Raw genomic sequence first — 226,454 nt, forward strand, 5'->3', positions numbered from 1 at the left:
TCTCCTATCACATTACAAGCAAAGTGAAATAACCCACACCTGGAGAAAAGCACATATTTTCTTTGATACATAAAAGGAAGAAGGCAATGTTTTTATTCAAATAGTCATTTTTTTTGTCTCTTTTTTTTCATCACACAATGAGATTTATAATACCTGGTGTGCCGCCCAGGTAACATGAGGAGGTATGCACCAGTGTGTTTGTTGGAGGCACCTTTCACACGCGGTGCATTCCAGTGGTCGTGGCAGGCCAACAACAAGTCAATCAATCACATTCTGTACAGCAGTAATTTAGTCTGTGTCACACTATCTCTTTTGTTAGCCACAGGACAGCAGTGGGAGTCAGAGAGGGAAGACAACAGAATGCTTTTCAAACAGCTGAGGACAAATAAAATGCTATATTAATTCCCTCCCAAAATTGTATTATGCAACATTTTATGGGGTTTGTATGAAGTGAACTATAATCATGCACAATTTAAGCTGGTGACACACTTTATGTGTCGTAAAACTACAAACAGGAATTTGATACACCTTTTATATGATTACATTATGACACTTAATTGACCCCTGAAACAGTCTGTGGCTCAAACAAGTTTGAGCCACAGACTGAAAGATTTGGGCTGGTAACTATTTAACGTACTCAGCAACACATCAGCAGGGTGTAAACATGGCAACGTGAAAGTCAGTCTGTCAATTAAAAGTCTTTAGAGGTGTGGACTCGAGTCGAATGACATGGACTCGAGTCAAAATTACAAATTTGAGACCTTAAGATTCAACTGGACAAAATCAAAGAAGACTTGCAAATCAACTTGGGTTTTAACACTAATGACTCATTAGTTTACTTGGACTTGAGCCTTTTGACCTGTGAATATTTGATACCTTCCCCCAAGCCCAAAGATTAAAAAGTATATAATTTTAAATTTGTGTCACAAATCTGTTTATTTTCCTATATATTTTACATACATATTTTTATTTAATTTAGACATAAAACATGCAACAGCGTGCAGTATCACTTTAAAGCAGGGATAGATTAGAAAATCTCTTACAAATTTGGGAAGACAAAAGTTACGGACATTTTTCAAATATAAAATTTGTTATATATAAAAAAAGCCAGGACAGAAACATACACAAATGTATTCTGTTGTGGTACTGGCTAATAGTGCTATATGCTATGGAAGCGCAGCAGCATTACTTTTTTTTCTGATTAAGTTCAGTATTATGAGTTTTAACAAACTTGTTTTTAGCAAATGAAAACTAATTTATAAAGCATTCATGATTTTTGTAAATTTAATATATTATTACACAGTTAAAATGAAAATATTTAGTTACGACTTATTCAGGACTCCAAAATCAAAGAGGTGGGACTCGACTTGAAACATGTCAGTTGATTTAAGGGACCTGACCACAGATTTGAATGCAATGATTTGATACTTTGCGACCTGCAATCATTCTCACTTTTGCCAATCTGTAATTTTGCTTTAAGACTGACTTGTAGATTTAAAAAAAAAAAAAAATACTACTGTACTGACTGTTTTATTCATAATTTGGGGAGTGTAAATGAGGTATATTTTAGTCGTTCGAGTTGCCTTTTGTTTACATCCAGATCACAGATTGTACCTTTAAAATGCATCTCCTTTAAGCATTAGTCAACCCTGTGAAGCAATTTCTCACAAGTCCTGATATCATTGAAAAGAAATAATATATATATGTATAAGATCCCCCAATAAGTGCTTATCAAATTACCCAAAATATTACATTTCATAATACAACACAACCCATGTGTCCTTTGGTAATTAATTGCTATCTGAAGGCATTTATATGTTTGAATTGCTAGAAATTGGCCTGAATATACAAATAAAATAACCAAAACACTATGATTCATAGTTCTGGTGGTAAATGGCCTCGAGGTGATGGCTGTCCAGTTGCCAAATCAAACACCCCTGCAGGTATGTGAAACCCTGAAGAATGCGGTTCAATCTGTCCTCTATCAGCGGTTATGCTAGAGAGGAAGTATGGCCAGTGTCTGAGAGCGGAGCGCAAAATAATGAGCCGCCCATTCCAAAAAATGTTTAATACAAACATACAACACCGGCATCAAATGCCAAAATTTCCCACAAAAAGAGCTTATGAATCCCTCGTCCACTGGGATAGCATAAAGTATGGGAAATTTGTAGTCCTCCAAACCTGCTCAGTGCAATTACCCGGTATGTGTGGATTCTTTTTAATATGTCATGAAGAAAACTGGCACCGAGCGCAAGACCTCTTCCTCGCCTTTTACTCAGTCGTGATGGTTTATGGGGCGCACTTTTTTGAATAAAACAGGCATCTTCTAAACTTTGCCAAAGTTGGAGATGGACTTTATAACATATGGAAGGAGATACGTTACCTTTTTAAATTATCACCACACCAGAACGCTTCTGGCTCATAATAGAAAATTGGCTTTGGAGGAAATAATGTGTGTGAAGGTTAAAAATGTCATAAGGAATACTGGTGAGGAGTTATTGGGTATAATATGATTCCACTGATGTACCAACGTCTTTACTCTCACTCACTGACACCATTTTCTGCCAGGGTTGTCTTACATATCGGTGGTTTTTATATAAAAATACAATAACTGGTATGTTCAGGCCAAAAGTATTTGCTTTTAAAAACATTATACATATAAAAGAAATAGTGCTTTTAAAGAATTTATGTGCTCTTTGTCACTTTCAGGTACTATCATGGCATTTTCTACTAGAGGGTTTTATTTCATGATGATGTAATAATTTTCTTTTTAGAGGGAAAAGTCTTATTGGATTTGTGAAGCATCCACCCTGCTGTTTTATAATGAAGACAAAGTGGCCATAAAAACAGGCCACAGCCCATATGGTGGACTGACTCAATCACACATATACCTTCACCATGACTGTATTGAAAATATCTCTATCCCGAAGCGGGAAACACACACTGAATGAAAATGTGTTTGCCTCATAGCAATAGGTCAGCAATAGGTGTGGTTGAGTCCGCAGACGGATAGTGATCATGTGGATTAAACTGCATTTAGCCACACTTGTCTCATGGGATTTTCCTTGGCTACATGTGAGCAGACACTGAGCCAAAGCCCAGCTCAGTATTTTGACAGCAGAGCCAGAAAAAACAAAAGTGTTTTGCTTTTCCGTCGAAAAAAAAAGAAAAGAAAAAGCGAGGGAGAAAAGAAATGAAGATGTAGTGGAGAGAAACGGTAGTCCCTCAGCCACTGCCTTACTCAATCCATATGCGAGGCTTAGAGGCAGGAAATACCCACAATTCAGTGTAATCAGGGTAGAGGCCGCCTACCCCATTGGAACGGACCTAGTGGAACTGATTGGGCACCATTAGGGCAAGCAAGAGCTAAATATGCAGCACACTCGAAATGTTACATTTTCATACAGATGCAATCAAAGTAATAGAAGGGAACAAGTTCTATCTCCCATGAAAATTTAAGTAGAAATGGATTTGTGAAGGTTTTTATGTATGATTTTTCAGGTTCACCTCTAATCTAACAGCCTCAGCCTGCTGACAGATACATTAGCTTTAGTTTAGAATGACGCCCCCAAGTAACGAATGTTTGATCACTGCACGAATGCGTTATGTAAAAACCTCCCAGACCCTCATTGCTGCGTATTCTCACTTTGAATCACAAAGGAACATTTTGTATTTTCCTCGGTTGCATCGCTAATTCACAAACTGACTCTTTTCTGCAACATTCGACCACAACTAAGACTTCAGCAGAGCAAAATGACCACGTGCTTCCCCAAGAAGGCAGCAGTTGTTTGACAGGCTGGTGGGTTTGTTTCGTGATGAGGGAGAACTGCTGGCATGTAAAACCATAATAACACTTCCCCCAAACTAGCGTGCTAGCTGTAGCTCTGTGTCAGAACCAGGAGAGGGGTTTCCCAGTTGTACAAACAGAGGCGGGCTGGCTTGTTGTCCGTGCAGCTTGACGTTTATGGGATTTGAGGAGTCTGCATGTTTACTGATAGTTGGTTTTGGTTTGTCCCTTTTGAGAAATAATTGGGGAGGCTAGGGAACAAGGGGAGCGACAGCTGATGTGGTTTGGTCAAAGGGAACCAACATCTGCCTTGGATTTTATGTGTGGCCCAATAAAGACCGATGGCACTGGTGCAATATCTGCCTCTCTCTCTGTCTCGATCTATTGTTAGACTTGTCTGTCTCTCACACACGATTCAAAAAGCATCATCTCCACCGCACAGTTCCTCGACTTTCGCTGTAAATGTAATTTGCGAGCCGCCAACAGCGCGCGCAATAACAAACACATGAACACTGGCCTTTACATTTTGAGTAGGAGAGAAGGCTGCAGTAGTTAAATCCTTGATTTGTACCTCTCAAAAACTCTCACAAGTCCCCTGCGCCCCTCCACCCCCGCTCTCCACCTCCCACACAATTCCCAGGTCAACAGAGCTCTCAATATGAGGCGCGTCTGGTCTACTGTGACAGCATATGGTTATCCACTCAAGGTGTCCGGAGACACTCGTTCTTAATACATTTCCAGTAAACAATAGAGTGAGGGGCTTAGTCAATCAAAGTGGGTACTACAAGAATTCTGCCTCAGGAAAATAAAAAAAAAACATCTTTGAGTATTATTTTTCTACCATAATCTCGCATTTAAAAATCCCTCCATAATGTTAAACTAATATACTAAGCTGGATCTTTTTTTCTCCCTCTCTCTCTCTCTCTCTGCAATCAAAATATCCCCTTTTTTAGCAGTTAAACGTCTGGCAAAAAGGAGCGTTACTGTATGCGAGCGAAGAGTAAACACACCAAATTAGACACTGATTACATCATATTTTGAATTGCGGGGCTAGAACGGCATCACATGAAGTTTTATGGGCACTGTCAGTTACCTTTTAAAAAACACACTCACCATGGAGATGATGTTTACTTTAAGAAAACAAGTGTACGTTTTGCCTGTTAGAGGCACAATTCCTTAAGTGCTCGGCAGCTCCGTGCAGATGTTTGTAGTGTAAACATTTAGTGAATATTAGGATGATGTAAACCAAGAAGGTCTGCAGTCTATTACCACCTCTGCTACTTTGCCTCTTTATTTGTAATGTTCAAGATTAAAAATAAGGCAAAATTTTATTTCATCAGACAGTCTCCTCTCCAGCAGATCTGACCTACACCCCTTTTTCCTGGAGTGTGTGTGTGTTACACAGTTGCATGGCGACAGTGTGGCAGGCATGATGGAGACGTGTGCTGGGACTGATAGCATCTCTGAGAGGCAGCTCCCCTGGGTTAATGGGGGAGTTATCCTATTAGAGCCCCTCCTCTCCTCCGCTCCTCCTCTATCTGCTGGAGGGCACCCATCATTGCCTGGTGTGTATACAAAAGGAAAAGGCTAATGGCCTCCGACGCACACTGTACAACCACAGCCAGATTTGTGGAAATGTCAGTGCAGCTGAGTGGCCCACAGGAGAAAATCCTTGTTATATCTTAACTACCCTTCCTGAGTTGCAGTGGTGGAATGTAACTAAGTACGTTAACTTAATTACAGTACTTAAAGCTGGAGCACGAAACCTTTGTCTCCCCCCTCTGGCAGTGAGAGGAATTACACCAACACTGCCTACGAGTCTTTGAAACATGTATGCAGGTGAGCTGCTGCACCCCAAGGGGCGCTACCCTCACGTCTTTCTGTGCAAATATTTTGACTTTAATCCTTCTGAATGCTAAGTTTCAGTTTCATCTGGAACATCCACTCCAGAAAATTCTTTTGGACACTTTTTAGGTTTGTCGGCAATAGTTTCTGCAATAGGCTACTCCTAGCTGGCGATGCAGCAGTATACCAGTTTTAAGGTAAACTGTGGAATGAAAATTTACATTGTACATTTGCTTGTCTGTGGTTGTAAAAAAAGTAATGCAACTGGAAGGACCATGATTGCACGTACACGTTCCCGTTACTCCTTCACTGCCTGTCAGCCTTTTTGTACGCAATTCCATTAAAAAATGCTTTCAGCTTTTATCTATAATAATACATTTGTACAAGCTATACCTGTAACATGCAGTATTTAAAATAGTTAGAATATGCTCCACCTAAACCAGGTTCAATAGTAAAGTACTACTTACATATACATTTATCAGCAATAATTAGCTGATATAATAAACAGTAGTACACCAGTCAAATGAGCAATTTTCTGCATTTTAAGTACTTTTGATACTTTAAGTACATTTTGCTGTTAAAATGTGCACACTTTTACTTGTAATGGCGCATTTTAAAATTACTGTATTGCTACTTTTACTTAAGTAAAGTATCTGAATACTTTCTCCACAGCTGCTTGTTTTTAAGCTGCTTGCTGTATACTTTTTTTCTTTCAGGAGGAAAGGACCGGGCTAATGTTAAATTTTCAGCCTGAATCATTACAGTCCCTCTCTTTGCTTTCTGTATCAGTCTCCTGTGTCTCTCTCTTACATGTTGCCTTTGCCTCTCCACCACTTCTACCTCACTGCTGATTCCCAGGATCGATAATTCTCGGCGGGTGCCCTTACATTTCCCTCTTGACATGTTGGGCCATTAATCACCCCTCTGCTTCTCCGGCAGGAAGGATGCCTCAGCTAGAAAACATCTCAAGCAAGCGCAGGTCAGGTGGAAAGGTGAGGACAGCTTAACGGACTGTCCCCAATAACATGCCCTCTTCTATTGCTTCAGAAAGATTTTTTTTTTTCCTTTGGCCCCGAGTCAATGGATGAGTGGGGGAATAAATTAGGAAGCCACATTAAGCTGTCACCCAACAACATAGACTAGCTTTCCACATGTGATGGCGCTTTTTCAGAGACCACACTGAGCAACTGGTCCAACTAAAGCCATATTCATAAATAAAAAAGCTAAAAAAGATGAAAAAAAAAACAATGGAAGCACAGGATTTTCCAACTGTTTTTTTTAGAATATGTAGGGTTTCAGACTTTCAGACAAAATTGACATCATCAGCTTTAGAAAATGTATTAATTGAATGTGATTTTTTTGTCATATATCTCTTCTCACATCAACCACAGCCACTGGAGAGACTGCACCACAGGAAACAACAAAACCACCAGTGGTTGGCCTACAGCATATTCCAAGAGATGCACATTCAACAAATGGCATCTTGTTGTTAAAAACTGCTGTTGTGTAAATCACTCTGTCTCCACGTTTTCTTCCTTCAAAGATCTGACCATCGTATAAAACATTCTTATTGCACACATGTCGGATGGTGCATCTGGGCTCCTCTCCCTCTGCCAGAGCCGCTGGTTGTTTCCCCACGGCTCCTGAAGGCAGCACAAAGACATTGACCTAGGCCTCAGTAATGGCCCCTCAGTGGCCATCCTGCCTTGTGATGTCCATCCTCAGCACACTTGAGTACTGAGGCGCTTGACATTTTTATGCCGTAACTCGTGCAACTCCACCATATTGGCAAGGGTGCACTTGTGAGATGTTACAATAACGGACGTGAGGAGAGAACCATAAAAAGCTGGAAGGATTAAACAATCTTATAGATCACAGTCAACCGGGGGCTCCATAAGGCTTGGTCCAACAGTGATCACAAATTGTGCTTCAGGTTTTCTGGAACATCAAAGGTGGTGTGGGGAGGGTGAGTCAGCCTCAGCAGGGGAGGCTGATATATGGTGTGAGGAGGAAGACGGTATGAGGCTCATTGAGGGGCTCATGGGGAAACCTCTTGGACAAACTCTCACTGCACCGTGTTTGCCCTTGTGACCTGTTTTACTGACAGCATTTGGTCCGCAGAAGTATTATTACTTTTTCTTAACAGAAGATGTACAGAAGCCATTAACAGTATAAGGTCAGGCGGTGGGAATGGCCTTGGTTTATACTGAAAGCACAAGCACGGGCAGATTGTGAGACAATGGACCCCTTGGCACAGACATGCAAAAGGAAGAGGAAGACACACAGACTTTGTATTTATTTACGCTTTTTTGTTGTTTTTCTGTGTCTCTGTATCTCAGTGGGTGGAGTCCCTGGGCCTGTCCCTGATAGGTCCATTCAGTACTCCATCCATGAGCACGAGGGGTAGAAAAGATTACACAAGGGACCACGTTCATCTTCCAGCCTGCCACTGTTTTAACCACATATTTAAAAAGTTATCGTGTTCAGTGGGGCATGCACCTCTTCATGGGTCTCAAATCATCTTCTCTGCTCTTGTTTCTTTAGTAGATGAATATTGGCACATCTCAGCCAAAAATACACAAATAGTTCAGAGTGTAACATTTTATGGGGTTTTTTTTCCCCCCAATAATTTATGATTTGGAGTCAAAGGTATTTCCAGAAGAAGCCAATGTTTTCCCTAATAGACTATAATTGTCCTGATTTACACCAGAGGCTGCAAAAACATTTAATTTCACCTCCTTCCTTCAGCATTAAACCTTGTCCTTTAGTGAAGCACAGGCAGACCATTGTATCTCTGCATAACGATAAAGAATACACAGATAAGTGGAGACTGGTACCAGACAATGGCTTTTCTATTGCAAGTGTGGGTAATCGTCTTGTGGAGGGAGGCACTGTGTTTTGGCAAATTGCACCAGATTCATCAGGCTATAGGCATTCCCTTTCCTGCTCTCTCCTCAGGTTTCCTACACCCCATCACAGCGCGGGGGCCTTATAGTGCTGCCCGCTCTCAATAGGCAGGGCCGACGCTAAGATTTCAGATGCTGGCCAACCTCACTGAGGGAACAGGTGTCCCCTCTGTCTGCCTGTGGTCGAGGTCCCGCAGTGGAAGCATGGGAAAGGGCAGCCACCGCAGAGGTTCTACCCCAGCGGACAGGTAACAGTGCGCCTTTCAACTCTGCCTGAATTCAGCTAAATTGGTATCCTTTTAGGAACCACGGGAAGCAGTTGGAGCTCGAAAATAAAGAGCGGAAATTCGCCCAGTGATTCCCAGTTGGCTTCAGGAGTATGGTGGTCTCACAATGGGAAAGGAGAGAAACTATTTTGATGTGTAAATGAGATAAGAAAAAAAAAAGGCTTGGGCCAGGACTACTTTACTTTGTTGCATGCTTTAGAATAAATGTGTCATCATATACTCAGAAAATTCAATTTGTGAATTTGAATTTGACGAACTCAGTTACAGAGAAAATGTCAGTGAACACATGCATGGTCATTTCAACAGTGAGTGTCATTTCCCTAAGGACAAACTGATTTTTAAATCTGACATGAGACAAGAGGGATTTGGGGGCCTGGTGGTGAGCAGGTCATTTCGAAGGGAGATCAAAAGAGCAGCAGCAGTGTCAGCCCTGAAGCTACCAGCTCACAGTGACCTGTGATCAATGGTGCAGGTGTGGAGGAGAACACCAGGGCAGGTAAATATCTCAGAGGCTAACACCTTTAACTGCTCATTAGAAACTAATTTGTATCACATTTAAAGGTTGGAATTATTTTAAACTCTCCAAACTCTGGTCTAGAAAACACTTTTAATGGAAAAGTAATTAAAGATAATGAACTTTTTTTAGAACTGAAAGAGTTCTTAATGTTAATTCTCACTGACAACACACCCTCATTTATAGTTACAGCTCAGCACAAACAGCTAAATCATAAACCACCATAGCCTCAGTCAAGCTCCGAGGTTATAGAACAAAGACATTTGCAAATGTCATTTGTGACCTGCACGCTCCAATTCTGCACAGTGATAATATATCGATGGGAACGCCATTAAAAACAGTTTCCAGCTCCTCCTGGATTCATTTGCGCTGACCCAGAATGCAGTATTTTCTTAACACAAGCAGCAGGCCGCTTTGATGTTATCTCCCTATGCAAACAGTGGAGGGCCGGCTGCCCCTGCCCCGCCTGTGGCCGCGGAGGACGGCGTCGATTAATCACAGTGAAGCCTGCGAGAGCACGCTCATAAATCGCCTCGGCGCTCCTTAAACAGGAGAGTCCCAGGGCGCAGCGCCGTCATTTATCAACACTCTCCCCTCCGGATGAGGAGTAAATAAAACTCTGAATATGGAGCGGTGTCCAGGGATGTTGAGCATATCCACTGGTGTAATGGCAAATAAAGAAGTGCCTCAACTGTGATTTCCAAGCAGTCATCAATTTATTTTGTTTATTTATTGAATATTTTCTTAAAAGTCTTCCTTAAAAATAGCTCACACAGTTTGGTACCATAATATTTGGGCAACTTTTATGTTGACTGGGCTGTGTATAGATTCACATAATTGATGGTATTATAAAGCTATGAATTCTATAAATAAAATTAAATTTCTTTTTAAATTCCTACAAGAGTTAAATAAAAGAAATGACCTTTCTGTGGCCTATTTGAAAGGATTTTTTCCCCAACTTCTTAAATAGCTCATGCGACATTCTTATATGTCACATTTTGACCGATAGGAACTCGAAAATACTGCGGAAAAATGTACAGAGATGAAATGATTATTTGATTTATCGTTAAGCCAACTGGCAAAAAAAACCCCAAAAAACAGTAATAATTATGATAAGTAATTCAACATTAAAGTTATTTGGTCCAGCAAGAATACCAACTGTTTAGAACAGGGTCGTCTATAGTGGGGCCTGTAGGCTGAGGTTAGCCCGCCATAAGGTTTGATTTAGCCCACCAGATGTTTCTAGTAAAAAAATAATAATACATTTTAAAATATATAATATAAATTGCTGTTGCTGTTCTGTTTTTGTGAGGTTAAAAAGCTCTTTAAACATGTAAGATCCATAATAATATTCTATTTTTCCATTTTTTCTGGTGGGCAGAGTGACACTCAATATTGCCCTAAATATTATGTACACAACATCTAATCAAACCCATCAAGAGCATCTTTTTATCAGATGAGATGAGAATTTCAGATTTTGCGGTAGAAAGACGAAAAGGTGCCATAGCTGCATGTTGGAGATTAAGAAAAATGCAGTTGTTTGGGGCTAGAAACTGCCCCTAGTGTGATCCTTTGTGTCTCTAATTTCTGGGTCAGATTATATTTTTTTTACGGATCTTGTTATTTTGCAAAGAAAACAAAAATATATACGGTATAATATATACTTATACACACAGAAAAATGACTGATATCATATGAAACCCTCAAAATGTCTATACAATCTATCTATCTAATCATGCATGGCACGTAACGGCGTGACCGTATGAAGGAATGACACTTGAAAGATGTGATGTAATGCTGTACATTCATTAAACTCTTAGTCAAGGCTCCTGTCAGCTCCTCTCTCTACCCGCTGTTCTACATCTTTAACTCCTACCATCTTACAAACACCACTCCACAAACACTCAGACATGTAGACCAGTAAAAAACATTTTCCCAGGATTCCTCTTTGGGACCTAGAGGGCTAGGGGTGTAAACATTGCTCCTTGTGTCCGGCAACACTGGAGTCCTGTGAGAGTCTGGGAGAAGCAGCGGCAGAAAGCACTATCTCCATCATCGGCGCTCACCAGGCCTGTCCTCACACTGGCAACCCCACAAAGCCTGCCCGGAGACAGATGACAGCGTCACAAAGACAACACAGGTGGCTGGCTGCAGACCACCTGGAGCAGAAAAGCTGGGCCACAGTAAGATCTCTGGGAGACACAGCGGAGAGCAGAGTTTGGGAATGGGGGGAAGAGAGTGAGGAAATGATGAAGGGGGTGAGGGGGGGTAGACACAGTGAGGAGTTGGAAAAAGAAACATGCAATAAAAGAGTTAAGCAGCTGAGACAAAGTTGCAAACCATCTTAGTAAATCTTGGCAAACAACCATAGAGTTAACAACTCCAAAGCTTTAAAAGGTCCAGTTTGTAGGATTTAGGAAGATGTATGGGCAGAAATTGAATATAATCACATATAAACAATCAGCATGTTTTCTTTGGTGCATAACTGCCAAAAAATAAATCTAAAATATCTTAGAATAAGCCGTTAATATCTACATAAATTTAGATAGCAGGTGCCGTCCATGGGCAAAATACTGTATGCCATTTTGCACTGCCATGTTGTTCTACAGTAGCCAAGAATAAATCAGTGCTCTGGCCATAAGAGCGCGACGCCAAAAGGTCCCCTCCACACACGCATGACATGACACTGGACATCATCGGGTGAGAAGGTGGGCAGACAGATTGCGTCATGGTGTCATTAAATGCCAGCGTCCAATCAACACAAACACGGGCAGCATCACTTGAGAATGCAGACAGACGGAGCCGGACATGTGCATGTGAAACATGGCACGACAGCATCAGGTTGAAACACTGCCGGTAATGATGTAATACAAGGTGCACGAGGGCGCCTAGAGGGTATGAGGGGAGGTGGATGGGTCAAACAAACCAAGACTTTCATGAGGGAGTCTGGTGTTCGCTTCTTTTTTGAATGTGATGGGGTTTTTCTACACCTAACTGTGCCTCCTTCCCTAAACCTAACCATCCGTGACTTTGTGGCCTAAACCTAACCATCAGTGCCAGCATGTGCACATCCCGGAGTTGGGAATAACCACTTGCAGCAGCATCCCACCATGTGCATTTGTTGACATCATGGTAGCAGCATCTCGGGGCGTAAATAGCAGATGCAAAAGGATACATAGATTGCAATTAGTAGACGTGGAAGTCCAAAAACAAAGTGGCAAGCTGGGATGAGAGCATGGTTTCACAGTATCCCAGACTGTACAAACTTCTTTTGTTAGCCACCGTTGACACCTGTCCCTCCGTGATAAGCCCAATAGCATTGGAAAACCACTGATTTTTAAACTGAAACTGCTTTAGTTTTGGTTTTTTTTTTTACCGCTTTGATTTATCAGGTTTGTTTGTTTTAGAGAGGAGGGAACCTCTGGGGCTAATTAGGCTCCCGTTAAAAACCTCCTTTATGTCTGCATCTTAAGTTATCAGAGATGTAAGATAACCATTATAGCAGGTGCTGGGCTAGCAGCCTGTCAACGACAAGCCTAACAGCATCAAAGAAACACTGATTTGTAATGTGAAACTGCTTTATTTAATGTTTTTAATGGTTTTAACCACCTGGTCCTTTTATTTTGGAGAGGAGGAGAGCTCTGCCTATTACTCAGCGCCTGGTAAAAACCTCCTGAACAAAGATCACTGAAGACTGGGAGCTCTTGCTTGGTACATGAGAGAGCTGCAATCTGCAAACCTCTCAGCTAGATGCCTTAAATGCTACACACTGCTCCTTTAGGGAAATAGTGAGATAGTTTGATAAAACCACTTATTTGCTTGCTTGATAAAAGTTAGATGAGAAAATCAATATCACCATTATGGGAGGTATCAAGTGCATTTCCCAAAATATGAGCTATGACTTTAAAAAACTAAATATTAACAGGTTTGACACCTTTCCTTGCATTTTGCTTAAAAAAAAAAAATCACACAATATTGTGCATAAAAAGTTGCATCCCAACATTTTGAATTATACTGGTATAATCGAGATATATTCTAATACAACCGTTTCTGTAGAGTTTTAGTCAAACATTCTTGAAAGTAAAGTCAGCATGAATAATGTAAATTACTTTTTTAACCTAGAATGACATCTTCCTCCATACTATTATTTATAGTGATGGATAAGCTCATCAAAGCTAACCCTATATCTATCATCAGCATCGGTGAAGGGCTCGTCTCACATGTCACAATAAGGCGGCTTACTTCAAATTTGACCTCTCTCCTGTTCCTTTTAACAATACCATTTAATAACGATATGGTCCGTCACGCTCCACATTGCGATTACATGCCCTCCTTTTAAGAGGTTTTCTGCTGACCAAGATGAATCTGTCTCCAGGACTCGCAGTCGTGCCCACCTTTGAACTGAGGGAGATGCTTTAGTGCCGTGACCTCGATCCATTCCCCTTATAGAGCTCAGTGAACATTTATCCAGACAGCACAATCCCCTGGATCAAATTCTTTCAGAATTTCTGGAGCCAATAGGTTTTTTTAAGGAAAGATGGACTTCCAGTGAGGAAGAGTGGACTTTGATAGCCTTTTAGACCTTTGTCTGTGCTGGACTTGAGCAGTAGTTAGACTTTACAGTTATGGAAGAAGAGGTTATAAAAATAAGTCAGACGGAGCATCGGACTGATTAGAAACGCAGAAGAAGCCTGTACTCCCGGTACTAGGCCTGGTTAAATTTTTTGACCTCTGTACTTTTACATAGTAATAGCAAATATGACCTTACCTGCTGCTGGTGGAGCAGTGTTGGATCGTCATCAGGGCAGTCTGATAAGCCTCCATTCTGTCCTTGTGTTAAGGGCCACACACAGGAGGTTTCCTTGAAATAAAAGGCTCTGTTATTCCTCCATAATCTATTTTAGCTTTGGAAAATATTCATTCCCCTTCCACTCTGCATCTCCATCTCTTTCTGACTTTGTTGTCATCAGTATGTTTCTTTTCTCTTTTTCCTATCAGCATCACTTTACTGTAAAAAATGATAGCCCCATCAAGTTGTGTTAACTTATTTCTTCTCTTTCACTCCCACTTGTCATGATAACATCTGGGTATTGAACACAGGTTTATATTTATATACAGGTTTTTGATTTCTTCCAAAAACATGGGAAAAGGGCAACAGATATCAGTAAAAAAAAAAAAAAAAAATTAGAATTACCTTAAAAATAAGCAAAAAAAAAGTAAGAAAAAAACAAACAAGAAAATGTAACAAAAAAGTGCTAAAAATTAAATTATCATATGAACAAAAATTAATATATTCTTTTCAGTAGCATCATTTTAAATATAAAATTAAAATTTCAGTAATAAGTTACTCACTGACTCCCCCCTCCATGTTTTCTAAAAAATCTAAATCAAACCAATGTGAACTGGTTTCAAAGATTTAAATGCTTGTGAAAGGCATCTGACAATAGGACAAGAAAAGGGATGTTGATTTAGGTTTCAAAGGGTCAAACAACTTGTGTAAGTTACCTTTTTGAGTTCAAATAAAGCTTATATTGAAGCTGAATTTACTCACGTTTTTAAGGCAGCAGTTTAACTGACTTGAATTTTATAAGTGTTCTCCCTCTTCATTTTTCAACTTTTTTAGCCCAACATTTCAAACTTTTTATGCCCCAATCTCACCTTATCAGTTGCTCTTCGCTGTGTGCGCTGCAGCTCTCCTGCATATCAGCACATCTGGCCTGCTTGGTGGGAGCCCTTCACCTCCAGAGCACGGCCCAACTGTCTGCAAGCCTCCTCAACAGCTGTCATGAAAACCAAACAGACACTCTTAATTGGTGTTCCAGACTCAAGGAAACTGGACTAAAATATTTGCATAATTTCACAGAGGACGGAGGAAATTGTTAAAACATGTGAGCCGAGGCCCCGGGAGCTGGGTAACCCTACCCGCCAAGCCGAGTGGCTCTTGGGTGCCACCCAGCGCCAACGGTGCCAGGAGGGAACGGAGGGGGGAGGGCGACGGGGTGAGGAGAGAGCAGTGGAGGAGAGAGAGGCAAGGAGAGAAAAGGTCATACTGGCTGATCCTATTAGAGCGTCTCACCTTCTCTTACTGCTCCGAGCCAGAGAAGACCCGACACGGGCAGAGTCGAGCCCGCAGTATCGTATGAACACAACACTGGGTGGTTCTTGTTAGGCCAAACAACGTTTGTTTTTTTCCTGCTATTTCCTCTGTTGCTTTTGCATACACACTGTCCACATGGGTGTTAGTATGTTTCAGGTTCATACAGAAAGCCGGATTTTTGGCAACAAACCTAAAAAACAAAAAACCACATGCATAAGAAAATTTTAAAAATTATATTAATTTTTAAGGATGTTTCTAGATGCTTTTTTTGTCTAAAATACTGGATGCTTTGATCCTTTAAAGGTCTCTAGGAGTTATCTACACTGAACTGTATGCAACATCCAGAACATAATATAGCAGCAAAGCACTAAGATGTAGCATCCTGAGCAGAAAATAAAGTCAAGCTCCCTCCATGTGTGTTGTAATCCAAGCTTCTCTCTTCTTTGTTGTGGTAGACGGTCCAGCCGTGCATGCATGCTGGTGCATGTGAGTCCCTTTCTGTGTATCCTACTTGTGGAGACAATCCCACCCCATAGATATGCTCTAAATGTCGCAAAAAGTTCCTTTAGATAGACAAGATACATACCAAACTGTCCAATAGTGCACCAAAATTTCCTTACATCTCAGAGTTGGTGTTTTAAATATAAAAAATAAATCACAAAGTTGAAAAAAGAGGAATGAGAGGTAGAGCTGATTATTATGTGACTCAATTGGGTGGTTTTAAATGTTTTTGCTTGTATGTAGACAAGTATGCAGATATACTATATATCTGTGTATGTGATTTGTATGCATATGTGCATGTAGAAGTTGCATATGTTAGTATGTTTCCTTATCTATAATTCTTTATGATTTGCTAGAGTAGTAGAGAATTGTAGGATATTTTAATTGTAAAATACCATCCTAAAAACATCCTATAAAACAACACTAGGCATAACACAGAAATTAAAGGGTCCCTCTTTATTGTTGAACACAACTAAATTGCAAGGAAAGATAAATGTCTCTGAATGCAACAGCTGATTACCATTTCCGTTTCTTTAAACTCCTCTGGTAAAGAGTTGGTCAGGTTCAATGGTGGCTCACCATCATCAAGGAGAGTTCAAAGTCCAAAATCTAACTGTGTTTCCAGTATATCTCAAAACCTAGCCTGTGTAAAAACAGAGCTATTACTCCTTGGAGTCATAAAATCCAAATCTTGTGATTAAATAAATGAATTATTTGTAACTACTCAGCATCTCTTGTGTGGAATATTTCATCCCCATTTAACATCAAACATGAATTACGTTTAAACTTTTAACCATGAATTATGATTATTAAACATCCCAACAATGAAAATGAGTTTCCTTTAAACTCATAGACTGAATAACATCACCAACATCATGTATCTAGCATACATCACATTTTACTTTCAAGGTAGTTTTAAGTGCACGATATTGAATTCTGCATTAAAGTAAACAACTGAGTTACAGCTTGTATTTTATTATTCCAATCAGGTTATTAATGCAGAAGCGTGCAGCTTTAAATTGAGCTTTAACACTTAATATCGCAGCAGTGAAGATAACGTTAAGTTCAGTGAGGAAAACAGAGGCTTTATGCAGCTAACACTGGCTAAGTAGTTAGCCGCCATGCTAGCTCGACTCGGCTAAACTCACCAAGACGCTGCCAAATTCGATAAACTCCTTTCTCACGGGCCCCCGGTTTCCTTCTTCCACTTCACAAATGTCGTTTCTGGTTTTGCTCAGTATTTCTAGCAAAGTTACTCACTACCAGACGTTACTTTCACCTAGTTTTTGACTCACGTAGCACCCGTCGATTTATGTAGTAGCTTTCTGTGCAACCGAACTTGTACATGGATGGGTGGGATATATTTTTCCCTGTCCAATAGCAAAACTGCATTTCCTCATTTAACCAATGACAATCAAACCTGAGGAAAATTTACTCTAAATGACATATTTAACAGTAAATAATACTGGGAATAAAATAAAATGCAGGAGTCCAGTTCTCTACAGGGTTACAAATGCTTTGTCAGTGGCTGATACTGATGCATCAAGGCACCCTTTTGCATTTGTAAGAGATGCAGGAGGCCACTTCATTATTAGATGCTTGGAGCAACTGATGTTGTATAATCAGCAAGACAGTCTGCATAAGTTGGGAGGCCCTGCTGAAAAAAAAACAGCTAAAAAACAGCTTATGCTGGTGGCTGGTTTTAGTTGGTTTTAGCTGGTTGAAGATGGTCTTAGATGGTCCTGACCCAGGTCTTGCTGGTCTTTGATGGTTTAACTGGGTGGATCACCAACTGGACATGCTGGTGTGACCAGCTCATCAAGCTCTACACATTTATCTTTACACTTATCCCATGACAGTGCCTGTCAATCCCCCCTTATAACTCTGTTGTTGTTCCATACTCAAGGACATTGATTTGGTTTTAATTTCACAGGAACTTAAATCAATAAACCAGCTAGAGTGACCATCATGGCTAAACCATCAAGAAATTATGCCAAAACATACCTTACGGTGGTCAAACAAGCTGGTCAACCAGTTTAACCATCATAAACTGGTCAAACTGGGTCATTGATCTGTACTGCTGTTTGTGTCGCGTGTGAATCCAAAGTCGACAATGACTTATTTTAGCCACATAATTGTCACGTTGGCGTAAACCTAAAGATGAACTAAACCTATACAAGTTTAAACTCAATTTGAAAAAAAAACTGTATGTAACAAGTTGACATTTACCATGAAAGCGGAAGTTTTTTTGGAAGACACTATGTTTGCATCGAGCTAAAATTGACACACAGCCCCTGGACATCCAAAACTGAGGCTGCAGGGGAGCATAACAGTTTGACCACAGTCGGGCCAATAACAAAGCGTTGGTATTTGACAAGTTTGAAGTCAGAAGGTGTTGTATAAAAAGTGACAGTGGAGACATGTATTGTAAGTTAGAAAATTAAATAATATACTATACCATTATTAAAGTACAGTTATCCCCAGACTTTGTTGTCCTTTCAACACACTGTATTGATGTGTATTAGTTCATCTAAGTATTATTTTATGTGCAGAAGGGCTTTGTCTCCTGTCCTCCTCCATACTAGTTCCCACATCGTGAACCAGAGTGGTGGGCGTTCACAGCCACAGCTGAGGCAGGGTAATTAAACTAGTCTGGGCCATGTGGAAAATACATAGAGCTTTAAATGCCCTCACTGGAGATAACATGAGCACCATGCAGATAGATCACATGGGAGCCCCCCGTTTACTGGGGATGCCAGCTGCACTGAGACACTGCAGCAAGCTTTGTCACCTTGTAAACCAACGAGGAGAGACAGGGAAGTGTGGGGAAGTCAGTGAGTGGTACTACAGTATGTCTTTTTGTTGCACACCAGAGGCAGAGGGAGCAGGAGAGGGGAACATGGGGTCTGAAATTGCACGGTGCTTAATAAAAACGCGGAGGAGGCTAGTGTGAGACGCATGAAGTAGCTCAAACAAGCATCAGGTGTCTCTGGGATTTCAAAGGAAATTTCATGCTGTAAAACTGTATTTTATGGTTCTCAGCTAAGAGAGATGGTGAAATACAAGCCTCTGATTGTTGACATTAGATATTATTTAGTTTTCTTTTTTGCAATATAGATGCAAATGAGCCATCACCATACATGCACCTCAGCATAAAGAAGAGGGCAAATTACGAATTCACCAGAGCGACAAGTAATTATTAAAAAAAACAACTTTGTATTATACTGAGGAGTGATTAGAGTTAATCAAGTGGAGATAAAGCCAGTAAACAGATCATGAAACATCCGCTTCTTATGAATACAACATAATTATTAAATGATTATGGTGATTACACACCCACAAGGGTTTGTGGCTTGTCTTCATTATCACGCAGATTAATCAATGCCACAGCCTCAGGCAGCAGACTGATGAAAGAGTCACAGTGGAAGGAATATGCATATGAGGTCAAAAACAAAAACAAAAAATAATATATATATGCTCTGGTGAATTCGTAATTTGCCCTCTTCTTGATGCTGAGGAGTGATTAGAGTTAATCAAGTGGCTGGATCGATATCAGTTTTCTTCTGCTGCCTTTAGATGGCAAGTCATTTGACCCTTTGAAACCTGAGCAAATTGGTTTGATTTATTTCAAAAACGTGACAAAAGGCAACAACCAACTAGACAAGAAGCATCCCACAAATTGAAAGAAATAAGTAAAATATGGCAAGAAAATTAACTAGAAATTTGCTTTACTGTTGTTAGGAAATTATCTTAAACACATACGAATAAATGTCCCAAAATCCAGGTTTCTAATTATTATTATTTTATATTTAAAATAATGTTACAAATAGATATATATAGAATAAGTTTTTAAAAAATCAGCATTTTTTGAAAGAATTTGTGTTTTTTGGGGTTTTTTAAATAATCTTTCAAGCCATGTCATGTTAAGGTGCTCATTGCCAATCAAATCAGTTTGCTCAGGTTTTAAAGGGTTAAACAAGTGGTGACTTTTTTAATTTGTGACCGCACAACAGCCCATGACTGGTCATTTCCACATTATCTGAGTAGTTTTTATGTATTTAATTCAGCACTTAAAGTATAGTCTGCCAAAAACCTGCTTGGATCAATTCAAGTGAAGCAAGTAAAGCAGTTTTTGGCATCTGGCAAAATATGACCATTTATCCAGTGTGATGAAATGTTCAGAAATACTGCAGGTTACTGGGCACACACACAGCTCACATCTTTAATGCTCCAAGAATGCAATTTACTTTATTTTATTACATCTGATATGTCTCACCATGCCAGATTATGAGGATCAGTAAAGTTAAAATAAACTGAGTTGACTGGCAAATACCTTCAGGGGAAACCAGGAAAAGTGTGTAAGATTTAGGGGGATTTAGTGGAATCTAGTGGTGAGGTTTGGGAATTGCAACCAGCTGAATCTTCTCATGGTTAGAATTCCCTTAGTGCTGATTTTTCAGACGGTTTTAACCAGGAGCAAAATTATCGACAGAGGTCTCTTCCTCTCCAAAACAAAGGAACCCACGTTAATAAAATCCAAGTTCTTTTTCTTTCTTTTTTTTTCTAGCACAGGCTGGTAACTACGGTGGCTGACACAAAAACATGAATAACCATATCTGGAGTTAGTGATGGTTTGTTCGCTCTGGGCTTCTGTAGAAACATTGTAGTGCAACATGAAAATCTCTATAAACAAGGGCCCACTCTCTATGTCTATGCCAACTGCTCATTGTACAGTAACGCAAACACTTTTGGTATTTTCTGATGATTATACACTTAAGAAAACATATTTATTATATATTTGTCAACATATTTCCCTAAAGTTTACACACAGGACCTAATGTTCTCGAATTGCATCCAGTTTTCTGAATTTTAGATTAAATCCGAGCAAATTTCATTCTTAATGTCTAATAATGTTCCTCCACTGCATCACAATGTATAAACGACTGCAGAGCAGTTACTCTGATATTACTTGTATCTCCATTATGTGAAGCAAATGAATCAGTGTCAGAGGCGCAGACAGTGGGAGAAAGATGATGGATGAAAAATGTCTGCATGGTAACCATGTGACGCAAATAAAAAAAAAGAGGAACGCATTGAGAGAGAATGAGCGTGTCTGTGATGTAGTGATGGAGGAGGAAAGAATGTGTGTGTCTTACTGATGCAAGAGACAGTGGGAGAAACACAGTGCGTGTGTCTTTTCAAGTGTGTGTGCGAGTGTGTCTCTCTATGATGACAGAACAAACGACCTCCTCTGTCATGCATGGCCTTGAGAAACCTCAATGGATTTAGGGCTCCATCAGCCTAGAGGGGTGGGTGGGGGCTCTCTGGCTGTCCTTGGAGCTGCCTGTTTGTCTCTTTCCACACCGCCGACTAGCCAAACAGCAGGGTCCTCCGCCTCTCCCACGGGTCAGGTCCCTCTCAACCCCCGGCAAGCTTTGATCTGATGGACAGAAGAAGGGGGTTTGAGAGGGCTTTGGGAACTCTAAGCTCTGTGTATGTGTGTGTGTGATGGGGTAGCAGACAGAAAGGCAGGGGGATGGTTCGGGTCAGGTGGGGTTAAAGCCCGGTGTCCATCTTGACTGTCCTGTTACAGAAGAACACCTATCACACACTCGAACAAGAAGATAAACACTTACGTGCACATATATCAAGACAAATAGAGTTTAAAGTGGCTAAAGTTGAGTTTAAAGCTGCTGCAGACAATATTTTTACAATTTCAAAGGATCAAATGACAATGTGTTGTGTAAAATTTGTCACTCAAAGCGAAGAACCCACGGAGAATTATCACCTGACCTTCCATATTTTCACCCTAATTGGCCTCCCATACCCGGCTGCAGTTTCCATTAGCTTATATAGCATCTTTGAGATCATTGTTTTGGTTTTATGGCCCTCAGCCTCACTCTTTTAAACCACTCTGACAGTGTTGTTTTCAGGCAGCATGGAGGATGTTTTTTCGTTTAAAAAAAAAAAGAGTCTAACCTGATTGCTCACCTGTGTGAGTGTTTGCATGTCCGTGTGATCACTGTGTATGCAGGCAGATCTCCACATGTGCCACTCACCCCACGCCTTTTCCCCACGGGCAGCCTCTCTGACCACTGCACAGCCATCAGCCCTCCACTCACTTCTACCCAGGACAGCCCTCTTTTGAAGGCTGAGTAATTAACGTGCCATCTGATACACCATCCGGCCACAGAGGCTCTCCAGGGGGACACACACACACACGCACTCACACTGATATCCCACACACACAAACCTGCATGCACTCTTGCACGCTTACACGCACAGGTGATCCATCAAACAGCGTTAACTGGCCGAGTGTCGCTGTCAGCTGTGTCTCGTTGTATGATGGTGACCCTGAGGTTAGCCCAACGAGACCATCATGTGCCGTAATGGCAATCCCCTCTTCAGCAATTTGGAATTGGATGCACCATAAAACTAATCCTGAAGATATGATGTCTGATTGAAGGTCTCTAACTATCGCCCTAAAGGGATAGCTTGGTACGGGGGAAATCTCCTGGCTAAAAATCATATAAACCGGTGGATGGATACTTTGTTTTATGCCTGTTTCTGTAGTTTGAAGATGTGTTGTACTTCTCCCAAATGTTCTGGATGTGTTTGCGATCAAATTGCCACTGTGTTAGCCCTTTGAAATCTGCACTGACATCGTTTGTCTCGTGCTGCTCTCAGATGCCTTTCACAAGTATTTAAACATTTGAAATCCTGAGCAAATTCGTTTGATTTCTTACAAAAACATGACAAAAAAGGCAATTAGCAACTTGGTAAGAAATGTTCCACAAATTACAAGATTTAGTACATTGAGAAAGATATTTTAAAAAAGAAACAAAGCTAGGGAAAAATGTCTTGGGGAAAAAAGAAACTTCAACTGTATTTATAATTACAATAATAGCTTATTTTAAATAATGTTACAGAAAATTATAATACTTTTTATTTTTACACTGCTCTTTTTCTTTTTGGTAATATTCTTGTACTTTTTGAAAAAAAATAATGTTTTTGTTAATTTTGCTCTTTGCCTTCTTTGCATTTGCAAATTTGTGAATTACCAAACAAAACACACTCTGTAAATATATGTAAAAAATACATATAAGTATTAAAAAATATCAAAATGTTTGTTTCAAGATGAACAGAAAAAAAACAGTATCTCTCCCCCAAAACTAGTCCTTAAAAGCTCATGTATCAATCTGTTTAAAAAACAATGAGACATCAAATTACATGGAATTAATCAGAAAAACAAAAAACTGATTTGAAATGTGAAATCATTGGATGTTTGTTTTCTGTCCAAATTTAAATTCTGGTGTTAAATTAATAATGCAGCTGTGTAAATTAGACAATAGGGTCCTTCTATGTTACAAAATATCACCTTAACTCAGCACAAAAGTTCAACAACATTAAAATAAGTAATGGGAGTGACTATGTCGTCATCCAAGACGTTTGATATAGGATAACAGGAAATACTGCCATGGCGAGGAAGTCTTTAAGCAGCTAATTACAAACAAATATCAATATCATACAAAAATGCATCTCTCTCTTTTTTTTAATTTTACAGAAAATGACACTGATTTTATTTTCTTTTTGTTGTTGCACCTGTGCAGACTAAGAGTTCTTCAGAGGCGATAAACAGGAAAAAAGACCACATCTCAATAAATTTCTCTCATCCACTGAGATTTTTTAGGACATCACGTTCTACACGATGACCGTGAAATCACTTTGATTTCTGGTGTGGTCATGGAAAGTTCAAGCCTCTTAGAAAAAAAGGTTGGATTGGGGATTTAGTTGCTTGGACATGGCCATCAGAGATCCTTGACAGAACATTTTCTCCTCGAGGTTAAAGGTGATACAAGGATGTCAAAATAAGAGTGATGCTTGGAAAAGAAATCCTTCTTGGCATTTCTTCGGACTTGTAAAAACATTTGGTGCATGGATGATAGAAATTATGACCTTTGGTCAACGTTGACTACATTTAATTTTAATTGATTAGCCCTTTTAAACGTGGATCAGCATCAATTTTCTTGTGTTGGATCTGAACGCCTTTCACAAGTATTTAAATCATTGAACCCTAAACAAATTGATTGTCCTGAAAATTACACGAAATTACTAGATTTAGATTTTTTTAAGCTATGGGAAAATGTCCATTTAACTACATTCATAATTATGTATTCAAAATTGTGTTACAGAATTGATTATATCTTTAAGCACTTTTTGGGTCATTGGCTTTTATTTTTACTTTTCTTTTTGCTAATTTTCAGTTAATTTTCTCAAAACTAATTTTGTGGTATTTTGGGGTTAATTTCTTCTTAAGTTGCTCATTGCCTTTTTTCCTCTTTGAAAAACATCAAGCCAATTTGTCGGGTTTTAAAGGCTTAATATGGAACTACCAAAATAAAACTACTTTTTATCACAGTAACAAAAAAAAAACTCCACTGCTGCTCTGGGTGTTGACCGAGAAAGCGCGTTTTTTTGTCTGAAATATCACTTTTGATGTGGCCAACACTGCCATGGGCGATGTGAAAAGAAAGAGAAAAAGACAAGAGAGGAGAAAAAAAAGAGGGTAAAAAAAAAGTTCTAATCCATAGTTGCAGGTGTGTTACACTTTTGTTGCCCCAGCAGAGGTTCACAACAGAGTTGATGACAAAAGGACTGGCCCCATGCAGCCTATTGTGGCCCGGAGAACAATATGGAGGCTGTGAATGGCTAATCCCTCTGGACCGCTGACAGGTTGGGCCTTTAAGCAACCTGGGGACTCATTTCTCCACTGGGCTGGGCCGCTGTCTGACAGCGATGGGAAAACCCAGGCTACTTACAGCCACTGAGCCTTCGCCCAGAGCAGAGACTGGGAGCCATTGTGAAGGGAAAATATTATCTCCATTGTCAGGTTGTGGCCGTCTTTGTAATGTCAGAAGATGAAGTTGGGGAGAATATGCCACCGGAGGGGGACTGGAGCAGCGACAGAACTAGATCAGACTGTGTGAACAGTATTCAGCTAGGTTAAGAGGTTTTTGGTCTAAAATCTTGTCTCAAAACAAATTCTGTTGACCTCATTGTCCCAAAGGAATTGTCAGTTTTTACATGTTTTGATATATCAAGTTTCCAGCTAACAATAATGATAGAATTTGTCATTTATTAGTTATTATTGTTCAAATAAAATTGCTGAAAATAAAGATGGGCATAAAAAAAACAACTTGGCTTGAATTTTCCCCAACAGTTTGATAGTTTTTAAAAATGTCTGTAAACATCTCAATTTCATGATTTTTACCTTAATTTGTAGGTACAGCGTTACTTTGTTTGCATGCCTGCAGGAGCAAATCTTAGAGCAGTGGTCACGAGTTCATTCTGAATGGACCACAAGTGACTCCAGAATATGTAAAGATCACTTTATTTTGAATTTCTGGCACAGGTCTTTTATTTTGAAGTGCTCTAAAGCTACTCTTTTACCTCCTCGTTCTTGATATTATTTGGCCTATAAACATGCTGCGCTGTAATATGCATTTTTTTGATTGCAGTGCTATTTATTTACTCAGTTTTAAGTATTTGCACTTTATTCTTGCAGTATGTTTTAATTCATTGTGTTCTGAGCTTATTTATTGTTTAAATTTCATGAAATCAAACTGAATATGTGACAATTTCTCTTGTGTTTGGACCTTGAACTAATGACCTAAGACAAAAGTTGGACCCCGTGGCTAAACCAGTTGGGTGCTGTCTTCATGCACACCTTACACATCCAGACACTCAGGCACACTGAGAGAATATGCTGCATGTATATGAAAAACAAGCCCACTGAAAGATCCTGGTGGTGTTAATCTCTTTGTGAAAGAGACAAAAAGGCGAAGACAAGATAATAGGCCAGGGGGGGCACCGCCCAGTCCTTGTAAACAGGGCTGGGATAGCTCCACATGCCCAGAGAACAAACACAAATATCTGTTTCTTCTGGGCTGCCATTAGCAGCAGCTCTGGACGCCTCCCAAGCAGCTCATGACTCTCTCAGCCAACAAACAGCAGCGCAGAGCCGATATTCACCTCCCGTCCTGTCGCCCAGTTATGGAGACAATGGAGGACGAGGGCGAGAGAGGGCCGCAGGGCTTGTGTGGTTGTTGTTTTCGTCAACTTTCTCCTCCTTGCGCCCTCCTTACCCCTCCTCACCAATTTATGCATCCATCCCCCCGTCTTCTTCTCCTCTTTTTTTCCTCCCGTTTGGCTCGACCTTCCCTTTCAGTGTCCAGCTCATCCTGCCACAAAGAGCCTCCATTCTCTCCTGAGAGGAGGCTGCCAGTCCCGCACTGTAACCCAATCACCTATCTAACAGAAGAGTGTGTCATCTCCACAGAGTAACAGGAAGTCAGATCTCCGTCTCTCTGCCTCGCTATCAGTCACACTCACTCACCAGAGGGCATATGCATACATGCATGTATGAACAGCAAATTTCCAATATCCTGGACAAAACAGCATGACATTTGATTTGGAGTTTTTTTCTTTATACTTGACATTGATATGATTGTGTTCTTTAAAGATAAGGCTGGAGATATTCTATATTTTCATTGCCAACAAAAAAAAAAAAAAATCCAGTAGAAAGACCAAAAATAACATGAATTGTATGTGTAGCTAAAGCCTGATCTAGCTTATTCCTTTATACCAAAGACCTCCATTTTTGTTCCCTACGTTGTTGCTTATTTGTCATAATTTTGACACATAATTTTGGAGTTCTGCAACCAGAAATATTTACTAGCACAATATATATGTGATTGAAAATTGTCTTCCATGCACTATTTACTCAAGTCTTTGTGACATTTTCTTAACTATCACAGTGTCCAGCTGTCTAATAACCAATAATAATAACCATTCATAGGGTTATGGTTAGATTAGAAGACAGGGTTAGGGGCGGGATTAAATGATGAATAAAAAGATATAAAATAAATGTGTAAAAAGAAAAAAAAAAGAAGAAGCAAAATAAAATATAAAATACACATCAAACCGAAACCAAGGCAAAAACCTAAGGTTCAAAATCCACACAAATAAATAAATGGCCAATAATTAAAGTTTCTTTAAAAAGTGCAGTGTTACACATGTAAAGTTTGCTAAACATTTACGGCGCCCTGCTGTTTTGACAAATGGTCTAGCGATAGGGTTAGTGAAGTATAAGAGTAAATAAGCAAATAAGTAAATATAAGATTTAAATATTCAGTTGTTAAGAATGGCCTTATGAGTTTACTTGGGCGATTTTCAATCAGGTCTGTGTCACCGCAGAATGGGCAGTGTGTGCAGATAAACAGAGTTAAAGTGTTCCCCACCTACAGTGTATGCTGTGAGCAAAAATCCACCGCCTAACACAATGTGTGTCATTTTGTGTTATCTGGTAGATTGTGGCTGGCAGACAGGTGCTTTCTCCACACCATAGTGACGTAAAACTGGTTGAAAATCAGCTAAGTATCCCTGCAGGTGTCAAAGACAAGCTTGGGAAGTTGGAAAGTATTTAATGACTATAGCTCTGTTTCTACTGGTCCTTTCATGGGATTTGTTGACTGTAAAAAAAACATTGTCAGCCATATTCTTAAAATAAAAGAATTAATTATAATGTGTCAATGAGAATATCAGTTTAATGAATTGAAAAAAGTATTGCTTGTTCAGTCACAGCAAAAAGTTCAAATAATTGTGCTTCACCCATCATAACATTCACAGAACTTAACTGGTGCTTGAAAAAAATGAGATGTATAAATTCTTACACAGATGCACTCACACAGGATTGTGTCAGCATCATTTAGTGATCTTCGGCAAGACAAACACTTCCTCTGACCACATACCTCAGTCCAAGTCCAGCTTTGGATCTCTTGCAAGAATCCTTAAACTTGTGGTTCTTCAGTTCATGGGCACATTCCTGGAGATGTTTTTTTTTCAGGCAACACTAAGGAAGAGTGGATACTGGTTATCAAAAAAAATTCATGTTGCAAAACAATCCCACTGTAATAATTATAATTATGGCAATTTGCAATAGCCCAACTGTTACCTTCAATGTCTGTTTTGGGACAATAGTTCAAGCTCAAGGGTCAAAATGTTCATACCCGGAAAGAATGTATTTTCTAATGGAAGCCTTGACACAGCAGAGGAAGTAATCTCCCCACGAGGAAGTGTATACATTAGGCAAACGTGATTGAAATAGTTTAGGATTTACATATCCCTTTTCTCATTAGTGGTATTGAGTGACTGGATATTGAATAACAAACATGCTGAAAGCGAGTTTGGAAAGCTCAAAGCGTCCAGGCTGGATTCCTGCAGACTGTAAGGCCTAAACTTAGTGCTTTTGGGGCAGCTACAAAGGCAGCCTCACTGAACCCCCCGATGTTGGCTTTGGACCTATAGTTCCTTCCTGTTCATGGAAATTCTTGTGCAAACGAAAAATGTTGTAGTCGTACCAAGAAAAGAAAAAAAAAGTTGGATTGTGCTGACGCTTGATGGCTGACGATGCAATTTTATATCAAAGCAATGTGTTCCGCCTGAATGAAATTAATATCTTAAAGTGTTTTTTTAAGAGAAAATGTTGACTAAATAAGGCAATATTTCTGTGAAAAGCACACAAGGCACAGGAGGATAAATGTACTGTTGTACTGTCATTTAAATGCAGGTGTATTTGTTACAGCTGATGTTTATTGACTGTTGATAGGGTGGGGGGGCAAGAAAAAAACTTTTACACTGAGGCCTCCAAAATCACAGTACACTGTACAATACAATGAGAGCAGCAAGTGTCTGACCATGTTGCCCAGTGTGGAGATCTGCTGACCTCTGCTGGACTGAAACATATTACACTGTGTGTTTGAGGCCACAAATTGCAACCCTGTGTCGTCCAGCAGACAAATGCTACCTCATTTAAACTTTGTAACTTCATTTACCGTGCTTCAGGTGTCAAAGAGGCAAGCCGCATTACACTAGTTCTTGAAAACTTTAAAATAAAGTGAGTTTTCTTGCATTTCCTCTTTACTTATATGTAATTTTCTGTTTTTACAAACTATTTTTTTGCAAACCCTAAGTCCTGCTGTAAGCCTAATATTTTTTTGATCTATAGAAATCTGCTGGTGTTTTTCACTGCAGACAGAGTCAGTCAGAGTGAACACACTGAGGAAAGCACAAGTGTTACTGATCACTTTAATGATGGCTGTAATCAGTGTTATCATTTACACCTGTGCTTTTCCTGCTGTGACACCAGACTGTCTCCTGTTGTCTCTGCCTTTTGAACCTCATCCTATTACTCATACTGTCATCTATTTCAACCAGAAGACTTATATTTCTGCAAAAATAATAATAAAAAGAATCTGATATCGTATTTATTCTGATTGCTGTACTTATGTCAAGAAAAGGCTTAAAATGAAATCTTAAATAATTGCATTTTTAATGGAAACAGTTTAAAAGCGCAAACTTCATTTTAGGAAAGTTACTTTTTAGTTTATAGGCTTAACTCTTTACTAGGTGTCATAAGCAGTGATGCTGATTTCCAGATAAGAACAGGAGGGTTAACCCATAATAAAGGAAAATATTATTTCATTTTTTTCATTAAAGGAATACTTCTCTCCAAAATGACCATCTGCATATCAGTTACTCACTTCGTGTTATGTTTATTCCTGATGAGAGTTTGTTTGTTTACCATGCTTGCTGTGATCGAAAAAGTGGAGGAAATTTTTGATGAACTGAAGTCATTGGGGACCGCGTTTACTATATCAAAACATCAGTTTACAAATTCTCACACATCTCACGTAATATGATCCAAGTCTTGTTTGTCCAATCATATGCTCAGTACTTCCCAAACACTTGCATTTGAAGAGAGAATAGGTACGGTTCACTTTTAAATAGTGAGGTTTTAGCAAAAAAGTCTGAATTTGGGAAGTATTGAGCAAATGACCAGATAGACAAGTCTTGGATTATGCTGCCTGAGCTGTGTGAGAGTTTGTAAACGGCTGATTTGATATAGCTTTTGCCGTTGTTAAGTGCAAAACCCCTCAGTTCATCACATTTTTGTTTTGCTGTTCACACTTTTCACCACTAGATGCCACTCACATATAACTGTATCACTCCCCTCTGCATGAGAGACTTGCTGCAGTAACATTTTTATCTTAGCAGCAGTGTCTCTGTTGCTTCAGTCAGTGTTCTGATAGATTTGCACACATTTTCTGATGTCATTTTATTTGTGAAATCCAAAAGCTTCACCTCTGCAGAACTGAGATCAGCCCACTCTCCCAAACATCACCATTCTGTTGACGTTTTGATTAATGGAACCTCATTTTCAGTGCACTCAAGATGCACATCAGGCATTTACAAGTCGCTTTTCCTCGGTGCCACCTCTTGGTACGAGAACGGAGGCAGACTGAGTGTGAGAAGGCAGCTCATTAGCTGTCCGGGTCCAGCAGAGTGGCTGCTTTCTCCCAGGAGAGCAGTTCAGAGTTCTGGGAAACTCACCAACACGCCAACAGCTGCGACTCTACATAAACCTGATGAAAAGTCTTCCTCCTTCTCCTCTCTTTGTGTCTTTCTTCATCTCCAGCACTTTGTCAGTGTGTCCCAGCAGACTGCTCCTCTGGGCCTGGATCTCTATCCATCTGTATGCACATCGTTTGGGGGGTTTAAGCGAATAAAAGGACTCGTAGATCAAGAGATCACTGTCATGCATTATTCTGTCTGCTAAGTGTGGATGTTTATGAGTGTGTGTGCTGAAGGGGGTGTGAGTGAACTTCTGCTTCTCCCTGAACTTATGACCAATGCTGTGAAGTTTTCTGTTTTGACTGAAATATGAACAACTGCATCCCGTCTGATGACATGGCTCCAGATCTCTGGAGACGTGCTGGCAGAGATGGACCAGAATGAATTGAAAAACTACAGTAACTTAAAGAGCGTGTTGATGTCACTGTATGACTATTTGGGAGATCTGCACATTTAACGATCATGACGGTGTGTATAATGGTCAAAGTGCTGTCCACTGAACAAGCTTTATAACAAATACAGTTGCATCTGCATTCTGAGACTTCATTTCTCATCCGTATAAAGTGATACAATATGTCTTTTAGTCAAGAATATGTTAAATATTTTGTGATTTTCTTTTATGTTGGTCGATTACGACAGAATAAAACCATACCTAAATATCATCTGAGAGTTTGGTTACATGCACAAACATCAAGCATGTTTTAATCTATCTCTTCTTATCTTTCAAGTCACATGACAACTTATACCCTGTTTCAATAGACGGAATAAAAGCTAAATAAAAGGAAATCAATGCGATTTTTTCATTTGATTTAACACAAGGAAGAGGACAACTATTATTAGTAAAACATTTTATCTGAAACGCAAAAACAATTAAGGACAAAAACACAAATGCAATAAATACTTTAAATCTTCAATACAGAAGAATCCTGCAGCACATTTTAACTTGATGATTGCAAAAGTCATAGTAGAAAACAGACAGCATCGAGTACATTTACATGAACATGAATAACCCATTTATGATTAGGTTTTTGGAATTTCTCATTTATAGGTTTCAGCAGGTGAACACCATATTCCATCTATGAGAAACCCAAATATACTAACTGGATTTAATATAGTAGTTTCTGAGAGAAACTAGGATGTAAATAACATGAACATGTATATGAATAACCCGATTTCTCCGTGCTCATGTAGACACCACATCCTGAATATGATCATTACTTGGATAAGCCTCATTATTATTATTATTCATGTCCATGTTATTGCATTCATTCTAAGTTGTAGATAATTTTGTGAAATGCACTCTAAGACTCTTCAATCTATACAGGTAAGAGCAAACAGGCTGCTTGAGGCAGAGCTCCACACTTGTATGAATGTTTGGTGATCAGCCCGAATATTTGTAACACTGTCTAATAGTCAAACAAATGAAAAAAACAACACAAAAAACAAGTAGTGAAGTTTGTGGAAGCTAAATCCAGTTGAAAAACCAATATAAATGAGCTTACACACAGTGTAAACATACCATAATACTAACATGCACACAGAAAATATATATCAAACTCTTTATTGTTCTGACATGCTCTGAAATACACTATCCAGGTGTATTAAATTTAATTTTAAATTCATTATTTAGGACTTCAGGGAAAGATTGGGCCACAATTATGCACAGGTGGAGGAAGTATTAAGATCCTTTACTTAAGTATATGTACTATAACCACACTGTAAAATACTGTTACAAGTAAAATTTCTGCACTGAAAAATGTTACTTCAGCAAAAGTAAGTATAGTTGAAAACATTTACTTAAAATATTAAAAGCAAAAGTATCCAATGCAGAAAAATCAAGTTTCTCAAAAATAGTTGCCAGTTACTTTTCTGTTAATTGTCTAATTGACTGTTTTACGTGTACTTGTATTAACTGTTTGGTAGTTTTATCGAAAACAAAAGATCATACTTTATGAACTCCTTTTGTGTTTTTCCATGCCTGAATCTTAATTTGTAAAGTAACTTAAGCTGTTAGATAAATGTAATGAAGTAAAATTACACTTTTCCCTCTGAAATGTAATGGAGTAGTAGTATAAAGTTGCACGAAAGGAGCAGACTCAAGTACAAGTACCTCAAAATAAGTACTTGAGTAAATGTACTTAGTTACATCCCACCACTGCAATCATGCAGACAGTTTTGCAAAGACGGACACTGGACAGGTGGGTTTAATATTCTCTGCAGGCTCCACAAGAACCAAAGCTGGTGTTTTAGAGAAGGGAGGTCTTATGCTGTTGCTCCACACAGTCTTACAGTGATGTCTTGGCTGTCCTCAGATCGGCCTGTCATCATGAAGGGCCAGGTCTGTTAAAGCAAACAAACATCAACAAACATATAAACAAACAGCAGGGTGAGCAGCACAAACTCATGAAGTCAAAATAAAATTCATACTCTAGACTATTCAAGTTGTTTTCCATTTGTTGATAAAATTTGTTGAAAGCACACACTGACATACTTTAAAACTCAAGTCTTAATAACTGATATCTCCATACCAAGTTGACTGGGTGCGCAAAGCTGTTCTCAAATCGGTCATCCTGCAGAAGTTGTCTCAGGTGAGAGATGTAGCTGGAGGCGAGTCGCAGCGTGTCCAATTTGGACAGCTTGGTGTCCGCCGGTACCCAGGGCAGGCTGGTTTTAAGTCTGGAGAAGGCTTTGCTCAGCACTCTCATCCGCGCCCTCTCCCTGGCGTTGGCCGCGTTTCTCTGCGTCTGCCGCGCTTCCTTCTGGTGCGCCTTGGAGAGTTTGCGCTCGTGCTTGATCCTCCCCTCCACGCCGTCATCCTCCAGCTCCTCATCCGAGTACCGGCTGGGATTATAGCAGGTAATCTTCCGCGCGCTCCTCTCCAAAGACGTGGCACTCCTGCTGTGACATGTCTCATAGTCCTCGGCATCACTTGCAGCAGAGCCAGTGGACATGGCTGCTCCACCTGTGCCCTGGAGGCGGAGTGGCACTTTGGGGACAGCAGTGACTCAAAATGTAGATACTCAGCTTGATGAAATTTTAGTTAACGACACTAAATTGGAAGTCAGCAGACTATGGCCACTTTTAAATTCCCATTTGGTAACTCTGCAACTCTCTTTGCCCTGAAATGTCCCCACTTGCTAATGCCACAACTGCTTGAGGATACGTCTGAAAATTGCAGCTCTCTCTAAAACTGAAACATGCCTTCTTGCTCAGCTACCCCTCTAATTTAAGTGTCCTGGACTTGGCATCTGTGCAGACTGAACATCTCTCCTCCCCTTTCTCTGTAAGCCACCATGACCTCAGTTAGACCACAACTGTCTCCTTGTGTTTACTGTTAAAGACTTAAGTTGCTCATCTGCAGCCTGATAATAATATTTAAAACTCTAACTGAATAGTTTATTATTTATAAAACTAAAGGGAGGTGACATGAAATTGCAAAATGACTCTAATTAATTCTGAGGATTAATTTTCACCCAAACAGAGATAATCCTTCAGTTATGTTGTATTACAGAAAGGCAAAACCTCCTGGATAAGAATGCACACTTTCAGAAACGCACATATATATAGTAAACATTTCCCAACTCTGTGGCTTCCACAGATGTGTCTCGGTAATAGAAATGTCTTGAGGACCTTATCAAAAGTGCCTAATCCTTTGCTGGTTTCACAGAGGGATTGGGTTTCTGCAGATGGAGCAGCCTTTCACACGCAGCCTGCGTGCACCAGCCCCAGCTGTTATTGGTTCCCATGACATCTGGAGCGTTGGCATGACAAGGGTGTGGCAGAGGCAAGAAGGCACCATCTTCATTCCCATACTATCCCAAACATTTTTTTTCTAAATTTCTTTGCACCTCAGGCATTTTTGCACTTGTTTTGTGTTCTTTTACTTTTCTGAGGTCATCAGAGATCAGACAGGAAAGCACATTTTAGTGTGACTTTGGATCGAGAGCTTAACGAAGGCTAAGATTGTTTCTGGCCTCTTGAATCCGTATGTTTTTTTTGCAAATATACTATTTCTGAGAAAGAGGCATTTTTTGCCATATTCAACCCTTTAGAAAAGATATCTGTAGCTTGTTTGATCTGCAAACATCACAAAGTAAAACACAGTGTGCACATTATATATTATAATCAAACATGCAAGTCAAGTCTTGGAGAGAAGAAGCTTGTGTGTGGATTTTTCTAAATGTATTAGGAAGTTAGTGTCCGTAGAGTAATTACAGAAACACCTTTTACCTTTTCAAGATATTCCCAAACAAATCCCAGGTCCCTGTTAGCTATTACTCTACATAACGTGGAGAAATAATGTGTGAAATTCAGATTTTTTTTTATGTCAATAGCAAGACTCTGCCAAGAATTACCTAACTGCAGCTGATATGCATGCTTGATTTTGGTAGCTTGCCATGCCAGGATTACTAGAGAGAAAAACTACTGTACTCTGCACTGGGCTGAGTGCTGCACTGTGCTCTGGCAGTTCCCAGGATGGTGTGTAAATTATTCCAAAAAAGCTGGCTCAAATCCAACTTTATTAAACTGCTTATATCTTTAAAAGCTAAAGAAAACACACACCATGCCCCGTTGCAGGTATCTCGGGCTGAAAAAGAATTTTACTGGCCCCATACTGACTTTTCTGGTTGGGATATCATTGATGATGCTGTTTCCCTCTGCTCACCACTGGGTTTTTTCCACAGGGGAACATTTTGTCTTTGCTTTTGAGAGAAAAACAACAGTCTTTTGGAGTATCATTGTAAATGAAAGTGGCAGATAACTCGGTCAAAGATGAAATCAAGTTTTGTAAATACAACTATATCATTAAAAAATGACTATTTAGTGATTGTTAGTAATGATATTAACTGTTATGTTGCTCAATAATATGATATTCACCCTGTAAACAAACCCTAAGAGTGTCTGTATATTCGTTCAGACTATGTGACTAGACGTTGAGAAATCTGGCTCTCAATAAGGCCCAACATTGCAAATTTACAACATTTCTAAAATGTCCATTTTTTAAAAGCCCTTTCTGCATTAGAGGCCTCCTACAACATCTGAAAGGCATCTTCTTTTTCTAAAAATATTTCGGCTTAACTTGTTGCATTGCTTCTTTACCATGATGCTCCGATTCAATTTTTCAGTGTCAAAATGCAAGTCACTGCGATTTTAAAGTGGTTTTCCACCGCTCAAATTTCCCTCTTTCACAGACCAAAAATGCTCCCTAATCCAAGGACACAATCACACTCTTCCCACAATCCCGCTCTTTCATGCACAAGAAGACCTGACATCAGCTGGACCTTGGAGGGATGCTTAACTTTATCCTTGGATGTGTCATGAGATTGAGATATTAAGTTGCTGGTGAGACAGTTGGAGAGCTTCAGGCAGGCTGCCATCTCATCGCCCGTCACTGCGTCCGTCAGCGAGGTGAAGCGCCTGACTGACACACTCAAAGGTGCAAGCTAAGGGATTCTGCTGTTGGATTTACTCCTCATTTTATAAGCTGTCATCATTTTCCTTACATAAAGTTATTGGCTGTGTGACACATATCTCAACCTGCTGCTTCATTCGCTGTCAACGAGACGAAGGTTGAGATAAAACAAGTGTGCTCATTAGTCATTCAGTAGATGACGTTTCTTCAGTAAAAGCAGAAAATATTGTCCAAAACATCAGTGTAATTGATGGTTACATGGTTATTGTATTTGCTTTTGGGAATAATTAAATTCAGGGTCGGCGGTAATAAATATCACTTAAAACTCGACTTGAAGGGAGTGCGAGCATTCGTCTATCAGCAGAGACTTTCAGAGGTCATGACCTCTATTGGGGCCCTTTGCTGGAAAAGCAGAGGGACAGGTGCGGGCTCATGATGTCAGAGGCCTCTCTCTGCTTCTCTCCTGTGATTCCCATGATCGCCACTGAGGCTTTAAGCTGCTGTGTGACAGCGGTGAGGGCGGCAGCGCACAAATCAAAGGCAATAATGCATCAAGTTTTTCTATGATTGTGTCATGCATGTAACCATGCCCCGCACAGACATTTTCAAGCAATACTACAAAGAGTCCAGAAATCAGTTAATATGATTTATAATAACCTTTATATAATCTTCACAGGTTACGAATAATGCATGTATAAATGATATATGTGCGAAAAATCAAAGGAAAAGCTTTGTTTTGTGTTTACTCGCTTTTCAGACGATGCTTCAATTCTTCAAATTCATTCAGTAATTATTTAAAATCTAATTGAGGAATATAATCTCTCAATTTAGTAGAGAAAGTTTGTCCATCTGACATAGAATCACTGAACATGCAGAGCAAATTAATTATCTTGTTGCAAAAAACCCTAAGTTACAGAACTATTATCATTTTTAAGCATTTTTCCAAGTCATTTCCTTTTTTTTTTATTTTTTTTTTTAAACTAATTTCAGGTCAGTTCCTTATTCTTTTAGTAGATCACAATGTTTTGAGGAATTTATTTTTTCATTGCTCATTGCCTTCTCCCCATCTTTTTGATTTTTTTTTAAGGCAAGCTTATTTGCTCAGGTTTCAATGAATTAAAAAAAAACTAATTCCCTCCACTTTTAAGATCTTTTACTTTAAAGAGAAGTAAGGCATCATATTTGAGAGATATAAGAGCTCATATTTCACACAGACACGTTACAGTATTTCATAGATAGCTGCACATAATAGTATAGTATAGCATAGTATAGTATAGTATAGTATAGTATAGCAACACTGCATGCACACCACAAAATAGCTTTTTTTTTTGACAGTGCGTGCGTCGCAAGCATTCAATCTACAATGATAAATTTAACAATAGCACACAACTAAAACCATGGGTTTGAATCACTTTGCACCAATATAAAATATCGAACCACACAATAGTTAAGGCAAATCAGGAAAAAGCACTTAAAGTCACTGTGTGCAATGTGTTTATAGCAGATATGAGTACTAAATATTAATATAATGAACTACATTGTTCAGTAGTAACGCAATTATGCCATTTATGCCGAAACTTTTATACTGACGTGCTAATTCACGGTGTACATGTGTGAAGTTGTTGCTGTGTTGAGACCTTATCTCCTGCTCTTCAGTTTCTTTTGGACTCGATGGCCTTCATCAGAGGAACCCACCGTGACACGCTGTGCCCTCTGGGTTTAGCCTTAATCAGGCTCGGCCACATTTGGCCCCTGTCGTGCACGGGGCCGTCATACTCGTCCGCCTCTGAGGTGATCTCCATCTTCTGGATGATGAGCTTCAGGAGGTTGTGCTGCTTCTCCATCATGCTCGACACCTCTTTCATCCTGCAGAGGAAAACATCAGCGCCTGTGGCTCAGTGATAGTCTTCATTTCAACTTGAGTAGATTTATAATTAGGCTTCCTGGAGGCGACACTGCTGAGCGGTTCAGTGTGCATATTATAAAAAAGGAATACAGTGAGTCATATCTCTCTGTCTCTCCGTGACCTGGTCACAGTTTTTTTGCAACCACTAGGGGCCGCTCATGCATCAAAAAAAGTACTATGAAATTGCTTGATATACCACAGTTGTTGCATTCCATGCGGTATTTCATTGTATTTTACATCCATCATCTCAGCAGTAAGCATCGTTTTATGACGATTAGAGGGGGCATTAAACTGACTGTCGTGTGATTATCATGTGTGATGAGTGCTTTACCGGCGCTTCTGCTTTTTGAGCTCATTCTCCAACACAGTGCAGGCCTGTGATTTGACCTGCAGACGATTCCACACATCATTTGTCTCCTCCTCTCCTGTGAGTAACTGCCTTATGAAGTTCTGTCAACGAAAGTGGAAAGGCTTGAGAAAGGGATCTGACAGAAATGAAAGACATATCAAGATGTTATATCCCTTTTTAGCAATTAGTGAGAATACCCTGGAGCAGTTGCGATTGGGGTAGATGACGAGGGAGGGTTTGTCGACTCGTTTCATAAACCAATAAGGCAGCTTATCTTCCAGAGCAGTGTGGAGCTCAATCTGGGGTCAGAAATTCACATTGTTTTGGTCAGAAGTGCAACTTTAAAGAGGAACCTCTTACTAACAAGCCCCATCAACTGTGCTTGTGGTTATTTATCTATCAAGTATATCCATGGCAGACCAGGCAACGAGAATGTCTTCTATGTTTTGACAATGTAACAGCATATTTTTTGAGAAAAAGCTCTAGTGAGAGACAAGTCATTTCCATACATACCTGCATGCCTATTCTCTTTAAGGCAGCATTTCTTTGTACTTCGGCAATGTCTCCAACTGCTAAACCGATCTACAACATAACCAAAAACAGATAAAAAGCATGCAATTTAAAAGTAGCACTTAGCAGCTCTCATGTGAGTAGAAGATGTCAGTGGAAATGGACACACCAGGCTGAGCAGAGACGAAAAGGGGGGAGGGGGCTGGTATTCCCACAAGTAACCTGTAATTGAATAAATGTTCTTCTGCTGGCCTGATATTGTGGAGGACCACATTTATTTGGCATTTATTTGGGGATCCTTGATTTGCACTGAGAGGAGCCAAATTATTATGGCATGGATTCAAATGAAGCAGATTTGTCAGCTAAACATTCATTCTGTGAACTCTACTCCAGCATCGTGTAACAAAGATAGGTTTCAAGATTAGTAATGCTGAGAATTCCCACATACTGTCCTTTTGGTCGTCATCAGGTTTATTCAATCTGATGAGGGTCTGACGACTGAAACGCTTACTCAGCAATAAAGTGTCTTTGCTAGCAATAGGACGGTGGGTGGGAATTGTTTCTTTTTCTCAGGGGGCAGGATTGAAAATAACTCAACATTTGTTGTGTTATGGTTTTTAGAATAATGAAGACAGTTAGAGAACAATTAGATGCTAAACAGGATGTAGGCTCTACAGGATGGATTTTTCTCCTTTTTAACTATCATGTTTTTTCAAAATGATTTCCAGATCTTTAGTCATTCTTTCACCTCAGATGGCTTGTAAAATAGTCCTCGTACAGTGGTTTGGATGACATCCTACAAATTAGCACCCTACAGATAATGTTATAAGTTAAGTTAGGTACTTAATGTTAAGTTACAGAAGCTGGCTTTAGGAAAAAAGACATGGTGACAATAGACATTAAAATGACTAAAAGCTTTTTTTTTTGCAGGAACTTTGCTATGCTATGCTTTGTGACACATCCACCACCCCAACCTGCCTCTGGGACAGTTCACAAAATATGTGGGTTATGCACGAATAACTGGCTCAAGATTACAGTGGACGTGTATGACTTTTGGTGCATTACTTTTCGTAGAAAAACATACAAACAGTGCGTGAGAACAGCCTTAAATAGTCCATATACCTCCCCTAAATGGGAGAAACCTTGCCTGAGGGTGCATGCTTTCAGACATGTCTGGGTTACGGCTGAGCTGTGAATGTTTACAACATCTGGCTCCGCCCCTGTCAGAGCATACTTACCATCAGGTTCACCAGCAGTATTGGCATGAGCAGAACAAACTGCACAAAAATAATGTAAGTCAGGAGATCAAAAGGAAGCTCATTCTTCAGAAAAGCATCCAGGAAGTTATTCTGGTAGTTCAGTTCCCCGACCATCATCACAAAGGTTTGTACCACTGAGAGTGGCACGGTGTCAAACTCTTTCTGAGGATAAAAAAGAATACCAGCTTTATCTATCATAGACTGAAGCACCTTTTCAAAGGAAATGTAGAACTATACATAATATTATAATATTATATATAATAATATTACAACCAGCATTGGCTTGATATTGGTGTTGAAATACCTGGAAATGTTCATTTTTCTTTAACAGTACGGTAAAATGCAGCAATGAATAAATGAAGCATATGTTATACATAAGCAGAGCATGACTCAGTGGGGCCAAATAGTTTTGGAAAAATACACTTATTCACTTTCTTGCCAAGAGTTAGACAACAACACTGATACCACTCACAGGTCTGTTCCACAAACTTCTCCCAGCAGCCAGTAAGTTTGGCACAATGCATTCATGCTCCAAAGATATACCGATAATGACAAAAACATCTACTGAGCCCACTCAATGGGTCTTAAACTTTAACCCCCACTTAAGTCTTATTATTGCTTTCTTGTCTTACCTGGTTGAGCATCAGTGCGTGGAAGGCCAAACTAAAGGCCAACATCAGATACACAAACAGCATCACAATACGAAACAGTGTCCTCATGATCTCCCAAAACATTACAACGTAGATGCCAACACCCTCAAACCTGGAGAGACAGAAGATTATACCTCTTATTGGCCTATATGCCATAAAAAAAGACATTATGTTTAAATGGCACCATTAAGTCAGAGTGAACAGTACCTCTGAAGATAAAGGAGAAATCCAATCCAGGAGGATAAAACTGCCAATGCCCCTGCTTGCCAGTGTAAAGAACCTTCGACATTGAGCATGGTGGGTATGATGAACAGGAGAGAGAAAATCGCTGAAAACCAGTCACTCTGGTTGGAATAATCCTTGAAGTAATTCCAGTGCTTTAAGAGACAAGAAAAAAAAATAATCATAAAAACAAAATAAATAGAAAGACCGACAACTTTTCAGACATTTAAAGAAATACTTCCTCACATACAACTAGGCTGTCCTTGCAGTGAAAAGACACAAATGCTTTTGAAATTGGTGTTACATGACCAGACAAAAAGAAAGAGAAAAATGACTGGTGTTGGCTTTTGCACAAAGGGTAGCAAACCTACAACTGCCAGAATGCATCTGACCAATAAATGCTTCTGCATGTTTCTGAAAACATTTGAGGCAAGAAATATACAACTCCGTAACAGAATCTTGGTTTCTATTAGATCAGTGTTGCTTAGTTTTACAGTTTGATCTCCATTTTTCAGCCTATGTTTTCACTATACAGGAAGCAGAATGACCCAAAAGGGTTGTCTTTTTGTGAAGCACTGAGCATATGACTGGATTAAAGAGACTTGGATTATACTTCAAGAATTTGTTTACCTGACGCATGTGAGAAAAATAAAAATTCTTTTCACAATTTCAGCACAACACAAAGTGAGTAAGTGATATACAAATGATCATTTGAGAGGTAAAGTATTCCCTTAATTTAGTGCAGATAGCTTTAACTGCCTGATGTACTCTCAGCCAAATGTTCTTTGTCTTGCACTTTAACAATCATGCAAAAAAAAAATAAAAATGCTTTTAGCTGTATATTTCTCAACATGCGATGTGTTGTGGAAGTGTGTCTTGTAGTTATGATCCAAATGACTAAGTAAAGTGTAGAGGTGACATTATGACTGTAGTCATTCAGTGATCGTGCTCATCCATCACAGCTGATCACTGTGGTTTCCTAACTGAGAAGATTTATAAGCACATGCCTCATGTGAGGTAATGACATTTGAGTCACAGTACCTGTTGTGATATCTGCACCACTTCCTTCACTATGGAGTAGGCGTTCATGACCAAGACCATCACCATACAGAACGTCACGAACAGACTTTGCTGTGAAATGAAGGATATTGGGATTTTCTACATTTTTGTAGATGACAAATGTCAATACATATGATGCATGCTAAAACACAGCTTCTTTAATATTGATCATCACTGTCACCAGTACCTTCATGAAAGATGTGGACACCATGGTGATGGTGTGTTCTCCTGTTTCAGTGGTGTTCATGCTGGGCCTCAGAGTCACTATCAGGTGAGTGAGAGGCAGCAGACCTAACAGGTACAAGAACATGTTGAGCACATGAGCTGTGCTCCCATACGCAAACCTGTGGATAAAACAAAGACGGTTTTACTGGAAGAATGACATTTCAAGTAAATAATGCATTACAGTCAGTGCATTCAGTGGAACAAATCATCTTTCCTGCAATCCTATCAGTAGTCACAACATGTCAGAGTGAGAGAAGCCACTCTTGAGGACGCACCACTTCATTGCGAGGTACTTTTTGCAGACAGGGTGGTTGAGGAGTTCAATGCGGTTATACTGCACCATTGCCTGCAGAAAGACACAGAATAATGGCACATTTTCTACAAGCGGTAAAGAACAGCCTGACAGCTAAAGCCTAAAAGATTTAAAGGTACACTATGTACATCTTATTAATCTCCCACAGGCATAATGTAGGATGACAGCAGCAACTAGAAAGTCTGTTGGTAAATGAGATTGTTTGTGGTTCTGCAGTACAGTGCCACTGTGTTATTAAAAGAAAATGTCTGTAAACATTTTATGCAGATTAAAGCCATTTGTGAGATAAGAATAGTCAATATCACAATATGAATTTACATGCGGATAACCACTATGGAGCTTTAAGTAAGTTTATTCCTCATGCTGTGTTCACATTAAGAGCCAAACAGTAACAGGTCAAAGGTCATTTTAAATGGAAGCTACAAACTGACGCCTGATACTTGTCGCTGCAGATGGATGTGATGTACTACAAATCAAAGCTGAGCTGGCTTCAACTTTTTTCAGTGCGCTAATAATGCAGTGAAACGTCAACCAATCAAATGTTTTTTTTTAATCTAGTGGTAGTACTGTTTTATTCATCTTAGTTAACTGACACCGTGGTAGCTTTCTGTGCATTATAATGCACACAGTACGCAATGCGGCAGCAAAATGTGATGTTAAAATGGGGCTCAGACATTTATCAAAAGCATAGATTTTTTTCGACCAAATGCAAACTTTAGATGGCATTCAGTCGAAGTACATTGTAACATTAGGAGCACTTGAACATTTCATTCATTACAGGCCCATGTACACACCTGCCCTGCATCAGCCTCATTAGTCCCTCCCTGCTCCAGAGTTTTCCCAGCCAATCAGCTTCCTGTTTTCCTGCCTAATCGCCTCGTTCCCCTCACCTGAGCTTCTCCTCCCTTTTCTCCAACTGCACCTCATTCCCTCGTCAGACTAGTTTACATGCAACTCCTGGTTTTTAGTTCAGCCTTTGGATGATCTTTGATTTTTGTTGTGTGATCTCCAGTTTGCTTTTTCCCTGCACCAACTTTGAATAAAGAGAGATCTATTAGTGCTCATATTGCCTGCAGTCTCCTGCGTTTTGCACCACCTGCTCAACACCACATGACAATAGGTCTTACAGATCATTCATTAATATGAATAACCACAAGGTGGCTACTCTGCAGTGAGCTATTATTATTTGTTACTTAAACTGTGCAGCAATGGCAGTGACAGCAAACATATCTGTCTAAGCACTATTCAGTTCTATATTTACTCTGAAACATCCATTTTTGGATTTTGCATCAATAGCTAGCCTAACTATGGCGACTCAAGACTAGCCACCAGTATTGAGGTTCAGAAAAATTTAGTGGAAAAGGCAGACTAGGCCATAGACATGTGATGCACATTGTATGTAAAAAAAAAAAGTAAAACTGTTACTTGGTCGTCTTAATTTTTTTTGTCAAAGTCACAGGGAGCCACTGGAGAAGGGCTAAAGAGCCATAGGCGGCTCCAGACCAGTAAGTTGCCTGTCTTATATCTTTGAAGAAGACCATCCCCTGTCATACATGACCATCAGTAAACGATCACTTGATGTTGTGGCCCTTTCTCTTTTGATGCAGTCGTTGAGTGTCATCATAAGCAATCTGTAGAGCCCAGTCTTTTCTGAATCTTTTAGGATTGTGAAAGTCGTGTAGTGTAGCCCCAGGTTGAGCTGTCCCCTAATTTATCCACTTTTGACAGTCAAAGCAATGCCTGATGGGAGGTGTTGACCACTAGGGACCACATTTGGCAGCTCGTCCATAAACATGTATAGTAGTGTTTACAAGAAGACTGCAGCAGCCTGACCTCACAAATCAATCCCACCTGGTACCTTATTAGGGGTCAAGGAGGAAGACTGACCCACAGTCTGCACCGAGCAGCGGGCCTGCTGCTCTCAGGCCTCTCTCCTTGGAGGGCCATGACAGCTGGATAGGTTCTTTTATACCTTTTCACAGCAACCAGAGGAACAGAAATCTGAGGAAACCTGACAGAGCCACAAACCTTGGCTGTGTAGTTGCCACTGTCACTGAAGATAAGTGGACAGAGAAAAAATATCACCACTGTCCCTTATGGATAAAAAGGCTAAACCTGATCATATGAGCCTGTACCTGCAAAATGTGAAGACCTGGATACATGAAGGTGAGTTTAGAGCCTACAGAGCCTCATCAGAGGCCGATACGTGACTGCAATTAAACTTTAGAACAAATCAGTCATGGCAGAATACATCATTTGCATCCTGCTGCACCACAATTATATTTTAGAAAAAAACAAAACAAAAGTTGCTTACGTTTAGTGCAGCTAGTGGTGGAACCCGCAGGGTCTTCTCAGTTTCCTTCATCTGTGTAAGAGGGGCTTGGAGCCACTTGAAATTGTATTCAATCTACAACACAAAGAATTTGAATTGTTTTTTTTTGCGTGGGATCTGCTTTATACAATATTGTTTTTATTGTGCAAATTGTAAGTGAGTTACATGATAGTCAGGACTGTTGTGATCATCATCAGACTCTGTCACACAGCAGTCCAACAGGTGCTATTAAAGAAAGAGGAAACACACTGTGACAGACAATCTAAGGGCCTTACATATTATTTAAAAGATGTTCAACTTTTTTCTTTGCCAGTAGCAAACCTTGTAGGTCTCAGGAAGAAACTCAATCATGTCTAGTATAGGACATCGCTGGCCAGAGCCGGGCGTGAACAGGCTCAAAGCCTCAACAGATCTGTAAGAAGAGAACACTGATTCATCTTAAAATCATCATAAAATGTAAGAATTTGGGATTTTATTGCTACCCAATGGTAGTTCTCAAACAGAAATCCACACCATGACTTCCAGAATTTAAGTGATGAATGTAGAACACAAAAGCACCTGCGGCATAAAAGTTGCTTATCAATTTGACAATTTTGGTGTGTGTGGCAGAGTATTGGAAATATTAGCCATAGAGATGTCTGCCTTCTCCTGGCACTGGGCTTGTGGTGCTCAAAGCGCCAGAAAAATACATTTGAAAAACTCTACAGCAATGTTTTTCAGAAATCTTGACCTAGTTACACAAGATAATCCACAGATCTTGCTGTGAGCAGTTTCATGTATTATTTTCTATTTTCTTCCTACCAAATTACACCTGACAACTGTACCACAGTGCAGAAGGAAGGGGACATCCATTGCTAGCTCACCAAGCACCACTAAGCTAGCAATGTTAACGTGTTACCAAACAGAGCTTCTTATCCATGAGTAGATGTACATTTTCTTCTGCGCGGTGATACTGTTGGCTGGTGTACTTTGTTACAAGTAAAATAGTTCCTGCTCAAAACAAGGTCAGGGGGTTATATTCAATAACTGGGACAAGATTTCTGGAAAGACACATTGCTGCTGAGTTATCAAATGTGTTTTTTGGCGCTTTGAGCACCACAAGCCGAGTGCCAACTATTTCCATTAAATTCAGAGGCAGCTATCTTGATGTTGATATTTCCAACACTCTAACTCACACTAGAACAATCTAGATTATTAGATAGCACTACAGGTAAGAGGAAAAACATGATTTTTTGATTTGGGTGTGAACTATCCCTTTAAGCTCAGCCTTTTATTTTTACTTCACTTTTATATCTCTCCAGGCCAGACACTTGTATTAAAAACGTACCTGTCACTGTCAATTACAGCATTGACCACATCTTTTCTCCCATTCTGCAGAGCTTCGTGGAGGAACGACGTGTCATTCTTGTTTAATGTGAGCTCTGCTCTCCGAGACAGCATGAGCTTGACTGCGGCCACGTGTCCCTCTCTTGCTGCGATGTGCAGTGCAGTGTTCTGGTATATCAGTGCAGAACAGCAGACAGTACACAGCATTTATAATAGAGGAGTAATGTCTGATTTACACTGTGCTACTTGTAGTTATTAGTGTGCCAATGTTCAGAAAACAACTGAATATATACTGGATTCTATTTAGGCAACTTTTCACGAACTGCAAAAATAATCCTCAGAAGTGTTTTGAGAAAAAGATGGAAAATAAATTATGAATTTGGCTTTGTTATTCGTACCCCATCTTCATCTGTTTTATCCAGTAACTTGAGATTGGCCGACAGGAGAATGTCCATAGTTTGTGTGTATCCTGCAGATGCAGCATGGTGCAGACAAGTCCAGCCCTTGTAATCACTGAAACAAGAAGCAAAGTAGAGTAAGGGTTTCTGGCACAACTTCACCTACTGCTAAGGTGCATGGAGAAGATAAAAAAGTCTGAAGAGGTCAAAGCTCCAGCAACAAAGTTATCAACAACAGTTTTGTTCTCGATACTACAACGGAAAACTTGAAGTTTTGACAAGCTCTAGCAAAAAGTTCAGTCAGGAAGACTATTCTTTTGCAGGCTGTTCTCACAAACTGTTTGTATGTTTTCCTATGAAAAGCAATGCACCCAAATTCATACATATCCCACATATTTGAAAAGGCTGCAATCAAATGACCCATGCACTGGTAGGAGTAAACAAGGATGCAGTCCTGAGTTGTAAGGAGGCAGGTTGGGGTGGTGGATGGTCCACAAAAATCTCACTTTCCTCTGGGACTTTCCCTCTGGAGATGCATGTTTGGAAAAGTGTAAACTCTGAGTTAACTTATTCTATTTTATTTGAACTCATTTTAAGGTACATCCTCATCATAAATTCAGCTAAACAGACACTTGTGGTGGCTGATGACTGAGACTGATGGCTGATGAGGCTGGTGAATCTGCAAAGACTAGGTGGTGATGGGGAGGTGTAGGGTGTGCACAACTGCAGCATGAAAGAACTACAAGCAGAAAGAGAACCATATTCAAAACAAGATGCAGAAGATAATAGGGTAACCAAGAAGGTGCGTCACTGTGCTATTGGTTAACTGTGATCAGTTGACAGAACAGCTTATGACTCAGATGACGGCCCCCAACAATGACAGCAAGAAATTATGATAGAGCTTGCATGTGTGCGGTGAATGGCAGATGGTATGAGAAATAAATTACAGACAAAAGTATAGTCTTCCTGACTGAACTTTCAGTAGAGCTTCATTTAAAAAATTGTGCGTGTCATAGGCACGTGTTTACCTGTGAAAGAGAGCTCCTTTGCGCAGCAGCAGTTGAACCACCTTGGTGTGGCCCTCTTTTGAAGCCAAATGCAGTGGTGTCAGGCCTCGCTCATCGCCTTCATTTAGCAGACGAGAGTCCGTTATGGTCTCCAGTAATCTCTGACATGTATTGAAACGTCCATACCTAAAAGAAATCAGGGATGAGGAGAGGCAATAGGTTGTGGTGGAACTTTTTTTCCCCACTGATCTGTTGATCTCTAAAATGGAAATCCTTTTTGTACAACAGCTCTGCAGAAGCAGAGGTCTGGGGGCAATTTCAGCACAGTTCATGTTGGCGATTGAGTGTCTTGCTCAAAGACACTCAAGATTGCTATTACAGGGCTTTAACCTGTAGGTAAAATATAGTTAAAAAGTGTTGGGATGTGTTACTGACTAATGGTGCTGTGAACTGTGAGAGGACATAAACAGAAGTGACACTTTGGCTTGCTGATCTTTCTTTGTCTCTGAACCTTTTAAGAGGGTCAGCAGCACTTTGTGTCGCTGCAGTGGGGCCGCTGGGGAAAAGGAATGAGGTGTCTAAAAGAGTTAGAGTATGATATCATAGCATGGCCTTCATTTGCCCTCTAATTCCAATGAAATAGATGTACATGATAGCAAAATCAATAACAATAATGTTGGATGTCTGCTCATTTCACTCTATTAGCGACATTTCTTCACACATGCATTGCTAATTGAATTCTATTCTTGTGACAATTCCTTTGGGTCACTATATAATAGGTACGTCACAGTAATTAATCATCAAAAGGCTTTTGAGCACGGAAATCAATTGTCGGATTAAAACATCTGAGCAATGAGGAGATGGTTTTCATGTAAATGTGAAGCACTTTGTGTTGCATTTAATTGTGTATGAAATGTGCTACATATAAATAAAGCTGACTTTACTTGAGTAAATGGAGGCATATTGTTCATTTTTCATCTGACCACCGTTATTCAATTACAGAGATAAATGTCTTGGCTTTAGGAAGATCGTAAGTCAAAGTCCTCTGAGGAGCCATTTTTGATTAATGTTATATACTCTTGTGGTATCACTGATCAATACACACCACTTGTTACAGAGGTACTACTGGGATTTAATAACAAGTAAGATGTGTCGCTACCTTTGCTTCCAAATAAAGCTATTTCCCCCAACAATAAATTATAAAATTCTGTTGTGGAGAAAGTAATTGCTCAAGAGTGTGCAGCCTTTCTCTCTGCAAATTGAATGTTGTAGCTTAAAAATAACATGCAATATAAAAGGAACTCTACATCTTACATCGCTCAGTGTCAACAGCAGTGACATTCTTGGCACTTCTTTGATCAAATTTGCAAACTTGGAGCAACTCTGAGGAAAAATCAGGTCAAATCAGCACTGTTTAGTTAGATGGTATGGAAAGTCATGCCCTCAGGGACCAATCGAACTCACTGAGCAGCAAAGTGCAGGGCAGACTTCTTGTCCTTGGACTTGCATTCGAGGCCGACCTGCCCCGAGAGGCCCAGCATGTTCTTCACTGAGTCATGGATACCCAGTCGGCAAGCGTAGTGGAGTGGAGTGCATCCCTCGTTGTCCTCACAGCTCAGCAGCGCCTTCACACTGCTGAGCTAAAGTTAGACACATTATAAACACATTTATGTATTATACATTGCGATGCTTTATAATATGTGTAAAAAACAAAACACAAATGCGAAAGACTTAAAGGTCCCATATTGTCAAAAGTTAGATTTCTATGTCTTTTTTTTATAATAAAGCAGGTGTAGGTGCTATATGAATATTGTAAAAGTATCAAAATCCTCAATCCACAGAGAAATGCATACAGTATGTATCTAGAAACTGTACCTTTAAATGAGTTGTCAGGACTTTTTTGAAGTTGTGATGTCACAACTATATTATACAAAGATAGGAAGTGCTGCTACAGTGCCATTGCAGTCATCTCCCTGTTGCAGTGATAGTGTAAAGATGCTGAAAATGCATATGTAGAAGAAAAACTAACCAATGAGAACAGACTTTGCTTTTTCGGAAAACTGTCTTAAAGAAACAGGTGCTAAAACGGTGCGTTTCATAAAGAGGGTGAATACAGGTGTATTCAGAGAATATTAGGAAAAATAATATGTTTTTTTAACATTAAAGCATGTAAACATGTTCCTGTAGAAACCTCAAATACAAGTATGAACTTGAAATTGAGCATAATTTGGGACCTTTAAGTATGTTGCAGCACCATAAGGGCACATCTATACCTTCTACCATGGCTACAGATACATACACACCCACACACACACATACTACTGTTATATAAATAATAATTTATCGTAGTAATATTTGAACACATATAGAGAAATCCCGTTCATACTTTGTCTGTAAACAACTATCAGGGCTTCCTCTGTGACTAATTTTAAAGGCATCATTGTAGCTTTAGGTACAGCTTACAATGTTTTAAAAGGATCATCTGGCTTAGTGAGAGTATAATGAACTTCATCAGCCGGCCTTGAATGCATGCTCACGGCAAATTGATCAAGGACATTACAGTAATTAAATTCCAATCTTAATGACATCTTTGTCTAAGCAGCATACAGTGCATTTGATAAGTTACAAGCTGGCTGCAATGATTCAGGGTACCTGCAGGACCTCCTCCGGCAGGTTTTTAAGGCCCTTGGGCTGGAGAATGGACAGGTGAAGAAAGTTACAACCGCATCTGTCTTTAACATTGACATTTGCCCCTGAAAAATATAAACATATGCATGTGTGAAACCTTCATTATCCAGCATTTTACAAAAATATGAGCACTGATCGAGGTGAAGTACACAAGCTCACCCTTTGACAGTAGCAGAGCCACAGTTTTCCATGCTCCACAGCTCGTAGCAAGCAGCAAAGGAGAGTTTCCTTTACAATCAATGCTGTTCAGGTCTGCACCCTGAGGGAAGAATGTACTAAAACCTTAAAATTACCTCATTAATTACCACATTAATTTTAACACACATTGCTGCAAATATTCCAAACAAATGAGACCATGGGAAAATTAGCAGCGTATCAAAGTCTACGTTGCATTTCACGGGTTTTTTCAAGCAGAGTGGAGTTTGCATGGAGACAGCTCTGTGCACTGGTTTACTGAACAAACCAAGAGGACAGTACTATTTCACAGAACAAATAAAGCTCAATAAGTTTCTCATAATGTCATATCAGATATGTAACTTGAGATGTGTAGTGTGGCACAGCCCAGTCACCAGAGGAAAATGTTCACACTGTATGTTTCTGCAAACCACAAATGTGTTACATTTGCACATTTCTTACAGATGATATCAACTTTTCTGAAGTGATATATTAGTTGTCATTGGGAGGTGGAGGGGAAGGTGGACAACATGTCACCTAGGGGAGATGCTTGCTGCTTGAGACAAAACCAAACAAACAAACAAAAAACAGGTGTGTTTTGGCAACCTTCACTGCGTTCTACATCACAGCGTCTCTCAGTGGCTCTTAATGGCTTGGACTCTGTGTTTTTTACCAACACATTGCAGCATTGCCCAGCTACATTTGAGCCGTGGAACCTGGGTGTTTTCACAAACCTGTCCTAGCTTTTCCAGCAGCATTTGTCTTACCAAACCTGGGTGTTAAAGCAGGATTTGGGAGAGTATAGCAACTCGAGCTGAGGTAATAAGGTATAGCGTCCATTTGACAAACGCATCAGTTTGTCCTCATTCTCCTTTGTTATTATTTTAAAAGTGAAATACTTACATAAGTACTTATTATTTTCAGAATACAGTCTCTCTCTCTCGTTTTAGCTTAGCAATAACTTTTTCCTCTGGTGATTGCATTTAGGCTTCAAAAATCCTGAAAGTGGCATTTATTTGTGAAGAAAATCCCTTTTTTGATGAGGGAACCAGGGCGACATTGGCTTCCAGTTTGGCCTACAGAACAACATTACTGGGGCACTCTATAGCAACAGTTTCTAAGTGGCTGGTTGGGCTTAACATGCTGTCAATTACCTGCTCATTTCAGGTTTAGTGACATGGATTATTCAAATTTTTGAACTCATAGGCAGAGATGGAAACAGAGGAAGGGAACAAGAAGCAACACTGTGATTTTAAAAGTAATCAAATATGAATGAAAGAACTACTTCAATTGTTATCTTTATCATGGCAAGATCTCAAACTAAATAGGTGCCCTTTAATGCTAGGTTATGTCAATTTCTGTAGACTATTTCATGATTTCAAAGACAAACACGCTCAGCTTGTACGAGTTTATTTCCTGTTGCTGTGTTTACTTACAGAATGAGTGGTCATAAGATAAACTTGGACCTTTGCTTTTTCCTGGCAACACAGTTTTGTTAAAACACTCTATGAAGTGCCACAGATGGTGGCAGATGGTCTACAAGCAATAGGTAGCACCTTTAACATTTGCTAAGTCAAGAGGTGTGTTTGAAGTTGGAAATGCCGTATAAAGGCAGAGTAACCTGACCGAACCTAAGGAGCACTGAAGACAGCTCTTATAACAGAGGGAAAACTTGTTGATTTTCCCTTTAATTTGCACAACTGATGTATTTAATACAGAAAAAAAATCACTTTTGCTGTCTTTCATGCAATTTCTGCACTTAAGGCAGAAGATTAATAACACAGTCCCTGATACTGGTGTTGGGAATGTCCCTTGTGTGACAGCTGTTGGGTGTGTTTGTGTGTGTGTGTGTGTGTGTGCGTGCGCATGTGTGTTCATTATTTACCAAAGAAATGAGGTACTCTGCCAGCTCTGTGTGGTCGAATATTGTAGCCCTGGAAAAGCAAACACAGTTGTTGTAAACCAGTCACACAACACACACGACTTGTGAGTCAACACTGTCAGATGTTAAATAAGGACGATCTAACTCTCAATCTGCCTTGTCAGAGTGTGATATAACAACCAGATTTTCCTCGGTGGTTACATCTTTTATCTCCTGGATTGTAATGTCTCCCTTCAATGACGCACTTCAAAAACTAATTCCTGGTATTCTGGCGACTTTCTACATGTACTCACGAGGATCTATCCCCTTTGCCCCTGTCCATGTCTTACTCTGCTGCTGCCTCTGCCAACACAAATAGCTTTTAGAGAAAATCGATGTGGCAAGCGTCTTTATTATGTATTCATATCATTATTATTGTCCCTAATTAAAGCTAATTAGTCCGCAAGCCATACCCAAGGGTTTCATATCTGTGTTGCTCTTGTTTGTCACAGAGTTATTGTGTTGATATTATGCACATAGATTGATCAGTACACAGCCTGAGCAAACAGCTGAGGTAGTTACCACAGATATTACACATCTACATAAATGCAGCGGTGTACATTTTATAGGGCCTGAATTAAAAATAGTCCAATTAAAACAATGTCTACTAATAAAATATTTAATTAAACAAAGTATTTCTGAGCACAGCACAGACAGCAGCTAATTAGCTTAGTTTAGCATAAAGACTGGAAACAGGGGCAAACAGCAAGCCTGGCTCTGTCCAAAAGTAACAAAATTTGCCTTCCAGCATCTCTAAAGTTTACCAATTAACACGTTCTAACTCATTTTAATCTGTACAGAAAAGTTTGAACAAGAGACTGTTAATTAGCATTTTCATCGGGAGATTATGTGACAAAGTAATTCACTGGAGTGTATAATTGCGCCTGGCAACTTCACAGTAATAACATGTCTCGACAGTCAATGTGATTCGCCAAGAAACAGCCCCACACATAACAACCTATGGCAGAGTCCTGCAGGTGTCCTGCTTTCCAAACCCATACGAAGCCTTTCTTTTAAGGCTTAAAGCTATGCATAATTCAGGAAAAATCTTCTTAAATGCTGTCTGTAGGTGTCACTGTACTGAACAGACATGGGTCATATTCAACCAACCCACCCTCCTCCACTGCTCCACCCTCTTGTCCAAATACGGTCACTTATGGCTCCAAAAAAATAAGATGGTGAAACTGGAGGCTTCAAAATGGGAGTCTTCTAACCGATGAGTGGTGTTACGTTAGCTATGTCTATTAACCCGCAAGGCTCAGCACCGGAACCAACTTTCTACTTGGAATTATTTCGGACTCAAAACCAACCCCAACCCGACCCATTAATAAAGTCCCTCAACCTGACTTGTGATTATTTACACCATTTTGCTGTTACAGTGTTTTGCATGATGTACTTTCCTAATTATGTGCAAAACACTAGTTGGTGATGTGATGCAAAGTGACACAAAAGTAACTGATTTTGCGGGAATCATCACCATTAGCTGCATCCTCTGCTCCATAATGAGGTTTCCTCTGCAATTTTGTCACTCTGTCAGTTGTTGGATGGATGGTTGTCGGATAAGGCAGAAGCATCCACATAGCCAGCTCGGGCACGTATGATTATTTTTGTTTATACCCGCTCCCCACCCACATTTAGTCTATTTTTACCTGTGCCCATGAATTTACATAGATATACTGTATGTCTTATTACCTGTTAAACAACTTTTTTGAGGGTTACCTGGCAGGTACCTGACACACTACAGGACTCTGACCTCTGGTAATGATCTAACTCAACAAGAATCAAAAGAAGCCTACTTTCTCTGCATGTCCAACTTTTTTTTTGCCAGAAATGGTAAGTTAGAGGCTCGGCTATAAATACCAAAATCAATGTATAACATCAAATTAAATATGCAAGTGGATGAAAAGGCTAAGCCCACCTATGCAGAGGGGTCTGATTCGCTCCATCAGTTAGGTTGATGATGTCTTCCACTTGGTCAAAGGAGGACAGCATCAGTTTGACTACCTCAGTAGCCCCCTGGGTGCAGGCCAAATGAAGCGGTGTGGATCTGTCATTCTGGACGGCAGCAAACATGGTTTCATTATGAGTGATGAACTCTGAATCAACGTAATGAATATTCACAAGCTCTGCAAACACAAATAATGTCTGCTCAATACAGAGACACTTTGACATACTGAGCTAGACAGAGCAGAACATAAAAACACACACAGGAATTAGTATGCATGCATGCATGCACACATACATATTGCACTCTCCCCCTGTGTAACATTAGCAAAGTATCTTCCAGACTTACTGGCTGAACACTGGGGGCTGTAACACAAGCCTATAATGAGATAACCAGGACTGGCAGGAGGAGGCCAGTGATCGCTCCACTCAGCTCCACAGTGTAAGTGGAGGTAATTTGTATCAATTTAGCCAAGCCAAGTTATTACTGTGCTCCCTATTCCTGCTGCAGCTCTGGCCACTACCCTGGAGCTAAACATAACGATCACTCCCAGATGGGTGTGATAAGACTGACTCGTTCTAACAGTAAAGGGACTCTTTGCTTGGGAAATGCTTTACAGGTGTAGGCAAATGAGATCTAGATTAAGGACACAATGCAAATCTGACAAAGCATGCAATGGACAGCTGGAAAGCAATTATGGTTGAGTGGTGGAAAAAACAGAATTGACAACTGAGTGAATGTCTGCCCTTCTTGACAGCCAATTTGAAGATTTATGGAAAGCAAAGATTTATGCAAAGTAGAGATTTACATGTTTTGTTTGTGATGTCAGTACCTGCTGCTGGTCAACTCTGGCCCCGGTAGCAATGCAGAGACGGATTGCCTCGATATTCCCGCCACGTACAGCCAGATGGAGGGGACTGCTCCTGGACTTGTCTACATAGTTGATGTGGGATTCAAGTGTGTGGCCCAACTTCTCTCCTGCCAGCAGAGAATTAAATCCACGGTTTCAATTGTGAATGATGCACTGAATGCATATAAGACTCATAAAGAAGGAAGTCAAAGTCTGTAATAAAGCAAAAATAGATTTGTTTTGAGTTTGTCTCATCAAATATGTGCTATTACCTCCCAGCCGAATTTGTATGATTAAAAACATTGCAAAGTGTATAAAGTTGAATTTAAAAAAATGTGAAATAGTGAGCAGTAATCTCTGCTCTGAAATGCTGGACATGTTAGCTGAAGGAGCTCAGCAAAGGACGAGTTGCTGTGAAGCGACAGACTCTCATAAGCAGGTAGTAGCAGTCTGCAGGCTGTTCTCATGCGCTGTTCATACGTTTTAAAGTAATGCGCTAAAGTTTATGCATATCTCTGTAAAGATGAGCCAGCTATTCCACCATTGCGCTGATTAGGAAGGAAGGCACATTCTTAAAGGTGGTTTAAGAAGAAAATACATTTTAGTTCACGCAGTTCATTCGCGCAAAGTGAGATTAAAGTCGAAATGACGAAAATAAAGTTGAAATTTCAAGAATAAAGTCGAAATTTTAAGAAAAAAGTCGACATTTTGGCAATAAAGTCTTAGTATAATTTCGAGATGTAAGTCGAAATTCCAAGGATAAAGTCTAAAGGAGAGGAGCCGCGCCGACCTCTGTGTGCTTGCCCGGCAAGGGCTGCTTGTGGCCTGGGTGATGGCGGCGGGGAGGTACCCTCCTCCTATCGCCCAAGGGAAACCCTGCCCGCCCTGTGTATCCCGCCAGCCGGGCCAGGTCACACCGGGCCGGGCCTCCAAGACCCCCGCCTCGATCTCACCACGCCCTGGTGGTCTCACCTCCAACCACTGTGGTGGGCTGGTGGTGGTGAGGAGGAGGGGAAAAAACGTTGTAAATTCATCCCGGGGAGCTTCGGAAGTAGCACCCCGGCCACGAGCAGCCCTCGCCGGGCGAGTACACAGAGGTCGGTGCGGCTCTCCGGAGCTTCCCCTAGGGGATAGGAGGGGGGTACCTCCCCGCCGCCATCACCCCGGCCACGAGCAGCCCTCGTCGGGCAAGTACACAGAGGTCGGCGCGGCTCTCCTTTCGCATTTTATTCGCGAAATTTCGACTTACATCTCGAAATTATATTAAGACTTTACTCTCGAAATTTCGACTTTTTTTTCCTCAAAATTTCGACTTTATTCTTGAAACTTCAACTTTATTTTCGTCATTTCGACTTATATCTTGCTTTGCGCGAATGAACTGCGTGAACTAAAATGTATTTTCTTCTTAAACCACGTTTAAGAATGTCAGCGACAATTAATCTACCTTGTACCTACTTGTTTTTCTTTACCTTGTGCACCTGGAGCGCTTGAAAGTCAGAGGTCGGAAATTTCAACTGCGAAGTTCTAACGGCCGATTTTGAATCATGGACGTATCGGCTTTAAATGGTACGCAGCAAATTAACTTTGATGTCGTTTGTCAACTGCAAAGATATTACAATACCAAGAGAACGACTTTCTCCTTTTGATATCAGTCATTGATGATCAGAAGTGTGAGTCGGTGATGAAGGGAATGCTCTTGTCGGCAATATGCAATCTTTGGTAGACGCGTTGGTTTGTGGGTACTCTTGGGGTGGTTTGTTTTGGCGCTATTTGTCATTTCTGGACTGTCAGGAAATCCGTCACGAAAGGTAGATGCGAGATAATACAGGTGAGGCGATTTAACTAGCTAAATTTACCTTTGAACTGTTTGTAGTTCGGTGTTATTTATCCCCAGTCAGACATAATTTGAGCTAATAACAAAATTTTACGAGAATTATTATAATTTCTGTGCTTCGGTTGTGTTTAAATATGCTCCCTTAAAAAGTGCAGCATCAAGTTTCACTTGAACGAATTAACGCTTAGCTGGCTAGCTTAGTCAAATATCAACTGACCCTATTTTTACTTTCTTCACTGACAGACGAAAAAGAAGAGCGGGAAAACTACAGCAAACACAGCTAAGCTTTTGGAAGAGAACTGTAGCAGGACGGGCATAGAGACAGACATAGAGACAGACATGGTGGAGATGAGAGAGGTAATGTCTGCTCTTGACTCAATAAGCACTACATTTCTGTTACCTGGTTAAAGATATAATATATATATATCAGTGAGCAGTAATTTATAATGCCAGTGATTTAGGCTGAAAGACTAAAAGGTGTGTTGCTGACTGCTGTTTATGCTTGTGTTTATATGATTGCTGTGTGATTTAACAGGGTTGTTTATTAATGTTTTTATTAGACTGAGTGAGCTAAGAGAGCTAGAATGTAGCAAAAATGTTGCAAATATGCTGCTCACACCCAGGGGGAAAATGCTATCCGCTCTAAAGTTAGTAGTAGTGTAGTTTTTATATACTAGAAGAAGACTTATGTTGGATGGGAGCAATGCGTCATTAGGCCACTTTTTTCCAAATATCCTGGACACACAAAAAATGGTCCAACTCCACAATCAAAACTACACAGTTTACAGTCTTTAACTTTATTTAAACAAGTATTTTCTAACGTGTGGTGTGTTTAGAGAGAAATCACTTGTTATGCTACACCCTCACTTCAATGCTTGTTGGTATAAGCTTGTTTGTTATTATTGCTGACAAGCTTTCAAGGGAATTTCAATTGCAGAGCCTCCATTTAATGTCTTCCTTCTTTGACTTTAATATTAGGGTTCTTTGTTTTTTTTAAGTGGGAGGAAGTTATGAGTAATTGTGTCCATTCATGGTGGGCTGTCCGTGTAAATTTACCAAAGAGCACAAGAATGCGAATACCCATTAATTCCCTTGCTGAGCAATTACAGAAATGTCATAAATATTTTGTGCTCTGACTAAACCTTTATCCAACAACAGAAAATTTGCCAAGCAGACCTCCCACTGCGGATAAACACACTGTCAGCATGTGGGCATCTGGCCTGTGTACAAAGAAGCACATTCTGCTAAATGTCTCTAGGGGCTGAGGTGAACTTGCCTCTTATCTATCAGTTTAATGTGCTGTTTGGCCTTGTAAAAACTTTTTTCATTATTGTCAGCACTTTTTATTTTTGATGATAGATCAATCTTTTTGTCATACCGCCTTCAGGATCACTTCCATGGCTTTCTTTGCACCTGCGAAGGCAGCTGCATGCATGGGGAAATGGCCGAGCTTGTTCTGTTGGCAAAGCCGCGCTCCATGCTTTAGCTTTGACAGATAGGAGAATGGATGGAGAGAAAGACAAACAAGAGACAATTCTTCGTCAGAAGACAAGCTGTAGAGAGCTGGCAGTCAGTATAAAGAACAGCTACACAATCTGTTCTGTGCAGATGGACAGTTATCCTTTACTGGGTGGTGCAGGAAGAACAGTGCAGCAGAATGAAACATGGGTCTGAATGCATCCCTCTTGTACATACCAATGTGCTGAGAGCCTCACAGTTATTGATGGAGCAGGCAAGTATCACAGGGGTGTTCCCAAGGTCTCCCTGTAGATTGCAGTCTGTAGCACTGTAGGACAGCAGCAGCTGCAAGGGGCACAGATAAAAACTTAACAGTGATCTCCATTCGCTCTTGTCCTCAACTCTCTTACAAATGCCACGTCCTTTATCCTCCACCATACTGCAACTATGTCAGTTTGTGGAAAGCAGCCAGATGCTATGGGGACGATGGAAGAAGGTTTTTCCAAGTAGACAGTTGAGTCAGGTTTTGTCAGACATGTGAAAAATTGTCAGCTGACTTCAGAGTGCAGTGGCTTCTAAGTGACTATAAAATGCTATAAATATGTGGTAATATGATCGTCTAATAGCCTTTTTAAACCTATCATCCTTTTCATTAAGGAGGAAGTTGAGATGGTTTGACAGATTGGCATAGTGAGTTTATCAGAGAAAGAAGCTTGGTTTTAAAGTTATTCAGTCTGCTCCATTAGGGACTATATGTAAATTATTGTTCTGGGAAGAAGTGGTGAATCTTATCTTAGATAATGAAAAAGCAAGGCCCCGTTGAGTGTTGTCAATGAGGTTTTTGGACTCTCCCATTGAGGAAGAAATTGCAATACTCTCCCCCAACCCTCAAAAAATCTATGGCAAACATAAAATGACAAAAAACAGCCACTCTCTATTTTTGGATGAAGAACTGTTAAATAAAATATTATTACAGCCAACAAATGAGTGAAGCAAGAACAGGCAACAGCTCTCAGCAGAAGGACTTGTTCATCAAAATATTCTGACCCCTCTCCATATCCTTTGCATAATGGCAAAAACGAAGATGAAACAAGATTAATTTTTTTATTTTTTTAAAATGTAATATAATATAATTAATCTATATTATAATCTCTAATATAATTCCTAGTGTTTTAGTATAAAAAAATTAACCAATATAAAATATGAAATAAAATAGAAATATGAGTTGAGAACTAAATAAATGATTTTTAAAGTTTGACTACCATCCCTTCAGCAAAAACTAAAAATGACACCCCCCCGCCCCTATAATTTTCATACAGTGCCTTAAAATAATGAGTTCTGAATTAAATGTTCTATTGCAAAAGATAAATTAATAGTAGCTGTATGCATTAGATTAACAGTACAGTGCTAAAATGCAATATTCAGTGTCAAGAAAAATCATGCAATGTCATAAATATCTATACGCAACCTTGTTATCAATGAGAAAACACAAAGCCAGAGGAGCAGACGTGCTTCATATAAATTGTTATGTCAGCTGGGCACCTTCGGCTTCCTCACCTCCACCAGGTTGTTGTGTCCGTGGCTGACAGCCAGGTGCAGTGGGGCCAGGAGGCCCTTGTTGAGGATGTTGGGATCGGCCCCCAGGTCCAGAAGAGCCCTGCAGCTCTCTGCCTTGTTCCTCTCCACTGCCCAGTGTAGGGGCACGTTGCCCTGCTCATCACAGCTGTTCAGATCTGGGAGAGCACATGCAAACACACACACAAATGCAATTATATAAGGATGCATGTAGATACTCCCATCAGACACAGCACCCTGTAATGTAACTAAACATATTGCTTTTTGCAGCAACTTAAAGAATTATGGTAACTTAGAGTTCACATATTTTACTTGTGCTGGAGAGCAAGTTATGATAGATGACAGAGGCATGCCTACCCTGTGAGTCTATGACAGAGGTGATGAATTGGATGAGGGTGACGTGGTCCCCTGCAGCGGCGTGATGAAGGGGACTAGCTCCACATTCATCTTTCTCACTCAGGACCTCTGGGCTCTTCCTCACCAGGTTCTCCAGCACAGCCAGGTCGCCCTTCTCTGCCAACTACACAGTAATGTAGAATGTAATAGAGTAGAAGAAGAGTGAGTAGAAGAGAGGAGCCTGTTACCCATGTCGACTTCCCCATTAGTGTGTCTCTGATTTCACCACAGAGTACATGAAAGTGAAAATAATACTCAATAATGCTCACAGGCATTAACAGCGATCAGTATCTTGTTCCTGACACAAAAATTCAAGTATGACATAATGTCTATTTGTTAAATGCTCTCGTGACTTTAAATACTGCGAGTCACATAACATTATTACACAACACTTGAGTTAGCATCAGGTCTCTGTTCAGCTCTTCACAATGGCTTTCTTTAAGGTTACAGGGGTGGGATTACTGATGGGGTCTTACATAAACACTCTAGAAGAGAGAAATCACATCTTAAAACCAGGGGCGGATTATGAGAAGATGGGCCCTTAGGCACAGATATGCAAAAGCCCCCCCAACCACCTCGCCTACACGGGAGAAAAACTCTGTAGTCATTTATGTCTCTTTGTAGTAGTTTCATGTTGGTTTGTAGTAATTTTATATCTCTTTCTGGTAGTTTTGTGTGTCTGTGAAGTTGTTTTGTGTCTCTGTGTAGTCATTTTGTGTGGCTTTCTGGTCATTTTGTGTTGCTTTATAGTAATTTTGTATCTTTTTGTCATAGTTTTGTGTGTCTTTGTTGTTGCTGTGTGTCTGAGTAGTCATTTGTGTCTCTTTGGGGTTGTTTTGTGTCTCTTTGTAGTCCTTTTTTTCTCTTTGTAGTCATTTTGTGTCTTGTTTTGTCTTTTTGAAAGTTTGTGTCTCTTCATCGTCTTTTTGTCTCTAGTTGTGTGTCTTTGTAGTTGTTTTGTACATCTTTGAGGTAATTTAGTATCTTTTTTGCTCATTTTTTCTGTCTTTGTGGTTGTTTTGCATCTCTTTGAAGTTGTTTAGTTTCTCTTTGTAGTCATTATGTGTCTCTTTGCAGTTTCTTTACATTTCTTTGTGGTCGTTTTAAATCTCTTCCTGGTGAGGACATGGTAATTAGACATTTTGCAGGTGGTCATTTATTATTTGAGAAATCAAGAAACTGATATTCTCTGTTTCCTGCATTGCAACTGTCATAAAATAAAGATACATTTAAAAATTCATGTTTGGTGACAGCCTCACCTCGAATACATTTAGTCTTGCCAGGGCTGGATCGTCATCCTCTATCACGTATGTGTAACAACTGGTCTGTCGGGCCACCTCTCTGCTGAAGTTCATCCCTCAACTGTCACTCAGTGGAGACATGAAGGGTGATGACAGTGACACGTGCCTAGACAGAACAACATAAACACACACACACACACACACACACACACACACACAGGGATGCACACATGGATGCACATATTTATATGCAGGCAACAGCAAAATACTGAAACAGAAGACAAATCTACTTCAGTTTCAGTAATTGAGTATATAAAGCCTGCTTTACAAGCTAGAAGAACACACAGTGTTATAGGACTGAGAGGGCAGATAACGCCTTAAGCCATAGGCTCCTCTCGACATGAGGGGATATGGGCACAGATGACTTTGTCTTTACCCGGAAGGGCATTCAGATCCGCCGAGTGTTTAGAGGTTGAAGCCGTTCTGTTGAAGAAAGCAATTATGTTCCTCACAGCTGGGGGCTAGCTTGTTTGAGTCAGTCCCAGGTGTCCTTGAGTGAGATCCTGGGCGGGGGAGATTGAGAGAGACCTTGTAATTGTATTGTACGAGGCCCTCAGTCACATCAAAAGGCCAAACAACAAATGACATTTTTTGGTTGGCAAATTACGATGGAGAATTCTCATTGGAAATGCCTTTGACCTCATGTAGCAGCGGTCCTTTGGTGTGCACTGTGACTGATCGGAGTTGTTTCTCAGGTCAAAACGGCAGCTAAGTTTTACCCTGTGTGGATGTAAATAATTTTTGTGGAAATAATATTTTGTTGCCATTGTGCATTTGATCGACAGTACAACAAACATTTAAACAATGTTGCACGATTCACTTCACCTGGATGGAGGTTCTAACTGGTACTCTACTGGCTCCCTTTAGACAAGCAGGATGACTCAATCAATAATTAACTCTAACCTCGCTGAGCTGTCGTCACCGTGGCGATTAATTTAATTAACTTCTTCTCAGGCAGCTCTGCAGATTAGTAATAGATTCATCAGACCAGTAAATAAAGAAAAAGAACCATAAAGTGTAGCTGTTACTCTAACGTGCTTCAGCTCAACCCAGTTATAAGCTCCATGGGTCCTCATATAGACTACAGATGTTCTCTCATGTTTGTAAGAAGATACCACAAAACATTTCCAGTTGATAAAATGTTTCCATTATGATCCATCAATATTTCAGTGCTGCTTGTAAGTCTTGACCACAACGTAAAGTGAATGGCGACTCAATATATTCCTCTACTGCATCTGTCTTCTGCACTTCACCTCCTCTGTCCTCCAGATAAAACTTCACTTTCTACAATAAAACCCACACAATGCAGCCTCATTCTCCTCTAATCTGATAATGACCCGCTGTATGTCACCCTCCCCATCGTTTCCCAGCAGCAGCGGTTAATAATTGTCATTGTTTTTTTGTAATCGAACCTGCCGCTCATCTGCAGAAGTGTACAGGAAGTGCACTAATGGGCACTGGTAAATACATTTCAGCAGCTTGAAAAACAAGTCGTGGATAGAATAGCTTTTAACAGTGACATCCCTGCATGTAAGGAGTTGACTTTCAAAGTTTATGCTAACATTGATTATATTTTACAGTATTGTTGGTACAAATGGAATAAACGTCTGCTCATGAAATAAACAAAAATGACTTAATTACTTTAGAAAACCTGCAATGACCAGGCAGAGTTTGATAATACTTGGATTTTAATTAAAAATTGAATTTTGCAGAAAAAGAACCATAATCAAGATAAAGTGTCACACTGGACTATAACAATTGTGGAACAAAAAAAGAAACAAAGTAATTATTAAACTTGAAGTAATACTCAATGAATAAATGATTAACTCATTCAGTACATAAAGAATAAATTTAATGTGGAAGTCCGTTGCTGCACTCTATTTGGACAATTGTTGGATGTAACCCATACTCTGCATAATGTGATACCAATCCAGCTACATTAAATATATTTAGTTACATTTAGTTAAATTTTTGAGCGAAACAAGCAGCTATAAACTTTACGGATTTTACACAATGCAAATGTTTAACTTTTAAAACATCCCCAATATTGTAATTTACATTTGGAATGCTTGATAAATAGTTCAGTCATTAAAGAAGAAGTTGAGTACATAGTGTACTTACTGTATTTGTATGATGAGCTGAGCTGGATGTTCTCTTCACCACTGCAATAGGGCTTTAAATAGTGTGGTGAGCGAGCATTTACCCAGTCTGTCTCCTAATGCAGGCAAGACGTTCCCCCTTGTGACCAAATGACTCTCCTGATGTTTTCATAGAGAAAACGGCAAGCTCGTGCTGTAATATGAGAGCTGGCAGCAAAACATTAGGCAGCAAACCAGATACTGCTCTCTCCCTCACAGTAGGTTTTAGTAAATGTGTCTGGATGCTTGATACTGTATTTAGAAGGAAAAAAAAATGTTAAATGTGATTTTTAATCTTACACGATAATGATGAGAATAGTTTTTTTTTCTTGACATTTTCTTTACGCTAGAGGAACCAGAGCATGCATTCATGTCCAAAACAGCCTTTACCATCAATTCAGATTTGCAGGGTTGACCTTACTGTTTGTGTTTGAAAGGCTCCCTGACATTTACAGCAAAAAGAGAGAAACTTAACCACCCAGCTGCAAATACTGCCACTATACCATTTATCAAACTCTTTAGAAGAAAACATTTTTTTTTACTGCCTGTGTTCTGCTGCTTTTTTTTTTTTTTTAAAGCAAGTGACATGATAGACTAAAGACGACCTCCAAGACCTCCTTGTTGATGGTGGGGATTAAGGAATATTCCTCAGGGAATCTTTATCAAGCAGGATTATCAGATAAGGTATATCATTAACTAAGGATTATACTAGTATTCCTACCGGCATTATCAAAGGAATAAGTATCATGTGAGATTGTTTACTGGACTACACAAAATGTATATTATAGCTGCCATGCTAGCAGTACTACATTTTAAATATAGTTTTGAAAACGTAAACTAAAACTGAAGCATACAAGAATAGAAATTTAAATATATAAGCCACTGAAAACTAGTTGTTCTGACCACAACTTTGGTCCAGACTGATATATTAAAAAAAAAAAAAAAACAAACAAACTTGAATGCAGTGATACTCAAACTTTGGCCTGCAGGTCAAATCTGTCCCCCGATACGGTGCTGGGTGGCCACCCAACCTTTTTCTAATTCACAATGAAAATAAACTGATTCACACTGGCATTGTTTTTGTACTGTAAACAGAAATACGGTGCCAAAGTGCCTAAAAAGCATCAAAATAGAGCTTAAGAAATGGGAGATACTCTGATTGGCTGAATTAATGTTATGCCCAGATCACATTTATGATTAGTTGCGGGACAAAGTACAACCCCTTTGCCCCTTGCGCATTACTTTGTCCCTCTGAATCAAAACATTAAAAATAAATTGCAAATTTGATGCAGGTCTGATTTATAGTAGCCCTTTCATTATTAAAAAGACAATAAATACGCAAACAAGCAAAGCACAAACACCAAAGCAAATGACCCATCACAATAAATGTCACCAGGTATACTTAATTCGGATCCAGAGTCCAAACCCACCCTATGTTTAATGGCTCAAAACTAATATTTGCCCGGTTATTGTTCTTACAGGTTATCTTTGAGTTGTGTTATTGTCTGAGCAATATTTGCCCAAAAGTCACACATGCAGAGTGGGGCCAGTGTCACGAAGCGGGTATTATCTCTAGCTGAGCTTGATGAATTGGCCGGATCATATTGTATAAGATGAATAAACATGAGTAGAACAAGAACAATATGGCTGTGTTTGTTTTGGAAATGTGCGGTGAGTGATATAGAAATGCAGAGAGGCAGAGAAGACGAAGTGATTAACCCGTGTGATTTGACTAAATTTGTTTCAGGGATTGACTTCATGAGTGTGCCTGAGTGTGTAATGGCTATGTAATGATGATATGTTTTGCATATTCCAGCGTTCAGACGGACGATATGTGTATTTAAAAATAAAGTGGCGCCTATGTCAGGGTGCTCCACTGCACCTGTCGAGTGATGCTTCAGCTGCTGACGAGTCAGATACTGAACTCCAGCGGTGAAAGGGTTACTGAGACTAAATTATGCAGTCATGCTATAATGCAGAGGGCATACTGCACACTGCATAAAATATGTTTTTTCTTACATGCTTCCCTACATGGTAAGCCATGAATTTGATACTGCTATTAACCCTTTAACACCTGGATCAGCATCAGTTCTCTTGTGCTGCATTTGGACATCTTAAACCTCTGAAAACTGAGAAAATCCCTGCAATCCTACAGATCTTTAAAAAAAAAGAAAAAAAAAGAGAGCAACTTGGCAAGAAAAGTCCAACAAACTGTCAAAAAATAAGTAAAAAAGGGACGTATGTCCAGAAAACTATATTTATAATTCTCCTTTTATATTTAAAATTATGTTACTGAAAAAATAATTTCAATTTTTTTTCAGCATGTTTTACTTATGTCTTGCAATTTTTTGGTCATTTCTTTTTAAATCAAGAAATCAGGTTGATTTGCTGAGGTTCATAATGCACATAAGTCATGTTTGTATAGATTTATGAACTGTGTTTTTTAGTGTCACCAGAGTACCCTCACAGGGTGGCATATTTGTGTTGCGCATTACCCATGAGAGTTATTTAAAGCTGCTTGCATTAGAAAATCCTCTCATTGGTTTACAAAGTGTGAAAAGGACAGGTTAACTTGTCGCTGTACGCAAAAGTGGCTGAGAACAGCAATATGCAGAGTGCTTTACCCGCAGAGCTGTCAATCACAAGTTCACAACAGCCTAAGTGGTGTAAGAGTGTGTGTGTGTGTGTGTGTGTGTATGTGTGTGTATATATATGTGAGTGGGTGTGTGGTCCTGGTAACATGTGGCACTGCGTTGGTGTTCCATCACTTATAAATGAGGTTACCTCTTAAGAGAGGAAGTGTCCTTGGGGACTGTGCAGCAGGCCTGGCTGCTCAGACTGCTTTTTGACACTCTATTTGTCCCCTACTAAAAAGGTAGTCAGCATGTTTGACTTTTCACATGTACCTCACTGAATTATATTCTAACAAAACATCACTTCCCCATCCATTAACATGAGCCGACTAAACTTTTTTGATGCTTATGCGTGTTTCCTTGATCTTCCTGCCTGACATTGACTAGCCTGTCAAACAGTGTAAATCACTCTGAACCAATGATGCAAATTTCAGCATAAATATGTTTGCACAGTGAATCTCTTTAGTCATACTGAGGATTAAATTCTTTTTAAGCATATAATTAAGAGCTCAAAGGCATGCTTTTCAGGCTTTACTGAGATATGGAGTTCTGCCAAGGAGGCGCATTTCCTCTTTTGAAAAGAAAAAATTTGAATGCTTGTATTTCTCCGTGTATTTCCTCAGGGCAATTAAAACATTATGAAATATTGGTGTTAATAACAATTGCACAGAGGTGAAATTGTTAGTCTTGAGACTACTCCACAGGACAGTGAATGAATATTGCATGTCTTTAACTTTAATGTGATGCATTGGCTGTCAAAGGAAGACAGGCACAGCAGAGTTAGTACCTCGCATTTTTTATTCACATGTATGGAGGCCTATTTGTGACAAGGTAGATAAAAAGAAGTAATACATAAATATCCACCTTATATTTTGTGGAAAATATTAAATCTTGTATGGGAGAGTTGGGTCCGTTAGCATGAAACAACGACAATAATTTAATTGTTGAATAGATACAGGTGTCCAACTCAAACATAGAAGTCACAATGGTGTAAAAATGTACAAAAGATGTACAAAAATTCTGCCTCCCCTCCTCACCTTGTTTTGGGCTAAAAATATTTCATTTATATTAAAGAAAACTGATGTGGTCTAAATTTAAAAACCTTATATTTACAATATCACCTGTTCATTGTTTTGAGAAAAAAAAGACATTTGTAAAAAATTTTCATAAAGTACTAAAATATAGAATTTGGCTATATTCTAAGTCTCCATTCTCACCACTCAGCTCAATGTAGACCAATGTAACTTGTAGATTTATATTGGTTTGTGGGTTTGTTTCATTTTACAAAAAAGGGGTCATTTACAACAACTTGAGAGTTTAAAATGTTAAATAGTTGAACTCTGCACATTAGAATTATGCACAGGGGTTGATATGTATTGGCCTTTATGAAGTTTATGCAGTAAACATTCTCTCAATGACTTTATAGTGACTCTTATTCATTTAGGAAAAGTCTTGTCTTGACTCACTTTAAGGTCTTGTGCTTAGCTACCAACAATTTAACTGTTAGCTGGCCCATTACGAAAAAAATGTCAGTATATCAAAAGAGAGATTTGGACTAGTCCCCTCTGTTGCCGCTCTGAGTTATGATTTGGAACGGTATTTCTGAATCTAACTCTTTGAAATATTTCCCTTGTGTGCCAAAATTTCTGACAGCATAACACGATAATGTCCAAACTATTTGTGCGTGACAGGCTGAGAGGTCCGAGCTGCACTCGACATGAGAACTAACAGATAGATGGATGATGTCCACTCCTCCAGGAGAATAAAAAGTGTAGCGTCTCTTTTTATCACTCTGCCTCTCTCTCCCTTCTCATATCCTCTGTTTTCTGTCTACAAAGCCCCAGCTGGTCTGAGCTAAGCTGAGGTGAGCTCAACTGCATTGTCTTGAGACTGCCATGAGCATTATGACTGCTGGAACCCCCCTGAGGTCTTAAATCCTTGATCCTGGTGCCTGTGATTATCTGTGTGGATTCACACAGGTCAAATTGGAAAAACAATCATGAGCTACGCAGGCTGCTGCTGCTGCTTGTCAGGTCAGAGACAGTATCATTCCTGTTTGGTCCCTGCAACACCATCTGCTCAGTTTGTAAGGCCATGCCCCCACACACTTGTTCACAGAGCACTGGATCTGTCAGCATTCCAGTTTTTTCTGCTCACATTATTTCAATCGTGGACAATTTGTTATCATGACATTGCCAGACCAAATCAGAAATGCAAATTAGGAACATCTGACTTCAAAAGCTGTGGACCAAAATGCCTCAGGACGCAATTGGATCCACCTTCAACCAATCAGGGTAACAAAACATGTGACGTAGCTCTGAACGACAGATAAATGTAAAGAGGCTACAGTTTGCAGAGATGAGCTTTGATTTTGCAGCATCAATATGTCTGTGAACAAGTGTTGCCGTTTTTGCCAACAAACTTCGAAATAGTGCCTCAAAAGAAAGAAACACCAGCTGCAGCCATTTTTGTTGTTTTTTCCCCCAAAAATGTCTCAATGACGCTTTTTTTTTTACTAAGCTAGGTTTGCTCGTCGTAGTGCCTGTGCTGATTGAACAAAGCACATTTACCGTGCAACAGTAAACAACAACACAAACCATCAGGACATATTTCTGTTTAGGAGCTCAATGGCTGAAGAAAGACAATTTTACCTGATATAACAAGTTTGATTCGATCTGACTCCCTCTTGACTTTAGTCGATTGTTTACTTTCTTCACTTTTCACGTTTCTTTTCTTGTGCGTTGAGCTGAACTGCTAATCAGAGTAATTTCATATACTGATGGGCTCCATTGTTGCCAATGCCAATTCAACATGCAAAAGCTGTGGTAAAAAGAGTTGACTACACAGACAATTATTATTTACAATAATTTAATTTTTACACAAATCAGCAATAATTTCAGACCAAAAGAGAATGTTGTGTGTTGCACTTCCCATAACTTTCTATTTCATGCCCTGACGTACGTGCAGGACCATTTCCCTGGAGCCGACCTTAAATCCTCTTAATAGTATTCTTCCATCTGTCAATGCTGTGCGCTGTGCCGATCATTAACATTTAATTTACACTTCAGCGACCAACCTGAGGGCTCCTCTCACCCATATCGGCTTAGTGTCAGCAACAAAAGTAAGCTCCAATTCTGCGATAACAAGCATTACAAGCAAACTATTTTGAAACTCCACTGTTAAAACGCCATCGGACTTCATCACTACTGTTAAATTCATGAGAGTGTTTGTGTGAAAAGTCTCTTATTATTTCTTGGTTTCTATCCATCTATCAATTCTCTGCTGCTCATCTGGGAAACTAGCCACTAGCTAGTCTCAAACTGAATCAATAAGGCATTAGTTAAAGCAATATCTGGAGGTATCATTGGTAGCATGGTGTAGTCAATCAAATGCAATTATCTATGCAGAAGTCACTGACTGCACCGTCACACACTGTAACATAAGAGCTAAAAGTAGCAGTTTTATGGCCTTTACATTTCGGGGGCGTTTATTTCCTGCAATTAATTTGCACATCAATATATTTTTGCTTTTGTCATATTACGCAGGGAAAAAAATTTGGAATTGTTTATTCAGAGCAATTTTTCCAAGCTTTCGCACAATGAATGAGGTAAGATAATCCTTTATTAGTCCCACAGTGGGGAAATTTGCAGTGTTACAGCAGCTATGAGGTACAGAATAAACAGCAAAAGAACAATATAATAGTAAAAAAATAATTGCAAATATAAAAATTATTGAAGAATAAAAAACAAGGCAAATAAAGGCATCATACACTCACATTGCACCTACATAAGGACTATAAAACATATCTGAACCAAGGAAACAAACTTTATTACTCCATTTAACCTCGACCTGGCCTGTATCCATTCTTCGTAAATCACAACCAGCACCCACTTATTTGGCACAGGAACATCTGTAATATTTCAACAATTGTTGCTGAGGATCTGGAAACATATTGCGAAGATAAAAGGTTTAACACTTATCTATACATCCCCACTGTGTATGAAAGAGAGCTTTCATCTTTTTGCAGCTCCTTAAAGCACAAGGAACTTTCATTTTGGGTTGATTTTGGCAGCCCTTGTGGACAAAAGCGGTAGTACTTCAAAAAAGGAGGACTGCATTTCCCATGAGCACAACCGCCTCATAAAGATTTGGATCTGGCTAGTGTGTGCATTTGTTTTTGAAGCAAGTGAAAGAAACATCCAACTTATTTTTATTACTATTTCTCTCTTTTACTTCAGCTGTTATTGCTGTTAGTGATAAGGTCATGCGATGAATATCTATAAGACTGCTCTCACAACATTGCACAGAAATTGCCCTGACAACTGTCTAAACCCCCAAAAGCAAAGCAGTTTTGAAGTTTGATGACAGGCAGGTGCTTTGGAGAACACACTGACAAAGTGCAAAAGCTGATTTAAGAGCCATTAGTTCCTGAAAGTTTTGGCAAAGTTCACATAATGAGGCCTACATACGCTCTTATTCTTAGCACCTTCACATACACTGGTTGTGGATCAGTAAGCTGATCATGAGTCATAGTCAGTTCGGCTCTCTTGGGCGAGACTAAGCTTGTTAACCGCTGACACCAGGGGGGTTATGCCTGGGTAAGATCAGCCACAAGCAGAGCTGACCACCAGGGCAATGTGTCACTCTGCGGATGAAAGCGGTTTACCTCTAATTGCATTGCGCAAGTACTCATCATTTGTTTCTGTTCACAGCTGGGGGAGATAATCTATAAGTGATACGTTAATTTCTGATAATGAGTGAAATGCTGGAAGAAACGAAACAAGATTAGTTTGGAAGATCGAGCAGGTAAAAAAAAGTACAGAGGAGAAAGAGATGAGAGTCCAGCTCTCACAGCTACAGGATGCCCTGTTTTCTTGCCCTTATTTAGTGATTGAGGCTGTATGTGCTAGTGGACTGACAGGCATTGTGGGTAATGAACTGCCTCCACTCTGCAGTAACCATTATTTTGAAGGTCAATGGATGGGTCAAGACAGCCAGCTCTATGGACCAGTACCTTCCAAACTGTGGTAATGAGTGGTTTGCTTCACCGTCTCACTTCACTGAACTGTTCTCAGCAGTTCTGCAGTCACACTTGGCTCCTCATACAGCAGGATAAAACCAGTCCACAGACCGTTCAGACTGACTCTAACCAACAAGATTTACTCAGATATTTTCTGACTTTTCTTGATTAATTAGAGTCAACTTTTGTTTCTTTCAGCTAGTGGTACATTTAGGTACTTGTACTTTACTTGAGTATTTCCTGTTCATGTCACTTTATAGTTTTACTACACTACACTGAGAAATGGTAAAATATTCCACTTTTTACTCCATGCTATTTATCAGAACACTTAAGCTTCTTTACAGATTAAGATTTATGTATAAAAAATATGAGTTTATAATTAATGATGTTTTGAGAATTAAATTACCAAACAGTTTATACAAGGACAACTGCAATGATTAGTCAAATCAACCATTCCATTCATTTTATATCATTTTGAGTTATGTGGGTGCTTTTTTTCTCCTTTTCTTTAATAGTTTTGGACTTCTATTGTATTTATTTATCATAAATTATAATATATATTTATTATAATTTTGAGTGCTTTGGTTGGTTAATCATGTTTTATATAATTATTCTTTTTTTCTATTGATTTTAAAACATTTTGATTTTGGGGTGTTTTTTGTTCATGTTTTTTTCTGATTTTTCTGCAGTGGGTACATTGAATATTTTAAGTACTTTTTCCTGAATATAATTTACTTATACTTTAAAATTTTCAATGTTGAACTTCTAATTGAAAGAGTATTTTCACAGTGTGGTATTGATACTTTAAGTAAAGAATTTGAATACATCTTCCATTATGGGGGAGAGGTAGTATCACCTACACAGTAAGGTGTCCATCAGTGTTAAAATGAGCTGCAACATTTAGCTAATGAGCATGACACCACCTTGTGGAGACAACACAGATTTCTGAGTTGAACACACATGCTAAGGGACTTTGAGATAAACTCTTGCAGTGATTTAGACATCATTCTCAAACATCACGCTGTGCTTAGAGAAGCAGGCTGTTCAGTTATAGTGTGGAGAGGAAATGCTTATCTGACAAATGTACGAATATGCGTGTGGAGTGCAGTATCATCCTAAAAACTGTGGCACCTCTTATTAATCTTTTTTACCTTGTGGCCACACTCTATCCCACTTCTTTTCCCAGAATTGCTGCATCAAGGACATTAGTTTTGAAATGTGTTCCACTTCGCTGTTTAAGAGGCAACACCAAATCAAACGAAGCTACCTACACTCTCTCCCCCCAAAAAAAAAAAATCCAATCAGGGCTGATGAATTTGAAACTGCTGGCAAATCTTTATGAGCACAGGCACTTACTCGGGTGATGAGGGCCACTGGAAAATGAGAAATGGGTGAGGCAGAAGAGGTGGAGGGAGAGATAGCGATGTAGAGACAGCTCAACGGCGGCGGGGGGGTGAGGATACACTGGTGGATTTATGGCTTCTTGTTTAGAGCATACTGCTGAAACAGACTCATAAATGTTTTTGATGGTCCCGCTAATAAATAACTCCCAGCATGTCTGCTCAGCACACAATAAATAATCCTAAAAAGTGTAATCATTCTCTATCCTTTCCGATTTATTTGGGGGATATTTATCGGAGCTCACGTATAGTACTGTAAAGTACATACAGTACAGTCGAGGCAGCTTACACTATCTTTCCATCTTACCCCATGTGTCACCTTCAAATCTGTAAGATTTAGGGGAGTTGTATATTAAAGTAAAAATGTTGTGCCAGCAAGATTGGGAGAAAGCGGAGCTGTTTTCTTATTCAGTGGCAAATCTTCCAAAAGGGCGACATAGGTAGAGAGCATTTGAATATTAGTGAATAAAAACACAAAAGAGGCCCAGTTCAAGAATTAGGGAATAAAGAAGCACATATTGTATTTTTTATTGTTTGTTTTGTATTATTGTTGTTGATAAGCTAATTTTTTTTTATTGTGTTCTCATTGAATCTTGTTCACATGAAACACAATAATTGCAACTTAACATTTTAAATGCAGCATTTTTGTTTTTGCTTCCATTTTTGACAGTTAAGGTTAAGATTTTTTCATGCTCTTATATATATTTCTGCTCAAATTTTGACTTCAGATTTGTTAAAAAAAAAAAAAAATGCTAGCTCCAGCACTGTTGTTACTGCATCTGAAATGCCAACGGCTGTCTCCTGTGTGCAGTAATTTTAGCATATCAGAGCTGTGTTCACCCTGAACCTCTTCCTCTCAGGTAGCAAACAGCTTCCCACATGCACAGGTCAAGAGACTTACAGTAAAGGTGCCCTTTGTATCACTCATTACAGTCTGCATGTTTGTTTTCATGCACCAGTGCATCTCCTCTCCATACATGAGGCCTGAATGTGCAGTATGTGCTGCCAGTGCATGCTCTCATAAGACTCATTTCTGTGTAGGAAGACATTTGCAGGAATGCATGTGTTGGTGGGGCACCTGCGATTGACCAGTGTGTGGGACTGCATCAGTGTGTGTGAGTGTGAGCTCATATGTGTTGGCGGAGGTTTCCCTGGAGAAGCCGAGCAACAGCGCTGACCTTGCAGTAAAAAAAAAAGACAATAATTTATTCATTGGCATTGCACAAATTTCTCTCTATCTTTTATTAGGTGTTCAGCTGTTATCTCAGCTGTTTGAAAGCGCCTCTTCCTGAACGCTGCAGATTATTGATTCCTCCAAACACTGTCTTTAGTTTAGGACACCAGGATTGAGATAACAATTTATGATCTAATCAGTGTGCATTCAGTATCTTCTCCTTCGTAGTTTGGATTCACGTGTACTTCCTCAGATTCTAAAGATCCACACTTACCAACTGCACTGCATTGTGTATTTTTAAACTCTGAAGCTTAACCTCGCTGTAAAAATGTCTCTTATCGGACAGGGTCCAGCTGGCAATGTCAAACAGATGGCTTTATACCCTCTAGGGTTTCCATTCAGAATAAATTAGTTCAATAAAATACCAAAAGGGCACTTAAAGAGCAGACAATTAAACACCTTGCATAGAACGCGGTTGAGCTGTATTTCAAATGACTGAAAGCTTATACTGATGAATGCAGTCATTAAAAAAGACAGCGCTCAATACCGTTCCAACAATGGACAGTAAACACACAGCCAACCTTGAAGCAGAATGATGAGATGAGTTCAGAAACCACGAAAGAGTTTGTTGCTCAACACAGAACGAAAAGTGTTTGTTTACTTTTGTTTAAATGAATCATACTATGACGTGTTGAAAGGTCCCAATTTGTGTGTAATGCATGATTGAGGTATGTGTCAATAGTAGTCCTGACAACATACTCACTGTGCTGTATAAACACAAATCTGCACAGTAATGGGACCCATCTATCGTCACAGTGTGACTGATGATGGCTTTTAAATTGCGTTGTCAAATCAAACAGCTGCAGTTCTTTAAGCTTAATTCACAGATACTGTGATCGGTGGAGAAAAACAATACATTTTCTGGATGAATTATCAAACAGATCACCCGCTCCTCTCAAGTGACTTTTGGCCACGCATGTTCTTTGGCTCAGTGTAGCGGCTGTGGAAGTGTTCATTTCAGGAACCACGTCAAAGCGGCCATCCGGCAACACTTGTTGGTGGCACGGCTTTCTCACTCTGCTGCCAGTGACCAGGGATAACAATGAAACATTCATTGAATCCTACTCAACATAATTAAACTGTATTAACTTAATTACCTCTGCCTCTGTCATGGTAATCAAATGAATAGAGTTCATCTGTGTGCTAACCTTTCCCTCAAGTGTGAGTTACACAGCACCCGTGGGATAACATTACCACCGCTGCCAAGGGCCTGTCTGTTGTTTCTTTTGAGGGTTTCATTCCTTTTTCTGTCTATCTGCCAGGAGCCACTGAACACAGATCGGTGCCCTCCAAACACCGGAAAAGGTATTCTTAGAACAATGACCCCAACTCCCTCATGAAAGTAAGCCCGTGCCTGATCCTTTCACAGGAAGGTTAATGTGGGTACGACGATCCAAGAACCGCCATCTGTCCTCGGGGGTTCTCCTTTATGGTGACAGCAATAACTCATTTTGATACTTCTCATCACGACGCCGCTTTTGGACAAGGGCTTGGACCCCGTGTGCTGGGCAGAGGGCACGTTGAGCCGCGCATGGTTGCCAGGCATGATGGATGAGGGAAAGGAAGTCTCAGTTCCTGAAAGGGTCTTTTCGGTCGGCCTCATCAGTGGGGATTTGGAAGTGTCCGATTTTTAAAGTACAGTAAAAATCAATCAGGGTGCTGTTTCCCGAAATCATCTCGGGGCTAAGATCATGTAAGCCCATACACCTACAATGAGAATCCTGTTGATGGTACCTAGAAGGACCTTGGCATGTGAAAAATCATGGCTTGCCTTAATAATAATAATAATAATAATAAGGATGATGATGATGATGATGATGATGATGATGATGATGATGATAATAATAAACTTTATTTATGGCAATTTTTATACAAGGGATAGGATTAAAGTGCTTCACAATAAAACTGCAACACAGAAGACAAAAAGATTAGATATCAAAAGACATTCAGTGATTGACAAATTATAAAGGTGAAGGTAAAAAGTACAGAGACCAGTAAGAATAGTAAAAATTAGAGAATTTATATACAATAATATTAATTACAAGCCAGACTAAATAAATAGCTTTTCAGCAATTGTTTAAGAATGATCATTGAGCCCACTTCTCTTATAGCTTTTGGAAGGTATTCATAATTTTAGAACATAGTTAACGAATGCTGCGCTGCCTGTTTTGTTGTGAGTATAATGGTGTGTATTTAAAGACCCAGCAGCGGAAGATCTGAGAGCCCATAAAGGATTATAGAAGGCCAAATAGTCAGCAATGTTGGCTAGTCCCTAACCATTAAGAGGTTTAAAAACAAGTAAAAGAACCTTAAATTCTATTCTAAATACGCTAAGAACCAGTGGAGTGTGATTAAAATGGGGGTATTATGCTCCGTCTTCCTTGTTTTGGTTAAAAGCCAAGTGGCACAACTCTGGGTTAGCTGAAGTTTCTCAGTTTACTGTTTTAGAAGGCCAGTAAAAAGCATTGCAGTAATTGATGAAAAATAAAAGCATGGATATGTTTTTCTGTATTTATAGGATAGGAATGACCATACCTGTGCAATGTTTCTGAAGTGGGAAAAACCCGGTTTTGGTCACCTTTAAGTTTGAATTAAAACTTAAATATGAATCCAGAATAGCACCAAAGCATGTAACTTCAGATTTAATCTCAGGAGTCAGATGCACAAGCTTGCACGACACTAAATCTCTTTTAGCTTTGGGGCCAACTAAGAGTGTCTTAGTTTTATTTATTTCTTTCATTTGATTGAGGTTTGCTCAAACAGCATCCGGCCTTTCTTTCCAGGAAGTCAAAGAAACAAGACCATAAGAAAGACAACACTTTATTGGCCTGTCTCAGATTTACACAGGCAGAGAAAACGTTATTGACTTCTACTGATGGCTAAGTGTATTGAAGTACCCGGCCATAAAGAACTGTGTGTAAAACTCATGACATGCATCACACAAGCAGACCGACAGAGAGAGCATCCACATGTGTACTGGCATTATGAGCCTGAAGGCACGCGTATTGGCAGTATGTCTTTGCAGACATAAGCCCTCAGGTCGTCAGGTTTATTTTTAAATGACTATTCAGACATGTCAACAGCAGGAAAGATGACTTCACTGAATCAGTATTTTGAACTGTAGTGAGGTTGGATGGGTGTTAGGGAAGTGATCTGGATGGGAAAAACAATTAACACCTTGAATTTCCTTTTTAACTCTACTGTAAGCCGGCACTGATCTCCAACTGGTGTGGGGCTGCACATTCAGGCGCAACAAGCCTGTGATCATCCTGGACTGTAAAGGTGTATGAATGTGTAAAACGCTCCCTCTTCTTTGAACTCGTCCCTTAGGCCATTACTCGGAATAGAAATGTTAGTTAACCCTTTAACACCTTGATGATGTTTTTTTGTACTGCATTCAGACACCTTTCATGAGCATTTTAACATCTACAACATGAGAAAATTGGTTTGATTTCTTTTGGAAATGTGGAAATAAAGCAATGAGTTACTTGGCAAAAATGCAAATTCTAAAAACAAAGAAGAAAGCAAAAGATGATGAGAAAATGGCCTGATAATTAGCTTATCCAGAAAACTATAATTCTTACATATAATTATATTTTCAAAATTGTATTTTGATGATATTTATATCTCTTTTTGGGTGTTTTTTCTTATTTTTAGGTCATTTTCTCTTAACTTTTTACAATTTTTTATTACATTTTGGGCCATTTCTTGTAAAGCTGCACATTTCCTTCTTCCAGTGGTTTTGAAAGAAAGCCAGTCAATATTCTCAGGTTTCACAGGGTTAAGAATACGTAGCTACTTAATAAGTGCACAACCTTTTCTTCTAAAGAGAAAAACAATTCTGTCTGTGTGTCAGGCTAAGCTACTCACTACTGCTACTGTCCTCCTACTCCTAATTGGGGGGAAATATATGCACCATGTTCCGGGAGATTAAATCTGAAAGCATCTTTGTCTGTTTGTATGTTCGTGTGAGTAGTGAGTTAGGAAAAGAAAGAGGGGGCAGAGAAAAAAAACACATGGGGACAGGCACAATTTGTCTGTTTCACAGAAGAAAGCCGAGGGATTCCCTGGCTGTTTGGAGTAAAGGGTACAAAGTGTACAAGAAACGGCTCTTGAATAGATAAAAAATGGTGCTCATATGTCAATTTGGGACAATGCCAAGTGATGCTTCTCTTTTTAAGGTAAAAGTTTACTTCTCTGCATTCAGCATTAACCTATTAGGGGGCCTTAGGGCCCCTATCCACCCCCTGTTCCCTTCACTTTGTATGTAATATGTTAAGTCCTACTATAAATACTGGAAGACTGCTTGGTCCCAAATTTGCAGTGGGATCATTTGATTGATGATGCTTTTTTAGAATTATAAAACATAGAGCACATACATTTCATAATGACGGTCTTCAGTTTCGATTCTCTTCAAGATCAGGGAATAAAAACACCTCAAAAAAATACTTAACTTTATGTATGTGAAGCTGGTGCATTTAAACTCTGCTCAGTGGAATGCATGCGCACACTACCTTCTGCACAAGAGTATTTTGAAAAGTACATTTTCGCAAAAATAGATTTCTTTGGGAAGTATATGACTGAATAAATCAATAAAAAGCTAAATTATCCTGCCCAAATGATGTTTAACGAATGTACTGAAATTGTTTTGGTAGCCTGTTCTCATCTCATCTTGTCAAAAAGGCCAACCATGATGTTTTTTTCTAAACCTAATCATATACTTTTGCGGTCCAAACCTGAAGGAAAAAAAAAGAAAAAAATAAGTGTTTAACCTGTTGTAAGTTTATTTTAAAAAGACACAATGCATGTAAAATGCATAAAATGACACATCATCCCTAAATGTTCAAAACTGACGTAGCAGGGTACCTATCGCGTCACATTTGGGTCTTCTGACAAAGCAACGGTATTTAAAGAATTATGACGGGAATGTGTTTGTTTTGCTGTTGTTAAACCCCCCTCTTTATTCCAATTCCAGATTCAATCAAGAATTTTCTCAGTTTTTGGATTCTTCATTCGCCCTGGAGAAAGAAAAGAAAAAGACAGTTTTCCCCAAGAATTCAACACGACACAGGGTGAGTAGTTTATATCCAAATGATAAATTTGTGGGTGAAGTATTCCTATAAGGCTCTTATCACATCAGTTAAATTCTTGCTTTAGTGGTGCACATTCCCAAATAAATTGTCAGTTCAACTGTCACAAACACATTGGCTTGCTGTACATGTCACACTTGGGGATCCAGGTTTAGCTCGCACTCCCAAACGTTCCATTATACAGGTACGGGTCAATCACTGTGGGATGCATTCAGGGGATCACCTACCGTCAAGGACAGGAATCAAGATCAGCACCAGTGACCTCTTTAATAGACTGGTTTAAATTAGAAGACGCTTCCAGAGAACGTGTACCAGAGTCCATCAAGAGCCTTGACATCTCCAGCAGTTAGCATTATCTTTAAAGTCCAATATGTGTAACCTTGAAGGACACGAGTGAGATGAAATGATGTCACATCACCACTGGACGCTGATCGTGATTGAAGATATCAATTGTGTACATTGGATTGGTGTATGTCGAGAGACTTGACGAATTGGTTAATGCAAATATCCAGGGTTATCACTCTCTCTCACACACACACACACACACACACACACACACACACAGACACACAAAGAGAGTCCAGTTAGCTGAGGGGATTGGATGTCAGTGCAATGCCATCTCCCATACTTAAAGCCCTGAAACATCTCGCTGTTGCCCAATCTCCTCAGTGTGACAGCTGCCCTGCGTCAGCGGGTAAACAGCAGCCAACAAAGAAACAAGATAGGGCGACATCACCTGCTCAAGTTTGACCTCGACACAGACAATGTATGTCCGCACGCTAATAGATAGACCTATTTGTAATCATTTGTCACATATTGGTCTGTTCACAGCAAGACACAGAAAACAAACACATACATAAATCATACAAGATTTTATTGTTAGGGCCCTTGAGTCTATTACCTTTGCTTGTCATTAAATCTAATCCCAATATGGAAACCCAAGAAATTAAGTTTTGTTTTCAGCCAACAAATCATTTAACATTCCCCCTAAAGGCTATGTAATTGAGCTTGCAACCCATTAGCAGCTAAGTATAGTGTTAATATAACAGGGGCCATAACACCTTAGTGCAATATGTGGCTAGTATCTTAACAAATAGCCCCATCATTGCCTGTTCATGTTGGAAAATACCTCATTATTGCTAACATTGTGGCATGAAGCTCATTAGTGTTTAGGACTTTGGATTTTCTTCATTAAGTTCATGCAGTTCTGCCAGTTTTCAAAATGTGGGATAACTCGGGAAAAGATACAAACAGAGTCAGCATTGCACGGCAGTTTAAATCGACCTCGCTCTTCTTTCTTCATTTTTATTTTTGAGCAGAGAAAAGAGTTTCCTCATCATAATATTCCTCCCAGGAGCGTGTACGTTTTGGTTCCCTGTCCAAATGATTAATCTTTCACATTATTTTGCAGAGGGACTCATAACACCATAACACTACCTGTGGACCCAATTACACAAGTGACAACAGTATCAATGCAACTCTCTGACTTATGGCAGCATAAACGAGGCAACCTTTGTGCAACATCAGCACAAGTGATTTACAGGAATGATCTGCATAAATTAGCAGTCCAGAGTGGATGCAGACGTATTTTGGTGATATTAACGTCTTCTGTTAAAAATTTAAAGCCATGTTACAAACTTCTGAGAGAAAAAAAAAACTGCTCCATAGTCTGAGGGTTGAAAGTTCAAATCTCTCCTATGTGTTTTCTGAGTTTTCTTTCTCTCATCCCTCAAAGGTGTCTTTTTTTGTGAGAAGCCTGTCTTGAATGAGCTGAACAAATCAGTCTATTTGATGAAGACACTCAAAATGTCCCAGAGGAGTAAACTGTGACACATATGTGGTTCTTCTTTCAGGACGAAGAGTAGAAGCATTTTTATTAACGTTTCCAGTTTGTGAAATGAGTCATATCTCAGCTGAAATGTATCAGAGCTGCAGCAATTTGAACCTGTTAGCAGCTGCTGATGGATCTCTTTGGAAGCAATTGATGACTTTACACTTATTCAAAAGTCTTTTGGACAAAAAAGCAAAATAATTTTATGTATTTATCCATAAACACAACTTTGGGGTGAAGACCTGAATTAATTGAAAAATTAAAGTCTCACAGCAGCTTGGTAGCTGAATGGCTAATCCATGTGCCACAGAACTGCAATGTCCCTGGTTCAATTTCAGCTGGGAACCTTTGTGAATTGTTTTTCTTTAAAGAAGAAAAACCCTTAAACTATGCAGATAATTCATTAAAAACCCTTAACAGGAAAACCAATTAACCCCCCTTTATTTGTTCATTTCTTAAAATTATGTTTTAAGAAGTTTGTACAGAACGAAGTGTTACCAAAATATCAGTATGAGCTCCATCAGCAGCTGCAGACAGGTTCAAACTCCTGCAGCTCTGATACATTTCTGCTGAGATATGAGTCACTTTACAAGTTAGGAGAGGTGATAAATGCTTTTACTCTTCGACCCAGAAGAAGAACCAAGCACGTGTCATTCTGACGATGTTTTTATCCAGTTCGGATGGGTTCCCTCCCTTGAGACATTTTGATGAAATTAGGCTCTGACCAGCTCTGAGTATCTTTTTAACACAGACCATCTTTTGGGTTCATTCATTACCCTCTGAGGGATGACAGTACGAGCACACAAAAATTACAGATGGTTTGTCTGCATGTTTTAATGGATAACGGAGGGAAAAGACAAACTACGACAGAGGGACATGAACTCACAAGTTCAAGATTATTGGACAAGGTCTCTACCAGCTAAGCTGAGAGGACTTGTTGAATGGTAGAGAGTCTTATAAATAAGATCTTTGACAGTTTGGCAGTGTGAACAGGTTTCAGTCTGAATTTGTCATTGTGATCATCTTTCCATGTCAACATGTTTCAGTGTGTAAACTTTGTTTCTCTGCAGACTGATGAAGGTGGCGTTTCTGCAGCTTCAGGCTGATCGTCTTTCTTTCTCTGATTCCTGGTTTCACTCTGCGCCGAAGATGGTCTAGAGGTTAAGGACATCAACTGAACGCGACTTTCCAGGTTTGAATCTCGGTTGAGGTATGCCACACAGGAGTGAGTGTGATGAATGAGTGAGAGCTCTACAAAATAACAACGGAAAATTTCAAGCCTTGCGATCACGAAAACCGTCCGTTGCGATTTCTCGTCAATTTCAACTTGCGAATTTCCATCATCATCATCCGAGGAGGAAACAGAGAGCATGTAAGTACAACTGAGCCCACGGGGTTAAGCTAGCTAGATAAACTAGCTAGCTTGATGGGCAAAATGATTTTTTTAATTTCTGTTATTTTTTAAAATTTACTTATGTGTAGGGTACAAAGGCCACTGGAAATGATGTCATATGTCAACAAAAAACACCAGTGTCTGGGGGCACACACACCACCAGAAATGCAATGACTGGTGGACAGTCGTGCCTCCAAATGTGTCACACTGGACACATTTGGAGGCACTAACACAGCTGCGACTGTGCGATGTGTTACTAAAAACCACCTGCGTTTGTGGACAGAAATGCCACTGGAAACGCTGCACTGTGTCACTAAAATCACCCATGTTTTAAGGTACAAATGCCGCTGGAGATGATGTGATTTGTCGCCAAAAAACATCTACAATTGGGGAACCAGTGGTGCTGAAAATAAGTGAGTGGTCACAAAAAACACCTATGTTTGGCACAAACGCAATAGGAAAGCCAACGACAGATTGCTATAAAACATTAACGTTTGGTACGCCTATAGAAATGCGGCGATGTGTCGTCCAAAACACCCCCGCTTGATTTGTTGCCAAAAATCACCAACATTTGGGGGCACAAACACTGCTGAAAACACCAGTGTGTCGCTAATGAACAACAGGTATTGTTTTTTGGTCTCAAACTGTTATCTGCAGTGGTCTGCAGCTTAGCAGCCATCTCATGTAAATGTCACGCCATCCACCATCCCCTCCACCTACCGATGACAGTCAGCTCATATACATGTCACCACATGATAAGAAACACCGTCGTTTTATTGCTGATAACAATCTAAACACACCGGTCAGTGCTGGAGCAGAAGCTTTCTAACCTATATCTACAGTATAACACTACTAACACTTGTATAATAGAGTGATAACTTTCCAACCAGGTGGCTGTGTAACAGAACATAAAATTGGCACTTGGTCAGAAGCAGACTGAACATACGAAATGGTCCAACCCAGGCCCAGCTCATATGCCAGCTACACCACAAGTCACTTCATTGCTATTCATCCTGTGGCCTCTCTTCCCTGTCTTTCATTTCAATGTACAACACACAGTGATCACTGGAACATGCTGAAGGTGCCACACCTGCCCTGATTACATAAATGCTTACCCTCACAGGACAGCTCTTGACTGTAGTAGCAGTTCAGATTGCCAACCTGGGTGTTTTTTGCAGCAATTAGACCGAGTGCATTATATTCACATTATCATGCTGCCACAAGCACTTTGGGTTAAGGTGCAGCACTGAGCGTCTTGTCTACCCTGCAAGGCAGCATCATTCACACTGATGAATGCTGATGAGTATGGCGCAAACTCCTGAAATTTTGAGTTTATTCTGAAGCTGTGCTGTAAGCGATGTGGCAGTGTGGATTTGGTAAACAGGGATGCTGAGTTGTAGCGTCAAAGCAGAGTAAAGTGTTTCTACTGTCTGCCTGTGGCGGTCCGCGTGCTTCACTGTGCTGGACAACATAACTGTCAGTCAGAGCAATTGACCAGCTGAGATCCCAATAAAAATATAGAAACAAAACAACACCCATTCAATTAGTGATCCATGGCCCTGGATGTATTATGCAAACACAACCAGCTGGACGGAGTAGTAATCAATCATGTTTGTTTGTCGCCAGCAGCACCAGATAGAGCGCTGTGGCCAGAGTGCTATGGACTACATATGCACAAGAAAACATTTTTTTTTATTATTTTTTAAGATTGTTTTTAAGGCATTGTTGCCTTGCTTTGATTGATGGCAGTAGGGAGCAACAATAAACACAGTGAGATAGAGAAGGGAAATGACATACTGCAAAGGTCCAGGATTTAGTAGATGCCTGGTTATATTGTGCACACTTAGACCAATAAGCCTCACGGGCACCCGGCATTCTATAGTCGCATTTTGCACAAACAAATACCAAAGCATGTTCATTGTGTTGTGTGTATTTTTAACACATTAAGTGTTGTTGGCAGCACCAGAGGCGAACAGGTGTGTTTTGTGACATGAATGAAGAGATGACATAGATTAATGACTCGGGTCTGTGGCAGACCATTATATTGAAGGCCACTGCTGCCCACTGTGGGTGGGTGGATGTGTGGACCTTGACATGGCCAGCAGCTAAAAATAGCCAAAGAGAATAAACAGGCTGCTGCTATGGCGTGTTTCCTCCCTCTTATTGACAAAAACACAAAAGCAGGTACAGCTGTAGCCACACACACAAACACACATACTGTACATGCTGTATTGTACCATGGCGTACTTACAGAGTCTTCAAGCCCACAGTTGGTGGCCTTAGTCATGGGCCTTCCCCAGCTCTGAATTTCACAGAATAATAAATGACATCTTTGAAAATTATGTTATATCCAAGCCTTTAAAATAGTGTGCGCTGGCAGCAGGCAGTGGAGGAACAGAGTGGGAGAGAAAGCATGCATTTTTAACCTGGACCACTCACGTCTTTTTTTCTTTTTATACACAAGTATTCAAATCTATAACAGCTTTCTATTAATAGAAAGGTGTCCCACATTGATTGAATGCTTATTATTGTAATTTAAATGAATGTGACTTTTGCTCTCCAGCTCCTGCAGAGGCTCACAGTAAATCACAGCCACATCTCTCTTTCTTCCTCACTCTTTCTCCTCTGCCACACACAGACCTATTTTACATGAAAGGCATCATGGCTTGTTAGCTTAAACGTCCAGTGTGTAGGATTTAGGGGGATATATTGGCAGAAATGGAATATAATATAATAAGTATGTTTTCTTTGGTGAATCACTTGAGGCTGTTTTTATTACAATGAGTTGTTTATATCTACAAAGGAACCAGGTTTCATGGTTTGGGGTTTTGTCTTTTGTCTTGTGGACTTTGTTCTTAGGTTCTGTTAGGTTTTTCTTGTTGTATTTGTGCTGTTTCCTGATTTATTTTGTGTCATTTCTGGTTTTATTTGTCATTATGTGTTTTCCCACCTTAGTGTTTGTCTGCCACGCCCTCATTAGATCTGCTCGTCTCTCACTAGTCCTACAGTCCTCACCTGTTCTCACTTTCCCTTGTGGTTTTCATGTGTCCTTAGTTCCTACTGCCTTTGTCTGTTTCCTGCCTGTTGTCTGTCACACCTGTCTCATATCAGTGTCATTTGTCTGTCCCTTATCTGCGTCCTCCCTGCACACCTGTTCGGTTAGTCTTGTTTGCTCCACTGTAGTGTTCCCTGCCACACCCTTGTTGTTAGCCAATCCCTGTTTTTCCCTCCTTTACCCGTGTCCATGTTCTCCAGCTGTGTCTTGTTCTTGTGATTAGTTCCCAGTATGTACACCTGTGTGTTAGCCTTTGCTCTTTGTCAGTTCTTCTGTGATCATCAGTGTTTCCTGATGTGTTCCTCTCCCTGAGTTTTACCGTGTGTTTCTCATGTATTCCTGGTTGGTTTTAGATTAGTTTTGATTCCTATTTCTGTTATAATTACTATAGCTAAAAAAACTCCACAAACAGAAGGGCAACAGTTCTTAAAGCTCACAATTGATTTGAACCTCTGTCTGCCTTTTGTTCTGCATTTTGGTCCTCACCCTGAACTTACATGTAACACAGAGTCCGCGTCTAGAGATTGGCATGTTTCTACAGTAGCCCAGAGCAGACAAAGTGAACACTGGCTCCAAATAGGGCCATTTGTGTTTTTGCATCAATCACTGTAGCTAGCAGCCCCTTCACAACGAGCAGTTATTGGAGAAAAAGGCGAGGACTCATTAGCGTATGGTCGATGAGCCGCCCATTTCAACATACCAAACAGTGTTGGAGATACACTACTTTGTGAAATGAAACTGCTCGATTCAGTGTTTTGACCATTTTAAATCCCCAGGCCTTTTTGGTTTTGGAGCAGAAGAGGCCCTTGCAGAAAATTTTGCTCCTGGTAAAAATCTCATCTGGATCTTGAGTTGGAGAAAAAAGGTGAGCATACATTAGCCAGTGCTAGGCTAAGCTAACCAAACAGCACTGGAGAAAAATTGAATTGTGCAATGAAACTGATTAATGCAGTGTTTTTACTGGTTTAAATTTCCTCATCTCTTTGTTTTAGAGAATTGTCTGCGGATAATTCAGCACCTGATAAAAAATAAGTCCCGAAGTCTGGATCTTAAGTTAAGGTGAGCTCACATTAGCAGGTGCTGGGCTAGCGGCCTGTCTCAGATGAGCCAAACAGCATCACAGAAACACGAATTTGCGATGTAAAACTGTTTTATGTAGTGTTTTTACTGGTTTTAAAAACCTAGTCCATTTGTTTTAGAGAGGAAGAGACCTCTGTGGATAATTCAGCTGCCGGTAAAAACCTCTTTAACAATAAACACTGAAGGATTTCTAACCAGCTGAAGTTTCAGCTGGTTGCAAACTGTAGTCCTCACCCCGAGATGCCACTAAATTTCCCTAAGTCTTACACACTGGACCTTTAAATCTGATGTGCTTAAACACAAACATATATAAGAGTACCATTTTCATGCAGTACATCACCTTTAAAAGCACAAATCAGTTGCATATTTTTTTATTTGTAAGAAAATACGCTCACACTGTATTTAATATCTCTCTAATGAAGGCGTTATGAACAGATGATTGTGTGTCTCTCTTATGTGCTGACAGCATCAGAAGCAGGAGCTGTGGGGTGCGAGTGTGTCCGCGGTGTTGTTTGGATGATGGAGTGGACACATTTTATGACAAATTGGAAAGGGAAAATAGAGCAGGCAGTGACGGCTCAGGGATTAGGCAACTGGTGTAGCCAGTCAACCCTTTTTGGACTGGGATTGATGGGAACACGCTCACAAAAAGAGAGAGAATCTGAATGTAGCTGTTGGGTTGCTCCTCACCTTTAAGTTCGTCTTTCACACACCGAATGGTAGAAAAAAACTCCTGCACAGCACTCAGTCTCCATCGTTGCGTCACATTTGCGCTTTCAGGGTGTGTAATATATTCTGATAAATACAGACAGCAAAGGTTAATTGACCAAAATAGTTGATTCAATCACTGTCAGCCTCGCCAGCGCCCAAATCTATCTGGCTCCATGGCCCAAAGTGTTCCTTCAGCATGATGCTACAATTTGGGTTGCTATGGCAACAACCCACACATGCCCACATAGTACACAGGAATTAAAAAAACTGCAGAATCTCATCTCTATGAACACCCTCTGGCAAAAAATAGTCTTCTGTAACCTGCAGAGCATCAGCATATTTCTATATGCAAAGATAGTAATTACAGATATCAAGCTGCTAACTAGAGTTATTCTGCCCACATGGTGGGACCTGGGTTGACCTCAACTCCCCGGAGTACCTGTGCATGCAAGGTGATGTTAGTATAGAGCTATACTGCAAGTATGATATTACTCCACACAGCATATTTGCCATGGTGCACAATCCTGCTCTGCTGATTATTTTGTACTAACATCACTGCTGCCTCACACTTCATGACTCATCGACCAACTGACTGGCTGTCAGTTTGATAATAATCAATGACAGGGGACACAGTCAATTGCCCTTAATCATTTTTCTGAACCCTAAGTAATTAACAAATGTGTCATCAGCAGTTTTGTTGTCACTGTGAGAATAATTTACGTCTGTCAATTAGGGGTCAGAGAGATGCTTCACTGCTCCTGAGTCCCGTCAAATAAATGTCAGCGTTGTGGGAAATAAAACTGCAAACTTTGTCTGGTAAACAATGGGCCTCATGCAGCAACATTCTCATAAATCTATCTTATATTTTCTCTTAATTTTCCTATAACAGAAAATAGTCAACTACAAATGTTCTTTACCATCCAAATCTGTTCTTACCCAGATGTGCTTAATGCTGCATCCCACTAGATCATAAGTCACCAATTAGCACAGCTAACACCCCCTTAACACTAGACAAGGGCAAGTTTTGTGCGATGGGCAAAGATTCTGGCATGTGGCCAAGGCTGGACAGATGCCACCAAAAAAGGGCTTTAAGAAGAAGAAAAACTAATGCAGGAGCAAAAAGGATGTAGGCCTGCTGATAAATAATATCCAACAAAGTAAATGTGATTTACAGGAAATGTATTGAAGTATTAAAAGTAAAAGTATGCATGCAAAACATACAAATAATAAAAATAATTAAAGGAAGATCAACAAGTCCTCATTTAAGAAAATATATGACAAGCTGGTAAAACGGCTAACACAGTCATAAATAATAATTGCCAATTATGGTGGAGTAAAAAGTACAATATTTCCCCTTGAAGTATAGTGAAGTGGAAAGTGTCATGAGATTAAAATACTCAAGTTACATAAAGGTTCTTCAGATTTGCACTTAAGTACAGTACTTAAGTAAATATATTTAGTTAAATTCCACCACTGGTCAGCAGAGGGATCTGCAGTAACTGAAATTACAGTAATTGGGATCAATGCACCAAGTATAGCTGTGAAATATGATAATCCAATCATTATAATTACTCTAAAACATGATCTAAATTTGATTAAATGATATTCATGCATTTTTTAAAAATGTTCCTAAAATGTAAAACGTATTATCCTTGTGCTGGGCAACAATTTGTTGAAAACAAGATGTTTTTCTTCTCTCAACCACTCGTAATATTTACTCCTACCAAAGAGTAGAGCAAAACTCAGAAAACATTGGTGAATCCTATAATCAGTGGATACTAACAAAATAACAAATTGTGGATACGAGCAAAAATAAGATACATTTTGTTCATATATCATTTCTTGCATGAGGCTCATTGTGTTGCTGTTGCATAAAAAACACGTTTTTTACTTCTTGCATGCATATTTTTACACATTTCCTATAACCCTTTTGCTATATTCAAATCAAATTTGCATAGCAGAGATGGAGGCAGCCCATATGTGCTACAAGGTGCTGGCGTCACATCCAAATAATTCATAAGGTCCATATGTGATTGCTGGAAATATAATGTGGCATTCTGCATATCTGCAGATGTGACATCTGTCCAGTGCCAAAGTCTTTGACCTTCAAACAACAGCGCCCACACAGTTAAGAGACAGTATACGTGCACACAGAGGCTCCACTTAGTCAATGCGGCATTATTGATCACTTGTCACTGGAAGGAAGGAACATGGCAAGGAAATCAATTACATGTATGCAGTGTATAATCAAATTTCTGGAGAAAACCGCTTGGCTAAGGGGAAATGTTCAACTGACACATAAGCTCTACATAGCCATATTGAACTCTATTCATGTGGACTCAGAGTGTGGGATGGAGAGAGAGGAGAGAGCACTCCAGCAGTGCAGGTAACGATCTGAGGTATAATAGGGGATACATAATTTAATATCTCTATTTATTCATTTAAGACCGGGGAGTGGGGAGATCATTATCTATTGATAGCTAATAGATAAGATGGGTTTGATTACTTGGAGGCAATAAGGTGCATCTGCCAGAGTTTATCGCTAGCTTACTGCTCTCTGAAATGGTCAAAAATAATTTTTTTTTTTAAAAAGACTCAGGCCTTCCCCTTGGATCAGGCTACTTGATGTGCTGCAGCATATCTAAAATGTTTGGTTATTGTCACCTCTGAGGTTTTAGCTGTTTTACTTTTAATGTTTGGCCACACTGCTAGTGTGTGAGAATGAGTGGGTGGAGGAAGTAATTTGTTTTGCTCTTCAAAGAAGCAAAATTGCAGTAAATATCATTTCTATCATTTTTTCAAAGATTTTTCACAAAATAAAAGCCCAGGTTTTTATTATGTTTTACAGTCAGAGGAAAAATAACATTTCATGGTCATTTCACTAAAAGTCGCCAGGGGAAAAGTGTGTGCCTGATATCATCTGCCAGGAACACTTCAAAAGCATGGGTGGATTATGGGATTATGGGCTCCTGGGCAAAGATATGCAAAGGGCCCCACCACCTACATAGGAGCAAGAACTTTGGGGTGGTTTTGCATTTCTTTGTAGTCATTATGCATCTTTTTGAGGTTATTTGTCTCATTGTGGCTGTTTTATGTTGTGTTTTTGTGTTCCCTTGTGGTTGTTTTGTGATTTTTTTGGGGTCTCTGATGTAAATCGTTTTTTGGTCATTTTGTGTTCCCTTGTAGTTTTTTGTGATTTTTTTGGGGTCTCTGATGTAAATTTGTGTTTTATTGGGGTAACTTGTGTCTGAGGTAATTTTATTTCTATTTTTGGTCATTTTGTGTCTCCTTGTGGGCCTTTTTGTGATTTTTGGGTCTCTTTGAAGTCTTTTAGTTGTTTTGTGTCTCGTGTTAATTTTGTGTCGCTTTGTAGTTGTGTTTAGTGTTCTTTTAGTTGTTTTGTGTCTCGTGTTAATTTTGTGTCTCTTTGTAGTTGTGTTTAGTGTTCTTTGGGTTTTTTTTTTAATGCATTTTTGTGTTTTATGAAGGTAATTTTGTGCCTCTAAATGTAATTTTATGTTTTCTTTTTGGTAATTTGTGTCTCTCTATGGTTGGTTTGTGTCTTTTGGTAATTGGTTGGGTTTCTTTGATATAATTTTGTGTTTTACTGAGTAACAATGTGTCTCTTTGCAGTAGGCTAATTTAATGTATTTTTTGGTGGTTTTGACCTCTGTAATTGTTTGGCTATCTTAGAGATAATTTTGTATTGTATAAAGGTAATCTCATATTCTTTTTGGTGGTTTTGGGTCTCTTCCTGGTTGTTTTACCCATTTAAGTAGTTATGTTGTGTCTCTTTGTGGTTCCTTTGCATCTCCCGGGTTTGCCTAACTAGGATAGCTTGTTACAGTATGTATTTATTTGAGTAACTTATTATTATTTTTTATTTCTATTGATTGTTTATGTATGGGTAAGAGTGTGTTGGTACTGCAGCCCAATGTTACGATATCTCAGAATCAACTCCCTTTGCATCCACACTTCCCATCCTCTCACTGCCACAGCTTCAAGTCACACACCTCGAAATAAAACGAGCTGGTTTCCTATAGATGGAATATCATCTAGGTTCATATAGTCTTGGTTTCCACCTCTAGGATGTGGCGCAGCCCGCGTGCACCCCTCCGCTCCTCCTTATGTAGTATACAGCGGGACACTCCGCAGTTGGCTTATCCCGTTCCTTCCCGTTGCCTTTTACGCGCACGACGTCTGCAGCACACAGTGATTCACAGAGCCAGTCTCTGCGAGCTTTTGGATGAAGGCAGGACTCTTTCCACATTGTTCCGATGGCGAATCAGCGCTGGTTCTGTGCCGGTAATCGTTTGTAGAGGAAGACATTCACGTTTTTTTTCTGCCTCTCTTCTTCGACTCATTTTACACAAAATGTGGGACGCGCGTTTTGTGCGCGGAGTCCGCGGAGTGCTCTCTTCAGTCGTGGCCGCTTGACTAAAGGGGGATCCCGGCTCCCTTTTCATCCTCTGCTCCCTTAGGAACAAGAGGAGTTTGCATGCAAAAGGTGGTTTATCCCGGCAAGGTGAGAGAGACTATTTTTCTCTGACATTTTGTTTTATTTTGACACTTTAAGTCTTGTGTTGCGAGTGCATTTTGTTTGGACTGATTTACATAAAAGGTGTTGTACTATATGAAAAACCCTCCTGAGCACAAAATACGTTGTAGCGTAACAAGTCTGCAATGCTTTCTGATTTTATAGGACTGCAGAACAAGTCAAGACATATAGATTACTAATGTGACGCCGCCTTATTTCCCTGCCAATACACATTTACTCATTGTATCTTATTTGCATTTAAATTTGGCTGTTTTGTGGCCAGTATTTGGTACAAAATATCAGGCAGTGTCAAATGTAACTAAAACTGTTGCATTCAAGAACATCCGCTCATCTCAATTCTGTGTAAAATGCTCTGTTCCTGTTTTTTTTAAAAAAATGATAATCTGCCTCAATAAATGATTAAAGACTAATATTAACAACTTTTTAAAATATCATTTTGAGGACTCATTCAAGTGCAAAGGGCTTTTTAATCATTCTGTTGAAATTAAAAATTCCACACAGTGCCTTTTTGTGTGTCCAAGGGGTGATATTTCTCATACAATATGATTATAATGACCTAAAGTGGCAAGAAAAAGATTTTTGAAAATGACAAGTTAAATACGGCCCCAGAAATTGCTGTCACGCACACCTCCTCCATTCAAATAGTAAGAGCACATGAGTGAATCTCAAGATTTGTTTCAGTTCATTTGCTTCCTGACCTACCACTGAGTCCCATTTCTGACCGAAGAGGCTGCATAGTGCTCCAGCAGGAGTTCATTGCCTCACTACAGCCACAACAGTGCTGGAGAGGAGTGCAAAGCAAAGCAGCCATATTGACTGTTAAAACAAAATCATTGATTCTGCCTAACACCTTCTTTGAAATGTGATAAAAGGGATCAATAGCACAGTGCAGCTGTTACTATTTTTGACTGGCAATTCAAAGTAACAGGTGACTGTCTTCGAGCTTGAAAGGAGCTGATTTACTTATTTATTTTGGTCTTATGATGTACTCAATGCAGCATAAGAACAAAGTTAGTTTTGTGATACATCCAATTTTTGCTGCTGGTGTTAGTTAACTTATTTGTCATCAGTCACTGAGTCATCTCACAAACTGTTTCTTTTGTTTTCTCAGCCATGGAGGGACTTGCCTAAAGAGGATCCAACATAATCAAAACATTTTAGACATTTTTCCCCCCTTTTTTTGCGTCATCGTAACATCTTCCCCAAAAAGTCATCCTTCCCACCATGGCTGAAAAGCTTGGACCAGCAGGGCTCAAGCCCACCAACATCCGAACCGCTCCCTCCCTGCCCCCTGAGCCCATCGACATCATCCGCACCAAAGCCCGCTCCCGTAGAGTCCGCCTTAATGTCGGGGGTCTGAACCACGAGGTCCTGTGGCGGACTCTGGACCGGCTACCCAGGACCCGGCTCGGCAAGCTTCGAGACTGCAACACCCACGAGTCCCTGATGGAAGTGTGCGATGACTACAGCCTGAACGAAAATGAGTACTTCTTCGATCGCCACCCGGGGGCCTTTACCTCCATTCTGAACTTTTACCGCACAGGCAAATTACACATGATGGAGGAGATGTGTGCCCTTTCATTCGGCCAGGAGTTAGACTACTGGGGGATTGACGAGATCTACCTGGAGTCCTGCTGCCAGGCGCGCTACCACCAGAAAAAAGAGCAGATGAATGAGGAGCTGCGGAGGGAAGCAGAGACAATGAGGGAGAGGGAGGGAGAGGGAGAGTTTGATAACACCTGCTGCCCAGACAAGAGGAAGAAGCTGTGGGATCTCCTGGAGAAGCCCAGCTCCTCGGTGGCTGCCAAGGTAGGGAACCGTAACTGGATGTGTGATCACACCTCCTCCATCTCACATATCCCGATCGCATTCAAAGCCGAACACTCTGCCTTAATCATAACACATTACAAGCACACTTATTAAAGGCCCTACTCCCACCTGTAAAAAAATAACCATGAGTTCATCAATTTGAATCTTAAACAGGCATGCACTGTACTCTCATCAGGTGTTTTCTTGTGCCATCTGTCCGCTTCCCATCTTCGTAAGTAGCAACAGTTGTTAGGGATGGATTAAATAAAGAGAAATCTGCAGTTAACAATGTGTGTGGATGTTAAGGCAGAACAGAAGATGAGGAGTGGAGGTGTGACATGCGCACAAACATCACAGGAAAGCAAGATTTATAGTTCTAGATGAATTAGTAGTGGAATCACTGCAGGAGCTTGATTTAGACTCCGTTTGCTTTGACAAAATAATTGGTGGGTGCGTCAGCTGCTGGTGTTGCTTTCTTTGCAGGGATAAAGTGTGTCAGTGTAGACTAGATCTGTCAGGGACTTGTGACACAGTTGGGTCTCTGACGCATCACTCTTTCTCACTGATTGGATGAGTCAGAGAAGAGAGGATGATGTCAAAAATTTGTTGAAGGTGCATCGCTACACTGTAAAATCTGACAAGGTGTTTTTATGTGAAAAAAATCTAGGAAACTGAGTGTCTTGAAAATTGTAAGTAGATATTGTTTAATCTTAATTTATGTCCACTTTTTAGCTAATTGTTAAGTTAACTTGAAATTTAGTTATATAGTTACATCATTTTGTAAAGTTGCAACTCAAAAGTTACATGTTTAATTCAATCAGTCCTCTTAAGTTTAAGCAACTTCAGTACACCAATGGTGGTATATATCTGTGTTCTGCCGTGTGTATACTAGTCAGTCCTACTTGTATTGTTACATGTTAAGAAAAACAAAATATGCAAATCTCCCAACTTCAGTATTGGCAAAATCCTCTTTGTCATGATGAAGTTAAGTCAGACCAACTTGGTTTACTGAAGTTACCACTTAGAAAGAACAAGGTAATTTCACTTGTCATTTTTGAGCTGCAACAACTTCACAACAATTAAATACATCTGAATTTGAAGTGAATTTAACAAGCAGATATAAATTGAACATGGATTAAGATTTTTACTTATATTTACTTTCCTTTTCAAGGCAACCGGTCCATGATTATTTTAAGTAAGATCAACTTGTCAGATTTTACAGTCTAAATGCTATTGACCTTACACTAGATTTACTTCGAGCACATTTTGAGGATTCGATGTGGTAGTCATCAGTGCTTCTCCTTTCCCACGTACCACATGTTTAGAAACTGTTGCATCGGTCACGTGCAGTTTTCATTCGTGCATGATAAATCTCACAGAAATTAAATGACTCTGTAGCAGTGTCCCTGGTAACATGATGACATCTCTTTCAACTCCTCCTCCTTGTCCCATCCCTGCTGTGACTCGGCCCTCAATTAGGTAGGTCAACCTTGACGAAATCCAATCACTGGTAATTTACCTTTGGTCTCCAGTATCCTGATCTCATCATCGTGGCTGTGCAGGGCAGGACTGGCCTGGGATTATATTCCATGTCAAAGGATCATAAACACAAGGTCCTGCATAGGGTTGTCACGATGCTAGAGTTACTAACTCAATACCGAGACCCAGACAAATACTACAAAGACAAAAAATTAAGAGGCATAAAAAATATTTCTAATAATAAGAACAATATTAACAGTAACATCAATGGCAACAATATTTGTAAGTTGCCTCAAGTAGTGCAAACTCCTCCCCCAGTAAACTTACTGTAAGATATCAATTACAACAATATTTTTAGGTTGTCTGAGATACTGCAAAAAAACCCCCAACAGACACAATGATACACGAATAAGGAATGTGTATTCTGCTACAACCTTGTTTATTTTCTGTGCACTTGGCACCATATTTTCATTGCTGATCAAATAGAGTGGTGGGGTAGGCTGAATGTGTTTATGTCTAGTTGCAGGTCAACTTTTCTTAGTTTCAATCTGGTACTTCAAGAGAAACAAATTGCTTTTCAGACCCAAATAATTGTGTCTGAACACTGCCAATTAACATCACTGATGGGCAGGACTGATAATGCTGGCTGCCTAGATTGCACATTACTTTTAGTTATTTTATTATTAGCCGTTAGCCGCTATCTTAGTGATAGCATAACAGATGACTAATGTCGCTGTTGGCTATTAAAACGGTTATTGTGTGCTACTGGCCAGGTTAACAGAAAAATGTCATCCCTGGGGTACTCTATGAGGAGGCGAAGAAGGCACTTTGGGTATTGCTACTGTTGTAAATGAGTTTGGTATCCAATACAATTTTTTTGTATCAATTTTAAGAATCGATATTTTTGGAAGTTCATGCAGCTCCTGATGTGCTGTGCTGTGTGGTGCATTGTTGATGCCTTCCTCCTTAAGGCAGCAAATGTTTCCCTTTTGGCTTTGACAACCTGGACATTTTGCTAGATTTAATTTCAGACTGCCTGCTAAATTTACAGTGCATCTTTAAATGGCAAAAATATGGTAATAACACTAAGGTGCAGATGCTCTAATAGGGCTGCTGTTTACTCTTGGTTCCTGTGTTATTGCTGCATGCTTGTTTTCCCTGAATCAACTAGTGATTTGTGATTGACAAGGATCCCGCCTCAGCATAATAATTGTATTCAGCCTCCGTGGGGAAACTGTATATCACAAGAATCAATTATAAGGAGGCTGCCAATATCTAATTTAAGGCAAACTCAGGTGACACCAGTTGGGTAATTTGATGCGCTGTTTGATATTTAAAGTGATTTACCTCCTCACTATAACCACTCGTTCTCCAGACACATCCCTGTATTGCTGACCTGTTCACCAGTGTGTGGGGGAAGCCTGCAAAACCTTAAAGGGAAATCCCACCCTAATTCAAATTGACATTTTGCTGAGTGCTCTACGAGGAGGACTTGAACGTGACTTTAATGGCTCAGCTTCGCGATTGCACAAAGGTTATCCACAGCTGAAAGAACATTTGGAAATAGACTGCCGGGGCCTGCTCGACTGTCAGATGGCAGCTCCCCGAGGTCAGGGAAGCCTTTTATGGGGCACGCACTGTGCAGTGAGAACCCTTGAAAGCCCTTGACCAAGCAAATGCCATTACTAGGCTTGTACACAGCCGTGTGCTTTTATACAAAGCAACCTGAGCCCTTTGTCAAATACAGTCACACAGAGTCTTCTGGCATATTCTCTCTGCCTCTTTCTCCCTCTCTGTTCCGCTGCTTTAATCAGATATTAGAGCCCATTGTGCCGCTCTGTGGCACCTATGGCCCTCTCTGCCCTTAAATAAAGGTTAAGCATGAGAGGGCTGACCTTTTCAGCAGGGTCAATCAAGCTGGGATTACATTCATCAGCAGTAACAGCAGTGCATGCTTCAGGAGTAAGGGCAAGCCGTTGCAGATTGGAAAAGATTGAAACTAACCAGACATTGCGTCAGGAGAAACTGGAGGAAGAAGCAGGGAGGTGAGAGTTGAGAGAGAAAAGCTACAAGTGAAGGAGGAGAGGTGGCGGAAGAGATAGTGATAGAGGAAAGCCCAGAGAGAGCGAGAGAGAGTGATGTAATAGATGCAGTCATGTAAGTTATGCCTCAGAATGCTGTGTTGAATCTTTGCAAACCTTTCCCAATGAATAATGAATGAAATGTTCAAAACAAAAAGGACACTGGCTAATGCAATGGCTTCACTGTGTTACTGTGTGACTTTTGGTTGAGTGACCCCAACATGTGAGGGGGGGGGGGACTTAGTTTGTGTCCAGTTCTATCTGCTGCTTGGCTTGTCACAGGTGTCCAGGGGGAAAAGTGAGAAGCTCATGTCACAACAAGCAAGCCCCTGTGCTGTATGTGTACAGCTGCGGGAGCTTGCACCTGAAACACCCTTAGTTGAATTTCCATCATGTTGTGTTTTGTAAACTTTATTGAAAAGAGAATAACAAAAATAGTCTTTCTTAACAGGACAGTTCTACCCAAAATCAAAAATACATTTTTGTCTCTTACCTGTAGTGCTGTTTAATAATGAAGATGGTTTTGGTGCTACTTGCAATGTTGGAGAAATCCATCGTAGAGATGTCTGCCTTCTCTCCAGTATAATGGAAATAGATGACGCTCATCTTTTGGTGCTCAAAATACAGATTTTCATAACTCAACTGCAGTGTCTCTTTTCAGAAATCATGACCTAGTTACTCAAGATAATCTGAAGACCTCGTTGTTTCTTTTTACTGAACTACAACTACCAACCATATAACTAGACAGAAGGAAGTGTGCATCTACTCATAGACGAGAGGCTCTTAATTGTGACAGATGTAAACTAGGGATACATGATATTGTTTTTTTTGCCGATATCTGATATGCTGATGTAAAAACAACCCATTTTGCCAGTAACCTATACTGATATTGATATATTCACTTTTTTCCCCCACCTAATTTTAATAATCATCTAGTGTCTTCTGATACATACTCATCATGATGGCCTATCAGCAGTTGGAGACATAGAATTCAATGCTTTTCAGTGTATGTAATATTCATTTAATATTCATTTATTGTTTTCATTTATAAAATGATGATGTTTTGTAGATGTTCACTTTGTCAATTAAAAAAAAATGTTTGTGATATCGGCAGTAATCAGCAAGTTAGCCAATCCCGATATTTCATTTTAAAGCCAATATATTCTGATAACAGTGATGTGCTGATATTATCATGCATCCCTAATGTAAACATTAATGCTGTCCTCTTTGGCTAAGCTGTAATGTTAGCTAGCTCAGTGGTGCTAGGTGAGCTAGCATTGGATGCGTGCTTCTTTGTGAGAGGTGATACAGTTGGCGGGGGTAGTTCGGTAGAAAGAAAATATTACTCAGTTAAACTGCCTACAACTAGGTCATCAATACTGGAAAGAGGTGTTGCTGTTCAGTTTTTTAAATTTATTTTTTTGGCCCTTTGAGCACCATAAGCCAAGTGCCATCTAGTTCCATTTTATTGTCGAGAAGGCAGACATTTCCAATGCCAATATCTCTTACACTAAAAGTATACATTTTTTATTTTTGGGTGAACTGTCCCTTTAAGTGCTACACATCTGTTCTGTTTCTCCACAGCTTATAGCCACTGGTAAAATACTGCCATGTGCTCCTAAATTATATAAGATTAGAGTGGCACTCATGTTTTTGAAAAAAAAAAAAAAAGAAAAACATCAGCTGGATGTTGCTGTTGCTTCCTTACTGCAGGCTATAATTTCTATTAATCCAGTAGAACGTGTCATCCTTGATATTGAGCCAGAAGGATTTGTGCAGCCTTGACCCTCTTTTGTTTACAATGAGTCACGGGTCTAGTTGTACAGCAAATACACTTAGCACAAGCTCATAAAAGGCAGCCATATCCAAATTGCTGGAGTGCTGTAAGGAGTGTGAATTACAGTGACTTTTGCTTTTATATTTCCATGCGTAGAAATGTATTACCATCACCAGCCATCACTCCTGCAAATGTCTTGGTGCATATACTGTAACTTGTATGTAAATGTAACCTGCCTCTTTCTTTTCTCAGCGTGACAGGAAATTAGATGCATTTTTCTTTGTATTCACACAAGCACAACAATATGCAGTCTGTGAGTAATAAATATCAGGAACTGACCAACCGTTTGCCACACAATTAGTGATTTAGTGCGAGCTTCAACATTAACATATGAGTCAGTCTGTGTTCCTGGCATCATAAATTACTGCTATTAGGGGTTACATGGATGCCTACAGTGCTCTGATTTAATATATGTGAAGCGTAGTTTGCAAGAGCAGCATCTTTTTGTTTTGATTTGTGTTCACGCAAAGCTTCTAGATAAGAAAACATCCGTCCTATTTAGGTTTTCTTCATTTTAGAGTCTGGGCAGCCGGGGAAAATAATGGCCGGGGATTCAAAGCATTTTAAAGAGATCAATGTTTCTACTTGCCAGACATTTCAAGTTGCCTTTTCTACCCCCCCCCACCCACCTTCCTACATCAGCCATGTCCAGCCTTGTGCTTGCTCTTAATGTGGATGTGCACCATTACTCTCCCCTTTATCTAATAATCTAGTCTAGCTAGTGGGAATGCTGAGCAATGGGCCTGCATGGGTGCAGACTTTGTGCTGTTTGGTCCTCCCACGCTTGGAAGCAGCCGAAGTCAGTCCACCGCAGACGCTGCTGATGATGATGACACAATGTGGGGAAGCTGTAGCATGATAAGTTACTGTAACTGACACCTTAAAATGGCAGTCTTTCTCATATTAATTTGTCTTTATACAGTGTAGCCACAAATGCACAATTTTGTTTTGTTGATTAATTTATAGAATCAGTAGAAGTGCAGATATTAAGCCTTTTTTCTTTCAGATACCTTTGACAAGTATTTAAACCTTTGAACCCTGGGCACATTGGTTTGATTTCTTTCAAAAACATCGGTAATAAAGAAACAAGCAACTTAGATAAAAAAAATTTCCCACAAAGTGAAAAAAAAAGGTAGATTTAGAAAATTATTTTTAAAAAACTAGAAAAAATGTCTTGGAAAGAACTATTTACAAATATCATAATACCATATTTAAAATTATATTACAGAATTATTATAAATTTTAAGCACTTCTTTCCGGTTATGAAGTTGTTTTTTTTTAAAAACTATTTCTCTTTTTTCTTTATTTTTAAAAATTTAAATGTGGGATAATTTTTGTGTACTTTTTTTTTTTTTTACTGATTTTGTGGTCATTTTTGAGTGAATACTTTTTCCTTTTTTTTTTATTCGTGTCATGTTTTTGAAAAAAAAAAAAAAAAGAAGCTGATTTGCTCAGGTTTTAAAGGGTTAATGCTTTAAGTGTGACGGGAGCAAATTCATGGAGCACACAGTTGCCTGTTGTTTCACATCACTGCAGACAGCCTCTAACTCTCCATCCGTCTGTTTCCTCCCAGGCTTTTATAGCACTGAGGCAAGCATTTGGCCTTTGTGTGTGTGTTTGTTTGTGTGTGTGTTTGTGTGTGTGTGTGTTTGTATATTGATGTAGTTGCTGATAGTAGGAGAGTCAAATATGAAGGGGAGGTGGGGATAAGGAAAGTGAACGAGAGGCTGCTTGTCAGCTTTAAGTCAAATGTTCTGTATCGGTGCCCTCAGGTCAAATTGAGGCAGCCGGTCCACTTTTTTCATAATCATGCTTTCATCTGCATGGATTGCGGTCAATTTTCAGAGGGTTACGTCAATAGGCATTGGCATGTTATGGAAGAAATGTTCTCAGCTTGTTGCTTTTTGCTTGTTTTGAAAAGAGTCGTCCCGCTGGATATCGATATTGAAATCAGATTCGCTGTTTGTAGGTCAGAACCTGTCTCAGCGTTTAACTCAATATGATGCCTCTGTGCAAGATGCAGAGCAGCTGATCATGACTCAATACTTATTATTGAACTACATAATCTCATTTTCCAAGTTATAAAGATGCATCACTTGAGAGGAGTTTACCATTTAGGCAAAGCACACCTTCTCCTCTCCTGTAGCCTCCTGGTTACATAAGCTGTCCACCAAGCCTCTAATCAGTACAGCCTAGCATTTAGGCACCAGCACCTAAATCCTCTTTACCCCACAATCATAATCAGATAAGACAGAACCTCCTAGATTATAGGTGGCATGAGTTCTTATAGCCTGCATGGACAGAGGGAGCAGCATTTATCATTTGCATGTTCCTGGACATTCTTTAACCCTTTAAAACCTGGAATGACATCATATTTGTTGAGCTGCGTTCAAACACATTTCACAGAAATTGGTTTGATTTCTTTCAAAAAACAAGGACGAGAGCAAAAATCTTTAGAAAATTATCAAATAACTAGAGAAAAATGTAAACAAACACATTTAATTATTAAAAGTATATATTAAGGATAAAGAATTTTCATTTTATAGATATGTGTATAATTATTATTATTTGTTATTTAATTATAGAATAAAAAAAAAACACTTTTAAAGTTTTTTTTTCTCCATTTTTACTTCTTGTAGCTTTTTCTAATTTCCTGCTAATTTTTGGGCCATTTCTTGTTTAGTTGCTTGGTTTTAAAGGGTGCATGAAAATTATACTAATAATTAGTAAACCAGAAATGGTTAATATACAATATTGTGTTTGATAGAATAGAGAAAGCCTACAAAGTTCACACCAGTGTCTGTTTCATACCATATGCACTTACAATGTTTCATTTGTTTAAAGCATGTGTAATCATGCCATCTATTGTTTTCATGAAAAGTGGCTGATTTGTTGTATACACAGTGAATACTCACTAGTTTGTTCTACTATTTACTCACTGTAAACACGACTTTCCTCATATGGACAACAAACTGCAGGAGTGCTGTAAGCAGTTGTTAGAGAACTTTCCACTCTCCGCAGTTTAGTTGGTGCTGTTTGAATTCAAAGTTATGTTACTAAGCAGCAAATATCAACTTTCATAACAGTGTTACACATTAATTGTGATATCTGTTGACTGTGAAACACTACAATCACTTTAAATCTACAAAGTTATGTGTTGTAATTTTACACTCATACTGTTGGTGTTTTTAATTTCTTAAAAAAGTTCTTCTGTCGATGGAGCACTGTATGTAGGGTTTCCCATATATTCATTTATTTTTGGCAGCCTGCCACAATGAAAACATCTGCTGCCACAGATTGGTTTTTGAGTTTGCCGATTATTAGGAGCTCTATTTAAATGTATATACAGTTTGGTGATTGCACCACAATGTCTGAGCGTAGTGCGTCCTCTGGGCACATACAGTGCAGCAGAACCCTAGAAGCAGTGAAAGCGAAACTTAACAGTTTAATATGCTGTGTCTACTCCATCGATCTGATCAGCTTTGACAGGATAACACATCAGTTATTCATCCTACGACTCACACTGCTGCTGAGAGAATCAAGAATTCAAGATAAGTTATGCCTGTGGTGCGTTCATGGTCCTGCAAAAATGTCCAAACATGCAGAGGGGACACAGAATGATAAAAAAAGGACAACATAGGATAACATAGGATAACAAACAAACAAAAAAAACAACAACAGGAACTCTTAATTGTGATATCTGTTGACTATGAAACAGTTAATTCGCTTTATAATCTATAAAGTTGTGTCTTGTAGCTTAGTTTTACCCTCACAACGTGGGTGCATTTGAATTCTGAGAGAGTTGATGGACCACTATATATACATAAATAAAAATGTATTTTGCAAATGGTACACAAGGGGAGCATTAAACAGCAGTTTGTCATAAAAGCAAGTTTTAAATTTAAATGCTCTGAAAATGCTTGTGTCAGATTATGTCTCACTGTAAAGAGGCAGACTGGATTCATTTGGCTTTTACAGCAGAGGTTTCCCAAGGTCATGTTTAAAATGAAGCAGAGGTTAGGACTCTGCAGCCCTTTATTGATTGAACTAAAGCATTGTATCTGTGAGTTTCACCCGCAGGGTTGAAAGGGAGCATTTGAAGTGAGGCAAAGGAAGTTGTTGGAGACGAAGTGAGATAAAGCCATCAATGTTGCTGACCCTTAAAATTGATCTGTTTAAACCATGCTGCTGTACGTTTTTTAATAATTCGACAAATGGTTGTGTATTAAAGTGTGCAATAATTGCAAAACACACATCCATCCTCTTGTCTGTTTTTGCGTTGCTTTGCATAAATAACACACTGCTGCTTTACTCCATTTTCTTGATTACCAGTGGGAACTTGCATGCAGAGGAATTACTGTCTCAATGAAGCTTAGCGGCAAGGGTATCCCAACAGAGCCCACTGGCCTGTCTGAAGGCTTAATGCACTTCACCATGCATGTAGTGATTCATGAATGAATACATCATTAGGTGAAACTCATGACTAATATACAGTATGTTATTGGCACACTTTAAGGAATAGAGAAGGGGGAGAACAACAGGCAAAACTGCATTCAGTGTAACTTGAGGGGAGCAAGAAAAGCTCACTACTATACAGTACAACTCTAGTATAAACAACATGGCCAATACAAGCCAAGGCTAATGAGTGGCCAGATGGTGGGAGAAGCCTGATGGCTGGAACCTCATTAGTAATTCTACTGTCATCCCCAGAATACACCCTCACATTTCCTAAGTGGACAAATCTGTTATGACTAAGGCTGCAGCTAAGGATTATTTTCTTAATCAGTTAATCTGTCAGTTATTTTTCAAGTAATCATGTAGTGTATAACATTTCCCAGAGTCCAAGGTGAGATCTTCAAATTGCTTGTTTGGTCCAGTCAAAACCCAAAAATATATAAGTATGAGATGGCCAAAAAAGTGTTTTTGCTGAACAAAATGATGTCACAGTGAAGTTGACCTTTTACCTTTCGGATATAGAATCCTAATTTTGGAATAATTAGCATTTGAATTCCTGAGTAATGGCAAAAAACATGTCTTGCGTGGTCACAGTGACCTTGACCTTTGACCACCAAAATCTACAGTTTATTGTTGAGTCAGGTGGACATTTGTGCAAAACTGGAAAAAAAGGTGTTCTTTAGATATATTTAAAATAATGCGACAGATTCAAGATCACAGTGACTTTGGCCTTTCACCATCATATTCTAGTAAGTTTATCCTTGACTCAAAGTTGGCATTTGTGCCAGATTTGAAGAAATTCCCTTAAGGTGTTCGTGATTTGCAAGAATGAGAGCGATGCAAGGTGACACTGACCAACTTTGACCACCAAATTGTAATCAATTAATGGTCAAATTTGAAGAAATTCCCTCAAGGTGTTTTTGAGATATCTCATTTACAAGAATGATATCTATGGATAGACGGACAACTTGCAAATATAACCTCTGTGGGGGTAAATAAATTAATAACAATCAACCAAAGAAATGGCAAAGTAAAAATAAATAGATAAAGAAATTACCTGACGAATTCTAATAATAAGAATAAGAGTAATTCTATAAAAATCATTTCAGATATTTAGTTATGATAACTCTAAGAATAGTTCTGGAAAAGTTCCCCTAGTCTTTCATTTAATTTCTAAATTTACTTATTTCTTGCAATTTGTGGGACATCACTTGCCAAGTCGCTCATTGCCTTTTTCCCATGTTTTTGAAAGAAATATTTTATTTGCTCAGGCATCAAAGGTTTAAATGCCAGTGAAAGGAATCTTTATGTAGCCCAGGAAAAGTGATGTCGATCCAGGTTTCAAAGGGTTTAGTCATTTTTATAATTTTTTATACACTTTATATGAGTTGCACACATCATGCCTGTTCAGCCTGCAGAACATCCAGGAAATGTAAACTGGCAAAAAGCCCCAGGTTTGAGCACCATCAAAGCGAGACATAAATCCCAGTGAAGGCTAGGAGTGGCTGTGGCCCAGCAGCGAGCAGCGCTGCCTGGCACTGCCAGCTTGAGTGACACTCCGGGTAAGAGGCTAATGTGTTCCTTCCTCCTCCTGCCTTCCTCATCTCCTCCCCGTCCTCCTGCTCATTACCTCCACTGCCGACTCGTGAGGTTTGCTCGCCCTGTCTTTTGCTGTTTCCTTTGTTCCAGAAGGCATCAGAAATAGGGGGAGAGAAGACGTTGGTTAGAAGAGAGTCATCATTCTAAATGCTACGAACACCGGGTCTCTATTACGTGCTTCAGTGAACCCCCTTCGCACACAAACATATACTATCACTGCCGGTCTTCCATACCTCTGCACATACATACAGTGGCACACACATTATGCCCTCTGAAAGTACAGCACACAAATGGGCTTGCCCATATACACACACACACACACACACACACACACACACACCTCTTTATCTGAAAGCCTTCAAATACTGCTGAGCCAGCTTTCTGAGTGCCACAACATAGTGAGTGCCACGCTGTTGTCTCGCTCATTCTCCCCATGCCGTCTCTCTTTCAATATCCTTCACCTCCTCTTCTCGCAGTGTTTACCACCCCAGCTGCTTTCATAGCCTCCCTTTACATTCACTTTTTTATCACCATCACCCCACAATCCTCCTTTTCCTCTTATAACTCCGACCTCCCAGGCCCTTTCATCTCTCTGCTCTGTTTTCCCTTTCCGCTTCGCATTTCTTACTTTATTTACTCATGGGCTGGGAGCTGAATTGTGACCCTGCACACCGTTCCATCATGGAAGCAGTGATATGAGACTCCATTGGTATTCATTGTGGGTTTTTTACATTTGGCTCTTTATCAATCATGCTTGTGATTCAGTACCTCTGGTCAGAGAAGTACTTCCTCAAGGGTCTCTCCACTTCCTGCGGCCCTGAGGTGCTCTGCTGCTTCTTGATAGGAAAACTGAGCAGCTTTACATGCGATACAAACAATACAGACACCTTGAAAAATGACTGGTGGAGGAGCAAAACCAAGTGATGCTTACAGAGAGTAACCGCTAACAAAAGGGATATCCTCTGGAGTCCTGGCAGTCTCCCCTGACCAAGAAAAACCCTCCAAGGAGCTCTTGAGAGGGAAAAAAAAACAAAAAATGAATGTGTAATCAACTTCATATTACTTGTTTCCTCGTAAATGCTGTGTTTGCGTAGTTTCCATGGTGACCATGGTGTGCCATGGTGACTTATCGACACCCAAGGAGCAATTCATCTCTATACAGGCTGTGTGAGAGGCAGAGCAGCTGGTACCTCAGCCCCCACAACCAAACCCTAATGCAAATGTGAGGGAAACACTTGTGCTGTACACTATCAGTGCAGTTCAGGTCTCACCGACTTCAGCTTGTATGCTTCGTCAGTCACTAGGACAGTTTTCTTTTTTCTGGTGAAGTGTCTTTGGTCATTTCCTATTTGTGTCATTTGCTTTAATAGCTCTTAATGGCACTGAAATTACCAGCTTTTGTGTGGCGGAGATGAGTTCACACTCAGCTCAGTAGTGGCTGTGATATTATGAGCATAAAATGCCTTTAATTTTTATTCATTTTAATCGCACCAACATGGGAAATCTGTGTTCAGAGTTCAAGAAGGGTTTGTCTTTATGTCTTTCTAGCAGCCTAGCTCTCAAGGCCAAAGAGAGGGTCTCCAGAGCATCAGCAGCAGAACAGGGACTTGGTTTTGTCGGATAGAAGACATTAATTAAAAAGCTTTGCTCTAAGAAGTAGCCTCAGAGGACATGTAAGAGAAAAGAGATGGATCACGCAAATCAGTGGGAGGTTGAAAAGGGTTAAAGCCACTTGTTAGGCTCATGGATACTGGGTGACGAAGCTATTGTGATTGAACAAATGCATTTCTTAACATTCCCCCTCACCACCTCCTCTTCTTTAGCTTTTTCTGTCTTTTTCCTATTTTAGCTCTCCTGCTGGACCGCCTCCATTTTCATACGCCATCGTCCCCTCTCTCGCGCTTTGCTTTTCTCTTGTGTCATCATGTTGTTGGCGTCACTGTGGGCTGTGCTGCCAGCTGTTTGCTGTCTTCCTGCACAGCGGGAAGTGACAGAAGGAATTATTATATCTCCTGCACTTTGTTGTGTGTGTGGGCCTCCTGTGTCTTCTGCTGAGCCACAGGAGTTCCTCAGTGCTGACCACAGTAACTCTGCCTCCCTTCAAATACCTTAATGCACCTCAAATTTCAGTTCTCCTATATCTGACATCCATAATGCAAAAGGTTTGTTTTAAATACAATATTCTCATATTCAGCCATGAAAGTTTAAATAGAATATAAAACAGTTTCTGCCCGTAGTAGGATCTACAGTATTTCCACTTATTTTGACTTTCTTTACTTCAGTTTTTTGAGATATGTGCCAGTGCCTTTTGATTAATCCACCACTTTGGCCCAGATGGAAGTAAAGGTGGTTGATTAGCATATATGAATATGATTGATTACTATTAACCCGCTCCCCAGCTCGAAGCTTTAAATATGTGCAGGAGCTTCGAAGCCCCTGAAATGGTATTTGGGACAGCCCTACTTACATGTTAAACTAAAATGATGGACAACATTATGCCTGCTTAACATCAGTATATTAGCATTTTATGCATGTTGTGTGGATCTTGGCATTTAAATGTTAGACAAGCACAAAGCCACTATCATGACACATAGTGTCTTTCTTCCTAACATCACTAGTATTAAAACACAAATATTTATTTCAAGAATTATTTTGACTAAAATAGCTACAAAATACACATTGGTTACACCAAAACTTTTCAAATAATTTAACAATTGGAACTAAATCACAAAATTTAGTACCGTTCCCCAAAGCAGCAGCATCCCCCAAACAGCTATGGTGTTGAATATTAGATCAAAATAAATAGTGTTGTATGTTCTTTTCGTCCTGTTTTCCCTGTGCCATTCAGTATTCACCCGAGCCATTCATAAAATCAGCAAATCAGTCAAACACATCATTTAATGTGCCCTCGACTGGATCTGTCCATCTGTGAGTCTAGTCTGCGAGGTGACAAGAGACATTGATAGAGTCATTTAGTTCCCTGGTGTGATTGTAATCAGCTTACTGCCATTGGAGGGAGAGACCCGGCAGGCCCGAGGTCACACAGGGACGACTACAAGCACTGTGCATGTGACCCATGTCAATGTCAGCAAGGCAAGCAGTTGGCCAAAGGATCAGCATCTAACACACCTGAAAGGTCACACTGCCTTCTGCTTGTTTCTGGTGTGTGCAGATGTGGTCTTCTGTCTCAAACGTGTGTGTGTGTGTGTGTGTGTGTGTGTGTGTGTGTGTGTGTGTCTTCAAAGTTAAAAAAAAAAAGAAAAAATGGCCACTATGGACCTTTGCTGAAGTGTTGTCGAACAAATCACAGCACACATTGTGTTTTTATGATGCTGCCGGCTAAAGGAGGATCTGTCCTTCATTACTGCAGGATCAGGGAAGATTTTGGTCTGTTGGGTGTTGACATTTGGTTGAAGCCTTGCCAATCGATAGGATGACTCTCAGGTATTGACCGCTGCGTTGAAAGGCCCAACTGTCTCCTTGTATTTCAGAGTACAAGGCTGTGTAGCATGTACAATACAGGTGTCAGCCAAACAACACCACTGTCCAAGCACACTTTTACACTGATGCTTGTAAAATGCTTTTTGTGTGTCTGATATTTGCTGTTTCACTCCCTCAGCTGCAGCGGATATTGTTTATTTATGTCTGAATTCCTTATATTTATTTTTCTGAACTTGGTGCTACTTTTACAGCAGCTCAGCGCTTTTCTTTATGTGATTCACCTTCAGTGACTCACTGCTAAGTTGATTCTCTTTATACTCTTCTTTGATTATCCACATCTCTGGTGAGAAATAGGCTTGTTTACCTCTTCTTCTCTGCCCTTCATCTTACCCTAGTGTCCTCTAATCATTCACCCTTGATACCCAATCACTTGTTTCCTCTTATGTTTCCTCTCCTCTGCCTTTCCAGTTGTACTTTCATACAAAACTAATAAATATTTATGAGACTTCTACACCTGTATGTGTTTAGTTTACGATGTATGCAGGTATATGAATCAACCACCAGAAGTCATTTCTCTTGCACTCGGACTTACCGGTGCTGGCCGCTGCTTCTGGCTCTGACCCAACTAAAGATTTTTTTAGAGTATACTTGTTTTGCAATAAATCCCCCTTAAGTAGCATGACAGTATCTAAAGGCCACCTAATCTTAAGCATCCCTAGTTTTTGCCTCCTGTTCAAAGATATTGAATAAGGTGCCTGAAAGTGAATAACAATACTAATGTTGATGGATGACTGTTGATACAAGGCAAAGTAGCACCAGCCCTTGTCACGTTTCCAGTGTTGCTATTCTCGCCTTTTTGAGTGGTCGCTTTTACCCACCGTAAAGTAAGTTGTCTCGCTCCTGGATCACACTAATGCCGCTTTAAAACTGCATTAATGTCGCCATAAAAGTCATCTTATGCCACAGATAGATATCATAAAGCTTAGCATTAAAAATGCTTAACACTTAGAGGCAGATGTAAAGGAAAGCGTACTTCTAAAAATAAGGTGGCCGGTCCCAGCAAATCACAACACAGAGAGGAAACAGCAGTGTGCAATCATGTAGAGAATATAACCTGAAAATCTAGATTTTATCTTCACTGGTTGTATCAGGGAAAAGAGATTAGGAGGTCTCATTTAAACATATAGCTGCATTGTGAATGGGTAAAGGCTAATGCGGATTATAATGCGAAGCATTAAATCGGGTAAGGCAGTGAATCATCCACCCTTGGATGAATGATTCATCTCCTCTGTTATTACTTCAATATGTATTTATTCCCTTTCTTCACATGTCACAGCTGATGAAACCCTGCCCTTTAATTTGAGCTAAAATGTGGAATTTTATAAAGTGACGCACTTCCAGGGTGACCTTTTGGTGGTGTGTGCCTGTGTATGTATGGGTATTTATGTCTCAGAAGGCATATTAATTGAATTTTAAAGTAGGCTCAAGCACACAAGAGCACACACACGGATACCGACCGACTGAGGAATATTCAAACAAGACAGATGAAAGACCAAAAAGATAACATTGCGTCAGTTTCATCTCCATTCCTTAGATAGCAATTTTGCTCACTTGAAAGATCGCTTTCTCTTTCAGGCAGCTGAAGAAGTGCACACATGTATTCATCAAAAGATTAATATTTATCTGCATTCCCCTCGGCATACCAATTTATTTAACATTAAAACTTTTATTTATTTTCTTGTTTTTGTCTCATTCCTACACTTGAGATTGCTCTTATATCTGTGAGTTTACCACCAGATTTAAAGGTTTATACAGCGGATGGATCTCCTCAGAGTTACAGGAATGTGCCTGGAGAAGCAGCACACACTTTGGCAGCGGAGAGTTGCGACAGAGGAATGCTGTTTATGTTTAATAGTTTAAAAGTTTGATAAATATTAATTCAATAATGTTTACCGTTTCGTCGTGTTTAAGAGGGGCGCCGATTTAATCACGACCGTGTGATTTGTCCTGCCGAACACAAGAAAATTCCAAAAATTACTCTTTTCCTAATTCAAAGCCCAAGTCTGTCGTCTTGCGAGGATTAACTCTAGTGTTGAGAGGTATAAATCCAGCCTCCTGTCTGTCTGACAGGGCAGACACACCCCCGACCTGATGTGCTGCTACCCTAATCCCCTTTGACGACACTACAGAGTCTGAGGACAGAAATTAACAGCCCTGTAACATGGTGTCAGCTGCGACGTCCCGTCTGCTCGTCATCGCAACAATCACGCGCTCATGACGATGGCGAATCAATTAGCATTGCTGGCATACATCAGATTAAGGCTGAACAGGGCCAAAGGCGGGCTCATTAAAACGGTTGTCTGTTTAGCTTGTCTAATAGAAGGCCAAGCTGAGGCTTAATGGGGGAAGGTTGACTTGTTGAGGGACACTGTGGATTGCCTGGGGTTCACTGCCTAATCTGGAGCGATTGGCTTCTCTGTTTAAAGGCAAAAATCAGAACGTAAGGAACAGGTGAAGGTGGACATATTTTAAGAAAAAAATTGCTGCTTAAACTAAACTAATTTAAACTATTTTTTATAACAGTGGGTCAGTTGACTATATTAAATGTTAAAGGTGGTGCTTGTTGTGACAAACCTTCAACCTTTGCAGTTTCCCGCAACTCTAAAGGCGCCTTTCCACCAAAAACGTTTGGTATAGTAACTTAGGAACCAAAAGTAACTGCTGAACATAGTGGGGTATTTAGTAAACAAACAAACATACAAACAAACATAAAGACATATTTGAAGATGTGTGGATACATGCATGTTCATTTGTATTTGAGTATGTATGTGGGTGTTTACATACATGTGTGCCATCATTTCTGCCTGTTTTCAGGTGGTTAGCCTACATGCTTGAAGAAACAGACGGTGCAGAAGGGGCTTCCTATTGGTCCCCACAGGGCCAATGTCCTGAAAGATGCATTGTACACAGCCTGCAGATTGCATTAGTGCACACTGCATAGATGTCAGTATAGTGTCTGTGTGTGTGTTTGTGTGTGTGTGCATGACTGTATAGGACTGCAAATGCAGCACACTGTAGCCAGCCATGTAGAACATTGCATGGACAGCATCATGCAAAGCACGTTGCAGTTCAAGTGCTCTGCAGCAGGCATGGAGCTCCATTTACAAGAATACATTAAATACCATCTCAATTGCAAATGTCAAACAAATTTCCCTTTAGTTCTTTGTCCTTTCGATTAAACATGAGCTCTCGTTGAGCCAACGTTTTGCTGAGACAGTTTTTTTTTCCCGATGAACTTGAATAGTATGATAATGAAATCTCCAATCTCATCAGCCGTAGATATCTGCTCTGTGCTCTGACAAAGTACTCATTCGTATCTGGTGGCACCAGCGAAGCGCTATTAGAAAGGAGGAGTTAGTAAGGGAGATGCACTTTGATATGAAATATTGATAGCCAGGACATTTACTTGAATTGCAACAAAGTGCTTGCAGACAGAAACGTGGAGTTTCGGCAAAAGAAAAGAAAAAAAAGAGCAAGGACAGGGAAATACCACAGGCAGAGAGAGAGAGAGAGAGGTGAGCTACAGTGTATCAGAGTAACAGACTGCAGCAGTTAGAGGGATAAAAGCCTATTATGAAGAAGAGCAGTAGACACAGCTTCACTGTAAGGTGCTTTGGTTAAGGTTGTGACTCTGTGACCATAACAGGGAGGTGGCTCCTATCCACAAGAATTTACAAATAGCTTCAGGGCTCCTCTCCTCTCCTCTACTGCTTGCAACGGCAGCCAGACTCCCTCACAGACTGTTTGTTGCTAGGCCACATACAAGACTGAACATGGAAGGGAAAAATACACTACCAAGGTACAATCAATAGTTCCTAAAAAAATTTCTAACTCTATTTATTTGATGTCCGGTTTCGATCCAAGAGCTCCATCAATATTGCTGTCAAATGAAATAATGTTGTATTTGGCGATGTTAGCTGCCCCCCCTCCCTCTGTTGGCCGCTGCAGATTGAGGTAAATGTTTAATGACCATGTGTGTTCAACCCACGCCTTGATGTGTACCACTCTTTGCAAAGCCACTCTTGTTTTGTATAGGAGCACGAGAGAAAGACGGTGCATTTCCCCAACCATGAATGAAGATAGGTGGCAATAAGCCCCCTTATATCTAGCTGCTAGTGAACCTAGTTCCGGTTGACCTATCACATCACATACCAAACACAAGCAGCAAATGAGTCGCATGTTGAGTGGTGAAAACTTTTTGGCGCTGTACATTTCATATGTACTCTACGCCTACTTTTGCCTTCTTTTATTTTCTTCTCTTTGTTTTTTGTTTTATCGTGCTTTCCTCTGCAAATTTGTGCTTTTTTTTTCAAAGCCTGGCCCAGTGATTAGCATCTGCAGAACACCTATGCCAAAAAAAAGAACTTCTGCATGACTTAAAGCAATCTTAGTCGACCTAGGATTTCTGACTGATGATTTGAATCTCTGACTTTTATACCTGAACAGTCCATGGCCTTGTGGCGTTTCTTATATGGAAGTTTACGTTGTGCCTCATATCTCTGTTTATGTTTATATGAGACATAATTGCATTTAGCTGACTAAGCTGACTAAGCTGACAGTGTGACAAGGTGTACGGTACAGTAGTACAAACAGAGCCAAGTCAAGGTGTCAGGTTCAGTTTGGGACTGGGACGCTGAGCTGTCTACACATTAGACAGTGTGTAATCAAAATTTGGTAGTAATGATCCACTGTACTTGCACCCAGTCCAGAACTTTACTGAGCCATAAAATGCTGCAACATCAGTTCTTTAAATCCCCTTTTAATTCCTCTCATTAATTTTTTCGTCTCTCTCCATCCTGCTGCTTTATCTGTTTTTCTCTTCGTTTTCTTCCCTTGATGCCAAACCCTTTTTCCTGGCCTCTATTTGCTTCCACCCACATGGCCACCCACGATCCTCAGCTCCTCTATATCCAGCAGAGAAAACTACCCTGCATTTTACCTCTCCCCTGTGGAGGACACTGTATGTAACCTCTGTCAGCCCAAAGAGTATGTTACATTTGTGCTTAGAGCCGGTGAATATTTCATGCAATTGAAATGCTGCCTGGACTTGTTGTTTTTTAAAAGTTGACCCTGTTTGTGTGCGTGCATCCTCTACCCCCGAGTGAACTCTGAATGACAGAACCCAAAGGCCTGTACAACGAGAGTGCAAGTCATCGCACCACCTAATCTGACGCCACCGCGCAAGATAATTTAGGCAAATTAGCAAGTGAGCTGTGCGTGCAGCGGTACTAATCTGGCATAAACATAGAGTGGGCTATTTAAAGTTCAGTTTCCACTGCGACAAGTCAAATTTAGCGCAGCTACAGAAGTGTATGGATATCAATTTATCTTCCTGATAACTTAATCCCTTCTTTGTGTAGTCATGCAAGAGGCAGAGATGGAGGGGATGGAGTTGGAGGTTGGATGGGTGTGAGTGTGTATTAATAAGCCTGTGGAACTGGCTGGAGCAGAGGGGAAGGAAAATATCACATACTTCTGGTGATATGGGGAGGTGATGGAGAGAGAACGACCGTGGAGGGTTTTGACGATGATGAATGGCAAACTGTGTTTATGCTCCTGGTTAAAACAGAGTGTTTTTTTCTTTCTTTCAAAAATGTTCAGAGAGAATGTGAAACTTGTCTGGGGTTAAAGTTGAAGCAGCTTCAAAGGAGGCAGAGGGAGTGCTCGCCTCAGATAGTGGGGCGTTTAAACACAACGCACTCCCACACAACTGCTTCCAAGAAACTGAACAACCCAGTGAAAGTGATGTTTACTTTATTCCAAAATATATTCTCAGGCTACTGGGATATGATGTGTGAGTGTGGTGTAAACATTTTTCCAAGCCCTATTGCTACTTTCAGTGCAACTGATTAGCATTTAATCTCTTTTTGCTGCAGTTTTCATTTAACTATAATATAATTATGCTTATGCAGGGCCATATCATTGTCGGGTGGAGCGTATTCATGGCAGGACAGGAGAGGTGAGATGAGAAAACAAAATGTAAATGTAAGGATGTATGATGTAAAGTGAGAGAGGCGTGGAGAGAGACATCAGAGGAAGCAGCAGGAAGTGTAGGAGAGAGATGAGAGAAAGGAACGTGATGGTAGGGTGGTGGTGGGGGGGACTAATGTGTCCTTCATGGGGTGAGGCTGGACAGAAATGGCTCAGCGTGGAGCTAAATTGACTCCATTACAGGAGCAGTGCACCGGAAAGCATCAGTGACATCACCCACCCATCCCAGACAAGCAGTTACAACTCTCACAGGGAATGATGGGAGCAGTCGCTCTGCAGGATGCGCCGACCGCTGTGGTTTAGGTGTGCTTACTGCTGCTTTGCATGTTTTACACGTGGCACTGGGGGGAACACAACATTTTCACTTGTGTTGGTGTAGTTTCATCTGTAGAGAAACATGGGGACTACTGAAATGCATGTGGTATGTGTATTGCACTATAGTGTGTGAACACACAAGCTTTTATGTGTGTCTTTTTGACTGAATTTGCTGTAAAACAATGTGCATCAAAAGAAATATCATCTGATGGTATGGGCAGATAATAAGATAATGAGCCACCTCTCCTACATAGGAACAAGACACAAAGACTTTGTGGTTTTCTTTTGTTTTTGTGGTTGTTTTGCATCTCTTTGTAGTTATTGCACATCATTCTGTGGTTTTGTGTCTCTTTGAGTTGCGTCTTTATTTATTTATTTATTGTCTCTTTGTAGTTCCTTTGCATCCCTTTGTGGGCATTTGGACTCTTTTTCTGGTCATTACATTTTACACTAATTTCAGTGACATTTGCAGAGAAAGGCCAGGGTGGTAGTCCAGTAGTGGTCTGCCCATCCTTGGTTACAACAGGTTTGTTACATATAACATGCAGTTGATAATTTGATATTTCTATCATGCAATGTCATTAAGTACTTTCAGTTGAGCAATACAATGATATAAGGACTGCCACTTACTTATTTTCATTATTGACAAATATGCTTTTTATTTAGTTTAATTAATCAATTAATTATTTAGTCTATAATGTGTCAGAAAGCAGTGAAAATATCTTTCGAAATTTCTTAAAGTACAAGCTAACATATTCAAACATCTTATTTTGCCTGGCCAACAGTCCAAAAACACAAAATATACATTTATACATTTTCCTTTCTTTCTGATATCAATGCCTGAACTTGCATGTTGCCTAATACAGAGTAAGTTACTGATCCATAACTATTATTTAAAAAAACAAAAGATCATTAACAGCTATATGCTTGTAACCTTGCATGGATGTGAAGGGATTGCTGTCATTGTTGTATGGCATATTTCAGGTTAAACCCTTTGGTAAACAAATACTTACAAAGAATAAGCACCTTGAAACTTTCGTATATTATCTAGTTTGACATTTTGCTCACGGCTAACCAGAAATCATGTCTACTTCGCTGCTCTAAAACAGTAGTTGCCAGAATGTATTGAAACAATTCTAGTACCTTGTGAAAAATTGTGTCGCCATATCACTTTGTCACCTCATCTGGTCGAGCATCCGGTATATAGCTACTGAATCTTTCTGTATGTAAACCTGTGTTTCAGGGAAAATTTGTGCAGCTTCTGTACAACACATTCAACCGTCTACACCTACACTAAGAGCAGAGTGACTGAATACGAAATGCAGTTAAAATTCTGTGCTAAATCCTACCTGCCTGCCAGGATCAACGACAACACACTGGAATCCTTATCGGCTCGGTTCCAGTGTCGGATTGCTCATGCAGAGGCTTAAGAGAAGGTCATGCTACCACAAGTATGGGAATCACATGCTGTTGTGTCATGTTGCTCTTTTGTCATTCTCTCAGACACTATGTTATATGTTTATGTTCATTAACTAATCCCCAGTATTGATACTGTGACAGATTACGCGGTTTAATTTAATCTCCTGTGTCCCAACTTGTCTCCTAATCTGGATCAATACAGTTTAAATGAGGACGTTCAGTTTACCTGGTTTTAAATGACATTTTTTCCATGCTGCCATTCATTTTTGCTACTTGATGCTTCACACTGTGTTCCAACTGTTGACTCATACCAATGAGGGCTTCCTCTGAGTTCCGACCCTTCAGTGTTATTTTTAGAGGCAGAAAAGACAAGAGGGAAGATGTAACCAAGACAACAGTGGATACTTTCACACTTCACACTGGATCGGGCTGAATGGAAAAGAAAGCATACAATTATGTCTCTTCCTTTACTGCAATACATCTGCCTGATTATAGAGACAGCACATGCACAAGCGGGTGAACACATCCACACAGGAGAAACTGTGGTACAGAGTGTGCAGCATGTAAACACCTTTCAGACGATAACGCCTAGTAAAACAATTCCCCCGGCCTCGTAGCTGCTTGCATATGAAGTTTGTGCCAAACTTATGCGAATCAGCGTTGCCGCGGGCTCTCCCCATTGTCCAAAACAGTCAACCCTGAGTTGCTGGCTTTGCATTAAGGACGAGCAACATGAGCAAGGTAATGAACAATGAACAAGGGCAGCAAAATATGGCATGCACCGGTGAGCGACTGATTAGGGAAGGTTAGAGGAGTAATTATGCAGCTGTATGGAGTAGTTAATTAAAAGGAGCTCTTGGCAGATCAAGCGTGTTAGACATACAGACCACAAGATGGCCAGGACAATGGGAATTGTGCAGCTGTGTTCTTTCTGGCCACTGGCCCAGGCCTTGGTTTGTGCCCACGGCCTCTCCTCCATTTCCCCGATCAATCCCTGGCCCCTCCACTAAGCTGGAGCACCTGCTCTCCGCTCTTACCTGTACTCATTTCCATCTTTTCTTTTTTGAATTTCCTAAGGTAAGAAAAGTAAGCTAGGGAAAGACAAAGGAGGAAGACCCTCTCATGGTTAATGCAACAGAAGTACGTTGTCTACTCGTCTCATCTCTCAGGCCCTTTCCATTATTGATGTCTTTTTCCAGAGGAATTGCACGGCTACTGATTTCCGCCAGCTGGATTTGATCCATGAGTGACAGTCATAGATCAGAGGTCTCCTGAAGAGGGAAAGCTCTGCACAAAAACTCTCCTTCATATCAGAAGGTAGTGCATATCCTGTATGTCATATTACAATTTAGGGACGACCCGATCAGGTTTTTTTCGCACCCTGATCCCGATGCGAGTTACTGAGTGTCTGCCGATACGGAGTCCTGATCCGATACTTGTATTTACCTGGATAATACAGCTGCACAATGCACACTTAAAGTATATTAAAGTTATTACAATCAATCTAGTGTTTATGCTCAATAGTTTAATAACTCTGCAATGCAATACAAGAAATAAATGACTGCAAACAGTACCTTAAGGTTTTTTATTTTTTTATTTTTTTTTTTTACAAAATACAGTAAAAAAAAAAACTTAAATATTTTTAAAAGGCTCTCATCACAATTCCACTTTGTACAGCATCATACTAGTTTACCAAAAATGAACAAAAATATCAATGCCACTTAAAGTGGAGTAGAAGCTTGAGTTAACCATAAAAAAATCATTTTTTAGGTAAATAACAATTGTGTGATGGCAGACTTAAACAAAAGATTTGGCAAGGTGCATTCTTAAAATAATATACAATACAGATCAATTAAAACGTGTTGATCAGGCCGATACCGATCTTGTGAGCCTTCTGTAAAATATTCCCTTGATATTTGATACCTCTTGATAGATCCTAATCCCCATGTTTGTCTCGCTGTCATCTTACGTGGTGGCAAGAGCAACAACAATAGAGATTATGATATGCGTTTTTGTTTTCTGTGGTGAGTACTGTAGTAATTAGTGCATCAGAAGAATACAGAGGAACATTCTGGTCTTAACAATTCACTTAACCCCTATTATCTGCACTGATGTGATCTGCCCCCCTCCCTCCATACTCTCATTAGCAGGGTAATTATCAAACAGAGCCCCAAGACACAGAACTGGAGCACAACATTTGGTAGAGCAGGATCGCTCTGTTATCATACCTCTATTAATTAGACACATACTGACTCAGCATTTGTTTTCTGTAGGATCAGAAACTTCTCGCACTTGTGCCGTCATGTCTCTGTTGCTTTGCTATCAGTGCCCCTGCATCTCCTCATTTGTAATAACACAGTGACCCTGCTGCAAGAGTGATTCCTGTGGCCCCTATCATTGCAGGGCGGCACTCCATCGCCACAATTAAAGCTTTATGTTTCAGGTCGCCAGGTCTCCCGCTGCAGAGGAGGTGAAATGAAAGACACTGCATGTTGAAGGGGGCTCATGGGAAGGCGGGCATTGAGGGAGAAGTGGAAAGAGGGCGGGTGTGCATTGAAAGGGTCGGGGGATTATCTGTCCTTGCATTTATGCTAATAAAGACGTTTCCCACTTTAGTGTTTGACAGAGAGGGGAGGGGGGGTTATATTTCATCAGTGGAAAAAGAAAAAAAGTGGCTGATGAAGGGAAAAGGAAGAAGAGAGAGCAAAGTGAGAGAGCGGGAAGAAAGGAGAAAGAGTGGCAATGAAAGGCAAAGTAAAGGACTGAGGTCTTTGATGTAGACTTGGTTTGACTCTGGTGAGATGCCCACCTTTATTGTTCAGGTGCACTCTGCCCAGATCTGAAACAGGCTGACTCGGACAACTCTTTGGAGTCCTATGCAGCTTATTTCCTTATCAAAGGGCGCTACCTCTTAGAAAAGCGTAACTGTGGGGCTGGCACACTGTCTGCCCTGTCAGTTTATTTAAATGAATCCAGCGTTTATGCAAGCTAGTCAGGAGAACAGGACAGCGTTTCATACATTTCCATTTCTGCATTTGCAACAGAGGACCACCTCACTCAGCTGTAGCTGATTTGTTGAAACTTTTATGTATGCATTTAGAATATTTTTACACACTTTCGAAAGTTAGAATCGTAAAGATTTTCATGAAATAAAATCAGTCTTTTGACACTATAGCTATCAGTTTTTGGTAATATGAAATCAAGGCGTTAACTCTGTAGTTTTCATTGTTTGTGGTGGAGTCCACCACTCCTGTGTTGGATTTGTACAAGTGGTGTAGTGGTAGTCTATGTGGTGGGTGTACTACAAGGTAGATGGATAGGTTACAAAGAAGATGGTCGGTATAGTCTTTTATATATTCTAATAGCTTTTTGACCGGTAGGTGAAGTGAACCATGGGCTCTGAGATAAAAGTCTGGCGTTACAAACTGCCACCACCTGGCACGTATAATACTGCTGCAAAAGGTACCTGTTTTTGTCGGTGTCTGATAATGACATCACTGACAAAGCGACGGTTTTTGACAAGTTGAAACTGAGAGCTGCCTGGCAAAATGCGTGTACCCCTTCACCACAGTACTAGTCATACATAAAAAGATTCACCGGAAACAATGTATACTTGGAATCTATCTTACTGTGTAATTTCATCTTATTGATGCCAGCCTCACACTTTACTTTAGCCATATCAGGGCTGTATTAAGTTCCTGCTAATGCAAACCAAACATTTCCAGCATTAAATCAAATTACAGTCTCTGATGGCCGAGCTGCTCAGGGGCATTTGCTGTCCCCAGAATCATGGGTCTGCACACTGTTACCACCAGTAACCAACTGAATGTGTTGCCAAAATAATCAGGACTGAAATCTTGGATTTTATTGAAGCTGATAAACCTCGCCTTCCTAAGGTCTGTCCCTGTTCTGTATTCACTGGCTGAATAATTATAGGCTTGCATTTTTTGTCAGAGTGTTTTGGCTTGTGTTTGTTTGGTCATCCATTCATAGTTTGAAGCAGAAATGTAAGAAGGAGAAAAATGAACAAACCTGTATGGTCTAAATATATGTATAAGGTGGAAACAGACAAGGCTATCCCTGTGGGCGCTCTGTCCCAGGTTTTATTTTTATGTCTGGACAGCAGGACTGACTTTACTGCACTCTACCTGTCCTATGAATGTGGCAGACTCCCCCTCATTCTTCTGTGATCCCGCCCACACAATAGCAAGCCGACATGGCCGTTGGCAATGTTAGCTTTTCTGCATCCATACGAGTATGTACACACAAAAACAAAACAGGCAAAGAGAAAGAGAGACAGTGAGAGAGAGACAGGGAAATGAACGGCATGAACCATAACCTAGAAGATTAATAAAGGAGAAAGACAAAGGAAAAGAAGAAAAGGAAAAAAGTAAACAGATATGCGGGAGAAAGAAAAGAAAGGAGAAGATGAGATGATAGAATACAGTAGAGACAGCTGAGTCACTTGGCTTCTGTCTGAATAATCAGATATTGTTATTCATGTGGAGCAAGCTGCTCCACACTGCCATGGGCCATGTGCAAAAGCTGAATGACTGTAAAGAAAGCGAATGACAAGCTAATGGACTTCTGTGGGAGTGCGAGGAAGCACTCTGAGGGAAGCTTTGTGGATGTTTACTTAGTGACATTTGCAACATCATCATGGCTCATTATTGGGTTGTTTTTCTTTCGTTCTGTCTTTTTTTGTGTGTAGATCAGTGAGCCTGTCCAAATAACAGAGGAGCAATGTCAGAAAGAGCAAAAGGAGCTATGTGTTTTCTGCTACACTTTATCTGACGGAGTATTAACCTGTTTTCAGTTTGATGGTGTTGGCGGTTTGAAAAGCAATCTCTCTTAGATTATTCCCATCTCTTCTATTTACTTCAGAGTACAATAACTCTATATTACATGACCTGACCAAAGCTGGAGCACACACATACACACAGAGACCTACACAGAGATCTACACAGATATGGCCCACACCCACACCTCTATGTAGAAATACATGAAAGCTCCCACATTGTGCTGCAGAGAAGTGATATATTTAAACAGATCATATAACTGTACTCTATGCATAAATGCACATGCCCCTATTACCATCCTCTTTTATGTTCATACACCAAGGTGAACACACGTGCACACACACACACACACACACACACACACACACACACACATATGTTCCCTCACCTCATCAAGCATCATAATAACCTGACATTTCATACAAAACCCCCAGGAAGGGCACAACCAGGAGCTGTGAACCGTGTGTGAAGCTACTGTAATATCTCTCAATTTCTCATCCAATACAAAGTCCAATCTGTACACCGTTTTTCTCTCTCGCTCTCACCCCACCTCTCCGTGTTGTTAGCCCATGTAATGTACCACTTAAAACACATTGAGACCACCATCCTCATGTTTTTACCAAAGAATGAGACAGCATCATATCCTCTTTTCCAAGTCCCACAGTGCTGCAGACCATCAATTATGAACAAAGGCAGGGGTTTGATGTAATACCGAACAGCTGGATATGATACAGTGGAGAGGAGAGTTGGCAAATTTGTTATTCTTTGTGTAGTGTGGATGAATGGCTTTTCCCCAGACTCCTCTGAATTTCTTGCTTCACCTCGTTCAGGTAGAGGAGGATTATACCAAATATTAGAATTTGCCTGTAAGAATCCACAGTATTGCATGTACATAGCCTGTGTTGAACGATTTATTTCAAAAATCAGTTATTACTTGTTACTCACTGTTAATTTAGACCTACATTAGCTTAACCATTTAACACCTCAATCAACATCAGTTTTCTTCTGTTTTGTTTAGCCCCCTTTCACAAGCATCTAAACCTACGAAACCTGAGGCAAATGGTTTGAGTTATTTTGAAAATAAAGTTAAAAAAAAAAAGGCAATGAGCAACTTTGCAAAAAATATCATGCAATTTGCAAATGAAATGGTAAAAGTTTACAAGAAAATGATTTTGAAAATTAGCTGCTGGAAGTGGTATGATATAAAACATTCCAGAAAATTATTTTTTTCTTATCATTATCTAATTAAAACTATGGTACAGAAAAAAACACTTTTGTAAGGTAAATTTCTTGTTTGTTTTTGTTTCTTCTTTTTTTTGTTACTTATTTTCAGGTAATTTTCTTGTAACCTTTTATAAATTTCTTCCTAATTTTTGGCCATTTGGCAATTTTTGAATTAGAAAATGGTTGGGGGGCCACCCGGTGCCCTATTGGGGCCAGATTTGGTTTGTGGGTTGCAAGTATTACTGCGTTACTGCCTTTACTCTTAGTTAACACTGGCTTGAGCTCAGATACAGCTTTAGCTGCTTTGAGGATAAAGGAGTTAATTATGCTTAATTACATAAAAACATACATTCATTTAGTAAAATTAGATTAGAAAACGCTTCCATTTTCACTTTCATCTTAGAATTCAAAGGTGCTGCAAGTTATAAGGTGTTGGGTCTTTACGCCCGATTATGTCTTGCTTAGTTTTAGACTTGCAGTATTTCAAAACAACCCTTACTTTGGTGTGGATTTTTGTTTGTTTCTTGCCACAGGGCATAACATCATTAATACTAAGATACACTGTGTATCCCCTGAGACCTCTCACAACTCAGTGAATCGCAGCAAAATGAAGTACAGCCTGTCTCTTTGCTGTAATAGTTTTATGTTGCAGCCCTCCCCGGGAAAGCCAGGTGCATGCGATAAGTGATTTGTTATCGTCATTAAGCTCAACTATTTACCTGTGTTTGTAGATCAAATGCAGTCATCAGTGGAGGCTGAAAATTGTAGCAGAGAATCAGCAAATGAGTTCATATAAATTCTGTCACACATGTTATGCAGTTGTCTAATCCGTGAAGAAAGGCCTGTGTAGTAAAAGGTCGTGCAGAGTCTAAGCAGGCTCCTATAGCTGGTATTAATTTAATATCCAACTATAGAGGGAGGATGGGGGAAACGTTGCAGTATGAAGACCGCTCTATCCCATATTTTCCTCCTCACAGAAACCATTATTCTGTTTCATTTGTCACATGAGGCGTGCAGGACAGCCCTGTGATTAATGGGGGCTTTATGTGGGTGTGCACATCTCCTTCATTTTCCCCTTACATTCCTGCCTTCATTTTATCCCTCTCTTCTCTCTCCTGTTTCCATATCTCCTCACTCAATTTGTCTGTGCTTGTTCTGTTTGACAGAAACAGCAGAGCATTTTGTGAATGATGTGTCTTTCCCTCTATTTTGATGACAGCTAATGGACATAATGCTTGAGGATGTTGTGATTGATTGGGATCAGGAGTGGATATTGGCAGATGCTTGTAGAGCATGCAGACAGACAGACAGACAGACAGAAAACTGTCTGACTTATTGTGCATGATATACAGATTTGCAAATAAATGATGCGCTATGCCCCGTTTTGGATTTATCAGTGTAATCCATCAGTGTAGTTCAACATTTTGGGAACGCCGTTGTGCCCAAGGTTTGTAAAAATTCAAACACAATATATTACAATTGTCAGATGGATCAGGGCCGATCCATAGTCCCCCAATTTTAGGAAGATGAAATGAGTTAGTTTTCCTTCTTTTCAAACTCTTTGGCCTTCAACTTTGTTGTTTTGTTTGAAGAAGCTCCTTTGGAGAAGTAACACTGGCTGTCTCTCCTGACCCTCACTATGACCTCGCATCTCCGGGGGATGAGAAGATTGGTGACAGTAATTAGCAACCCCGTTGAGATTGGGGTGACATTAGCCTTGGTCTAATTTAACGCGAGCTGATTATATGACACACTGACACACCTGAAGGGTTTCATCGCTGGACAAGGGGACGTGAGCAGAATTTGTGGGCTCTGCCCATATCCTAATGAAAGCAAGGTCCAGCGCTATTAGCAATCTTGTCATTTAACGATGGGTTGCGAGATGTAATGAGGTTCAATATGGAGACTGATATAACCGAGGCATTATAGAACATTCCCCAAACTCACGTCCCTTCAAATTGCTTGCTGTTAAGAGAGGTAACTTTCCTTTATGTGGTTGTTTCTGAATGATGGGAGTTAACTATGTGTGATGTGTGTTTGCAGGCTTACTAATGATCAAGAGGCCCCGCAGTGATCTCCTATTACTATTGAATGTTGTAATTTGCTGTACTCTACATGAAAGTCGTCATTAACGTGAGCAGCTGAATGACGCTTCGTTGCTGATTGCAGGAGGCAGTACAGGATTACTGTTTTGTGTTACTCCTTTTATAGATTCATATGCAAACACACATAGCACAAGCACAGTGTGTTCATTAGGTCATTATTATATAGGATGTTCACATTATGCAGGGAGCCGCATAATCATAACTGCGCATATAAAGACACAGATTGCAAAGATAATGTGCGAGGACATCATGGGGCTCATTCCTTTCCCAGCAGTGTGTCCCAGGAAATATTGACTTTATTACTGCACCACTGACGGCTCCACCCACTGATAACCATCAGCTGCATCAGCCACTGGTCTCAAGCATGTCTCACTTCATTAACAAGGCCATTATCACTGGTGATGCTTATCAGAATGGGACAGACACAGAGCGTTGATGTGTGCGAAGGTCCACCGGGAAAATAATTTTGCAACTGTCAAGGACTTGATGACTTTCTTCTTATCCAGACCCAAGGTGTCTACTGTATGTTTGTTTGTGTGTGTGGTCTTGTCATGGTCTGACATATAGGATGTGCCAGCCCATTCAACACACAGCGCAGTGGGTGTGACACTGCGTGAAAGGATCTGTTAACTGAGATAGAGAGTTTGTCTGTGTCCTATGATGAGGCCCATTTCAGGAAGTTAGAGAAGCAGGACATCATCATAGTACAGCACCGTTGTCCATCTCCGCAGCAATTTGCAGATCCAGTCTAGTAGCCAGCACCAGCGCGTGACTCAGTGCAAGCCAATTATGATTTATCCATGGCTTTTGCCATGTGAAAATGATTCATGGCGCTACTTTATCCAAACCCATGCAGCGTGCATGGAGTCTGGCACACTCCCTGTAACTGCCTGCATTCATAAATCATGCACTGAATATGTATCGATTTGCTTTTATGGTAGAACTTCACATTGTTTATACATGACGAAATTGTGTAGCATCCTCTCCTGGTGTGCCACAGTATAAACTTGCTGTGCCAGATTTTTACGATAATACTTAATGAAATGTATTTATTTAGAAAAGTTATGAAATGATTGGAAATTTAAAGGCAATTGTCCTTCTGGGTTTGTGTGCAATGCCACATTTGGATGTGCGCCACACAAAGACGCACATTAGCATCAGCTCATATGCAGGGGCTGGCCAAAATGTTTTTGTGGATACTAATGATACACTCTGGTCCCTGTGAGGAAGCTGCTAATTGTTAGACATTGGAGCCTCCCTCAAGTCTGTTCTGGGAAATAGAGATGGTAAAAGCTCTTAGAGATGACTGCCATCACGGGGGAAATCATTCTCACCACACATGGCCCTCCTCACTCACTGCTATGACTTCAGACAAAAGCTAAATACACTTGTTGGATGAAATGCACAGAGGGGAAGAGCGTAATGGATTGGAAGGAATTGATATGACATGACTCGAGAAACTTTGGACTTAAAAGTTATGTTCATTATTGACTTATCAATTATTCATTAAGCTATTATGTTTACATTACGTTCAGTTTTAGCATTATTTTGAAATGTATTTCCCCTTGGTTGCCCTATCATAAAAAATGAAACCTAATATAATCAAGACTAGGGATGCCCTAATCAAGTTTTTTTTGCTCCCAATCCTGGTCTGAGTCATTTGATATTAAGTGTATGCCAATACGGAGTCCTCATCCTGCGCAATGCACACTTCAAATATTTTAAAGTTATTAAAATCAATCCAGTGTGTATGCTCAGAAGTTTCATAGCTCTGAAATACAAGATAAAAAAATGTCTGCATCCAAACATTTCCTAAGTGTTCTATTGTATTTTTACAAAATACAAAGTAAACAAACTAAAAATATATTTTTTAACAAAATAACAAAATTAACAAACTAAGATATGTCTTGAGATATTGCTCTCAAATCCACAAAGTGGTGTTAAGGTTGAACTTTAACATTTCCAGTAACAACAAATAAAGATTTGTCACAATTCTACATATTACAGCATTACAGTAAAACTAGTTCACTAACAATGAACAACAAAATTTCAATTCCATTTAAAGTGGTCTAGCAGCTTAAATTAACCATGAAAAAATAAGTTTCTACTTATCAGAGTAGCAGCATTACAATAAAGTCTGAGTATCTGCTGCAAATTGTGCTCTCTGTTTACAGCACCTGAGTGACGGCGGACATAAAGGATTAGGCATGCTCAAAATAACTGATCCTGATAAATTAAAAAACACGATGATCTGGCCTGATACTGCTCCTTCCAATCTGATCAGGACATCCCTAATCAAGATAGATATTCAAAAGATATTCTTGAAATATTGTCATTTCTGTGTTGCAGTGTGAGTGTACCAAATCCTTTGTGCATGAACTTTTGTGAATTGAGTGATTCTTTGAGCCACACTGGAGAGTTTACATTGTTCCTCTTTCAGTTCCTTCAACAGTTTATAGAGAAAAATATTGCAAGGTACTTTTTGAGTTAGTTCAAGATCCTCAGACTCAACAGTTGAGGCAGGGGCAGTGAAGCATGATGTCTCCGAGTTCATCATGTTTTTATTGTACCGAGTGCCCTCCTGGAAAAACTACAGTGACAGTTATTAAGAGGATGGGTGTTGGCATCCAGCCTACCTGTCACTTTACTGAAGCTTTATGTAAAGCGACACTCAACATGTGCACACAGTGTGGCAAAGTCACCTGAATAACATAGTGTATAGTTACTCCTCTATATTAACACATGTATGCACCAAAAACATGCAAGGATACAAGTTTTTACATGTACTCCTACACAGTACAAACTGTACATACAGGAAAGGTTAAAACAAAATGGAAATATGGACCTAAAGAACCTTCTTCTGAGATATGACACATCAGTTGGCACTGCATTGCCTTTTCCACCTTCACTTCAGACAATGGCGCAGGACATCCATAATTCATAACATCATTACGCATGTACAGAAGGACACTCACTTTGATTTGTCTCTGCACATGTGTGTGTATGTGTGTGAGAGAGGGAGAGTTGGGTCATGTTTAACAAGTATAATGGTCAGAGTTGCTGTACAGTCTGTCTGAGTCAGTGTTGCATGTTCACTAAGCATTTGACTGAGGTTAATCTAGTTAAATGGGATTGCACTGTGCAGTGTGTCTGTGTGGGTCATGGCAGTGTTTGTTGCTTGGCTGTTTGGTTTTAAAGTTCTCAAAGAAATTAATGGATAGTGAGAAAGTGCCAATTGTGTCTGACATAGAAGTGTGCTTGTGTTGCATCACAAGCACACTTTGTTTTTTGTTTTTTTTAGAAAAAAGGGAAAATACTTCTAATCCTCCTAAGGATAATTTTTTTGAACTTTTTTTTCCGAGAAGCTATTTATGAATGTCAGTAACCTGTGAAGTGTGTAATTAGGTGCTTTCTCACTTTTTAACACTAGCAGCAACTGCATCCATTAAAAGATTTGTGTCCTCCCTCCGTTAGTGGAACAACACCCCGGATGAGACTGTCTCCAATTATAGAAGCCAAAAACCACAGAAGGAGACTGAGCTCAGGTGTCCCTGAACCAGTGGCAGTTATGCTTTGTCGGTACACAACTATGTGCTTCTTGGCACCAACTTTGATACCCTACCACTTCTTCTAGATTTGCAGAATGCTTCAGCTCAGTGAGCTGGAAGTGTTAGGGCGGCTGTGACAGTCTGCCACCTAATAAACCTTCTCTTGTGACAAGCAAGGTATTACCTGTGAACTATGAACTTTAACAAGCAGATAAGTATGACCTCTGCAACAATCACCTCTGGTGACAAGGTAGACGGATAACATAGTTGCTACCAGCGCTAGAGCTCACTTACTAACATTTTTTTGTGATTTGTACAAAAGCAAATGTGAAAAAAATCACAAATTGTGGTTTTACCTGTGCTATGTGTCAGACAAATTCTTGGCTGCGTTCGGTAATTTTCCCATCAGTCTTTTTTCCTGTGGTCGTTTTGCCCATTTTTGTAGTCATTCTGAGTTTATTTAATTTTGAACAAATAAAGATAACAGTAAAAAAAAATAATAATGATAATAAAAAAATAATAAAATATAAATAAAAATAAAGCATCTCTATGGTTGTTTTGCATCTCTTCATAGTTGTTTTGTGTCTCTGTAGTTGCTTTGCGTCCCTTTGTAGACATTTTGTTCCTCTTTGTGGTTGTTCTGTCCCTTTTTATTATAGTTGCCATGAGTGTGTCTGTGTGTCTTTGCAGCTTTTGTGCATCTCTTAGTCATTGAGTCTCTTTGTAGTAGTTTTGCATCCCTTTGTAATTTTGTTACGTTTTGTTTCTCGTGGTTGTATTGCACATTTTTGTAGTCATTGTGAGCATCTTTACATCCCTTTTTAGTCACTTTGAGTCTCTTTGTAGTTGCTTTGCATCCCTTTGTTTCTTAGTGCCTATTTTGAGTTGTTTCTGGTTGGTATGTGTCACTTTGAGTAACATTTTGCAGGTGTAGGCTCAGGTGGGGAACCCTGACTCTTTGTACCCCTGTTCTTGTTGCTATAGGCCAGTTCAGTAATGTACCATGGATCCATGTGCAGTTTTAAAAGTGAAGCCTTATGTCTTCAAATATTACTGGAGGAGTAAGGTCTTGAAAGGAAGACAGTGTAACACACAGCATTAACAAAAGAGAAATAGTCTTCTTGTCTTCCAAAGGCAGAGGTGATTTGTGCAATATGTGATTTATGCAGGAAAAAGTAAGAGTAAGAGAAGAATCTTTATGACCTTTATGAGTGCAAGAACAAAAATGCTTCTGTTTCCTCTTGAACTCAGAGTTTTTCCCATTGTCTGCCTGTCTCTCTCTTTCTCTTCCCATGCCTTAGAGCTCATCCTACACAACCCTAATCTTGTGTTCCGATGGGGGATTAGCCCAAAATTCAGACAGTTCTTAAACCCTGGCATCACCGTCTTGCCTCAGCTGGCAGCTCCACGCACATTATGTCTCAAGATTAAGATGTGGCCTATATGCTTTATTCTCACAGCTCTCTAAGCCCGAAACCCAATTCAATTAAAGAACAATTGCAACCCTAATTGTATTCTAATTGCCATTGCATCATTGGCTTGTTGGCAGACTCACTAAGATGTCTTGGTGTGTTTTCCGGAAAGCTGCCCACCCGCATAACAAGGAGGGATTGTACCGGAAGTTTTGAGTGGATAGAGAAAGACCCACTCGGATTGAATTACTTTGCCATTACTGACCACTTAACAGTGGAGACTTTGGCTTTCACCCCACATAGTTGCATCTAGGTTATGAAAGTCTAGATGATAGGCACTCTATTCCATCCACTTTCCGGAGGCAGAGGTTGGAGACAGAAAACTAAGAAATACACATCAAGCTGCCAAAGTCGACTGTTGGGACTTGAAATGCTCTAATGTAACATAAAGGCAGAACTGCTGGAAACATTGCATAGGAAAGCGTGATTCATATTATGACTTTATTGCTCTTAAAGATATTAGGGAGCATTGGAGCTGTGGTTTGTGGTTGATTGCTGGTTAAAGGATAGTGGGGGGTTTTATTTGTTAGTCAATCATCTTTAATGTCTTGATTATGACCTACATATCCTCAGGAGCAACAACACATGACCACACTAGAGGTGGGCTGGTGTAAAAATTTTAAAAAATTGAACAAAACAGAAGACTAGATTTGTGTACATATTTTTACCAATAGATGTCACACTTGACTCCTCCCAAGCTCCCAGGTGGAATATAATCAGACTGAGAGAGTCTATGAAAGAGTGTGTGTGTGAGTGTGTTGCCTTGTCTTATGTTTTTCGGCTCACCTCTTATCAGCTTCAAATCTAAAATGTTGCTTTATTGGTTTAGACAAACAAACATAATAATTTCTTAATCACGCTCATATTGCTTATTACTAATACAATACATGTTGGATTTAACATTTGCACACTGTCAGCACTGGTTGCGGATGCAGAGTACTTTTTACATTGCCAGGATGTGCTATACTGCTCAGCTGGTTGCCATAAAATCAAACCGTTCTGAGCTCATACACTGGTCAATTCAATCAAATCTACCAATAACCACATTAAAAACTCTATTTAGTTATTCTGTGAACTTGTGCAAATGACATTTGAAATTACTCTGTCAATTCCAAACATAAAACCACTTTCAGTTAGTTAGTGAAATTTCATCAGCAGGAGTGATCTGCAGAGAAAAGTATTTTTTATTTGGCAGGTGACACTGTTGTTTCCAGCATGGGCTCTTGTCCTGGATTAGTGCTTTTCTGCTGAGATGACATAGCCACACTGGTCAAATCCTTGAAAAGAACTGAGGTCAACTGACAAATAACAAAGGCGCTCAATTGTGTTTGCTGATAAGGCTAGTTACCATAGTGACAAAATGCAATGGCCCCTGACTTCTGCCATTGTGATAATGATTTTGATCGTGATGAGATTGCGTCATTTGTGGTGTTGCATTCTGAAAGTGAGAAGGTGGTACATTTTAAAGACACAACTCAGGAAGCACTGAAGCTGTGATATGAGGGTCAGAAATATATGTGATAATGATAAGATGCTGCCCCATTCAGTCCTTTTTCAATGAAAGTTGCTCACTTACTGCACTTCTGTTTTCACTTTCTTACTGAAGGTGCATTCAACATGTTTCTTAGACCTCAAGGACACACAAAATGAGCTTTGATGAGTAACACTGCAACAGTATCTACTTTCAGAGTGAGAACTGGTTTGTAACAGAGAACACATTCACCTGTAAGAAGAAAGGAACACTCTCCTCTGTCTCCTCTTCATTAATATAGAGCTGTTTTGCTCTCATTATTAAAGCAAATAAAAGCAACCTAGGCATAGCAGTGTTTACCCATTTCTTGGTATCATGAACTGAACCTCCTTCTTTTCCTCTGAAGTGATTTATTCATTAATTAGCTGAAACCGTGTGCTGTAGAGTCAGAGCTTGTTAGCCAGTGTGCAAGAATATCATCTATTCTGAGTGGGCCAGCACTGCTGACCCTTTGCTTGCTGTGCGGATGATTGTTTGCTCCGCGCTTGGTGTAACACATTGTTCTATTCAGTCAGGTCAGCATGGAGACACACTTGTTGTATTGGTTATATAAGTGCTGGTTTTGGAGAATGAATATTTGATTGGGGCCCTTAATGCAGAGTGAGCGTTCAGAAGAGGAGGCGGTCAGTAGGCGGGGAGCAGCAAGCGGCATCGCTGTCCAGGGCCTGGCAGGATGCCAACACAGAGGAGGGCTTTTACTGTACCCACTCTTCTACTCTTCTATCTACTCTCTAGTGTTCTTTTCCTCTTTCCCTCTTCTCTCCTCTCCTACATTTCTTGGCCCATCATCTGTCTCTGCACTTACGCTGTCAGTTTTCCATCCTCTTTGCCTTTAGTTTTCTCTTTATTGCTGATTTGCGTCTTCGTTACCTGCTCTCAAACTCCAGCGTAGTCAACACAAAGTCAGGGGGCATTTGAGTGTTTTCCAAAACACTGAAAAAAATTGGACTTCCTTGCCTGAAGAGGATGTGAAATCTGCGTGGTGGGATGTGTGTGGTGGGTATGACTGCACATGGCTGGGCAAGTGCTCATGTTTATGCATATGACGACATGTGCATCACAGCTCGGGAGAGACATGGGGGAGTCTGGTCACATGTGTGACTACTGAGGGTTTACGCATGTCATTTAAGGTTGTCCCTGAGTAAGCTGAAGCCTGTTTATGATAATATGTAAATATGAAGAGTTATATAAACATGAATAAGATAAGAAGCTGTGCAACTGATATTAGAAGTAAATCAATGCAAGACAAATAATAATGGAGATGATTTTAGACTAGTGGTGGAGGGCAATCCCTGTAGGTCATAGCCTCCTCTGAGAAAATAACAGCAAAGGAAAGCTTTCTCCCGTAATTATCTTTTGATGCTGTTCAAATCCTGCCCAAATAATAGAGGGGTGAGCCATGCAGAGAAGGGAAATGAGCCTCAGGGCTGCATTCAGTTGTAGAATAGTAAATAACTTCTCACCTGCTCCTGACAGAAAGCCTAGCACTTTCAGATACACAACTTCATTTTCAGGTGTCCAAGCTGAACCTTTATTTTCATTGTCATCATTCTTAAAAAATTAGTAGTAATTACCTAATTAAACAATATTGTCAATTGATTAATCTGTGGTCATTTATCAAGCAAAAAAAAATAGTCGGTTTCATTTGTGTAATCTATGATATTAGAGTTTTGACAAATTATTATTATTTATTGAAATACTTCATCCTCCAAAGGACCATTTGTATATCTGTTACTTACCTTGTTTTTTTGCTGAAATGCTGCTACTCCTGAAGGAAGAATCCAAAAATGGAGAAAATTCTTGATGAATTGAAGTCATAGGTGATCACATTTAAGGCTCATTGATACTTCTTGGACAAAATTAGTTATGTCCATTTCAAACATTGTAAGTGTTACTGGCCTACTTCCATGCATCCTTTATGATGGCATAGATACAGTCAAATGGCATTAGAGCGCAGGATCAAAGCATACATACAACATAAGAGGTGATGGTGAAGGAGGTCATAATATTGTACCTTGAAATGGAGGCAGCATTGTAGACACCAGAGGTCTGTGTGGCAAGTGTATACATTTAATTCTTTTAACTAATTTCACTATATATTACTGTATATCATCATATATTACCAAAAGTCAGACTTCTTTGACAAAAACAGTGATTTTATCTCACTGATTACTAGAGCTGTTAGTCTACCACTGCTCCAATTGTGTAGTGTGTTTGTGTGAATTTGGTGTTTTAAAGGGTTAGTACAGATTCACCAACATCATACATAACATAACAAACTACAAAACAAGGCAGTTGTAGACCAGCAGCTGGCATGTTGAGCAAGGTAAAATTACTTTTTTTGTCATTGGTGTCTGGCTGTGAAGAGTTCAAGTGAGTTTCACTTTCTATTCAGTTTCCTGTCCGAAAGGGCTGTCTCTTTGTAGGAGCTTTAATTGCAACATGCATAAGTAGGTGTGTAGGGAAACCTCCTAGTATGCACTGGGATAACTGACTCATGGACTGTTTGTGTTCCTGCATTATTTTTTGTGTACTTGTGTTTATATTTGTGCTCTACAATGTATGATATTTCTGTAAGACTGAGACAAGTGAGACTGTGAGTGTTGCATGCATGATTGGTGAGATGGTGGGGTGACCCAGGTTGAGGACTTGAAAAAAAAAAACCTTTTTCTCCCAAAGAAGGCTCGCAGGAAGCTTTCTGCATAATTTTCATCTTTTGTATTCATTTATAGCTTTATAATAACCTGAATTCCTGAAAGTAAAGACATAAACAGAATTAATTGTTCAAAAAAAGCGAAAAAGCGCAAGCCAGTCGAGTCAGGTTGTGGTCAGGATTGCTGCAGCTCGTGTACTCACAGACAAGCTAGGCAAGATACATGGGGCTGCTGCAAGTTATTTCACCCCCATGACTTCCCCTCCACTGTGGACACGGTTGGACAATTGGACAGACTCTGTCATGCATATCTCTCTCTCTCTTTTCTGGCCAGCTTCTCCTTCTGTTCATCTGGGCGTTTTTTTTTTAGAGGTTACAGCATTCGAGGAAGGGTTGCAGCTGCGTTCTGGCATTTTTTTCAGCTCTCCTCTCGCATTTCTCTCCTGGCTCACCCACTTTCCCCATGGGGCAGGTCATGGAGAGACGAGGTTTGGCTCACCAGTCTAATGCCTCCCTAATTGTCGCTCCCATGTGGGTGAGTGCGGGTGAGCGAATAATAGGGAAGTGAAGGGGAGGCAGGAGTAAAAGGTGGGATAGTGGGATAGGAGGGTCAGTTCTCTCACAAAGGCACAGGCTAATGATAGCTACATGGAGGCAAAAGGAGAGACAGGTATTCAGCTGTGTGCCCACCTATTCTGCTCAGACTAGTAAAGGAGTGAGTCCAAAGGCACCAGCCATGATCAAGGTCAATAGCATCAACAATTATATGGATTTATGGTTTTCAGAATCGATCAGATTTCAATAGGTGTCGCGGTTGTGTCACTGTCACATCTTGAATAGTGTGGCCCAGGGATGGGGTTTTTCTTTAAGTCAACCTGGAAGGTAATGTCACCTTGATTCCCTTGTCAAAAAAAGCGTGTGATTTTTCCATTGGATTTTTGATAATTGCAGAAAGTAGCATTTAAACATGAACACACATTTATGATACTTAAATGGTTTGTACAGCAAGATAATCTCCACAAATGAACACCATTTTCAGGATTTTTGAAGCCTTAATGTAATCGCAAAAAGCAAAAAGCTATTGCTTGGCTAAAATGAATTACACTACAGTCGCCTAACCATCGCTACAAGGCTGTAAAGCCATATTGAGCAAGGTTCGGCAGTCTCATTTAGCCACTTGATAGCAACCGTCTTTTTTAAGACACATAAAAGCTTCAAAGTTTGCAAGTGGGGTATTGATTGATGTATTTTATGTTGCAGAACAAAATGTGAAAGTCTTTTAAACTAGTGTTGACCAGAGACCTTATTTCAGGCTTCTTACCAAAAACTTAAATATTTCTCATTTGACAACATTACACTCTCAATGTTGGTGTACAACAAAGATTATGAGACCTGCCGAATCACTTCCCTCACAATCCAGATTTCTTATAGACAACCAAAAAAGGAAACCAGTGTTTGTCTTTTTCTCCAGAGTTATGAGATTACTTTATTTGAATATTCTTTTGGCATTTAGTTGGACTGGTAGTGTGAGTTCCCAGTGGGTAAAATGTGCTCCACTTGTGCTGTGGAATTTAGTCGTTGCCATGGTCGTGTACTGTATTTACCCACTGCGGGCCACAGTGAGTTCTTGACAGCTGTGGATGTGCATATAAGCCCAGGGTTGGGCCTTTGTGTGTGTATTCTCATGTTCGACTCTTAACTGCTCGCAAACAACTCAAGATGTCTAAAATCAAGGTTATTTAAAAAAAATAAAAAATAATAATGTGTCGTTCAAACTTTTCATCCATTAATAAAGTTTCCCTCTGCTTTTTAATTATCTTGCCCTAAACTGTTCCCAATGAGGCCACCTTCTGCATAAATAAGAATATTTACATAAAGATAAAGAGTCAAATAACTTTCAGATACAGTAATTAGCAGTGATTGATTCCCTGCATCATTGTTATTAATTTTGTTGTGAAGGGATCATTATGTAAATTGAAATGACTGCATTTCATTAAAATGAACTGTCAGCATGAGAGGAGAGACTCATTAACTGGAACAGCAAAGGTTTCTTGTGAATGATTTTTCTGTAGCCCTTGCTCCAAAATCGAGTTATTCTTAGCTTTGGTAGCTCCAGGCAACTGTTGCCATGCATACATATCCATAGATACGCTTGGTAGGGCAGGCTTTCTTTCTTTCATTTTTTTTTCCAGCAGTGGGGAAGCACAGTGGTTAGGAAAGCGCAAAGAAGGTGATTGGTGAAATGAACCCAGAGGACCATTGATTTCCGAAGAGTGTGAGATATAGCAGTTTGTTACCATAGGGTATGGAACCATGAAATGTCCATTGTTTAACAGTAATGCTTGGATTGCTGCTTGGTCGATGGAGAGGTTCCCCGGTGGTGTGCAAAGGCATGAAATAATGTTGGAAATAAAAATACGAGGTATGCCAAAAATTTATGGGAGTGGATGTGCAACCAGAGTGGTTGCGTACGAGCAAGTACCTGTGCTTGTGTTTGTGCTCCTCAGGGTGCATGTGTGGACGCACATGTGAGTGCATTAAACGGCGGCTTAGTTGTTCCTCCTGGCCTGATGTGGGCAGATGTTTGTGGAAAGCTGCCCAGAAAAGAAAGCTCCCTCATGTAAACATTTCAACAATACCTTAAGCTTCTTATAGACTTATATGTCATAGCTGTGTTTGACCCGCATGGCTTTTAATTTACTTTTATTCATCTGTTATCATCATCTCAATAGCTTTCATGGTCCATGTTGAGGAAATGCAGCTACAGTAGCAGCAGTCTAAAGAGGAAACTTGTGATGGAGAAGATGTAAGAGATGGAATGTTAAAAGCTCAGTACATGCATTTTTCCTTTAATAGAATTTGGTTAGATTACTTAGTTGGCTTCTCTTTTTTCGATCTGAAATGGACCTTTGCAAATGAAGACTTGACAGATTCTGTCATGAATGTGATGCCACTGCTATTCTGTTACACATCATTTCTTGTCATAATACTTGAGGAACCCAGCGTTAAATTTTTTTTCTTTGGATCGTGGGCAATTTAGACTTAATTTTTCTTAGACCACCATAAAAACCCTATGGCCATACAGTTTACTTCACTATTCTGTAACTCCTCAGCTGACTGTGACTGCTTGTACTCAAATGCAAATCGATGTTGGACTTGTTGACTTCTGACAACATGCTGCTTACATAAGACCTCACTATGCAACTAACCTTAAGTGTGCTTGAACTGCTGTCTTGAAAGTAAAATGAAGGGAAAATATTTTCCCTCTTTTTCTCTTCTTTTTTCTTTCCTCTTGCTCCGTTTCAGTGGCACCCTCTTGAAACTATAAAACTATTATCACTATCAGAGAGATGGTGCAGGGGAGTATTTCCAGTGTAAGCCTCAGTAAGCCAGTCTAAAGACATTCGGATTAGATTTTAGGTTCTTTTTTGGTTGGTTGCGCTCCTTCTATAACTAGGGTGGACTTGATGGATGGAAGCTGTATCGGCTAAACTCTGATGGCCGGTGATCACAAATGAAAAAGGGAGGAGAGGAAAGCCTGCGTGTTAGCCTTGGCGGTAAAGGTTAGGACAACAGATTGAATTTCCTCAGCTTTGCTTCATCTATACATGGATTTATCCCAGACAAGCCTTAAGCTGGCATTCTTACCTCATTAATTCTGGTCGGGAAGTGTGTGTTTGTGTGCACGACTGTATGTATGTGTGTGCCGCTACTTGCTGACCACATGACGCTCCCATTTTGTCTTCACTTCAAAGCACAGGAGCAGTGTTTGATAAAAGGTGGCCGTGTGGGAAGCAAAGGGAACTTGTCTCTGCCATCTTTTAAACTCATTGATCGGCTCCTAATCAATTTTGATTATTTATCTCTCAATTTCATGGAGAGTGAGCTAAGAGATGGAAGAATGCCGTCTGCATTAGGAAGTTGGGAGGAGAATGAAGAGTGTGTTAGTTCCTTGTCCTTATACAAGCCTTGTTTTTTATCCACTGCACCACAAAAAAGTACTAAATGATAAACCAAACTTGTGACATTCTTTAAGTTTGTTAAAAAAGTAAGTTAATGAGTCATAATCATTACAATCCTGTGGCCATTCTGAGGCAGAGAAAAAACTTTGTTTTCACTTAATTCCGGTATGCTCTGTATACATTTCTGTATGCACAGAGACAACCATTGTCCCTTCCTACAAAGAGAAACATACTCAGCTAATCAGAGTCTCATGGGATGCAGCATGGAAGTTCAGCAAGCACAAAGCTGGAGTGACAGTAGCTGCGTTCGACTCTTAATTTAATCACATACATGAGAGGCTGTAATGTAATCGCATAAAAGCTGTGTTATGGCGGAGGAAATGTGCAGGGTGTCACAGCAGATTATGGTTCGTTTATGTCAGGTTTTCTCGGGTTGTGCATTTTACCGTTTATGGAGTTTTTTTAGACAAAGAAAGTGAGGGATGATATGTCTTCGCTAAAGCAAAGAGCTGTCAAAGGCAGACAGACTTCAAGCCTGTATTTAGGATGATGAGAGTCTGTGGTGAATTCACTTAATTCCAACAGAATCACCCTAAGTGGATTTCTGCTGTAAATCTTACATGTTTTTACTTTTAGTTCCACATTGGTGGACTTGACCTGCAAATTTGCACTGAACCAATGGCAAGGCATCTGACTCCGCTGACCTTTGAGGGAACAGAAAGCTACAAAATCCAATATGGAGAAAGCTAATGCAGTTTATTAGCTGTGCATCACCATCCATTTTTATCTAACCTGCCTCTGTTGGATGAGCTTTACGTTTAGCCTTAGCAAGTTTGTTAGGCTAAAAAGTAGGCTGTGGCGGTATTTATTTTTTTGTTATACCTTCATACCATCCCTATATTTCACGTTTAAGTGTTTCAGTTGAAGTTTGCTACGTTGCACACGCTGTAATGTCCAGGAAGGGAATGATTTTACTCCTATTGTCATTATTAAACAGAAAAATATGAACTGTACACCTTTTGAATTTAAGTTTATCTCTTTCATTATCATGACAAGGCTTTCCATTGTTCCAACAATCAGTAGCTCTGGTTTGGCAGAGATGCCGCCAGGAAAATGGCTTATTTTCACATCTAACCTGGTGAATGAAGGGATTATTTTAACCAAACTAGGGTTGCTTATTGTTAGAACAGTTAGAATAGCTAACTAAACATAACGCTGACAAACACGGCTTGGTGAGTTTTATTTTGCTTTGTCAAGTTTGAATGAAGTGTGCTTTACGATTTAATCTGACAATTAAGATGGTGTTAGTCTTAGTCTGGTAAAGAGAGAAACATTAGTTTAAAAGGTATATGGTTGTCTTTCTGTGCTTAATAAGAAACATGTAAGTAAATGTAAGCATATTAGTTGTTGCTGACATCTTGTGAGTGTATTGACTATACTGGAAATGGCAAGACTGCTAGCAGACCACTGATACTCAAAACTGATTTTTAGTACCACACGCTGATATTATCATATACTGTATAAAATGTGAAATCCCAGGAAGGTATGACGTATGAAAATAAAGATACCACCCAAGCCCACTGCCTACATCATCAAGCTACTAGAACACATATTTTAACAAGACACAAGTCTGATTTTCACAGTCACACTTTCTGCTGTGACCAGACTTTAAATAAAAAATAAACTTTGGGCAGAGAAATAGGCTACATTAATTTCACCTTTTTTTTTAAACTTAATTCCAAATTTTTATCTGACTCAACTCTTCATGTACCGAGAAATTATCCCTTTCTCTTCACCTCTACACTATTCCTGCTCCACCTATAGACACCCAACCAGCGCAGTTCAACATCCTAATCCTTTTCCAATTTCCATATTGCTGACTGTCTTTTCTTAATCACTACCCTGCAGTCATGTCCATGACAATCTGACCCACCTCATCCTGCTACCTTGTCATGTACTCTTTGGCCTTAGGGTTCATTTCTCCTCTGAATTACTCTACTACCATCTGCCTTCCTGCAGGCTCACTATCTTTCTGTCACTGACTGGGCTTCCACAGGCTACATCTTTGTGATTATGCTGTTGAGTAAACATAACTGGACACACACACACACACACACACAGAGACACACATTTTTCTCAAGGATAATATCAGAGAGCTCCAGTGTGTTGCTAAAGACAGGCAAGCCATCAGAAATCTTTTTCTTTGTATTTAACACCCACAGCCTGCAAAAGAAATACCTCTGCAGCTTTTTATTTTTACCCTACTTCAGAGTTATGTTTTGAATTGTGATTGTGTGATTGTGTTTTGTGCAGTAAGAACTAATGTTAATCTTCTCATGTTTAGGCTGGTTTTGACAAGCTTATCATTACAAAACAAGACAGTTTTACGCAGCATTTATATGCAAATCAAGCTGGCATGAAGAGTCATAACTGTGTCTACTCATTCTATTTATATCACTAGTTGGGTTTGTAATATTTATAACCTATCACTTTTGATTTGAACTGAAACAACGTTATACCAGATAGAGATACAGTCTCATGTAAAGACCGTGGTATAAACATGAATAATAATAATAATAAAAATAATAATAATGATGATAACAATACATTGGATTTATATAGCGCCTTACAAGAACTAAAGGTCGCTTTACAGAAGAAAAAAAAGGGGCAGTGAGGGATTGTAGGAAGAGACAACTTTGAGTTCTTCATTTTGTCCTATAGTGTCTCATAAGTTAAACACTGATCCAGATATATGCTGGTGATAAAAGTAGTATATGGGGAGAAACTAACAGTGATGCTACAAATCTGTGTTTATGACTGTTATCAGGACTGTATAATGTAATGATCATCTGGTGCTGGGGTTTGACAGTTGAGCAGTGTTTGTCTGTCTGTCCACCTGCTGTGGTATTGACAAAACCTGGAAGGATGATGTGTCTTGGCAGTGTGCTCAGATATTTAAAGCTGCATTGAGCTATATTCCTGAATCAACATCGAGTCAAATGACTGCCTGTAAAAATCAACAAACCAAGTCAATGCTAGTTCCTATAAAGCTCAGGGGAGCCACTCCCAAGGCAGGAGTTCACATAAAGGGGCTAAACACTACCAGAGCTAATGATGCAGTTCAAGGGTTGTTCCTGTATTTTAAAAAAATGCAGTTGTTAAAAATACTTTGTACAACTATAAACATAAAGTCAGATGCAAAGAAGGTGTTGTAAGGAATTTAAGCAGTCTTTTCTACATTAACTGGACTGATGAAGTGTATTTCAGTGGAATGTTATCATAATGATACTATGTCAAATTCTCCCAATTGATGGCGCTAAGCAAATTATGATTGAACAGAAAAAAAGAGATATGAAGAATAATATGTTATGTAATGCAAAAAGTGGGGCACAGTTCATAGCACTGAACATAAATTAAACTTACTAAATAAATATTCATGCAAGGTCCACTTACTATCTTATAAGTCTGTCTAATGTTGTTAAAGCTTGAAAGTGGACCTTGAGTTAAGATTTTAGGTTTTATCTAACAATTGTATTTCCAACATAATAAACTTGAAAGGATACACTTTCAAATTCCAAACACTTGCACTTGTTATAGACCACCCAGCTTTACAATTTAAAGGGTCCAAAATGACAGAAATCTGAATCTTCTCAGGAAATTTGTTCTGAGATCAGATTGTCATGCTTACTGAATAATAATTTTAAGAAATATATAATCCAAGTTGTTTGTGCCCAGTATCTAACAGACCCGACCCAGTTTATTTTTCAGTTTATTTTGATTTAAGCTTCAATTAGTTTCCTATCCTGTGTCTCTTTTTTAGCATTCTGTGCTGTTTCTCTAATTTGAATGTTTTTGCGTATCTGTAAATGCAGCGCAGGCAGAACTCTTTTTCATCTCAGCAGCAGTTTGAGCTGTTTGAGTCGTGGATAACCGATCAGTTTAGATCGATGGATGAGAGGAGCAGCTGCTGCAGACTTTTAGACCCAGCAGATTTAAAGAAGTATTTCGCTGATATAAACAGAGTCCTCACATAAAAGTAGGCAGTCTGTGCAGTAGAAAGATGCAAATAAATTAGTGCCACATGACCAGAGAAAACAAGAGAAAAATGTAGAAAACCTAAAACTACTAGAATGCATTGGACCATAAACACGCCCGCTGGTGGGTGACATAATGCGACCTTTTCTGTTCAACACAATGGCACCCGGCCGTATCTTGTATTACAGTTAAACTGTAAGCTAAAACATGCTTTTTAAAACATTTGAGGTGAGAATTATACACCGCTGTAACAAGTGAATCTTGGTTTATATTTGATCAGCGCTGCTTGGTTGTTTGATCTCAGTTTTCTTGGTCTCTGTTTTCACTGTGCAGAAAGCAGTATGTCACCCTCTTCCTGTTCACAGATTCTCGCCATTACAGTGAAACGAGGCATTAAAATATGTCTCTAAAAACATTTTAGGTGAGAAATAGGCAGAGCAGTAACATAATTTTGATTTATATTCGATCAGCACTGCCAAGTTGTACTGTTTGATTGGATTTCAGTCTGAGTTTGATTAAGAGAGGGACAGAGAGAGGGGCGGGGGTGTCTCTTGATCCGCTGTATACTCCTTGTGTTTGTGGTCTAGGTGGCATGGTTAGCGGGCAATAAAAAAAATGTGGAAGTACAGCGAGTAGTTAGAGCAATAGCCTCAGGAGACAGCGTAACACTGCCAAATGATGTAAATTAAGCCATTGGCGGTGTTTCACCAGGGGGTGGGGAAATATTGAGGCACTGGTTAGGAAAGTCTACCACAGTTCATCTACACATGCTACACATTGTTTTGATACAAAATCTGTTGAAAATTGGTAAATTATGCCTTTGACAGTTAAGTTTAATTTTTTCGAGTCTGTCAGAAGTGGTGCAAGTCAGATGTATGTACGCTTTTAGAATACTACCACTACAGTATGTTGCAAGTTAGCTGTTTTTATATTTTTTCAGAGTTGACATATTTTCCTTTTACTCTTTTCTGCCAAAATGAAAACAGGTAAGAGTGTAAGTGAAAAAGAACCCAATCTCACAGCCTCATAGTAGATTACCTCATAGTCACATACACCCTGCCGGCAGCATGATATAGGAAATTGCAATAGAAAGTTGACGATATAAAGAAATATGACTGTCATGGCCCATATTCCATATACTTGGTCATCCTTACAGACTTTAATGGTCGACTGTAGCCACCAGTTCATATGGTTCAATAGATTAAACTGCTCCACTATGGACATCTTATCCATCCTCCTGCACTGGGGGCTGCAGAAAAGCGTAACCATGGTCACCTCATTAAAGTAGCAGAGAAAGAGAAATGAAAATCACAGCAGAAGAGAAAGCCTTATAGCTCTACAAAATAGCACACACACTCACTCATGCTCAGGCGTGTACACCTACACACTCACAAGCACCGTGTGAGTTCATAAACGCCTGCCACAGTATTAACTGTGAGTTATTTTAAGTAAGTAGTTACAGGTATTGAAAGCAGTGATACTTCAGGTCAGGGATTTTCCTGTTGGTAACTGAATGCCTTTGAATAAATACATTAGCTCCATAAAACAGGAGCAATTTTGACGTCTTAAGTAATGAGTTTGCTGAAGCCGTTGTGTCCCACTGTGGCCTTGCTATTTTAAAATGCATATCAAAAGAAGCGCTTGTTGAATCATTCCAGGGAAACACTTTGAATATTTCTCCAATAGTATCATCTCTCTTGGAACAAAATGTGGAAAATTCAATACACCCACTTTGTCATTGTCCCTGGAATAGCTGTGGCGATATTGATCATGGTATTCTTCCGTTTTTGGCAAGGAGTACTGGCCTCTCACTCTGGAGGACAGAGCACTCAAAAAGTGTTCCCCCAAAATACACCAGCCTTCACCCTCCTAACTGGACTGGCTAAAAGAAACCTGCAGTCAGATAATGATGTTCACTTTGGGACATTATGATCTCAGAAATGGATGTGAATCTTATTATATGAATCATTTCAGCTGTGTGTTGTTAGGGTTTATGTACAATCAAATTCATACAAACTGACAGTGTTTTTCATAATGTGAGAGCCTCAAATGTCAAAGGCTGTCATGTCTTACAGAATAAGGTCATCGGTGTATGTTAATGTAAAGCTGTATCTCCTTTTAGGAACATTTCATGAGCCTGCCTCACAGTTGCTCTACAACTGATAAATAATTAATTGGGTTTGGAAAAATCAAGATGGATGAAAGTTGAAGGAATGCCTATATTTCCCACCACTGTTAGATTAGATGAAAGTAAATCAACTCCTCCAGGGAAATTAGCAAACGGAGAACTTTTGAGCAACATTTGCTGAAAAGGAAAAAGCAACTAAGTGGTAAAGATTTTCATGTAATGTGTTATGCAATATTTTCAAACCATGTTACAAATATACAGCAGCTGTTTTGTTTCCATTTACAACAAGGTCCTCAATACCTAAAGCAGTCAGTGCAGACAAAAATCATAAGAAAACAACAGCTTCTTTCAAATGCAGCAGTGTCACGATACGATCATAAAATCACCCAAACCTCTCAATGGCAGCACAGATATTTTATCATTATGGCCTCCTGTCAAAATGTTGCCTCCTGTTGACCCCTCAGATCTGTCATTTCCCAGGGAGGGGTTATAAAGTGATGTAGATCTAAACCTCTTTCAGAGCATAGGTCAAGGAAAGAGATATATTTCTCTTCCCTGTATTTCATTTCATCTGGAAGTGGGCCACAATATGTCAGTCACTAAGGATGCCAAAAGGATTATATTTGATTCTGTCTGTGACTGTTTTCTGTTTTCTCTGGTGCCTGACATTGAATGCATTTGTAGTAACACATACTCAGATTTTGAATAAAGAGTTGCTGGTCGGATAAGTCGAAACATCTTGTTCCACACTGACTCTACATCACAGTGTGGGAGAGGAACAAGATTACTCTGCAGGAGTGATGAATTCAAAATGTATACACAATTATGCACGAGCCATATGGTCATTTGAAAGTACAAGAGAGGAGGGAGCAAAGCAAAACTGTTCATCCCTCCTGCAGTAGCTGGCTAATGATGCTACTTTATGCTGTTTGTTGTGCAGGAAAATTGTATGGACAAGCTGTTCAGCCCAGTCTGTGCATGATGCGAGGGCAGGCTTGGTGCTGCGCCGGGACAATGCTGGATGTTTACACTGCATGTGTGCAGTATTTCTGTGTGTCAGGGTAATGGGTTTCTCGCAGTATGCAGTTTCAGTTTTTGTTTTTGTTTTAACACACATGCATACTGTATGATCAACAATGCATACGCCTGTAGTAACTACCAGTGTTAAAGGAATAGTTTCACATTTTGGAAAATAACATTCGCTTTCCTGCATTGCCTGATAGCAGACAAAATTGTCAACATGCAATACTTTGTTTCCATCTACAGTCTAACATTCACTATAACTGATTTCCATGGCAGAGGGGTATTGTATTTTACCTTAACAATCACTAAAGCACAAGACGTTTGCCTGAATCTCACATCATTTTAAGTCTACACTGACGTGTATTTGTGCCAATATACTTGATTCGCTGGGGGAGTAGAGCAGAGCAATTTAAAACAAACTGCAGCATCGGGTAATATTGAGAAAACATATCAATTTAGAAAAGCCTTGATAGCAGGACCTGTCTTGTCTATTGTGCTCGTCATTATTGTTATTACACCTTATCGGTTCCAGCACATCACTTGGCAATCCATGACAATAGCGTCAGTCCACCAGTGGCACTGATTGGTTAATTTTTAGTCCTCCCACACAGCTCAACTCGGTGGAGCAGGTGGATTCAGAGAGGTCTGGCCCAGGCAATTTTTTTTGCAGAGAATGAGATGTAAACATCCATATGATCTCATATCGTTGCACTAAATTTGAAGCTAAAGCTAGGAGAGTAACAGCATAGCTTAGCATCCCGAGTGGAAGCTGGGGGAATCAGCTAGGCTGGCTCTGTCCAAAGTCCACATGTAAAAATGAAAATTGGTGGTTTTACAAGAAAGTAAAAAACAACAAAAACTGGTAAAAAAAAAAAAAAACTTAAAAAATCTTACATTTCTGTATTTGCACAGATAAAAGAAACAGGATGTAATTTCCTATTTAGTAAGCTTTGGAGCTGCTAGTAGGCATATTTCTGAATTTTGGATAGCTACGCTAGTTGTTTCCACCTGCTTCCAGTCTTCATGCTAAGCTATATTAAGATAATAGTCTCCTGATTTTTAGTTTTCATGATGTCAGATGTGGTGATATGAGATAATTGTGCTCCCTGCTGTCTACTGCTGAATATGCATGATATTGCAATAAAAATTAGGTGGTTTAATCATCATTATCATTAATTATATAATCAGAAAAATGTCCTACTACGTATGCAAAAGTAGAACATGTCCCCAAAACACACTCATAGTTTGCAGTTTCATAGTGTTTTATCAATCATATACCTACTTAACTTTTTAGTTCAACAAGTTCTACTTGTAAAAGTGCTTTTGACATACGTGTGCATGCACACATAGTCTGCACACAAGAGAAATCTGGAACACACTTATCTCTCCACCCATGCGACTAATTGTAACAGGCTAGACCATGAGGCAGTAAAGTGGAGGTCACCTTGTGTTTGGCCCCAGCTGATAAGCTATAATGTTGTCTTTTATGTGATGCCACACTCTCCAAGGACCCTCTGCAGCTTACAGTGGCTGATCAATACACTAAATCAGACAGTCTCATTATGGCACCCATGGGCATGTGTGTGTGTTTGTGTGAGTCTGCACATGTGGTGCCATGCAGGAATTAATTTTGTGCACGATATAGTTTGTTGTTAATTTAGTGTGTATGTATATATATAAGCATTTTGCATACTATTAGTCTCGGTCTGTGCTTTTCATGTGTTTGCGTGTGATTGTGGACGCATGCTGATATCTCACTTTGGTAATGCAATTATTTGCTCAGGCATTAGCTTGCACAGAATATATCAAATTAAAGCCAGTTTAAGCTTACAGAGCTGGATTTGTCTAAGTTGACATTTCAAGAGATTCAGTGCAGTTAATATGGGATGAAATTTTGATTTTCAGGCAAAATGTCATTTGTAAAAGTCATAACATTTGACATTCTTTGAGACTATTCTCCAGTTCATCTGCAAATTTTAGTCAAAGCCTTCTAAATGTTGAATAAATGACAATCAACTGACTCATGAACAGTAGCAAGCAACCTGACCTTTTCATGGAAAGTGGAAAGTCTACACATGTTGTGTTTGTGTGTATGTGAATGCATTTAGGTCTACATGCACTTGCATTTGTGCGTGCATGCACGGACACCGAGATCACGTGTGAGCTGGAAGAATAGAGTTCAGCCAAGTGCCCAGAGCCTGTAATACCTACCTTCAAGGTTCACCTTCAAAACTCCAGATTACAGGTTGTGCCTACCACTTCCTCTCCTATGAATTCCTCGGCTCTCTTTATTCCCTTGTTCCCCAGTTTTTTCATCTGCCTTTGCTGTAATTCATGCATGTCCTCGAAACCCATCACCCTTGCTGTCTGGGAATATCACAGCATTGAAAGCAGGAAATGCTCCTAAGAATTGTGTCTTTCAGTCTCATTGGATGCTTGGTATATGTGTGAGATGCCAGTCTTGAGAGCCATATGGATAGGAATAATGTCATTTTTTTGCAATCCAAATCTCACTTTATTTCAGAAACTATCTTCTAAAATCTTATTATCACATCTGCAATGTAGGAAACCAGCATTTAATTGTACTGTAGGGACATATGGATTGATCACAAGTTTATGTCCCTCATGACTGATATTTTTTATATAGCTCATTGTGTCCTCATCTCGCACACCCAGACACACAGGCCTGTAATTTCTCCTGCCAGCTTGTTTTTATCTCTCTCCTATAAATGATAAACATAATTCTCCACTCTGAGCACGAGGCAGAGGAGGACCTCCAAATCTGCAGTGGGATATGTTGCTATAAACAATCCTGTGACAGTATTTTTGGGTTTCTTTATTTCAGTCTTTAACAGCGATACTTGTAGCTGGAGGAGATGGAGAGAGCTGTGTGAGAAAAGGTCGAGGGATTGTGAGCAAGAGGGGGAGAAAGGAGGAGAAAGTCTCAGAGTCAGCCAAGCTAAATGAAAAGAAATCCAAATCTTTCAATTAATCTGCTTAGCTCCCCTGTGGGCAGATGTTGGAGAGACTGCAGCAGGGCACAGGTCATAGAAATAAATAGACAAGGAGAATCAGAACTTCATCGCTGCCCCTGAGTTGTTACTTACCACTAACAGACCCCTACATAATCTCCTATGCCCTTCCAGCCACCTTGTCTAAATCTTTGCTTCTGTTTCTTGTTTTTTCCATCCGCACCAGCCATCTGGGTCCTTGGGGGTACAAATAACTCACCAGTGATGCCAGCAATGCTCAGAGTCTGTCTTTGTGCCCTAGAAAATTACTCATCCATGACAGCCTACAGTCTAATGACCACTGAGAAAACCTGCATCATGAGACTTACCAAACAATGTAATACAGAGATAACAAGTAGAAGTGGACAATACATTAACCACAACAATAATTTGGCCAATAGTTATTTTATATATTATATTTTTAGCATAAACAATCTTGATGCAGATCCCTACAAATTATTGGTATAGCTGTATAGCTGTAATATTGACATTTACTCTGTATGTTCTTTTCCAAACTTTATGGCTGAATTGCAGTTCTGTGATATATTTTTCTGATCTTTTGTGAGTGCCTTAGTTCAATAAAACAGCACTGATTAATAGAGACCCACTATGATTTCCTTATTTTCTAGCATATAGCCTATGTAATGTAAAAGTGTTTGATGTTCATATTGAATGTGCCAAAGGTTTCAAAAACTAAGGTAAACAATAGACCTGAGGCTGACTGTTCTGAATACAGTGTTTACATTTATTTTTTTCTTTAGCTACAAGAGGATGACAGCTTGTGACAGATTTCGTTATATGGCAAAGTAGAAAACAAATAAGTTTGCACACCAAGCTGTTCCTGATAGAAAGATTTTATTGCTGTGAAACAATTCAAGTCTGCCACTCTTTCTCAGACTTCAGAGGTCAAAACGTTACAGCTGTCCAGCACCCACACAATTGGATACTGGGATGTGCATGTCTTTTTTCACATCTGGTTGTGAAGATTTTGGTTTAGAAAATTTCATTGGTGAATTCTTCACAGTAGAAAGTAAAAGTTTTTTTTTTTTTTTTTTTTTTTTTTTTTTTTTTGGAGGGGGGACTTGAAGAGACAGGCACTGAAAACACAGGGTAAATACAGGTCTTCCAGCACAGGCAGTATGAGGAAAATAAAATATTTTAAGAACATTGACATATGTAAAAATATACTAATAGAAACCCAAAATACAAGTATGAACCAAAAAATGAGCATAATAAGTCCTCTCTAATTTCACTTTTTTAGTCATCATAGTCACATAACATTCGTGTGCTTGGAAATACTTGCAACCCTCTCCACCCAAATGTATTGTCAGTGGATTGCTAGATGGTTTTGCCAAATATGTTTTGAAGTAAACAGAATTGCTCTGTGCTCTTTGAAAATTACATACTATATGATCAGAGATTTTATTTATCAACCACCCACAATATGCAAGGAAATTCTCGTTTTCATCCATTTCCTCCCATGTTGCATGCTATCACACCACTTTGTTTTTCTACTTCTTTATCTACATTGCCATTGTGCATTTATAGCACGATTTTCCTTATACAAGCGAAATGTGCGCTAAGCACATCCTTTGAAATGGGAGAGTGCAGCCTGAGGGATAGGTTAAACTCTTGGATTTTACAGGACCTGCTGCCAATGAAAAGGTAAAAGGCCTTTCCTTTGTTCCTTCCTTTGTGTGACCAAGAGATACTGAGGCGCTCTCAGCCTTCCAATTAACCACCCAGCACAGACAAAAGAAGGAAAGAGTCCATTTCCTCACCTAGCAGAGATCATCGCAGACTTTAATCAGCAAGAGGAAACTAAAATTGTACAAGTAATGATCAATAGCAGATTATTAGCCACATTGCATGTTCGGGTAGGAAACTATTCTACTCATTATTTTCCAATGCACAGTATAATTTAACATATAGTCTCATATTTTTAGGAACTCCCTTCTTCTCAGACAGGGGGTCTGACCGTTATCTACAGCTCAATTTGCCTTTGTGGGGAATAGAGATTGTTCAGCAAAGCTTTAATCAGCTCTGATAAGCTCTCCACTATCTGATAAACAGGCTAACTTTATTTCAGGTAGACAGCGTTGACAGGGACATCTGATAGGGAGGGGGGGGGGGACATGGGGGTGGCATGAAGGGAGGCAGAAAGAATAGACAATCAAATATATTCAATAGTCTTTGAGAATATTGAGGAGCTGCATGAATGACCTGTTATTTACTTTAATGGTGCTTTGGAATTATAGTAATTGAGTTTTTTCAACCAGTAAACCCAGTTTTATTTTAAAAAATTACTCTGCGCACCACGGTTGATATTCCCATTTACGAATTATGTTCATCTCCCACATACCAAGGTGAAGTGAGCTGCACAAACACTGCTTTTGTTCAGTTGAGCACACAGGAGCTTATACCTCAGTCTACAGTAAAGGATTTGAGTTCTTCTTTCATAAGCAATAAAATTGTGATAGGTGTCTGAAATGGCTTTTTCCTACGGCATATATCTGCTGAGAGCTCAGCGCGTATGGATTATCTCTTTCTGAATACGCTGGAGTAATACCCCCCTTTGATAACGTCCCTCTGTGAGATGGCCTTTAGGTGTGACATTGGTATCGCTTCTGCTGGAAATATTCGTAGTATCTATTTTCATGGCGAGCAAACTATATTGAGGGCGTGAAACGAGTGCCTTGAGTAGAAAGAGCTTATAGTTCTAAAGAGAGATAGATTAAGCCTGTATTTTTCCTCCTCGTTGCAAATGGAAATGATTGATTTGGCTATTACATCTCATAGGAAATAAAATTATGTTTTTCTGCCCCAGACTGTGGAAAAATCTCCTTTTAGGGTTTCCATTAAGATTGTCTGGTTCCAGCCGGCCTGTGTGCCGCATTCTCATTGTGGATCATTATATGGATTAGAGAAAATCTCTAGTGTACATAAATCTTTTCATCAAGGTTTTCCTGTCTGCATCACAGTGTAATCTTAAATCACGTAAGTCAGCCAAATACATACTTCATCTCATGGCGTCATTTTTATGTTTTGTTTTTTTTATTCTCACTTGCTTTATGTCAGATCGTCAAATCTCTCTTGGTTATCCAATATATCACACCAGATAGTTTTGTTACATTGCACAGTATTTGCCACATTTGAATGAGGGACTCATCTTTCATCACTGATTCAATTTTGGCTGCATCAGACACACATACTTGTTATGATAAGACCTTTGCAACCCATTGTGATTGGTAGAGGCTTCTGCAGATTTAGTGTCTTGTCATGGGAGATGGTAGCCATTCCTTTAACAAGACTAAAAGTCTCCAGCTGTGCTAACAGCTCTTAGATGCTGTACTTCGGCACCTTCAAGCTTTGAGCAAAATGCTTATATCAGTATGCAGGCATGCACAAAAGACATCCTTCATTAGGTTCCACTAATAGAAAACAGGTTCTGTTAGGTTCCACTAACAGAAAAACTAATACCAGCTGCAATAGAAATGAAAGACAAAAATGGCAATAAGAATAGTGCTATTATAGCATAATATGAGTCACAAGTGTGTTGTTGAAATAGCTGTGAGTGTGTGTGAGAGGAAGGACAGTTTAAGGGAATGCAATTAGTTTTTGCAAGTGTTTTGTCATGATGCAAATTAAAACTGGACAAATACAAATATTGACCTGATGATGGTTTTGAAAAAAATGTAAAGGTGTTGCAAAGTGATTACCATTCATCCTGAGGGGGACATGAATGTCTGTACAAAATTTCATGACAATCCATCAAATAGCTTTTTAGAGTGCATGGATCAAAGTGGTGGACCGATCAGCGAGCCATCAGACTGTCAGTCCTACGCTGCTATTCTTAGAGCCACGCAACTAGCATGTCTAAAAGCTGCACGCCACTTCCTCAAATTCCAGCTCCCGCGCCCACCTATTTATCAGCCAGCAGTTGCTACATCTGGTCCCTCTGCTCTGTGTGTAGCCATGTTGTGCTTGCTAGCACCACAGCTTGCAGCCTTATTAGCACCAACAAATTTGTTCTTGACACTAATTACAGCTTCACAGTAAGCCATGCAGTGGGCTAGACAAATGAAAGGCAGCAATCTCCCCATCACCCGGGCCTTTTTGTGAGCACACAGTGACAGGTGTGGAGGAAGAGGGAGGAAAACAATGGATCTTCTTCAAGCTGCTGGGTTAAAGGTGGTCTCTTCAAAGGAAGGAAAAGGACGAGTAAATGATGGGAGGTAACAGAAGCGAGGTCATCCAGGGGGGATTTCTTTTTGTCTTTAGAAATGGTTGATGGAAGTCAAGAGGAGGTTCCCTGGGCCTTAGTGCTCCATGCATCACTGGAGAGCCGATGTGTCTGTGTCAGGATCTGTCCTCCCCCTGCTGCAGCCACGCTGCTACAGAGTCCCCCTTTCATTTCATGTTTTCCATCTCACAGGCTTTTAGAGCCAACAGTAACAAGATCTCGCCATCTCAGAATGTTTTTCATTGCTGTTGTGTGAGAGCAGTCTGCGTTTCCTGTTATAGGTCTCACTTCCAGTCTGTATAGGTGTATCCCCGTGTGAAATGATAGTTCACTCGGCACGAACTGAGGAGCAGCGATGTCCTGTGACTATGCAAGTGTCTAAAAATGGAACTGTTCCCCTGATGTCAAGTTACTCTCAACCCTCCAAACATCCACTGTGAAGGCTTACAGTGGCAAAATGTTGGCATCGGTAATGGGCTCACTCACAGGACTTACTACTTTAGAGGAGTCAGGATGCAACTGATGATGAGGAAGGTGTGTAGGTGGCTCCACCAACGCTGCTGCAGATCAGTGGAGAGAGCAGCAGGCAGGAGGAGCTCTGCAGTATACACACACATACCAATACTAACTTGTGCTCCTACACGTAGCTATTGCTCTGAAGAAAACAGTGAGACTGAGGGATGACTCTGTGTGTGTGTGTGTGTGTGTGTGTGTGTGCTGGGAATTGTAGATCATAAAGTAGATATCAGGGATTGCACTTGTTTCTGGTCAGGGATCATAAGCCAGGCTTCAGGATGCCTGGAGCATACTTTAAGCAGCTGGGAGGACAGTGGGTCTTCCAGGAGGGCCAGCACGCTCGGTCTGGCCTCTTATTTACAGCTGAGGGTGGTTTAATGTCACACAGGGGTTGTTATGGTTTGTTTGAGCTGACTTTGTTGTATTTTACGTGCCAAATGGGACGGATTTGTCACAAAGGCACCTAGCACCAGCTGGAGTCGCAGGCGATCCCTGGAAAGTATTTTTAAGTCAGTTTAATATACATTTCTGTGAGTCACAACATCTGGCACATCTGAATAGTGCTGATACCGTAAATGCCAACCTTCAGGCTGTCCAGACAGGGTAAAACAAACACCAGAAATTATTTGGAAAGGCTTTTTATCCAAGGTCCACTGGACGCACACACTGTACTTGAAGCTTGGCTTGACTGACAGCGATACTCTGAAGCACCAAATATGGCGTGGATGCGGCGCAGACTCTTGGGGAGATTCCGTGGTCCTCCCACACGTACTCCCATCTGCAGTATTTTGTGGTAACGTGTGACTCCCCTCTCCTCCCGGCCAACACACACTTGTGTACGTGAGTGCATGCACTTATGCGAACAGCCCAGTAAAGCATCCAGTCTATCACGCCTGCAGCAGATCGCGTATTAGCAGGTATTTGGTCACATGACTGTACTTCCTGGAATTTTCAAAGGAAGTGAATCTGAAATGGGAGACTGGGGAACTTTACTTCAGAAGTAGCACCTATTTTTGCCAGAAAGAGGGAGTTGCCAAGGATATTTATACTCATTTCCTCAGACAGTCCTCCATGTGATCTCTTCTCTTCCATCTTTCTCTGATTCACTCTCCTGACACTCTCCTTTCTGGATTCCTTGCAGAAGAATTGTTTTCATACTTCATTCATAAATCTCTTCAACATCACTTGATAAACACACTAAAATCTGACAAGTTTATCTTACTTAAAAACAATTTATGGAAACCAATTGCCTTGAAAAAGGTAAGTGAACTTAAGTCTTAGTTCTAAGTTGTGTTTACTTATAATTTAAGCATAAGAATTATAGTTAGAAAGCAAACATAACTAAAGACTAATAGTCATATTTACTAACTGTATTACGGGAGTTAGTTTCCTTGATTTTTTAAGATCAATTTGTCAGATTTTACAGTGCACACACCTTTACAAAAATACACTAGATAAATAAATGAAATGCAAATTTTTGCATAATGCAAATGTGCAAAAGTGTCTCCCACAGAATGAGAGTCTATGTGTGGGGTGAGTTGATGTGGTCTGGAGATGACGACAGCAACAAACCTTCGAATGTTTTTTTTTCTTTTTTTCTTTTAAATGCATGTGTCCATGACCCCTTTCTAAATTTAGAGGTTCTGGTAGGTCCATGATGCAGTGCGGGCAGAACTCCCTATGAGTTCTGTTTTCAGACAAGCAGCTGCTGCGAGTGAATGCAAACTACTGAACAGAGTAACCTCCATCTGTGCCCAGAGTGCGCTCTGCACTCCAAAAGTGTGGTGCAATGGGTAACCAAATAGTAGCTATATTTCAACAGCCTAATGAGAGCTGCCACTCCAAAAATAGAAAATCTGTGTGTGGTGGTAAATGTTTCAATTGTGGCGAGCCGGCAAAAATAAATTAATCTGTGAGAAACCCTGAATGTGCACATATTTCCTTTTAAATGTGTTTCTCCTGCAATTTTACTGTTAACAAACAACTAATGGTCAGTCTGTGTTAGTCCCTCCGACATCCAACTAATCCACCATCCATCCTCCACGGCTTTCCTTTGGGACCCATGAAAAGTCTTTGAACATTTACACCCCTGTAAATAGCCTATACCTGCCCAAAGTGCTGACCCAGAACAGGCAGCTCCAAATAAAGACAGAGCCAGTCAAGGGTATATGCAACATTTCCTTACAGGAAGATCAGCACTGTATGTCTGTGTAACCATTAAGGACAAAGTAATTGTACACTTGGGAGACAGAGAAAGTTGCATCTGTTTTTGTCTCATATTAATAATTAAGAGAGATTGATTACTGAGGGGAGAATGCTTCTCCAATTCTCTTTTAATTGGTCATCTGTCTCTGATAATCAGTTTCTGATCCTCTAAGGGTCCAAGGGGTTAACAACAAAGGCATTTTGTAAAAGAACAAAATAGTATCTTACCTAATTAGAAAGAATTATGGCAAAAAAAATGAATATTTCAGCATATTTATGGTGTCATGCATGTGTGCATGATTGCGTGCTTATTTGTGTGTTTTTGCACGCAAGGGAGAATATGGGCATCTAAGTCTCTAAAATGCTGCAGCCCCCTTCACCCTGCAGGCATCCACATGTTCTATGTTCTCTGATTTGCCTCATTTCCCAGCGTAGCCTCACACATCACACAGATATCAGGGAAAAGAATATGGCTTGTTTACCCAGCAGCCCACAGTGAAACCACACGCTCCGGCGCAATGCAGCATATGAGCGCTGCCACTTACTATCATCAATATCTGCCTTGTTGCTGTTAATAAACTTCACTGTGGCACGCCGAGTCATTAGGGGGTTTTGCTTGTCAGGCGGGATTGCACTTGATCCTCCGTCAGATGACTCCAGCAACTTGTCTCTTTTCTTGTCCCTAACAGAGACATTGGAGAAAACAAAGACAGTCACAATGTGTTGATTCTTCATTTAGTCCGTCAGACACAAGTGATGTGTTAGTTGGATGTAAGATTTTGCTGTTTGGAGATGTGTTGAAATAATGAGATACGTTTAGAGGAAAGATGGGAGGAGTTAACCCTTAGTATGAACAGGGGGACATTCATTACATGACACCCAAAAGCTTAACAGTAGTAAGCAGACTATAGTTATGCCTATAGTTATTAGTGGTGTAAATCACAAGTTTTATCATGATACAATATTATATTAATTCTTGCTATTCTGCCATGATACAATTTTGATTCAATTTAGGGGCCTGTGATTGATATGAGATGGTATCTTGTGCCAATTTAACACAGTCTGTTACAGAAGAAGCCGCCCTCCATTCATTTTTGCTTTTTGGCCACATATAACAACACATAAATAATTGTAAATATTTAAAACTGGTTGATTTTGTCTGAGAACCCTTTCTGGAAAAAACATTTTCATTTTAACCCAAACCATGATCTTTTTCCTAAAACCTCAGGACTATCTGACTTAAAGCCCCGAAAACAAAATTCTCCCATCAGCGGTCAAAAACATGGATTTACAACAAGATCACTTAAAAGAATAAAGTTTGACTCAATAATAACTGTGAAGGTTTATAGCCAAACAGCTGTCTTTTGCAAGTCACTTTTCCCCCACATATACAGCATGCTAACATTATTAGCTTAAGCCTATGGCATCTTACACTGTATAAATTAGCCTTGCAGCTAGTCGAACTTTTATCTACTCAGAGCTTAACAATTTACATATATTATTTATACTTCTTCTTACTCCCTGGGGGTTTAAGTCAATGCGTCTCCTGACAGAATAGACGGTTGTATTTCAGCCTGCATGCATGACTTTTCAACTGAGCATTGTTGAAACTGTGCAGCTAATGTTAATGTTGCTTTAGCAACAGGAAGGCACTTCATGATTAAAATATATTTAAAATATCTGCACACTAATGATTCATTCCCGAGCAAATAACATTCTCCTCATCATCTTTCTCTTGGCTGCTTCTCATCACCTGTCTGACGCTGTGTGCGGGTGACACAGAATTTCTAAATAAAGTCACATCTGAAACAGGGTTCGATATGGATCGATGTTTTAACTTTGTGTCGATCATACTGGATCATTGCTCATTTAATTGATATATCGATGCAGATCGATGGATCATTACATCCCTTATAGTTATGCCCTTTAAGGGAGGGGATGCAGAGGCAGATGGGCAAATAATGTGTCAGGCTTTCTTACAGGAAACTGGCATTCGCATCCTGTCACAGCCCGGTCATGAACACTAATACAATCTTAAAGGGATAATTTGCTTCCTTTTATGCGAAAATCCAATCAGTGTTGATGGTAAATGTAGTCAATTGAAGCAATAACTTCCTCAGTGCGTACTACAAAGATAGAGTTCCCATGCGTGTGGAGCGGTTCTGACACTGCCTACATGTACCAGGATGCATTTATGCAAGCTTCTAATGCCCAAAGGCAAAGGCATGACCAGTTGATGTTTGCTCATGGCATCTCAGTTTCTGGAGGGTCCCCGCCAGCCATATCGGCTTGCACGGCTAATGCAGCCGCAGCCTCAGCCCCTTTCTGCTGCATTTCTTCAACCAAGTACGCTTGCTCTAAATAGATACAGCATAGTATAGTGATATTTTGTGTTGCAATATTGTTACGCTGATGCCAAGTATTGATTTTTTAATCATATAAATTATTAATATTGCAAATACAAACTTTAATTTTGGTAGCTTACTAAAAAAATAAACGTATATAGATACATACAGTGCATTAATTTACAGTTAAAAAAGGTAATAAATTGCAATATATGTTATTGCAATACTCAGCATATAGCAAAGCATATATAATTGCAATAATATTGTATTGTGATAATAATATTGTGTTAATATCAAATTCGGTCAACAAAGCATGCAATGACCATTCCTTAAATAGACTATGTTTACCATCAATGCTGATTGGACATCCACCTAATGGTGGCATTTTTTTTTTTTTGCCTGTCCCTACAACATATAGTTTACGTGCCATAACCATACTGTTGTTGCCAGATATTGTTGATCTTGTAGAGTTTTGAAAAAACATTGTTATTAAATGTAATCCAGGGATCTGCAGAAATGTTCTCCTCTATAGACACACCATTGCTTAACCTTTACCATGCAACTTTGACCTTAAATTAGAAAGACAAACTCTATTTGATGGATGCAGGAGGGTTGTCTAACAGCATAACTGGTCTTTTTGCCATTTAATGTCACTGTGACTGTCAGGACCATAGACTGTATAAAGATGGATGACGTAAAGTGAAGCCAAAATATCTGGGATACGGCTGTGGCTATCTTGCGCAAATGACATAATTTGGAGCCAGATTCTGTGTAGTAGCAATCTAGGGTGTGGGGAATTTACCGCCAAAATACCCGTCCACTCAATCGCAAGCAACGACAATTGAACACAAGCGTAGGGATTGGCACACACAGCTGTCAGTCATGGCAGAAAACCCCCTTTTTGTAGAATTAAATAACTCATTAAAACAAAATTTACCAGAAAAACGGTCACTTGAACAAACATCAGGGTGATGAGAACAACCATGAATGACAGAAACCATCTTTGGGGGAAAAAAAAAAAAAAATGGGCGTTTACTTTTAGGACGTTTTTAGTTTTGCCCATGTCCCATTTACTAACTTAGAAGGAATGTGGTTCATAATCTGTATTGCAGCCAGACACCAGGGGGCGACCAAGATGCTTTTGCTTCACTTTGCGGGCGCTGTCATGTCATCCATCTTTTTATACAGTCTGTGGTCAGGACTGAAAAATCTGTGTATGTTGTGCATTGGGTCTTTTCTGTGTGTTTCAGTAGTCAGTTTCAAGGTAGACAGACAGAATTCCATAGTGAAGGAAAACAATGGGAAAAGACCAAGAGAGGGTCAATAAAGGACAAGATGACAAGTTTGTTAAAGAGAAGTTGCAGCAGGACAGTTGAATGAGAAAGCAGGGGGATAGTTTGACAGGAATGCATGGAATGCAATATAATCTGGGTGCCAAGGTTAAAGCCACTGTTGTTCGTGTTGCAACTGTTCTTAGACCCTTAGTGACATCAATGTGTGGTCTGCTGTCCCCAATTTAGCCACATAAACTGGCAACCATGGGAGCCACTGTTCCTGTTTGTCAAGTGGGAACCACTGATGCCAGCGATGACATCATCATTCAGATGCACAGGAAAGCTTTTAAACCACAGACATGCTCACACACACACATACACATACACAAGCACACAGGCATTCAGGATCCCTACAGGAATATCATGTTTACGTGGGACAAGTGCAGTCGATGTTATTTGTGTTACACTGGTGTCATGTTTTCTTCACTGGAGAAGAAGGCGCAAACTGAGTGGAACAAAGAAATTATTTTTTTGCTTTGCAAGAAAGTCATCATAAAGACGAATTCAACTGTGAATTGTGGAGGGAGAAGAAATCTAACCTATAGGACAACTAATTCTTGTAGTACACCTGAGCTTTCACACTGCTGTCCTAAATCCATTATTCCGAGCACACACCTCCCAGTTTATGCAACCACATTTTCTGACCAACCAATCCCCATTAATTCTGATGAAAATTTCAGATGGGCTTTTCAGAGTATGAGCGGCATGCGGGAAGGGCTTGTGACTGGACTTAATGAAAAAAAAATCAATATTTGACATTGATTGTGGGATTTTCTGAGAGTACGGTGTGCCTCAATGGGCCATTCTAGTAGCGTACATTTTGTATTTTAACTGGAGTGTGAAGCTGAGCAGTAAGGGGAGATCAACACGGGAAGTAAGAGGCTTCTAATGCTGCTCATTAGTTATGGTTGCTAATGGGCCAGTCACTAAGAGTTGCACGGTTAACAGCAGGTTTTTCATTGTCATTCACACACACACACACACTTTAACACGATAGCAGATATACACACGTACAGTGAGGATTCTGTCTATATATTCAGCACATACTTAAAGAGAATCAGATGCTTAAACAAATATCCTGTAACAATATTTGTCATGGTATAATGACTTCAGTAATTTGGCAGTTATTTTGCTATGCTATTTCTCATAATAAAATGTGAATGTGTTCAACCTTGTAAGCCCGGGGCAGAGGTTAACACTCATTATATTGTACATTATTCAGTTTCTGAGTGTGTGTTTCTGCAAGAGTGAGCCTGCTGTTTCCTGATTCTTTGCACCAAGCGTATCAATTGTGTTAAGTGTTCATGGAGAGTGGTGATGTTTGTTTGCTCAGCGAAGAATCACTTTGTGAGGTGTTAGCTCGATGTGGATCACTAGCAGGGTGAGACAGAGGGGACTTGTATGCTTGTGTCCTGGCTTAAATTATGAAGTGGAAGAGCTCCCCTGCTGTCCGGGGGGGGTGACTCTAATAAATTGTTTACCTGCTACTACACAGCCGAGGCAACATAGCGGAAAAAAGAACGGGCTAAGTGACACTTGAAGAGACACGGCCAATTATTTTGACCCTGAGTTTCGCAAGCTAAGGCAGCTAGAGCAGCATCACAGTGTGAAGTGTTTTCCAGCTGTTATTCTTACTCAGATTTGCAGTACTTGGGCAAATAAGCAAAAAATAAAAGTTCAAAAAGCAGGCCAATTACTGCCTGTCTGGAAGTTCAAAAAGTCTTACTAATAGTTCTCAACTTTTTCACATGCTCAGTAAGAACTGAAACCATGGTTATAAATTATAAATACCAGAGTTCACTTAACCATTAAACTTTTCATGAGAGTGAGAGTACAAAGATTTTTTTAATAACTATATATACACACACAGACACACACACACATATATGTATGTATATTCTAGTAGCTGTTACATCAGAGACAAACATGGCTTTATGATGTAAATAAGAAACAACAGCTGCAAAATCAAGTGCTTATAGCAGAAATTCACCTGCTATAAATATCAACCTCATTGGGAAGAACTTATGGCTGTTTAAGATGGACAGTTTTTAAAGATGCTTAAAAGGAAAGATCGGGTCACAGGAGAAGGTCTCTATTTTACAACCTTTATGCAAGCCAAAAAAGAAAAGCTCCTGGCTTCTTTGTAATCAAGATATAATTTACCTCTGATCCCACATTAACCTGTTTTATAGTGTTTTCTCTCTGTGGTAGGAATTATAAGGCTTTTAAAAATGTGATAGTTCCCTACAAGGTAGCCGTGTTTGCTTTTTATTAGTCTATATAATAAGAATGATTAACAAACCCTGGCAGTAAATTGTTCCATAAACAAAATATATGCTCTAACAAGAGATTTGTAAATGTTCATCATGTTATCACAGGCCTTTAAAGTACAAAAAGCATACAAGCAGATCTCTGTACACGACAACTGGGTGACATTTTTTGACCAACAGAAAACCGTAAAGTGAAACTCCAGATTTTTTTTAACTTGGACCCTGTATTTGTGTTTAAGTGATTAGAAGGGAGTAGCAAATTGTGAAATTGGTTTAAGACTGACAAAGTGCTGCAGCTGGCAGGAACGAAACTGGCAACAAAGTAGCCCCTCGGGGCAGGTGCAGCCCATCAGTTTTCATCCCTTTAAAGTAGGTTAGGTACCGAAACCAGATGATAACATGACACCAGTTCCTATACCACTGGTACCAGCCTAACAAAATCACAATTTTGATGCCTTATTTTGGTGCCAGATTGTATGCATACTGGTCATGTTTATACATGTATGAATACTTTAAACTTTTCCTTCGCAATAAAAAAAAGCTTTTTCTGTGGTTTTATTTAATTGAAAGTAAAAAACAAATGTTATCCAAGACTAATGAAAATGTTGCGCTTGCTTGTGTTTGTGCTTGTTTTTCCACAAACATGCAAAAAATGTTATTACAAGTGTCTTGCAACATTACAGAAAGGGCCCCTACAGATAATTGAAATGTTTTTCAGCACCTTTAGTTTGTTGTTATCTGTTTTGTGTCCAAGTCTCTATTACATAAAAAAATCTTTCAGATAAGAGTGAGATACACTTTCTGTACTATAGCACAAAAAACTATTAATGGTTCTCCTCTCTGAGAATCTTACTTGCTTTTCCACCATTTTCCCCTGCAGCAAGTCGCTTCTTGTGAGATTTTAGAACAATACTTCTCATTAGTGAGACCTAGACACAAAACAGATTGGAACAAGCTAAAAGTAAAGAAAAACATCTTATGGTCTTTTTTCGTAGTGTTGTAAGACACTTATAATAATAATCTGACCCTGTTAGGGGCAAAAACAAGCTGTTTAAATGGACGCAAATTGATGGGCTGCACCTGCCCCAAATGGTTACATTGTAACCTGTTTAGTTGCGGTCTCTCACATTATTGGACCAATTTAAAAAATTATTATTTCCAGGAGTTGCTTAGACACCTGAGAAAATAGGGTCCAGGTTGAAAAATAGCAGAGCTCCCATTAAAATAAAAGCAATACAACAGACTTGAAAGAACTGCTGAATCATAGAATTTGGAGAGGATTTCAAGGGTTTCGACAGCAGCAAAGAGCTGGTCCTCTGTTACTGATCTGGAAATAACAGACACCTTGGCCTGACATACTTCAAGGCCATCTTGGGTCAGTACCAGGGTCATAATGATTCCTGATTGCATTAGGTTCTAAGGAGCTGGCTGGCAGCATTAGAGCTTGCATAGAGCCAATGTTCTTTGACTTTTTGCACCATCAGCCACCAGCAGTATTGTCAATTTTCTGCCAGTCTCTATCCCTTCTGCTAAGTATAACCCTCAGTCACTGACAGAACGGTACAAATGTTATTTCTCAAGTTAATATCATCTTTGTGAACATTGCTGATCCACTTCACAGTCCACTAATGTAGCACAGGAGTTCCTGCAGTAATAGGATTACACATCCAAGAATGTCAGTGTGTAAAGGTTTAATTGTTTGTTCACTCTTCACTGGATTTTGGTATGAGCACAATATGCCACCCACCCTCCTACTGTGTCTTCCCAGCAGCATGAGCACTGATTACTTTTTTACCCTCTGTTTCTGTATTGTTTTGTGCATCCTGCTCTGCAGCATCTTGTAATTTGTATTTCATATGAGGCTGCAGTGACAAGGATGTGTATTATTATAGCAAGGCTGCAACTAGCAATTCTTTTACCTACTGAATCAACTTTCTAGGTTGTCTTATTCATTGTTAAGTCTACTATATATGTATATATTTATGTATTGGATTATCCATATTGTTGCTGATTTTCTGTCAATCGATTAATTGGATTTCAGAATGTAAATATGCATGCACACATTGCTGCTTTCATCCACTTGGTTTGGACTTGTTTTGTTAGACTGTTGCGCAAATTTGTCTTGATTCATTATTGCATAACACAGCCTATGAGCTCTACTATTAGCACCAACACTGCCTCTCATAGCCTCCATAGGGAGTTCAAGGGTCACGGTCATCTACAGAGCTGGGTCCAGATGCACAAAACTTTGTGTAGATTCCTGACTAAAACTAGTCATAGTTTAAGCAAAAAAAAGGAAGAAATATGCCTTTGTATTCTTTTCATCAGATTTTTAAAGCAGTGCGTATATGCCTGATTCTGTTTCTTAAATCTTAATCACTGTGGTACTGGGAATAGGTCCACGAGCTTCATTCTGTAGCCACAAATGTGAAATACCCGTCAAGAACAGTTCAATATTAAATACGGCAAAGAAGGTGCAAAATTTACCAACTGTGTTGCATCGATGATTCTTCAACAGAGCAGGTATCATTACACACAGCTGTGCGTCTGCGTTACTAATTTATTGGTTTTTGCAACCCATCATTGTGGTAAAATCCCCGTTATCAGCATTATTAAATGTCAGAAGGATGATTCATTTAAATTAAATAATGTTGAAAGTGTCTTAACGAAGGGCTTCACAAAGATCAAAGTAGACGACAATTAACGGGGAGATGATGGCTCATAGGTAAAAGAAAAAAAAAGAATTATGAAATTCATCACTCATAAATAATTTAAAATCAATGTGTATCTTTGGTGCTTTCTAACCATATTCTCCCAAGTTTTTGTGTCTAAGTGACTAAGGAGAACCACAATTTTTGTAATTGGTCCAGTACTGGCTGCAGTGTAATCCGTGAGCACTGTCAGTTTACTTTCATTAAAAGTGCTTGTTTTTGCCACTGATGGGCTCAGATTGTCATTCCAAGTGTCTGCAGAGATACTCCTTTTATTTAACCAGAAACAGCCCTGAAATAGCTATCTCAAAAGACCCCTGTCTTTATTCAGTAAACAGTAATTTTAGCTTGTAAAGATCGAGCATATTTTCACATTTAACTGAGTGAAATAAGTACTTACTTCAACAAAAAAACAGAGTTGGGAGATGTTGGAACTGTGGAAAGATGAACCTACATGTTTTTTGTGAGTTTTAATTTGCTTCTTTGAATGAAGTGGATTTGTTTTCGAAGATAAAATTGATGTTTACATGGTGGGTTGGTGAAACCAATTTAAGGGCTGTTGATGATTAAACACAAAGGATCTTGCTCTTTAACACAGATGTTAATTAGGAATCCTTTTTATAATGTTGTCAGACATTTAGAATAATCTGAGCCTGACTGTGACAAAAACAAGACCTTTTAGTGGATATAAATTGATGGTGCTCAGTTGCCTACAGGTATGGCATTGCAGCCTGTTTGTCACTGCTTCCTTAATACTGGACCAATTTCATAAATTATTGTTTCAATTAGTCACTTAGACACAAAACATAGAAATTAGGGTCCAAGCAGAAAAATATTGAAGTTAGTCTAAATTTATAAATATGTCTTTGATTGACCTTTAAAGAACACTCTGTAAACTGCAAAAAAAACCAAACCACAATCAGTTAAATTGACAAACAACCGAAACTATGTTACCCGTTTCTTAAATGATATTGAATCTCCTCCATATCAAATCACCTACAGCTATCTCTGCTAAAACTGTCTGTATGCCTGGTCTGAAGTATGCGTGTGGTGAGCACACTCTTGCTGCATATTCTTACTTTATAAATACTAATTTTGTGTAAATGCATCGTTTATACATCTGGCCCCTGGTTGGGTTTTGGTGTCCTTCACATTCAGTGGTGCAGATGCCTGCCAACATGTGTGCTTAAAATGGGTCTTCTGCATGAAGGGCAGCATCTCTTCTAACTAACCACTTTTCAATTTTTCATGTGTTCTGATTTGTGCGACTCTAAGCGAATCAGCCCCAGGGCACGATGAATACTATTATCAGCAACTCCTTGGCTGTAATTTTTGTCTCTTGCTGTGTCTGCTCATGTATGTTCAACCCTCCTATTCTCCCATCTTCCACCACCAGCCCCCACACTGGGCTGTAATAACTGTGCAGCAGTGTACTTAACCCATGTTGCATAAAGAAAACATCTTGAGCGTTGAGAATTCACCATCTGTCTGTTGGTTCAACACCAAGGACTCTCCTTTCACTTCTCCTCTGCTTCCTGCAGGGACCTGCGGTTTTGGGTGTTGAATCTGCAGGGGCATTCATACCCTCCAATGTGAGGATGATTCAGGGTAATTGTAATAGGATTTGAAGTCTATCTTTAGTAAGGATATAAAGAGGTTTGTAAGCAGTTACTCACTCTTTCCCCTCACATGAGATGTAATAGACAAATAATCTGATAGCTTTTCATTTTCAGCCCCCCCACCTGCATGGAAACACTCCTGGTGTTTGCGGAAATGTTGTGGGAGCTTATTGTCTTATACACACAGATTTGTTAATCCTATACCTGCTCCGACGCAGCTGTGCTGATTACCTGATTTGACTGGGCCATAAGCCGGATGGCCACGCTGACTCACATCACACTAACATGTTTGCCAACATAAGCGACCAACACAGATGCGCACAAAAAAAATGGGAAATTTGAAATGAAACAGACACAAATCACTTCATCAAAGTCAAAATGTGAAAAATACTGCTCTCAAAACACTGGCTTGCTAAAAACCTTAATGTTGGCATGTCAAAGGATTATTTTAGCACCTTATGTCTACCAAACATGACAGCTGGCTTCAACTTCTGCAGTTTGTCTGTACAGATTAGTGAAACACTTACTGCTAAATGTCAGGATCCCAATGTTTCCCCCCCATCTCTCAGCTGATCCTTGACTTCTGTATCCACCTTTGTCCTCTTAAATTTAACTTTTTCGGTTCTGTAGCTTATAAAAACATAGTTCTTTACACTGTTGTTGGTGCATCCTAACACAAAACAAATTTAAGGTATTTTTCTGTTTGCTGGCAGACAAAAAAGACGAGGCACCTTCACTCAGTACAAAGTCAGTGGCGAGCAGTGGATTCTTGCATCAGTAATTGTAAATCAAAGTTTTGGCAGCATTTTGTTTGCATGAGGCTCATCTTGCATTCACCATAGAGACTCATTTGCAGAAAGAAAATCTCAAATCCATCAGAAGAACTACAGATGATGAGATGGATTAAATGCGACAATGTGTGACAGAATTGGTTCTTTTTTTTTAACCAACTTTTTGTTTTTTTCAAGAAAAGAAAGTGAAAAAAGGTGTTTAAACACTGTACACCTTAGCTAGTGGTGCTGTGTAATCTCTCTTTGTTATATAGAGTGGAGTTTTACTTAAATCATATCTAGGGGATGATTTAAGTAAAATTAAGATTATTTGAGTAAAATCGAGTAAAAATACAGACTGTGCTTAACCTGTGTGAATGTGCTGGACAAAACACAGATGTGGGAAGGTAATTATTAAATTACATGAGATCCCCTGGTAATACTAATCTCGTGTGAATAGGAATTTGGCGTCATAAAATATTATCTAATTAATTTCATCATTTGCCTTTTAGAATAATATCTGTAAAATTTGAACATACTGTCCACACTTTCATCCTCTCCCTCACTGCTGTGGTGCTGATTGCATGCAGTCATCTGTGTGTGTGCGCCTGCGTGATTTGCAAGTGTGTCCTCATTTGGATTAATTAAAGGAAATCTCCCGTGAAGAGTGGGGGCGTCCCAATCTGGCCTTCACAAGGACAGGCAACCTATCAATAATACCCAAGCCTCCACCCCAACCTACACACAATACTACCACCCACTCAGTTGTACACACACACACAGTCATACCTCATTCGAACGCCATGGAAACAGTCACCCAGTGTCGCTCCCAAGCCTGGTGATCATCACTCTCATTTGCAGGGGAACAAAGGCTGTGAAATTCTGTCTGTTATTACAGCTCCCTTATCAGCGGTCCCTGCTTGCCTCTGCCATGAAGCAGCACTCAGCTCAATTGCTCAGTCATTCATACTGCTTTTTTTTCTTTCCCCCTCCAAAGTCACATATCTATTGTGGTCTGTTGGCTGTTCTTTTGTTGCTGACGACCACAGAGTATGATCCAGCATGAGTCATTACTAAAGTAAACATCATGGCACATTGCGAGGGAGAGAGCAGCATGTTTTCTTCTGCGTAAGGGGGTTGCCCCAGCTAAGATAATCACTGGAATCACTCAGCTGATACATGCAAGTTTCAGTGGCTAAATAAGATCCCTGAAGCCTTTTTGGGCACAAAATTTCCTCTAATGTTGTTGTTGTTTTTCCTGTGACGCCTTTCAAATGTGAGAAGCGGGGATTCCATTCACAAGTTTCTATGGTTACGGAGACAAGCGTCAATATGTTGTTGACACCATGGTTGCTATGCCTCTTTCTTTCCCCAGAAGCAGATGGCAATGTCAAGGTGTTGTTTGATAATTGTAATAAAATAGGAGGCATTATTTAAATTTCAGTGCATCTGCTGTCAAGGTGAAGCTCTGACTGTCAATACACGTGAGGCAGGATGACAGTTTCATCAAAAAAAGGCTTTATGTCTATTTTTTAATTTGTTTTTTTCTTTGCTTTGCGATTAGTTGTTGTTTGACTCTTCATTTATGTATCCACTTACTGGGGTGCTCTTGTGAATGCCTTGTTTCTCCTACCGTGTCCATCTCACTCATGAATATATTCATACAAACATCATCAGTGTGAATCTCATTTAAAGGAAACCATGTTTTCAGTTTGCTGGGTTTCCCATGGTAAACAGAGTTTGGGTGCATTTTCAGCCCAGTTTGCCCCAGAGGAAAGACAGAAAAAGATATTCAAAAACAATGGGGAATGCAGAAAAAAGTACAAATGAGTGTGAAAATGTGTGTGCCCGTGATGTGTTGTTATTCAGTGGTGTATGTAGGAGTGAAGTATTGAAGACAGACAGTGATAAAGGCCCAGGTCTGTCCTTGGAAGTGAAGCTGAATAACAATAAATCAGCCAAGCCACGTTGGAGTGATTTGCACTGCAAGCACATAACCTAAAAGAGACTTTGTGAGAGGTACAATTGAGATTGACACAATGTGCACATCTGAAGCAAGTAGTCAAACAGTCCTTATTTTTTGGAGTGATGGTGTTGGGGTAAATGCTGGATGCTGATGCGGTGGGGAATATAAATGAAGGGGAGTTCCACTCAGGGCTCAGGGTTGTGCTTTATTCTTTATACTTCATTAGGATTAGCTTAGTCCTCAGTGACCACTTCTTTCTGCAGTCCCAAATGAGACAGAGACAGAGAGGAAGTGTGTTTTTTATTCTCTGCGTGAAGGATAGAGTGAGTAACCAAGGGATTATTTCAGCTTTCTCCTTTGCACATCAGAACTATAGCTTGAAAGTTTTCTCTCCACCTCCAAATGACCTCCTTGCCGAAAAAAAGAGGTAAAAAATCACATCACAAAGTCATGAAAAGATATTTTCACTAGTTGAATTCAGCCCGACAGAGAAGAAGAGCTCCCTCTTGTGGATATACTCTTTTTTCAGCTCTCACCAAACAACCCAACAGTGTCTGAGGTCATTTACAGCTCAGTGGGTGACCAGTGGAGTAGTCCTGCTATGTGTTCAAATTCTCTTCAGTCTGCTTGTAGCACAAGTAGAGAAACAAAAGTTTCCCCTGAACTGCGAATGTTGTCTCATATTGTTTGAATTCATGATCGCTTTCATTGGAGCTGACAGTTTTAGCTTTGAATTCCAATGCGCCAAGTAACCTCTTCTTACCCAGAAATCTGTCAGCGTCATCCCACCACCCAAAGGGCTTCTGCGAATCGCTCGGCTGAATGGTAAAGGCTCTGCATCACAGGGAAAACAATGTTAAAGTCACAAAGCTGCTTTCTGCTCGACTTGCGTTAGTAGTGCTGGGAGACATCACCATGGTTACAGAGTTTGACTCAGAGAGCAAGGTGACGCGTAGTCATTGAGGATGAGAGATAGAGGTACAAGAGGAGAGGGAAGGAGGAGAGATAGAGAGAGAGCGGGGAATTCTCTTTTGCATGAGAGGGTGTAGCGCAGAGAGCTATAGGAGCTTGCTGAGTGCAGCTGAATGTGACAGTGTGTTTTGGAAAGAGAGAAAATGGATTGTGAGGGAGCGGGAGACCGAGGAGGAGAAGGGGGGGGGGCATTCCAAGCATTTGTGCTGTATGTTTTGGTGAGTTGTGTGTGATTGTGTGTGTGTGCATATGTGTGTGGGAGGTGTAAAGAAGAGTTTTTCCTAAGAGGTTTTCCCAGCCTTATCTGGGAAGGAAAAGCGCCCCGGAGAGGTGACAGGAGAGTAATTCTTATTCTGTGTAAATTTCTGGAAAAGCACCACACACATACACACACCTCTCCTCTCAGCCTCTTCCCTCAGATGAATGATGTTATCAGGAGATTCAGGGGTAGAGGAGCTTGTAAGAGATCCTTCCCGTCTTGTTATCTGCATACGTACAGGCGAAGCTCCGGAGCTGCGCCTGGCGAGTTACTTGCAGCACTCAGAGCATCATGAATATTAACTGTTAAAGAGTCTGGAGCTGCGTGTTTGTTTCTCCTTCCTTCCTCTGCTGGTCTGTGGCTCTAGGAAGTGTTGATTATGGGGCCTTGGCCGGGTGATTAACACAGTGATCGCTACTCAGTCGCAGTCGCTAGCACACTTAGCAGTAATTACGCTTAGGCCTGTTTACTGCTCTCTCTGGCGCTTTCTCTCTGTCACACATGAAGGCACACAGCCCTGTGAGAATGCAGAGCTGGAAATGACTCAAAACATAAGAAAGTTATCTGTTGTGATTATGTTATTGTCCTTTGGTTATATGGCCTTTGTTCCGCATTTAAAAGATTCATCCTTTGCATATGCAGATATAGCACAAAGCACGTGTCTAGATGTATACTTTGCACATACATATGTGCACTGAAAAGGCCCTCGTGTGCATGTACATGTGCATATGTGTGCTGTGGAGAGTACTGGCTGTATCTTTGGTCTGCCTGCTGTTCTCTTCTCTCAGGGGAGAGTCAGAGGCATATAGGTTAATAACGTTGTCACGCCATAAGGGCCGAAGGCTTGTTCTCCTCAGAAACGTTCACACAGGCATACAGAAACACATGCACACACCATGCAGTGCATGCACAGAAACATATGCGCATGCACGATTTTTCCACCACCACCTCCCCTGATAGGGAACAAACATGGAGGAAGGACATTGTTTAAATTGTTTTTTAATGTAAATATGTATACTTATATCATCAGAAAGATTTATGGTTATGGTAAAACATTGCCGTAGCAATTACATAGCAACAAAGTAACAGAATGGCATAGAAACAAGCCCTCTGCCCTGGCCAGCTTTTAGCTCATGGCAACTTCTTACATATTTTACCACTACAAGAATTACTTTTATTGGATTTTCTCCCACTAGGAATAATTTTATTTGTTTATTACTGCAGTCTTTAAACTTGTTAGAAATTAGTTTAGTTTCATAAATGAATTTTGCTCCCATATCTTGAACAGCATAATGGGAAATACAGCGTTTTGTCTGCCTTGCGGTTAGTACAGCCTGCTCTCTCCTGCAGTTTCAGGTCTGCCTGCCTAGCCCCGCTCTCTCTGTTTTTTTTCCTGACATTTGTGTTGTGAAAGTCGCAGGCCCTGATTGGCTGCAAGGTGGCTAAGAGGGCAATAGTGATGGACAGATTACAGAGGAAGGACAGAGAGAGCCAGATAAAGAGAGCGACAAAGATCGACACGATTAGAAGTTTGCCCAAAATGAAAAAAGCTAAAAGTGTCGCTCTCACTAAGACTTATCAAGACACTGTCCTTAATCTCAGTTTGTTATTTGCATTAAATGCACAGTGTGCATGACTTTCCTCATAGCCTTTCCTGGGAGGCTTGGTCTCAGCTGGAGCCACTTTTACATCCAACGCTTAATTCACAAAACTGCTGAGTCGTCCACAGAAATAGCTTCGGCACTCTGTGGGAAATCTTTTTTAATACCGTGATGAAGTATTCTTGAACTGCAATCATATCTGTGCCGAAGACTACTTGTATACAGGGAATTGAAATATGATAACAGAGGAAGAGGGCTATGTTACAGGATATACAATAGGATGGACCAAGCATTAGGTATCTATTTCAGTCAGCAGATGGCTCAAGGCTTCTATCTGAGCTTTAAATAAATTCATCAATACATTTGATTGAGGAAGAGAGTTGCAGAATTTCGCTCAAGGTTGAGTCCAGAAATGGCTTTGCTGGCTTGAGATGAAGAGTTTAGCATTTTTAGCATAGCTGTTGTGAGTGTGACTGTGAATTCTTGGTGTGGCAGTCCACTCATAAATGTTTAAGTTTGCCTGAGTGCTGTTGTGCTGTGCTACATTGTGGCCTTAAAAAGGCATGCTGGTCAATACTGATGGATGTCACTCAGCAGTGTTTAGCTTCTTTTTTTGACCCGTTAATATAGCTGAATACAAAGTTTAATACATTTTTGACAAATTTGGATAGAAAAATCATCAAATCATAGTATTTAACTAGATATTCTCAGTATTTTTTATATTTACACTGACCCACAGTTAGTGTAAATGTAACAGGACACAGTTGCAATACGCACTGTAGTGGCAGTTTTAAGATGCCCAAGTCTGCAAGGTGTCTCTCTTTTGATTAATGTTCCAGTGCCTTTTTGTGGCACCATACCCATAACATACTCATGCAGAGACAGCGTGACTCATTCTGCCTTACTCATTCTGCTGGGTCTAAAAGTTTGCTTTCACTTACAAACAACTGCTCCTCTCATCCATCAATGTGCTATGATCAGCTGTAATCAGATTAACTGATCAAATATCAACTTGCCAGTGATAAACTGTTTCAGGGGAAAAAAGGAAGTCACTGCATTCACATACCTGCAAAAATGCCCAAATTTAGACAGAGGACACTGAGTAATACAAAGGGGCTTAAAGTGAACCACCTGGAAACATTAAAAGATGTGTTGCAGACAAACTTTTCATCCTCCTAAACTCACAGACTTAGCTAATTAACAAATGCTAGCTTATTACAGCTAATAAAATCTGCTATCAAACAGTTATCTTTTGAGGTTACAAAATTGACAGTCGACTCTAAATGAGAAGCCTTTTGTCTACATCTGTGTGAATTCTCAGACTTGTTTTAGAATCTCTGGAGGAGAAGACAGAGATGGTTACCAAATGTTGCCTCTGCTGGACTTCTCAACATTCAGTTAATATTTGTATTTGACAATTTTGATAGCAAAGTTCAACAAACTGTGCAGTGCATTGAGTTTGGTTTAACTTTTCAACTATCCATTCATATTTAGTTTAGCTCCATGTCACTGTAGAGTTCGCCAAAGATTTGTAAAATGTATCTTTTGTCTCAAAATTGCAGGTGGTCTGCACTTTCTACCAGTATTATTCTTCCCCGGAAAACTACAGAGCTCTTATTTCTCCTCCAGACCACCGCCGCAATGTGGCTGCAGCACCACAAACAAAATCAGATTCTTCTTTATGTTTGCCAACTCTCTGGACTCATAGGGATTCATACACTGGCACATTTTCCTCTCAGTGTTATTGTTACAGTGAATTAGCAACAGTCTTAATGGGATTCTGGTAATGTGTCATTTGAACAAACGCAGATGGGGGAATTGTCAGTAAGCTAATACGCAATGTTATGTATGATATTTCAATCTGCTAATCATGGACGCATCAGTCAACCTGATCTGAGCTGACACACACAGCTGTGTTGTTGTATTGTGCAGGTGTGTTTGTGTGACTACTGGCCCAACGGATGAACGCACTCTATAAATATTTCATACTAGCCCACTTTCCTCCCTGTGGCCACAAAAAAAAAAGTAACACACAAACAAATATCAGTATAAATAAAGCCTGGAAAGGAGTGAGGGGGCTTTGAGGGGGAGAGTGAAAAGCACACAAACAATGTGTTTACAGGAACGGAGAAAAGGGAGACAGTGAAATTTGGGGAAGAGATCAAAAAGTATCCACAAAGAGAATACACTCCAGCAGTAGTAGTAGAAGAATGTGTGCAGGGTGGAGGGACATTCCTCAATAATGTAGCAGGGACATTTAAATTTTTATTTTTCTCATTTATTTATTTATTGGTTCTTGTTTTGTCTCCTGTAATATTATTGCAAAAAGTTAACCCAAGTACTCTGGAAGCAACGGGTGGCATGCAGTGCTGCTGATGAGAATTGGCTATTGATTAGGGTTCTTCTCAAAGGCTGTCAGTCCACTCAACCACTTTTTGTGCCGCTGAGTGAACCTCATTCCATCAGCGTATATAGCATTGGCTGAAACCCTCAGGGCCCCTGCTGTTGCATGCCTCCTGCAAGGATAATATAACAGCGGGAGAGAGCTCTGTGTGTAAAGCTTCACAAAAACAACAAGAAAAATAATTCACTTACAAAGTTTGTCTCTCAAGCTGATTGTAAGGCACCACGCTGAGATCGACCCTGAAACTGTGACTTTAATCGCATCATGCCAATACTCCTGATTAAGGTTGCCAAGCACAGAGGGACATGTAATATAGTCCCTCTGACTGATGACAAATTAAATTGTAAGTGACACAATATGGTGATGCTGCATTATGCAAGACAAATGGGTTATATCCACTGCAATTATTGACTGCACTGAGAGCTGTCAGAGATATATGAACAGCTCAATAGCTTTCCTTGAAATAATAAACCTTTATTATTATGCACTCAACTCCCACTGGAGAAGCCAAAAATAGTTAGCCAGATGGACACTGGAGTGGTTACTTTTATCAGATTTTGTTGCAAAGTTGTTAAAAAAAGCTTGGGACATATTTCAATTGCACATATATTGGGTGAGTTTCAAGGGAATCATTTTTTGCAATTTCTTCTCTCCAGTGCTTTATGAACTCAATTATCCTGTCCACAGACTAATGGCTTTAGAATTGAGGCCCAAATCGTAATAAGTGTGGCATTCCTCCAGCCCTCTCCGAACCTTGGAAAGGCTGTGGGACCAAACAGTGGCGGACCACCAAATATCACATTCCCTCTCTGCTTTTTTCTCTCTGTGAAATCTTTGGAAACTAGCCATAGAAAAGGCACTCAACCAGCAGAACCTTGACGGAGTGGGAGGGAAGATGTCTCTCCTCCTTTGTTGATTAATGATAAATCTCTCCAAGGGTGCATGTATTTAAGTCATAGCCTCACTACCCATGCATAAAAAATCTTGCCTAGAGCATGTGTGCCAGGTTCCTTAAGAATGCCATACTCACTCAGTGCTCTCATTAATTGCTGCTATTGGCTCGCTGACAGAATTTGTGCACATTTAGGAGTGAGACTTTGCCATTTCCAGCATATGGAGCCATTGGTCTGAATAATGAAATGAAATTGCCCACTGGTTCATGTAAACTTGGTATGATAATTCATTAAATTAACAAGTTTTTCTATGTTGTAAAGCAAGCTCAGTACCACGTGTAGCCATGTGACTCCCAACACTCGTGTATGCTCTGACAGGGTTGTCCCAATGGAAGAGATACAGTCTCAGAAGATGAGATAGCACACAAGTCCATGGGATCAATCCGCATTACCATAGCCATAATCGCCTGGATTGATTCTGCAGCAAAAAATTATCATACCTGAGGAATGGCTCAATTTGTCCAGCACAAATTGATGACACAAAGGGAGGTAGGGACAGTCAGTGGGGACCTCAGAGGTAGATCATGGTCCATAAGAGCTCTGAGCAAGGAGATCAATAAGGGCTTGCTGGGCTTGGCTTAGTGTCCATAATGTGATGTGTACACAATCGATAGCCTCCCCGAAGCTGGCAGATGGGCCACCGGTGTGGCGTGGGTTATTTTTCTTCCCCACAGCATCTTTCCTGCCTCATACTAAGAGTGATGGCGGTGAAGGCAGAAGTAGGGGTGTAACCATGCGACCACAGGGCTGTCACTGATGACAGGACATTTAGAGAGGAGTTAGTGGGACTATTGACTGCTTTCTGCGGGAACTTGAAGAGAATGAGGAAAGGTGATTCTCACAATTTTAAGAATAGTGGTTGGGATGACAGGTGGCTGAAGATGGAAATCAAGAGAGGCACAGAGAAGAGGCTCAAGAGAGCTTTTAACTCAGTCGCTCCTGCGCATTTTCTTCTCTGGATCAACTTCACACTCCCTACTCGGGTCTCCCAAGGGATCTAATAGTACCTCTAAAGGAGCTGTGGAATTGAAATTGTGAGGGTGGCTGAAGCGCATTCACTTCCTTGATGCTCAAAAGATATTCTACTAAACTGCTGTGACACTGTGGCGGGCACTATTTTTTTTAGGCTGTCCCTTGAGGGATTGTGCCAGCTGGTTTTTGTTTTTTGTCAGGACATTTTGTCAAGTGATTTGTTTTTTCCATGATCTGTTTTATAATGTGCTCAGGAGTAAATAGCAAAGTATTCAGGGAAATCCTGAGGGTAGTGTATAAAAATAAAAAAGTCATGTGACATTCGATAATTCTCTGTCTTTCTCCATCTGTCTCGTCTCATTGTGAGTCTCAGAGTGAAGCAATTTTTCAGCACAGTCATGCTAAGCCGTCTTTGCAGTAGAATAGGTGAAGGGAGAGTAAAAGAGCCTGAATAGCCGTGGACAGCTCAAGCATGTCACACATCACCTAATCATCCGTCTAAGCCAATCAGGTCCCATGACTGGCCTGACCATGACCTGACTGCATCCTGAGGTCTAAACCGTTACAGGAACAGGGAAGATAGAGAGGTAGTTGAGAGAAAGGGCTTGCGTACAGTAAACTTTGTCATCTTCAACTTTATATATGACTGACTTATGGCAGCTTGCATTTGTTTGATAATTTGGCATTTAATTTAGCTGTTCATCTTCTTTTTTTTAAAAATATTAGCTATTCACAATAAAAGCAATAACCTTTTTATACAAGCAGCACAGTGACATGTTGCTCTCTAGGTTATCATCTGAGACCAAAGTGTATGCAGGTAGCTTGGTCAGCAGGTACCATTCATTAATTGAGTAAAATAAATTAGCAAAAAGTTTATAGCAAAATACTGAAAAATTTTCAAAAAAAACCCAAGTTTTTTCCAAGTTGCTTGTTGCCTTTTCCCCCATGTTTTCAAAAGAAATCAAACCATTTTTCTCAGGATTCAGAGGTTTAAGTGCTTATGAAAGACACCTGAAGGCAGCACAAGAAAACTGATGTTACTCCAGGTGTTGAACGGTTAAACTACTGTTCAAAGAATTGCTCTAGAAATCTAATGGGTTCAGTGAAATATCTTGTTTCATTTCCTGTCTGTTAGCTTTCCCCTCAAGGGTCACTTCCAGGTCAACTTGCGTGGCTGCGCTCGTTTCCGTCTTTTAATCCAGCCCTCACGGCATTTGATGCTATACTTAATGCCACCGCACATGCAAATCAGGGGCAAAGACGACTGAGTCCAAGTAATTGATCTTCTTAACTACTCCCACTCAATTACAGTAGGTTAATGCAAGCCACTTCAGCATTGCTCATCCTAATGCTCAAATGCCATTCGCCGGTGTCCGTGTGCGAGGAGGACACGGGTGTGTAGGAAGGTGAGATTGCATGGGTGTGGGTCAGTGAAAACATTAATCACTTTCTCTCTGTGTCTGTGAATCCGTCTCTGTGCAAGTCCTTCCGCTCGGCAGCAGTTCGAAAGGGTTCACTTACTTCAAACTGTGGAGCAGTAGAAGATTAAGTGTCTCCTCTGAGACACTTAATATGTACCTAAATAAAGAATAGATGACCTACAAAGAATGATTGACCTTCAGCATGCATTTTTCCAAAATCATAATTATTCTTGTACCTGTGTCTGAAAAATTCTCCTATGCAAGTGACGCAATTTACCGCCAGTAAGCTTATAAACTGATCAAAATCATTATCTCATACTCTAATCTACTCTGCCACCTCTGGGGCTGACTTGGTGCCAAGGTATTCAGCAACAGGAACACAAGCAAAGGTCCTCTGATCGAGTGGCTTGGCACCACCGGATGAGCCTCAAATATGCTTGCCAAAATGTTCAGGGGCATGGAAGCGATGTGCGTCCTTACTGTGACTGCGCAGTCTTTCAGCTCGCTGCCAGGCCAAGCCCAGGTTGCTTCAGTTAGCTGCTAATAGGTTTAACCTAATCAGCAGCAACATTCATTTAGTGATAACACTTCTTCTGCTGAGCCATGACACCCCCTTGTCTCAATTTTGCCATCTGTCTTTATCCTTTTTTATCTCTTTTTCACCTAATAGAAAGAATTTCGTCCGACTATTTCAGGCAGTGCCACTCGCTTATGGACACTTTTTTTCCAGTGTGTCAGCGCCAGCTAGAGGCTAATGGATAGACTGTGGAAATGGCTGACCCCTGAACACTTCTGCAAAATCCTTGAGCTCCATCCCACTTTTATGTGATATTTGCTGAATTAGGCAAGTCTTAGAGGGCATAAAATGGCTGTCTCCAGACTGCACTGTGTAAATTTATGTAAGATAATCAGTGTGCTCTGCAATTTGATGTGGCTTGTGATTAGTATTCAGGGTGCCTTGTTTTCCTATCTTCATTTAGACTCTTCAATCTTTGTTCATTACATTTTAATAGGTTTTATATTGCTCAGGTCGTTGAGGACAAAAGAATGCAGATTTTTCAGTGCTCTGGATTTCAGCTGATTGTTGAGGTTATGCTGCGGTGCTATAGTGTGTAGAACAGCAACTCTCCACCTGTGTGGGTGGAGGCTCTGGGCTGAGCAGAGTTGAGCTGTGGAAAAAGGACATCAGCTAATCCCTGCAGTATTGTAAGGAGTTATATCTCTCCTCTGGTGCAAGGTAGAGGCACAGATAAAACATGGAGTGGTACTATAGAAGCAAAGAGTCCAAGGATGAGAGAGCATGTCTCACTCTGCAACAACAAGGCACACGTACTCATAACATGATGTCACAGTCAACATTTCACATATATTACACTGTAAAATATGTCAAGTTGACATTACTTTAAAAAAAAAAAAATCTAGGAAACCAATTGCCTTGAAAACGATAAGTTAATATAACTATTAATCCTAATTTATGTTTACTTTTTTTTATCTAATTGTTATATAAACTTAAAATGTAGTAATATTTACATAATTTTGTGAATTTGTTGCAACTTAAAAATGACAAATTTAAGTAAGTCAAAAACTCAGTCAGAACATCCAAGGTCAGATTTAATCTATTAAGGTCAATAAATTCTGGCCAAAGTAAAGAGCTGCAGTTGAAACGCAGCCTCATGCTGCTCTGACCTTACAGGATTATGCAGGATGTTCTTACCCATCCCTTTACTGAGCAGACGGCACAGGGAACCCTATAAAAGCATTGCAAATTTCACAAGAACAAACTGAACTTTTCCAAAAGCCTGTTTGCAGTTAGTTTTCTTTTATCACTGAAAGAAATAAATTATATTCTGAGACACACAGAGGGAATTTGAAACTTTTGCCGACAGGTGGAGCCAAAATCCTTTCATCCTTTTATCTATTGTAGATGGCTTCACACACACACACACACACACACACACACACACACACACACACACACACACACACACACACTACTCTCCTTCCAAAATAGATTTCTGGCCTAGTTATTTCCCCTTATTTAAATTTTTTCCTCATTTCATAATCTCTCCTGCAACATTGCATTCATTCTTTTGTCATTTTAGATTACCATGTTACCTTTTTTTGTCCTTATAAACAATACTGTGACATTTCTAATATGCATAAGAGGGCTCATTTTCATTCATGAACACTCCCATAGGGGCTTTTTTGCAAAGATGGACCCTTCATTAGATTATACTTCACACCTTTCACCATTCATTTATGCCTCGTTTTCTGAACTTAAATCAGACATCTATTATTATTCATATGATATATCATATCTGCCATAAACAACTAGCCATAACATGCTAATAAGGAGAAACAAAGTGATAGATTGACTGAGATTTCTATCTTGAGTCAGCATTTTTTGGCTGATGCTTTTGTATTTATATAAATTCTGAACATTTATCACGGTTTTCAGTGTATTAATAATTATAATAAAAGTTTACTCTTGAACATGCATGACTTTCTTCGATTCTGCTAACCTTTTTGTTTCCTCTCTGTGCTCTCTTTACAGATTTTAGCCATCATCTCGATCCTGTTCATCGTCCTCTCCACCATAGCTCTGTCTCTCAACACCTTACCAGAGCTTCAGGTCACAGACGAGTTTGGCAACGCCAACGACAACCCCCAGCTCGCCCACGTAGAGGCTGTGTGTATAGCCTGGTTCACCATGGAGTACCTCCTTCGCTTCCTCTCCTCTCCTAATAAGTGGAAGTTCTTTAAAGGCCCACTGAATGTCATTGACTTGCTGGCCATCCTGCCCTACTATGTCACCATTTTCCTAACTGAATCCAACAAGAGCGTCCTGCAGTTCCAAAATGTGCGCCGTGTAGTGCAGATATTCAGGATCATGAGAATATTGAGGATCCTGAAGTTGGCCAGGCACTCCACAGGGCTCCAGTCTCTAGGGTTTACTTTGAGAAGGAGCTACAATGAACTGGGGCTGCTTATTTTATTTCTTGCCATGGGCATCATGATATTTTCCAGCCTGGTGTTCTTTGCTGAAAAAGATGAAGATGCCACCAAATTCACAAGTATCCCTGCCTCATTCTGGTGGGCAACCATTACGATGACAACAGTGGGCTACGGTGACATTTACCCACAGACTTTACTTGGAAAAATTGTGGGTGGGCTCTGCTGTATTGCAGGAGTGCTGGTAATCGCCCTGCCCATCCCCATTATTGTCAACAACTTCTCTGAGTTCTACAAAGAGCAGAAGAGGCAGGAGAAGGCCATCAAGAGGAGGGAGGCACTGGAGAGAGCCAAGAGGAATGGCAGCATTGTGTCAATGAACCTAAAAGATGCCTTTGCCCGCAGTATGGAACTGATGGATGTAGTGGTGGAGAAAGGAGACAACAAAACTTCTCTGGACAACCACCTGTCACCGAGCCGCTGGGGCAGCTCCAGGCACGCCTCCTCAGAGACAAACCTGAAATCTCCAGATAAAAGAAACCTCGAGCCACAGAGCTCCCCTCACCGTATCACCATCACTACCACTGGAAGTCCCCAGCGGACAAACAGGACCCCGCAACACCTTAATGCACAGAAACTGGAGGAGATGTACAACCAGATGACCAAGTCACAGTCTTTCACTAACCTCAACACTACGAGCTCCATGAGCACTCTGAGCACAACCATGACTGCCCCCGTCTCTCCGAAGAAAAGCCACAGCCCTGATTTTACACTAAAAGAGGAGGTAGAGCTGGAGATGAAAGAGGTCCAACCTTCCTCACCAGATAACTTTGCGAGCTGCTCGGCAGACTTAAGAGAACAAGGTTCAGATAAAGAAGAGGAAGGGCCCTGTAAAATCAGACACCTCAGAGCACCACCCCCTCTGGATCTCAGCCAACTAAGGGCCATGGACGACAACTCTCCTGGCATCAAACTCAAAGACGGCCTCTATGAGTCCTACAACCCAGGTGATGGATCAGAGCTGCACATAGAGGAAGGGGAGAGCTTTAACAGTGCTGTGGATAATGTCCAGAGCCCCCCCATGGGTAACAACCCTCTTAAAATAAAGGGGTTGCAGGTCAACTTCACCAAGACCTCAGCTGAAGGCCCGCTAACACCACCCAGCACTACCTCTCCTGGAGACATCAGCTCCAGCATCCTGGAGGACGAGTCCCCGGAGGGAGAGACATCACCGCTCATCCCCAGCACAGAGAAGCTGCTTCCAGTCACAGAGGAGGAGACCTCGCCACTGTCCCCAAAGAGGCTTGTTGTAGACACCCCACCCGGCGATGAAGATCCAGCCACAGAGAACCACGAGGAGAAGCATCTGATGGAAGTGGCGGGTGCTGCACCTTTGTCACCCAAGACAGCAGCACAAAATTGTACCCAAGGTGTGGTCGGGGCAGGTGAGGAGGTCAAGGCTGACAGCAACCAAAGTGGACACAAAGTAGAGAACCACATGTTTACATCAGATATCCACCTGATACCCGGGGACGGCAGCCTCTCTCCGACCTGTGAAACCAGCATGTGACTGTAGGAGAAGCTCTGAGGGACAACAGACCCACTGCGACCTCAGCCTGGTGTGTGGGAGAGCTGGAGGAAAAGACAAACGATATTTTTGCATGGCATGACAAGTCCCTTTTACTTGTGTTGTTGTGTATTGCTGAAAAAGAAACTGTAGCGCTCCATGCAGATTTGAGAACGACTCTGGGGCAAACAGTGGGATCGAAGAGGAGGCTCACAAATAGCAGCAGAATTTCATTGACTTATGTAGACATTTCGGTCCTCCCAATGTACATAGTGACAGTCTCCTTTTTCTAGCAAAAGAAGGAAATGCACAGAGGGACTGATCTGTAAAAAGCATGCATTTAAAACAGACAGATATTTTACGGTGCTTAGTTTGCTGAAAGCGCTCCACTGTAAATACTAGGACATCTAAGGCAATGACAATGCACAGGATGGCATCGGGAAACTGTCACTGAAGGTACAAACATTTGTAATGTGAAAAGGGAGGGGTGGGGTGGGGTGGGGGGGGTTGAACTGAAAGCCCTCAGACGGGGTGTTGCATCGTAGCGACCTATAAAAAAAAACATATCATTACCTTTTGTGGAAATGCAAAGTGTTCCCATGACGACCCTGTAATGTTTTTTCGTGTGAAAAATGGTGTACGAAACTGTAATGTTGACATTGTTGCTTTTGGTTTTCATAACGACTGTTGAACTTTCAGTTGAGCATCCGATATTCAGTCTTTGATTTAAAGACAGCGGACAGGAAGGACACCTTAATTCTCCCTAATAACGCATACACCTGTAGTTGCCAAATGTAACCAGTAAGGACAGGAACTATCAGTAACTACCGCTACTGAAAATATTTATCACATGGTTTCAGAAGTTACAAGGTTTAACATATTTTATTCCTTGTTCATGCCTTTTGATTCCATCTGAATCACAGAAATTAATCTTATTTAATCTCCAACATCGGATATATACATCTAAAAGTAGTTTTAATAATAAAATATGAAATAAGTAGGTATAGATTGGTTGTAGGAAAAATTCTACAGTAGGTAAGTGAGATAAAACAGAGTTATGTATTCAGCACAGTAGATCTGGTCATTAATACACGTATAAGCTTTATCTATTTTGGCAATTCATAATGGATAGATTACCACAAAATATGACAATATTCCTTCTGATATCAATGGACCAAATCAAGCACACTGACAAGCTTTCATCTATCTCAGCTGCATAGTGACATATACGGTAATAACATGTATTTTGACAGTAGTTATATTTTTGTTTTCCTAATGGTTTGTTTACCTGCATTGTGTTCATTATCCTCTTCTCAGCGCCCTGATGTCATTATACTACTGCGAGTTTATCCCATCCTGCTGATAAGTTTAAGGCATCTTTTTTTTTGTATATCCGTAGTGTCTTGGACTGTAATTTATTGTGTTTTATTGTGAACAAAACTATTTTCAGTCAAACTTAAACCCAAAGGAGTTCTTTTCTCTCTTGTCTTCTTTCTCGCTTCTGTTTTACACTGACTGAAAATATCTGTTGTATGTTGCCTTTGATTCCAATTTTTTTGCTGGAATATTTGTTTATCATTTCAGCATGACACTTGGGATGAGTGTACTACAGTAGTGTTTGTGAAAGCCACACAAACCAGAATGGTACTGACATGAAGTATGTGGGTGAAATCAAAGTTTGTTTTATTGTTTTTTTCTTTCTGTTTCCTGATATTATCATGTTTTTTGTTCTCACAGAGAGGTGTGGATTGTGCAATACCGCATACTGCAATCTATGCAGGCCAAGAATTGTGGCACTTTATTTTCTGTCTATGGGATTTGTAAGTGTACAGGCAGAAATTACTTGTATTTTTCAAATGTTATATCTTTAATATGAGGCAAAACAGTATTACAACTACCAGAATCTCACAAACAATGCAAAGAGAATTTGACTTTTACTTTTTCGTATTATATGGCTGGCATCATGCTGTCTATGCCAGATATCAGTGGACCTCAAATTTGATTATCTGTGGGAATAGGGATCCAAATTGACCACTTTGGGCCTTTTATATTACTGTTAGATTTACATAATCTAACAAATGTATGTGGAAGATATTAAAATAATCTAATTTCAATGGCCACACACAAAGGATTTTATGTTTTTTGTGAATTAACGTTGAGAATGATTCTATTTTTTCTAAACCAAAATGGAGCACGACCACAATTTCCTGCCATATGGTGGTTGAAATGATGCGTGCCTTTTCATAACAATGCTGTTTATGAGAAGGTAGCAAGTCATTTTGCTTTGTTCATATAGCACTGTACAGAAAAATCTAATTTTATAGGAGAAATCAGGTCTTTATGTAATAGATACAAGTAATGTTATTGAGTTCTCAGGTTTTCTATAACTCTCTGATGTTCTGATTGGATAGATTCTCTGTTTTTTCTTTCACAGCTAATGTCAACTAGTTAACTTCTGTACTTTTTTGAAAAGGTGATGTTGTCAAATCCACATTGATGTCTTGGCTCCTGGAATAAGGAGCGGCAATATTTCTCCCTCCTCCTGGGTAATCTGTGTACCGCCATTCAGTATCCACCCCCATCAGTCTTCAGTGAGGCAGGAAGGAGCACAAACAAAAGGACAGAAGTTTGAATTGTTTAACTTGTTTGAGTTGAATATGGGCAGAAGGAGAGTGTCTAACGCCTGGGACACACTGTCTTTGTGAGCAGCACATGTGCGTTGCGGAATCTCGTTTTTTTTTGTTTTTTTTTTATCACCACCCATGTTAAAAGGTCAGAATAGCCACAATGCCCGCGTGAGCAGCACTGCTCAGGTGTGGAACATCTAGAGCAAAGATACTCTACTTGCCTTGCCCAGGGGCTACTTCTGCAAAATGACAGGAGGCCAGGGGCCAGTTAAAAACCTCTTAAGGGTCACAGAGGGGCTCGAGCCATCCCAGCTTACATTAGGCAAAAAGACGCGTACACCCTGGAGGGGTTGCCAGATTATCGCAGGGCTGACACATAAAGACATTCAAATTCACACCAAAAGCCAATTCAGAGTCAGCAATCAACCTGCATGTCCTTGGACTGTGTGAGGAAGCTGGAGAACCCGAAAAAGAAAAGAAAAAAGACACGCACAGCCCCCCCCCCCCCACCCAAGGTCACAAAAGTAAAAAGCAAATGCAGTCTGTCACCTTATTTGCAGTCAAACCCAGTGTGAATCGATTCATTTTCTTTGTGAATTGCAAAATGGTCAATTGGCTTCCTAGCACCCTGTTTCCGGCCAGATTTAGCCTAAGAGATGAGTATCTCTGTTCAAGAGAATAGAAGGCTCCCCAATTTTTCATGCAAAGTAAACAGTGAAATTGGTTTTGATAATCATATTGGCATTATACCACCTCTCAGTGCTGTCTCAATGTATATATATCTGTCACAGACACAAAGAAATACAATTATATCCATTTTACTCAAACTTTTGTTTCTCCAAAATAAAAGCCCTTTAACAGTGTTTCTTTTTCGACAGGATCCCATCAGATGTCGACAAACAAAGCATTTTAATGTGAAATATTTGCATGACTGTGTTGTTGACAGTGCAGTGGCTTGCAAGGCTCCATAAATGAGCTGGCTTTTACCTCGGAAATACAGTAGTTATAGCAGCAGGAAGCTCTGCAGCAGCGCTGCAGCAACAACACTGTCTCTGTGAACACCACAATCTTGCAGGCCACCGCAGTTCAGCAAGTGCTGCTCATGTCTACAGTGTGACCCAGGCGTAACTGACCGCAGTCAGGCAGGAAGAGATCCCTACTGTCACTGAACTGATACATCTGATTATTTCCCATGCTGACACCACTGAGTGCTCCAATCCCTACAGCTTCAGAAGCTCTAACCCCATGGCATGCCCTCAGGCACAGCGATCAATGGGTGAAAGGAAGGCCAGGATTAGGGAAGGCTTTGAGAGTTAAAAGGGGAGATAAACTGCAGTCCTCCGAAATGGTTCCATCACATCAGTTGTGGTCCATATTTCCTTTTGTCTGTGTACATACTGTATGCCCAGACCAACATGATTTAACTCTGTAATCAGAGATCCACATGAGAGCTCATGGAATTATCTTTGAAGTGAATGATCCCTCATTGGAAACAGGTTCTTTGGTACTCTCCAAAGTAGGTCAGCTGTTGTTGTTTGGGTTTTTTTCTTTATGAACGAAGGTTCGATGATAACCTTCCTGTTAAAGCTATTTTCTTTCTGTACCTGTATGTTCAATTTTACCTTCATCCCTTGTTTGTAGTGATCATGTCTCCGTGTTAGCCTCGAGTAATCCTTCATTTTGACAGGTAGGGTAGAGAAACAAGGGATTTTCGGATTGATCAGCTATATTCCCTTGGGATGATGTTTGTGTGGATACTGAAATTAATTCTGTGAGCTGACAGCAAAAGGACTGTGCTCTGTCTTACTGTCTCACAATGGCATTATCATGTGTGATACCGTACAGAGTGGAAAGGTTGTGTCTTTATTTTCTCTGAGAGAATGGGTATTGTCTGTGTCACTCATGCGTGCTTACCGAACCTTGCTCCCTAAAAATGCAACATTGTTTCTTCTTATGTCTCTGTGTATTCTGCCTCTTACAGTTTATGATTTTTTTTTTCTGTTGGGCTTTTGGAGAACATTATCATTAGACACATTCTGAGCTACAGACTGTTTTCTGTACAAAGCAACATCTTTGTATGCATGTAGTAGTCTAAACAATTATGTGACCACAGAACACTTTGTTATGGTACATGTATGTCAACATTTCTGTAGAGCATTGTTCCCCATTACGTCTATTAGCATATGCAGAATAACAAATAAATGTGTATATAACTCATGTTTGTGTGTCTGGTGTTCTCTACTCTACAAATGAGGTGTTGTTTAAATAGGCCACATCTGCATTTTCTGGATGCTTTTTTAATACTTAATAAGGGTCATTACACAATATGATACAGATATAGATATTGCATAGTTGTTTTTCATATCCAAAAATGCAGACAACTCAGCAACTGGCCGGACTGGCTAATAAATGATTTATCACTGTAGAAAAAATGTATTCCATTCTATTAGATGCAATTCATTAATCTCCATATTTCTCTTGTGTACTGCTGCCAAACAAATACTGAACATGAACAGCAAAACCAGAAGCTCTAAAAGAAAATAAAGATGTTGTGCATTATACTAATGTACTGGCCTATTCTCTTTGTAATGATTGTATCACATGGAGCTAGAATGACAGTATCTGTTACATCCATTGTGCCACACAGGATTATAATTACAGTATCCATTACTAAACAAGTGTCGATACGTAATAGGTGGATGAGGATGTTTGCGTGTTTTTTTTTGTTTTGTTTTGTTTTTTTTTAATACTCAAATCTTGTATTAGCTGTAATATGCACCCTATAAAGACAACAATGCAAGGTACCATCTGAAATGTCATGACATTTCTTTCTTCTTTTGTGTGAGGATTTCTTAAATCTTTACAGGTTTAAACACTGCAAACCAGGGACATTTTTAATTTGGATTCCTTAGGGAATATTTGTTGTTTATCAGATGAAGGGGTGGGTGCTACTTACTTTTCTTTTTTCTTTTTTTCAATCTTGACACTTCCAATGCTATAACTATGTTTCAGTTTCCTGTAAATGCATGACCGTCCCTTAGCTATGCATGATTCTTTCCTATGTAAATGATACATAGACTGGAATGAAGTGATGTTGATGAAATGTCAATATTTGAATTTTTTCAATGATTTCTACTTTTACAGTCTTTTTTTTTTCCTATGAAAAACTGTGTCATTTTAGAGATTAAAAAATATGTGCTTTTCAAACCTGCCAGATTTGAAGTACAGAGGGTATTTAACAATGATTTAAAAATCGTATGTGTTAGGTTATGCGATAGGCTACTCATCTGTATATAAGCTGTTTGTGTAGTTACTCCTCCTGGACGCCAGGGGACGCTGCGGGCTTTCAAGGGACGCCAAACTGGCACGGAAAAGAGCGCGCGCGGAAATCAAACAACTTCCCGTGAACAACGAGAAATGTTTCAAAACCAAAACCGAAAAAAAACAAAGAAACATGGAGCCCGAAAATAATAACTTAAGTGCTTCAGCTGCGAGTAATACCGATGGAAGCGTCAGTTTTTCCCATGTAACCACTGTTGCCAGAGGGTGGATGTTGGACTTTCTGTTTGTAAGCTTGTGTCGGCGTTTCAAGGAGGGCAAGCTGGATGAATTTGATGAAACGGTCTCAGCTTTCGAGGGTGAGTTATTCAAAGATAACGACGCATTTACTCAGTAGTTAGCTAAAGTTCACTACTTTATAAAGTATCCATAATTTTGTCAAGTTTTGTGGTATCGGGTAACGTTAGCGATAAAAGATTTTAAAATTCGTTAACTCGAGTTAGCTTCTTTGAATATTTCGCACAAACTGGCAAAACCTCGTGAAATGTAGCGTTAGCTTACTAACCTAACCAGACCACATAGATATTTTCAATAGGTCTATTTGTTAATATTTGTTGTTGTAGTTCATGTACGTTTTTACTGTTTCAGTGTAGTTATTTTTGCACTATTATCTGTAGTTTTAATAGGTTTTACGTAATGACGTTTAAAGTAAGCAAAAGTAAATAGATAGCTGAATGAAGTAAAGTGTAATGTGCAGTATTGTCAAAGTCTTAGGCCACCATTGATTTGTTGTTTTAGCAAAATTATGTGTGTGTGTATATATATATACATATATCGCTATCTTTATTAAGATTCAAAGAATACATAATACTGAGAACATGTACTGCATTAAAACACACACAATAAACAAATGAGAACAAAACAGCTTTTTCAGGATAAAGTCAACATTTAGTGTGAAACATGGAATCGTACAACCAAAATAATCAGTATTGAGTAAATACACCAGACGATTAGTAATGAAAAACTCATGTTGTCTGCCCAAGAGAGTTCAAGACATGCTAAGTGGAGAGGGAGGTCACAAAAAATACTTAAAACTTTAGCCTGTTCAAGTTGTTTTAATCTGAAATATTAGTTTTTTTTTAATGCTGTGTACATGTTGCCTGTATGTTTTAGTAAGATTATTGAGACTATTGAGAAATACATATGTTTAATCATTATAACCATAATAAAATAACAAAGTTTTTAAGGTGGCCTAAGATGTTTGCATTATAGTGTATTTGCTTATTGATATATGTGGTATGTGTGTATATATGCCTGTAAATGTTGATGGTTTCGTGTGTGTGTGTGTGTGTGTGTGTGTGTGTGTGTGTGTCTTAAAGCAATTATTCGTCCATCAGTTTATGAATTGTTAGCTTAAATATTTTTAATGTGGAATTTGAAAGGTTTGTCAATGACCTCAAAGAAATCCAAATAATATTCAAATGAAATGCAGTTAACTGTAAGCTAAAAAAAAGTATGGATCAAAGCTGTTTCCCTGAAATAATGTACAATATGAAGTGTTTGAAAAGAAGCAGTGCAAAAAACTGTGTTACAAGTAACAACTACATGTAAATTTTACTATTTTAAAGTGCAAGTCCATGAAAGAAGTCTTGGTGCTCCTCTTAAACTGACCTGAGGGGCAACAATAACCTGTAGGAAATGTTGATTTCCTCCAGCAAAACCATAACTCCATTAATTATTTAAATATAAATAATTAACAAGTTATCATGTTTGACCCCAGTACCTGTATTAGAATTTAGATACTTTAGATATTTAGAAAACAGATAAACCAAATTCATATCTTTGTAAAGTTTTTTAACACCTAGTGTGGCCACCACTCTTTTGTGATTTTGTGTATCTTTGCTTCTTTTTTAGCCATTTCTAAGAGTTCATCTCTGAAAGTAAAACTCCATGATGAGAAAACTATCATCTGTGCCTTCCTTGCAAGAGTCATGCATGGAAAACAACTGGGTAAGTAATTGCAGTCAGAAGCTGAATAATGCCTCCCTCTCAGACATCTTTCTACACATTGTCTCTGCGCAGTAATACTTTCTGGGTGTCTTTGAGTTGAAGTACTGCAGGGAGGTCAGAACCTATTGTGTCAACTGCAGCACAGATTAGACATTAGAAACTGTTATGACCTGCCACTGCTTCTCAGCACCAACAGCCTGTGATTATGAAGCCATTTGTCATTTTTGTCATTCATGCAAAAGCATATATGATACACATACTTAACTGGCCTGTGTTAAATGATCCTGTCTTGGACATGCCCCCAAAATACTGATAGAGCGTGTGTTTACTGTGTGTTTACAGCCTGAGGATTTTTTCATCAGTTAAAACTGATCTCTGCTGACATTAAAGCTCATGTAAAATGGCATAGGTATTAGAGAAATTGAGTTATTGCTTTGATAGCACAGTTTAGTATAACACCTGTAATATCAGAAAAGTAACAGGAAGAAGGGTTGCATGATACGAGGAAATATGCAGTAACGCTGAATATCGCGTCAGCAACTTGAGACAAACATATTAAAGATATGAAGATATTAAAGTGTTCTCATATCTGCCTTTCTGTTGATTTAGGCATATTGCTAAAATACAATAAATTGCTTGTTAAGTTAAAAAAAGAAATGATTTTTTTTCTTTTTTTTTTCAACAAATTGAACATTGAGATGAACACAAAAGTCGCCAATAAAAAGGGAGTGTAACATTGAGAAGGCCATTTTTTTCTAATATTCTGTTTCAACTACATCAAAAAAATGAATTCAGTGTTGAAGTGTATATTTGCACAAGTTGGAATCGCAATGACAATCTAAAGCCGTATATTGTGCAGCCCTAACTAGAAATTCATGGCTTTAAAATGTATCCTCTGTTTCTTTACGCTGCGTAAACTGAAACATAAAAATGTTAACACACTCATAAAAACATGTGATACGCTGTTTTTCTCCAGATGTCTTTTTTGAAGAGGATGACCATGTGACGCCTCTGATGTCTGCTTCTAAAATATGGTCAGACCTAGAGCACACTGTCGCAGACACAAGTTTGTTCAAAAGCATCACCATTCTTTTGCTCGTCCAGGTAATTACTCAAACTATTATGCATGTATGTACACAAGATCGGAGAATGTCCAGACTTTGCTCTAAATGTGTCCCACTGTGATTGAAAGATTTAAAAGTAATTTTTGAGAATCCTATTGTGTATCAGTTCAAGGAATAAGCAGTATTAAAGTCCTGATGATGCTTTGTCCTAATTTTGATGACGCATTTGCCCTCTTTCCAGTCTGTGGCTGTGTGCTTGGAGAAAGGTCAAAGATCTTCTGCCTCCGCTGCCCTCAAGTGGTTTGAGAATAACCATGAATTCCCACAAGTATGTACCTGCGTTAGTTCTCTTTGCTTTTTAAAAGCTCGGGGTCAGTACCAAAATAATATTGATTTAAATGCTTAACGACTTACATTATTCAACAGAACTTGAGGGTTAAGCTGTCGACTGTAGTGACACAGAGAGACACGTACCACCCGTTCCTCATGAGCTTCAGCTTCAGTCGTCTGCTGGATTCAGTGCAGTCTTACCTGGATGCTTACTTGGAGAAGAATCCCTCTGACTTCCTCCTCAAGGTACAGGACCTGAGCCAATGTGTTGGAGATCACAGCTAGGGCCGGGCAATATGGGCTGAAAATTATATTGCAATGTTGCATAAGCTATATCTTGATACACAATATATGAATCAATATTTTTAAATCTCCTCAGAAGCACTTAATTCATGCTAGAACTGTGAGACAGAATTTAACTTTTCACCTTTTTTTTTTTTAACCAAATCTCCCCTTTGATATGACAATCTTGTATGAATAACTAATGGTACTTTGAAAAAAATATGAACACAATTCCATTTTTGATCAATAGTCATTAGTATTGTACATTTAATGACAAAGTGGGTAAAGATATTAAAATAAGTTGACTGTCTGCTAAGTTTAGAAAAGTGCATTACTACACTGTAATGCACCCTTTAAAATCAAGAAGAAAAAAAATATGTGTAACAATATCTAATATCTAAGATAACATATAGTCTGATATCTCAAAATGATATAATATCTTTATATTACCCAGCCTTAATAACAGCCTGTGTCAGTGTGACACCAGGTCAACCCTTCCAAGTTTAGCCCAGTTCATAAAATGCAGAAATAAGTTTGACAGTAGACCCAATCCCCCTCTAACAGGAGCTTAACAGTGTCACAGTAGATACATTTTAAGCGTGTGTGTGAGTATTACTTTGATTTAATGTGTTTCAACATACATACATTTTGGTTTGGTAGATTTAGTTTGATCTTTTGAAAATTTCTTCAGAAAGGCAAAATACAAGTCTAAAGACCAAACATTCACAACAAAGACAAAGCTATTTCAGAACATTGCGTGGAAAAATTGCAGCAGTTTGAAGTGGCCCATCTCAGCTCAGCTCAAGCTGGCTGATGGTGTCACCTGCAACTCAGCATGTCAAGTCGCCAGCGGCTGGTTTAAGAACATCAACGGCCAATAAGCTTGTTGTGCAGTCAGCTGGTCACGTCAGTTGAAAACTGTCAGCAGACAGCGTGTTCCCGTGATGTGGCATTCTCTGTCAACAGACTCTGTCCCTGCTGATGTTATATCGCTCACACTCGTGCGGCTGTTAACATGTTGGAGTCGGACAGTGGGTTGCTTGCTTTATGTATGTATATGTTATTCGCATATACTCACCAAACAGCCCTTACTTGTACCTGAAAAGCTGGAAGTTAGAACAGAATTGCAGAGTTTTTGCCATGCAGATGAAAACACTACCGTCCAGTCGCACTGGTGTGAACTGGCAGGTATTCAGAACCCAGCACACTGCTAGTAGATCAAGTCTGAACTCTTCTAATGAATCTTTGGTCTCAACAAGGCTTTAGACTGTTATTTGGAAAATTGTTTTTCTCAGTATAAGAATTATTCGTCTGCTCATGATGAGAGTAAACATTTATGTACGGCTGGCCCTGCATGACTAATGCCAGTGTGAAGCTATAAACTATGACACAGCAAGCCGACATTCGGCTGTATTCCCATGTTGGCTGTTGTCGACTTCAGTTGGCTTTTTTTCTGCTGATTCAGCCTGTTGAAGCGGTGGCAGTCGTGGAACCCGTCGATAATCGAAATCACTCTGATTGGCCGTTCAGCTCAAGAAGCGAGAAGAGAAATGGAAGGGGGACGTAAACAAAGAGCCAAAGTTGAGAGGGAATGAGGTTGAAACAAAATGGTTATATGAGGTTAGATTGTTTTTCTTTAACCATTGAGCTCTTAACAGAAACGTTTCCTGATGGTTTGTGTTGTTGTTCGCTGGTGCACAGTAAATATGTTTTGTTCTATCAATATTTGGTTGTGTTGTCAATGTGCTAACTGGCTAAATAGCGTCATGACGTCCTTCTGGTTTCCGTTTGTGAATGACTATAAAGACAACTGCCATCTGATTGCGTGGAGAGGTATCCCCTCACGTAGGCACAGAATGTGCATGCTGGTTTGCAGTCGGTTTGGTGTGTTCCTGTGCAACTTTTTGGCCGGGATACAGCATGTGAGGCGACACAGCAGGGGCTTTCGTAGTCGCAAGTTCTTGGCATGGTGTATCACGCCTTAAGGATCAACATGGTATGGCTGAAAATAATAAATGAGAATAGCTGTGCAATAAATCATTCCCTCAGACATCAACCAAGAGGATTAGTCCCCTCCTTGATTACAAATGAAAAATATAGTTTGAGTGGTGATTCATGTGATGCTTTAAAAATTCACACCTGCATAACTAAATTTCTTTGAACATATAACATCTGTCTTTTGATACAAACAAGTATAAGGGGAATACGGTTTTGGTTATGTGATTTAATTGGCTGATGCATCGGGGGTCCAGTGTTTCGCTCCAGCTAACAGCGAGGTTTAACAAACAGCGGTCAATAAATTCTCTTGATCTTGTGTGCAGACCTGCTCAGCTGTGCTCTCAGTCTTCTGAGTAATGGCGCTTTGACCAACTGAAGGTGCTGATGTGACATTATCAGTCATAGCTAATTGACAATTTGTCATCAAAATTAGTTGGAAGGGCAAACGGCTACATACAGCAGAGTCCTCCTCAGGGTCCAACACAGCCGCTTATTCATGAAAGTTTCAAGAATGATTTACATAGAGGCCGCTGAGCAAGGTTAAACTTGGAAGGGTGTTTTAATGACAGGCCTCATTAGTTTTGCTATCACATTATAGCAATACTTAAGCCTGAAAGTTAATTGTTTTGGAAGCGTATGAAAAGGTAATATTTGGGAACATAATTTATGTTAGTCTGTCTGCCTCTTCATTTATCAGGAAGCCACAAAGGTGGTGCAGTCGTCACAGAACATTGAAGGTTTGGAGGACGTGGTGACGCAGGAGGAAAGCTCTCTGTCAGAGGGAGACAACAAATCACCAGAGGAGAGAAAGTAGGAAATAACCTTTAACACACATAGTTAAGTTAAATATATTCAATCCATTTCTCCTTTCTGCTTCACAATATACTTTACATTTATGTTGTCACAGGAAAAAGAACAACTCTCTGCATTTAAGGTTAGTAGAAGTGAAAGAACAAATAAAGTCTGCACACTAGTAGAAGTAGAAGTGTCTTGAAATGTCTGTTCAGTACCGTCTGGGTAAAAGTAGAATTGCAGCAAGCTGTGCAAAAACAAAAACATGTTCACTGTGTTACACTTCCACAGAACAAAGCGGAAACTACTGTCAACTAAAATTACAGATGTATGGCAAAATGATTCATGCAAGAAGCCTGTCATCTCTGTCCGAAGACTCTCCAGGCATGGTAAGTTTTATTTCTATGGCTTTCATATTTCTGTGAAAAACTAAATGTGTTTTTGCTTTTATCAGTGTAACAATAGTTTCCTATAAAATGTAACATTGTAACATTTCTGAGGGCAAACACAAATTAAAGAGAGAATTTAATGTCACCTTTCACCATCAGAGATAACTCAGATGACAGCTGGGACGTCAATGGACGCCTCGAAAATCCAAAAAACAAGAAAACCACCTCAGGTAAGCCAACCCGCACCTCATTCAAAGTCCAGATGATGAAAGCTATAGTTGGTAACTTGAATTTGAAAAATAATTTTTTGTCAAATTTGCAGAAACTGACTCCATCCACACAGTATTACTTTAAATGAGACAGACAGTCTGTGAAAAAATAATGTCCCTCCTCCTCGAAGTGCTTCAAAAAGTCCTGCAAAATGATTACGTTTACTCTGCCAGTTGGTGGTGCTTGATGTTGGTTTGACTATTTTTAACATGGCGGCCAGGTCATGACCTTCCCTGTTTTCTTGTTTTGTTTATTTATGGTGGATTCTTGCAATTTTCATTAGAAGCACCTTGAGAGAGGAGGAACATGATTTTATGTACATTTATTTATCTACAGTTTTGGGGGAAGAAAATACAACTGGACTATTATTCTCACCTTTATTTGAGCCGTTTAAAATGATGTAATGTTTCAATTATAGTAATGCAGTTTTTGTTTTTGTTCCTCTTTTAAGGGTCATTGTAGCTCATAATAATTCTGTGGTACCATCAAATAGCAATATTTTCTGAAACTGTTATATCTCAAATCTCATACTGCTCCAACCCTTTTGTGGAGACACTTCCAGAAAATATGACAAAACAGTTGATTAATTAAAGCTAACAACTGTAGCTTTAATCTCAAATCAAATGAATAAATAAACCATCAGTGAAATGCTACCTTTTGTTTGGGTGGTATTCCAGAAATTTAAATTCCTTATTTATTTATTTATTTATTTATTTAGAAATGGACATCCCAACTGGACAAATACCTCAAGGATGGAGTTAAACATCATGGCCAGGGGAAATGGTCTCGCATTTTAATGGATTATGACTTTGAAGGGCGCACTGGCACCATGCTCAAAGACCGCTGGAGAGTTCTCATGAGGGCACATGAAGTAGAGTGAAGAGGGAGCGCGCCTCTCTAATTTGTACACTGCAGCACTTTATCTGTAAGTAGCAATATTGAATTGACCCTTGTCAGCTAATGGCTTAATTGCAGAAGATGTTTCTTTGATTTGATTTGATTTGATTTGATTTATTTAGCGCATATTTTTTTATATATATACATAGATATACATTACAATAAAAGGAGACATGCATGGGAAACCTAGAAAACCCTCAAGGGGCTTGACAAGTGAGGTTTCCCATGAAACTATCAGTGCATACAGTCTCTTCGCATTGATAAGAAAAAAAAACAGTTGTAAAATTGTTTACAAAATATACATACATAAAGGCCATAATCTTTGTGTTATTCGTTTGTTGCTTGTCGTTTCTATAATAGAGTACATTTGATAGTTCGCAAAATCTGTAAGTGTGCCCCTCTTACTTGTATAGTGTAGCAGTTAAATCAGAATTAAACTTGGTATTTGCCACCTCACCCATTTAAGCCCTTTTGTCTGGGCCATTGGCTGAACTGTTCGTAGTGGTTCGTTGTGTTGTGTTGTGCTTTGCTGCTGCTCTGTTTGCATTTAAGAAAATTCACCACCAGAGGGCACTCAACACAGAACAATGAACGGGGTTTTGTTTGTGTTGCCTTTCTGATGGGGAATATTTCTTCTCCTTTTTTAATTTAAAAATAACAGTCAGCTCACAAATGTAAAATCATTTTAAAATTTTAAGGTACACTTTTTTTTTTTACAGAAAATTGTTTAAAAAACAAATACAACAGTGGCTTGTTACATTAAAATATGTAAAATCAATTTTGATACGTATGTAATGTGTCCTAAAAAAAGGTGAAATACTGTGAAAGTTACAACTGTGTCTTTACGTAGTGTGCTTCAAAGTTACGCAAAACAATGGGAATGTACATGGTGATTTCCACATGCTTTTATATCAGTGTGTTGCATATTTATTAGAGACAAAATTAAATTTCACCAACATCAAGTCTTTAGTCTTTCCTTAGTGTTGAAAGCGTGCAGTATTGAGGCATCTGAGCGGATACTTCAGTCTTTCTGAAGAGGGGAGCTTTGAAATGTTATTGTAGAAACAGGATGTTCTGTGGTGCTTTGTTTGGATCAGATGAAGATGAAGCTGTGTTGTGGCGGACAGTTGCACTGCTGGGTTTTCTGGATCTTCTTCCATGTCCCGCTGCACTGATGGTTCCCCACCGCCTGCCAGTGGAGCAGAGCTTCTCTGCAACACAGTCACAGCCCCGTGTTTATGGTAGTTCACACCACATGCATAGTTTTACTGACATTCACAGTAGTACAAAAGTTGAGATTTTATCACTTGATTCTAAATGTTAAAAGGAAACGTATGTATATTTTTTTAACCAAGACCCTATTTTTCGATGTTTTTGTGTCGACGTGACTAATAGAGACACTACTTTTGAAATTGGTCCAGTTTTGAGAGAGACTGCTCCAGCTTCAGTGGCAAAACAGCCTGCAATGTAATCTCTGCAGACAATTGTGCACCTCATCCATTAAAAGTGTTTGTTTTTGCCGCTGACAGGCTCAGGTTATTATTAGAAGTGTCTGACAACATGATGGAAAAGACTCTACAGAAGAAAGAAATATTTTTCCTTTCACTTATGCTGCCTGTTTTTAACAAAGTCTTACTCAAGGAGAAGTATCGTTTTGAAATCTCACAGACTTTTCACATTATAGAAATTAGTTAAATATTCAGTAATGACATTAAAAATCTTTTAGATAACGCTACAGGGTTTCTGCAAATCCTTAAAAGGTCTTAAAGAACATTGAGTTTATTTATCTAAAAATAAAACCTTTATGGTATTATATTGATTTAAATTAATATTTCAAAAGTCTAAAAAAATGCTCAGATTTGTGAAGTAGGATTTTTTTCTGATATTGCTTTGTAAAATCTCAGCACCTTTTCTTGTTGTAGTTGTTATAAAATTGATAAATTAATTTTCTTAAGTGGTGGAATCTCACATGCACATTGATAAATGCAAAATTGTACAGAAAACAGGCCAGAAATTTCCCATTTCTTTTGGTAAACCAAATAGATAATAGATGATACATATGTTCATTGTCCTTCATGTTTTCACTAAAAAGGGTTGTTTTTCCATCAGTTAACATAGATAATCTAACTTTTTCACTGGAGAAAAACAGTCACATTTTATCTTACATTAACATCTGGGTAGCCTTAAGCTGTAGGACCCCTGCACTAACTCCTCTCTAGCTCTCACTAATGTTTCCATTTTTGTTTTTCCTGCAACAAATTACCTCTCGTGAGATTTCAGAATGAAACTTTGCGTTGAGCGAGACTTGGTCACAGTAACAAACATTTCATTGCTTTGTACGTCCTCTCCATTGTGTTATCAAACACTTCAGATGATCAGATCAGTGGCAAAAACAACCACCTTTAGTGGACGTGAACTGACGGAGCACAGCTGCCCATGGGGATTAGCAGCCTGTTTCGCAGTGCTCTTACTCGATACTGGACCAATTTTAAAGCTTTTTGTCTACATTAGTGACTTGGACACAGACACAAGGGAAAAAGGGTTCAGGTTAAAAAAAAAAAAAATGGAATCAATATAATGGCAAAATTAGTAGAAAAAATGAAACGTAAAATGCTGTTCTATCAAATCAGTAATCCAGGTTTGTGTAAACCTGACAGACCACACATATAAAGGTTCATAGCTTCATACTTGTCTGATTCCTGACCGTCTCCTTGGCAGCTGCCGCTATTGTTTCGCATTGCAGGAGGTTCGCACGCCACACACACTTTAAAGCCCTCTGTAATGTAGCGCATCCAGTGTGTGTGTGGCCGGTTCTGCACTGTACAGTGGGGCGTCCGGAACTCCAGTTTGAACTCCACACAGAACCTGAGAGGAGTGGGAGCACGGTCACGAGGGTCACAGTCATTCCTGGGATATCAGGACTAATGAATAAAGTAAAATGTACATGATAGGAGGACATCAACACCAAGTTAGTGACTGGCACAGGGACAATTTGCTTCACCAGTCAATGCAGTCTGGACAGGCCCCTTATAAAATGGGCACAGCAATAATTCAGTCAATGGGAAACCCGTAAGCTGCACACAGTAACTCACCCAGTGTTTGTATGCACTGGACTCTGAGATTACTAACTGCATGCCCCTCACTCATCAGTGTATCCTGTTTTACTCAGGTTGGGTGTCTCTAAATAACTATGCAGACTTTTTCATTGGCATTCTGCAGAAAGACTTAAAGCTGCACTCATTGGTCCCTCTTGGCCAATTCACAGCAGTTGCGGGACTTCTGTATTTTAGCTTCTACATGTCAATGACAGGGTGTATCTCAGGTGACGTTTTAATATTTCTCGTTTTTATGGTTCACAAGACTTTTTAGTCCTTCCCTGTAGTAACTTTATTTTCTATTCTTTGTGTGTATTTTATTGTTTTTTTTGGAGTTGTATAGTTTGATTTTGTATTTTTTGTTCTTTGTTTGTAACTTATGTTGCTGACTGTCTCTGCCAGGGCACTCTTTAAAAAACAAAGATTTTTCAATCTCAAGAGGCTTTTTCTGGTTAAATAGGAAATCCTGACATCTAGACCTTTTGTGTATGAGCTTTTCATGTGACAGTCCTTATTATAGTCTGTGTATTACATTTCAAAGGGTTGTGGGCAGTCTCTCAACATTGTCTATATTTAAAGGTTTGTAGACAGACATCCAGGTGAGCAAACAGCTGCTGGTGGCTCACGCTCATGGAGAAAATGTTGGGCTGTTATCTTTTTTTCAGAGTGGATTGGGTTACACAGCATAATGCAAAAATGGGGTTAACTTCTGGCAGCGTTCATGAACTTTTCAACTCTCGAATTGAAAGATACCTGAGGTCGTATGCAGTTTCGGTGTGCTTAGGGTGACTTCAAATGATAATGATGTGAAACCTACCCAGGGTTCAGGGGGTTTCCATAGTGGTCATGTTTTGGCCTTCCTTTGCCAAACTCCATGCTGGTGATGTAAGCGGGACCTTATAGGAGACACCAATTTAATATTCTATTAAGTTCAGTTATAGCCCAATCAGGGTGCAAAATTAAGGAAAAAATGCATAAAAAGTCAAATACAAGCAGTAAGCAGTAATTGATCATGCATTTGTGTACCAGAGTTGAGTCCACAGTGGGCGCCCTGGTGGTCTCTGTACTCCCTGCAGCCGCTCCTTTGCTCAAGGCTGGGACAGGGCTCTCCACTGTTACTGGGCTGCTGCTCTACGTGACGCACACGGACTCGCACTGAGGGTTGGCAGGGCTTGGCACAGCCACTCCAAAAGCTCCAGTTGCTCACAGCACAGTCCCGGGCTGCATGTTGGTACCCATATTGTTGGAGAAAGCTTATTACAGGATATCCTCTGCAGTAGCAAACAATCAAACTACTTTGAAACTCACAGATGCTGGACCTTACACCGATTCCTTAAAGGTCCCATTTTATGCTCATATTCAGATTTATACTTGTATTTTGGGTGTCTATCAGAACATGTTTATATGCTTTAATGTTCAAAAACACACATTATGTTTCACATAATATCTGCCTGAATATACCTCTATTCACCCTCTTTCTGAAACACTTTTGACATATAAAACATTCCAACAAGGAAATTCCCATTTAAATGTTTATGTCAAGTTTGAAAGGGTTTATAGAGCAAATCACACTAATAGCAGCAGCGGCTGCTATTAAACTTATTTTAGCCACATTAAAAAAAAATCAATTTATGGCTATATAGACTGATCTGAGCCCGACCGACAACAGAAACCTGATGTAAAAAAAAACAAATTGTATTGTAAAATAGGCCTATATTATATTACATTTTGTATATTATAAAATTAAAACATTTTTTATATTAAAACATGTATCACAAGCTAAGAGCTGGCATTTTTCCTGGCACCGCTTCTCCTTCCATCCACTCTCCTCTGCATGTTAGGTACATCTCTCCCACTGCTAAGGAGGCAGAAGCAAATATTGCCCAAGTCGCCTTGCAGCCCCCCTTTCTTTTTTTCCCCATTAAACGTCCTTCCCAATTGCGTGCTCTCTCTTTCCCCCTCTTTTCTACGGTTAATTACAGCCCGGTGGGTCGGGTTAGGCCCACTTGGATTCGGGCAGAGAATCAGAGCTCTAGAGGCTGGTGGCTTTGAAAATATTCTAAATATAGTTTACACTGAACTTGCCTTTTTTAGGTGGCTTAAAACTAAACAAATGACGCAGCGTCTGCTCAGTGCCGTTTAATTTTATGAACAAAACGCAATGATTTTCTACCTGGAAGTTACTGTAAATAAATATTGTGATTCAGTCTATATAGTAGCCTATAGTTGTGACATCACAGATTGACAGTAATCGTGACAGCTCGTTTTAAAGGCACAGTTTCTGAATACAGACTCCGTGCATTTGTGTGTTGATCGAGCATTTTGATACTTTCACAGTATGCATTTAAAATCTGCTTTTTATCAAATAAGACATAGAAATCGGGCTTTTTACAATATGCAACCTTTAAGTTGCCTGTGTGTGCAGAGGTGACACCTGAGTCACAGCAACAGTAAAATCCTGCAGCGCTCTTGCAGACTGCATAATTACAATTTTCCTGTACATCAGTGTAATTGAGCTAAATATCCAGGAAATAACTAAAGATCAATGAAGCATTGATTGTGACTTGTAGCATTAGTGTTTCCTGCTCGACTACAAATGGTTTCAGAGCATGCCAAGTGAGCAACCCACTCAATCTCCAGGTCCTGTGATTTTTCTTTTCAGTTGCTCTCTGTGCTCGATGATCAAGCATGCAGATTTAGTCACTACCGGCCTATCACACATATTAGGTACGCTCGACTTGTTTGACTGGAACTGTAATTGCTACAACTGATTGACAGAATCACATTCTTCAAATATTTGTACTAATTCCATTATGTGGGCCAGTCCGCTGAAATGAGGTTAGACCCAGAGCCGTGTGGGTTATTTGGTGAACAAATCATTGCATTTTGTGATGCAGCAGCCAAGGCACAAACGTTGACATTTTTTTTGTGCATTGCACAAGTTAGAAGGTGGAGATGAATGTGTGCAAACAGTTTCACATGCTTTGGGTGCATTTGGAGCATATCCTCCTCTGCAACTCTGTCATCAGAAACAGTATGCGATAAGCAACCAAAGCACTGAAAATAATCTTTCCTCTTCAGCTATCTTTATCTTTTATCTGATAATCGCTCTTCAGCAAGAGTTCAGGTTATCTCATGCAACAGGTTATCTCCCACTGGGAGCCTATAGTCAAGGTGTGTGCATGACATTTTTGTATTATCTGTACTTTATTGGAGTAGAATTGTTTTGGAAACGTATTACTTTGACAATTACGTTTGAAAGATAAATACTGTATTTTTTACTGCACTTCATTCCTATGAAGGCTCTAGTTATTTGTTACATTTGCTTTTAAGTCATTCATTCATTTTTCATTTATTTCCTTTTCTGAAATGCAACATTCCATAAACCCACAACAAAGTGCCTGCACTGGCAACACAAGTTCACACTTGGACTTAAAAATTGTGTGGATGTTCCCCCAAAATTATTCTACAAGTTATTTTTTATGAACTTTTGCCATTTTTAGTAAGATTTTTCTATCTATCCGAGTTGCTGTTGAACAGTTGTAAAGCTATAAAAGCGTATTGTGATATTTTGTTTGTTTGATTTTTTAAAAAAAGTACTTTGAATACTTGTGGGTTTTTTTTAAAGCAAGTATTACAGTACTCTAACTTAAGTAATAACTTGACCCAGCATCTTTCACTTGTTTTGGAGTAATATTTGACCAGGAGTATCTATACTTTGAGTCAAGTAAGACAGCTGTGTAGTTTGTCCACCACTTTCATCCCTCACCTGGGCACTCTGTCAAGTAGTCGAAGCAGCAGTCCTTGGTCCTGACGCAACCCTCGTCGCAGTAGCATGTCCCATACACTCGGTCCATCCTCCAGTCAGTTGTTTGACAGCTCAGGTCTCGGCCCCGGCAGCATTTTCCCGAACAACCCGCAGACACCAAGTTTTCCAGAGTGGAAACCACCAGAAGCAAACAGGCAAACTCCACAGAGGATCCCATCATGAGGGGGTCAGTCCAGACCCCTGGAGTGAAGTACCAGCCTCTTAGTTGCACCAATATGAAGCTCACCACTCCAATTTCTTAATTGTTTCTCCCTGATTCTACTCTACGTCTGTCACGCTCATGACCGTGAGAGGACGAGGTTGGAATACCAGCCCAGCCCAGGCTGTGCTCTGCCACAGGAGCCCTTGTGACCTGGAATTCCTGTGTCCGTCTCCTGTGTCCAGCCCCTCTGTTTCCCTCCAGAAACAGGTCTGTAGAGCAACCTATAGCACAAAATGACTCACTCCAACTCTGATCACACTGCCATGCCTCTCATATTGTGTGTCCTCGTCTCCCTCAGAGCTGGTTTCTCTCTCCCAGCTGAGCACCTCCCTCCAGACGATCGCACACGGGAGGAGACAATGAGGGCAAGGGAGGGGTGAGCTGCCTCCTGCTTATGTTCTCTCTCTCTTCTCCCTGCTTTGTCACCTGTTATTGTTGTTTACTGTTTTTCTTTCTTGCCTTCTCCTAGTAGATTTACCGTGACCCTGATGCCAGTCTCGCTCAACCACTTTCTGCCACCCCAGACCTCCGAGTCCCAAAAGAAAGAGAGGAATGTGAGTAGTTGGCAGGTCTCCAGACAATTGTGCCAGGGGGCCCGCTGAGTGTTGTAAAGCCAGCCTTTGATTCTCACCTCTCTCTTTTTCTTATTCTCTTTCAGGTTACTGTAATCCACCAGAAATCCCAAGACATCTTTGTTATACTTTACAACCTTATTTGACAAGGTAATGGAGTAATCTGCTGTTTTATTAAGCTGTTTACACTTTGGGAAACAGGCTTATTTGTTGTCTTGCCACAAGTTTAGTACCTCTGATATCTGTAGACTAGTGCTGCATTCACATGCTCCTTGGATGGTCCTGTTTCCCAGTTAGGGAGGTAATTCTTCCAACTTCAGTGTGTTGTTGCTTTGACTGCACCTGGATAAGAAACTATCCACCATATGACCCCCGTAAAACTATAATCCGTTGTTTTACACTTCATTTTTCATACATATTTATCAAATAACATGTTCATTAGCTTTAGACGTTTTTGTTGGGAATTATTTTTTTTTACCTTGAGACAGAGCAAGACTTGCCTCTTCCCCATTTCTAGTCTTTATGCTAATATCGAGGGGTTATTTCCGGGTCTGAAAAGTGCAGTTCATGCAAAATCGCCTTAAACCTGCATTCTTTCTAATGGCCAGCAGGGGGTGACTCCACTCGTTGCATAAAGAAATCCTGTGGTTTCTCTACTTTTCACTTGACACATTATCACTGTAAACATTTTCCTAATGACTTTATGGTCTCAGTCGCTAGTTTTAAGTTTTCTTCAATACAGCATGATGTTCATTTTGTAATCAATGATTTTGAAGTAAAATAGACGATAGAGCAGGGTATACTTGAAGGCATGGCCACCTTGTGATTGACAACACGGTGATGTCCTCGGGCTCTCAGTCAGATCCACCCCTCGTTCCTCTACAGTTCTACAGCCACCCCTTCATCCAAATATATTCAGAAAAAAATGCTGAAGAACAAAATGTAAAACTTCAAATGTCAAAGGCTTCAAAACGGGAGTCCACAAAGGAATGGTGTGGAATTGTAAATGGTCTATAGCAAAAAATAACATCTCCAGACTGCAGCTTTGTACTCAGCATACAAGTATGAGGAGGGTATTCTGGGACAGAAAGTGAATAAGCATATTTCCCAAAATGTCTTACAGTGAGATAACACTTACACAACATGTGAATTTGATCAGTTTCAGCCCTGATGCTGCAGGGCTGTGAATCAGTGAGCCAGAGCTCCAGTGTACATGACTTTATTTGCAGAAAGAGGTCTTAATTTATAACTCTTGACAGATTAATTTCATATACTGAAATTCTGAAGAGGCAAGTCTATGGCGGTCTTATCTCATTAGGATGGGGCTTGTCACTGACAGATGATTGATTAGCACGACTATTAGATTTGCCACTCTGAGTAGAATTAAGACAAGGATAAAGTCTATTTATGATCTAATCAGTGTAATGTGGGGATTTCAATTTACATAAAAGCTGATAACATCATGCTACTTTGGCCTATTTTTCCACTTCATTCATGCGGTGCCAAAGACATTTTTCAGATATTCAAAAGGAAACTTTGATAACTGATGAATCTTTCTGCATATGAATTTTAGAATACAATCAGATATATAAATTTACAGGGCTTTGGCAAAAAGCATTTTTCATGTTATGTTTGCTCAAGGAGCCTGAATGTCTGAGGATGTTGTGAACTCCAGAAGGTCAGCTTGTATTTAAACAGTTCCTCCTCCATCTCATGGGAAACAAATGAGGCCTCTGCAGGGAGCATTAGCAGGGGATGAGGCCTCCTTATGTCGTTTGCTATAGAAGGAGCAGATAGTTGTAATAATCTGAATACTTTGCCTCTGCTGTCTTGAAAACAGCTTGTGGGCAGCGGAGGGGGGTCTGTTTGGGTCCTTTGATTCTTCTTCTCGCCATAAGCAGGGAGGTCAAGCGACAGTAATAGCCTTCATCTTCACCATAATCATCAGCAGCAGCATCTCTGAGGAGCATGTGTCTGAATCGGTGTATATTAAAGTTTGAGGGGATTGAACCAAGACTGACCTCAGATGTAAAAGTGCTCCTATTTTGGTCATTTTGATTTTTATATAAAAATATTGCATCTGATAGATAATCCTCTTTGTAAAGTAGGGCAATCAAACAATACATTTTTAAAATCACTGAATTCCAATAGTTAATCGTAATTTCAATTTCAATTTCGTTTTCAATTGCATTATTTTGAATTTCAAAGCACTTTTGAGGTCCATATTGACAAGGTAAAGTTATTCTTACCAGACTGTCTTGATTAGCAATCAAATGACAACATTTTGGCACTAATGTGGGGATGTTTATAAAGAGGAGACTCGAGGTTACCTATAGAACCCATTTAAATTCATTTTTATCCTGAGGTGAAAGGAGGGCTGCAAATCATATGCATTTCCTTAATCCACTATTGGTAAAATTAACAATCCATGAATCTTTATAACCTTTGCTTATTTCAGAGAATACCAAATGCATTAATTTCTGCATCAAAGCTAACAGCGACACATTGCATATACTATGACAGCATGACACAGCCTATAGATTAATCAATTAAATTTCACATTTTCAATTAAATTCTTAAAGACTGATAATTCAAACGTCATTTTTCCATCGCATTATTTGACCCTCTTGCTGAGAACCTAGCATGACATGGTTGGTACCACTTCATTTTATACCAGTATCATCACTAGCTTCAAAAGTCAGCCCGGCTCTTAAAACTGGGACTGTCGGCCAATGCTTCACACGATTTTTTTTAAAAATTATGCATGATGTACAGACCTTAATCGCATCATGATTAACCCGTTAACACTGACAGCCCTATTGAAAAGTCTAAACTGACATATTTTTTCTTACATTGAGGTGAGATTTTGTAAGTGTTAGTTTAGCAATACTTGATAAAATGTCACTATGGCTACCATATATTGTATTTTCAGTGCTGATTTGATCTGTCCACTGATGCAAAACTTACAGCTGCATCAGTTTGCTATGGCTCCAGCACGTTGAAAGTGCACATCAAAGCATGTGTGTTTTACATCTGACAGGCCCCCAACCCTGGACCTCCTGCCCTTACTGTGCACTTGTCAAAGACAATCAGCCTTCCCACAGTAACACACCCTGCTTTGAGTTTTCTTAGTGTATGTGAGCGGAGAGGAAAGGAGATTAGGGCCATGTTAACGTGTCTCAAGACAGCCAACTGTGTGTGTTCACAGTCTTCAAACTCCCAAGCTGCCGTGTCAGAGGCTGAACTCATGGCAATCACACGACCGAGTTTGTTTGACAAATACGAGAGACGCACAGAGAGAGAGATTGGATTTAGTTAAGGGAATGAAAGCGTGCCACTTCTCGTGTTGGGCGTCACGGAGACGGCAGGGTGAATCCTAGCTCCATCTCGCCTATGTGGGGAATGCAAACTGTGGCTGTCCCCATGGTAACCACTGACCTCGGTTGCTATAGTTTCAAAACCTTTGTTGACAAATGCTGGAGTTCACCTTTTCATCTGGCCACCTGTTGTAAAGGGACACTGATGGTGTCACCTCTGGCCGGGATAACACCCTTCTGAATCAAATAGAAGTTTGCTTTTTGGGAACTACAGGTGAACATGGTTTTTTCATGCAGCGGTAAAGTTTGACATTTTGGGCTGTTTTGCTTCCATCTTTCAGAATAGTGGAAAGAAATCAAAAAACACATTTAAGATTCATGTTTTGGAATTTAATGTAAAAAGTGTAGAGTTAATTAAGTAATACATCATTTATATAAACATGAAATTTCAGGAAACAGGTGATACAAAAAGTAACTGTCTTCATTTCAGTAATCAACTGGGGAAATTTGTTATATATTAGTTAAAATTTTGACTCTGTTCACATGTTATTTTTTGGTCAAAAATGTATGAAATTTTACAATACATATCTTATATTATATTTTCTTAAGATCTTTTTTTTTATACTTGGAGTCAAAATTCTCCCATTTAGTAGCATTTACATGCACCAAACTTTCCAGTTTTGCATATATTATCCAAAGTATGATTTATAAAACATTTTAGTCCTAAAAACATGGTGATTTTTTTATGGCTGTTGAGTTTTCTGATCATGAGGTGATAAAAAGAGCTATCCATAATTCACATTTCTGTCCTGGAACTGTATGCAAATTACTGCAAAATTAATTAGATATTTCATCATTTGCATACTTAAACATAACATTTCAGAAAACTTGCAATTTAAAAAATAATCCTTGTAATGAAAGCAATCAACCGGGGAAGTTTGGTGATGATGTCTATTAGTAGTGCCTCATTTTTTGTCTAAAATGTAAGAAATTTTACAATGCATACCTTATTTTTTTTCCTCATGCTCTGAGCCAAAAATGTCAAAAACTTCAGTGGCCCTTATATACACCAAATTTTCCAGTTTTTCCAGGTGAAAATAGTTTTTTAAATTTTATTTGTTTATTTATTGTAGCTGTATTTTCTGATTTATGGAGAGATATAAAGAGTTATCAAAAAATTAAATTGTTTAAAACAAACAAAAACTCAAATATGTGGCATTTTTTAAATGTTACTTTTCTTCACTTTCATAATTTTGAAATTCCAATCTATAAACCAGTGAAAAAATAACATGACCTCAAAAAATATTTACCCTTGATCAAATACTTCATTAAAGATTAATAATATTTAGTTTGACTTTGCTTCTTCCTAATGAGGGCAGTCAGTTCCTGTCCCATGAATGGACGCCTTTGTTCTCGACTCAGCTGTCCGCTTCTTCCTTCCTGTGTACATCTGTACATTGTGTGTGTGTGTGTGTGTGTGTGTGTGTGTGTGTGTGTGTGTGTGTGTGTGTGTGTGTGTGTGTGTGTGTGTGTGTGTGTGTGTGTGTGTGTGTGGCTTCGAGGGAGTGTCTTTTTATGTGTAACTGAGTTTCAGTGCTGTGTTTGAGCGTTCCATTTGTCCATGTGGTGGCATTTCAGAAAGTCTTTTATCTTGTTTCTTGTGAATGGTGTACCTGACTCTGGCACACATACAGTAAGTGAGTCATTATTTAAAGAGTCGAGAAGCTGTGTGTTTATTTTGGCTTGTGTCATCAGAACACAGTCTTCAGGCCGAGATTGATCTAAGAAACAGATAAGTGAGGTTGAACAGTTTAATCCAGGTGAGATATATCTCAGTAACCTCAAAGAAAAACAGACTTGTGTAAGAAAAGAAAGTACGTATTTACAAGAATATAAAAGATTTAAACTTACATAATGACCCTGAGTCTCAGTGGTGGAATCAAGTATTGTACACAAGTACAAATTTCAGGTATTTGTACTTTACTTGAGTCTCTTTTTAATGCCATTTTATACTTTTACTCCACTACATCTCAGAAGGAAATATTTTACTTTTTAATTCACTACATGTATCTGAAAGCTTTAGTTACTTACAACTACCTACTTTACAAATTATTAATTTTGCCCTAAAAATATGAGAAGGGTGTATAAAATAAAAAGTTGTGTTATACATTAAACTACCCAGCAGTTGTCTACAGGTACAGCTGACATGATTAGTGTGTTTAACAATTAGCTGATGAAGAAAATGAATTACTTTTTTCAGATAAACATCTCAGTGATTATCTTTTTATAATTAGTCTTGATTTTTTTAGATGTTTTTTATTTGTTTGTTTGTTTTCTGACATGGGAATTTTGGCAGCTATTCTGATAATCATTTATGTCTTCTCATTTTTTCTTTCCTCTTTTTCTTTTTTAATAGTTCTGAATTTTGGTGTCTGTTTTATATTTCTTTTTTAAAAAAATAGTTTTACTTTTCATAATTAAAGTGCATTTTCCTGATTATTCTTACTTTTTTACATTTTATTTTTAACAGAATATTTCCACAGTGTGGTATCGCTACGACAGTAAAGGAACTGAATACTTCCTCCACCACCGGTGAGTCTCTTGCTCCTCACATCGCATCTACATGAGCATCTATCTAATGAGCCATTTAGTACACCCCACTAATGATGCTCCATTCATTATAGGTCATTAGAGTTTGATCATTTATGGATGATAACATGCTTCTCCAGGACCACAGCAGCATAGGCACTGATGACACCCTGGCAGCAGTGCTGCTCGCTGGCTGGCCTTGGAGCAGCGCCGCTGTAATGACTAAAGACAGTGATATTGATGGAAGTTTTTCTCCTACAACATCACTGATAATTGTCCCCTCATCTATCAGCTATGATGGCATACAGCCCCATATGTGTGAAAATCAATGTGGACATTAGAAGTAGCAGCAGGCAGATGAGGCGAGATGTTGGGCTGACCCGTGCCTCTGAGAGAGATGACCCTTCAGGTAACAGTAATGACTGTGGCAGAGGCCTGCATTTATCACTGTATGGGTTCCATTAATCTTATCATGAGATGCACGAGAGCAGTGGAAAGGTGAGGTTTTGCTTTCCCAATGGCATAGTGTAGAACAATTACAAAAAAATATACATCACTATCACTACAAATCATTTTACAGAATTTCACAGTCACGCTTTCACTTGCATATTGTTGGCAAAATCTCACATATATCCGGCCACACAGGCGACGCCAGGGTGGGTTGGTTGGGCTACAGCCCAAACAAAAATTGCCTAAGCCATCATAGCCCTATCAGTGAATGGCCATGAAAAGTACCACATCAGTCCTCACGCATGTTTGCCTGTACACTGCGCTCTCCTGCTGACAGCAACAGCGCCTCCGCATCCTCACAGCGTGATGCAGTGACGGCCACAGCTTCACACATCACAACTGATCCCAGACCAGGAGTAGTATCGCCCTTCATTCATTAAATTCCCCGGTTGGTAATCAACATAAGCTTATCACTGACTTCAGATCAGTGGGAAAGCTCTGACACGCTGCGTCACTGACGTCACTCGCGTGCGGCCGCGCTTTGTTTTACCAGCTAACATTAACCGTTTACCGCCGTCAAAACTGGCTAATAGTTCAACAGAATTTAAGTTGTGAAATTGAAATGTCAAAATGTGTTGTTTCATTTTCAAACGCCCACAGACAGAAAATGTGCCGGTCATGTTGGATAACTTTTCATCCACACCTGAGGAGGAACAGGACAGGGAGGAGCCCGCATCCCCCACCTGCCGGAGCGAGTGAGTTCAGATATATTTAATTTTCTTTATAAATCTCTCTCTCTGTCTCACTCTTTCTCTCGTTTTGTGTGTCACATGATTTGCGCAAGGTTTCGGGGGAAAGGTGTGTGCGTAATTGCGCAGAGTAGACCTTCCGCATCTGTAGCTTGGTGTTGTGTGTTGTGTGAATCAGTGCAATAATATCACAGTATTCATCTCAACTCGTGTATGATTGCAGGTTGTTTAGAGGGCATTTTAACTTTTAATATATTCATATTTTTTTACATTGATTTTTGCCCCTCCTTTATATAGTCCGCCCCCCCGTAAAAAAAGTCTGCCTCGCCACTGTCCGGCCATAACCGATATTTAAACTCCTCACTTGAAAACTTGCCTGCAAACATTCTGAAATGATAAAAAATTATCTTAGTTTACTATCTTGAGGTTCCGGACAGAGAGCACAAGGAAAGACAGCTCCGTTACCACAGATTTAGTGGTATTTTAGATTTTGGCTCTACTTTGATGGCAAAAACAAAAGATTTGACCTCCGATTGCCCCCATTTAAATACACACAAACACGCACACACACAAAGGTTACTATGGGACCAGGACCTGTCCACACATGCCATTTGTTTGTTCTTATCATTTGTTTCTAATCGCTGTCTATCTGTCTTTTACAATCTTTTAAGAAGCTTTTTAGAACCCAAACTGGTTTTACAACAAAGGAGGAGGCATCAGGGGCGGCTGTGGCTCAGAGGTTTTGAGGTTGTCTTTATCTCCTCTAGTCAACATGTCAAGTTTCCTTGGGCAAGATGCTGGACCCCAAATTGCTCCTGATGGCTGTTCCATCAGTGTGTGAGTGTGTGTTAATGGTTAAATACTGAGTAGCAGGTGGCACCTTGCGCGTCGACTTAGGCCACCACTGTATGAATGTCGGTGTGAATAGGTGAATGTGAGTGTGAAAGCTTTTTGAGAGGTCCAAAAATGACGAGAAAGGCGCTATGCAAGTGCATGTCCATCAATCAGTTGGCAACGTACAGTCTTCATAAAGCAAGAATTTGAAATGGCCTCCTGGAGGACTGTGATGTTAATTTCTTTGTAGAAGATGTGGTGCTGTGTATATGAGAGATAACTCCACACCTGATGATGTCTGCACAGCAGTGAACTTGGTATTTTTCTGTCGTTTTGTATAAATATCACAGACGGCCGTCATATACTGGTATGGAGGGTATCTCCTCTCATGCAGGCAGAGACGGTGCGTGCTGGTTGGTCTTCGGTTTGGTGTGTTTCTGTGCTACTTTTTGGCCAAGTGATGTGAGGAGTCGCAGCATGGGGCTTTTTTTGGCTTGTTGTTGTCATGGTTTGTGTCATGGCCTTTAACCCTTTGAAGCCTGAGCAAATTAATGTCATTTTTTTCAAAAACATGGGAAGAAGGCAGTGAGCAACTTAACAAGAAATGACCCACAAATTTTGAAAAAAAAAGAGTAAATTGTTACAAGAAAAATACTTGAAAATAAGCAAGGAAAGTAAAAAGCAACAGCACATTAAAATATAAAATTATAATAACCATAAATATAGTTTTGTGGAATTTTTCTCTTTTTTTGTGTTTTTTAAAATAATTTCTTTATAAGTTTCTCTCTTTTTGAAAACTATTGTTTTGACCGTTTTCTTGCTGATTGTCTTTTTTTCATGTTTTTGAGAAAAAAATCATATTATCAGGTTTTAAAGGGTTAAATGCTTGTGAAAGGTGTCTGAATCCGACACACGAAAACTGATGTCAGTCCAGGTTTAAGAGGGTTAAATGTGTCAAATGAAGCTGTGATATCTATAAAACATCTGTAAATAGTGCAAAAATGTCCATCATCATTTTTTAGAGTGCGAGGTGACTTCATCAAATGTCTTGTCTTGTCTGATCAACAGTTTAAGTCCCAAAAATATTCTTTTTAGTCCACCGTAAGACAAAAAAAAAACCCAGCAAATCCTCATATTTGAGAAGCTGGAGTCCTAAACTACTGTTGTCATAAAAATATTGATTATAACCACTTTAGCATTGGCATTACACAGCAAACACATTTATTTTGAAGGGAATAAAGCACTGGTCTTTATCCCCAGACATGAGTTCACTATTTCCCTCTCATGCTGACCCACATATATTTAGGGCATTTTGGATTTGAGGCATTGGCAAAGTTATAATTTGGCAGACAGGCTACATTCTCTGATCCCTGCTGATAGAGTCAACTGGCACAATACCAAGTCAGGTGAAACAGTAACACAACCTCGCTTTTCTTCACTGAGGACCGTCTCTCAGCTAATTGCTTCTGATTGAAAATACGACATAAAAAGTTTGGCAACAAAAACTGTCAATTAAACATTTACAAAAGTAACATCTGAACCTTATTGTCCATTCAAGGCATTTTCAAACAATTTAGCAGTTTTGCTCCAACAGAGTACTGTACTCGTCGCCGGCTACTGTACTGTTCTGGTTAAGAGGAACAGAGTGAAACGATAAACCACTTGTGGGCAGGCCCCAGTGCGGCTCTTATTAAAGACCTCATTGTTGACTGTTTGTTCCAGGTCATTTTGTTTCACTACACTTGAAAGGGACAGTAAAAACCCAGCAAGAAGAGGGAGACCCGGCCTCCGTTTGAGCGTGAATACAACCCCTTCACTTGAATAAGGGGATGGCTCTGTGTTTCTAGGTCACTGTGCGTCCCTGAAATGCATACCTCGCTATCCACAGAGAAGAACACAAACAGAGAACATTTGACAACAACATTACATTTGTATTTAACAGGGAGCTTAGGGATACACTGAAATTTAGCTGAGTTTCAGCATGACCAAATATCTTTATCTCACGCACATCCCAGGGACGGTTGCTACTCTTTGTAGATTATCCTCCCCTCCCTCTCTGTATCTTCTCTCTTCCCTTTGTTGCAGTAAAAACGAATGTGAAAAAAAACCTGAAAATGTTCTGAAATCAGTCACAATGAGGCCCTCCTGCTTTCACTCTTAATGATGGTCATCTTTCGCTTGCTTCGCAGCTACTTTGGCTCCATTTCTCCATGCCCTCCTGATTAGTCCAGGGTGTCCGATGACGGAAATGAAATAACATTTTTATGACATACTATACTATGACTTTTTCAATGATATTTTGATGACACGTACTGTGCCATACTACATTACATTTTTAAGATATACTATTAAATAACATTCATTTTATGGAAAGCTACATTATGATATGTTTATATATATTTTTTTTAAAGATTTTTATTATGAAAATTATCACATATGATACCTTGCCTTTTTTTATTATTATGATTTATTATTAGGATTATGACATTCATGATGAAATCGTTAAAAGAGATCGTAATTGTATGTTATCAAAAATCATGATAAGACAACATATATGTTGTAATGAAAAATCATTAAAAGAGTTATTTGGGTTGTTGGCTGAAGATTAGAGGTTCTGGTTCGGTCACTGCAGTTCCAAGGATCCAGGCCGAGGCGGGCCGGTCCTGGTGTCCTTACAGAGATAGCAGTTCATTGATATCTCGGTTCTGTTCTCGTTGTGGTTTGACAAGTTAGCTGGTTTCCTAACTTCTGTAGAGCTGAGGCAAGGCTGCGGCTTCTGCTGAGAGCTTACGTGTGAGAGTGGAGGAAGGGTGAAGCAGGTCCTCCAGACCTGCAGCCTTCCTCGCAGGAGGTTTGGGGTTTTTGTTATACTGTGGCATGTTCCTGTTGTCCCATCTCCAATCCCTTGTGAGGAACCAGCCTGGCTTTAAGGGGTCCTTGATCCTTAAAAGTTGCTCAAAAAGGTCCAGTTCAAGCCCCACCCAAGGTCCCCCACACCCAGCCTGCCAGCCAGGCTGCCAGGCCATCCCTGAGTCCGATTGCCGCCAGGGCCGACCCCTAACCCAGGTCCTTGAGTCCAGTCGGCGCCAGGGCCAATCCCAGTCCCAGCTGCTGGCCCTCCCTCCTTGTTTTGGACTCTTTTGGCTTTGTTTTTGGTCTGGAATCCTACATGGCTTGGTTTTGTCGTACTGTGGGCTTTGTTCTGGGGTTTTCTGTTTTCTAGCTTTTCCTTGTTTGTAGTTACTGATGTTCTGTTAACTGTTTTATTTTGTATTTTTACTCCTTGTGTGTAACCTGTGCTTTTTCTCTCTGTCTCCCTGATTTGTTTCACCTGGAGAATATTAATCCAGCTAGAAAGGAGACATAGTCAATCCCTGCGTTTCCCTCCTGCTCCCGTGTCCACCGACCTAGGTATGTGCCATTGTCTTGAGTATTTCCTTTCTGTAAATATACCTGTGTTTGCCTTTGTCCTTTGTCTGTTCGTCTGTTTTCTTCGCCCCGTTCTTGTTGTCCCTGCCGTGTTCCTGCCCTGTTCTTCACCCATTCTTTTCAACAACCTGGGAGGTATTCCAGATATTTATTTTCTATTTTATTTTATTTTATCCGTATTGGAGTATTGATTTGTTGACTAAAATCTTCGTGATATGTGTATGAAAATTCAATAAATAAAAATTATTTTTAAAAATTAACATTTGAGTTCTACTCTGCCAACAGAAAGGCGGTCTGTGAGATTGGATATGTGCGACCGGAGAATGTTATTAAGATAAATGAGTGTAATGAAAAACTGTGCCATTATAACAAATAATCATCGGGCACATCCAATTGAGGTCTGAAAATCCTCTCTCAACGTAAAGTACTGCGTAATAATTCTGCTTTGATATCGATTGGATTGCAAAAATATGGACAGTCCATGTCTGACAGTTTAAAGAGACAGGTAGAAACTCAGGGTTGCTTATAGAAAACCTCGCAGAGTCAGTTACCATGGTGATTGACTCAGAGTTTGACTTATCTCTCTTTGTGGAACAGATAACACAGTGTCTCTCCTCTCAGGGTTGAGTTAAGTTTTCACTTAACCTGCTTTCTGGAACACCCCCCTGGTGTGTTTCAGTCTAGTTTTTGTTCATGTTTAATTTGTATTTTATTCTCTTGTTCAGCTGTTGGTTTTTTGTGGATAATCTTAATCTCTTAATTCTTGGTGACCTCCTAACATAGAAAGGGACTAACACTAAGGTGTGAAAGGTGAAACACACGGCTGTCCCTTTTAAAAAAAACCGCAGAAAACCAGATAGTAAAGCATGTCGAGACATAGCATTTTTGGTTGTTTTTTCGACATGCTATTTTATGGTGTTTTTGGTGATTTCTGTAACATCCTATGCTATGGCTTATCAGCTGTTCTGATATGTCATATTTTGACATTCTTCGCCATACTATAGAGTATGTGATTTTGGCTGGATTTTTGGACAAACTATTTTATGGTGTTTTTGCAGCATCCTGTGCTATGGTGTATCTTGACACGCTATTTTATGTGGGCTAAGATGGTTTACAGCAGTTTTTTGGACATGTCAATTTTTGACATTTTTGCAATACGACAGTATGTGATTTTTGGGTGGATTTTTGGACATGCTATTTTGTGGTGTTTTTGGCGGTTTTTGCAACATCCTTTGCTATGACGTGTTTTGGCACGTTTTTTTTATTTGGTTTAAAAGGTTTTCAAGCGGGTTTTTGGACATGTTTTTTTTTTGTCATTTTTGTCATACTATATCGTGATATCTTTGGATTTTTGGAAATGCTATTTTGTGGTGTTTTTGGCTGGTTTTGCTATCCTATGTTATGGCATGTCTCAGCATGCTATTTTATGTGGTTTAAAATGCTTTCCAGCAGTTTTTTGGACATATCATTATTGGCATTTTGCCATACTATAGATTGCCTTTTTGGTGGATTTTTCGGCATGCTATTTTACAGTGTTTTTGGCTGGTTTTGCAACATCCTATGTTATGGCATGTCTCGGTACGCTATTTAATGTTGTTTAAAATGGTTTTCAGCAGTTGGTTGGACATGTCAGTTTTTGATGTTTTTGCCTTGGTATAATATTACCTTTTCGGTAGATTTTTTGGCATGCTCTTTTATGATGTTTTTGGCTGGTTTTGCAATATCCGTTACTATGGCTTGTCTCAACACACTATTTTATGTGATTTAAAATAGTTTTCAGGAGTTTTTTTTGGACATTTCATCTTTTGGAACTGCCATTCGAAGGTATGTGATTTTGGGTGGATTTTTGGACATGCTATTTCATGGTGTTTGTGGCTGTTTTTCCAACATTCTATGCTACAGTGTGTCTCTGCATGCTGCATGGTTTTCTGCAGTTTTTTGGACATTTTTGCCATAATATATTATTGCATTGTCACTGGATGGAAGGGCATGCTATTTATGGTGTTTGTGGCTGTTTTACAACATTCTATGCTAAAGTGTGTCTCTGCATACTATTTTATATGGTTTAAAATTGTTCGCAGCAGTTTTTCGGACATGCTATTTTATGGTGTTTTTGCAACATCCTATGCAAAGGCATGTCTCTGCATGCTATCCTATGTTGTTTAAAATGGTTTGCAGCACTTTCAGCAGCAAAAACAACCAAAAACACAATAAAATACTATGAAATAGCGTGCCAAGAAATGCCAGAGCACAGTTTATTGCAAAAGCGGCCAAGAAAATGCATAAATGCATGACATAGCATATTGAAAAAAATGACCACGAAAGCAATGGCAAAAATGTGAAAATATGACATGTCCCAAAAACAGCTGAAAATACCTCAAGACAGCATAAAAAAGTGTGCCAAGACACACCATAGCGTAGAAAGTTGAAAAAAACAGAGAAAAACAACATAATAATGCATGTTGAAAAAATGACACAAAAAGCAAGGCTATAGTAAGGCAAAAATGTCAAAATATGACATGTCCCAAAAACAGCTGAAAACACCTCAAAACAGCATTAAATAGCGTGCCAAGACACACCATAGCATAGAAAGTGCCAAAAAAGGCCCAAAACAATATAATAACGCATGTTGAAAAAAATGACCCAAAAAGCAAAGCTATAGTAAGGCAAAGATTTCAAAATATGACATGTCCCAAAAACAGCTGAAAACACCCCTAAACAGTATTAAATAGCGTGCCAAGACATTTTATAGCAAAGATTTTTGCAAAAAAGGCCAAAACCAACATAATAATGCATTTTTGAAAAAATGACCGAAAAAAACCAAGGCTATAGTAAGGCAAAAATGTCGAAATATGACATATACCAAAAATAGCTGAAAACACATTAAGTCAGCATTAAATAGTGTGCAAAGACATGTCATAGCATAGAAAGTGTCAAAAAAGGCCCAAAACAACATAATTACGCTTGTTGAAAAAATGACCCAAAAAGCAAGGCTATAGTAAGGCAAAAATTTCAATATATGACATGTCCCAAAAACAGCTGAAAACTAGTGGAAACATTTTAAAATAGCGTGCCAATACATGTTATAGCAAAGATTTTTGCAAAAAAAGGCCAAAACCAACATAATAATGCATTTTTGAAAAAATGACCCAAAAATAGCTGAAAAAACCTTAAGTCAGCCTTAAATAGTGTGCAAAGACATGTCAAGGCATAGAAAGTGTCAAAAAAGGCCAAAAACAACATAATAACGCATGTTGACCCAATGACCCAAAAAGCAAGGCTATAGTAAGGCAAAAATGTCAAAATATGACATGTCCCAAAAACAGCTGAAAACACCTGGAAACAGTTTAAAATAGCGTGATAAGACACGCCATTGCATAGAGAATTGCAAAAACAGCCAAAAACACTATAATAATGCATGTTGGAAAAATGACCCAAAAAGCAAGGCTATAGTAAGGCAAAAATGTTAAAATATGACATGTCCCAAAAACGGCTGAAAGTACCTCAAAACAGCATTAAATAGTGTGCAAAGACATGCCATAGCATAGAAAGCTGCACAAACAGCCAAAAACACTATAATAATGCATGTTGAAAGAACGACCCAAAAACCAAGGCTATAGTAAGGCAAAAATGTCAAAATATGACATGTCCCAAAAAAAGCTGAAACAGTTTAAAATAGCATGATAAGACACATCATTGCATAGAGAATTGCAAAAACAGCCAAAAACACCATAATAATGCATGTTGAAAAAATGACCCAAAAAGCAAGGCTATAGTAAGGCAAAAATGTCAAAATATGACATGTCCCAAAAACAGCTGAAAACACCTGGAAACAGTATAAAATAGCGTGCCAAGACATGTTATAGCAAAGAAAGTGCCAAAAAAGGCCCAAAACAACATAATTATGCATGTTGGAAAAATGACCCAAAAAGCAAGGCTATAGTAAGGCAAAAATGTTAAAATATGACATGTCCCAAAAACAGCTGAAAGTACCTCAAAACAGCATTAAATAGTGTGCAAAGACATGCCATAGCATAGAAAGCTGCAAAAACAACCAAAAACACCATAATTATGCATGTTGAAAAAATGACCCAAAAAGCAAGGCTATAGTAAGGCAAAAATGTCAAAATATGACATGTCCCAAAAACAGCTGAAAACAACTCTAATCAGCATAAAATAGCGTGCCAAGTCACGCCATAGCATAGAAACCTGCAAAAACAGCCAAAAACACCATAATAATGCATGTTGAAAAAATAACCCAAAAACCAAGGCTATAGTAAGGCAAAAATGTCAAAATATGACATGTCCCAAAAACAGCTAAAAACACCTCAAAACAGCATAAAATAGTGTGCCAAGTCACGCCATAGCATAGAAAGCTGCAAAACAGTCAAAAACACCATAATTATGCATGTTGAAAAAATGACCCAAAAAGCAAGGCTATAGTAAGGCAAAAATGTCAAAATATGACATGTCCCAAAAACAGCTGAAAACACCTGGAAACAGTTTAAAATAGCGTGATAAGACACGCCATTGCATAGAGAATTGCAAAATAGCCAAAAACACTATAACAATGCATGTTGAAAAAATGACCCAAAAAGCAAGGCTATAGTAAGGCAAAAATGTCAAAATATGACATGTCCCAAAAACAGCTAAAAACACCTCAAAACAGCATAAAATAGCGTGCCAAGTCACGCCATAGCATAGAAAGCTGCAAAACAGTCAAAAACACCATAATTATGGTGTTTTTGCAGTAAAAAATACCAAAAACACCATAATAATGCATGTTGAAAAAATGACCCAAAAGGTAATGTAAACTGCTGAAAACCATTTTAAGCTACATAAAATAGCATGCTGAGACACTCCATAGCATAGGATGTTGGAAAAACCCCCAGGCTGCTTCACCTTTCGCATGTCTGCGTTAGTCCGTTCCTATGGACTCAACTTCAAACTTGATTGACCTAAATGATGAAGACCTATTCTTGCCTTTAGATACTGTGTGAATTGTGCACTGACTTGTTGGCATTTTTTTAATTTCATTGTACATGTTACAAGTTTACAATGACAATAACAACCTATCGTATTCTACTATGGTTCACCTTCGTGACCCCCCAGGATGTGACCGAGCCAAGAAAGGAAGCATATGCTATTCCTCTTGTCACATGTAAGACACGATGAGGACCCAAAATGGGGGCCAGATGTACTAGCTAAAAGCAAGCTTTAATGCTGAAGATTATCCACAAAAAAGAACAGCTGAACAAAAATACAAAGTACAAATAAAACATAAACAAAAACTAGACTGAAACAAACCAGGTTAATGAAAAGAACTTGGGTGGAGAACAGGCAGGAACACAGCAGAGAGAACAGGAACACGGTGAAGAAAACAGACGAACTGACCAAGGACAAATGGAAACACAGCTATCTACACAGAAAGGAACTACTTAAGACAATGACACATGGCTCTGTAGGTGGACACAGGAGCAGGAGGGAAACGCAGAGATTGGTTAACTAAAGAAGGTGTGACTGAAAACACTAGGCTGGAGCTAACAAGACTTTAACAGAAATAGGTGTGCAGGGGAGACTGACGGGGAAGGACAGACAAGACTGATAGCACAGGTGAAACAAATCAGGGAAAAAGACAGAGGGACACAGAATCAGGGAAACACAGAGAGATAGGGAGACACAGAGAAAAGGCACAGGTTACACACAAGGAGTAAGAATACAAACTAAAACAAGAAACAGAACATCAGTAACTAGAAACAACCAGAGGGACCAGAGGAGGGACCCAAGAATCCAAATGAAGCAGGGGTCCCCGGAGGAGGGAAACGGGGCAGAGCAAGTCTGGAGAAAAACTAGAGGGCAGGACTAAGCAGAAAAGACAAGTCAGAGGGGGAACAAGGAGTCCGGGAGGCTGACAAGGCCAGCCGAGCAATTCAGGGGGGCGGCCGGGGCAGTTCAGGGGGGCAGCTAGGAAGCCACTGGAGCTGGGCCGGGACCAGGGTGTGTTGCAGCCCAACCGGAGAAAAGGGCGGCTGCGAACCAGCAGGTGCAGGGACAGGAGCTGGGTCTGGGGTTTGCCCCAGAACTAACCGGACTTGGGGAGCTGGGACTGGGGTTGGCCCTGGCGCCGACCATACTCAGGGAGCTGGAACTGGGGGTCTGCCCTAACGCCGACTGGACTAGGGCAGCTGGGACTGGGGTCAGCCCTGTTGCCAACTGGACTCAGGGGCTGGGACTAGGGTTTGGACAGGGATCGGACCAGCCGAAAGGCATGGAGCAGGGGCAAAGGGTGTGGCATCTGCCGGGACTAACTGGCAAGCTGGTTGTGGGGGACCTTGGGCTGGGGTCGGAGGTGGTGTCTGAGAGGAGTGGCTTTGGAGTCTATTTTAAGGATCGAGGACCCCCCAACGCCAGGCCGGTTCCTCAGAAGGGATTGAAGAAGGAAATGGCAAAAAGTAGTTCTATTGGGACATTCTATGCTATGATGTCTTGACATGTCGTGTCTTGAACATATGGCAAAAATGCCATACCATATCATGTCGTCAATAACATGGTGAAAAAGTCATACTATAGCATGTAGTTCAAAATATGACAAAAAAACTTGTAATATAACATGTCATCCAAAATGACAAATTTGATTGAAAAAAAAAAGTCATGCTTTAGTATGTTGTCCAAAGCAAGCATTGGAACATCCTTGTTTATTATGTCGGTGACTTGAAGGTTATCTGAGTGAATAGGATCGACTTTCTGGGCTCCTTCTGGCCTTAAAGATGACTTTGGCAATTATGGGGTATATTTCAAGGAGCATGGAGGAAACCACTTATTTACCCCTGCCAAAAAGTGAAGTGACAGAAGGAGTTGCACTGAACATGTATGATGTCCTGTGGTGCCTGTTGACCATCAGAGAATCAGGCAGCGTTGTTCCATATAGCAAGAGTGTTGAGCTACAGCCGAGAGTGGTGAATGGAAGAAGCAGTTAGTAGCATTTGAGAAATAAAGGCCTGAACATGGGCTACATGAGGTGGCCCAGAGGACAGAGGAGCTGATGCCCAGCAACTTAACATAAGCATGGTAGAGCTGCATGGGTGACGAATATGCAGTTGAGTGTGCTCCTATATACAGTACTCTAAAAGCAATGGTCTTGTGTGTGTGTATGTGCGTGCGCACATGCATGCATGTGCTCACTACAGCGGATAAAATAGAATATAGCTCTTTCGTGTTAATGAGTTTACTTTTTGTAATAAACCTTCCATTCAGTTTGTTCATCATTGTGCTTTTTTCCCACCTCGTCCATCTGAACTATGGTGCGTTGCTAGTGTTAAGGAGTAATCATAAACTACGACCGTTTAGTTGTAATATCTCACACTCAGTGTTTACTTACTATGGTTACATTTAACTTCAAGGCTCCTGCATGTACCCTGCAGTACAGGGTGACACTGAGAGCTTTTGTTTCAAGTCTGAATTTTCAAGTCACAACCTTTGGCTTTTCTTCTTCTGGTGTTTTTAGAGTATTCCTGTTTTATAAACCTGCTTCAGGTTTATGCTTGTGCTCACTGCAGCTGTGGCATCTGGCTTCATACCTTGTCCCAATGATCATTTGTAATACACCGTTGTAACAGGCCCGCTTTAGTTATTCACACTATGATAACAGTGACACAAGTTCTTTCATGAGATTTAGTTAAAACAACAAGACGAGTCATCATGCTAATCGAATTATCACACATTTCAAACAAGCACAAATGATGACTCCAGCTGCTATATGTTCAGATAATAACAAAGTCCACACTTCTCTCTAAACAAAGACCATGACTGCTGTCTTTGTCAGATACAATGAACAAGACTATTCAGAGACATGAGCCGCCTGCCATACAGCAACAAAACAATGTATTATGTGGGAAAGTACCACATTCTGGGATCTGGAGGCACAGTTTTCTATCTGTTTTGTAGATATGGAATGCAGATAATGTTTCATCGTAATCTTTTAGGCATTCTCATTACTGTGCTGGTCGATATGTACTGTACGTGCCAAATGGAGTTGGAAGCTCCCTTTATTAGCCTTTTAGAAGCTGAAGAAGAAAAATTGTGACAAAAGGGATAAAGCTCTTGACAAGAGGTATAACAATAACAAAAATAAATTTATTTAATTTCGGGAAGACGTTTAACAAGGCACAATAATGGTTTTGCTAAACTATTTAATATGTACATAGATATTCCACTTACTAACACAGCTTGAATAGTATATAACAGCAACACTTGTACTGAGATCCAAGCTTGACAGCATCTGCAACATATTCAGGATACAGCAAGAAATGTGGCAGTATTACATAATAGCCATTACAAGCCATTAGAAAGGTCAAATAAATATCTTTCATGCAGATGTTGAGTGGGAAACTACTGTCAGCTCTCAGAATAGAAAATATTTAATATTCATTATCAGCATTTATTGTTGTAGCAAATGCTGCAATTTACCACAGTAAATACCACAGTCACTAATAGAGAGGAGCTCAGGTCAGGAATCCCAAAATGTGAAGACCAGCCATGTTAAGCAGGAAACTAATACCACTGATGACAAACAAGCAGCCAGAAAAAGCCACTGAAATGAAAATGGTGCCTGTAATGTTTTATTTAGTTCATCTGTCGTTGGCACAGATTCGAGGGTTTTGATCCTTGACCAGTGTGACTGGGAGGAAGTTGATTGTCAGGATGGAGGTTTTTTAGGTTTCTTCATTTTCTTGAGCTTTTCTTGTCTCACCGTGTCGCCCTCCAAGGAGGACAGCTCAGATATCCTGTGGATGAAAGAACGAGAGGCTCCGACCACCGGGTCTGGGTAAGACTGGCCTGTGTTGCCAGAGGTAAGCAAGAGAGAGGGAACCAGACGGAAAAAGATGGACGAATGGAGGTCAATGAAACAATATAGAAAGTGAAAATAAAAAGTACAAGACCTACATCTCAATTAAGTGGATCAATTAGTTTCAGATTTTGTGCTTCCTAAATGTGTAATTGGTGTTTTTCAGTGTACCGGACAAAACAAAAACAGAAATGGTAACTTAAAAGAGAAAAACACAGTATTTGCACTTTGACACCGGAGAAAACACTCATGTCTCTCCATGTGACCCCTTGTCCCACTTTGTTATGAGCCACAAACAACAAGGTATCCTGGAACCGACAATAATGAGGCGTGGGATCTACACTTTGTGTTTGAAGAGGGAAAATCCATAAAACTGACATGTTTGCTGCCAATAAATCAACACCATGGGCAGGTTAAAGGTTGGATTCCCTTTGCTACACACACAGGGGCGTTCTGAACTATTCTGTCAAGACCACAACAAATAGGCAAGCATCAAAACAACTCACTCTTTTGATTGTCTTTAACAGTCAGTAGGTTGTAGGTTGGATAATTCACCTTGGGCCTGCGGAGGAGAGGGAAAGCAGAGGAGGCAAAGGTGTGAGAAACAATTGAGGAAACTATTGATCGGCTTGTCTGATTTAGTTTATAAGGGCAAAAATACCTGCTGAGCTTGCAGCTTTCCACTGAGAAGGTGTTTCTGCCGTTAAGAACTAAGGTGGAGGGAAAGAGGATGGCTGGAGTTGTATTCACTTCATATCTTTCAGGGTAGCTGGAGGTCAGAATTGAGGATGTTATAAATTAATGAAATATAAGGCTCCACATGTAGCTGCATGTAGCCACATATAATGAAAAAGACAATGCATGTATGTTCTCCCAAATGATACTTGCGTGCTGTTATGCATTATGTGAAAGTGAAGGCGGCGGGCAATCAAACTAAATTGTTCCCACAAATGTAGGACTAATAGAAATAAATGACTATGATCTCATCATTGGGCAAACTTATAATAATTCAATTTTAGCAATAATCATGTTGCTAAAATATTAAGCTTGAAATCTTCTGTTTGAGACAGACAAATTATGTGTGTCAAAATATCAATTGCATCTGGCTGCTTTTTTCTCAGTTCGTGTTCTTGTAATTCGTATAACTCGGTATAATTACTGCAATCTGTGCAGCTGTCTCCAGAAAATATGCTGTGAAGAGCAGAGCTTCAACTACGAGACTGAGTGACATTATTAATCCACTGGTTACCTCAGGTTCAAAGGCCGCCCGGCATGGCTGTGGGAAAGCTCCTTGGAGAGACTGAAGGGATGCAGGTTGCCAGTTCTGTGGATGTTATAGTCTCTCGTTAGCGGGGGAATCACAGTCCTGGTCCGTTCTAATCTCGCACCTAAAAATGATAAGATTTACCCATTCACAAATGACATCTGAAATGAACACAATCATTGTGCAGTATTCAAAGATTTTTTAAGGAAAGAGGAATATGGCATATTTCCTGCTTTCCTAAAAACTCTTAAATGCCACTGTAAATTTGTATCCAAGTATCACTGTAACAGTCACACTCACTGAATTGAGACCTGTGCTCATTTTGTGTGATGACAGCTCCACCTACTGGCTGTCAGGTTACAATCCAGGAACAAGCCTGATCCATTTTTAATAGCACAATGTTTTGGGCCAAAGTGATTAAAACATGACGGAGAAAACACAAATTATTTTATACATTTACTCTCAACTGTAATAATGAAGGGGTAACTCCTATTCTACAGTTAGTACATTTTTTATCAAAAAGGAAGTGTCTCCCACAGATGTCCCTCTCCGGATCATTGTTCTCTGTTCCCAGTCCATCATCTTTGGCCAAGTTAGGTGACCTGCACACAGAAATTGAAGAACGAAAGATAACATGGTAAATAAATACGAATAACAAAGTGCAATACCCACTGGATTGGAGAGAGTTGGTTTTTATGCACAAAGACAAATGCCCCCCAATACCAGTGCAAAGTAGGAAAACAGTCATCTTCTGTCATTTAATAGCAGCCCAAGTAAAAGTACAAATACCACACTGTAAGTACACTCCACTACAAGCAGAAGTCCTGTGTTCAAAACCTTACTTAAATAAAATTGTGCGAGCGCTATTAGCAAAACATAACAGGTAAATTTACAAAAGCAAATTTAGTTATTGTACCCTAAAATGTTCCCTGACAGTATTTTATTATTAGATGTAATGATTTGGATTAATATTAGTGCTGAATTAATATTTCTGTTGCATTTTACTGCTGTAGATGTACAAAGTCGTGGTACCTGAAACTCCTTTATACACACTGCTTTGTAGTTTAATCTACAGCAGTGGTTTTTAGATTATGACATAGAAGAATTTTTCCAAACCACAAAGGATCACGTCATTGGACAGAGATGAAAAGCTGACATCTTTAGTTGATTTTCAGATTAGAAACGAATGCAATGGAATAAAAATACAATATCTAATTCTGAAATGTGCTGCAGTGGAGTGTAAGTATGAGGATGCATAATGTAAATACTTAAGCAAAGTACAAGTACCAAAAAATGTACTTAAATATAACACGGGAGTAAATGTGCTTAGTTATCCCACTACTGCAGCAGTATGATGCTGTTTGCACAAAATATAACCAGCGGCTCTAATGTGCGTAATTGTGGCTTGACGATGCGTAAAAGTACTCCAGTTAAAGACTGCAGTTGAAACGGATACGTGGTGCATTCACATGGTGCATTCAGGTGCATTCACGTGCATTCACATGGCTGTAAAGTGCAGCCAATAAAGGTGAACCAGACAACACAAGTGTTAATTTACATGTCGAAAAGAATCCTTCCCTGCGCCTGCGTGTGATTATACTACCAAATACATGCACTCGTCTTACAAAATGACGTCATCAGATAATATTTTGCATGGCCTGCTATTGTGAGCGACCCTTATGAAAGCCAGAGGGTAACATGACTCTTAAGAAATTAGGAGCTGGGCCTAAATAACAACGCAAAGAAACTGATATTGTGTCAAAATGTAAACACTTCTTACCCTGCAACTATGATGCCGCCAACCAAGGTTTTCCAGTCCCTTGACTCTGCAACAGAGAACAGCGGTGGCATCCAGTTAGGCTAGCAGCATCTGAATGAATTAAGGATAAATTAAGGAGCTGCATGGAGCATGCTTACTCACTGTCCAGGGGTTGAATCTCAGGCAGTTTCCTCCTTGGATGACCGTTTTGTCTGACAACTGCTTGTCCTCCACCTGTTCTCATCCCGAAGTCCCGGTATGTTGGATATGTAGCCGCATCAGGGCCGCGCTGGCTGTAATTTGAGCTTCTCTCTGATGTTAAAGCCTTTGCGGTAGGTAGCGATGCATTCACCTGGTAAGTCATCATGTTGGAGCTGCCATACAGTAACTGTTAAATGCGCAACCCGGCTATAGACCAAAAACGCGACACATGGTCGTTTTAATGTGCAGCTCATACACGCAAGACATCACCGAGCAGCAATGCTAAGCTGCAGCTCACTGTGGTAAATGTAACCGAGTCACTGCGTCACCATGGAAACAGGCTTCATGAAAACCGTTACCTACAGTAGGTACACTAGTCTCATTTGTTCCCAAGTATCAAAGTTTTTTTCCAAAACAAGATCATTTTCAATTTTTTTCCTCAAATATCCCTTCACATTTTTTGTTCATATTTATGTAAACCAACTGTGAAGTTTTACACACCCTCTGCTTGACATTCTTGCACATCCTGCAGAAAACTGTGCAGCTTATTTGGAAACAACTGACTATTTTACTTTTCTATAAAAGTATCTTGAATTGTCAAATGTATTTTTTCTATGTTATAGCCTATTATACTTTGACTTTTTTTTTTTTTTTTTTTTTT

General features: G+C 39.8%; 6 protein-coding genes and 1 long non-coding RNA gene across 8 annotated transcripts; 2 read left to right on the forward strand and 5 right to left on the reverse strand.

The window, feature by feature from the left end:
- Window positions 1-9,805: 9,805 nt before the first annotated feature.
- Window positions 9,806-17,249, reverse strand: LOC121960794. The gene is made up of 5 exons (XR_006107005.1): window positions 17,086-17,249; window positions 15,416-15,626; window positions 14,998-15,119; window positions 14,108-14,200; window positions 9,806-11,531 (listed from the first exon to the last, which is right to left on the reverse strand). It is a non-coding gene; the product is annotated as an uncharacterized LOC121960794 (long non-coding RNA).
- Window positions 17,250-32,664: 15,415 nt separating this feature from the next.
- LOC121960370 (musculin) lies at window positions 32,665-33,360 on the reverse strand. Its single transcript, XM_042510028.1, has 2 exons — window positions 32,938-33,360; window positions 32,665-32,749 (listed from the first exon to the last, which is right to left on the reverse strand). Exons 1-2 carry the CDS (start codon window positions 33,358-33,360, stop codon window positions 32,672-32,674), a joined length of 501 nt encoding a protein of 166 aa, XP_042365962.1. The 3' UTR covers window positions 32,665-32,671.
- A 4,091-nt stretch (window positions 33,361-37,451) lies between these two features.
- trpa1b (transient receptor potential cation channel, subfamily A, member 1b) lies at window positions 37,452-61,574 on the reverse strand. The gene is made up of 27 exons (XM_042510725.1): window positions 61,479-61,574; window positions 60,181-60,343; window positions 59,806-59,981; window positions 58,486-58,593; window positions 58,174-58,276; window positions 54,939-55,090; window positions 54,080-54,216; window positions 52,126-52,174; window positions 50,226-50,325; window positions 50,031-50,131; window positions 48,843-49,018; window positions 47,400-47,564; window positions 46,372-46,486; window positions 45,975-46,141; window positions 44,969-45,059; window positions 44,813-44,872; window positions 44,630-44,722; window positions 42,278-42,348; window positions 41,965-42,121; window positions 41,760-41,849; window positions 40,704-40,873; window positions 40,479-40,608; window positions 39,826-40,008; window positions 38,591-38,659; window positions 38,275-38,376; window positions 38,060-38,178; window positions 37,452-37,688 (listed from the first exon to the last, which is right to left on the reverse strand). Exons 1-27 carry the CDS (start codon window positions 61,572-61,574, stop codon window positions 37,475-37,477), a joined length of 3,357 nt encoding a protein of 1,118 aa, XP_042366659.1. The 3' UTR covers window positions 37,452-37,474.
- A 24,763-nt stretch (window positions 61,575-86,337) lies between these two features.
- Window positions 86,338-180,723, forward strand: kcnb2b (potassium voltage-gated channel subfamily B member 2b). 2 transcript variants are annotated; one of them, XM_042510585.1, is made up of 3 exons: window positions 86,338-86,373; window positions 92,775-93,472; window positions 178,756-180,723. In XM_042510585.1, exons 2-3 carry the CDS (start codon window positions 92,888-92,890, stop codon window positions 180,721-180,723), a joined length of 2,553 nt encoding a protein of 850 aa, XP_042366519.1. In that variant the 5' UTR covers window positions 86,338-86,373; window positions 92,775-92,887. The 2 variants fall into 2 exon arrangements, with proteins under 2 accessions (XP_042366519.1, XP_042366518.1); XM_042510584.1 differs by lacking the exon at window positions 86,338-86,373 and adding an exon at window positions 91,527-91,630.
- Window positions 180,724-186,769: 6,046 nt separating this feature from the next.
- On the forward strand, window positions 186,770-194,778 carry terf1 (telomeric repeat binding factor (NIMA-interacting) 1). Its single transcript, XM_042510529.1, has 10 exons — window positions 186,770-186,985; window positions 188,541-188,636; window positions 189,613-189,740; window positions 189,942-190,028; window positions 190,127-190,276; window positions 193,008-193,120; window positions 193,218-193,244; window positions 193,394-193,491; window positions 193,651-193,721; window positions 194,480-194,778. Exons 1-10 carry the CDS (start codon window positions 186,802-186,804, stop codon window positions 194,639-194,641), a joined length of 1,116 nt encoding a protein of 371 aa, XP_042366463.1. The 5' UTR covers window positions 186,770-186,801; the 3' UTR covers window positions 194,642-194,778.
- Window positions 194,779-195,411: 633 nt separating this feature from the next.
- On the reverse strand, window positions 195,412-201,742 carry LOC121960702 (somatomedin-B and thrombospondin type-1 domain-containing protein). Its single transcript, XM_042510530.1, has 5 exons — window positions 201,523-201,742; window positions 198,780-198,974; window positions 198,571-198,649; window positions 197,347-197,523; window positions 195,412-195,869 (listed from the first exon to the last, which is right to left on the reverse strand). Exons 1-5 carry the CDS (start codon window positions 201,740-201,742, stop codon window positions 195,752-195,754), a joined length of 789 nt encoding a protein of 262 aa, XP_042366464.1. The 3' UTR covers window positions 195,412-195,751.
- A 20,596-nt stretch (window positions 201,743-222,338) lies between these two features.
- On the reverse strand, window positions 222,339-226,057 carry si:ch211-171b20.3. The gene is made up of 7 exons (XM_042510026.1): window positions 225,755-226,057; window positions 225,614-225,659; window positions 224,341-224,435; window positions 223,819-223,957; window positions 223,231-223,338; window positions 223,076-223,131; window positions 222,339-222,559 (listed from the first exon to the last, which is right to left on the reverse strand). The coding sequence occupies exons 1-7, from the start codon at window positions 225,957-225,959 to the stop codon at window positions 222,420-222,422; spliced, it is 789 nt and encodes a 262-aa protein (XP_042365960.1). The 5' UTR covers window positions 225,960-226,057; the 3' UTR covers window positions 222,339-222,419.
- Window positions 226,058-226,454: the final 397 nt, after the last annotated feature.

The sequence above is a fragment of the Plectropomus leopardus genome, chromosome 21, assembly GCF_008729295.1.
Source record: "Plectropomus leopardus isolate mb chromosome 21, YSFRI_Pleo_2.0, whole genome shotgun sequence".
NCBI lineage: Eukaryota > Metazoa > Chordata > Actinopteri > Perciformes > Serranidae > Plectropomus > Plectropomus leopardus.

Excerpts from the sequence above, each read along its gene's own strand:
- LOC121960370 (XM_042510028.1), bottom strand. The coding sequence starts at position 33,360 with ATGTCCACTGGCTCTGCTGCAAGTGATGCCGAGGACTATGAGACATGT. Across the intron at positions 32,750-32,937 it reads TTGCGCACCCAGTCAACTTG|ACCTGGCCCTTCATGATGAC; the intron begins GTATGGAGATAT and ends TTGCTTTAACAG.
- trpa1b (XM_042510725.1), bottom strand. The coding sequence starts at position 61,574 with ATGAACTTCAGCAGAGAGGTGGCCCGACAGACCAGTTGTTACACATAC. Across the intron at positions 50,326-52,125 it reads CAGAGTACCTCATTTCTTTG|GGTGCAGACCTGAACAGCAT; the intron begins GTAAATAATGAA and ends TTCTTCCCTCAG. Across the intron at positions 40,609-40,703 it reads TTTCTCCTTTATCTTCAGAG|GTTTGAGGGTGTTGGCATCT; the intron begins GTACTGTTCACT and ends CTGTCTCTCCAG.
- kcnb2b (XM_042510585.1), top strand. The coding sequence starts at position 92,888 with ATGGCTGAAAAGCTTGGACCAGCAGGGCTCAAGCCCACCAACATCCGA. Across the intron at positions 93,473-178,755 it reads GCTCCTCGGTGGCTGCCAAG|ATTTTAGCCATCATCTCGAT; the intron begins GTAGGGAACCGT and ends CTCTCTTTACAG.
- terf1 (XM_042510529.1), top strand. The coding sequence starts at position 186,802 with ATGGAGCCCGAAAATAATAACTTAAGTGCTTCAGCTGCGAGTAATACC. Across the intron at positions 186,986-188,540 it reads AACGGTCTCAGCTTTCGAGG|CCATTTCTAAGAGTTCATCT; the intron begins GTGAGTTATTCA and ends CTTCTTTTTTAG. Across the intron at positions 193,722-194,479 it reads AAACAAGAAAACCACCTCAG|AAATGGACATCCCAACTGGA; the intron begins GTAAGCCAACCC and ends TTATTTATTTAG.
- LOC121960702 (XM_042510530.1), bottom strand. The coding sequence starts at position 201,742 with ATGATGGGATCCTCTGTGGAGTTTGCCTGTTTGCTTCTGGTGGTTTCC. Across the intron at positions 197,524-198,570 it reads GGAAACCCCCTGAACCCTGG|GTTCTGTGTGGAGTTCAAAC; the intron begins GTAGGTTTCACA and ends CACTCCTCTCAG. Across the intron at positions 195,870-197,346 it reads GACGGTCAGGAATCAGACAA|AGAAGCTCTGCTCCACTGGC; the intron begins GTATGAAGCTAT and ends ACTGTGTTGCAG.
- si:ch211-171b20.3 (XM_042510026.1), bottom strand. The coding sequence starts at position 225,959 with ATGATGACTTACCAGGTGAATGCATCGCTACCTACCGCAAAGGCTTTA. Across the intron at positions 223,958-224,340 it reads CTTCCTTTTTGATAAAAAAT|GTGCGAGATTAGAACGGACC; the intron begins GTACTAACTGTA and ends TATCATTTTTAG. Across the intron at positions 223,339-223,818 it reads GGGCGGCCTTTGAACCTGAG|CTACCCTGAAAGATATGAAG; the intron begins GTAACCAGTGGA and ends TCTGACCTCCAG.